Raw genomic sequence first — 288,358 nt, 5'->3', positions numbered from 1 at the left:
ACGGATTTATATCTGCGGATCGGCAGCAGATTCTCCTGCGGTGTACAGTACCATTATATTCTATGTAAAACAAAAAACTCTGCGGGTTCCTTTCCGCAGCATGTCAATTCTTTGTGCGGATTCCGCAGCGTTTTACACCTGCTCTATTATAGGAATCTGCAGGTGTAAAAACACAGGCGAAATCCACACAAAATCTGCAGGAAATCTGCACTAAATCCGCAGGTAAGATGCTGGTCATTTTACCTACGGATTTAGCATAATCCGCGCGGAAAAATCCGCAGCACAATCCTCAGCGTGTGCACACACCCTTATACTTATTTCCACATTCCCAATCATTACCTCTCTAAACTCCTTTTTAACTTTATTTGGGAAAAAAAGCGCCCCCGCATTAATGCCAACACACTTGCCCAGATCTAGAGGAGACGTGGGTGCCCCAGGTATTTTTAAATATTATAAAGTAGTTGATTGGATAAGAAAACCCCCAGAAAAACTATGGTTACCTATTGAGAAGCATTGAGCTCCTGCCCCCCTGAGATCGTTGGCTTTACTGTATGACTACATTAACCTGAATCAATTGGTCTCAAATGAGATTACATTAGCTATTCTTAAAATATGGAAGTCAGAATATCACAGAGCAACTTTTCCCTTATCACCAAGTTCAAGGCTGTGTGCACATGTTGCGATTTTTAATAGTTTTTGCCGCGATTTTCGCCTCAAAAAAGCGGCAAAAACACTCAAAAAACACATAGAGGATGCATTCCTATGGCATTCCGCACATGCTGTGCTAATGCTGCGATTTTTTCCGCGGCGGAATCGCATCGCGGAAAAAAAACGCAGCATGCTCATTCTTTTTGCAGAATTGCCGCAATGCCGCACACATAGGAATGCATGAGATCCGCTTACTTCCCTCATGTGGCTGTGCCCACCATGCACAAAGTGAGTGTCTCATGTGCGGTTGGTACCCACTGTGTGGAGGAGAAGAGACTCTCCTCCAGGCCCTGGATACCATACCCCTGTAAAAAAAAGAATAAAAAATAAAAAATGGTGTTATATTCGCCTTCCGGCGTCCCACGCAGTCTTCCCGGGCCTCAGCGATGCTCCCGTTCCCAGTAATGCTTTGCGAGACCTTTGATGATGTTGCGGTCTCACAATTACTGTAGCGGTCCCTATTCCTCGCGAGAACGTCATCACAGGTCTCGCAAAGCATTACTGGGAACGGGAGCATCGCTGAGGCCCGGGAAAGCTGGGCGGGACACCGGAAGGTGAATATAACCCGATTTTTTATTTTTTTTTATTATTTTTAACATTAGATCTTTTACTACTGATGCCGCATAGGCAGCCTCAATAGTAAAAAGTTGGTCACACTCGTCAAACACTGTTTGACGAGTGTGACCAACCTGTCAATCACATTCCAAGCGATGCTTCAAATCACTTGGAAAGTGCTTGAATTTCGCACACTAAAATCGCGGGAAAACGTGCAAAAATCGTGCAAAAACGCAGAAAAAGGCGCAAAAGAACCCGCACGTTTTTCCTGGGAAGAAGTGCGTTTTTTTCTGCATACGTGGCCACATAGCCTAACACTTCAAGACATCACTGGCCCCATCCCCGCTAAATTATATAAAGATCATGGTGGCGTTACTCGGCCATCAACCATTCTACCAATTCCGATGGACCAAGTGCTCGTGCATGGTTCCTTGCTGTCTTTTTTGGAACACCAGGCTCTCGAACCGCAGCTTAATTTCTCTTTTTTCCAATACAATAGTGTGATAGTGTGTAGGACTATTGTAATAAATATAAAGGACAAATACATTTGCTTCGTCAACTCACACAATTTGAACAACTCTGTGCTCAGCAGAACACACCAAAAAAAGTTTCATCTAAAATTTATAATTAATTGGTTTTGGAAAAAGCTTGCAGAAAAAGGGCATATATTGAGCTTTGGGAAAGGGATCTTAATGTTCACTTTACAGAGGATCAGATAGCTTCTATCTATAGTAGATCTCATGGACCATCCCAGTATGTAAAAGTACAGGAAAACTCTTACAAAGTGATTTCCCTCTGGTAGTGCACTCCATCTTGAGCAAATGGCACTCCTCCACGTCCGAGATGTGTTGGAGATGCAATGCCGTAGCAGGAACCTACTTGCACATTTGGTGGTCTTGTCCAAAAACTATGCCCTAATGGCAAATGGTGGCCAAGATAATCTCAGACTTGGTGGATCGGGCTCCAGCGCTGCAACCCCAACCTTCTCTTTTTACCCTACCCTTAAGGCCAAAGAACATTTTACCTTCAAAAATGGCTAGCAATATAATAGCAGCAGGTAAGCTCTTAATCCATACTTTATCGAAAACTCCCCAAGACCCCTCTAAGAAACAAGTCCTCAAGAAAATTGACCTTCTATATTCTACCACTGAACAAGTAGTGAATACACAAGAATCACTCAACTGCTTCCGGAATGTTTGGGAGCCATGGGCTCAATTCAGATCCAAACGCAAGTTTATTCTTGAGATTTCATATTCTAATGGAGACACGTAGTTATACTTTTTTCGCCAAATACTCTCTCCCTGACTATGGGTCGTCCTCCCAGGGCTGTGGAGTATTCGGTACCAGGCCGGTGTCAGCGGGATGTGTCACAGCAGCAGTGACCCGGTCCGTGGCCCTCGGCGCCCAAGTAATGGGGGAATTGAAATGGTGGAATGTAGTTGATTAAATGAATAGTTTGTGACGCCACCTGTGGTATTCGGCAAGTGAGATGTTAAGCCGACGCTGCATGCAGATCCTCTGGGACTGGTGGTGTGTTGCAGCCAAGATGGTGAAGCTCCCCACAGGTGGAGCTGTAGTCCCAGGGCAGTGTAGATGTAGGGGTAGAGGAGAGGCACAGGTGGTGTAGAAGCTGGTACCCAGATGTAGTGTACAGGGTGTGTTAGCGCAGGAATAATTGGGGGACACCAGAGCATGTAGTTCCAAAGCTTTACTCACAGTCTGTAGTACACACAGGTGCCTGCCTCCGTGCTGTGTCCTCTGGGTCAGGGACTCGGTCAACCTCCAGGTCAGATGGAATGCTCCCTTCCAACACTCCGCCAACATGTGCCTTTCTGAACGTCTCCTCTTATAGCGACTTTGGGGTGAAGTACTCCTAGTACTGAGTTACACTGGAGTTCCTCCTGACAGATGTTCACAAGAACAATACTTGTACGGCAGACAGCTTTAGCCTGCTTCGGGGACTCCTCACTCCTAAGTACCGTCTCACTATCCAAGTTGCTGTTGTGCCCTCAAGTCTTAGATGGGAGTAGTGCATTTACAGCTCACTACTCCACCGGTGTCTGCTGTAGGACCATTAGTATCCATACAACCTCGGGGACCGGGCCCCGGCCTTGCACTTAGAACTTCTAGGCAGGGTTCTCTCCTAACCCACGTCCTCTGTTCCCTTTTACTCCTACGTTCCATACTAGTCTCTCCTTCTTATGGAAGATCAGGTTTCTGTTCAATGTCTTTCTCCTTCTTTCCTTTCCTGTGCCAGCAGTCCCAGGTCACTGAGATCTGCTGCAGCACCTCCTTCCTCCATCCCTCTCCCAGGGATCTTCTCTCCTCCAACTCTGAACTGAACTCGAACTGAACTCATCTGCACTCTACTCCTAAACCTTCCCGTTCTTTTATGTATTCTAACTCCACCCGCCTCCAGCACGTTTCGTGTTCCAAGCAGAGAGCCACCAAAGGTGGTCTGCTACACTCCAAGCAGGGAGCCGCAATGGGGCTTTGCTGAACTACTGTGTTGTGTGGGATGCAAGTGTTGGAGCGTGGTCAGGAGCCTCCAACTTACCTGGATGATGGGGTACCACAGCTCAGGAGGAGGTGCAGTACCTCTTTGGCAACTGAATCCTCAGGGTCGCCACAACTACTCTTCATCGGACCGACTCTGTTCTATTCTCCTTTCCCCTGTTTCCTTACAATGTTTTTTCCAGTTCCTTCCCTTCTCCCTTTCTCTCCTTAATCTATTATACAATTGCTATCCTTTTTTTTGTGTTTATAATTGAGTCACCAAACTACTTCTCCTGTCCTGTCATGTTCGCCCTGTGAGGATATATGCCTGATGAAGAGTAATGTTTTTTCTGGTTATGTATTTAATGCTAATTTCTCATGACTCTTTATGACATGTTTTATTTCTGTTCACTTATTATACTTTAAATATAATAAAAAGAATGTTGAAGGAAAGATTGGTGGTGAGGTTGGGGAGGAGGTGGGATGGGAACGGGTCGAGTGCACAGGTGGTGAGATGTGATTTAGAGAGGAGACAATTAAGCTCCCCTTCAGTGATGTTGGAGAGTGAGGTTATGGGGTTTGGGCATTAGTTTAGTATACACAGGGGATGTGGTGGTTGAACAATTAAGACTTGCCTTGTTTGGGTGATCTTATTTTTGAAGTGTGTGTTAAAGTCCACAGCAGAGATGAGGGAGGTTGGAGGGGGCAGTGGTGGGCGGAGAAGGGAGTTGAAAGTTTTGAATAACTGGGGTTGTAGGATAGGGAAGATACGAGGGTTGTGAAGTAAGCCTGTTTAGCCACGAAACAGCGGAAAGGACCAAACTGTTGGCACTGAAAAATTTACAGTCTTATAAAAATATAATTATTAAAATGTCAGACAAAGGGGGTTCAGTTGTGGTTTTGGATGAACTAGATTATGTGATTTCTACCTTACCGAAAAGACACAAAAATATTCACCCTCCACCAATGTGTCCTATAGTGTCAGGCATTGGTTCGTTAAATGAACATCTTGGTGAATGGCTTGACACAGTGTTACAACCTTTGGTTCAGAGAGTACCGGGTTATTTGAAAGATTTGATAAACATTCTTTCCATGTTTGAAAATATCAAATGGAATCCCTGCTGGACGTGGCTTGCCTGTGACGTTATTTCATTATATACTTGTATTCCACATAAAATAGCCATCACAGCGATACAATTTCATCTTGACAATTTCAGCAGATATTCTGATCAGTTGAAAAATTACATTATCAATGTTCTGTCATTCTTGTTAACTCATAATTATTTTTTATTTGATAAAAAATTCTTTCTCCAGAACAACAGAGTTTCTATGGGGGCTAAATTTTCTCCTTCTGTGGCAAATCTGGTGATGGCTTGGTGGGAAAATATATATATTTTCAACACAGATAATCCATTTTTTACATTTATACAATGGTATTCTAAGTATAAGTATATAGATGACCTCTTGTCTGTAATAATGATTTCTCTATCTCTTCATTGGGGGACACAGGAACCATGGGTGTATGCTGCTGCCACTAGGAGGCTGACACTATGCAAATAAGAAAGTTAGCTCCTCCTCTGCAGTATACACCCCACCGACTGGCGCTCAATTACTCAGTTTAGCTTAGTGTCAGTAGGAGGTGGACACGGGTCTTTCATTAGACCCTTATCTACCTCAGTGTGCGTCGTTGTTTGCAGGTTCGGAGGGATACAGAGTGAATAGTCACATCTGTATTCCCACACAGAGACCATGAGCACGGCGTGTACTGCCACCCTGTATCCTCATATGTATACCGGCCAAGAACACGTATGCGTGTTCGCCTTCTGTCTATCACCCACTCGCCTACCAGAGCCTGTCGGTGGATGGAGACACGGTCTGCTACTGGATATGGGGTAAGTCAGGACTGCGGGAGGTAAGTATCAGCAGGCTGGGCCCCTCTCTCCTTCCCATGATAGTATTCCCCCTGGGCGGTGGGGAGCGGGCAAGCTTCCTTAGGCGGCATTACCTGTGCTTAGCGTTCTCAGCGCCAGCGCCGCGGAACTGCGGTTCTCTTTAGGCCTCCGCCCCGCGCTCTCTGGCGGCCGCCGTTTCTAATTTAGGCCCCGGCTTCAGTTCGGGCCTAGTTCTGAGGTGAGGCCATGCCCCCATTTTCAGGTGGGTTTTTTCTTCTGTGGAACAGTCCTGCCCACCTGGCGCCACCCACCGCTTCACTGAGGGCTGGAGGCATCGCGGGGGCCCGCCCACTCCTCCCAGTCGTCCTATAGGAGTGAATGGAGTTTTCTTATGCTCCTGACAGAGCGGCTAGCTCCGCCCCCTCTCTTGTGAGCTGATTCCCGCCTACAGCTTTCAGGAGCGCGTTTTTTACCTCACAGCTTTTACTCAGCCTGTCAGCTGCTCGTCTTCGCTTCAGCGTGCTGTGTACACAGGTTCCGTGAGTAGCTCTGCGCTGCAGACTGACACCCTCCTCAGCTCCCCGTCCCCTAACCGTCTGGCACTGTTAGTGGGATAGCCCATAATGTCGAATTTTAAACCAATTCGCTCTGCCTATTCCTCTGTGGTAGTCAGTCATTTTGCATGTTCTTCTTGCAAACGCAAGTTTCCATCAGGTCAGTCCTCTCCCCTCTGTCAGGACTGCAGCAAGCCCACTGAACCCACCGCCCAGGAGCCCCCGATTGTCCCGAGTGACGTTGAGGCCCCTTTCCCAGGGTGGGTTTCCTCTCTGTCTCAATCGGTGGCGGAGCTCACCAAGGTGTCCCAGACCTTGGTGTCCGTACTGGATAAGTTGCCACTACAGGCTTCTCCAGGACCCAGCAGGTCACAGGATGCTCCGGTCGAGCCTGTTAATATTAGCCGCAAAAGAGCCAGACGGGAGCACCAGTCCGGTTCCTCTTCCCGTTCCGCATCGCCCCATAGTCCGTCCAAGCAGCCTCCCTTATCAAGATTGTCCTCCCCTGAGCCAGGCGAGACTTTCTCGGATGGACCCTCCGAGGATCTTTTGGAGCTGAACTCGGACCAAATCGCTGATATGAGGGATAAGGTTCAGAACCTCATTGCAGTGATTAACCAGTCCTTCAATATCAAAGATTCTCCTGCGGAACCCGCGGACCAGGATGTTTCTTTCAGACGGTCGAAACCACCTTCCAAGGTCTTCGCTCATCATTCGGAGTTCCAGAAAATTCTTTCCAGAGAGAGAAAATCCAACCAGGCGTTTTCAAAGAGGAAAACGCCTTGGGGTGTTATATACTTTTTCGCCGGAACTCATTGCAGACTGGTCAGCTTCACCGGCCGTGGACCCTCTGGTTTCCAGACTATCTAACAGCACGGCCCTTCCGATTTCTGGGGGAGCATCTCTAGGAGACACTAATGACAGAGTCATAGAATCTTTTGCTAAGTCAGCCTTCGAAGTGGCGTCTTCTGTTCTAAGCTCGGCCTTCGCTTCTACTTGGGCTTCTAAGGCCATAGCAAAATGGGCTAAGGACCTCCGCCAAGGCATTTTGGCCGGAGACCAGCCAGAGCAGCTGGCAGATGTCGCCGACCAAATTTCGCATGCAGGCGAATATTTGGTCTCGGCCTCCCTGGATGCCGCGTCCTGCGCAGCTCAGGCATCAAGCAACTTGGTGGCTATTAGGCGCACAGTTTGGCTTAAGGCTTGGCAAGCGGACTTATCGTCAAAAAAGTCCCTCACCAGTTTACCGTTTCAGGGATCGCGTCTTTTCGGCGATAGGCTGGACCAGATCATTAAGGATGCCACTGGGGGCACAAGCTCCCTTCTTCCCCAGTCAAAATCTCGTCAGCCTCCTCCGAAACATCAGTATCGACCCTTTCTGCCTTTTTGTCGCTTCAACAGCAGATAAGTCTTCCCACCAGCAGAGGCCTCAACCGCGCCAAGATAGAAAAAGAGTCTCCTTTAGACCCACTCATTCCTGGCGATCTCATACTTCCCAGGGTAGCTCTACCAGAGCTAGACCTGGAAGATCTTCTTCCGCATGACTGGAATCAGAACACCGGAGCATACTCCCAGGTGGGCGGCTGTCTTCTTGCCTTCAGGGACGTCTGGCTTGCCTCGGTGGAAGACGCTTGGGTCAGGGAAGTTGTATCTTCAGGATACAAAATAGAATTTGTTTCTCATCCTCAGGATTGATTCTTTGAATCCCGACCCCCGAAAGACCTCGCCTTGGTGCCGGGTTTCTTTACAGCCATCGCCTCTCTTCTCAAGTCGGGAGTGATTGTTCCAGTTCCAGAAAAAGAGCAATTCACAGGTTTCTATTCAAACCTGTTTGTAGTGCCGAAAAAAGGAGGCACCGTTCGGCCCATTCTGGACTTAAAACTACTGAACAAAAGGGTCCGTCTGCGACATTTCAGGATGGAGTCCCTTCATTCAGTAATCGCTTCCATGGAGGCACAAGAATTCCTGTGCTCCATAGACATTCAAGACACCTATCTACATACATCAGGATCACTTTCAGTTTGTTGCCCTGCCGTTCGGGCTCGCCACCGCCCCCAGGGTTTTTACAAAGATCATGGCAGTGTTGATGGCCATTTTGAGGATCAGAGGTCTTGTGCTCTTCCCTTACCTCGACGACATCCTCATCAAAGCTCCATCCTTGCCCCAGGCTCTCAAAAGTCTGACCATTGTCTGCGACACTCTTACTCGATTCGGGTGGATCATCAACACAAAAAAGTCCTGCCTAGTTCCAACACAACGCCTTGTGTTTCTAGGCATACTTTTCGACACTCGTCAGGCAAAGGTTTTCCTTCCCGACGACAAGAGAGTAACTCTTCGGCGGGATGTTCATTTGCTTCAGGGCCCCTGAATCATTTCCCTCCGATCAGCCATGAGAGTTCTAGGGAGGATGGTTTCAATGTCGGAGGCGATTCCCTTCGCCCAATTCCAGTCAAGACCGCTTCAGCGGGCCATTCTGGCGCAGTGGAACAAGTCTGTCTCCTCACTGGTTCATCCAATCCGACTCTCATTTCGGGTCAAGCTGTCCCTCAATTGGTGGCTAACATCTCCTCTTATCGCCCAGGGCCGATCGTTCCTCATAGAATCATAGAATCGTAGAGTTGGAAGGGACCTCCTGGGCCATCTGGTCCAACCCCCTGCTCAAAGCAGGATTCGCTAAATCATCCCAGTCAGATGTCTGTCCAGCCTCTGTTTGAAGACTTCCATTGAAGGAGAAGTCACCACTTCTCGTGGCAGCCTGTTCCACTCATTGATCACTCTAACTGTCAAAAAGTTTTTTCTAATATCTAATCTGTGTCTCCTCCCATTCAGTTTCATCCCATTGCTTCTAGTCTTTCCTTCTGCAAATGAGAATAAAGTTGATCCTTCTACAATGTGACAGCCCTTTAGATATTTGTAGACAGCTATTAAGTCTCCTCTCAGTCTTCTCTTTTGCAAACTAAACATTCCCAAATCCTGCAACCTTTCCTCATAAGACAGGGTTTGCAGACCGGTCACCATTCTGGTCGCTCTTTTCTGAACTTGCTCCAGTTTGTTGATGTCTTTTTAAAATGTGGTGCCCAAAACTGGACACAATATTCCAGATGAGGTCTGACCAAAGAGGAGTAGAGGGAAATAATGACTTCACGTGATCTAGACTGTATGCTTCTGTTAATACATCCTAGAATTGCATTTGCCTTTTTTGCCGCTGCATCACACTGTTGACTCATATTCAGTCTGTGATCTATTAGTATACCCAAGTCTTTTTCACATGTGCTGTCACTTAGCCCTATTCCTCCCATTCTATATATGCTTTTTTCGTTTTTATTGCCCAGATGTAGTACTTTGCATTTCTCCCTGTTAAAAACCATTCTGTTAGTTGCTGCCCACTTCTCCAGTTTATTTAAATCTTTTTGAATCCTCTCTCTCTCTTCTCTAGTATTAGCTATCCCTCCTAGCTTTGTGTCATCAGCAAATTTAATCAGTTTACCCTCAATTCCTTCATCTAAATCGTTGATAAAGATGTTGAACAATACAGGGCCCAGGACAGAGCCCTGTGGTACCCCACTTGAGACATTCTTCCAACTGGATGTGCAGCCATTTACGACCACTCTTTGGGTCCGATCACTAAGCCAGTTATGAATCCACCTAACAGTTGCCTTGTCCATTCCATACTTAGTCATTTTTTCAATAAGGATTGTATGAGATACTTTGTCAAATGCTTTGCTGAAGTCAAGATATACTATATCTACAGCATTTCCTTGATCCACCCAATCAGTGATACCGTCATAGAAGGAAATTAAGTTAGTCTGACATGACTTATTAGTTACAAACCCATGCTGACTCTGTTTAATCACTTCATTCTTATCCAGGTATTGACATACATGTTGTTTAATAATTTGTTCAAAGATCTTTCCTGGTATAGAAGTCAGACTCACCGGCCTATAGTTGCCTGGGTCCACCTTCTTCCCCTTTTTGAAGATAGGAACAACATTTGCTCTTCTCCAGTCTTCTGGCACTTCTCCTGTTCTCCAAGAATTTTCAAAGATTATGGAGAGGGGTTCAAAAATTTCTTCTGCTATCTCCTTCAGTACTCTGGGGTGTAATTCATCTGGACCTGGAGACTTGAATTCATTTAGGTTAGCTAAGTGTTTCCTCACTATCTTTCTGTTTATAGATATCCTGGATTCTTCTATTCCCTTAATAGGACAGTGAATAACAGTTGGTGTTACATTTCCTTTCTGAGAGAAAACAGATGCAAAATAGGAATTTAAAAGTTCAGCCTTCTCAACATCCTGTCTTACCATTTCATCATTTTCATCCTGTAAAAATCCTATAGCATCTTTGACTTTTCTTTTACTTTTGACATATCCCCAAAATCCTTTATTATTGCTTTTGACATCTCTTGCAAGCCTCAATTCATTTTCAGCTTTAGCTAATCTGATTTGTGCCCTGCAGGTTCTGCAGACAGCATTATATTCTTCTTTAGATATGCCTCCCTCTTTCCATTTTATAAACATTTTTTCTTCCTTTTTAGCATGTGCTTAAGTTCTGTGTTCACCCATCCTGGTTTCCTTAAATGCTTCCTATTCTTCCCTCTTTTCGGAATTGTTAACAACTGTGCTTTGAGAATTTCATTTTTCAAGATTTCCCATCCTTCCTGGACATTTTTGTCTTTAAGGATATCCAGCCATTGGATCCCTCCAATTATCTTTCTGAATCCCTTAAAATCTGCCTTTCTGAAATCTAACCTTGACGTCTGAGTCTTCACAGGTCTTCCGCCTCTAGTTATCCAAAATTCTAAAATAGCATGATCGCTACCTCCTAGGGTTCCAGCCACTTTTACCTCCTCAACCATTTCCTCCCTGTTTATAAGGATTAGATCCAAGGTAGCAGTTCCCCTTGTTTTCTCCCCTACCTTTTGGAAGATAAAGTTGTCAGCAAGAGAGGATAAGAATTTCCTTGACCTGTTAGTTTTGCCTGAGAGAGATTCCCAACAAATGTCTGGATAGTTGAAATCTCCCATGACAACTATGTCATATTTTTTGGAGAACTTGGCCATTTGATGCATAAAGAGTTCATCCATATCTTCAGCTTGCACAGGCGGCCTGTAGTAAATGCCTACAATGGTGTCCTTTCCATTGTTCTGTCCTTGTATTCTTACCCAAACAGTTTCCACAGAACTCCCAGTCTCTGAAGCTTCAATCTCTGTGCAGATATACGCGTTTCTAACATACAATGCAACACCTCCTCCTCGTTTATCAAGTCTGTTTCTTGCAAATAATTTGTATCCTTCTAGTCTTGTATTCCAATCATGTGTATTGTCCCACCAAGTTTCAGTGATTCCAATGACATCATATTTCTTTTCCTGTGTTAGTAGTTCCAATTCTCCTTGTTTGTTGCCCATGCTTTGTGCATTAGTATAGAAACATTTTAGTTTGTGATTGGTTTCTCTTTCTCCAATATTTTTATTGATTAGATTCTTTTGTCTTTGTTCTTCCTTTCCACTTCTAATAGTAGAGTTCTCAATAGCATTTGTCAGGTGTATGGCTTTTTCTGGTCTTTTGCTTCCCTTCCCATGTTGTTCTAGTTTAAAGCTCTCCTTACAAGTGTAGCAACTAGCAAGGCGACTTCCAAATACATGCTTTCCAGTCTTCGTAAGGTGCACCCCATCTCTAGCAAGTAGTCCATCGTATAAGTAGTTCACTCCGTGATCCAGAAATCCAAATCGTTGCTGACGGCACCATCGACGTAGCCAGTTGTTCCTCCCGGTACATTGGCAAGTGGTGACGACAGACGCCAGACTTCTGGGCTGGGGCACAGTGTTTTGCCATCTCACAGTACAGGGCCGTTGGTCGAGGCAGGAAGCGTCTCTTCCGATCAACGTCCTAGAGATACGGGCTATTTTCCTGTCCCTGATTCATTGGGACAACCTGCTCAGAGGTATACCAATCTGGATTCAGACGGACAATGCCACAGCAGTGGCATATATCAACCACCAGTGAGGGACTCGGAGTTCCTCGGCACTGGCCGAGGTATCCAAGATACTTCATTGGGCAAAAATGTCAGTTCCAGCGATATCCGCCGTACACATTCTAGGTGTGGAAAACGAGGCCGCCGATTTTCTCAGCCGCAAAGGTCTCGCAGCAGGGGAAGGGTCCTTGCATCAGGAAGTCTTCCATCAGATTTGCCTTCGTTGGGGTACTCCGGACGTGGATCTGATGGTGTCCCGCCTGAACAAGAAAGTTCCACAGTTCATATCCAGGGCCCGCGATCCCCTCGCGGTTGGGCACCGATGCTCTGACCATTCCTTGGTCACAGTTCGCGCTCCCCTATCTGTTCCCTCCTCTCCCTCTTCTTCCCAAGCTGTTGAAGGAGATCAAGGCAGAAGGGGTACCAGTCATCCTCATCGCGCCGGATTGGCCCAGAAGGTCTTGGTTCGCGGACATCATCAACCTTCTTGCGGACGCTCCTTGGACACTTCCAGACAGACCAGATCTGCTGTCTCAGGGTCCGATTTACCACCCCAATTCTCGGTCACTCAATTTGACGGTGTGGCTATTGAGATCGCGGTACTGAAAAAGTCAGGGTTTTCAGATCGGGTAATTCACACAATGATCCGGGCTAGGAAGCCTTCGTCTTCCAAAATATACTATGGAACATGGAAGGCATATTTTCATTGGTGTGAGTCCAATCGCGTTTCGCCAATGTCTTTCTCACTTCCTTCTATTCTAGCATTCCTCCAGGTAGGCCTGGACGGGGGTCTGGCCCTTAGTTCTCTAAAGGGGCAAGTTTCGGCGCTTTCAATTCTTTTCCAGAAGACGCTATCCTCTCAGCCGCAGGTAAAAACCTTTTTACAAGGGGTGGCCCATGCAGTTCCTCCGTATCGGGCTCCAGTAGATCCCTGGGATCTCAATTTAGTCCTAGAGGCTCTACAAGGTTCCCCTTTTGAGCCTCTCAAGGAGGTTTCTCTATCTCTTCTCTCTTGGAAAGTGGCCTTTCTCGTGGCCATTTCTTCCATCTGACGTGTCTCGGAGTTGGCAGCTCTTTCTTGTCAACCTCCTTTTTTAGTGATTCATCAAGATAAAGTTGTTCTACGGCCTCCACCGTCCTTCCTTCCCAAGGTGGTATCTGCTTTCCACTTGAATGAAGACATCGTTCTACCTTCTTTCTGCCCGACTCCAGTTCATCCCCGGGAACGCTCCTTGAACAGACTAGACCTGGTCAGGGCGATGAAGGTCTACTTGACTAGAAGCGAGGCGTTCCGGAAGACAGACTCGCTTTTCGTCATCCCAGATGGGGCTCGAAAAGGCTTGTCGGCCTCCAAGGCGACTATTGCACGCTGGATCAGATCGGCTATCTTAGAGGCTTTCCAGATAAAGAACAGAGTGCCCCCTTCTGGGATTAAGGCTCACTCCACTCGGGCAGTTGGCACATCCTGGGCGCTGCACCACAGGGCTTCTGCGATGCAGCTCTGTAAAGCTGCAACCTGGTCCTCTGTTCACACTTTTGTAAAATTTTACAAGGTCCACACCTACGCTTCGGCGGATGTCAGCCTAGGAAGAAGGATCTTGCAGACGGCGGTGGTGAGTCTGCTGACCTGATGGAAGTTTTGTTTCCCACCCCAGGGACTGCTTTGGGACGTCCCATGGTTCCTGTGTCCCCCAATGAAGCGATAGAGAAAACAGGATTTTTGGTTGCTTACCGTAAAATCTGTTTCTCGGAGCCTTCATTGGGGGACACAGCACCCTCCCATGTTTTCAACTTCTGTACTTTGTTCTATGTAATATAGTTCTAGTTGAATTGTTGGTTTACTCTATATTCTATTTCTTCTCCTACTGTTTTCTCACTAACTGAGTAATTGAGCGCCAGTCGGTGGGGTGTATACTGCGGAGGAGGAGCTAACGTTCTTATTTGCATAGTGTCAGCCTCCTAGCGGCAGCAGCATACACCCATGGTTCCTGTGTCCCCCAATGAAGGCTCCGAGAAACAGATTTTACGGTAAACAACCAAAAATCCTGTTATTGCAAAAATTTCCATATTTTTTGATTATATCAGCAATAATCCTTTTAATTAAAAATTTACATATTTTTTGATACAAAATTAATTAATTTATGTTTATCAGGATTTCCACAACAAACCATCACCAACTGTACGTATCGCAAACCAACAGCTGGTAATGCTATTTTGCATGCCCAGAGTTTCCACCCTTTCCACACAATTAAGTCAATCCCATTAGGAGAAACATTGAGAGCAAAGCGAAACTGTAGTAGTATTTCTTCTTTCAATGCTGAAAAGAATAGCATAAAAAATCATCTTACAAATAGGAAATACCCCAGCTAGACCATTAATCGGGCTTTTCAAATTGCAGAAAAAAGAACCAGGGAGAGTCTTATCATTCCGATTTCCAACAAACTAGAAGAAAATGCTACCTTGAATAATGGAACTACAAAACAACCTGTTTTGGTTTTCACTTATAGCTCTCATTTCAAGGCTATTTCTGAAATTCTATACCGCAACCTAAATATTTTGAGAAATGATGAAACCATGGATGCTATTTTAAAAAAACTGTATAAAAATTGTGGCTAGGCGCGCACCCACTTTGGGGAATCGCCTATCTCCAAATTTTTATAATTCCAATAAAAATCCTATATCAGCTCATTGGTTATCCACCACAGGTTTTTATAGGTCCGGTTCTTTTCCTTGCAAAACCTGTGCACATTCTAAAAAGACCATGTTTTTTTTCAGATAGCAAAAATGAAAAAACTTACAAAATAAAAGATTTTTTGAATTGTAATTCTAACTATATAGCTTATGTAGTGAAATGTTCTGAATACAATTTATTATATGTGGGTTCCACTATTCGCAATCTGAAAAGTAGAATCAGAGAACACTTGTATGATATATCACATCTCTCTACTCAAAATATTTCTAGTCTGTCTAATCATTTTATCACTGTTCACAACATACTGACAACGTTTTTTTTTTTTTTTTCGTCTTTGCAACTGAACAGATCCATGTGGATCCAAGAGATGGCGACAGAGAGAGGAAACTTCGGGACAAAGAAGCCTTCTGGATTTACTGGTTTTATACAAGAGTTCCATTGGGTCTAAACTTGAAAAAAGAATTAATGTTACATTACTAATTTTTCTTTGCTCTCAAAATTGTGCGTGTTTTTGATATTTGTTTAATATAGGTCCATTTTTGTATATTTCTTGCATATATATTTTTTGCATTGTTTTTATATTTGTTATTATTCTTTGTTAACATCTCTTTGACACATCTGTTGAGCCTTTTATATAAATAGGTCTCATGCCTGTGTATAATTAACTGAGGCTAGTTTTACATTAGCGTTTACGGCCACAGCGTCGGGTTGCGCATGGCCGCCAATAAGCCCCGCGCCTCCGCCGGTAGCTCCGCCTACGGGCGCATGACACTGCATGTGTCCTGCATCCCCTATCTTTAGCACTGGGGACGCAGGCCGAGCGCAGGTATGCGTTTGGCGACGCATGAGTCCTTTTGACGGAGTGCCAACCGCACCAAATTGCTACAGGTTGTGTTTGGCGCTGGTCGGCACACCGTCAAAAGGACGCATGCACTGCCAAATGCATACCTGCGCTCGGCCTGCGTCCCCAGTGCTAAAGATAGGGGACGCAGGACACATGCAGCGTCATGCGCCCGTAGGCGGAGCTACCGGCGGAGGCGCGACAGGGCGGGGCTTAGCGGCAGCCATGCGCAGCCCGACGCGGCCATAAACGCTAATGTGAAACTAGCCTGAGTCTAAGAACACGTGTGTGTTCGAAACACGTTCAGTTTCAGCCAGGTACTTTATCTCACCGGTATACCCGCTATCTGCGTGATGTATGATTTTGTCATACTTTTATCTTTGGAATTAAATAAAAGAAATTGATTTTATTCCTTGGAGCTGGATTCCCTTTTTTTCCTCAAGGCCACGAAACAACTGCCCAGTGATGCTCAAAGAAAGATGCTTTCTCGGGACACGTTACTAATACTACGCCAGTGGGAGAAGCTAGTGATAAAAAACGGACTATTGTACCGAAAGACAGAACTACGTGCAGAACCAACGGCCGTATGGCAGGTGGTAGTGTCAGGGGCCTGACTAACTGAAATTTCCCAGGAAGCTCATGAAAAGGAGGCTCATTTCGGGGTGCAGCAATAGCCTACCATCCCCGGTTACAAACCGAAGTGGAAGAAGTTTGTCGGAAATGCCGCCAATGTGAACTGACCAAACCACCAAAGCAAAGAGCCCCATACAAACAATAATAACAACGGCACCTCTCGAGCTGTTAATGATAGACTACCTGACCATCGGTCCAGCCCACCAGGGGTACAAGCACTGCCTAGTTATGGTGGACCATTTTACCAAGTTCGCCGTTGTAACCCTCACCAGAGACCAAACGGCGGAATCCGCAGCCTACGCTATTTGTAAGGACTTTATTCAAGTGTATGGTTGCCCTCAAAATATCCACTCGGATCAGGGTGCCTGCTTCCTGGGAAAAGTAATGGAGGAACTACATCGTTTGTATGGCATTGAGAAATCTCGGACCACACCATACCATCCGCAGGGGAACTGGGCCTGCAAATGATTTAATTGGACCTTAATCCAAATGCTACGTACCCTGGAAGACGACCGAAAAACCCGTTGGCCTGAGTACATCCCCGAGTCTGGGTATATAACAACTGGGTACATTGAGTCACCGGTTACACTCCATACTCGCTACTCTTCAGCAAGAAGGCAAAGGGATCACTGAGGTAGAGTTGGACCCAGATGAGGAATGACCTTGGGCAGGGGTCCCCTCATGGGTCCGGGATCACTGGTACTGATACCATCTGCAAACCCTACACAGACTAGTACAAACAAAGCTCCCAGGAAGCTGGAACACCCAGGGAAAGTCCCATCACAACCCACAGAATTCCACGAAGGAGATTGCGTACTCGTACGAGACCGGCGCCCCCAAAACAAATTGGAGCACCGGTGGGAGGAAAATCCCTACCAAGTACTACGACGGGTAAGTTCAGATGGATCTGTATATGAGATACAGTCTGAAAAAGAAGGGGACCAAACAGTACATTGCAATATGTTGCGGCCCTGTATATCCACGGATCCCAAACAGCCCGAGACCCTTCCTCAGGCCCCAGATCCTACGCCAGCTGTTTGGGATGATGAAGACGAAGAGGACTACCAGGCAATAAGGGCTGACTCATCCAGGGCCCCAGCTATCCAACCACCTTCCACCACACCAGATGACTCCACCACGCCAACCGAACCGCGACGCTCCGAGCAGTCTACAGCAGGAAAAACCCCCGAACGATATAAACAAGATCAGTTCATATGGCAAAAACGACTTCAGCAACAAGACAAGAGCATGCACCCCCCCAAACCCTCGCCCGAGGACTGGCAAGCAGAAAGGATGGGGGAGTGTAGGAGAGAGAGCCCTGGAATAAGGGCCCGCTGTATAACCGGGCCAGAGCTAATGGGGCTGTCACCTAGGTTCCCAGAGGGTATGTTCCCGGGGGAAGAAATTACAGGCCGGGATGGTGACTCTTCTAGAAAGTGTGGGGGCGGGGCGACTATAAAAGGAGCACAGGAGACCAGTAGGGGGCACTCGACAAGGAGAGAAACGAGAGGCAGGAAGGAGAAGCCTAGGTGGTGCTGGAGAGCAGGAGGGAGCCAGCGTCTTCCAGAGAGAAAGGATGGGGGCTCACCTAATCCAGGGAAAGGGCGGTACCAAACAATGCGAGGAAGAGGTACACTGAGACCCGTGGCCGCCTCTTCCCAGCTCCATACTGCGGCTGCGGCCTGCCTGCTGAGACCCGCGGTCACCACTGCCCCGCTCCATACTGCGGCTGCGGCCTGTACACAGACCCGTGGCCGCCACTGCCCCGCTCCATTCCGCGGCTGTAGCCTGCCGGCTGAGACCCGTGGCCATCACCACCCCGCTCCATACCAAGGCTGCGGCCTGTACGCTGAGACCCGCGGCCGCTACCGCCCCACTCCATACCATGGCTGTGGCCTGTATGCCGAGCCCCTAGGCCACCACTGCCTCACTTTAGACCGTGGCTGCGGCCTGTACGTCTAGACCCATGGCTGCCCCTACCTCGCCTCCTACAGGGGCGGCCCCGATGGTGGTGAACCCTTCTGGCGCCTGCTGCGCACCTTCTGCACCTGAACATAGGAACGCCCAAAGCCTGCGACAACTCTCGGCTGGGCCCAGCGGCTGAGACGCCCAACAGACATCTCCCGGACAACAACTCTGCAGGACGTCAGAGATGAATAAGTGACACTTCGTTGATAATTCATTATAGTCTAAGGACCCGTAATTGGCCATATCGCGGCCACATCGTTGCCGGCACTTGCCGAGTTGTCTAATTTCGTGTTATTGGTGTAATAGTGTCTATCTTCCCTGCGTGGAAAACGATTGTCAGCTTTACCGGTTATCCATATAATCCATATATAAAGTTTGAGTTTGAGCTTGCTCCATCTCTGGCTCGTCACTGCATCCTGCATACCTGCAAGTATCACAGTAGGATCTGCTAGTAAGTCCTCCCCACATACTATACAGTGGTAGAATCTGCTAGTAGGTATTCACTGCACATTATACAGTGGTAGGATTTGCTAGTAGGTCTTCTCGCACACTGTACAGTGGTAGGATTTGCTAATAGGTCCTCCCTGCACACTATACAGTGGTAGAATCTGCTAGTAGATCCTCTCCGCACACTATACAGTGGTGGGATCTGCTAGTAGGTCCTCCCCACACATTATACAGTGGTAGGATCTGCTAGTAGGTCCTTCCCACACATTATACAGTGTTTGGATCTGCTAGTAAGTCCTCCCCACACACTATACAGTGGTAGGATCTGCTAGTAAGTACTCACTGCACAATATACAGTGGTAGGATTTGTTAGTAGGTCCTCCCACACACTATACAGTGATAGGATTTGCTTGTAGATCCTCCCCGCACATTATACAGTGATAGGATTAGCTAGTAGGTCTTCCTTGCACACTATACAGTAGTAGGATTTGGTATAGCTTAATTTCTGCTAGGTCATCCCTGAGATGTACTAAAAATAATGAAGAAAAAGAATTAAAATAGTGACTTATTGGTTCAAAAATATGGAGACTAGGGATGAGCGAAAGTGCTCAGTGATATTCAGTTATCACTCTGGTATCACAGTGCTTGGATGTGCTCGTTACTCGTCGAGTAATGGGTGGTGCTCGATGTAAAACTCGAATCCCCGCCCCACATCTTTGGCGCCTGTTACGTATCCAATAAGCATGCGGGAATTGCCTGCGTGTCACTGTAATGCCGCAGCCGGTCTGTGTGCAGCGTCTCCTTACCGGAAGTGACGTCCATGCCGGTAGTGACGCGAGCGTTGCTATGACAACCGTGACGCCACCCGGCTTCGGCGTCGTGCGGCAAATGATCTCACCGCATAATGATGCCAAGGGCCGGGAGGGGGCATGGAGGCAGAGCTGACACACACGTGCAGGCAGAGGGTGCACTAGTGGCACTGGTATGACAATGAATATGTAAATGAAACCCAAACGACTCACCCAATACTATGGATCTATTACAAAAATACAAGCAAAAGGCACACTGGCAGTACAGGTATGGCAATGAATATATAAATATATGAACAAAAACCAAGAAACTCCCCCAATAATAGTGGATCTATTGCAAAAATACAAAAGAGGTAAATAGTTAATGGTTTATACATAGAGTAACATTATCTTCATTAACAATATGGAATAATGATCAATCCATAACATATCCATATCCGGGTCCACTAGATCTTCATAGGGGGAGGGTATCAGATTCTAATCCTCTATGGAGAAATCTTAGATGAGAACCAATGTAGACATGATTGTTTGAACTACAAAAATTACAGCACAAAACAAGAGACAAACATAGTTAATAATCATATAAAAACTCATATAAAAAATGGCATATATACAAGTGAATATGTATACAGGTACTAATGAAAACTGAAAAGGGGCATAACTTATATTTTCAATGAGCCCAGATGGATGTAGCGTACCCAAGGTCCAAAATCCATCTGGACTCTAACTGGGCCAATTTCCTAGAGAAAACACCCCCCGAATATTCACATTAATCATATTGATCCCCCCCCTTACCTTAAGAAGGCTGACATCACACCCATGGTGAAGTTTGAAGTGGCATGGAATTGTTTTAAGTGTGGATGGGTCCACCTGGGCCGCTGCTGCAGCAATGCCGAGTATGTGTTCCCTTGTGCGCACCTTTAATTGGCGTGTTGTCAAACCCACATAAATCTTTGCACAGGGACACGTAGCCTAATATATAACATTAGTACTCGTGCATGTGATATGCTTTTTTATCTTATAGATACGTGATTGATCAGCATTTGAAAACGTATCACAGCGTTCAATATTCGGACATGCCACGCAGCGACCACAAGGGACACATCCACACCTTATAGTCATAGAAGGGCTAGTGTCTGCAGTGACATCCCATGGACATTTACAGTTCTTCTGCCTCTCTCCTTACTCCCTGCTTGCTATCTGCTGCCTGCCTTCTGTTTCTGATGGACAGGTTACTCATGTTTCAGAGATTTATCAGTCACTGGTTGAGTGATTTATCAGTCTCAGACAGTAGAGAGGTAGGAGAGCTGTACAGCACTCACCCACTGCTCTTACAACTCATTAGCATAAAATGTCAACAATGGATTTCTCTAAAACATGAAACAGATTTTTACAAGAAATCCATCTCAACTCAGTCTAGGGAGTCGGGACCAGTTTGATAAGTTGAAATGTTAATTAATTGGGATACAATATATTTAGGGTGGCAAAATGGTGATGTAGGGTTATTCTGCTCTTTTGGCATCTTATGGTGGATTTATGGCTGTCAATCTAATGTAGACAGAAGAAAAGGAGCATTTTAGAGCACACTAGAGATGTAGAAAACAATAGCATCAATACCCGCAATATATCCATGGTTTCTAAACAATTTTTAACGCAGCACAATGGCAATTTAGAGGCCATGTCAATTGTAAGAATTGAATGTGTTAAAAATTCAAAACATGGTGGGGATGGAAAAAGACGCCTTCTCACAAGGGAGGCTTTTTGGATTTTTTGTCTGGGGTCTAGATATCCAAACGGTTTAAACAAAAGAACGGAAATTATGAATCATTATTAATGGTTATTTCTATACTTTTTATTCATTTATATTTATGTTTGTTAATTTGCTTTAGTTTGTTAGTGTTATGCAAACCTAAATTATGTGGAGAATTGCATATAGGACCTTTCTATTAAAACATGTGATATAGGGCGATACCATTATTGGTCCCTATAGAGCACGAGTATTTAAACAATACGCACAGGACCTTTTGTTAGAGCATGTGATACTAGTTGCAGTTCCCATTCGTCAGCATTAAGTATAAGGTTTGTGTCATGTAATTACATTTCAGCTGTGATAAAGATCCATGTAGGATCGAAACGCGTAGCTGATGACTTAGTGCCTCACTGCACATCCATTTATTTATGAGGAGAAAGCCGATGTTATATATTTTAATTCTTCAATAAAGCAAGCAATTTTATTAGCTGGAATGCTCCTTTTTTTGTATCTACAATCAACTATCGTTGGGTCCAGACGAAGTTCCGTGCTCTGGCTGTGGTTGGTAAGCTGGCTAGGGCTTTTTTAGCCCATTTGTACTGTCAATCAAATCCCTAGTGTGCTGGATTGTTTCACCCACATAGAGAAGACCACATAGACACTTTTATCATGTACACAACAAAATGTATCCTTAATGGGTAGACTTTACCGGTATGAGGATGTGTGACATCACATTTGATGACATTAGAGCATGCTGCACAACCTAAGCTTGGAAATGTTCCCTTTCTGCTAGGGGCAAGGAATCTTTATATGAGTTGTTTAGAAAGACTACAATGTCCGCTTTAGTGAGATGGTCTCTAATATTGCAGCGCCTCTTTGTGCCTCTACATTGGGATAGACTTTTGTGAGTAAGGACCAGTGTTTCTTGATAGTATTGTAAATAATGGGCATCATGGGGTGATAAGTATGCAAAAAGGGAATGCATTATTTCTTAGTTGTATATGTTGTTGGTTGATTTCTGGTGAATATTCTAATTTTCCTTTTCCATGAAAGGTAATTTCTATATAAGAATCTTTGGGAAATGTAATAAAGTCTTGTAGGGGGAAGTGTTTTACTGGTTACTATTCTGGGAATGTGCTCATATTGAGAGCACACCAAGCTGTTGTTGGTTGACTTAGATTAATAACTAGTGTATTGCAGCAGGCTATTGCAATCCATGGGTTTGGGCAAAAGGTCGGTGGTAACAATATCTTGGCATCCTTGAAAATCAATGTGTCTAGGAATGGAATATTGGAAGAGTCGTAGTTAGTGTTGAGCATTCTGATACTGCAATTTCGGGTATTGGCCAATATTCGCGGGATCGGAATTCTGATACTGAGTTCAAATACTTTTAGTATATCGAAAACTGGAATCGGAAGTTCCCATAATGCAATGAGCCAGTTTAATTTTATTCAGCCAATGAGGATCCTAAGAAGTGTGGGCACATCCTGTTAGAGCATGTCAGGCATGTAACTACTGGCATGGTTGTGATTGGCTGCTGAAATGATGTCATGATGCACTATAAAAGCCGCCGCTGCTATTTTGGGTTCACTGCTGTGAATTCAGTTAGAAATAGGACGCTGCTGTTCTGAGGGACAGTGTGACCTAGCGATTTGCTATATAGTGCTTTACCCAGGCTACTTTATCAACCGCTGTAGCTTTCTTTTGCCTTGCAGCGCTGTTCACGGCTGTCTGCGAGGTCTCTGTGTGTGAGTGCAGCTCACGCTGTAGTGTGTTCTGCAGCCAGCCACCTCTGGTTGTAGTCCACTCAGCGTGCGTCACTGCCTCATACATTGTCCTTTTTTTGCATTAGTGCTGCTCATTTTTCCAGATTTCTCCTATTAGTGTGGTTCCATCCGTATCCAGCTAGAATATTTGCAAACACTATATAGGAGTAGATAGAGGAGCCTTTCTGCTGGCTTGTGCCCTGCAGCCCCAGCCAGATTAGTATTAGCCTATTTTTTGGAGCCTCATCTATTGCATTGTAGGTTACCTTCCTGCATTGTAATAGCTACAAAAAGTTTGTGATACTATATCGGTTTTACATCTTTGGGCACATCCAGTGTCTTTTTGTGAAAAAAAAAAGTTAATAAAGTTCACCAAACAATCCACTTTACAGTTATGTAGGCCACATTAGCTCATATTAAAGTCTAGTCCACACTTTAGAAAATTAGTGTTTCTTATACCTGTTAGCAGCTGTTCAGGAATAAGTACCCTAAGCCCTTAGTACTTTTCTGCCTATCTTTATCAGTCTACCAAGATGAAGAAGGCAGGGAGTAAGGCACATGGTCGTGGGCGTGGAGTTTCTGCAGGGAGAGGACGTGGAGATTCTGTGCCTGCTGAGGGCACCAGTGACTCAGCATCCCCCAGTTTTCCCAGGGAACAGTCCTTTATGCGCAGCTTTGTAGGATCTCACCGTACCCCGTCCTGTGTGACACGACCCGCAGGCCGGTAACTGAAACAACAAGACACGGCATGTGAAACTGTCCTGTGTGACACGACCCACAGGCCGGTAACTAAAACAACAAGACAAGGGGAAAGGGGAAACAGTTACAATGGTGGGCCCTAGGATAGGGAACGGGGATGTGGAGACCTCCTGCACTCCCCTGAGTCAGTGTCCCTAACACTCCTAATGTTCCCTATGTCGGTTCTGCACTGGGCGCCGATCAGGATACCTGTCACCCTAGCACACCCTACACCTATTCCTTGCTAGGGAGCTGGGTGGTGCAGACACTGGCCCCACCGCTGTACTAATACACACCAGGGAAAAATACAAGCAGGGAAACACCACTTAGCTTTGCTCTGTTGCTCTTGCTCCCAGCAACAGAGTCCACCACCAGAATGCAGCTTTCCTCCTGAATAACTGCCACCAAGCTCTGTCAGAGCTGCAAGGAAATCCCCTCTGACTCCTTCCACACCAGGACTCTGACTGAGCTGCAAGAAACTCTCTAGCTCCTTTCTCCACCAAGGATGGTTGGAAATGACCACTATCACCAACACTAATTGCAACACCTGACACTCTTTTATAGCAGAGCCAAAGCAATCACACCTGCTTTATAATCACATGCACTAAACTAAAGAAACCAGGGTGCAATGACCCTAACGGCCACCGGGGGCAAAACTAGAACTGAAACCACCACAGTGCAATGACCCTAATGGCCACCGGGGGCAAAAACTATCTTTAAGCACCACTGCTTAAGAAAAGAAAGGTTACTAGTGCATTTTATCTGTCATGATCCAGCATGGATCATGACAGTACCCTCCCCTTAATGAGGGGCCTCAGGACCCTCAAGACCGCTCCTCATCAGGGAACCACCTACAGCGGGGACGCCCAGGTCCAGAGTTCACCCCAGCAACTACCTGCACTTCAGGTTTATGACAAATGAGCACCGCTAGTATTGGCAATGTATGTTCTGGAGACACCACACATCTCAGAAGTGCTGACTTGGGGAACGAGTTGTGTATGTGTATGTTTGGGGGTAACGCGAGCTGGTAAGACTCCGCAACACACTTCCACTGGATGTTTTTGGTGGCCACCCATACATGCTCATTCACACACAGGTCCGGACCTGAGCATTTATTGCCACACATTCGTTTGTCACAATTCGGTGAACTATTTCTGGGATTGACAACAGAGGCGTCCCCCTGAGTCACCACACTCACACCCCCGCACTTCACCAAGGGGTACACCACCCTTCAAACCTTTCCACCACGAGGTCTGCGCCTCCAAAGGTTGGCTAATGGCGAGGGTTGAGACTTGCCCCTACTCTCCTGCAGCACATCTGCTGCTCTCACTGGAGAGGAAGGGGTCGGTTGAAGAAAGACGGCAGAGACAGTAGTCCCTAGGCAGCAGCCCTCACACGACTGCCTCCAGCTGACTACTTCCCTCGCCCGCCAATCAATTACCGGGTTGTGCTTTTTCAGCCAAGTGAGGCCTAAAACGGTAGTTACTGGCATTCCCTCCAAGACGTAGCATGACAAGGACTCCTCATGATGTCCTATACGTAGATGGATATTTTCTACGACTTGGGTCAAGCTCCCCTGACTCAGTGGAACAGAGTTTATTGCCTGGACGCTTATAGGTTGGGCTAGCGTCCTACACCTCAGGCCATGAGTCTGGACAAAGCGAGCATCCACCAGACTGACTCCTGCTCCGCTGTCCACAAGCACCGGTATCACCTCCGGTACCCCACCAGTCAACACCTCTGCTGACATAGTACCTTGGGAGGGCAAAATGTAGGAAATATACACTCCCTGGTCGTCTCCCTCCAAACGACCTGGGGAAGGCGGCTTCTGAGATGAGACGGATAATTTGGCGCGCATTGGGCAAGCCTTAAGGACATGACCAGTCTGCTCACAGTAAAAACATGCCAACACCACTCCCTGAACCATAGGCAGGCCTGAACACACACTAGCTCCTCCTACTTGCATAGGTTCGTCTGGAGACTGGGCATGAACTGGGCAGGCTCTCATAAAATGGCCCGGCTTCCCACAGGAAAAGCATACCCCACCACCACGACAAGCCACAGACACCCCCTTTTTTGTACCAACAACACCGGGATGTCTGGGTTCCTCCATCCGCACTGGTGGGTCCTCCTCCCTAGCGAGGACATCAGGGGGCACATTTTGTGTATGTCTCTCCCTAAGGCGTCTATCCACCCGGATGGCAAGGCACATGGCGGCCTCCAGCGACCTGGAGGCGGCGTACTGCACCAGAGTATCCTGCAACTTTGGAGTTAGTGGCCCACCTCCTAAACTCTGAGCAGTACTCCTCAGCAACCCGGGTTCCCTGTTTACACCTATGGAGTCGGGATTCCGCCAGGGCAACGCCATCAGGATCCCCATACACTAGCGCCAAAGCCGCAAAAAACTCGTCCACGGACTCTAATGATGGTGAATCGTGTGGCAGGGAGAAGGCCCTGTATTGGGGATCTCCCTTAAGAAGGGACATAATGATTCCCACCCGTTGCTCTTCACTCCCTGATGAACGAGGGCGCAGCCTGAAGTATAGTTTACAGGCTTGCTGAAATACCAAGAATTGATCTCTCCCTCCAGAAAACCTGTCAGGGAGGGATATCTTGGGTTCTGGCTGAGCCTGTGCCTGAACCAGACCCCCAAAGCCCACCAACAGCTGCAGTTGCTGCACCAACTCACTGCGCAACCCCCTAATCTCATCAGTAAGGATCTGCAGCATTTGGGAAAAGGGCTGCATTGGGTCCATGGCTCAGCAGAAAAAAAATGTTATGGTTGGTGATAATGTCACATGGACCCGTCCTGTGTGACACGACCCGCAGGCCGGTAACTGAAACAACAAGACACGGCACATGTGCAGAATGTGGCAGTTTTGAGAACAATGGTGTTAAGATTCATACACCATTTAATAATAATAATAATAATAATAATAATAATATTAATAATAATTGGCACTTAATCTCATATAGGTATTGGGAGTGGTCCATAATGACGATGGTGCCGCTTTTGTCACCTGGTTTAATGATAATATTTTTGGTATTCTTGATGGAGTCAATGGCTTGTTTTTCAATGGTAGATAAATTATGGTGTGTTGGAAAAGAGCCCCTATGGTTTCAAGTTAGGATATCCAGAATATCCCTGTTAATGAGCTTGATGTATGCTTCAGTAGCATAATATGTATGCAGGGGACTAAATTTGCTTGAATTCCGCAGACCTACTTGAAATATCGTGAGGTCTGGAATAGAGATGCCCTCAGTGAGAGTAGTTCTATTCAAAGAGGTCTCTCCCTGTATCCTAAAGTGGGTTTATGTCTGAGAAAACAATGAAGGCCCTGTTCCAACTGAGAGGTATTCAATTTGGAATATCGTGAGGTCTGGAATAGAGATGCCCTCAGTGAGAGTAGTTCTATTCAAAGAGGTCTCTCCCTGTATCCTAAAGTGGGTTTATGTCTGAGAAAACAATGAAGGCCCTGTTCCAACTGAGAGGTATTCAATTTGAGGGTTGGACAACAGGATAGACCTCTTGTTAGGGACGGTGGAATGCACTAAATAATAAATAATAGAAAGTGCGTTCGCCGCCCCGGGTCCACCATGCAGTGGTGTTACCCTGCTGCTATCTAATGGCAGACGCTCAATATGGCGGTATTGCGCACGCGGGTTGAACAACACCCGGTGTGCGCTGGGCGGACTATGTTAATTCACAGAGACGCTGATGGGTTAAATACAAATGCTGAGCCTGTTGAACTCACAGGTCTCAGCGTAATGCACGCACGGTATATGGTCACAGGACTCGGGCCCAAGACACAGGGTCAGCATCCTTCAAGACCTACCGTGCGTACGGCGTCACCTCCGTGAACGCCAATAAGTACTGCTGACTGCAGCACGACGACAGACACTGTCGCAAGACGACAATGCCCGGTAGTAGGCACACTGTCAGACGCTTGTACCGTGGATGATATGCACTGTGGCCTGTAGCTTGCCACTGACTGGCGCTGACTCTATTACTAGTTCCCTATCCACACACGTAATATCAGAGGGAGGGAAATCTTAATGAGTCATTTGCAAGTCCAAGCATCCGTCATCATTCTCACAGGTAGCAACCGTAGTCTATACTAGCGCATGGCTGGTCTGCCATGCGAACCTTTTATAGCCGGGACCTTCCGGAAGCTTCCAGATCCCTGAGATGGACCAATCAGATCTGGAGAAGGACCTGTGCATGTGACTCCCGATCTCCAATGGGAGATCGTCTCGTGAGCATGCTCAGTGGAGCGACGGAAGGATTTAGCCTCTGGAGTGGCTTGCTGCTGATCAGCCTGCGTTGCTATTGCTGGCCCAGAGGTGGAAGCAACAGCCAGACCCACAGAGCTGGTCTGAGCAGAGCGTCGGGAACGACGGGACTGCTGAGCAAGCTCCTCTGCGGTCGATGGAGATTGTGAGACCGCTGAATGTGAGGCTCTGGATTCCTGCTGTGCCGCTGCAGGAACCCGACGCCTAACACCTCTTTGGAGTACAAATCGAATCAACTAGTGTCCTGGTTGTATTATAGGGGGAACGTCATACAAATACAACAACAAATCCCATATAAAATTTGTACGGGACAAAGAAGAGATCCCACCAATTAGAATAAAAAGAAAATTTGGCATGATGGAACTCGAAAAGGGGGGGTATAATACGAAGAAATTACAAATGTCACAAGTTAAAACAATAATACATGATTAAATCAAACATGCAGCAAAAGTGTTCGAAAAAAGAGAAAAAATGCATATGAACGGGACCATCCCCATGTGCAAGCAGCATTTTCGAGTTCCATCATGCAGTAGTGTGTTTTCTAGTGTCCCCTAAACGGCATTTTGCTTTTTTCCTTGCTCTTTAATTAATAAAATTTTCTTTTTATTCTAATTGGTGGGATCTCTTTTTTGTCTCGTACAAATTTTATATGGGATTTGTTGTTGCACTTTGCAGTACAGTCAATTCTGCTGGGCAGAGGGTGTATGCTGAGATGTTGACCACCAGGTTTGAGGTCTGACATGGGATTGTGTCATCATGTGTTCTCCTGGAGCAGCCTGAGGACTTCCTTGTCGGTCTGCTCCTCATGGTTGTTTGCTCCTTCCTTCCTGTTGATATCCGAATAAAAAACTGTCACTCCCTGAGCTGAATAATCCTTGAAGTTTTGGTCCGTAATCGGTTTACCAGGTACCTGTGGTTGATGAGTTGTTGCTCTGTCAAAAGTGTAATGTTCAATGTCTCTCTGGAATGTTGCTCTTTTTCTCTCTTGGAGGACTTTGTGATGTTCTTGAATGATTTTTTTCAGTCACAGCAGTCATCTGGTCCCCAAAAAGGATATATCTTTAACTTGTTTTACACTTTTAAAAGCATGAAAAGTCTAGCATTGCAGTGTATTATTAAAAAGTATTGATTACCACTGGTTACCATCTGTTTACCCATAGCCATCTATGTTGAGGTCACTTGGACATTTCTAAGGCTGTGTTTGAATCAAAAAGCTTGAAAGTGGTTCTAAACAGACCTCAGAGTGTCACAAACATTTTTCCAGGCCATCTGAAGTTTTGTAGTATTGCATTTTGTGGAAAATCTAATGTTTTAAAAACATTTCTTGAAGTTGGTGAATTTGAATTTCAAAATATTTGCTCACCTGTACCCTTTAGCTTTCCTTGTCACTAAAGGTACTGTCACACTTAGCGATGTACCAGTGATCCCGACCAGCGATATGACGCGGTCAGGATCGCTGGTACATCGCTAAGTGGTCGCTAGTGAGCTGCCACACAGGCAGATCTCACCAGCGACATCGCAGGGGACGGGGGTCGCTACTTACCTGTCAAGGAAAAAACACTGTGTGCACAACTGTGGTGGTGCCGAGGTAGGTTCCCAAACCATATTTAGCATAATGAAAACCTGGCACTCAACTTAAATGGAACAGTTTATTTGTAGTACCAAACAAAACGTTTCGGTCAGTGCAGACCTTCATCAGTTGCGTGCTCAAAGATTGTCTGTACTTAGATTGGAGGGCGCTTTTTGTATGTTCCTGTAAAGCCAAATGTCAGTGTGCTGCTGGAGCGCAGTTAAGTCTTATCTGTCTGGCAGGGAAAGCGCAAGCGTCCTCCTGGACGCTGTGTTCCACAGACAATCTTTGAGAACGTAACTGATGAAGGTCTGCACTGACCGAAACGTTTTGTTTGGTACTACAAATAAACTGTTCCATTTAAGCATTTAAGTTAAGTGCCAGGTTTTCATTATATGCTACTTACGTGTCAGGCGAGGCGATGAAGACGTCCTCCCGCCCGCATCCAGGCGTCACTCATCGGCGCCACAGGAAGCCCAGCAGGAAGCTGACGACGAGAAACAGTCTAGGACGTTCTCGCGCGATCAGCGATAACCAGCGGGGAGCCGGTCGGAGGCAAGTATCAGACATAGCGATATCGCAAGCAATATCGCTATAACGTCACAAAAACCAGTGACGTTATAGCGATATTGCTAGCGTAATCGCTTAGTGTGACAGGCCCTTTAGACCGAGTTTTTGTAAATAAACAAGCGACTCCTAGTAAAATTGGTAGAAGACAACACTTCTGCCATTATGGGTTTAAAGAAAACTTTCGATTAGGAGTTTATCCCCCAAACTAATGGCATGTATACAAAACCGCTTTAATGCTGATTAAACCCATACTTTTCTTGTAGAAATATGTTTCCTGTTTTAGAGAAATCCATTTCTAAATTAATAAATCATCTGTGCTTGTCAATGACAAGTTGATTTTCTGTTCCTGTAGCAGAGTTAAATTAAATTAATGCGAACAATAGCAGTGTGCGGTGTGTTGGGGAGGAATTGGTCATGACAACTGGCACTATAGCATCAATATTAATGGAGGGTGTATCGCAGTGTGCGAGCCTGTGCGTTTTAGAATAATAGCGCCTTAGGCCTCTTTCACTGGTCACTGGAATAGTTTCAAGAGTTCATGTCCTTTGTATAATTATAAATGTCCTTGTACATAGCGAAATCAATGGCAACATTTTTAGGTGCTCCCGAGTACTGCTTGTCCTGTTATAGCTTCCATTACTCAACATAAGGAGAGTAAGTTGTGCCGTAGATTTTGGCCTTTTTTATAACAGAGGTGGACAATTTCAGATTAAACTAAGTGGTAACTGTGCAAGAAATACCTATAACCTTACACAGCCAAGCACAGATTTGAGGCATGCAGAGCTGGCTTGTGTTTTGTGGTGTCCTCATGCTATGGAGAGCCACCATCTGTTTTCAACTGCATGATGTTCTCAGGGAGCTGCAGACGGAGAACAAATACTTACACAACAAGGTGGAGAACATGACAGAGATGCTGATGGAACTGAAATTCTACAAACAGAACAGTTCAAAAGGTAAAATTATGGAATGAGTGCTTCATGCTTGTATGCAAAGAACAGAATTAAGAATAGCTCTGAAATTATACAAAGAGCCCTAAACTTTCCTGGCAGCAGCTCATGTTGTGAATCGTAATTTCAAATAGGATCAAAGTGTCGTAAGTAGAAAAACCATCTTGTTTTATTCCCTAGTCTTTTGTATTGGAATATGGTATATGTCACGTGGTAGAGGATCTCTAAATGACAACTATGCTATTGAGGTGTGTCATCTCAATGGTCTGTTGCTCTATGTTTCTTAGTCTGATTTACAATTTATTTATTTAAAGCAAGTTTTGATTTTTTTACATTAATATCTCTCTCGGCTCTTTCTTTAGATTTTTTTATTTCAAGAGCAAAAATGTTTTTTTCTATATTTCTATTGTTTAGCTGTATGAGGGCGTTTTTACAGAAATGTATTTTCCAATTGCACCATTTTGCAGTTAATAATCATTGAATAACTTTTGTTAAACTTTTGGGAAAGAATAAAAAAGTACTTTGCTTTGCTTATTCTTACCGAGTGGCAAAAATAAAACGTAAAAAATTTGAATTTACTGTACTTTTTGTACTTGTTGTACTTTTCCAATTTACAGCTATACCAAGCAAGTGTATTTTTATATTGTTGAAACCAGTGTTATAGAAAAAAATCATTTTTTGGAAAATTACCAAAGACCACATTTTATTTTTTTGAGTGAATGGGGAAAACAGACATGCATTATAAATCTGCTGCATATGCAATACAAATAAGTTAACTTTATTTTTTTAATGAACGTAGAGTTGAGATTATTCAATGTATAAATAGTGCTTTGGAAAATGTAGTATTCCAAAGCATTTTTGCATGTCTGTATTACACTGAAAAGAAAACTATTAGGACATGTCAAAGGCAGATCCAATGGCGGACCTGGGGGACCTTTATTAGGCTGCCATGGTAGATTGCCATAAAAAAATACAAAAGGACACCAAGCATTAATAATTTAGCTTTTTAATAGTTTGTATTCATTGTTTAAGTACATACATCACTATACTGCAAACATAGAACAATAATAACATGTTATATATACCTTGAGCGGCAATTACACTCTGCATACAATTATTAAACACGTGAATATATTGAAAACATCATCATTTTTATGAAAATGTTCCAACTCTAAGCTGTATAAACGTGAATGCTTATTGGATGAGGCAAATCAGGTGATGTGTATAAAGCAGGGTGTGACTAACACTAGTGATGAGCGAGCACTAAAATGCTTGGGTGCTCGTTGCTCGCGTTGAGCAAATTTGAATGCTCAGGTGCTGGACCCGAACAACGAGCCCAATGTACGGTAAGTTTATGGGAAAACCGTATATTTTTGCCGCAACCCCCCGTTTTAGGGTCTAAAAACGTCTGAATCGATGGGAACAGTGCTCAAATGACATAGGAGCATCATGGGGAAGACCCCTGGAAGCACTTCTGACTCCCAGGTCACTGCTGTGAACAATGTTGTCAGAGTGTTATGCCACTTTTACAGGCTCACGCTAAAACATACAAAAACAAAAACAAAATTGATTTTCCTGGGAAATTTGTTAAGGAACATGCTTTCCAGGGTAATAATTTGTATGTAAGGCAAAAGAAATAACCCCCCCAAAAAAATTTACCTCCACCACTTGGGCTATGTTCACACGTAGCGTTTTTGATGCATTTTTCAACTTTAGCATTGGTTTCACCCAATACAAATGCATTCACTGGGAAATGTCATTTTAACGTTTAACCCCTTCATGACCAATGATGCCACATAGGCGTCATGAAAACTGGTGCCAATCTGACCAGTGATGCCTATGTGGCATTATGACTTTAAAGCCCCCTGCAGGTCGGGTGACCTAGGTCACTGAAAGGTCACCCGACCCGCAGATACAGGGAGCTTTGTTCTTCACCATAGGGGGTGTGGCTTCGCCCCATGTGACTACGATCGCTCTGATTGGCTGTTTCACTTTTAACAGCCAATCAGAGCGATAGTAATATTTCATCAATGAAAATTGATGAAATATTACAATCCAGCCATGTCTGACGCTGCTGTAGCATCGGACATGGCTGGTGACAGCGATCCGACCCCCCCACCTGTTAACGGGGGAGATCTGCCCCTCGCCAGTGAATGACAGCGGCGATGTGCCGCCGCTCTCGTCATCTCCCGACCGCCTTCCCTCCGCTCCCCCGACTTCCGATCGCCCCTCCTCCCACCCCCCCGGTACTCACTGAGTGCCGTTATGGCTCCCGGTGTCCCGCGGTCCCGGACCATGGGTGCCGCCATATTGGAAAATGGCGGGCGCCTGTGCAGTGTGCCCGACTTCTGCAATTTCCATTCATTCATTTTGATCACTGTGATAAACTTAGGGTTGGAATTAGGGTAAGGGTTAGGGTTGGAAAGAGGGTTAGGGTTGGAAAGAGGGTTAGGGTTGGAAAGAGGGTTAGGGTTGGAATTACGATTAGGGTTGGAATTAGGGTTAGAAATAGGGTTAGGGTTGGAATTAGGGTTATGGTTGGAATTAGGGTTAGGCTTGTGGTTAGAGTTATGGTTAGGGTTGGGATTAGGGTTAGGGGTGTGTTGGGGTTAGGTTTGGGATTAGGGTTAGAGATGTGTTGGGGTTAGGGCTGTGGCTAGGGATGTGTTGGGGTTAGGGTTGAAGTTAGAATTGTGGGGTTTCCACTGTTTAGGCACATCAGGGGGTCTCCAAACGCGACATGGTGCAACCATTGATTCCAGCCAATTTTGCGTTCAAAAAGTTAAACGGTGCTCTCTCCCTTCCAAGCCCCGACGTGTGCCCAAACAGTGGTTTACCCCAACATATGGGGTATCAGCATACTCAGGAAAAATTGCACAACAACTTTGGGGGTCTAATTTCTCCTGCTACACTTGGGAAAATAAAAAATTGGGGGCTAAAAAAATATTTTTGTGGAAACATTTTTTTTTTATTTTCACGTCTCTGCGTTATAAACTTCTGTGAAGCACTTGGGGGTTGAAAGTGCTCACCAGGCATCTAGATAAGTTCCTTGGGAGGTCTAGTTTCCAAAATGGGGTCACTTGTGGGGTTTCTATTGTTTAGGCACATCAGGGGCTCTGCAAACGTAACGACGACCGCAATCAAAGTCTGCATATCAAAACGTCACTACTTCCCTTCCGAGCCCCGACGTGTGCCCAAACAATGGTTCCCCCCCATATATGGGGCACCAGCGTACTCAGGACAAACTGTACAACAACTTTTGGGGTCCAATTTATCCTGCTACCCTTGTGAAAATAAAAAATTGCTAGCTGAAAATCATTTTTTTGAGGAAAAAAAATTATTTTTTATTTTCACGGCTCTGCGTTATAAACTTTTGTGAAGCACTTGGGGGTTCAAAGTGCTCACTATGCATCTAGATGAGTTCCTTAGGGGGTCTAGTTTCCAAAATGGGGTCATTTGTGGGGGAGCTCCAATGTTTAGGCACACAGGGGCTCTCCAAACACGACATGGTGTCCGCTAACGATTAGAAGTAATTTGCATTTCAAAAAGTCAAATGGTGCTCCTTCCCTTCTGAGCCCTGCCGTGTGCCCAAACAGTGGTTTCCCCCCACATATGGGGTACCAGCGCACTCAGTACAAATTGGACAACAACTTTTGTGGTCCAATTTCTCTTGTTATCCTTGTGAAAATTAAAAATAGTGTGCTAAAAATCATTTTTGAGTAAAAAAAATTATTTTTTATTTTCACTGCTCTGTGTTATAAACTTTTGACCCACATATGGGCTATCAGCATACTCAGGACAAATTGTACAACAACTTTTGGGGTCCAATTTCTCCTGTTACCCTTGGGAAAATAAAAAAAGGGGACTAAAAGGTCATGTATGTGGAAAAAATATAATTTTTTTATTTTCACACACGAGCGTTATAAACTTCTATGAAGCATTTGGAGGTTCAAAGTGCTCACTATACATCTAGATAAGTTCCTTAGGGGGTCTAGTTTCCAAAATGGGGTCACTCGTGGGGGAGCTCCAATGTTTAGGCACACAGGGGCTCTCCAAACGCGACATGGTGTCCGATAACGATTGGAGCTAATTTTCCATTCAAAAGTCAAATGGTGCTCCTTCCCTTCCGGACCCTGCCGTGCGCTCAAACAGTGGTTTATGACCACATATGAGGTATCGGTGTACTCAGGAGAAATTGCTCAACAAATTTTAGGATCCATTTTATCCTGTTGCCCATGTGAAAATGAAAAAACTGAGGCTAAAAGAAAATTTTTGTGAAAAAAAGTACTTTTTTTTTTTTTACAGATCAATTTGTGAAGTACCTGGGGGTTCAAAGTGATCACTATGCATCTAGATAAGTTCCTAGGGGGGTCTAGTTTCCAAAATGGGGTCACTTGTGGAGAAGCTCCAATGTTTATGCACACAGGGGCTCTCCAAACGTGACATGGCAACCGCTAAATATTCCAGCATATTTTCCATTCAATAAGTCAAATGGTGCTCCTTCCCTTCTGAGCCCTGCCGTGCGCCCAAACAGTGGTTTATAACCACATATGAGGTATCAGTGTACTCAGGAGAAATTGCCCAACAAATTTTAGGATCCATTTTATCCTGTTGCCCATGTGAAAATGATAAAATTGATGCTAAAAGAACATTTTTGTTGGAAAAATTAAAATGTCCATTTTTTCTTTCCACGTTGCTTTAGTGCCTGTGAAACACCTGAAGGGTTAATAATCTTCTTGAATGTAGTTTTGAGTAGCTTGAGCGGTGCAGTTTTTAGAATGGTGTTTTCTGCCATATAGACCCCTCAAAGTGACTTCAAATGTGAGGTGGTCCCTAAAAAAAATGGTTTTGTAAATTTTATTGTAAAAATGAGAAATCGCTGGTCAACTTTTAACCCTTATAACTTCCTAACAAAAAAATATTTTGCTTCCAAAATTGTGCTGATGTAAAGTAGACATGTGGGAAATGTTATTTAGTAGCTATTTTGTGTCACATAACTCTCTGGTTTAACAGAATAAAAATTCAAAATTTGAAAATTGCTAAATTTTCTAAATTTTCGCCAAATTTCTGATTTTTTCACAAATAAATGCAAACATTATTGTCTTAAATTTACCACTAACATGAAGCCCAATATGTCACGAAAAAACAATCTCAGAATCGCTAGGATTCGTTCCTGAGTTATTACCTCATAAAGGGACACTGGTCAGAATTGCAAAAAATGGCCTGGTCATTAAGGTCAAAATAGGCTTGGTCATGAAGGGGTTAACATCCTTAGTTGGCCATGTGGTGTGTGACACATCATCAGACACATCTTGTTTCATTTATGAAGGAGGGACTCTGAAAGTCACAAAGCCAATTTTTATAGGACCATCAGGCGGCAATAATATTCTTAAAGGGCCATTATTAAACAGTGGGTCACCTATGCAATGAGTGGCTGGGCTGCCAAAAATTAGGACGCACCCCAATAATCCCTTTGATGAGACGTAGAGGAGGGCCTCCCGAAAAAATATTCCCATTATAAGAACGTGGGTCTGCCATACTGTTTGCTTATGCATTGAATGCAAGGCCTGCCCTGCCTCAAAGTTACACGCACCCCAATAACCCTTGGAACAGACTTTCTGGATGGCCACATGAAACAAAAGTTCCCATTTTTTTTATTTGGTACTGCCATACTGTTAGCCTATGCACTAAATGCAAGGCACGCCTTGCCACAAAGTTACATGCACCCCAATAAATAGTGTATAGAAGTAGGGTAAGACACAGCAGAGACAGTTGAATGGAGCCCTCAAATGCCACGATTTTTAGCCCACAGATAGAAGAGGCATCTGACGGAGATACCACACTGTTAAATATGTGGCCTGTATTTTTTTTGTTTTTAGCACAAAATAGTATATAGAACTAGGGTAAGACACAGCAAAAAAGGTGACTGTAGGCCTGATATGCCACAATTTGCAGCCCACAGATAGATAAGGCGTCTGACGCAGATACCACACTGTTAAATATGTGGCCTGTATTTTTGCTTTTTTCAAGTAAAATAGTGCATAAAATTATGGTAACACAGAAAAAAGGTGAATGTAGGCCTGAAATGTCCAAAATTATAGCCCACAGATAGATGAGGTGTCTGACAGAGATGCCACACTGTTAAATATGTGGCCTGTATTTTTGTTTTTTTACCGTAAAATATTGTAGGGATGTGTCACAGCAGCGGTGACCCGGTCCGTGGCCCTGGGGGCCCAAGTAATGGGGAAATGTAGTTAATGGAATAGTTTGTGACGCCACCTGTGGTGCTCGGCAAGGGAGATGTTAAGCCGACGCTGCAGAAAGATCTGCTGGGACTGATGGTATGGTGCAGCAAAGATGTAATGGCTCCCCACAGGTGAAGCTATAGTCCCAGGGCAGTGTAGATGTGGTTGGCACGGGGATGTAGCAGTGTTGGAAAGGTAGGAAGCAGACAAGACACAGCGGGGTGCAATTTCTGTACCTTTACTTGATAACTGCAGTCCAGGGTCCTGATTACAGATGGTAACGGAGCAGGCTAAAGGTCCTTTTACATTTAGCGATGCACCAGCGATCCGACCAGCGATACGAACCGGTCAGGATCGCTGGTGCATCGCTAAATGATCGCTAGTGAGCTTTCACACAGAAAGATCTCACAGCGATGCAGCAGTGACGCAGCGCACGATACTCACCTTTCACACACAGCGATCCTGACGTCCTCCCGCCCGCCTCCACGTGTCGCTCGTCGGCGCCAGCAGGATGCCCAGCAGGAAGCAGACGACGAGAAATGGAGCCGGACATTCTTGCGCAATCAGCGATAACCAGCGGGGGAGCGGTCGGAGGTAAGTATCACACATAGCGATGTCGCTAGCGATATCGCTATAACGTCACAAAATGGGTGACGTTATAGCGATATCGCTAGCGATATCGCTATGTGTAAAACCACCTTAACCTGGAAGCAACTCAGGGATTGTCTCTCAGCAGACGGACTGTGCAGTCTCCTTCCTAACGCTTGTTTGAATGAAGCACTCCAGTACTAAGTTACTCTGAAGTTCCTCCTGTCAGATGTTCCCAAGAACCTTACTTGCACGGCAGACAGCTGTAGCCTCTCTCGGAGACTCCTCGCTTGAATCCTGGCTCTCTATCCAAGCTGCTGTTGTGCCTCAAGTCTTAGATGGGAGTAGGGCATTTACAGCCTCCTACTCCTCTGGTATCTGCTGTAGGACCATTAGTATCCGTACAGCCGTGGAGACCAGGCTCCAGTTCGTGCACACTTAAGCAGAGGGAGCTCTCCTTCCTAGCTCAACCTCCAGCTTCTCTCTACACATCTGCACGCTTCACTCTCCGCAGACAAACTGACTTCCCCTTCCTCCTGGCCCTCAGAGGGCACTCCTCCCCTTAATCCTGGTTCAGAGTTCCCCCTGCTGGCCTGGAGTGGAACTGTGTTGCATGTATGGATTGACTTCGAGAGAGACCCCTCATTGCCTCCAAGCCTGGCATTATCCTCCCCTGGAGGAAGGCAAAGCCACTGTGGCAGCCATACTCCTGGGGGCGCCACAGTAAGACACAGCAAAAACAGTTGAATGGAGGCCTCAAATGCCACAATTTTTAGCCCACAGATAAAAGAGGTGTCTGATGGAGATACCACACTGTTAAATATGTGGCCTGTATTTTTATTTGCTTTTACTGCAAAATATTGTATAGAACTAGGGAAAGTCAGCAAAAAAAGGTGAATGTAGGCCTGAAATGCCACAATTTGTCTCCACAGATAGATGAGGCGTCTGATGGAGATACCACACTGTTCAATATGTGGCCTGTATTTTTTTTTAACAGCAGAATAGTATATATAAATAGGGTAAGACACAGCAAAAAAAACTTGAATGGAGCCCTCAAGTGTCACAATTTTTAGCCCACAGATAGATGAGGTGTTTGATGGAGATAGCCCACTTTCAAATATCTGCCCTGTATTTTGTTTTTTATGGCCAGCAAAATTGTGTCAATAAGTAGGCTATGCAATCAAACTAAAGGAACAAAAAGCGCAATAGGGTCTTATCAGGGTTATTGTTGGAAGAATAAATTAGAATCTACTCACCCTTTCCAGGAGAGGTTCAGGCATATAAGATCCGTAGTCAGCTTGCTGCACATCCAAAGGTCAACTCTGTGACCGTAAAACTTCAGATTCTTTGGAGTAAATTCATGGACTTCAGTGCCCTGATGAAGAAGTGGTATACACTTTGAAACGCGTTGGGAAATAAACGGTTAATCTTTCTCATAACCTGGATAAGTGAATTTGTCTAGCAGCGCACTGAAGTCCATGAATTTACTCCAAAGAATCAATAAGTAGGCTATGGCACAACAAAAAATCTTCTATGAAGGCCTGAAATGGCACAATTTTGAGCGCAATGATATGCGATCCATGTGGCAGACAAAACCCAGTGTAAAATATCTGGACTGTAGCTAAAAAAAATGTTGGCAGCTAAATATTTTTTGGTATAAAAATGATGTAAAAAATTGTATAAGACACTTCAAAAACATTCTACAGTACCACAAAAAATGGCAGAAAATTTTCTGCACACTCAGATGTGATGGCTGGGATGGGCAAACCCGTTTAAAATTGCTGGATTTTCACGCTGTACTATGAAAAGGATCTGGCTGTAGTCTGCAGTGTCAAAAAGCAAATGGAGAAAAAAAGGGGTCTCTGGATTGCTTTGGAATAAAATAATCAGGATTAAGATGCAAAAAAAAAATATTCCTAGCAACTGATACCTGGGGCTAGGTATCAATACAGTCAATATATGTAATAGGCAGCAGCAACAGACATTAATGGAATGGACCCTCTTGATGTATGCAATGATATCTGTAAACCCACATACAGTGCCTGCATGCCTTGCACTGATATGTATATAGCCACATACACTCCCTTGCCTACCTAGCACTGCAATCTATATACCCCGTAATTAGTCCTTAGAAGGACTGTTGGTTTAGCTGGATTTGTGGATTCTATAAGGCTGAGTTCACACGTACCGGAATTCTCGCGGAAATTACCGCGAGAATTCCATTCCGCGGGAAAATCGCATTTTAAATTCCCGCGGAAAAACTAGCATTTTTCAAGCGTATTTAGCTTGCAAAATGCTAGCGTTTTCCAAGCGATCTGATTGACAGGTTGGTCACACTCGTCAAACATAGTGTTTGACGAGTGTAACCAACTTTTTACTACTGAGGCCGCCTATGCAGCATCAGTAGTAAAAGATAAAATGTAAAAAAAAATAAAAAATGGTGTTATTCTTACCTTCCGACGTCCCGCGCATCCGTTCTTGCGGGATCGCGATGTCTCGAGGTAAATCGCGATGAATTTGCGCGAATGACCGCGAGACTTCGCGATCCCGCGAGAACGGACGCCATCGCGGACATTTTCGCAAAGGATTACTGGGAACGAGAGCGTGGAGAGAAGCGGGAAGGCAGCGCGGGACGCCGGAAGGTAAGAATAACAATATTTTTTATTTTAAATTCTATTTTTTACAGGGGTATGGTACCCAAAGCCCGGAGGACAGTCTCCTCTCCTCCGGACCGTGGGTACCATCCGCAATTGTTCTGCTTACTTTTCGCATGGTGTGCACAGCCACATGCGGGAAGTAAGCGGAACAATGCATTCCTATGGGTGCGGTATCGCCGCGGTTCCGCAAAATTAATGAGCATGCTGCGGTTTTTACCGCGAAGCGATTCCACCGCGGTAAAAACCGCAGCATTAGCACAGCATTGCGGAATCCCATAGGAATGCATGGGATGCTTATTTTTTGCGGCAAAATCGCACGGTTAAAACCGCCGCGGAAACGCGAAAAAAATGCAGTGTGTGAACTCAGCCTAATGGTATACCCACACTAACTTGTAAACCCTCAAATTTGACCCTATCTCGGCAGCAACTATCAATACACTGTCTTAATCCGGAGCTGAATGTGACGAGCATGGCGGCAGGTCTCTTATAGACCTGATGACGCTGCGCGGCCAGCCAGTCACTGTAATACCACAACCAAGATGGCTGCCGCATTACAGCGCATGGCAGACAATCCCTGCATGTTGATTGACTCTCTAAAGAGCGCCAAACATGCAGGGCGGGGACCCGAGCTCCCACCGAGCAAACCTGGAAATGCTCGGCGCTTGCTGAGTACGGCGAGTACAGCGATACTCGGGCGAGTAACAAGCATTGCTGAGCATACTCGCTCATCACTACTAATGATGTTTATGGACATATTCAGCTGAAACCAGAAATGTACATACATGATATAAAAAGACACATATGCATGTTTTCTCAATATGTGACATGAAATTAGAATAAACCTTTCCTGTTTTAGGTCAATCAGGATTACCATAATTATTAATAATTGCCAAATTCCAGAATAATGGGAGAGACTGAGAATATTTTAAGGCGTTTTTATTACTTATTGCAAAGTCAAAAGTTTACATACATGTCATTAGAATTTGGCACCATTGCCCTTAAACTGAATGATTTGGATCAAAAGTTTGGGATATCTTTCCACAAGCTTCCTACATTAGTTGGTGGGAATTTGGGCCCATTCCTCCTGACAAAACTGGTGTAGGGCACTTTGCTCGTGCCAGACTTTTCAGCTTTGCCCATAACTTTTCAATAGGGTTGAGATCAGGGTTTTGAGATGGCCACTCCAAAACATTTACTTTGTTATCCTTAAACCACTTTGTTACCATTTTGACAGTATGCTTCTGGTCATTGTCCATTTGGAAGACCCATTTCTGCCCAGGCTTTAGCTTCCTGGCTGATGTCTTGAGATGTTGCTTCAGTATTGCCACATAATCTTCTTTTCTCATGATGTCATCTATTTTGTGAAGTGCACCAGTCCTTCCTGCAGCAAAACAATCCTACAACATGATGCTGCTGGGTCGCCCCTCACACCCAGGGCAGCGGGGTACTCGGTACTGGGCCGATGTCAGGGGGAATGTGTCACAGCAGCGGTGACCCAGTCCGTGGCCCTGGGCGCCCAATATCAATGGCGGTGATGTCAATAGTGTTATAGCTTTGTTGAATAGTTTGTGACGCCACCCGTGGTGTTTGGCAAGTAAGATGTTGAGCCAACGCTGCATGCAGATCCACTGGGACTGATGGTGTGGTGCAGCAAAGATGGTGTAGCTCCCCACAGGTGGAGCTGTAGTCCCAGGGCAGTGTGGGTGTAACCAGCACGGGGATGTAGCAGTGCTGGAGGCGTAGGGAACAGACAAGACACAGCGGTTGCAGTTTCTGTACATTTATTTAGTATATGCAGTCCAGGGTCCTGATTACAGATGGTGTTGGAGCAGGTTAGCCTGGAAGCAGATCAGGATTCTCTCTCAACAGAAGGGCTGTGCAGTCTCCTTCCTAGCGCCTTGTGGTGTGAAGCACCCCAGTACAGTAGTTCTCTGGAATTCCTCCTGTCAGATGTTCCTAGAACCTTACTTGTATGACAGACAGCTGTAGCCTCTATCGGGGACTCCTCTCAGAGTCCTGGCTCGCAAATTGGTTGCTGTTGTGTCCCAAGTCTTGGATGGGAGTAGTGCATTTACAGCCAACTACTCCACCGGTGTCTGCTGCAGAACCATAAGTGTCCATACAACCTCGGGGACCGGGCTCCGGCCTTGCACTGAGAATCTATAGGCAGGGTTCCTCTTCCAACCCACCACTCCTCTCTGTTCTCCTACTCCTTTGTTCCGCGCTGTTCCTTCTCTCTCTTATGGCAGCTTAGGTTGCAGTTCTACATCTCTTTCCTTCTGTTCCTTTCCTAGGGAGCTCGTTCCGCTAAGACCAGTCCTCAGCCTCGCCTGCCTGACTGACTGCCTTCCTCCGCCTTGAGCTCCCCTCAGGCTGACCTCTTGTCAGCCTGCTCTCTGACTCAGACTCCCCGTCTGACTGACCTACTATCCTCAACTTTCCCTCTCTTTTATACTAACTCCACCCACCTCCCAGCACATCTCGTGTTACGAAGCAGGGTTCCACGAAGGGTGCTCTGCTACCCCCAGCCTGAAGCTGCTAGGCGGATCTACTGAACTATCCTGTGTGTGGGATGCAGGTGATGGAGTGTGGAAAGGAGTTCCCAACTTACCTAGTTGGTGGGGCACTACACCTTAGGAGAAGGTGCAGTACCTCTGTGGCGACTGAGCCTCAGGGGTGCCACATACCACCCGTTAAACACAGCACGTCCGTGGGCTGCAAGATAACAAAGTAGACAGCAAAGAAACATACAAAAATTTTGTAGTGCATAATAACTTTTCTTATACTAATCTTCCTAGTATAGGAGGTACTCATCTTGAACGTTACAAACAATTCTATCTTAAATCCTATCTAAAATTTTTAATTCTAAGTGCAATTCTCACTATTCTCTGTAACACATTTTCTCTCATTTTTCTCTCTAGTACACATTTATTTTTCTACTTTCACTGTCTCTTCTAGATGCAAGACGCTGACCACAAGTACCTGGTCCGTCACCTGTCTACTTTCAATTCTTTATTCATATCACTCATCTCTATATCAGACATTCCTAATTCTTCTATAAAAGCCATTTCTCAGTTACTAATACTCAATAAACACATTATCAAATACTTCACAGTAAAACATTCAACAGTTATTCTTGTAAGGTGCTGGACACCGCTCCCATCCGGGATCTCTTGCAGTGTCCTTTGAGGTAGACATCATCTTCGAGAAGAGTCCATGCAAAAACATTATCTTCGCAAAGAGTCTCTAAATGTAAAACCAAGAGAGGGCACCTAAAGAGGTGCAACTATTTACAAGTAAGAGTTTTTGGATCACTCCAAGTTCATGATCGCTAGTTCAAATTATGAAAACGCTGCCATTGCAAAAACTAGGCAACAAAAGTGCTACCAGAAAAGCAAAACATGATAGCAAAAACAACAAAGCACAACAGGTGCAAACAAACCCTCCTGGGTAACGAGATTTGAAAAGTGTAATTCATACTGCTGATCCCCTCCTGGGGTTCTGGAAGCTGAACTGGAACTGTCCTCAGAGGTGGTATCTTCATCCTGCTGACTACTGGCTAGCCGCATATACTCTGCCTCCCACAGGGTGAGACGGGGACTGGTTGGGGTAATCGAAAGGGCCATAGAAACGTCCACCACTATTCACCCGGCGCCGTCATTAAGTCTTCTGGGTCTGACTCCTCAGTGTCCATTGGGACTTCAGTCAACGGCACTGCAGTCGGGGACCATCGGCTGAGGTCAACTGGGCCATTCCTGTCCCTGGGTTCCGCTCCCAAAGCTAGGGTCAACCCTGGGGCCGCATTCATACCTGGCGTCTCTAGCCGCGGTCCCGATTCTGGTTCCTGGTGGTAGATGGCAGTAACCGCAACTCCCGGAGTGACTGGTGGAATAGGCCGCAGTTGGATCCGTACCGGGGCCAGGCCGGTTTCAGCTGGGGTTGTCGGCGGAGGCCGGAGCCACCGCGCCCGGTCCAGGCGGAGACGCGGTCCCGGTCCTCCATTCTGTTCCAGAGCCCTCATGTATCTCCTCCGGACGGGGCTCACCCAATGACAGTATCTGTTGTGAGGTGGTGGCGGACGCAGCGGAGGACGAATAAGCGGTCGCAGCCTCCGCGGGGGATGCCTAGAGGTGAGTGGCCTCTCCTCCCCCTGTTCTTCTGTTTTCTCTGCTCGTTTCATCATGGCGTTCTAGCGTTCTTCTTCCTGCCTTGGCCCCTTTCCCGCCACTGGCTTCTTCTACCCCTCCTTCCGGGGGCGGCGTCTTCTTCCAGCGTCTCCATGCCAAGCCAGGATGCGTACCCCTCGGGGGGTGGGCCATGTATCTGTCACATAGTAATTCAGGCAGGGAAGGCCCAATACTCTTCGCGGTCTTTTCTTAGGACCTCCCATCTCTTCACGCCCTTCTCCGCGCCAGCGGCCATTTCTAATGTCCATTTTACAGTCTATAAAATTTGGTCTTCTGCACATTTTCAAAAGCACAAAGTCTCACAAATGTCAGGCACACAGAACCCGATGGCATCGGGTCTCGTCATCCTGTTCGTGATGCCAAAATTGGGTCGCCCCTCACACCCAGGGCAGTGGGGTAAGCGGTACCGGGCCAGTGTCAGGGGGGAATGTGTCACAGCAGCGGTGACCCGGTCCGTGGCCCTGGGCGCCCAATATCAATGGCGGTGATGTCAATAGTGTTATAGCTTAGTTGAATAGTTCGTGACGCCACCCGTGTTGTTTGGCAAGTAAGATGTTGAGCCAACGCTGCATGCAGATCCTCTGGGACTGATGGTGTGGTGCAGCAAAGATGGTGCAGCTCCCCACAGGTGGAGCTGTAGTCCCAGGGCAGTGTGGATGTAACCAGCACGGGGATGTAGCAGTGCTGGAGGCGTAGGGAACAGACAAGACACAGCGGTTGCAGTTTCTGTACCTTTACTTAGTACAGTTGTGGCCAAAAGTATTGATACCTCTGCAATTTTGTCAGATAATGCTCAGTTTCTTCCTGAAAATTATTGCAAACACAAATTCTTTGTTATTATTATCTTCATTTAATTTGTCTTAAATGAAAAAACACAAAAAAGAATTGTCCTAAAGCCAAATTGGATATAATTCCACACCAAACATAAAAAAGAGGGTGGACAAAAGTATTTTTCACTGTTCGAAAAATCATGTGATGCTTCTCTAATTTGTGCAATTAACAGCACCTGTAACTTACCTGTGGCACCTAACAGGTGTTAGCAATAACTAAATCACACTTGCAGCCAGTTGACATGGATTAAAGTTGACACAACCTCTGTCCTGTGTCCTTGTGTGTACCACATTGAGCATGGAGAAAAGAAAGAAGACCAAAGAACTGTCTGAGGACTTGAGAAACCAAATTGTGAGGAAGCATGAGCAATCTCAAGGCTACAAGTCAATCTCCAAAGACCTGAATGTTCCTGTGTCTACCGTGCGCAGTGTCATCAAGAAGTTTAAAGCACATGGCACTGTGGCTAACCTCCCTAGATGTGGACGGAAAGAAAAATTGACAAGAGATTTCAACGCAAGATTGTGCGGATGTTGGATAAAGAAACTAACATCCAAACAAGTTCAAGCTGCCCTGCTGTCCGAGGGTACAACAGTGTCACCCCGTACTATCCGTCAGCGTCTGAATGAAAAGGGACTGTGTGGTAGGAGACCCAGGAAGACACCACTTCTTACCCCGAGACATAAAAAAGCCAGGCTGGAGTTTGCCAAAACTTACCTGAAAAAGCCTAAAACGTTTTGGAAGAATGTTCTCTGGTCAGATGAGAGAAAAGTAGAGCTTTTTGGGCAAAGGCATCAACATAGAGTTTACAGGAGAAAAAAAAAGAGACATTCAAAGAAAAAAACACGGTGCCTACAGTCAAACATTGCGGAGTTTTCCTGATGTTTTGGGGTTGCTTTGCTGCCTCTGGCACTGGACTGCTTGACCGTGTGCATGGCATTATGAAGTCTGAAGACTACCAACAAATTTTGCAGCATAATGTAGGGCCCAGTGTGAGAAAGCTGGGTCTCCCTCAGCGGTCATGGGTCTTCCAGCAGGACAATGACCCAAAACACACTTCAAAAAGCACTAGAAAATGGTTTGAGAGAAAGCACTGGAGACTTCTAAGGTGGCCAGCAATGAGTCCAGACCTGAATCCCATAGAACACCTGTGGAGAGATCTAAAAATGGCAGTTTGCAGAAGGCACCCTTCTAATATCAGGGACCTGGAGCAGTTTGCCAAAGAGGAATGGTCTAAAATTCCAGCAGAGCATTGTAAGAAACTCATTGATGGTTACCGGAAGTGGTTGGTCGCAGTTATTTTGGCTAAAGGTTGTGCAACCAAGTATTAGGCTGAGGGTGCCAATACTTTTGTCTTGCCCATTTTTGGAGTTTTGTGTGAAATGATCAATGTTTTACTTCATTCTCTTTTGTGTTTTTTCATTTAAGACAAATTAAATGAAGATAATAATACCAAAGAATTTGTGTTTGCAATCATTTTCAGGAAGAAACTGAGTGTTATCTGACAGAATTGCAGGGGTGTCAATACTTTTGGCCACAACTGTATATGCAGTCCAAGGTCCTGATGACAGATGGTGTTGGAGCAGGTTAGCCTGGAAGCAGATCAGGATTCTCTCTCAGCAGAAGGGCTATGCAGTCTCCTTCCTAGCGCATTGTGGTGTGAAGCACCCCAGTACCGTAGTTCTCTGGAATTCCTCCTGTCAGATGTTCCTAGAACCTTACTTGTATGACAGACAGCTATAGCCTCTATCGGGGACTCCTCTCAGAGTCCTGGCTCGCAAATCGGTTGCTGTTGTGTCCCAAGTCTTGGATGGGAGTAGTGCATTTACAGCCAACTACTCCACCGGTGTCTGCTGCAGAACCATAAGTGTCCATACAACCTCGGGGACTGGGCCCCGGCCTTGCGCTGAGAACCTATAGGCAGGGTTCCTCTTCCAACCCACCACTCCTCTCTGTTCTCCTACTCCTTTGTTCCGCGCTGTTCCTTCTCTCTCTTATGAAAGCTTAGGTTGCAGTTCTACGTCTCTTTCCTTCTGTTCCTTTCCTAGGGTGCTCATTCTACTAAGACCAGTCCTCAGCCTCGCCTGACTGACTGCCTTCCTCCGCCTTGAGCTCCCCTCAGGCTGACCTCTTGTCAGCCTGCTCTCTGACTCAGACTCCCCGTCTGACTGACCTACTATCCCCAACTTTCCCTCTCTTTTATACTAACTCCACCCACCTCCCAGCACATCTCGTGTTACGAAGCAGGGTTCCACAAAGGGTGCTCTGCTACCCCAGCCTGAAGCTGCTAGGCGGACATACCGAACTATCCTGTGTGTGGGATGCAGGTGTTGGAGTGTGGAAAGGAGTTCCAAACTTACCTAGTTGGTGGGGCACTACTCCTTAGGAGAAGGTGCAGTACCTCTGTGGCGACTGAGCCTCAGGGGCGCCACACTGCCACCCCCGTATTTCACAGATGGGATGGTGTTCTTAGGCTTCCAAGATTCTCCCTTTTTTCCTCCAAACATAACGATGGCAATTATGCCATCAATTTTAGATTCATCAGACCACAGGACATGTCTCCAGAAATTAAGGTCTTGTTCCCGTGTGCATTTGCCAACATTAATCTGCCTTTTTTATGTTTCTTTTAGAGTTATGGCTTCTTCCTGGCAGAGTGTCCTTTCAGCCCATGTTGATACAGTGCTTGTTTCACTGTGGATATTGACACAATCTTACCAGCTTCCACCATCATATTCACAAGGTCTTTTGCTTTTGTTCTTGGGTTGATATGCACATGTCGGACCAAAGCACGTTCATCTCTGGGACACAGAACCCGTCTCCTTCCTGAAGGGTATGATGGCTGGACATTCCCATCTTGTTTGCACTTGCGTATAATTGTTTGTACAGATGAACAAGGCACCTTCAGGTATCTTGAAATTGTACCTAAGGATGAGCCAGACTTGTGCAAGTTCACAATTCTCATCCTGATATCTTGGCGGATTTCTTGAGACTTTCCCATGATGCTACACAAAGAAGTAGTGCGTTTCATGTGTCCATTAAAATACATTCACAGGTGTGTCTCTAATTAACTTAGATGTTGGCAAAAAATTAGAAGTTTCCAAACCATGACATCATCATATGGGCAGCCCAGAATTGTTTAAAGGCATAGTAATAACAGTTTATGTAAACTTTTGACTTTTCAGTAAGTAATAAAAATGTCTTAAAACATTCTCTCTCTCATTATTCAGGGATTTGGCAAATAGTAATTATGGTAATCCTAATTTACCTAAACAGGAAAGGTTTATTCAGATAAATGATAGGCAAATAGTAAGACAACCTCTACAAAGGAGTGGTTCTGCAGGAGGTGGCTACAAACCATTTTGCTCTTCTCTTCCTTTTTGGCTATTGTTTTGGTCATTTTTGTACTTTGTCATTGCTTTCACCCCTAGAGGTATTGTACAGTAGCATGAGACGGTGTCTACAACCCACAGAAGTTGCTCAGGTAGTGCAGCTCATCCAGGATGACACATCAATGTGAGATGTGGCAAGAAGGGTAACTGTGTCTGTCAGCACAGGGTCCAGAGCATGGAGCAGATACCAGGAGACAGGCCAGTACATCAGGAGTTGAGTAGGGGCCATAGGAGGTCACTACCACTACTTCCTCCTTTGTGCAAGGAGGAACAGTAGAAACAGTGGCAGAACCCTGCAAAATGACCTCCAAAAAGCCACTAACATCCATGTATCTGCTCAAACTTTCAGAAACAGACTCAATGAGGATGGTATGAGGGCCTGACTTCCACAAGTGGGTGTTGGGCTTACAGCTCAACACCGTGCAGGGCGACTAGCATTTGCCAGAGAACACCAAGATTGGCAGATTTGACATTGGTGCCCAGTGCTTTTCACGGATGAGAGCAGGCTCACTCTAAGTACATGTGGTAGATGTGACAGAGTCTGGAGATGAAAACACCAAAATGCAGGCAGAGATGCTTACCTGCCAAGGCCACAGAACAAATGCACTAAACAAGGGGCAGCGGACTCATTGAGATGACACAGGTGCAAAAATACCTGATGAGGCAGCCATCAGGACATGGCCGCTTGGTATGATAATGCACAAAAAATATAATCAGTGTGTGGCAGTGTTCACACAGAAAATGCAAAGCGTCTGGCTGAACCTATTACTGATGGCCATACTATTAGATCAGGCGGGCCAGACAGTTCTAAAAGATGCATACCATGTGAACAGAGACCACAGTTTACAGAGCCATCTGGGCCCAGCGGCACCCTGAAAAAAAAAATATACAGTGCAACAAACACATAGCGATAAATGTGAGTATATTAAGCTCGCAACCTCTGTCAAAGGTCCCCACTTTTGCGAGTTCCTACTCTAACAAAAAACACCAAAAAAGACTAGGTTAGATAAAAACACCAAAATGCAGGCAGAGATGCTTACCTGCCAAGGCCACACAACAAATGCACTAAACAAGGTGCAGCGGACCCATTGAGATGTTCACATGGTATGCATCTTTTAGCACTGGCTGGCCCACCTGATCTAATTGTATGGGCGTCACTAATAGGTTCAGTCGGACGCTTTGCATTTTCTGTGTGAACACTGCCACATACAGATTCTATTTTTGGTGCATTATCATACCAAGCGGCCATGTCCTGATTGGAGGCTGGCTGCCTCATCAGGTATTTTTGCACCTGTGCCATCTCATTGGGTCTGCTGCACCTTGTTTAGTGCATTTGTTCTGTGGCCTTGGCAGGTAAGCATCTCTGCATTGCATTTTGGTGTTTTTATTTAACCTAGTCTTTTTTGGTGTTTTTTGTCAGAGTTTGGAGATGCCATGGAGAACGTTCTGCTGCCTGCAACATCTTCCAGCATGACCGGTTTGGCAGAGGATCTGTAATGGTGTGGGTAGGCATTTCTTTGGAGAGCCGCACAGCCCTCCATGTGCTAGATAGAGGTACTCTGTCTGCCATTAGGCATCCAAGGAAGAAACTGTAGGAGAGATCAGCGATGAATAAAAAATTAATTATGCTAACCTGATAGAGCTAAAAGTATGGCGTATAGATCTTATTGAAGATGCCAGCTGCAGCAGACCCACGGGTCAGCAAATGACCCTAACAGATGCAATAAAATAGGACATTTGTGGATGTAATCCGCACTGCCGAATAAAATGTGGTACCCGGAGTATCCAAAATGAAAGATAGTGGTTTTATTCAATGCGTTTTGAAGTTCAGATGACTTCTTCCTCAGGACATAATCACATGTATCATCTGAACTTCGAAACGCATTGAATAAAACCACTATCTTTAATTTTGGATACTCCTGGTTCCACATTTTATTCGGCAGCGCAGAGTACATCCACAAATCTCCTTTTTTTTGCCATTAGGTATCAGGATGAGATCCTCAGACCCATTGTGAGACCATATTCAGGTGCAGTGGGCTCTTGGTTCCTTCCTCCATGACAATGCTAGGCCTAATGAGGCTTAAGTGTGTCAGTAGTTCCTGCATGATGAATGCATTGTTGCTATGGACTGGTCTGCTCATTCCACAGACCTGAATCCAATCGAGCACATTTGGGACATTATGTCTCGTTCCAACCACCAACGCACCACATACTGTCCAGGATTTGACTGATGCTTTAATCCGAGTCTGAGAGGAGATCCCTTAGGAGAATATTCGCTGCCTCACCAGAAGCATGCCCAGGTGTTGTAGAGAGGTCATGCAGGTATGTGGAGGCCATACACACTACTGAGCAACAGTAGTTGGGCAATACGGAGGCTCAGTGGTTATGCACTGCAGCCTTGCAGCGCTGGAGTCCTGGGTTCGAATCCCAGCAAGGACAACATCTGCAAGGAGTTTGTATGTTCTCTCTGTGTTTACGTGGGTTTCCTCCGGGTACTCCAGTTTCCTCCCACATTCTAAAGACATACTGATAGGGAATTTAGATGGTGAGCCCCACTGGGGACAGTGATGATAATGTGTGTAAAGTGCTGTGAAATATGTTAGCTCTATAAAGATTATTATTATTAACAGTTCTTTTTCTTGAGTCATTTCCATTGAAGTTGGATCATCCTGTAATTTGATTTTCCACTTTGATTTTGAGTATCATTCCAAATCCAGACCTTATTGGGATATTAATTTTAATTTACAATGATCATTTTTATGTTTTATTGCATTCAACGCTTTCCACTATGTAGTGAATAAACATTTGCAACTGGAATATATAATTCTGTGATATCTAGGATGTGCTATTTTAGTGTACCCTTTATTTTTTGAGCTGTGTGTATATTTTAATGTACCCTATATACCTTGACAGTAGCATGTGTATGTATTTTGATGAAATAACTTATTCTGACATTTTATATTAGAATGATAAACTGTATGTAATGTGGTTGATGTGTATGGGATTTCTGTTTCTAGTCTCCCTCATTTTATTAGTCTTATATTTTATTATAATTTTGTTCATGTATTTTTGAATTCTACATGGGTGTTTGGCTTCCCATTTATGTGGGTTATTCTGTATAATTTTTGGAAGCACCATTTATTTAGTGGCTTTATATAGGTTTAAACATGGTGGAAGAGTACATGTCCACACCTCTCCATGTACTAACTGATTTTTCTACACCAGTTAACTTCTGAATCTCCAAATTAGTTACATGGCCTGAGCTTGCCATTTATGCCTTGGAGGTGCTGGCCTGCCCTGCTGCAAATGTATTGTGTTTAGCTCAACAAGGGGTGTGACTAAGAACAGGCATATCCGTTTGTCCACAGCCAACGTAGGGAAGCTAATATTCATTAAAATGAACCAGGTGTGGATCTTAGAGGACTTGTCTGTACTTTTGGCTGACTAGGCAACTACACCAGGTGGACACAGACATTGTTATACTCTGTTTTCCATTCGCTTAATTTTGTGTTCTCCTCAAATTATAAATAAAAAATAAAAAACTAAAAACAGTGTTGGCTACCTCCTCCTCTGCCTCTTCCACCTACACTGCCAGGTTCACCTCCACCTCCTACTCCACTTGGACCTCCGCCTCCTGGTTCAAGATTGTTAGTTTTTTGTTTTTTTTTCTATTCTGTCTTCTTTTAAGTCACTTCTCTAACCACCACCCTCCCACAAAAAGCACAAAAAACAGTATGATACCTCCTTACCTGCCTCTTCCACCTACATCTCCACTTCCATCTCCATCTGCACCTTCTCCTCCACTTTAAAAAAAATAATAATAATCTTGAATGAGGAGTTAAAGATTATTATTATTTTTTTTTAATTAATTTTCCTATCCACATTTGTGTGTATGGCAATTGTCCTGCTCTTACCACCACTTTGCTTCCTTTTGCAGCCAACTAGCCCTAACTATAACCATTTTACATCCGTTTTATAGCACCAAAGTTCGGGTCCCCATTGACTTCTATTGGGTTCGGGTCAAATGCGAATACCGAATTTTGAACTATAGTTTTGCCAAACCCGACGAACCCGAACATTTATGGATCCACTCCTCCCTACTTAAGACTGCTATCCAGCAACCAACTACTATACCAGCTCATACCTGCTTTTTCTGGTGCTCCCACACCCTCGGCTGAGTCAAGGTTCCTGATAATGAATTAATTTCTGCTATTCATAGAATCATAGAATCGTAGAGTTGGAAGGGACCTCCTGGGCCATCTGGTCCAACCCCCTGCTCAAAGCAGGATTCGCTAAATCATCCCAGTCAGATGTCTGTCCAGCCTCTGTTTGTGCTGTTGCTCCCTAACCTCGGCAGAATCAAGTTACCTGACAATGAATTTATCTATGCTATTTTTGCTGCTCTTGCAGCCTCAATTCTCCTGAATCAAGGTGCCTGTCACATTGGTGGGTGTGGACCCACGGACTGGACTTACCCTGGAGGGGCGTAACTAAGCAGCTGCCTGGTCTTCACTGGAGCCTCTAATGGTGCGGTAAGGCTTAAGCTGCAGGTAGCCACCAGGTACCACTCCAAAGCAGTCCTTGTTACTGCAGCAGCTGACTCCAAGGGCCAGGACTGTAGATACAGTCTCAGAGTAGAAAACAGGACAAGATAACAGTACAAACTCTGGTACAGGGTTGCAGGTCAAGTAAGGGAACACAGGACAGATACTGGTCCAGGGTCGCATAATGGGGACAGGAACACAAGACAGATTCTACTGCAGTTACGGAGAACGGGTACAGGAACATAGGGACCCAACAATGGACTAGTGGGATAAGACTCACTAGATACTTAAGTTGCTCAGACACCTCCCTACATGGGACAGTGCCTCAAATACCTAATGCCTCCCAGCTATAGGCTGGGGGCATTTCTGGAGTGAGCACTACCACTTTCAGAAGCACCTAGCTTGCTCCCTAAAAAACCTGGAAAAAAAGAGGGGAAAAAAATGATGATTGTTATATTGGGGCTCACTTTCTATTGCTCACCCCTTGCTGCAAAAAGTGTTGATTTTTTTTGTGTAAAAGTAGTGAGACATAAAAAAATATATATCATCCCGGGGAGTAAAGCTCACATTTCAGTTATTTGGAATAGTAAACACTGTTTAAAAAAATTAAGAATTTCTGTTTGATTTGTTGATTCCACCTCTAGAATGTGTACTTAATTGAATAAAAAAAGTCTTTTAAATCCCAATTAGTCCATCTTGTCTCAATCAGTGAATTTACTGTGTAAAACAAATAAAGCACAAGTAAAGCTACATAAATTTGGTATCGCCTTAAACATACTTAGCCATAGAATTAAAGTTAATTTTTTTGTGCAGCACAGGAAAAGCCTAAATTCTAAACTGTAAAAAAAAAACAATGGGGGAATTGCTGTTTTTTTCTAAGTCTCCTCATAGAGTGTTAATAAAAGTTTGGCATTACATGTACCCAAAAGTGGCGCCACTGATGAATTTGACTCATCCTGAAAAAAAACAAGCCCTCATTGAGCTACGTTGATGAAAAAGTTGATGATGAATAAATGAAAAAAAGATATATGGTCATTATGGACAAATTAGAGCTGGACTTAGTGTTGAATTACATTTTTTACAGTTAATAACCATTATAATTTATACTTAGTATATTTGATTAAATTGGTATCTCAGAAATGAAAACATACAAAGGCTATTTCTCTATATGACTGCTTTATACGGCTTCATTTTTGTCTTCTCTATAGGTCAAGTTCCAGCTCCAGAACACCTTCAAGAAAGCGCTGTCTGCAAGCAAGATAGTATATGGTCTGGATCTTCAAATATTAAATATCCTTTCCATTTCCTAATAATAGCTACACAGGCATTTCTTAGCTTACTGAGTTACTAAGCTTTTTCTTAAGATAAGCTGAGGTAAAAACATTGTCTAACCTGTGTACATGTATTCTCCATGTACTGTATATTTCATCTACAGTATGTTTTACATCTGTTCTAAGGTGTAGAAACCATTTCTAACTTAATTATAAATTCAAAACTAAAGAATAACTAGTCATATTTATTACACAAATGATTTGTTCTTCAAAGCCAAACACTCTATAGAATACAGTGATTTTGATTTTTAGGAGGAATTTATCTTTTTACTTACAGTAAGTTTAAAAGGTTATACAGCGCTGCCCAGCAGGAATCCAGAGCCACACATCCAGCAGTCTCCCATTCCTTTCCGACCGCTCAGGGACCTGCACAGCAATCTCGGTGTTCCAGGAACCCTACTCAGACCAGCTCTCTGGGTCTGGATGTTGCTGCCACCTCTGGACCAGCAATGGTAGCGCAGGAAACCACTCCAGAGGCTAAGTCGTCTCGCCGCGCTACTGGGCATGCCCACGAGACGATCTCCCAGTCCTTGTCCTGATCTGATTGGCCCATCTCAGAAGTGTGGAAGGTCCCGGAAGCTAATGGCTATAAAAGGCTTGCATGGCCGCTCGGCCATGCGCTAGTATAGGCTATACTTGCTATGTGTGAATGGTGACGGATGTATGATTCTGGTGACTGACTCATTATGAAATCCCTTCCCTCTGATATTACTCATGTGGATAGGGAATTAGAGTTATAGTCAGCGCCAGTCCGTGGCAAGCCATACGCCACAGTGCATACCGCACCGCTACACTAGCGTCCGATAGTGTGAAGCCTCACGGCACTGTTGTATAGCGGCAGTAGTTACTGCCGCGCTGCAGTTAGCAGCACTTATCGGCGTCCGCAGTAGCGACACCGCACGCGCGGTAGGTCAAGACGGACACTGACCTCTGTCTTAGGCCATGTCCTGTGACCATATACCATGTGTGCACGCCAGCTGAGACCTGCGAACGCACTTCCTATTATTTATATTTAGTGCGTTCTGCTGTCCCTAACACTTTTTGATCACTACAGCTTCTGTCTAGCAAGGTTTGTGTTTCAATAGCAATTTTGTGTTTCAAGCCCATTTTTTAGGTCCAGGGGTGTACATAGAAATCATGGGGCACTACAGCAGAACTAATTGAGCCCCCATACCCCAAAAATATATATATACACTATCGTTCAAAAGTTTGGGGTCACCCAGACAACTTTGCGTTTTCCATGAAAACTCATACTTTTATTTATTTTCAAAATATTTTTATTAGGCATTTTAACAGATTTTACAAAACATGCTCTTTGTGTAATAATTCGCATTGATAAGTAGGGGAAAAGGGGAAGGAAAGGGTTTGGGATAGGGAAGGGAGAGAAAGAATTTTTAATAGTAACAAAGACAGATCTGTAAAGACTTGAATATCTACTTCAATATTGAACTGTCTTGGTCTTTCATGAATTTCTATGTTCAAACTATGTACATTGAAAATAGCAAGAAAGCTACCTTTAACACAAAAAAAGAAAAAAGTCATCAACAAAGAAACCTTAACTAATCTAAGACTTAGTATTTAGTGTTCCATAAGCTCCATTTTTTGTCGTATTTATGCAAGCATCCATTTGCTATTGAGAATTTTAAGTCCAAGGTATTATGCGTCTTTAGTCTATCCACAATGTCAGAGAACCTTGGTATGTCAGTTCTCCTCCAGAAGGTGGCTATCATATTTTTAGTTATCAGTAAAAGATGTATTATGACTTTTTTAGCTGAGTGGTGTACATCCTCCATGTCTAAGAAAAAGAGAGCTGTTTGAGGGGAAAGAGTAAAGTTCTTATCAAGAAGTCCACCAATATATATGGAAATCTTATTCCATAGCTCTGTGAGAGCTGGGCATGTCCAGAATATGTGTTTCAAATCTCCCTTGAACCCACACCCTCTCCAACATAATGGGGATGAATCTGGTTTGAAATGTGCTATCCTAGAGGGAGTAAGGTACCATCTTGTTAATAATTTGCAAAATGATTCGTGAAGCGGTATTGATATATTTTAAGAATATGAATCTTTTATTGCCCTCTCACATTGATCTTTTGTTGCACAGAACTGGAGATCCTTCTCCCACTTGAACATAAATTTGTTTTTTGTGAAATCGCTATCCTTATTGAAAGAGCTGTAGAGGAATTTAGTGCTCCAGAAAATTTTATGGTTTGAATTGTTTAAAAGGAAGTGAATTACTTCTGTTTTCGTATGGACCATGCAAATAAATTTTTGTAGGTACTCCTTGATTATGCAATATTGCATAAAGCCTGAGGAGTGTAGATTGAATTTGTTTCTAATCTCGGAAAAACTGAGTAATTTAACTCATACTTTTATTAATGAAATGAGTTGCCAAATGAATTTAAAATCTAGTCCAGTCATTGACAAGGTTCGAAAAAAGATTTTTATTGGAAATAATAATTTTCTCCTTCAAACTTTGCTTTCGTCAAAGAATGCTCCATTTGTAGAAATTACAGCATTGCAGACCTTTGGCATTCTAGCAGATAATTTGCTGAGGTAATCTGGAGAAATTTCACCATATTCTTCCAGAAGCCCCTCCCACAAGTTGGTTTGCCTTGATGGCCACTTTTTGCGTACCATACGGACAAGCTGCTCCCACAACAGCTCAATGGGGTTGAGATCTGGTGACTGCGCTGGCCACTCCATTACAGATAGAATACCAGCTTCCTGCTTCTTCTAATAGTTCTTGCATAATTTGGAAGTGTGCTTTGAGTCATTCTCCTGTTGTAGGGTGAAATTGGCTCCAATCAAGTGCTGTCCACAGGGTATGGTATGGCATTGCAAAATGGAGTGATAGCCTTCCTTATTTAAAATCACTTTTGCCTTGTACAAATCTCCCACTTTACCAGCACCAAAGCAACCCCAGATCATCACATTACCTCCACCATGCTTGACAGATGGCGTCAGGCACTCTTCCAGCATCTTTTCAGTTGTTCTGCATCTCACAAATGTTCTTCTCTGTGATCCAAACACCTCAAACTTAGATTGATTCATCTGTCCATAACACTTTTTACCAATCTTCCTCTGTCCAATGTCTGTATTCTTTTACCCATATTAATCTTTTCCTTTTATTAGCCAGTCTCAGATATGGCTTTTTCTTTGCCCTGAAGGCCAGAATCCCGGAGTCGCCTCTTCACTGTACACATTGACACTGGAGTTTTGCGTGTACTATTTAAAGAAGCTGCCAGTTGAGGACCTGTGAGGCGTCGATTTCTCAAACTACAGACTTTAACGTACTTGTCTTGTTGCTCAGTTGTGCAGCAGGGACTACCACGTCTCTTTCTACTCTGGTTAGAGCCTGTTTGTGTTCTCCTCTGAAGGGAATAGTACACACCATTGTATTAAATCTTCAGTTTCTTGGCAATTTCTCACATGGAATAGCCTTCATTTCTAAGAACAAGAATAGACTGTCGAGTTTCAAATTAAAGTTCTTTTTTTTTTCTGGCCATTTTGAGAGTTTAATGGAACCAACAAATGTAATGCTCCAGATTCTCAACTAGCTCAAAGGAAGGTCAGGTTTATAGCTTCTCTAATCAGCCAAACTGTTTTCAGCTGTGCTAACATACTTGCACAAGGGTTTTCAAGGGTATTCTAACCATCCATTAGCCTTCTTACACAGTTACCATTAGAACACTGGAGTGATGGTTGTTGAAAATGGGGCTCTATACACCTATGAAGATATTGCAGTACAAACCAGACGTTTGAAGCTAGAATATTCATTCATCAGTCACGGGCGTAGCTGTGCCTGCAATGCAGACTGATAATAAAAGTGTTAGTCTTGGACACTAACATATCACATGTAAAATGACACTAATAGAGGTAGGGAAAACCTGTTCTGGATGTGGTGTTTGAAACAGATTGCAGTATGATAGTGTTGCAGTCTGTTCCATTCCGGATCCAGGTTTTCCATGTGGCTGAAAGCCACAGGTTTCTGTGATAAAAGCCCTGCAGGAAAGGGTTAGCGAGATCTGAGTGACTGCTTAGGGAGTCTCATGTGTGTCAGGGCCAGAGTGAGGCCTGGCAACCGCAGTGTTCACAGAGATGCAAGTCATCCACGGTGACTGGTCTCTGATGTGGACAGTCCTGTGCCCAGAGGTGAACTGGAGGTGGAAATCCTGCACCCGAAAGAAGACTGGCGTGTGTAACGAATGCAAAATAGGTGGATATGGTGCCCGGCTGCGATCCAGAGGATATCTTGGACTGTGTACGGCTGTGTGAGTAAAGAGACTGTGATACAGCGGTGCAAGACACCCACGGGAACTAGTCAGAGGAGGACTAGCGTGTGTAGTGCCTGCAACATGTAATGCTGTGTGAATAGAGTCCTGGATGCGGCGCATAGACACCCCCAGGAACTAGTCAGAGGAAGACTGGCGTGTTTAGTGTCTGTAAAATGAAGGATGCTGTATAATATATATTCTGCAAATGGTGAAATGGATACTAATTATTTGCACTGAAGTTATATGCACTTGTGTGGATTGGACTTTTATGTGTGAAGATAACACATTAAAGAGACTTTTGTGTTTGAATTTTGTGGGTCACTGCCTCTTCTCCTTCTGGATGAATCTCATATATGGATCCTTCTGTACCGACCTGATGATTCACTCTATAGGGCCTACTCTCCCACCGGTTCTCCAGCTTGTCCCGTGGACGTTTTTCCCACACCAACGCTCGATCACCAACCTGAAGATCTGTCCCTCGCGGAGGGAGCTTCTCAGGTGTTCCAACTCCTGGAACCAAGTCTGTACTAGACGATGTTGGGGCTGCAAATGGTGATGATGTTCTCGGACCCAGGTAGACACCCCCGTCCCTGGATAGTCGTCCCCCGGGTCCAGCTCTAGTTCTGTGACTTCCTTCCCCTTTCAGCCGAACAACAAGGAGTAAGGCGTGTAACCGGTGGTTTGATGGACTCGATTATTGTAGATCCACATGAGCTCAGACACATACTCGGGCCACCGAGCTTTCCTATTGTCTTCCAGGGTCCTTAATATTTGGATTAGAGTATGGTTAAACCATTAACAGACCCCGTTTCCCTGAGAGTGGTACGGTGTGGTATGAGACCTATCAAACTGATAGATATGCTGTAGCTCATCCATTACTCTTCCCAAGAAACAGGCTCATTTCTCATCGCTTCAACCCATTGGGGTTCAGCAACTATCTTCACTGCTGCTTCACCACTCTGGACCTTCCCTACCAGGACCGTCACCCCCTGCTCCTGTTTACGTAAGCGGGCCTCTTTTCCTATGTCAGCAAAAGTGATACGAGGGTCCGCCCACACCCGCTCTATCAAGGTCTGCTTGGTAAGGGCATCCCGCAGGCCAGTCACCAAGAAGTCACGCAACATGACATCTGCCGGCCCCATCACCACTCCGTCCTTTCTAGCAATGGTAGTGTGTAACTCTTGCAGTGCATTTATATACTGCGTAACCATCTTCCCCTCTCTTTGCATGCGGCTAAACAGGCAAGTCCTAAGTTCTTCTACGCCAGTGGGGTCCCCATGGGTCGCCTCTAAGATTTGGAGTACTTTGGTGAACATATCACGGTCTCGGGGGGTGCACAACATCACGGATTCTCTAGCATCTCCATCCAAAGCCATAATGGCCACCTCTGCCTCGTGCGCTGGGGTCATGCGCTCCATCTAACTCCACAACATAGTATTGGACCTCGTATAATTTGGCAAGTTACTCAGCATGGCCCCCAGGAAGATACTGGTTCTGGGTCCAGCTGCCTGTTCTGCCATCTCCGTGCTATTAGACTGAATCCTGCTGACTACGCCAAATGTAAGGGTGCTGGAAGTAAGGTTCGTTGGATGCAGTGAAGAGCCAGAGGCAGAGAACAGTTTAACAGGATTTACTAATACAGGTTATTGTGGGTCGCCCTCCCCAGGGCTGTGGGGTACTCGGTACCGGGCCGGTATCAGTGGGATGTGTCACAGCGGCGGTGACCCGGACCGTGCCCCTGGGCGCCCAAGTAATAGGAAGATGTGAATGGTGGAATGTAGTTAGATGAATAGTTCGTGACGCCACCTGTGGTGTTCGGCAAGGGAGGTGTTAAGCCAACGCTGCAGACAGATCCTCCGGGACAGGTGTTGTGGTGCAGCAATGATGTTATAGCCCTCCAGGGCTGTTGTCCCAGGGCAGTGTAGATGTGGAGACACTTAGATGGTGTAGTGTTTGGCGCAGGGGATGTAGCAGTGCCTGGCGGACAGATGCAGGAAGGAATGGAGGACACCAGGGCATGTAGTTCCAAAGCTTTACTTACAGTCTGTAGTGCCCACTTCTGTGCCGTGTCCTCCTGGTCAGGGACTCAGTCAACCTCCAGGAAAGATGGAATGCTCTCTTCCACACTCCGCCAACTTATGTGCCTTTTCTGAACGTCTCCTCTATAGCGCCTTTAAGTGTGAAGATCTCGTAGTACTGTGTTACACTGGAGTTCCTCCTGACAGATGTTCCCAAGAACTCTACTTGTACAGCAGACAGCTGTAGCCTGCTTCGGGGACTCTCTACTCCTGAGTCCCGGCTCTCCATCCGTGTTGCTGTTGTGCCCTCAAGTCTTAGATGGGAGTAGTGCATTTACAGCCCACTACTCCACCGGTGTCTGCTGCAGAACCATTAGTGTCCATACAACCTCGGGAACCGGGCCCCGGCCTTGCGCTTAGAACTTCTAGGCAGGGTTCTTCCTCTAACCCACGTCCTCTATGTTCCGTTTTACTCCTACGTTCCGTACTTGTCTTTTCCCTTCTATGGCAGCTCAGGCTTCAGTTCAGTGTCTTTTTCCTTTCCTTTCCCGTGCCAGCTGGCTCAGATCACTGAGGCAGCTGCAGCACTCCTTCCTCCATCCCTCTTCCAGGTATCTCCTTTCCTCACTCCTCTCTGAGTGACTTCCTCCCTCAGACTGCCCTGTAATCCTAAACCATCCCGCTCTTTTATGTATTCTAAACTCCACCCACCTCCCAGCACGTCTAGTGTTCCAAGCAGGGAACCACCAAAGGTGCTCTGCTTCTCTCTAAGCAAGGAACCGCAATGTGGTTTTGCTGAACTACTCTATTGTGTGGGGTGCGAGTGTTGGAGAAGGTGCAGTACCTGTGTGGCGACATCCGCGGGCTGCAAGGTAAACAAAGTTGACAATACAGGAACATACAAATTTTTGTAATGCTGAATAAACATTTCTTATGCTAAACTTCCCAATGTGAGAGGCACTCATTCTTGAATGTTGAAAACAATTCTTAATTAGCTATCTAAAACCCTAAGTCAAAAGTGCAATTTTCTGTACAATAATTAATTCAAAGTGCTATTGTCTGTTACTCACTATCACTTCAGTATTCTTCATCAAAACATTTCTTTTCTCCCTTTAGTGCACATTTTCTACTTTCTTTCAACTCTGAGTGACAACCGTGGTGCCTGGTTGATCATCTACATTTTCAATTCTTTATTTAAATCTCTCATCTCTGTATCAAAACATTCCTAATTCTATATAAAAGCCATTTCCTAGTTACCAATAATCTTATAAGACACATCATTATCAAATACTTCACATTAAAACTTTCAACGATTCTTGTAAGTGCTGGACACCGCTCCCAGCCGGGATCTCTTGCAGTGTCCTTTGATTGGAGTCATGCTCCAAATGAGGTAGATGTAATCTTCGCAAAGTGTCTATGTAAAACCAAGAGATGGCACCTAAAGAGGCGCAACTATTTACAAACAAAAGTTTTTGGATCACTCCAAGTTCATGATCACTCAGTTCAAATGTAAAGGCTGCCAACAAAACAGGGCAACTCTGGAAAAAGCAAAACTAAACCATGATGGTTAAAAATAGAACAAAAGGTACAACGGTGCAAATACCCTCCTGGGTAACGAGATTTATGTTGTAGGTTACTAGTGCTAGTCCCCTCCTGGGGTTCCGGAAGCTGCTGATTGGGAACTGCTACTAGATGTGATACTTTGGGTGTCTTCATCCTGTTGCTGGTAGTTTGCTAAGCGCATGTACTCTGCTTCACACAGGGAGAGATAGGGACTGGTCGGGGTAATTAAAAGGGCCATGGAAATGTCAACTGCCTGCGGGGACGGCATATCCGCTACCTCCGATGGCACTTCTGCTGCTGTTGGTGACTCAGCCGGCGCTGTCGCTGGTTCCTCGGAATCCGATTCTTCAGTGTCCATCCGGACCTCGGGTGGCAGCACCGCAGCCTGGGGCTGCCGGCGGAGGTCAATTGGGCCATTTCCATCTGTGGGTTCTGTTCCCAAGACTAGGGTCAGGTCGGGGGCATTGGTCGTACCTTGTGCCTCCAGGCGAGGTTCCAGTCCCGGCACCTGGTAGTGGACAGCGGCAGCCGCAACTCCCGGAGTTGTTGATGGGGTGGACCGCAGCTGGATTCGGGCAGGGGCAAGGCTGGCTTCAGCCGGGGTCGCCGGCAGAGGCCGGTGCAACCGCGCCCGTTCCAGACAGGGACGCGGTCCCGGCCCTCCGTTCTGCTCCAGAGCCCTCATATATCTCCTCCGGATGCGACTCATCCAATGGAAATATTGGTTGTAAGGTGGTGGCGGACGCTGCAGAGGATGAATCAGCGGTCGCAGCCTCCGTAGGGGCGGCCTGGGGGCGAGTGGCTTATCCTCCCACGTTCTTCTGTCTTCTTTTCTCTTTCAATCATGGCGTTCTGGCATTCTTCTCCCTCCTCTCTCGGCCCCTTTCCCACCACTGGCTTCTGCCCCTCCTTCTTGGGGTGGCGTCTTCTTCCAGCGCCTCCATACCAAGCCAGTATACGAACCCCTCGGGGGGTGGGCCATGTTGCTGTCACATAGTAATTCAGGCAGGGGAGGCCCAAGACTGTTCGCGGTCTTTTCCTAGGACCTCCCATCTCGTCACGCCCTTCTTCTCCACACCAACGGCCATTTTTAATGTTCATTTTGCAGTCTATTAAATTGGGTCTTCTGCACATTCTCAAAAGTTTTAAGTCCAACAAATCTTAGGCACACAGAACCCGATGGCATCGGGTCTCGTCATCCTGTTTGTGACGCCAAGTTGGGTCGCCCTCCCCGGGCTGTGGGATACTTGGTACCGGGCTGGTATCAGTGGGATGTGTCACAGCGGCGGTGACCCGGACCGTGGTCCTGGGCGCCCAAGTAATAGGAAGATGTGAATGGTGGAATGTAGTTAGATGAATAGTTCATGACGCCACGTGTTTGGCAAGGGAGGTGTTAAGCCAACGCTGCAGACAGATCCTCCGGGACAGATGGTGTGGTGCAGCAATAATGTTATAGCTCTGCACAGGCAGGGCTGTTGTCCCAGGGCAGTGTAGGTACCGTGCGCTATGCACTTTGATCTATGTTATTATTGTACGGGTACTATGCTGAATGATTGCACCTGGGCGATATAATTACTTTTTTCTATGATTGCTACTTGGGTGATATAAAGTAATCTTTCTTTATGATACTATATTGGAGGGAATATGCAATAAGAACTATATTAATCTAAATGGTTGATTGCCATCTCTTATATAGTAACAAGATTTTCTTATTTGCTATTTGTGGCAGCACACCTGTGTCCGTTTGTTTGCTAAACTGCACATAGCACTTTGGTGTATATCACCATGTATCTGTCTCCATATTTGTAATTTATTTAATAAAATATTTCTATGTTTGATTACTTTGGACTCGATGATCGTTTTTGGTGGTTGTGATTTGTTTGGGTGCATGGCAGAGCTCGGAAGGGAAGGAGTGAGGTTTGACTTTTTCAACGCAAAATTGTCTGGAAGTGAGATTGAGCGCCATGTTGCATTTAGAGAGCCCCTGATGTGCCTGAACAGTGGAAACCCCCCACAAGTGACCCCATTTTGGAAACTAGACCCCCCAAGGATCTTATATAGATGTATGGGGAGCACTTTGAACTCCCAAGTGCTTCACAGAAGTTTATAATGTAGAGCCATAAAAACAAAAAAAAAAAAAATCATATTTTTTACACAAAATTGATATTTTTGCCCTCAATTTTTTATTTTCCCAAGGGTAACAGGAAAAATTGGACCCCAAAAGTTGTTGTGTAATTTGTCCTGAGTAGGATGATACCCCTATATGTGGGGGTAAACCACTGTTTGGGCACATGGCAGAGCTTGGAAGGGAAGGAGCACCGTTTGACATTTTCAACGCAGAATTGGCTGGAATTGAGATCAGATGCCATGTCGCATTTGCAGAGCCCCTGATGTTGTGAATTCGCTTTCTGGCCTCCCTCTGGTTAATTCTGAAGGTAGTGGAGCTGGTCAGATTGACAGAGGGGTTGCGAGTTCTCTTTCTGGGCTCCCTCTGGTGGTTACTGGAGGTAATGGAGCTGATCTGATTAACAGAGGCTTGCCACCTGATAATGAGGACGACGATTGGAGATCTGGGGTTTCAGATTGGGATTTAAGACAGCCGACTCCCTCTATCCCTGCTGGTGATTTTCTTCTGCCTCCTGAGGTCTGATGTTTCCAGCTCAGTCCCTGCATGTTCAGCTAAGTGTTCATTTGCTATTCTGTTTGCATTTGATCTGGTTTTGTCTATCTCAGTTTTGTGTGGGTCAGCCAGCTCTGGCTGGGACTGTGCTGAATCACCGTCCATATGTTACTGCTTGTGCTAGTTTGTTTTTGTCCCTTATTAGATTGGCCTCTTTTTGCTCTGCTTTCAGAATATACCAGAGTGCTGATATAGTGGGCGAAGTCATGCGACTTCAGTGTTTTTTGCATCAGACGTGTTGGACTTTTTGCAGGGTTTTTTGCGTGATTGCAGTCAGCATCTTTCCATTTCTGTCCTGTCTAGTCAGTGTGGGCCTCATCATTTGCTCAGTCTATTTTCCTGCCTGCGTTTGTGTTTTCACCTTGTCTCACCGACAATATATGTTTGGGGGCTATCTATTCCTTTGGGGTCTGCTCTGGGTCAGCTTAGATTTCCCCTTTCTTGCTTTAGGCTTAGTTAGCTCTCTGGCTGTGCCGAGGCGTCTAGGATCATCGTAGGTACGCTCCACGGCTACTGTTAGTTGTGTGGATAGGATCAGGGGTCTGCAATCCGCTTAGTTACCAACCTTTCTGGTTTTCTGTGGCTTAGCCTGGGCCTGCTCTCCTCCTCAGTGACCCATTCATAACACCCTGATATGCCTAAACAGTGGAAACCCCTCAATTCTAACTTCAACCCTAACCCCAACACACCCCTAGCCCTAACCCTAACCCACTCCTAACCCTAATCCCAACCCTAACCCTAACACACCCCTAGCCCTAACCCTAGCCCCAACACACCCCTAACCCAAGCCCTAACGCTAGCCCTCACCCTAACATACTCCTAGCCTTAATCCCAACGCTAACCCTAGCCCTAACACACCCCTAACCCTAATGGGAAAATAGAAATAAATACATTTTTTTAATTTTATTATTCTTCCCTAAATAAGGGGGTGATAAAGGGGGGTTTGATTTACTATTTATAGCGGGTTTTTATGTTTGGCAGCTGTCACACGCTAAAAGATGTTTTTTATTGTAATAATAGTTTTTGCATCACCACATTTTGAGAGCTATAATTTTTCCATATTATGGCCCACAGGGTCATGTGTGGTCTTATTTTTTGTGGGACGAGTTGACTTTTTTATTGTTACCATTTTCGGGAATGTGACATTATTTGATCGCTTTTTATTCCGATTTTTGGGAGACAGAATGAACAAAAACCAGCATTTCATGAATTTCTTTTGGTGGGGCGCTTACACCGTTCCGCGTGTGGTAAAATTAATAAAGCGGTTTTATTCTTCGGGTCAGTACGATGACAGGGATACCTCATTTATATCTTTTTTTATGTTTTGGAGCTTTTATACAATAAAAACCATTTTATATTTTTGCATCGCTTTATTCTGCGAGCTATAACTTTTTGATTTTTTGATGATGATGCTGTATGGCGGCTCGTTTTTTGTGGGGCAAGATGACGTTTTCAGCGGTACCATGTTTATTTATATCCGTCTTTTTGATCGCATGTTATTGCACTTTTTGATCAGCGGTATGATGATAAAGCATTGTGTTTTGCCTTTTGCCTTTTTTTTTTTTGAAGGGTTCACTAAAGGGGTTAACTAGTGGGACAGTTTTAAAGGGCGGGTCGTTACAGACGCGGTGATACTAAATATGTGTATTTTTATTGTTTGTTTTTTTATTTACAAAAAAAAATTATTAGGGATTTTTTTTAAAAATTACACATGATTTTTTTTTCAACTTTATTATATTGTCCCAGTGTGGGACATTACTATAAAGTGTCAGATCAGGAGGAGGAGGCCCTCGGAGCAGCGCTGTTCTGAGGGTCTCAGGGAAGCACGCAGGGAGCCCCGTGACCGCTCCTGGCACATAGTGCTGAGTGTCAGCTGTGATAATCAGCTGACACCCGGCCGCAATCAGCGGCGCTCCCCCGTGAGCGCCGCTGATCGACTATGACGTACTATCCCGTCCATGGGAATTAAGTCCCAGGGCACATGGATGGGATAGTACGTCATATGGCAAAAAGGGGTTAAAGAAGTAAAAAATTGTAAAAAAAAAAAATCTAAAAATATTACACAAATAAATACACATTTTTACGTATAAAAAACCCCACATTATTTGGTATCACTGTGTCCGGAACAACCCCATCTATAAATGAGTCACACTAGTTAACCTCTTCAGTAAACACCAGAAATTTAAAAAAATAAAAGCAAAAAAGGGACAAACTATGCTTTTTCATCATACCGCTGGAAAAAAGTGGAATAAAGCACCATTCTGTCATTCTGCCTCCCAAAAATCAGAATAGAAAGTGATCAACAAAGATCATTTGCCCGAAAATAATACCAATAAAAACGTCAACTTGTCCTGCAAAAAAAACAAGCTAATGTGGCGCCCCTGAGGGTTCAGTCACCTCCTCCTGAGGTGTGGTACCCCACTATCCAGGTAAGGTGGAGACACCTGACCACACTCCAACACCTGCACCCCACACTACAAAGTAGTGTAGCAAAGCACCTTTGGCGGCTCCCTGCTTGGAGTGTAGCATAGCACCCCTTGGTGGCTCCCTGCTTGGAACACGAAACGTGCTGGGAGGTGGGTGGAGTTTAGTCGCACAAAAGAGCAGGAAGAGTTGAGTCAGTCAGTCTTTCACTCAGTCAATGAGTGAGGATGTAGAAGGACAGAGTGTGAGAAAGAAAAGATCCCCGGGAGAGGGATGGAAGAAGGAAGTGCTGCAGCAGGCCACAGTGATCTGGGTCTGCTGGCACAGGAAAGAGACAGAGAAAGGAAGCTTGATTCTCCACTGGAAAGAATGATTAGTGCGGAACGTAAGGAGAATAAGAGAACAAGGACCAGGGTTAGAGGAGAACCATTTTCAAGTTCTAAGCGCAAGGCCGGGGTCCGGTCCCCGAGGTTGTACGAATATTAATGGTCCTGCAGCAGACACCGGAGGAATAGAAGTAGTGACCACTTTATTCCCACACAAGACTTGGGGGCACAACAGCAACATATTAGTGAGCCGGGATTTAGAAGCAAGGAGTCCCTGAAGCAGGCTATAGCTGTCTGCCGTACAAGTAGAGTTCATAGGAACATCTGACAGGAGGAACTCCAGTGTAACCCAGTACTCGGAGTACTTAATTCAAAGGTGCTATAAGAGGAGACGTTCAGAAAGGGCACATATGTTGGTGGAGTGTTGGAAAGGAGTACTTCATCTTGACTGGAAGTTGGCTGTGCTCCTGACCCGGAGGACACGGCACGGAGGAGGGCAACTGTACCTGCAACAGACTGTGAGTAAAGCTTTGGAACTACATGCCCTGGTGTCCTCCAGTTATTCCTGCGCCAACCTGCCCAGCACGGCTACATCCATTGCACCTGACACTACACCATCTAAGTGTCACTTCACCTACACTGCCCTGGGATTACAGCCCTGCCTGTGGAGGGCTATAACATCACTGCTGCATCACACCATCTGTCCCAGAGGATCTATCTGCAGCATCGGCTTACATCTCTATTGCCGAACACCACAGGTGGCGTCACAAATCACTCATCTTAAGCACACTGAACATTTCCCTTTTACAATGGGCGCCCAGGGCCACGGGCCGGGTCCCAGCTGCTGTGACATCTCCCATTGAAGCTCATCAGGCCCGGTACCGAGTACCCCACAGCCCTGGGTGTGAGGGCGTCCTACTAACACATGACTTTTTCAGCAGAAATATGGAAAAATTATAGCTCTCACAATATGAGGTTGCAAAAACTAGTTTTTGTGAAAAAAAGCATCTTTCAGTGTGTGACAGCAGCCAAACAACTGATATAAATCTGGTATCGTTGTAATCGTACCGACCTGAAGAGTAAAATCGTCTACTCGGTTATACCACACGAAGAACGGCGTAAAAAGATAAATAAAAAAATAAATAAAACCAGTTCTTCACCTGCTGTTGATTTGTTCATTCTGTGGCGCCCCTGAGGGTTCAGTCGCCACAGAGGTACTGCACCTCCTCCTGAGGTGTGGTACCCCACTATCAAGGTAAGGTGGAGACACCTGACCACACTCCAACACTCGCATCCCACACGCACACCAGTAGTGTAGCAGAGCAACCTTGGTGGCTCCCTGCTTGGAACACGAAGAGTGCTGGGAGGTGGGTGGAGCTTAGACTGCACAAGAGAGCGGGAGAATATTAGGAAAAGGTCAGTCTGTGAGAGAAGATCCCCTGAGAGAGATGGAGTGAAGGAAGTGCTGCAGCAGACTCCTGTGACCTGGAGCCGCTGGCACAGTAAAGAGCCATAGAAAGCCTGATTCTTCAGAAGGAAGATAGTTTAGTACGGAACATAAGGAGAGGAAGAGAACTAAGGACTAGGGTCAGAGCAGAGCCCTTCCTCAAGTTTGAACCGCATGGCTGGGGTCTGGTCCCCGAGGTTGTATGGATACTGATGTTCCTACAGCAGAAACAGGAGGAATAGAAGTCGTCACCACTTTATTCCCATCTAAGACTTGGGGGCACAACAGCAACATGGGTGAGCTGGGACATGATAGCAAGAAGTCCCCGAAGCAGGCTATAGCTGTCTGCCGTACAAGTAGAGTTCTAAGTAACATCAAGAAGGAGGAACTTGAGTTTAATACGCAACTACAAGTACTTCAGATTAGGCGCTAGTGTGGAGACGTTCAGAGAAGGCACATGTTGGAGGAGTGCTGGAAAGGTGTACTTTACCTTTCCTGGGAGTTGGATGAGCCCCTGACCTGGAGGACACGGCACCAAAGCGGGCCTCTGTGTGCACCAGACTGTGAGTAAAGCCTTGGAACTACAGTACATGCCCTTGTGTCCTCCACTTATTTTTGCGCCTTACACCCGACTCTGCTACATCTACTTCTTTACACCATCTCCCCACTTGCCAACCTCATCTACTCTGCCCTGGGACTACAGCTCCACCTGTGGGGAGCTTCAACATCATTGCTGCACCACACCATCTGTCCCAGAGAAGAAACCCTGCAGCGCTGGTCAAACTGACCAGAAACCACAGGTGGCGTCACGAATCATCTCAACAACTTTATCCCCATCACTCTACCCCTTTTACATTGACCACCTGAGGCCACGGACCAGGTCACTGCCACTGTGACATCTCCCATTGTAATCAGCGGGCTCGGCACCGAGTACCCCACGGCCTCTGGGGGTGAGTCAATTTTGTCTCCCAAAGATCGCTTGGCTCATATTTATCCCGTGCTCTATGCTGAGCTCTTGCACCAGGGTTTCTGTGTAATTCTCTGAAATACGTGATTCAGATTGAACCCTGGCATAAAAGATTCCCTATTATAAGGCAGATGGGGACACTGTGGACATCGTCTGACCTGTGATTTGGCGCTGTCCATCTTTTTAGGTGTGCATAAAAGCACGATCCACCATGGTTTTGTGAACTTCTGAAAAGAAGGAAACTGCTGAACAGAGGCCGACGGAGTCCAGAGAAATTCTGCTGCCTCATTATAATGAATGGATACCTCGGGGATTTCATATCAATTACATCATTTGGAGATACTCTGATGTTAGTGCTCAATGTAGAGAGACGGATAAGGCTGGTTTCACATTCGCGCTTTTTAAGCGCACGCACGGCCGGGGGTAGCTCCGCCCCCGAGCTGGCTCTCTGCCCGGCGTGCCCGCCCCTTGCTTGTAGTGCCGCCTCCTAGCGGACAGCGGCGCCTGCGATCGGCGCACCCTATCTTTAGCATAGGGTGCGCAGATAGTGCGCAGGCCGTGCGCTAGTTGCGCTTTGACCTGCGCTGCGCACTTTTGACGGTGCGCCGTGCGTGCCAAAATCCAAAAAGTTCGATTTTGGCGCGCACGGCGCACCGTCAAAAGTGCGCAGCGCAGGTCAAAGCGCAACTAGCGCCCGGCCTGCGCACGATCTGCGCACCCTATGCTAAAGATAGGGTGCGCCGATCGCAGGCGCCGCTGTCCGCTAGGAGGCGGCGCTACAAGCAAGGGGCGGGCACGCCGGGCAGAGAGCCGGCTCGGGGGCGGAGCTACCCCCGGCCGTGCGTGCGCTTAAAAAGTGCGAATGTGAAACCAGCCTAAGTGCGAACCCAAACATTATGTAAAATGTTCCCAATAAAAGCTTCCACTTAATCTACAAAAAAGCAAGTTAAATTTAACTTCTACTCTAGAAGGGCCCCGATGTCAAATCTGGTCCTGGGCCCCCAACTGCATGTTGGTCAGAAGTATGGGCCCCTATTGCATTCTAGATCCTGTAAAGATGTACATTAGTGTAATGACAAAAAAAAAATTTTTATGAAACCATGTGCAATGGAGGAACTTTTATGGGTTATTTAAGAATAAGTATTTTTTTTTGCTTTTTAAAAAAGTTCCCCCTTTCATTCAAATGAAATAAGGCAAAAATTGTTTTTTCCCCCCAAAAAAAGACATGCAATTTTGCATTATTGAAACGATAATAGTAATAACTAAGCAACTTTTATTATTCGTTTTTTAACAAATACGGTATAAAACAGTTAATTATAAGTACAATATGTACAAAAATTATTTTTTTTTATGAATTTTAGATTAAAAAATTCAGCTTTTTTCGATTTCGCATGTAGTTCCTCCATCAGTTTTACAGCACGTTCAGCATTTTGGTTAGATCTGGGAATGTCAATTAATGACTCCTCGACCAACCAGTGCGCCTTCAAACACGTAATTGCCTTCTTGGACTTTGTCTTGGTGAGTGACGTTAACAGTTCATTGAAGGATGCTTCGTTGTAGTGTTGCGACTGGAACCAGGCATTTGCCCATTCATAGCAGATGAAGTCGCATGCTATACCGAGGACGCGGCGCCACTCTGGTATCAGAAAAAATGCTATAACAGCATATACGGCTCGCGAGTTCCATCTTGCCATGTGCAGGTTTGGGAGTTTCTTCCAACTGATTCGAGGCCAACGTGATGTTGTTTTGTAATGACGATATGCCTGACATAGTTCATATAAGAACTTGAAATCATCTCGCCATCCAGGATTCTCGCCTGTGTTGACATCATCTGTTGCAACTTGGTGGTAATCAATCTGAAGTGAGGCATAGTTTTCTGTTAATTTGTCAATGAAGAAATAATTGAGTTCTGGTTTCTTCGTTGACTCTGGAATAAGGAAATTCATGACGTGCTTCAGTAGGAGGTTGAGTACATGGTGTTGACAGCCAATGTATTGTGACTTCTGAAAGCCCTTTCTCAAGACATCATCCTGTATCAGAGTTACAATCCCATTCAAACGGCCAGTATTTACTGCTGCCGTGTCGCAGATTATCATGCGAATATTTTCCCAAGCGTCGTATTCATCAATTAGCTGATGTAGTTCCTTGTGAATAGCTGTGGCAGAACCATTCTCACATTTCAGAATACCGAGTTTGATTTCGTTTGTGGTATTTTTCAGCAGAACTACTTGATACTCTTCCCCTTGGATTCTTTTACCATCGAAGTGGAGACAATAGGGATCTTTGCTTTGAAGTTTTTCAAAAATTTTGGTTTTCATTTTCTGTCCTTCTGAGATTGTTCGTCTCCAGACACCCGACTGACTTGGAACCGGTACATCATGACCTTGTTCAGCAATGGTTGCAAGCACTTTATTTGCTTTATGTGTAGAAATGTTGTTTTTCAGTACCAGTAAACTCGCTGTTGTAGTGCTTGCTCTTTTGTATTTCGGTGTGCGTTCAGGAGAAGATGACGCGGAGAGGTTGGCTTTGGAGTCTCGGGTAAAGATTCAGAGACAGTATCATGTGTGGGTTGTGATTGCGAAGTGCTGGCTTGAGCTTGAAATATTGATAGTCGGATTCGTTTTCTTGGATGAATTGATTCCAAAGGAGCTATTTTGAGCGTCGAAAAACCAACCTTGCCTCCACTCTCAACTTGCCTCAGGTAGAGCTCTTTATCCTCCGAGTTTTTCCATTCTCCATTAACGTTGGTGACATCAAATAACTGAGAAAGTGTTGCAGTGAATTTATCAGAAGGTTTCTTTTTGTTTTTGTCATTTAGATCAATCAGACGATTGAGTTTCTTTCTGATGAGTGCACTGGATAAAAGTGGGAAGTCTAGAGTTTCCCTCCAGAGCAATTCTATATCCATTATCATATTTTTTATTCGATCCAGTCGCCGTTGCTCGCTGTTGAACAGAAAACTGAAGTTTCCAAGAATTTGGCAGTTCGTTGGCATCCGCGTGAGATTGGAGAGCTTTTCAACATATGGAATACTTGGATCCCTTTTATGTTGAGAATAGGAGGGCAGATTCCTCGTTCAGATAGACCTGTTTGCCTTTACACTGTTGCTGGAATTTCTAGAAGACATTTTCTGAATGACCTGTCCTGCACTTCTTGATCGTAAAACTTGAAGCTTTGCAGTGAAAATGGAAAGATAATACTAAATTACAAAATATTTTAAAATATTCCAGAATGTTCTAGATGTGAATAAAATACCACTCTTTGTTACAACTTAGAAAGATATTTTCTTTATAGATTAAAATTAAAACACGAAAAATCTTTTTTTTTGAAAATTTTGAAATGAAAAAGAGGGGGAACTTTTTTGAATATTTTACAAATTTGATGATACTAATGTCATTTGAATGCAATTGTTCCTCCAATGTAAGGAGTTTCATTTTCGTTTTGCAAAATTTTTAAAATAGTCATCAACCTAATGTACATGTTCACTCTCCATGTGTTAATGTAACATCCTGGCCCTTTATTTAATAATGTATTATATCCTGGCCCATTTCCTCTTGTAATATCCACCATCCAGGCACCTTTATTTAATTATGATCCCCACCCTGGCCTCTTACTGTATTAATGACCCCTATCCTAGACCTCTTCCAATAATAATGTCCCCCATACTAGACCTCTTCCTGGTATAATTCCCACACACTAAACCCCTTACTGGTATAATGTATCCCATTCCGGGCCCCTTACTGATGTAATGTCCCCCTTCCTGTAATAAAATCCCCTATGCCGGGCTCCTTCCATCCTAGACATCTTCCTGGTATAATGTCCCCCAACCTGAGCCCCTTCCAGAAATAATGTCCTTCATCCTGAGCCCTTTCCTGGTATTATGTTCCCCATCCTGGGCCTCTTCCACTAATAATGTCCTCCATCCTGGGCCCCTTCCTAGTGTAATGTTCCCCATGTTGAACCTCTTCCTGGTATAATGATCCCAATCCTGGTCCCCTTCTAATTGTATTTATCCTTATTCTGGGCTCCTTTCTGTAACAATTTACCTCAACCTGGGCCCCTTCCTGTAATTTCATCTGTTCTGCAGATTTTCTCCAACACATTTACAAAAAATAAAAAAGATTCTTATTACCTTTTCCAACTTACACTATGTGTGGCGTCCTCTTCTGTAGCCGGCTCAGAGGCCAACAACTGACAGCGTAAAGCTTTGTTGGTCTTCTTGCAGCTTTCACCTTTCTTTTGTAAAGAAATTGTTTTATTTTCCTCATGTCCTGTGACTTTTCACTTCAATATGGTGCTATTGCTAACAGCAAGAAATGGGAAAGGGTTTTCTTTGTTACGTAATGCTTTTTTATAGTCAACTGTCTGCTGGACATCTGTTTAATGAATAATTAGACTTACCTGTGGTTGAATTCTTATTAATTAGAATAATGTAGTCTAAACTTTAACTTTGCTACTGTCGCAACGGTGTCACATCCCCCTGGAAAACCTAGAGTTAGACGGTTACATCGCAGGCTTTCTTTAGAGAAAGTGTGATTTGTGTCCCATATTAAATGGATTTAGTTTCCCACTGGTACTGAAGAGGTTAACAACCCTTTCTATGCTGGTCAGAAACATGCAGCTTCACTTCACTGCCTCTGATCTTATCATCACCTCTTCCTATAAAAATTGGTCAGACCTTGTCCCTGCTGGTGAAAAATTTGTCTTCATGTGCTGTGCGCTAAAGCTAAGTGGTTGGAGTACAATTGTTGTAGTCAACTTTGTGTCTTTCTGTAATGTCTGTGCACGTTCTAAGACCCCACATACTCGTCCATCTGGGACTCTTCTACCTTTAACCATACCTGACCAGCCATGGACACACTTATCCATGGATTTTATTACAGATCTTCTTCCAGACCTTGGTGTGATTGATTTAGTATGGCCATGTCAGAGAAATATTAAAATGGAAAATTCCTTCCTGAAAATTAGGTCCTAGGTTAATTGGTTCTTACAAGGTGGACAACATAATTAACACTGCAACCTTTCATCTTGAGCTTCCTCTAACTCTTAAAATCCACAACATTTTTCACAGGTCATTGCTCAAAAAGTATGCAGCGCCTGTGGAGCCGTCACCCTTGCTACCGCCACCGATTGTTGTAGATGGTAATCTGGAGTTTCAGGTGTAAAGAATTATGGATTCTCGTATGGTTCACCGGTCTTTACAATATTTGGTGTACTGGAAGGGGTATGGTCCTGAGGATAGGATGTGGGTATCGGCATCTGATGTTATTGCCTGTAAACTAATTTGGTCCTTCCATGCGGCCTAGTGGTCCCTCGTAGAAGGGGGGGTACTTTTATGAGGATGTCACCTTACCCTAGAAGACCTGTTATACGGTCAAGTCGGGTGATGAATTGCAGGTCTTCTTTAGAGATGGTGTGATTTGGGTCCCATATTAACTGGATTTAGCTTCCTCTGGTGCTGAAGAGGTTAGCAACCCTTTCTATGCTGGTCAGAAACATGCAGCTTCATTTCAGCTGCTTCTGATCTGGTCACTACATCTTTCTGTAAAAACTGGTCAGACCTACTTGTCCCTGCCTGTGAAAGATTCATCTTCCTGTGCTGCATACTAAAGCTAAGTGGTAGTAGAGTTGTTGTAGTAGTGTTCTGTGGTTTGCTGTAGTACGTGTGTGTTTATCTCCTGTGTCCTGTTCCCATTTAGTTTATTCCTCCCTGTCCCTATCCTTTTCTCTATTGTTGACTAGTGCTTTTGTATGATAGAGATTTTCTGTTATCCCTGTTTTGTCTTTGTGTCTTGTTTACCTTATATTTCTGTCCCATTCCTCATGGGATCAGGGAGGAGACAGCTCGGGGTTTAACAAGAGCATAGTAAGGTCGGAGACTCGGGCCTCTCTACCTTCAAGAGTACTCCCAGGGCAGGGATAGTTAGGGTCCCTGTTCCAGGGACAGTTTGAGGCCTCCCTTGATTACCGTAGACCGTCACAGTGTGAGAAGCTCCTAGGACTTTCATTAGGGTGTACTTATTACTTATTTTTGCAAAATGATCTTGAATGAATTTGTTCATAAATTACTTTTTTGGGTGTGCAAAATAACAAATCTGGTTTGCAATCAATGGCCCACATTTATAAGAGTATTGTGAAGTATGTGTGAGGGGTTGACACATTCAGCTGCTATGCCAGGTAGACACGGGAAATGTTCTGGTAAAAGATCACCTGCTGGTTTATTGAGGATAGCATAAACTTCAGCAGGGTTCACCAAATTAAACAGCATTTCTGTCATAACGGTAAAAACAACACCTGCAGTTATCCCGCACAGTCCTTTAGCTCCTCCAGGAGCTATGTGGGAGTTCCTGCTCTCCCAAGACATGACACACAGTGACTCTCATAGCCAGGTATTTAACATCCCATGTGATGATCACATAACCTTAACATCACACAGGTCCTGTCAGGACTCTGCAGGTGGAGATACGGTGAACCCCCTCCCTCCCGCTCTATGGAGGTCCACTAAAACTAGCTCATAACATAACTTAACCCTCTCAACACATAGCGTGCTGGAGGAAAACTATTCTGGTTTTACTATTCTGGTTTTACATGCACAGTGACACATATCTACCTTCATACACTGTGCCAGTGACCCTGTCACATATGATACATTATAAAAAATGTTAATTCTGAAAGGAAACTAAAGGTTTTCTGAGAAATTTGCTGGGGTGTACTAATTTATGCTGAACATTGTCCTTTACTATGATAGTCTTTTAAGGGTCCGATGCCATCAGGGTCTTTTCTTGTTGGCATTAATATATTCATTAAAAAAAATTGGGATCAATTTTAATGTGATTTGAAATTAGCTTTTTCAATTTTCCTTTTTACATTTCTTATTGAGATCTTTATACTCCTGGAATGGTATTTCTTGTTTTTATCTTTTTATACTTTGTACTGCCCTTTTAAACCACAATGGTTTCTTTTGGTTCCTGGACTTTTTATTACCAGAGGGTATAAGCTTTCTACAAGATTCTAGTAATATGCTTTTAAATTCACCCCATTTATGTTCACTATTCCCAGTTACCGGGACACAATCCCAGTCTACAAGACAAAGCTCTTCCCTCGATTGAGTGAATTTTAGCTTTTCCGAAATTTCCAGGTCTTTGTGTGTGTAATTCTTTGTTGAATATTACACTGGAACGCACCATATTTTGGTTGCTTCTGCCCATGGGATTACGAACCTGTGGGTCTGATATTGGGTCTGGTCTTTTAGCTTGTCTTTTTACTTTTACTGTAAAAAGCATTGTTTATCCTAAAGTGGCCACATGGTGGTAGTCTTTCTCCATACAAGGACAATCACATCCTACATTGAGCCATGCATTCATCATAGTGTTCTGCAGTGCACCACCGGCTGGGTGGTAAGTGGATAAAAAATGGCCAGATCCTCTCCTATTTATATAGGGAGATCTTATAACCCCGACATGGCCATTGAAACAGGTACATGAATGTCATGGTGAATTCAGAGGTCCTAAGAGTGACTCGAGGTTACGTAATATGTAAGTATGCTTTTTTGCATAAGTGGAAAAGGCATGAATGTGAAGGCACGTGATATTTAGGGATGGTATATTGCACTTCGGCGTACATTGGTAATGTTATACTGCCCCTAGGTGGATAATAGGCGTATAGGCCTAGCGCTGTCAGCCAGCAAGGTTACCTGCGTAAAAGTGAGCTGCTGGTTGATATGGGAATGTGTTCACCGTGCCTGTTGCATTGCTAGATTATTTCCTTTAGTTCTGGTACAATATCTGTATTAGCTTTAATCCTCACATTTTCATACGGCTGCAATAATTTTTCTTTATAGTTCAGCAAATTAAAGAATAGAGAAATGTGTATAGAAGTAGACCTACTGATGTAATAAATAGCTTGCATGTCTGTTCTATTATGCTGCAAATCGGGGTTGGGTGATGAAGATGCTGATGGCTGGGTATCATGCTAAGTAATAGTATCGATAGGTATCTTTTAAGAGTTAAGTGTCCGTAGGGATATTGCAGAGGTTCCTCTAATTGGTCTACTATGTTAAATAGGTTGTGCCATTTATCACTGGTATATGATCTCTGGAGGTCTGACCACTAGGACCTCGGCAATTCTGAGAACAGGATGATAAATAATAACAATATTTTATTTCTATGGCGTCAACATATTCAGCAGCACTTTCCAATTAAGAGGAGACACGTACATACTATAAAAACATTACAAGGTAACACATAGTTCAACAGTTACAGGAGGAGTGAGGGTCCTGCTCACAAGCTACAATAGGTAGAATGTGCTTGTTATGTGGGGTTCAGCCATCATTATAATAAATAAAGGGTTTTCATCTAAAGCTGCATGATCCGGTCACCAGCCAGTGTCTAAGTGCAGATACCAAGTGCTCTCGGGGCATGGAGGATGTGGAGACAGAGGAATAGGAAGAAACAGATTATGATAAACATTTAAAAAGAGGGAACAGGGAAGAGTTAGGTTAGTGAATTGAGGTGATGGGCCTGCTAAAAGGGTTGTGTTTTTAAAGCACACTTAAAAACATGGAGGCTGGATATTATTCGGATCGCTTGGGGTAGTACATTCCAGAAAACTGACGTAGCTTGAGAGAAGTCTTGGAGACGGAGATGAAAGGTTTGGATTATGGAGGCTGTTCGTCTTAGATCAGTTGCAGAATAGAAAGCATGGATAGTGTGATAGAGGTGAGGGAGGAGAAGTAGGGTGGTGCAGAACTGTGGAAAGCTTTGTAGGTGATAGAGGTAAGTTTGTATTGTACTGTGAGCAAATGGGCAACCAGTGTAATGACTGGCAAAGGGTAGAGACATCGGTGTAGCGGCTGGACAGAAATACGACCCTGGCTACCGCATTCAGGACAGATTGGAGTAGAGAAAGTATGGTTAGAGGGAGACAGATTAGTAAAGATCACCCCCAAAGAGGAAGCCCACTCGAAACGTACATTGGGGTATTAGGACTCATGCCAAGACACACTAATTTAATGGATAATGAACATACTATTTACTATTCATGCATATGGCTGTTTATCTTTAACCCTGTCTGATCCTCACTCGGTGACCTCACACAGTGCAGCTCAGTCTGTGCTGTTATAGCTTGATTGACTGACATATTGTTATTATCAGGTTTGGTCACTCTCTATATGTAGGGGCCATCCCGTGAGTCTAAATATTTAACATACTACTTTTGACCATGGTTTTTATATTTTTGCCGCCCGGGCTGTTGTCTTATAATTATTTATACTTTGTAGTCCTTGATATGATCCTATATTTTGGTATCCTCCACATCTACCTGTCACTAACATATCTACTATTTTTTATTGACCATTTTGATTTTTGCTATGCATTAATAAACTCTGCAAAATATGGATGAGCACCGGGGATCTTCTGACACCCACTGCAACAAGCTGTAATTTAATAGGTGATTAGGGCTTTTGGAATGAGGATCATTTAATCCCCTTTAATCTTTCATGTGTTCATACTCTGAGATACCCTTTTCAATAGTGACCGCAGCACATAAATGATTTTACAGAGGGAGGTGGCTCCCATTCTAAGCCTATCCTTGAAATAAAGAAATCAAATGATTAGATGGTTACGTATTACAGTAGGATTATATGAACTAAACTAAATCTAAATTAAGTGTAAAGAAAAAAAAGAATCCAAATAATTGGCAGTCACTTCTATCCCTACCCCTACCACCATCCATATAAAATTAAATTATTTATTCTATTTTATAAATGCTTAAAGGGATTATCCACTAAACATTGCTCATGCAGCAATAATCTGGTCTGGAAGGTAACTTTATTTAATTTATTTTTTTATCTCTTTGGATCCATTAATGAACAATTTGTACAATAGTGGACAACCCTTAAAAATACAAGTAAAACAATGCCAAAATTACTTGTTCTGCTTCATCCAGCCTTACAATATAATAAAAAGTAGTCAAAAATATATTTGTACCTCATAGTTATGCCAATGAAAACTACACTTTTTCCCTCAAAAAACAATTCTCCATAAGCCCTGTTGAGTGTTGACCAAAAATACTGCAATAAAGCAAAGTAAATTTTAGCTAATTTAAAGCTTAGATTATATAAAATGAGTAAAACTACAGTCATATGTTAAAGTTTGGGCACTCCTATTAATATTAACCTTTTATCTTTATAACAATTTTGGTTTTTGCAACAGCTATTTCAGTTTCATATATCTAATAACTGATGGACTCAGTTATATTTCTGGATTCAAATGAGGTTTATTGTACTAACAGAAAATGTGCAATCTGCATTTAAACAAAATTTGACCGGTGCAAAAGTATGGGCACCCTTATCATTTTCTTGATTTGAACACTCCTAACTAGAGTTGAGCGACTTTTGGTTTTTTAGGGTCGCGTTTCGTTTCGTGAAACCCGACTTTTCCAAAAGTCGGGTCGAGCAAGATCGTCCGATTATAGGGAAAAGTCGGGGTCGTCCCGAAACACGAAACCCAATGTAAGTCAATGGGGAATAAAAGTCGGCAGTGAGAGGAGGACAGGAAACACACCTACAGTGCCCATTTGAATGCCAAAAGCATCAATTCTTCTTACTTAAGCTTGTCAACCTTAATTAACTTCATAATACAAGTTACGCACTGAAAAATGGGGGTTATTTGGCTAAAGTTGTGGGGGGGGGGAGGGCTGGCTGCAGGTTCTCATGTGCCCTGGGCGAAAGAGCGCCCCTTTAACACATACCACAACTCATCATGCTCCGATACGGCAGAGAAATAGCGGTATAGTACAATGAAAAATACCTCACTTTTTACATCTCATGACGAGGCCCATCTATTTCTCCATACAGAATCATTGGTCCCATATAATGTTTGAAACAGTATATGATGAGCTCCACATAATGCTACAGTATATGTTGGCCCCCATGGATGAAGCTCCACTGTCTTATGGGCCCAAATAATGCTCCAAACATAATGGGCCCCATTTCTAATGCTCTAGTGTATAATGGGCCCTGTAAATGCTGCTCCAGTGTCTGATGTCCACCTTTGGAATGTTCCAGTGTATGGTGGGCCCCATCTATCATTCTCCAGAGTATAGTGCTCCCCAAAAATTGCTGTCCCAACATTGAAAACAATCAAATAAGTCTCCTCGCTAGGGAATCCCTGTACTTGTCTGGACAGGTGATATAGCTTGCTTAACAGCTCGCCAGCCATTCTCACGCCCAGTATGGATTGCACGTGATTGCACAAAGGTTAGAAAGGGTACCGTATCCCTGGATAACATGTATGGATAGCGTACACATTCAAAATATATGTCTCAGGAGGCAGGCTCAGACGGTGTCAGGCACAGTATGGATTGCACGTGATTGCACAAAGGTTAGAAAGGGTACCGTATCCCTGGATAACATGTATGGATAGCGTACACATTCAAAATATATGTCTCAGGAGGCAGGCTCAGACGCTGTCAGGCCCAGTATGGATTGCACAAAGGTTAGAAAGGGTACCGTATCCCTGGATAACATGTATGGATAGCGTACACATTCAAAATATATGTCTCAGGAGGCAGGCTCAGACGGTGTCAGGCACAGTATGGATTGCACGTGATTGCACAAAGGTTAGAAAGGGTACCGTATCCCTGGATAACATGTATGGATAGCGTACACATTCAAAATATATGTCTCAGGAGGCAGGCTCAGACGCTGTCAGGCCCAGTATGGATTGCACAAAGGTTAGAAAGGGTACCGTATCCCTGGATAACATGTATGGATAGCGTACACATTCAAAATATATGTCTCAGGAGGCAGGCTCAGACGGTGTCAGGCCCAGTATGGATTGCACAAAGGTTAGAAAGGGTACCGTATCCCTGGATAACATGTATGGATAGCGTACACATTCAAAATATATGTCTCAGGAGGCAGGCTCAGACGGTGTTAGGCCCAGTATGGATTGCACGTGATTGCACAAAGGTTAGAAAGGGTACCGTATCCCTGGATAACATGTATGGATAGCGTACACATTCAAAATATATGTCTCAGGAGGCAGGCTCAGACGGTGTCAGGCACAGTATGGATTGCACAAAGGTTAGAAAGGGTACCGTATCCCTGGATAACATGTATGGATAGCGTACACATTCAAAATATATGTCTCAGGAGGCAGGCTCAGACGCTGTCAGGCCCAGTATGGATTGCAAAAAGGTTAGAAAGGGTACCGTATCCCTGGATAACATGTATGGATAGCGTACACATTCAAAATATATGTCTCAGGAGGCAGGCTCAGACGGTGTCAGGCACAGTATGGATTGCACATGATTGCACAAAGGTTAGAAAGGGTACCGTATCCCCGGATAACATGTATGGATAGCGTACACATTCAAAATATATGTCTCAGGAGGCAGGCTCAGACGGTGTTAGGCCCAGTATGGATTGCACAAAGGTTAGAAAGGGTACCGTATCCCTGGATAACATGTATGGATAGCGTACACATTCAAAATATATGTCTCAGGAGGCAGGCTCAGACGGTGTTAGGCCCAGTATGGATTGCACGTGATTGCACAAAGGTTAGAAAGGGTACTGTATCCCCGGATAACATGTATGGATAGCGTACACATTCAAAATATATGTCTCAGGAGGCAGGCTCAGACGGTGTCAGGCACAGTATGGATTTGACGGCCCAGATTACACAGCGGAGGAGCAGAGAGAGGTAAAGATTGCAAATGCTGGGGCCCTGCCCAAGCAAGGGGGGCCCACTCGTGGGCGTCGGTACTGGCACTGGGCCCCTCATAGTACAGCGGTGTGTCTGACGGCGGGTGTGCACCACCACCGTCAGAGACACTTGATTGCACTATGAGGGACCCTGTGCCAGTGCCAGCGCCCAAGAGTCGGCCTACCCACCTGTCCAGGGCAACGGCACTCGCACGGTGTCGTGCGGTAGGTGGTGACCCCGGCCATGGGGGGGGAGGCAGCACAGTTAGGGAGTTTTAGAAAGTGGCATATGTTGATGTTGGACATTCAGCTGATGCAAAAGGCGAAATAGGTGAAGTACCAGGAAGAGGTGGACCAAAGCAAGCCATTTTTCTGTCACCCTATGTGTCATCAGGGGAAGGTGGGACAAAATCCTTGGAAACCCATGCGTGGTTCATTTTAATGAAGGTTAGATCATCCACATTTTGGGTTGACAGACGGGTCCTTTTTTCTGTCAGGATTGATCCAGCTGCACTGAAGACTCTTTCCGATAGCACACTTGCAGCTAGGCAAGCGAGCTCCTGTAAGGCATATTGGGCCAATTCAGGCCAGGTGTCCAGTTTAGCGGCCCAATAGTCAAAGGGGAATGACCTGTGTGGGAGAACATCGAAATGGGAGGAAAAGTAGTTTGTAACCATAGTTGACAACTGCTGTCTCCTGTCACTTTCCATCGATGCAGTATTACCAGTTGTGTGAGCGGTATTTGAAAAATCAGTCCACAACATTGTCATGAAACCCCTGTCTCCAACGCCACTTCTGCTGTGTGCACCACGAACACCTCTGCCAAGCTGCCCCCGGCCCGTACGGCTCGTGTGAGAACCATCACCGCTGCTGTGTGCTGGGAATGCCTCAAGCAACCGATTTACCAGAGTTGCTTGTTTATTAGCCAATATTAGGTCAAGGTTCTCCTGTGGCATGATGTTTTGTAATTTGCCTTTATAGCGTGGATCCAGGATGCTGGCCAACCAGTAGTCGTCATTGTTCATCATTTTGGCAATGCGGGGGTCCCTTTTTAGGATCCGCAAGGCATAATCTGACATGTGGGCCAATGTTCCCGGTGTCAATGATGCACTGCGAGTGCTGGGTGGAGGAGCACTTTCTGGCAAATCCACATCCCTCCAGTCACGCACAAACCCTGTACCAGACCTTGCCACGCCAACATTTTCACTTGCCCCACGAGATGCATCCTCCTCCCCTAAGTAATCATCCCCATCATCCTCCTCCTCCTCCTCTTCTTCCTCCACCTCGTCCAGGAGAGGTCCCTGAGCAGACAATGGCTGAATGTCATCAAGGATTCCCTCCTCCTCTTCCTCCTCATCAACATTGGCTGCAGACGCCTGCTCCTTAAGGTGCGTCAAAGTTTGCATGAGCAGACGCATAAGTGGGATGCTCATGCTTAGGATGGCGTCGTCTGCGCTTACCAGCCGTGTGCATTCCTCAAAACACTGAAGGACTTTACAAAGGTCTTTCAGCTTCGACCACTGCACGCTTGTCAACTCCATGTCTGCTCTCAAAGTGCCTGGCCGTGTATCCTCCCACAAATGCATTATGGCCTGCCTCTGCTCGCACAGCCGCTCCACCATGTGCAGGGTGGAGTTCCACCTTGTTGCAATGTCGATAATGAGGCGGTGGTTGGGAAGGTGGAGCAATCGCTGCAGCTTCTGCATACGAACGGAGTGTACAGGCGACCGGCGGATGTGCGCGCACAGTCTTCGCACCTTCTGGAGCAGGGCTGTTAACTCCGGATAATTTTTGAGGAAGCACTGCACCACCAGGTTCAAGGTGTGAGCCAAGCAAGGTATGTGGCTGAGTAGTTTTGAAAGGGCTATGGCTGCCACAAAATTACGGCCGTTATCACTAACTACCTTGCCTGCCTCAAGATGTACACTGCCCAGCCATGACTCAGTTTGTCGCTTCAAGTACTCGGCCAGCACCTCGGCGGTGTGTCTGTCGCCCAAACACATCATCTGCAACACAGCCTGCTGACGCTTTCCACTAGCTGCTCGATAGGGGGACACATCGTGTGCAACAGTGGCAGCTGCAGATGGAGTGCTCGTACGACTGCGCTCTGTGGACGAGCTTTCGCTTCTGGAGGAGGAGGAGGGTCGAACGCCTACAGCCAACTGTTTCCTTTACCGTGGGCAAGGCAGCACTGTCCCACCACCGCTGTCCCCTGTGGACCCTGCATCCACCACATTAACCCAGTGCGCAGTGATGGACACGTAACGGCCCTGGCCATGCCGACTGGACCATGCATCAGTTGTGAGGTGCTCCTTTCCGCTCACTGACTGCTTGAGTGCATGGACAATGCGGTCTTTCACATGATGGTGGAGGGCTGGGATGGCTTTGCGAGAGAAGAAGTGGCGACTGGGTAGGTCATAGCGTGGTACTGCATAGGCCATGAGTTCGCGGAAAGCTGTGCTTTCCACCAACCGAAAGGGCATCATCTCAAACGAGATTAGTTTGGCAATGTGGGCGTTCAAACCCAGTGTACGCGGATGAGAGACTGAGTACTTTCTTGACCTACTCATAGTGTCTGGGAGGGTGAGCTGGACTTGAGAGCTGCATATGGTGGAAGTAGCGGTGGACAGGGCGGACTGAGAGAGGGTTGATGATGGTGATGGAGTTGGTGTTCTTTCTGATGGCCTAGAATCAGTCTTTCGTTGATATAACAGTGGGATTCCCTGACTGCTGTGGCCTTGCAACGACACCTCAACATTTGCTGCTGTGCTAACCGGTGGGCTTACAGTGGGGGAAACAGTGTAGCGTTGCTGACTACCTTCGTTGTGATCAGTTGCACATGTGGCACTTGAGGTTTGGTGTTGTGTCCACGCTTGCAAGTGCATGCTGGTTAAATGTCTAAGCATGCAACTGGTATTCAAATTTTTCAGATTTTTCCCTCGGCTAAAGGTCTTTGCGCACTTCTTACAGATAACCTTGGCCTGATCATGAGGATTTTGTTCAAAAAAGTGCCACACTGCACTCTTCCTACTTTGGCAGACATTTTGCGGCCTAGCACGCTGTGATCTTTTGACCCTCTGGACAAGCTGTCCAGCAACTCTTTTGATGTTTGGAACCTGTCTTTGGAGTGCTCCGGGCCTGCCAGATAACAGCTGTTGCGATGTCGATGTCTGCTGTGGATGCTCCTCATCTGAGCTATTGGAAGCAGCACCCTCTTCCCCCATTGGATGCCAATCTGGGTCAACAACTGGGTCATCCATCACCTCCTCTTCTATGTCATGTGCACCTTTCTCTGTGTCACCGTGTATGGTGGTATAGTGTGCGGGAAGGGGCACCTGAGTCTCATCAGGGTCAAAATCTGGCTCTGTACACTGCGAGGACAATGTAGTGCTCTGAGTGAATGTACCAGCAGAATCATCCATCAGCGGCTGTGCATCAGTGCACTCCATGTCAGATTCATCTTGGCCTGGGTAATTCACCATTTCACTTGATAATCCAGGCATGGTATGTGAAAACAGCTCCATGGAGTAATCAGTAGTATGGCCTGCGTCATCCTTCAATCTTGGTTGGGGTGAAGGACACAAGGAAAGGTGTGGTTCCTGAACATGAGCCTCCAATGACGACTCAGTGCTTTTACTTTTTACAACTGAAGAAGAGGAGGCGATAGAGCTGGAGGCTGAGTCAGCAATGTAAGACAAAACTTTTTCCTGATGCTCTGCCTTTAAAAGCGGTTTGCCAACTCCTAGAAAACTAAGCGTTCGAGGCCTTATGTAGCCAGACGATGACGCAGGGTCAGCACCTCCTGCATTCGGTCCTATTTTGCTCTTGCCACTACCATCAGATCCACCACCAACACCATCATTACCAGCTGCCAACCCCCGCCCAATTCCACGGCCTCTTCCACCAGCCTTCCTCATTTTTGGTAGAAATGTAGACAAAATCCAACAAACTATATAGTAATGTAAAACAAGGTACAAGGTGTCTATAGGACAGGGGAGATTTAGAATTTCTGCACACACTTGTGGACACTGGACACTTGGATTGTGTGAGGCCCACTGATATCTGAGTGCTATGTGACACGCTCGATGGCACAGCTGCCTGTGACCAAAGTGACGAGAGGATAATGGAGATTTTGAATCTCTGCGCACACTTTTGGACACTGGACACTTGTGGATTGTGTGAGGCCCACTGATATCTGAGCGCTATGTGACACGCTCGATGGCACAGCTGCCTGTGACCAAAGTGACGAGAGGATAATGGAGATTTTGAATCTCTGCGCACACTTTTGGACACTGGACACTTGTGGATTGTGTGAGGCCCACTGATATCTGAGCGCTATGTGACAGGCTCGATGGCACAGCTGCCTGTGACCAAAGTGACGAGAGGATAATGGAGATTTTAAATCTCTGCGCACACTTTTGGACACTGGACACTTGTGGATTGTGTGAGGCCCACTGATATCTGAGCGCTATGTGACAGGCTCGATGGCACAGCTGTGACCAAAGTGACGAGAGGATAATGGAGATTTTGAATCTCTGCGCACACTTTTGGACACTGGACACTTGTGGATTGTGTGAGGCCCACTGATATCTGAGCGCTATGTGACAGGCTCGATGGCACAGCTGTGACAAAAGTGACTAGAGGATAAGGGAGATTGGATTGCTTTTAAAAAAGCAGTTTGCGGAGCAGTGGGTAAACAGCAATGCCAGCGTGTCAGGAAGCCTTAAAAGGCAGCCCAACAACCAACACCACTGATACACCACAATATAGCCTCCCCTTGCACTGCACACACAGTGACTTGTGTGTTGTGCAGGCCAAATCGCTAGCAGCAGAAGCAGTTTTTTTGTCTTCTTCCCTGCCTAACGCTCTCCCTACAGAATCAGCAGCAACCTCTCCCTATACTAAGATCGGCAGAAGTAAGATGGCGGTCGGCGTGCATGCCCTTTTATACCCCCTGTGATGCCCACCAAAGCAAGCCAATCACTTGCATGCCCTTCTGAAAGATGGTGGTGACCCGTGCCTAGGTCATCACGTTGCCCACAGTGTCCGTGGATCCTGATTGGCTGAAATAGAGCGCAAAACAAACTTTTGAAACGCGACTTTGGCGCGTAAGTCGCCGACCTCGTGGCCGACCTCATCCTAGGGTCGGGTTTCGTTTCATGAAACCCGACTTTGCCAAAAGTCGGCGACTTTTGAATTTTTTCGACCCGTTTCGCTCAACTCTACTCCTAACTACTTTTTACTGACTTCCTGAAGCACTAAATTGGTTTTGTAACCTCATTGAGCTTTGAACTTCATAGCCAGGTGTATCAAATCATGAGAAAATGTATTTAAGGTGGCCACTTGCAAGTAGTTCTCCTATTTGATTCTCCTATGAAGAGTGGCATCATGGGCTCCTCAAAACAACTCTCAAATGATCTGAAAACAAAGATTATTCAACATAGCTTTTCAGGGGAAGGATACAAAAAGTTGTCTCAGAGATTTAACCTGTCAGTTTCCACTGTGAGGAACATAGTAAGGAAATGGAAGAACACAGGTACAGTTCTTGTTAAGCCCAGAAGTGGCAGGCCAAGAAAAATATCAGAAAGGCAGAGAAGAAGAATGGTGAGTGCAGTCAAGGACAATCCACAGACCACCTCCAAAGACCGGCAGCATCATCTTGCTGCAGATGGTGTCACTGTGCATCGGTCAACAATACAGCGCACTTTGCACAAGGAGAAGCTGTATGGGAGAGTGATGTGAAAGAAGCCGTTTCTGCAAGCACGCCACAAACAGAGTCGCCTGAGGTATGCAAAAGCACATTTGGACAAGCCATTTACGTATTGGAACAAGGTCCTGTGGACTGATTAAACAAAGATTGAGTTGTTTGGTCATACAAAAAGGCGTTATGTGTTATGAATGAGTCACCGAAGGAGGAAAAAACAAAAATACAAGCTAAGTCCAGAAAACCGGAGAGGTTGGTAGCTATCGGATTGCAGACCCCTGATCCTATCCACAACAACTAACAGTAGCCATGGGGGGGTTCCTACGATGCCCTAGACCCCTCGATCACAGCCGGAGAACTAAATAGGCCTAAAGAAAGAAAGGGGAAATCTAAACTGCCCCAGAGCAGACCCCAAAGCAATAGGCAGCTCCCAACATATAATGACGAAGAAGCAAGATGAAAACACTAACACAGATAGAAAGATAGGTTGAGCAAACGATGGGGCCCAAGCTAACTAAAAAGGACAGGATAGAAAAGCTGCTGTCTGCAATCCATAAAAAACCCTACCAAAAAATGTCCCAACCGTCTGATAGGAAAAACAGGCCCTGAAGTCGCTAGGACTGCAAAATTACTATATCAGCACTCAGGTAAATTCTGAAGACAGAGTAAAGAGACAAACTGATCAGAGACAAAAATGGAACTCAGCACACCCCCGACCGGGGATGGCTGAACTCCAAAAAACAAGGTAAACAAAACAAAACTAATAAGTTTTTCCTCTGCTATTGAACTTATCTTTGGGAAGCAGGAATCAGACTGGTCTCCAAAAATCCAGCAGAGAAATCACCAGCGACTCAGAAGGGCGTCGGCTGCCTTATATCCAGTCAGAATTTCCTGTTACCCAGTCATCATCTACCAGATCAGGTGTTTGGTAATCAGCCTCACTACCTTCCTTCACCAGAAGAGGGAGTTCATCAGACATCGACGGTGAAGGGGAAAATGAACTCACAACAGTTATGCATGGAGGCTAAAAACACAGCATTCCAAGAAAAACACTTGCTACCCACAGTAAAATTTGGTGGAGGTTCCATCATGCTTTGGGGCTGTGTGGCCAATGCCGGCTCCGGGAATCTTGTTAAAGTTGAGGGTCGCATGGATTCAACTCAGTATCAGCAGATTCTTGACGATAATGGGCAAGAATCAGTGATGAAGTTGAAGTTACGCAGGGGATGGATATTTCAGCAAGACAATGATCCAAAACACCGCTCCAAATCTACTCAGGCATTCATGCAGAGGAACAATTACAATGTTCTGGAATGGCCATCCCAGTCCCCAGACCTGAATATCACTGAACATCTGTGGGATGATTTGAAGCGGGCTGTCCATGCTCGGCGACCATCAAACTTAACTGAACTGGAATTGTTTTGTAAACAGGAATGGTCACAAATACCTTCATCCAGGAACTCATTAATAGCTACAGGAAGCGACTAGAGGCTGTTATTTTTGCAAAAGGAGGATCTACTAAATATTAATGTCACTTTTATGTTGAGGTGCCCATACTTTTGCACCTGCCAAATTTTGTTTAAATGCAGATTGCACATTTTCTGTTAGTACAATAAACCTCATTTGAATCCAGAAATATAACTGAGTCCATCAGTTATTAGATATATGAACCTGAAATAGCTGTTGCAAAAACCAAAATTGTTATAAAGAAAAAAGGTTAACATTAATAGGGGTGCCCAAACTTTAACATATGACTGTATATGAACATCATAACAAATAAAGTTAGTGTCATTTATGCAATGGTGTGAATTTGCAAAAAAAAAAATCATTTTTTTTCCTTCTCTCTCCCCTTCGAAAGAGATAAAAGATATTCAACGTCAATGTACTAAAAGCACTGTTTGGTTTAGTCAATAATAGGGAAAAATACCAGGATAAAGAAGCAGTTAAATGACTTCTAGAAATTGTAAACTGGCAAGTATTTTTCCATATTAACACCTTGGTAAGATGGAAATTTCTTTTAAAGTATACAAAAAAAACTTTAAAAATGACATTTTGCAATTATTTCATTTTTGACTCCTACTTGTATTATGCCGCAGTGTGTCACGCTCAATCTTGAACATTCTCTCTGTTTGGAAACAAACAGCATGTGTGAGTGGTGAGATGTAACCTGATGAGTCACTGCCATGAGATAACTGACTCTGACTGCTGTCTCTGAATGTAGAAAATCTAATTTTTTTTGCAGAGAAACATCATTTTTGCCAATGTTAATTAAAGAAGAGACCCAGAAGGTTTATTTATTGCCCACATTTAAGTGACTACAAAGAAAAGTTAGGCTAAGTGCATAAGGCATCTGTGCGCTCAGCAGGAAGTATACACCATATTGTTCGGACTATAAGACGCACCTTTTTTCTTCAAAATTGGGGAAGAAAGCGGAGGGTGCGTCTTACAGTCCAGATGTACCTGTTAGATAAAGTGGTGATCAAAAGTCTTACACTTTTTTAAAAGTGTGATTACTTCTGTCTGGTTTTTTGTGATGCCATTTTCATGGTGATTTTAGTAAGCCGGAAGCAAATGGTCTTCGGCTGTAAGCATGTAAATTGTGTTTGACATTGTTTTATGCTTTTATGTGTTCGTTTTCAACATTTGCTGACTGCCAACGTCATGACAGACAGGGGCCTTGTCCCTGCAGAAGCTGCTAAATTGCCGTCAGGGGAGGTCTGTGACCGCTGTCTGCCACCAGAGATCAGCGCTGGGAAGGACAGGAAGGTAGTTAGCAATTACCTGCCTGTTTGTTCTTAGGCCCACAGTAAAAAAAATAATTACAGTTCTTTAAATTGTACCTGTCATTGTATTTCGTATTATAACAATTATAATAATTTTTTGTTAAATATACAATAGGCACAGCAAACTGCTTGTGATCAGTGGGGGTCTGAGACCTCCACCAATTGTTCAAAACACCGCTCTGAAGTGCGCTTCTCTTGTAAGCAGCAAACGCATAGAACAGTGTAGGGGTGAGTAATAATTCTATGGGTCCACACGCTCTGTGGATGTGCCGCAGAACTATGCTTTAAGCCAGGGTTCCCCAACTCCAGTCCTCAAGGCCCACCAACAGATCATGTTTTCAGGATTTCCCTTGTATTGTACAGGTGATGCAATTATCACCTGAGTAATACTAAGGAAATCCTGAAAACATGACCTGTTGGTGGGCCTTGAGGACTGGAGTTGGGGAACCCTGCTTTAACCGATTGGTAGGAGCTCAAGACCTAGACCCTCACTGATCACAAGCTATTTGCAATGCACTTTAAGTGGTGAAAAAATATGTATGGTCAGGCCTGGATGAAATGATTGGCTTAATGTGCTGACTGTTGAGCACGGACATCTGTAGACTGCTAAATTGTGACAATGTGCAATGCACATGCTGTCACAATTCTCATTCTTGTGCGCATGTATGTAATTTGCATAATTGTGGTCACATGCTGAGTAGAGTTGAGCGATTTTGGTCGGATCGGGTTTCATGAAACAAAATTTGAGTCAGATGAAACTGGTCCGACTAGGGCAAAAAAAAAGTCGGAGTTTCGTCTGAAACCCGACCCCAATGCAAGTCAATGGGGAATAAAAGTCGGCATTGAGTGGATGAATGTCATCCACTCAATGCCGTGTGTTGATTGACAGCTCGACTATCCAATCTGGGACTGGGAGGCGTCAGCTGTCTCCAAGTGTTCACTATCCTGGGTGATTGCCATGCTACATAACTGAACTGTGTCTCCTAGAACTCTGCTAGACGTATATTCAGCTTGTGAGGATTGTGCTGTGCTTCCCTGTGCCTTGAGTTCTGTATGCTTGATCTGTTGCATGACCTTGGATTTCGTTCTGATCATCTGCCTGTTTAACCCCTTCAGCTCTGATCCATTATCCTCCTGGTACTCTGACCTCGGAACGTCACCTGACTACTCTTTTGTTTCTTCCATTTATGATGTACCCGCCTGGTTTCTGACCTTGGACTCCTTGACCACTCAGACTCACGGTTTGACCATGAGAAGTGACTAGCCTCACAGCAATAAAGATGAATTGTTTGCAGATTTGCAAATGAAATGGTTTGATAAAATGGTGGTGCTTGCTATAATCCATGCATCTTATTGCTTACCGGGGGTGGTGGCTGCGGTGAAGTGGGGTCCCAGGGTAGCTTCTGTAGGAGACAGGAGTGGGGTGATGCTGCAGGTCGCAGGGATGGATGAGAGGGGTCCGATGTGCAGTGCGCCGCTGCGGGTGTGCGTACTGTGAGTGTCCAATTCTCTGCTACGGGTGTCCCTGGCGGTGCTGCCCGGCGCTGCCTGGAGTGTCCGAAGCTGCTACCACTACCCGGTGTGTCCGCCGTTGCAGGGGGGCTCTGCCAACATTTTGTGAAAGGCCAGAGCCCCCCGCAATTCCATGGTTTCCTCCTGTGCGGTGCTCTCCGGGAAAATGGCCACCGGGGGGCAGCGCATGCGCAGATGGAGATCTCGGCATCAAGATATCGGCAGATAAGATTTCAGTGCTGAGATCTCATCTCCTGAGATATTGGTGCTGAGATCTCCATGTGCATGCGCCGCCCCCAACGGCCATTTTCCCCAGAGTCCACCATACAGGAGGAAACCACAGATCTGCCGGGGGCTCTGGCCTTTCAAGAAATGTCGGCCGAGCACCCCCGCAGCGGCGGACACCCAGGGCAGAAGCAATGGACACCCCGGGCAGCAGCGGTGGCGGGCACCCCCTTATCCCAGCCTGCAGCAATAGTACCGGTAAGGTATATACGCATTATAAGACTCACCCCCATTCCCCCCCAAATTTATGGGAAAAAAGTGCATCTTATAATGCATAAAATATGGTATAGCACAAGGCTATGCTACAAAATACTAAGCTATGGCATTGTAATCAATTAATTACTCTCTATGTTGTGATCAATAAATAGTATATGCAAAACTTCTGGCATTCAGTAATCTTTAATTAAATGACCATACCTATATTCTAAAGCATTTTAGTTAAAATTAAAGTCTTGTATGATGACAACTTCATGCACTTTCAATTCATCACCAGGAAAGTGGCATCACAACAACCAGTCAGAAGTATTTAAAAAAAAATGCAAAACTTTTGGTCGCCATTGTATGTCCCCTGTGGCTAGGCTATCCAATACAATTTAGGTATATTTTTTAATTTATTTTTCAATTTTTAAAATGACCAATATTATCACATCCAAAAGGGACAAATACCAGCGCACCATGACCAGGCACCATGACCAGACACCATATTACCACCACATGGTGACCAATAATACCACATACAATGAACAAATGCAGCTACACCATGACCAGACCACATATTACCACCACAGTGTCAGTGCACTGACGAGGGGCAGTACCCGAAACAGTGTCTGCAAATTGAGATTCTGGCTTGACTATTATCCTAAGTCATGTAACAAGGCTCGTTAAAGGGTCGACATTGACTTCTAGGATTACTACTTCCAATAGGTGGCACTTGAGTTCTAGTCCTCTTACTCTCTGAAGAGACAATTTGCATAGTGACAGAATAATAGCACATACAAGGGTTAAATACCACCACCCAGACCACATATTACCACCACATGGTGACTGAATACTACAATACTGATCATTATTAAAAAAAAACATAATAAAACATAATACTATCACCATAAGTGCCATTATACACAGGAGATCTGTACTTACTATGCAGTGTCTGTGTACAGGTAATACAGTGATATATACCAGCATGGGTATATACCATATATAACAAGATGGGGGATATTACCCCTATTAACAGTGTCAGCAGCAGACTCCCCCCCCCCCCATAACAGTGTGCATCATGATGACATTTTTTGCTGCAATTTTTTTTCTGTATTCTTCCTCTAAAACGTAGGTGTGTCTTATAGTCCGGTATATCTTATAGTCCAAAAATACGGTATACACTGGAGAAGCTCTTGGCACATACTTTAAAGGACATCTGTCAACCTTCGTAAGCTGTCTAAATGGCGCGTAGATCACGGGGAGCTGAATAAAATAAAAAGTGTCCGGCTCATAGTCCTGAATAGATAATTTACATATAAGAAAAATGTGGATTTCTCTGGAATAAAAACATCGGATCACAGATATCAAGGTATCATTTTATTCAAAGTCTTATGATCTACATGCCCATATAGATGGCTTAGGAGGGTTGATCGCATAGACAGATTCACTTTAATATTCCATAGGTCCCAATTCACCAGATGGACTCCCATTCAAACGTCAGTTTTTCATGTACATGTTTGCTTAAATGTAATAGTAAAATAGGACCAATCTCTAAACCACCCTCATATTGCAAGCATGGCTTCATCATAAGTTGTAAATTAAACAAAATAAGCTAACACTCTAAAGGCCCCGAGATCGCTGTGTGTGACGGGGATCAGCGACCGCCCCCCCTGCTGGGTATCGCTGATCGTGCTCGATCGGTCAGGGCCATTTTTTGATTGCTGGTCTCCCGCTGGCCAGCACGCATCGTGCGTGTGTCAGCAAGAGACCAGCGATCAGCGACGCTGGTTTCTAGTGTAAACATCGGGTATCCAGGAGCCGCGCAGCTCTTAGATACCCGATGTTTACCTTGGAAACCAGCATGTATGCCGGTTTCCAAGGTAAACAGCGGGTATCCAAGAGCCGCGCGGCTCCTGGATACCCAATGTTTACACTAGAAACCAGCTTGCTCGCTGGTCCTGATCGCTGGAGGGGCTGTCTATGTGACAGCTCACCAGTAGAGTTGAGAGACTTTTGTTTTTTTATGGTCGAGTTTCGTTTCGTGAAACCCGACTTTTCCAAAAGTCGGGTCGAGCAAGATCGGCTGATTATAGGGAAAAGTCGGGGTCGTCCCGAAACACGAAACCCAATGTAAGTCAATGGTGAATAAAAGTCGGCAGTGAGAGGAGGACAGGAAACACACCTACAGTGCTCATTTGAATGCCAAAAGCATCAATTCTTCTTACTTAAGCTGGTCAACCTTAATTAACTTCATAATACAAGTTACGCACTGAAAAATGGGGGTTATTTGGCTAAAGTTGTGGGGGGGTAGGGCTGGCTCCAGGTTTTCATGTGCCCTGGGCGAAAGAGCGCCCCTTTAACACATACCACAACTCATCATGCTCCGATACGGCAGAGAAATAGCGGTATAGTACAATGACAAATACCTCACTTTTTACATCTCATGACGAGGCCCATCTATTTCTCCATACAGAATCATTGGTCCCATATAATGTTTGAAACAGTATATGATGCGCTCCACATAATGCTACAGTATGTTGGTCCCCATGGATGAAGCTCCACTGTCTTATGGGCCCAAATAATGCTCCAAACATAGTGGGCCCCATTTCTAATGCTCTAGTGTATAATGGGCCCTGTAAATGCTGCTCCAGTGTCTGATGTCCACCTTTGGAATGTTCCAGTGTATGGTGGGCCCCATCTATCATTCTCCAGAGTATAGTGCTCCCCAAAAATTGCTGTCCCAACATTGAAAACAATCAAATAAGTCTCCTCGCTAGGGAATCCCTGTACTAGTCTGGACTCCTCGTCGTCCCCATCTTCCATCTCACTGCACAGTATTTCAACCTTGCAAGTGCTGTGATCCTGAGCAAGCAGGGGGGGGCCCCACTCGTTGGCGACGGCACTGGCACAGGGCCCGTGATAGTACGGTGGTGTGTCTGATGGCGGGTGGGCCGAACCTGCACTTTCATCTGCAGCTTCCTCTTTGTCACCGTGTAAGATGGAACTGTATATGGGAAGGGTAACCTGAGTTTCATCAGGGTCAGATTCAGGCCGTGTAGCGTGCGAGGGGAATGTAGTGGTCTGGGTCAATGTACCAGCAGATTCATCGAGCAGTGGCTGGGCATCAGTGCACTTGTGTCGCCCCCAGGAGTACGGTCGCCACAGTGGCATTACCTTCCTCCTAGGGAGTGTGATGTCATGCTTGGGAGCAACGAAGGATCTCTCTAGCAGGTTAACTGATTGGGCGGCGTTATTCCCACGAGTCATGACCCTCCAAACAGCGTTCATGAAGGCAAAGTGTTTGTTTTACGTGGGCAGTATGGTTGCAAAGCTGAACCTTAAAGGAATGTCCAGAAGGGCACCACCAGGAGTGGAGCCTACGGCGTAATTTGACTCTACACGGGCAACCTCAACAATGCCAGCTACAGAACAGATGCACACATTGCAAGCTTAATTCTGTTAACGAACGAGACTCCATCATGCCCCGCGGTCCGAGTCCGGCTTACTAGAGGGACACGTGAGGCTCTGGCACATGAGATTGGCCAATAACTGGTGTGTCATGCCCTTACATGTCCGTGGCTGCATGTGCGCTACACTGAAAAGGCCAGCGTTTGTCGCTTACAGGTGCAGAAAACCCGCTGAACAACGTTAGTGATGGGGATCACTGATTACAATTATTACTCGCAAACGATGATTTCCCAGTAAGTGCAGGTCAACCGCAGTTCCGGAATTAGGCCTAACCGACATTCCTGAAAAAATGAAAAACTTACGTGTGCAAACCACAGGTGCTGTAGCTTGCTTAACAGCTCGCCAGCCGTTCTCACGCCCAGTATGGATTACACGTGATTGCACAAAGGTGAGAAAGGGTACCGTATCCCCGGATAACATGTATGGATAGCGTACACATTCAAAAGATATGTCTATACATCAGGAGGCAGGCTCAGACGGTGTTAGGCCCAGTATGGCTTGCACAAAGGTGAGAAAGGGTACCGTATCCGCGGATAACATGTATGGATAGCGTACACATTCAAAAGATATGTCTATACATCAGGAGGCAGGCTCAGACGGTGTTAGGCCCAGTATGGCTTGCACGTGATTGCACAAAGGTGAGAAAGGGTACCGTATCCCCGGATAACATGTATGGATAGCGTACACATTCAAAAGATATGTCTATACATCAGGAGGCAGGCTCAGACGGTGTCAGGCACAGTATGGATTTGACGGCCCAGACTACACAGCGGAGGAGCAGGGAGAGGTAAAGATTGCAAATGCTGGGGCCCTGCCCAAGCAAGGGGGGCCCACTCATGGGCGTCGGTACTGGCACTGGGCCCCTCACAGTACGGCGGTGTGTCTGACGGCGGGTGTGCACCACCACCGTCAGAGACACTTGATTGCACTATGAGGGACCCTGTGCCAGTGCCCGTGCCCAAGAGTCGGCCTACCCACCTGTCCAGGGCAACGGCACTCGCACGGTGTCGTGCGCTAGGTGGTGACCCCGGCCATGGGGGGGGGGGGGGGAGGCTGCACAGTTAGGGAGTTTTAGAAAGTGGCATATGTTGATGTTGGACATTCAGCTGATGCAAAAGGTGAAATAGGTCAAGTCCCAGGAAGAGGTGGACCAAAGCAAGCCATTTTTCTGTCACCCTATGTGTCATCAGGGGAAGGTGGGACAAAATCCTTGGAAACCCATGCATGGTTCATTTTAATGAAGGTTAGATCATCCACATTTTGGGTTCACAGACGGGTCCTTTTTTCTGTCAGGATTGATCCAGCTGCACTGAAGACTCTGTCCAATAGCACACTTGCAGCTGGGCAAGCGAGCTCCTGTAAGGCATATTGGGCCAATTCTGACTAGGTGTCCAGTTTAGCGGCCCAATAGTCAAAGGGGAATGACCTGTGTGGGAGAACATTGATATGGGAGGAAAAGTAGTTTGTAACCATAGTTGACAACTGCTGTCTCCTGTCACTTTCCATCGATGCTGTATTACCAGTTGTGTGAGCGGTACTTGAAAAATCAGTCCACAACATTGTCATGAAACCCCTGTCTCCAACGCCACTTCTGCTGTGTGCACCATGAACACCTCTGCCAAGCTGCCCCCGGCCCGTACGGCTCGTGTGAGAACCATCACCGCTGCTGTGTGCTGGGAATGCCTCAAGCAACCGATTTACCAGAGTTGCTTGTTTATTAGCCAACATTAGGTCAAGGTTCTCCTGTGGCATGATGTTTTGTAATTTGCCTTTATAGCGTGGATCCAGGATGCTGGCCAACCAGTAGTCGTCATCGTTCATCATTTTGGCAATGCAGGGGTCCCTTTTTAGGATCCGCAAGGCATAATCTGACATGTGGGCCAATGTTCCCGGTGTCAATGATGCACTGCGAGTGCTGGTTGGAGGAGCACTTTCTGGCAAATCCACATCCCTCCAGTCACGCACAAACCCTGCACCAGACCTTGCCACGCCAACATTTTCACTTGCCCCATGAGATGCATCCTCCTCCCCTAAGTAATCATCCCCATCATCATCCTCCTCCTCCTCTTCTTCCTCCAACTCGTCCAGGAGAGGTCCCTGAGCAGACAATGGCTGAATGTCATCAAGGATTCCCTCCACCTCTTCCTCCTCGTCAACATTGGCTGCAGATGCCTGCTCCTTAAGGTGCGTCAAAGTTTGCATGAGCAGACGCATAAGTGGGATGCTCATGCATAGGATGGCGTCGTCTGCGCTTACCAGCCGTGTGCATTCCTCAAAACACTGAAGGACTTTACAGAGGTCTTTCAGCTTCGACCACTGCACACCTGTCAACTCCATGTCTGCTGTCTGCTCTCAAAGTGCCTGGCCGTGTATACTCCCACAAATGCATCATGGCCTGCCTCTGCTCGCACAGCCGCTCCACCATGTGCAAGGTGGAGTTCCACCTTGTTGCAATGTCGATAATGAGGCGGTGGTTGGGAAGGTGGAGCAATCGCTGCAGCTTCTGCATACGAACGGAGTGTACAGGCGACCGGCGGATGTGCGCGCACAGTCTTCGCACCTTATGGAGCAGGGCTGTTAACTCCGGATAATTTTTGAGGAAGCACTGCACCACCAGGTTCAAGGTGTGAGCCAAGCAAGGTATGTGGCAGAGTTTTGAAAGGGCTATGGCTGCCACAAAATTACGGCCATTATCACTAACTACCTTGCCTGCCTCAAGATGTACACTGCCCAGCCATGACTCAGTTTGTCGCTTAAAGTACTCGGCCAGCACCTCGGCGGTGTGTCTGTCGCCCAAACACATCATCTGCAACACAGCCTGCTGACGCTTTCCACTAGCTGCTCGATAGGGGGACACATCGTGTGCAACAGTGGCAGCTGCAGATGGAGTGCTCGTACGACTGCGCTCTGTGGAGGAGCTTTCGCTTCTGGAGGAGGAGGGTCGAACGCCTACAGCCAACTGTTTCCTATACCGTGGGCAAGGCAGCACTGTCCCACCACTGCTGTCCCCTGTGGACCCTGCATCCACCACATTAACCCAATGCTCAGTGATGGACATGTAACGGCCCTGGCCATGCCGACTGGACCATGCATCAGTTGTGAGGTGCACCTTTCCACTCACTGACTGCTTGAGTGCATGGACAATGCGGTCTTTCACATGATGGTGGAGGGCTGGGATGGCTTTGCGAGAGAAGAAGTGGCGACTGGGTAGGTCATAGCGTGGTACTGCATAGGCCATGAGTTTGCGGAAAGCTGCGCTTTCCACCAACCGATAGGGCATCATCTCAAACGAGATTAGTTTGGCAATGTGGGCGTTCAAACCCAGTGTACGCGGATGAGAGACTGAGTACTTTCTTGACCTACTCATAGTGTCTGGGAGGGTGAGCTGGACTTGAGAGCTGCATATGGTGGAAGTAGCGGTGGACAGGGCGGACAGAGAGGGTTGATGATGGTGATGGAGTTGGTGTTCTTTCTGATGGCCTAGATTCAGTATTTAGTTGATATAACAGTGGGATTCCCTGACTGCTGTGGCCTTGCAACGACACCTCAACATTTGCTGCTGTGCTAACCGGTGGGCTTACAGTGGGGGAAACAATGTAGCATTGCTGACTACCTTCTTTGTGATCAGTTGCACATGTGGCACTTGAGGTTTGGTGTTGTGTCCACGCTTGCAAGTGCATGCTGGTTAAATGTCTAAGCATGCAACTGGTATTCAAATTTCTCAGATTTTTCCCTCGGCTAAAGGTCTTTGCGCACTTCTTACAGATAACCTTGGCCTGATCATGAGGATTTTGTTCAAAAAAGTGCCACACTGCACTCTTCCTACTTTGGCAGACATTTTGCGGCCTAGCACGCTGTGATGTTTTGACCCTCTGGACAAGCTGTCCAGCAACTCTTGATTTTTGGAACCTGTCTTTGGAGTGCTCCGGGCCTGCCAGATAACAGCTGTTGCGATGTCGATGTCTGCTGTGGATGCTCCTCATCTGAGCTATTGGAAGCAGCACCCTCTTCCCCCAATGGATGCCAATCTGGGTCAACAACTGGGTCATCCATCACCTCCTCTTCAATGTCATGTGCACCTTCCTCTGTGTCACCGTGTATGGTGGTATAGTGCGCGGGAAGGGGCACCTGAGTCTCATCAGGGTCAGAATCTGGCTCTGTACACTGCGAGGACAATGTAGTGCTCTGAGTGAATGTACCAGCAGAATCATCTATCAGCGGCTGTGCATCAGTGCACTCCATGTCAGATTCATCTTGGCCTGGGTAATTCACCATTTCACTTGATAATCCAGGCATGGTATGTGAAAACAGCTCCATGGAGTAATCAGTAGTATGGCCTGCGTCATCCTTCAATCTTGGTTGGGGTGAAGGACACAAGGAAAGATGTGGTTCATGAACATGAGCCTCCAATGACGACTCAGTGCTTTTACTTTTTACAACTGAAGAAGAGGAAGTGATAGAGCTGTAGGCTGAGTCAGCAATGTAAGACAAAACTTTTTCCTGATGCTCTGGCGTTAAAAGCGGTTTGCCAACTCCTAGAAAACTAAGCCTTCGAAGCCTTATGGAGCCAGACGATGACGCAGGCTCAACACCTCCTGCATTCGGTCCTATTTTGCTTTTGCCACTACCATCAGATCCACCACCAACACCATCATTACCAGCTGCCAACCCCCGCCCAATTCCACGGCCTCTTCCACCAGCCTTCCTCATTTTTGGTAGAAATGTAGACAAAATCCAACAAACTATATAGTAATGTAAAACAAGGTACAAGGTGTCTATAGGACAGGGGAGATTTAGATTTTCTGCAGACACTTGTGGACACTGGACACTTTGATTGTGTGAGGCCCACTGAATATCAGAGCGCTATGTCACAGGCTCGATGCAGCAGGTGTGAAAAAAGTGACTACAGGATAAGGGAGATTTTGAATTTCTGCAGACACTGGACACTTGGATTGTGTGAGGCCCACTGAATATCAGAGCACTATGTCACAGGCTCGATGGCACAGGTGTGAAAAAAGTGAATTGTAGAATTGGGCAGAATAGGAATCTCCCTAGAGTGTAGATCTGTAAGAACGGAACAAGTCCTCCACTTATCCTTCCACAGTGACACACAGATAGCTTCACTGTGGCTGTGATAACAGCCGTTACATGGTACTGTGTGAGGAGCGTACACCGCTGTATGGTGTGAATAAATGCACGCTCAGTACCTCAGCAGGACAAAAAAAAAAAAAAAAAAAATTGGGATTGATTTTAAAAAAGCAGTTTGCAGAGCAGTGGGGAAACAGCAATGCAGCTGTCAGGAAGCCTTAGAAGGCAGCCTAACAACCAACACCGCTGATCCACCACAATATAGCCTCCCCTTGCACTGCACACACAGTGAGTGGTGTGTTGCACAGGCAAAATCGCTAGCAGCAGAAGCAGTTTTTTTTTCTTCTTCCCTGCCTAACGCTCTCCCTACAGAATCAGCAACCTCTCCCTATGCTAAGATCGGCAGAAGTAAGATGGCGGTCGGCGTGCACGCCCTTTTATAACCCCTGTGACGCCCACCAAAGCAAGCCAATCACTTGCATGCCCTTCTGAAAGATGGTGGTGACCCCTGCCTATGTCATCACGTTGCCCACAGTGTCCGTGGATCCTGATTGGCTGAAAAAGAGCGCTAAACAAACTTTTGAAACGCGACTTTGGCGCGTAAGTCGCCGACCTCGTGGCCGACCAAATCCTAGGGTCGGGTTTCGTTTCATGAAACCCGACTTTGCCAAAAGTCGATGACTTTTGAAATTGTTCGACCCGTTTCGCTCAACTCTACTCACCAGCGATCAGCCCAACGATGTCTCAGCGATCCCATCCATGTCGGATCGTTGGTGGGATCGCTGGCACATCGTTATGTGTAATGGGGCCTTAACTTTCCATCTAAGCAAAAAAGGAAGCACACTGTAGCGCCAAACCATGCAAACATGAAAAATGAATAATGAATTGCATTACTGCATTAGAAGTATGAAAAATTGAGAAAGTTTAGCTCATAAAATGGCCAAGTTATGTGTTCCTGGAAGCCACGTTAAGGCATTTCTCGTTTCCCAGGTCCCTATTCTATGCCAATCCTCACTAAGGCTGTAGTCTCCATCTGAATGAGAGCCTATGAAAAATCCTCTGTTAGGACTGAAGTCTATATCTCTGTGGAGGGGAAAATGGCCCTGGATTGATTAAAAACGCCTGCAGCTAACAGGTGGAGTGCTCAGTCAGAAGGTAAATGAATACAAATTTCAAAAACTGACCGTCACACTGTCCTTTTTTGCTTGAATGTATATAATTTGGTGACTCTAGGTTAAACACCTGTTCACACTATGCTTATGCTTGGATGTGACGGTCAGTTTTTCAAATTTGTATTCATTTACCTTCTGAGTACTCCACCTGTTAGCTGCAGGCGCTTTAAATCAAACCAGGGCTATTTCCCCTCCACAGAGATATAGACTTCAGTCCTAACAGAGGATTTTTCATAGGCTCCCATTCAGATGGAGACTACAGTCTTAGTGAGGACTGGCATAGAATAGGGACCTGGAAAATGAGAAATGCCTTAGAGTGTGTAGTGAAACCTCCACCAGGGGGAGCTGGTGAGGGAAGAGAGGTTACACACTAAGAGCAGCAACCCTGAGCAACAGCACAGGTGCCACAGGTAACAAGAGAGAATAGTCAGACGAACCGAGTCAGAAACTAACAGGAGCAGAATGTCACGGGGGGCTTAGTTCAACTAAGGCTGTAACTCCTGGGGCCCCTTTATGTCCCTATAACTAGGGGAAACCCTGTCTGACCCTCAACCCAGGGTTTTTGCTGATGGTGCAAATACCTGAGCCTCCACCCTTTCCTTATCTCCTGCTCAGCCCTGCACTTAACCCTCCACCCTCCACCCAGTGAGGAGTCACAACACCAAAGCCCCCACACAAATATGACAGACAGGGAGACCTTAAACTGCACTGCGCAGCACACACACACAGGAATATACAGTAATGTGAACAGGGCACAACTAAACACAAATATGGGAAGGAGAAAGGAAAACAACGGATCATACGCCACCAGACACGAATCTCTCTCTCTGCAACACCTCCACTCCAGACCGGAACCACTTGGTATGAAACACAAGCTATAATCGGCGACGCCCATAGGCCAGCATGACTATTTAAAGACCGTGGGCGTGACTAACCATCCAACCTGGTCTCCAGCAGGATTAACCCCCGAGAGCCTGAAGATCAGGCCGGCGCCACTGAGGCTATAGTGGCTGGAGGTGGAACTACCTCTGCCTGCCGGACGCAGTGGTGTGAATAGCGTCCGACATGACATTACCCCGTCTTCTACGAGGGACCCCCGGACCCTCAAGACTCATAGGACCCGGCTTGTCCGGATGACGACGGTGAAAAGAACTGACCAGCCGATCCGCATGTATGTCTGAGGCTGGAACCCAAGACCTCTCCTCCGGACCATACCCCCGCCAGTGCACCAAATACTGAAGAGTACGGCGTACTACTCGAGAGTCCACTACCTTGGCGACCTCAAACTCTAAATCGCCATCCACCATGACTGGAGGTGGCAACGGCGTCATGTCCACCAAGCCTACCACCTTTTTCAATAAAGCCCTGTGAAACACGTTGTGTATCTTGTACACCGCGGGAAGTTCCAACCGATAAGCCACTGGGTTAATAATAGCAGAAATCCTAAAAGGCCCAATAAACCTTGGACCCAGTTTTAAAGATGGAATTTTGAGTTTTATGTTCTTCGTAGCTAACCACACCCATTCACCCACACACAGGTCCGGACCTGGCACGCGTCTACTGTCAGCCACCCGTTTGTACCTGGCACTCATGCTCAACAAACGCTGTTTCACCCGCCTCCAGACTGATGACAATTGGGCTCCTAGCTGATCCTCCTCCGGGACACCCCCCGAGTCACCCTGACGTAAGGTACAAAACTGAGGATGTTGACCGTACACACAAAAGAATGGAGACTCTCCCGATGACTCTTGGCGGTGATCATTTAACGCAAATTCGGCCAGAGGAAGGAAAGTAGACCACTCCTCCTGGTTGTCGGACACAAAGCATCGTAAATACTGTTCTAGATTTTGGTTCATGCGCTCAGTTTGTCCATTAGACTGTGGATGAATCGCCGATGAATGTGACAACTTGATCCCCAAACGTGAGCAAAAAGCTTTCCAAAACCTCGCCACAAATTGCGTACCCCTATCAGATACTATGTCTGACGGTACTCCGTGGAGTCTGACCACCTCCTTCACAAATACCTGAGCCAATGTCTTAGCATTGGGCAATGAAGACAACGCCACAAAATGCGCCATCTTTGAAAAACGGTCAACCACCACCAGGATGACCGTGTTCCCCGCCGAGGCTGGCAAGTCAGTGATGAAATCCATGGAGATTTCTGTCCATGGCCTATTGGGTACCCCCAGAGGCTGTAGCGTGCCAGCAGGACGGGTACGGGGTGACTTAGCCCTAGCGCACGTGATGCAAGCTGCCACGTATGAGACCACGTCCTGCCGGATTTTGGGCCACCAGAAACGATGCGATACCAGCTCTAAGGTGCCCCTCACCCCTGGATGACCAGCCAGTACAGAGTCGTGGTGTTCCTTCAACAGCTTAAGCCGAGGATGCAGGGGTACAAGTGATTTGTTGGCGGGAAGTCCTGGTGGTACCTCCTCTTGGGCCTCGGCAATCTCCGCCTCTACCTCCGTCGTGAGAGCAGAGACCACTACCCCTTTCTGGAGGATGGGTACCGGCTCTTCCCGAGGTTCTCCCCCCGGAAAACACCTAGACAAAGCATCCGCCTTGGTGTTTTTAGCCCCGGGACGGTAAGTCACAAGAAAATTGAAACGAGTAAAAAACAATGCCCAGCGGGCCTGCCTAGGAGACAGACGCTTGGCCGACTCCAGATAGAGCAGATTCTTATGGTCGGTGATGACTGTGACCTGGTGAGCCGCCCCCTCCAAGAAGTGTCGCCATTCCTCAAAAGCCAATTTGATGGCCAACAACTCCCTGTTGCCGATATCATAATTCCGTTCGGCCGGCGACAGCTTCTTGGAGAAGTAGGCGCATGGATGCATCTCGCTCAAGGATGAGCCTTGAGACAGTTCTGCCCCCACTCCCACCTCCGACGCATCAACCTCCACCACAAAAGGTTTAGACACGTCTGGTTGCACCAGAATGGGGGCTGAAGCAAAACTATTCTTCAGACGCTCAAATGCACGTATAGCCACCTCAGGCCAGTTCGCTAGATAGGCACCCTTTTTTGTCATGTCCGTGAGCGGTTTGGCGATAGTCGAAAAGTGTTTTATAAATTTCCTATAATAATTGGCAAACCCAAGGAACCGCTGGAGTGCTTTCAGACTCTCCGGCCTCTCCCATTGCAGCACCGCTTGCACCTTAGCGGTGGTGTCCATTTTAAACCCGGCTGCGGACACAATATATCCTAAAAAGGGCAACTCCTGGACAAAAAAAACATTTTTCCAGCTTAGCATAGAGCTGGTTCTCCCGGAGCAACTGTAACATCTGCCTGACATGCTCCAAGTGAGTGTCCCGATCGCTAGAATAAATGAGGATATCATCCAGGTATACAATCACAAATCTCCCCAGGATATGAGCAAATACATCATTAATAAAATGTTGGAAAACGGCAGGCGCGGTGGTCAACCCAAACGGCATAACCAGACTCTCAAAATGACCCTCAGGAGTGTTAAACGCCGTCTTCCACTCATCCCCCTAACGGACCTGTGATGTTGTCACATCTCCTGTTGTTTGTGGGCTGTTGCCCTTGTTTGCATTCTCTGCCTAGTAACAGTGATGTAGGGGAGAGGAGGAGTCGGGGGGCAGGGACGTGGAGAGGAAGGAGGAAGTAAGGAATAAAAAAAGCACCGCCTGGCAGCCAAGCACCAGCACATCAGTGTACGTCTCTGAATTCTTTATCGCCGACATCACGACACTACAACTGGCGACGAGGAAGCGTTCATTCATCAGCCACAGGTATTTCAGTCCCACGAACAGTCTACAAGGCTATCAGCACTCACTATGGCTTGTCTACCCGCATTTCCTGCTTTTGATGTGCATCAGTCCCAAGCAAACCTGGCAGTATCTTGGGATAAATGGCTAAAACGATTCGAGATATTTCTGCAAGCCATGAATGTCTCTGATGATACCCGGAAAAAAGCCATGCTGTTACACTACACAGGGGAGCAGGTTTACGATATATTCACTACTCTGCCGAATACAGGGGAGGACAAGGATTATGAGCTCAGCAAAGCTGCGTTAAGCAAGCACTTCTCCCCTCACAGAAATCCGGCATTTGAAATTTTTAAGTTCAGGCAGTCAAAGCAGTCGCCAACAGAAAGCATGGCTGAGTATCATGTCCGGCTACGACACCTTGCAGCGCACTGTGAATTTGCGGAGGTAGACAAAGAAATCCAAATGCAGATCGTACAAGGATGTATTTCCTCCAAGTTAAGGAGACAAGCACTCAGAGACCCCACCATGACGTTAGCGAAGTTGCTAGATACAGCGCGTATAAATGATGCTGCAGACAAACAAACTAAACTGATAGAGAACATCGAGCATGAGCCAGACGCGACATCTTCTATAGCAAAGCTTACACAGAAACCAAATGTGCCTCGCACGCAGGCAGCCACATGTTACAACTGCGGTGGATCGTATCCTCACCAGAATGTCTGCCCAGCAAAGGGAGGAACTTGTCATAATTGCGGAAAGCAAAATCATTTTGCAAAGGTGTGTAGATCCAAGCCACAATCTCCTCATACCACAGCACAACCTAGGTCACCGAAGATCCAAACACTGCAGATTAATGACGAGTCCCACAGCACCTATTTATTCTCCGTGATGGAAGAGGGATCTAATACTGTGCACGCAGTTTCTAATCCAAAACGAGTAATCCTAGTGAATGGCAATCCAATAGAAGCCCTGGTGGACACGGGGGCATCAGTCAACGTCATCAGTCATACAGTCTACAACCAGCTCCTAAACAAACCTACTTTACAAAGAACTAATATAAAGATTTTTCCTTATGGCTCAGCAGCTGCACTGCCCCTGTGCGGAAAATTTCAGTCAGAAGTAGCAGCTGAAGGAAAGTCCATCACTGACACCTTTTATGTGGTAGAATGCTCTGCGGACACACTTCTCAGCTGTACCAGTGCAATATCTCTGGGCCTTGTGAACCTTGTCAACAGCATTACAGGTCCTTCGGCCCACCACATTATGCAGAAGTACCCAAATCTCTTTAAAGGCCTAGGTAAGCTAAAGGGTGTTCAAATAAAATTGCATATAGATCCGTCAGTACAGCCCTCTATTCAGCCCCACAGGCGCATTCCATTCCATGTCCGCAAGCTTGTGGAGCAAGAACTGCAAGACCTGGAGGCGTCCGATGTCGTCGAACGCGTTGAAGGCCCGACCCCCTGGGTTTCACCAATCGTTGTTGCACCTAAACCGAAGCAGCCAGGTAAAATCCGACTATGTGTGGATATGCGCCACGCCAATCGGGCGATCCAAAGAGAAAGGCACATCACGCCCACTATTGATGACATTCTCGCAGACCTGAATGGTGCGAAGGTATTTTCAAAAATTGACCTAAACTCAGGCTATCATCAACTTGAATTGCATCCAGACTCCAGGTACATTACAACTTTTAGCACGCATGTGGGCCAGCGCAGATTTAAGAGATTGAACTTTGGCATCTCATCGGCCGCAGAAATTTTTCAGAATATCGTCAGCCAGGTTCTGTCTGGCATTGCAGGAGTTCTCAACGTCAGTGATGACATTCTCATTTATGGCACAACCCAAGAGGAACATGACAATCGCCTAGAACAAGTGTTTCAAAGACTCCAAGCCTGCAATCTCACTGTCAATCCGTCAAAATGTGAATTTAACCAAAAATCATTAACTTTTTTTGGATACATCTTTTCTGAACAAGGAGTTTCAGCTGACCCACAGAAAGTGGCTGCCATAAAATCGGCTAGTCCACCGCAAAATGTGTCAGATGTTCGCAGCTTCCTAGGACTGTCACATACTGTGGGCGATTTATACCTGACCTAGCCACTGTTTCTGAACCTCTGCGAAAGCTCACAAAGAAAGACTCTCCGTGGACATGGGGCACTGAGCAGCAAGCAGCTTTTGACGCATTGAAAACCAACCTAACCAGCGACACTGTCATGGCCTATTTTGACCCGTCAAAACCCACACAGCTACTGGTGGATGCTAGTCCAGTAGGCCTAGGGGCAATTCTCACACAAGTGTCTAGCGCAGGCGACATATCCACAATCTCATATGCCAGCAAGACACTAACGGATACAGAGCAGCGATATTCACAAACTGAGAGAGAAGCCCTGGCAGTTGTGTGGGGGTGCCTTCATTTCCATTTATACCTTTTTGGACATCAATTCACAGTGATAACTGACCACAAGCCACTCGTTCCAATTTTCAATAAGCCCTCTTCAAAGCCTCCCCCGCGTCTTGAACGCTGGTTGCTCCGCTTACAGAACTATCATCTCCAGTTGAGATACGAGGCGGGAGCTGGAAATCCCGCAGACTATTTCTCGAGACACCCAGCACCACAGCCCACCATAGACAACATCCCCGTGACGATTCTGCGGAGGAGCATGTCAACTTTGTCGTCGCCCATTCGGTACCGAAAGCTATGACCATACAAGAAATTAAGCAAGCGCTGGATGCCGATCACCAACTTCAATTTGTGATAGAGACGGTTCGGTCTAAGAACTGGAGCAGTTTTCTCGCTGAGGCCCGCCTTCACCCTCCTGATCAGGCTGGGTACCTGGAGGTTTTCTTTAACGCGAGACATTCACTATCAGTATCAGACTCAAATATGCTCTTAAGAGATAATCGCCTGGTGATACCTCAGAAACTTCAGAGCAGGGTACTGGATCTGGCGCATGAAGCTCATCAAGGGGTCGTGAAAATGAAGCAGCTACTTCGGGAGAAAGTGTGGTTTCCCGGACTTGACAAAAAGGTAGAGGCACTCGTTGAAACATGCATACCGTGCCAAGCCACTACAGTTGCCCATAGACGTGCACCATTACTAATGACACCCCTGCCAGCCGGCCCATGGATAGCTGTTAGCATCGATTTCTGCAGTCTACCGGATAGCTCCTATCTGCTGGTGATCATGGATGACTTTTCAAGGTTTCCAGTCATCGAACATGTTTCTACAACCTCGGCCAAGGCTGTTTTACCAAAATTAGACAAGATCTTCTCGGCATATGGCATACCTGAGATTGTGAAGTCTGACAATGGACCGCCTTTTAATAGCACAAACTTTCAGTCCTTCGCAACCTACCTGGGTTTCACACACCGGAAAATAACTCCTTGCTGGCCTCAGGCCAACGGTGAAGTCGAACGATTCATGCAATCGCTCAACAAGACCCTAAGGATTGCTACCATGGAGCACAAGGACTTACAGCAAGAGTTGAACGCATTCCTCAGACAGTACAGGGCTACACCCCACTCTACAACGGGAATACCACCTGCAACGGCACTGTTCAACAGGCCCTTACGGGTCAAACTTCCAAGCATTCCAGCAATCTCCGTCCAGACCCCGATTTCTATTAATGACTCCATATCAAAGGAAAAGATGAAACGGTATGCAGATAAGAGCAATCATCGAGGCAGACAGCCGGCAATACAGGTGGGCGATTGGGTCCTGGCACAAAGGTTAAAAGCGACTAGCAAGTTTGCGTCACCGTACTATCCGGAACCCTTTCAAGTTATAGACGTTAAGGGCACCATGGTTACTGCCCGGAATCAAAGTCGTCAGGTCACACGAAATGTGTCCCACTTTAAAAAACTCCGGGGCCACGTCCCAAAAACCACGCCTATTGAGGAAGCGGAGAGCGACGACTTCAAGCCAGAGACTGGAGATGCCGTAAGCCTAACAGGGGATGTCTCCGGGGATACTCAGGGCTTATCTGGTGATGGGCTGTCTCACCGCTATCCGACTAGGACCTATCGAAGACCACCTGCCCACCTTACAGACTATGTTCTGCAGTGAGACTTAAGGTTTGAACGACAATATTCTTCAAATGTTTCAGTTTTTTTTTGTTGTGAGAAAAGAAGAGGTGTGATGTTGTCACATCTCCTGTTGTTTGTGGGCTGTTGCCCTTGTTTGCATTCTCTGCCTAGTAACAGTGATGTAGGGGAGAGGAGGAGTCGGGGGGCAGGGACGTGGAGAGGAAGGAGGAAGTAAGGAATAAAAAAGCACGGCCTGGCAGCCAAGCACCAGCACATCAGTGTACGTCTCTGAATTCTTTATCGCCGACATCACGACACTACAGGACCCTTATGAGGTTATACGCCCCCCTGAGGTCCAGCTTGGAAAACCATTTCGCCCCCGCTACCTGGTTGAACAAATCTGGGATTAACGGCATTGGGTAGGGATCACGGATAGTAATCTGGTTTAACTCTCGGAAATCCAGACACGGGCGTAACCCCCCATCTTTCTTCTTAATGAAGAAAAACCCCGCGGCTACAGGCGAGGACGAAGGCCGGATGTGTCCTTTGCTCAGACTCTCCGCGATGTAGTCTTTCAGAGCTTGTCTCTCAGGACCAGAAATATTAAACATCCTGGCCTTAGGTAATTTGGCCCTGGGTTTTAACCTAATCGCACAGTCATAGGCTCTATGTGGAGGCAGTTCTGAGCAACCCTTCTCAGAGAAAACATCCGCGAAATCCTGCAAAGCCTCCGGCAGGCTGGGCGTCACGGCGGACACACATGTGGCCAAGCAATTGTCTTGGCAGAAACCACTCCATTGTACTATGTCCTGAGTTGTCCAATCAATTACCGGGTTGTGCCTGGACAACCATGGAAAACCCAGGACCATTTGTGCTGGGAGATTACGGAGGACCCTACATGTAACCGACTCAGAATGTAGGACCCCAATGTGGAGTTTCACCTCTGCCACAAACTCCGTAATCTCCCCTTGAGGGAGGGGAACAGCATTAATGGTCACCACCTGTATGGGGTGAGGAAGTTTTTCGATCTTAAACCCGGCGGTGTGTGCAAACTTCTCATCTATGAGATTGGTGGCGGAACCGCTATCCACAAATACTGATATTGGTAGCTTTCTGCCCGCGATAATAACCTTGGCAGGGAGCATACATTGAGATATCATCATGGAGGATATGCATACGCTCAGTTGGGTCTCCTCCATACCCACAGAGCTTAACAGTTTTCTGCCGATGTGACCCTCTTAGGTAGTACCGGGCAAACGTTAACATAATGACCACTTTTACCACAGTAGAAACATGCTCCGGGCTTCCGAAATCCCGGAGCGCGACGCTTAACCTGTGCCACACCAGCAATCTGCATAGGTTCAGGGAACTCATCAACTTCAACCACACTTGCACCTCTGCTTTCCCCCAGAGGTAGCATCTCCTGTGCCCCCTGACGAAAACGGCGATCAATACGTATCACCAAACTCATGGCAGACTCCAACGATGCCGGAGTCTCATACATCAGGAGGGCTTGTTTAACCCTCCCTGATACCCCATGAATAAACTGGCTCCGCAGGGCTGGGTCATTCCACTGTGGGTCTACGGCCCAGCGGCGAAATTCCGAACAATAGTCCTCTGCCAAGCGCTCCCCCTGGCGGAGGGCGCGGATTTTAGATTCCGCTAGAGCCAGTCGGTCAGGATCATTGTAAATGAGCCCGAGGGCAGAAAAAAAACATCATCAACAGAATGAAATGTAGCAGAGTCAGCTGGTAAAGAAAATGCCCATGCTTGGGGGTCACCACTCAGTAATGACAACACTAGCCCTACCCGCTGGGCCTCGTTACCTGAGGAGATTGGCCGCATGCAGAAGTATAACTTGCAGGCCTCCCGAAATACGACAAATTTGCTGCGATCCCCTGAAAATCGTTCTGGCAGCGGAAACTTCGGCTCTGCACCGATACCTGCAGATGCCGTTTGCACCTTCGCTACTACCAGGGCCTGCTGCTGAACTGCCCCTTTCAACTCGGAGACCTGTATGGACAGCGCCGCCAACTGGCGGGTTATGGACTCTAATGGATCCATGGACTCCTGAAAAAATGAAGGCTGATTATAATGTCACGGGGGGCTTAGTTCAACTAAGGCTGTAACTCCCGGGGCCCCTGTGATGTCCCTATAACTAGGGGAAATCCTGTCTGACCCTCAACCCAGGGTTTTTGCTGATGGTGCAAATGCCTGAGCCTCCACCCTTTCCTTATCTCCTGCTCAGCCCTGCACTTAACCCTCCACCCTCCACCCAGTGAGGAGTCACAACACCAAAGCCCCACACAAATATGACAGACAGGGAGACCTTAAACTGCACTGCGCCGCACACACACACAGGAATATACAGTAATGTGAACAGGGCACAACTAAACACAAATATGGGAAGGAGAAAGGAAAACAACGGATCATACGCCACCAGACACGAATCTCTCTCTCTCTCTGCAACACCTCCACTCCAGACCGGAACCACTTGGTATGAAACACAAGCTATAATCGGCGACGCCCATAGGCCAGCATGACTATTTAAAGACCGTGGGCGTGACTAACCATCCAACCTGGTCTCCAGCAGGATTAACCCCCGAGAGCCTGAAGATCAAGCCGGCGCCACTGAGGCTATAGTGGCTGGAGGTGGAACTACCTCTGCCTGCCGGACGCAGTGGTGTGAACAGCGTCTGACATGACACAGACGTACCAGAAGGAGCAGCAATACACGTAGTCAAAATACCAAAGCCGAGAGTCAGAAAGCCAGAACATGAGCACGGGGTCCAAAACGCGAGAAGAAATACGTGGTCGGGGTACAAGCCAGGGAGTCAGATGCCAGAGAGGGAACGTAACAGCAGAGACGAATACCAAGAGACGGGGTCAGAAATCAGTCCGGGTCATACACGTGAATATCAGTCAAAGGCAGGAGGATCACCAGGGTACAAGGGTCAGCGGCTCTAAACTGCAAGCTTGAGCTATCACTAACACTGGTCAGCAGGCTGTTAGGGATTTAAATAGCCCAGCTAGCTCCAGAACGAGGCTGAGGAGATTAACCCCCGCATGACCAGTCCGGAGTGAAGACAGCAGAAGATAAACGCCGGACTGGACCATGACAGTACCCCCCTCTCAATGGGGGGCCACTGGACCCCCAGGCTTCCCTGGATGATGAGTGTGAAAGGCCCGGACCAACCGATCCGCATGGACCGAACGCGCCGGCACCCATGACCTATCCTCAGGACCGTATCCTTTCCAATGGACCAAGTACTGAAGTGAACGACGGAGCATACGAGAATCCACCACCTGTTCCACCTCGTACTCGGTCTGCCCATCTACCATAACAGGCGGCGGGTGCGAGGGAGACTCGTCAGAGGAAGGCACCGAGGGCTTCAGAAGCACTTTGTGGAACACATTAGGAATCCGTAATGACGGAGGCAACCGCAGGCGAAAGACCACAGGATTAATCACCTCTAAAATCTCATACGGACCAATAAACTTGGGACCCAACTTAGCAGAGGGAATTCTCAGCCTTATGTTTTTGGTGGATAACCATACCTTATCCCCCACCTGATAAGCCGGCCCCACCGAGCGTCGTTTATCTGCAAAAAACTTATATTTGCCCTGAGCCTCCCCAATGTTTCTCTGAACTTCCCTCCAAACCTCCTCCAACCGCAAAAAAGGCTGAATCAGCCCCTGGACACTCCGAATCTAGTCTAGAGAATTCACCAAAATGAGGGTGAAACCCGTAGTTGCAGAAGAAAGGAGAAGTACCAGTAGACTGATTGACACAATTATTGAAGGCAAATTCCGCCATAGGTATCATAGAGCACCAATCATCCTGTCTGGATGTGACAAGACACCGCAGGATCTGCTCTAAAGACTGATTGGTCCTTTCAGTCTGACCATTGGTCTCGGGATGGTAGGCCGATGAAAAGGTCAGACTGATGCCCAGCCTTTTACAAAAAGCTCTCCAGAATTTTGACACGAATTGCACCCCTCTATTAGACACCACACTGACAGGCACACCGTGCAACCGAATCACATGCTCAATGAACAGCCAAGATAGAGTCTCAGCATTAGGAAGGCCCGTTAAGGGTACAAAATGTGCTTGTTTGCTGAACCTATCCACAACTACCCAGATCACGGTTTTGCCATTAGAGGGAGGGAGATCGGTGATAAAATCCATGGACAGGTGAGTCCACGGTCTATCCGGAATTGGCAGTGGCACCAAATCCCCGGCCAGCCGGTTGTGGGAGGCTTTAGCGCGGGCACAAGTTTCACAGGAGGACACAAAACCAGTGACGTCAGAAGTCAACGAGGGCCACCAGAACAGCCTAGTGATGGCTTTACGAGTGGCCGAGATTCCTGGATGCCCACTCAGAGCTGAGTCGTGGAACTCCCGAAGCACTCTTAACCGATACTGGACAGGCAAAAAGCTTATTTTCAGGTATGGACGGGGGAGCAAGAGATTGGGCCTCACGAATCTCCTGCTCCAATCTCTGGGACACCAAAGCCACCACCACCCCGCGCTGAAGAATGGAGGAAGGAGGCTCCGGAGGCGATACCGGATCTAGGCTGCGAGACAAGGCATCCGCCTTCACATTCTTGGAACCTGGTCTGAAAGTGATGGAAAACTGAAATCGGGAAAAAAAAAGTGACCACCTTGCCTGTCTCGGAGTCAGACGTTTGGCGGATTCGATGTAAGACAGATTGTTGTGATCTGTAATGACAGTGATACGATGGACAGCCCCCTCCAAAAAATGCCTCCATTCTTCAAAAGCCAATTTAATGGCCAACAACTCTCGGTTACCCACATCATAATTCCTTTCAGCAGAGGAAAAATTTTTAGAAAAGAAGGCACAGGGTCTTAAGTTAGTTAATGTGGTGGGCCCCTGGGACAACACAGCCCCCACTCCCACCTCAGAGGCATCCACTTCTACGATGAATGGTTTAGACAAGTCAGGTTGCACCAGTATCGGAGCAGTCATGAAACGTTCTTTTAACAAAGAAAACGCCGCCACAGCTGGAGCTGACCAGTTTTTAAGATCCGCTCCCTTTTGGGTGAGATCAGTGAGGGGTTTGACCACTTGAAAGAACCCCTTGATGAATTTTCTATAATAATTGGCGAAACCCAGAAATCGCTGAAGACCCTTGAGATCTCTGGGTTGCACCCAATCCACAATGGCCTGTACCTTCCTAGGGTCCATACGAAAACCCCTCAGCGGACAGGATGACCCCTAGAAAGGACACTTCTTGAGTAAAAAATGAACACTTCTCCAATTTGGCAAAGAGTGAGTTCTCCCTGAGCCTCTGGAGAACCGCATGAAGATGACCCATATGACTTTGTCTATCAGAAGAATATATAAGTATATCGTCAAGATAAACAACTACAAAACGTCCAATAAAATCAGAAAAAACATGGTTAATGAAATTCTGGAATACCGCTGGTGCGGTAGTCAAACCGAAGGGCATAACCAAATTTTCAAACAGACCCTCAGAGGTGAGAAACGCAGTTTTCCATTCATCCCCCTCCCGCATACGGATGAGATTGTATGCTCCCCTGAGGTCCAACTTAGAGAACCACCTGGCCCCCGACAATTGATTGTACAAATCAGGTATCAGTGGGAGAGGGTAGGCGTTTCTTATGGTTATTTTATTCAGTTCTCGAAAATCGAGGCATGGGCGTAAACCACCATCCTTTTTTTTACAAAAAAGAACCCCGCTGTCACGGGAGAGACAGATGGCCGTATATGCCCTTTACGGAGGCTTTCAGAGATATACTCCTTCATAGCAGCCCGCTCAGGGCCGGAGAGATTGTACAGCCGGGCTTTGGGCAATTTGGCACCGGGAACAAGATCCACGGCACAATCGAATGGGCGGTGTGGTGGTAGAACCTCAGCCTCCTTTTCGGAGAACACATCCTTAAAACCCTTTAGGTACTCCGGAATACCCTCCATGTTGACGGATGACAGACACAGTAGCAAGACAATTTTCAGAACACCCAGGTCCCCATTTAACAATATCCCGGGACCCCCAGTCAATAACTGGGTTATGCCGTTGCAACCAGGGATACCCCAACACCAGGCCAGCAGGGAGGTTATCCAAAACAAAGCATGACATGCGCTCCTGGTGTAGGGCCCCCACCCTGAGGGTAAATTCTTTAGAACTGAAATGGAGACCATCCTTAGTGAGTAGTGTAGAATCAATAGCCACAATTTTTAAGGGAGTCCCCAACCTAACTGTCCCTAATCTACAGCGAGCCACCAGCTTAGAGTCAATCAGGTTCAGGGATGACCCACAGTCTACAAAAGCCGAAGTATGGAAAAAGCCGTTCTCAACACCAAGTTCCACCTTTAGCAGTACTCTTGAAAAGGAAGAAAAAGGTACCTGAGAGTCTGGGTGACCTCCACGATTATCACCCAGACTCAGCCGCTTGTTAGTCGGAGGACAGGAGGGGCAGTCTTTTTTCCAATGTCCGGGATCTCCGCAGTAAAAACACAATTTTCCATCACGTCGCCGTCTCCTCTCTTTCTCCTGGGGGTTAGTGGCTCCCACCTCCATAGGTTCAGATGGAAGCAAAACATCAGGGTTAGCAGGGAAAAACGGAACCCCTCGCTGAGTAACACCTCTCTCCCGCAGTCTCCGATCCATACGGATAGCCTGACTCATAGCCTCCTCCAATGAACTGGGAGGTGGATGGAGAGCCAGAGCGTCCTTCAAGCAATCCGACAGTCCCTTCCTGAACAGACATCTCAGTGCAGAGTCGTCCCAGGACACCTCAGTGGACCATCGACGGAATTTGGAGCTGTACCATTCGGCTGAGTGCTTCCCTTGCCCCAGACCCAAAATAGTGTCCTCTGCCACCCTAACACGGTCCGGTTCGTCATAGATAAGTCCTAGGGCCTCAAAGAACCTATCTACCGACATCCGTTCAGGGGCAGTAGGGGGCAACGAAAAAGCCCAGGATTGGGGACCCTCCTTAAGTAAGGAGATAACAATCCCCACCCGCTGAGTCTCATCCCCAGACGATCGGGGTCTAAGAGAAAACCATAATTTCCAACTCTCCTTGAATATATGAAATTTATCTTTTTCGCCAGAAAATGTGTCAGGAAGTTTAACTGAGGGTTCAGGAGAGTGCAAAATAACATCTACCGAGTCACCTGGTGGACAAACAAAATGAGAGGTGTTTCCCTGCATGGTCTTAATAGCCTCAGTCAGTTCTTTCTGTAAGTGGGTCTGAGACATGACAAGGGACTGATGATTCACAGAAAAGTCCTGCGCCATCTGCGTCAAACTGGACACTTGATCTGCCAAGTTATGCAGCAGATCCATGGCCAAAGAAAAAAAAATGCAAAATCCCGTTTAAATGTGAGGTTAGTGATAATGTAGTGAAACCTCCACCAGGGGGAGCTGGTGAGGGAAGATAGGTTACACACTAAGAGCAGCAACCCTGAGCAACAGCACAGGTGCCACAGGTAACAAGAGAGAATAGTCAGACGAACCGAGTCAGAAACTAACAGGAGCAGACGTACCAGAAGGAGCAGCAATACACGTAGTCAAAATACCAAAGCCGAGAATCAGAAAGCCAGAACATGAGCACGGGGTCCAAAACGTGAGACGAAATACGTGGTCGGGGTACAAGCCAGGGAGTCAGATGCCAGAGAGGGAACGTAACAGCAGAGACGAATACCAAGAGACGGGGTCAGAAATCAGTCCGGGTCATACACGTGAATATCAGTCAAAGGCAGGAGGATCACCAGGGTACAAGGGTCAGCGGCTCTAAACTGCAAGCTTGAGCCATCACTAACACTGGTCAGCAGGCTGTGAGGGATTTAAATAGCCCAGCTAGCTCCAGAACGAGGCTGAGGAGATTAACCCCCGCATGACCAGTCCGGAGTGAAGACAGCAGAAGATAAACTCCGGACTGAACCATGACAGCGTGGCTTCAAGGTACACATAACTTGGCCATTTTATGCGCTAAACTTTCTCAGTTTTTCATACTTCTAATGCAGTAATGCAATTCATTATTCATTTTTCATGTTTGCATGGTTTGGCGCTACAGTGTGCTTCCTTTTTTACTTGTATGTATACGAGTTGGTGACTCTGGGTTAAGCACATGTTCACACTATGCTTATGCTTGGATGTGACGGTCAGTTTTTGAAATTTGTATTCATTTACCTTCTGACTGAGCACTCCACCTGTTAGCTGCAGGCATTTTTAATCAAACCAGTGCCATTTCCCCTCCACAGAGATATAGACTTCAGTCATAACAGAGGATTTTTCATAGGCTCCCATTCAGATGGAGACTACAGTCTTAGTGAAGATTGGCATAGAATAGGGACCTGGAAAACGAGAAATGCCTTAACGTGGCTTCCAGGTACACATAACTTGGCCATTTTATGCGCTAAACTTTCTCAATTTTTCATACTTCTAATGCAGTAATGCAATTCATTATTCATTTTTCATGTTTGCATGGTTTGGCACTACAGTGTGCTTCCTTTTTTGTTTGAATGTATATGAGTTGGTGACTCTAGGTTAAGCACCTGTTCACACTATGCTTATGCTTGGATGTGACGGTCAGTTTTTGAAATTTGTTAACATTCCATCTGACCCCTGTTGCTCTATGACCCCCCACTGTGAGCAGGTAAGTGAAGTAGGTTATCTGATGAAGAGCAGACATGAAGTCTGTACAACAGGCTGTGAAGCAACACTTTTCTCTCCTGTGTGGATAAGTCTTCCAGTGTTTGAAAAAATTACAGGCACTGGATACCAGTTATATTTATTTTTTTTGTGATGGGTCTAGATCTTAGTCATGGAATACATATTATCAGTGGTGTGACAAAGTGGTGAACAGAATGCATATACTTGCATCGCTGTGTGGTCTGCACATCAGCCTCAAATTAAAATCAGCCAGATGTATAATGTTGGATATGACATGTATGGTATCTATAGAAAGCTACAATCATGATAGGAAATATGACATTAATATCTCGTGCCTGGGACCTCCAGTGGGGCAGATATCCTTACGGTCAGGGATCTCATAATTTTTGATACTTAAGCCGCATCCCATTTACCAGTCCCCATCTGTGGTCATCAAGGGACGTGACTTACAGTGTATACCTGGAAAAAAAAACAAATTTTGATAAAGAGCCATTGTTCAGTGCTGGGAGATACAGCTCGCTGTGGGACTGCATCATTTTCCAATTGGAGCACTCCCTCCACAAAGATCTGTGTTACTCCTGTGGCATAAAGTCTAGTCAATTTCTTTTGTTTATCCCTTTTATTTTTATATGATTGTATATACTGTATTGTCTTTTCCCCTTTGTAATATCTTTTGTGTATTGCTATAAATACTGCCTATTTTTTTTCTTAATTAAATATATACAATTTAACAGCTATTTCCCTCTTGCTCTATAAACTGCATCCCTGGAGCCTTGTGAGGCCCCAGTTTACCAGAAACAAAAACAAGAGAAAAACATTTTACCAGAAACAGGTGTCCAATTGACCTGTATAAACAATTGGTGGTGGCAGCTAATTTTTTCTGTGGTTATTGCGGAGCTTGGCGGTGAAATATTTATATATCCGGTTGTTGGGACTAGAGTTGAGCGACTTTGGTCAGATTGGGTTTCATGAAACAAAATTTGAGTCAGATGAAACTGGTCCGACTAGGGCAAAAAAAGTCGGGAGTTTCGTCCGAAACCCGACCCCAATGCAAGTCAATGGGGAATAAAAGTCGGCATTGAGTGGATGCATGTCATCTGCTCAATGCCGACTTTTATTTCCCATTGACTTGCACTGGGGGTCGGGTTTCGGATGAAACCCCGACTTTTTTTTGCCCTAGTCTTACCAGTTTCATCCGACTCAAATTTTGTTTCATGAAACCCGATCCGACAAAAGTCGCTCAACTCTAGTTGGGACTGAATGTGTATATACTATACGTTCACTGGGAAGCGCACAATAACCGGCCTAGTGGCAAAAGCAGCTGTTGCCTCGTCCATCAATAGTCAATTGTGTGATTGTTTTGATGATTGTTGGCTGTTGGTGACAATGTTTGATCCATGCTTTTCACAGATAGTATTTATACCTATTAGACAAAGTTCAGATGTCCATGAAACAAGGTCCATGTACGTACAGCGATGCACAGACTGGCCAGGGGTCTCCTGACCTCAACTTGACAGATTCATATATGCTTATTAGACTGTAAAGTTTAGGTCTGGGGTCCCTTGGGCAGTCTGTGCATCATGGTCCATACACGGACATCTGAATTCGTTCTTATAGTATATGAGACTGTTCACATGTCCGTGTATTTTTTTGGAAGAGAAAAAACTAGGAGTCAAAACAGGACAATGGGGTGTTATCCGATGATAATAGACGGGTAGGAAATGTGGGAACACTCACCTGGTGTGGTTGCAAACAAACAACATGAGGTGGACTCGTATTACTGCTGCTGCAGGACACCGGTAACGTATGGACCCAGGGAAAATGAAGAATAGGAAAGAGGTGTCATTCAATGTGCTGCTGAACGAAGCTCGATGGCAAGGTGAAATCTGTAGTATTTTATTGTAAAGGTTCATAGGTTAACTCGTTTTAAGGACTCACACGACCTCTTCATCAGGACAAAAACTTGTTTGATTTCACCTTGCCATCAAGCTTCCTTCAGCAGTGCATTGACTGACACCTCTTTCCTATTCATCATTTTCTGTGTATTTTTTTCACAGAGTTTTGTCCAATTTTCATCTGAGTGATTCCTCAAACTTGCCAATGAAATTCTATTGGTCCGTTCAAAATTGGACAGCACTTGGATGCCATGCGTTTGCTGTTCGTTCTTCAGAGATTGATAGAAGAAGCTTGAGAAGCCATCATTTTTTTTCATACGAGAAAAACTGATAAATTCTGAGGGTAAAAAATGATACACAGTGATCAGACACTGGTTAAAATCTGATAAACAAGACTGATAAAACTTGAACTTATTTTTTCCGGATAATAAAAATCATTGACGTCTGAATGAGCCCATAAACCATTTCCGGCCTTGCTCAATACATTTGTGTTGAGCAAAGCTGCGCCCATTTAGTCAGAATGTGGCAGGGTGTATGCACATGACCGCCAGTACCGGACAGAGCACCCTGTAACGAATGGAAGCAGAGGCACAGGTGATGAAGTTCACATTCGTTTTTTATTTTTTGAGTGGAACCTTGAGACCATGGTCCGGGGGGCTCCAAAGGGGGCATAACTAGTGAGCCCCAGGTATCCATAGTAAGATCCCTCGAACAGGACCAGAGTGGAATACCTGGGGGACACAGGTACTACCTCCAGTTAGACCCCGGACACGTGGCAGCTGACCCAGCTGGACAAACGGGTAAACAGATAATACAGATATGGTGAAGCTGACTGGCGAACACTGGGTATATGGGATGAAGCTGGCTCTGGCGAGGATAGTCAGGTTCTCGGTAGACGGAAGGAAGCTGGCTCCGGCAACTTTAGCATAGTCCACGGGTTCGGATGGCGAGTGAAGGAACGGGATGGCACTTGAGTGAATTGGTACAGATGTCGTCTAGGATAACCGAACAACAGGTCCTGATATTCTGTGGAAACAATCAGTATAAGCAGAGTGCCACACGGAATGCTATAACATCACAGACAGAGCAAGAGACAGAACCGGATTTAGCAAGAGTGGATACACGTTGCTCCGGCACTCCCCCTATGGCGGAGTGGCCAGAAAGAGTAATCAGTGCACTGCCATTGGTTAATTGATATTTTCCAAAACTGCGCGCTGTCCCTTTAAAAGACCAGAGGGAAGCGCGCGCATGCTAAGCATTCTCGCTGGAGGCCTGCTGGCAGTGTGCCAGGAAGTGGGGGAGAGAGAAGCAGCAGCAGGACGCCAAGGGACAGACAGAGCGGGGATCCTGACAGGGACCTCGCAGAGGTACAGGGGCAGCGTCGGAAGCAGGAGCAGGTGAGAGACCAGAACTGGGGGCAGTGCCAGAACCAGGTGCAGGGCCAGAACCGGGACCGGGTGTAACAGTATCCCCCTCGTTACGCCCCCTCTTTTTCAAGCCCAGGTGAAATTTTTTAAGAAAGAGAGGGGCCTGGAAATTCTCTTTAGGCTCCCAAGACTTCTCCTCAGGACGAAAGCCCTTCCAGTCCACCAGATAATAGGTCTTACCCCTTACTTTCTTAGTGGCCAACATATGCTTTACCTCAAAAACATCATCCTCAGAGACAGGATCTGGAGTGATACCCGGGTTCTTAAAGAAGGAGCTCAAAAGTACTGGTTTGAGGAGGGAAACATGAAAGGAGTCAGGCACACGTAAGGAAGTAGGCAATTTCGGTTTGTAAGAGACCAGGTTTATTTGTCTCATGACTTCAAGGGGCCCAATGAAATGGGGACCCAATTTGTAGGAAGGCAACTTCAGACGGATGTACTTGGAGGAGAGCCATACCTTGTCTCCGGGAGCATCTAGGTGTCTTTTGTCCGCATGCCTTTTCATACATTGAGAGGCTCTCTCCAAAACAGTCTTTGTATCTCTCCAAACTTTCGAGAAATCTTCGATAAAGGTATCAGCTGCTGGAACGCCAGACGGTCCAGAGATAGGAAGAGGAATTCCGGGTTGGAGTCCAAACACAATCTGAAAGGGAGATTTTCCAGAAGATTCACTTACTGTACTTGGTTGTTGTAGGAGAATTCCGCCCAGGGCAGTAACTCTACCCAGTCATCGTGGTGTGCGTTGACAAAATGGTGCAGGAATCCGGCCAGGATTTGATTGGTCCTCTCCACTTTCCCATTGGATTGGGGATGGTGTGCCGAAAAAAAATTCAGTTCTATTTTTACCAGTTTACAGACTGCTCTCCAGAACTTTGAGGTGAACTGGGTGCCCCTGTCAGACACGATGTGGAGAAGAAATCCATGGAGACTGAAGATGAGCTGAATGAAGTGATCCGCAAGTTCTGGAGCAGACGGGAGACCGGGTAGCGGAACGAAGTGAGCCACCTTAGAGAAGCGGTCCACCACAACCCATACCATTAAACAGCCGGAAGAGATGGGAAGACCCGTGATGAAATCCATCACGATGTGCTGCCAGGGAGCGGACAGAATCGGAAGAGGCTGACGCCTACCGGCTTTTAGACGTTTTTCAGTCTTGTTACGGGCACATGAAGGACAGGCTGCGACATACTCCTGGATATCCTTACCCATGGCAGGCCACCAGTAGTAACGGGTGATGAGTAGTGTTGAGCGATACCATCCGATATCATGAAATATCGGATCGGATTCGATCGGACCTATAACCAAAAAGTATCGGGTATCGCCGATTCCGATACCGGAAACCCATGCAAGTCAATGGGGAACAAATATCGGAATGAAAATAAACCCTTTCTTTCCTTGCACATCCAGTTCGGGAGGGGGGAAGAGTGGGCAGTGCGTGGGCGGACACTGTGTGTGTCTGTGTGTGCGAGCGGGGTCTGTGCGGGCCTGCCGGAGGTTGTGTATTGTATGTCTATATGTATTGTATGAATGTATGAATGTATTGTATGTAGTATGCATGTAGTATGTATGTAGCATGTTTTATGTTTGTTGTATGAATGTACTATATATGTAGTATGTATGTATGTTGTATGAATGTAGTATATATAAGGTATGTATGTAGTATGTATGTATGTTGTATGAATGTAGTATATATGTAGCATGCATGTATGTATGTATGTATGTTGTATGAATGTTGTATATATGAAGTATGTATGCAGTATGTAGTATGTATGCTGTATGAATATTGTATATATGTAGTATGTATGTAGTATGTACTACTGTCCCATCATTGGCTAATGTGTCAATCACTGTCATTGTAGCAGGCATAGCCCGATGGGACATGTAGTCCCATCGGACGATGCCTGCACACACACAACCCCCGGCAGGCCCGCACAGACCCCCGGCAGGCCCGCACAGACCCCCGGCAGGCCCGCACAGATCGCACATCATGATGACATCATTTCAGCAGCCAATCACAGCCATGCCATTAGTTAAGATGGCTAACACAACTGGCTCATTGCATTATGGGAACTTCCGATTCCGGTATTCGATATTGAAAAAATATCGGTACTCGGTATCGGAATTCCGATACAGCGAATATCGGCCGATACCCGATATTTGCAGTATCGGAATGCTCAACACTAGTGATGAGTTGCAGAGTCTTTTTCTGACCGGCATGGCCAGCCAACTTGGCAGAATGACCCCACCGCAGGATACAATTATGTTCCAAGGCAGTCAAGAGAGTTTTCCCTGGGGGAAGTCGGGCAAGATCAATAGAGGCAACTGAGACTAACCTTGAAGGTTCAATAATGTGCTGAGGTTCTTCTTCCAGTTCAGGAGGCAAAAAGGCTCTGGAGAGTGCGTCTGCCTTGGCGTTTTTGTCAGCTGGATGGAAATGAAGGACAAATTTAAAACCAGCAAAAAACAAGACGGGGATTCAGCCTCTGTGCGGATTCGAGGTAGGCAAGGTTTTTATGATCAGTGAATATGAGTACCTGATGAAGAGCTCCCTCCAGAAGATTTCTCCATTCTTGCAGAGCTAATTTGATAGCCAACAATTCCCGATCTCCAATGGAATAGCTCCTTTCTGCAGGGGAAAAAAACCTTAGCAAAAAACCACAGGAGATCATCCGACCGGTAGACGATTTCTGGGTGAGAACTGCTCCAGCACCTATGGAAGAAGCGCCTACCTCCAGAAAAAATTGCTCATTAGAATTCGGACGATCGAGAACGGTTGCGGAAGTGAAGGCTTTTTTGAGAGAAACAAAGGCCTTCTCTGCCTGGGGGGACCATTCCTTGGAGTTTACACCTTTCCGGATTAAAGCTGTGATGGGCGCCACTCAGGTGGAAAAGTGTGGGATGAATTGCCGGTAGTAGTTGGCGAACCCCAGGAATCATTGTATGGCTTTTAGCCCCGACGGACGGGGCCTTTTGAGGATGGCAGTAAACTTCTCTGCGTCCATCTTTTATCCTGTGGAGGATACAATGTAACCGAGGAAAGGTAAAGAAGATTGTTCAAAGAGGAATTTCTCAAATTTGGCATAAAGCCTGTACTCTGAGTCTTTGTAGGACCAGACGCACTTGCCTCCAGTGCGAGGCCAAGTCTGCAGAGAAGATCAGAATGTCGTCCAGGTAGACAACGACACAAGTATAGAGCAGATCCCTGAAAATGTAATTAACAAATTCCTGAAAGACCGCGGGTGCATTGCTTAGGCCAAACGGCATTACCAGGTATTCGTAGTAGCCATCACAGGTGTTGAAGGCTGTTTTCCATTCGTGCCCTTCTTGGATTCGGATCAGGTTGTAGGTCCCTCTGATTCAATTTGGTGAAGATCTTGGACCCTCAGAGACGATCAAACAGCTCTGAAATAAGAGGTAATGAATACCTTTTTTTTTACCGTGATCTGGTTTAGGCCCCAGTAGTCAATACAGGGCTGCAGGGATCCGTCCTTTTTCTTCACAAAGAAGAACCTGATCCTGCCGGCAAAGATGACTTTCGGTTAAATCCTCTTGTCAGGTTCTCTTGGATGTAGTCTGACATGGCCTGAGTCTCTGCTTGAGAAAGAGGATAAACTCTCCCGCGAGGGGATGTTCGGGGGAGAAGATCAATTGGACAGTCATACGACCTGTGTGGAGGTAGTCTTTCAGCCTCTTTTTTCCCAAAGACATCAGAGAAGGACCAGTAAGAGGAAGGTAACCCTGGCAGGGAAACCGGCTGGACAGGAAGCGAAACGGGTTTAATCTGGGTTAGGCATCGATCCATGTAGCAATCTCCTCAACGCAGAACCTCTCCTGTTCTCCAATTTAGGACTGGTTCATGCATCTGAAGCCATGGTAGACCTAAAAGCAAGGGATGAGACAAACCGTGTACAAACCGTACACATAAAAACAGATTCTTTCAGAATGCGTTAGACCTACCCGGAGTTCCACAGGCTCGGTCTGAAGCTGGATGGGCTTCGTCAGTGGTTTGCCATCTATGGTGGTCACCCGCAAAGGATCAGGAAGACACTGGACTGGTAAGCGGTAATGATCCACAACCGCCTGCTGGATGAAGTTCTCTGCGGCTCCAGAATCCAGCAAACAGAGTTCAGAGAATTTTATTGCTTAGAAGGACACAGACCGAGATTTACAATGATGGAGAGGAATGTTCTCTACCTAGAGTGGACTCTCCAACCGAACCTAGGCACTGGAGTTTTCTGGCCTCTTTGAACAGGTACGAATCAGGTGCGCAAGACTACCGCAGTAGAGACAACTTCCCTCTTTGCGACGCGCCTCCTGGCGGTGGCTCTCCAAACTTACACGTTCAATCTCCATGGCCTCAAGGGAGGAAGATGAGGTAGCCGACTTGGGTGAAGTAGAACCCAGGTGGTAGAGCCTTTTGTCTCATTTGATCTCCTTGGAACATTCATGAAAATCTATTCGGGTTGCAAGGGACATCAGATCATCCAAGGTAGTAGGCCTGTCCTGTCCCGCCAGCTCATCCTTGATTCTTCCCGACAAATCCTCCCAGAAGGTAGCCAGCAAGGACTCGTTCCAGGATAATTTGGATGAGAGTGCGGAACCGAACAGCATACTGAGCAAAAAAAAAAAAAAAAAAAAATACTGAGCAAGGCTGAAGCTGTCGACGTGACATGACCAGGATCATCATAGATCCTGCGAAACGCTTCTAGGAAAGACTGGAGATCATTTACCAGAGGGTCCCCTCTCTCCCATAGAGGCCTCTCCAGCAAGGTGTGACATTATGAAGCCCACCTTGGCTCGGTTGGAAGCAAACATATACCCCAAGATTTCGAAGTGCAGCATGCACTAATTGATGAAACCCCGACACTGAGTGGGATCACCATGGAAGCGGGTGGGGGCTGCCAGGTGAGGACTTTTACTTGCCGTGCAGGCGGGTACCTGGGTGCCGGAAGACGAGTCAGTTGCAGTCGGGGACACCAGGGAATCCATGCGGGTAGACAAGCTGCAAAGATAAGTCGTGATCTTACCCTATTGATTCCTTAGACGGGTCACCCCTTGGCAAAGCTCCACCGTCGGAGGTCTCTGGGATCCCGCGGGTTCCATGGCCGGATCAATCTGTAACGAATGGAAGCAAAGGCACAGGTGATGAAGTTAACATTTGTTTTTTATTTTTTGAGTGTAACCTCGAGACCATGGTCCGGTGGGCTCCGAAGGCGGCGTAACTAGTAAGCCCCAGGTACCCGTAGTAAGATCCCTCGAACAGGACCAGAGTGGAATACCTGGGGGACACAGGTGCTACCTCTAGTTAGACCCCGGACACGTGGTAGCTGTCCCAGCGGGACAAACGGGTAAACAGATATTACAGATATGGTGGAGCTGACCGGCGGACACCGGGTATATGGGATGATGCTGGCTCTGGTGAGGACAGTCAGGTTCCAGGTAGACGGAGGGTAGACGGAAGGAAGCTGGCTCCAGCAACTTTAGCGTTGTCCTCGGGTTCGGATGGCAAGTGGCAGAACGGGATGGCACTTGAGTGAATTGAGTGGTAAAGATGTCGTCTAGGATAGCCGAACAACAGGTCACTGATATTCAGGTTCTGGGTAGACGGAAGGAAGCTGGCTCCGGCAACTTTAGCGTTGTCCACGGGTTCGGATGGCGAGTGAAGGAACGGGATGGCACTGGAGTGAATTGGTACAGATGTCGTCTAGGATAACCGAACAGGTCACTGATATTCTGTGGAAACAATCAGTATAAGCAGAGTGCCACACGGAATGCTATAACAGCACAGACAGAGCAAGAGACAGAACCGGATTTAGCAAGAGTGAATACACATTGCTCCGGCACTCCACCTATGGCGGAGTGACCAGAAATAGTAATCAGTGCACTGCCATTGGTTAATTGATATTTTCCAAAAATACGTGCTGTCCATTTAAGAGACCAGAGGGAAGCGTGCGCATCCTAAGCATTCTCCCTGGAGGAGGGACAGACAGAGAGCGAGGATCCTGACACGGACCTCGCAGAGGTACAAGGGCAGCATTGATAGCAGGAGTAGGTGAGACCGGGACCAGAACTGGGGGCAGCGCCAGAACCGGGTGCAGGGCCAGAACCGGGACCGGGTATTACACACCCTCACAGAGCACAGTGCTTGTGATGTGAGGATTCACAAGTCTACAGTCAAATAGAGTGACTGCAGCCTTGTAGCTTTACACTAGACAAACCCTTTAATGAGTGGGGCCATCACATCTGGCATATTTTTACCTTTTGGTGTATTTTACCTGGCAAAGAGGACTATCCATCCTGAAAAGTGTTAGACACTACCATAAATATCTAAATACATCTAAATACGATGAAACTATGAACTGTGGGTTATATTGTTACACCAGGTCATGATTTGTCACATTTCCTGATCTGCTCCCTCTTAGCATTGGTAACGTAAAAATGTATTCCATCCCACCAATAAATCAAATAAGATTGATAGTAACATCGATAAATAGCTAGACATTGTGCCTTTTATGTAATGCTGTCTTTTCTTATCTTACGTCTTCTTCATACTTACTGTAGGCACATTTCTAATGAAGTCAGCTGTTTGTGGGATAAGGCCAAACCCAAAGATCTGCTAATGTTTTTAAAATCCTGTTAATCTTCCTTAAAACTGATGTTATGTTATCCAAGCAGATAATCAAGGCATTTTAATCAGCTCTACTCATTCTCACATCATAATAAAAAGCCTGGCTGGCGTTGTGGAGCAGACCTCATCCTAACAGCTCATCTTTAGTCATATCATGTTAACTCTCACATCTTCATGTCATATCATCTGTTGCATTCATCAGAGCAGTAGGTTATGATAACGCTTATTGAGTTATTCTATATGGATTTTACTTTCTTGAATTCTGCATGTACCGTAAGTATTTGTTCAACAAGCTTAACCTGTTTAATATCAATTATGTTGTATCCACAGTGTGATCTGTTTGACTTAACATGTGTATCAGCAGTTCTGCTGTGTCCACTATTAGCCGGAATATGGAGCTCCTTTATAATGTTACTTGCTTTCTCTTCTAACAGTACAAGATTTAATAATGAGTGACTCTTGGAAATGGTTCGTTTTTTATTACTTGATTTACGGTTTTAGAATTACAGCAGGTAGATCTACTATGGCATGGTTGCCACTGTATATTAAAGGAAACCCAGACACATAAATATTCAGTAATTATTCATATAAACTGATACACTTATACCCATTGCCTTATTTAAACAGAAAGAATCAGTTAATGAAAAGTCAACATTTAAACATATATTTTAGTTTATTGTATGTGATGAAATAATCTAAATGTTGGATGTTCGATTTTAAATTGTATTGTTGTCCCTTTACTCATATTTCCTAAAATTCCACTACTGCAACTTTATGACGCTCATCCCTATATCTGAGTTGTTTCTTCTTTGGGGTGATATTATGGGGTGTCATTTTCATTACTGCCAGTTTTTAGTTTCTATATAGTTGTGATAAGATTTTCCAAAAAGAGTAGAATAAGTTGACTTTCTTTTAACGCGATCACAAGATTCCCGACCCACCTGGTGGGGTGGTCCAGATGTGTGTGCTGCATCTACAAGATATTTATGGCGCGAACATGCTATAAGTGCCTTGGTTGTCAAAAGGCGGCCAAATACAGTTGTGGCCAAAAGTATTGACACCCCTGCAATTTTGTCATATAATACTCAGTTTCTTCCTGAAAATGATTGCAATCACAAATTCTTTGGTATTATTATCTTCATTTAATTTGTCTTAAATGAAAAAACACAAAAGAGAATGAAGCAAAAAGAAAAACATTGATCATTTCACACAAAACTCCAAAAATGGGCCAGACAAAAGTATTGGCACCCTCAGCCTAATACTTGGTTGCACAACCTTTAGCCAAAATAACTGCGACCAACCGCTTCCGGTAACCATCAATGAGTTTCTTACAATGCTCCGCTGGAATTTTAGACCATTCTTCTTTGGCAAACTGCTCCAGGTCCCTGACATTAGAAGGGTGCCTTTTCCAAACTGCCATTTTTAGATCTCTCCACAGGTGTTCTATGGGATTCAGGTCTGGACTCATCGCTGGCCACCTTAGAAGTCTCCAGTGCTTTCTCTCAAACCATTTTCTAGTGCTTTTTGAAGTGAGTTTTGGGTCATTGTCCTGCTGGAAGACCCATGACCTCTGAGGGAGACCCAGCTTTCTCACACTGGGCCCTACATTATGCTGCAAAATTTGTTGGTAGTCTTCAGACTTCATAATGCCATGTACACGGTCAAGCTGTCCAGTGCCAGAGGCAGCAAAGCAACCCCAAAACATCAGGGAACCTCCGCCATGTTTGACTGTAGGGACCGTGTTTTTTTCTTTGAATGCCTCTTTTTTTCTCCTGTAAACTCTATGTTGATGCCTTTGCCCAAAAAGCTCTACTTTTGTCTCATCTGACCAGAGATCATTCTTCCAAAACATTTAAGGCTTTTTCAGGTAAGTTTTGGCAAACTCCAGCCTGGCTTTTTTATGTCTCGGGGTAGGAAGTGGGGTCTTCCTGGGTCTCCTACCATACAGTCCCTTTTCATTCAGACGCCGTCGGATAGTACGGGTTGACACTGTTGTACCCTCGGACTGCAGGGCAGCTTGAACTAGTTTGGATGTTTGTTGAGGTTCTTTATCCAACATCCGCACAATCTTCCGTTGAAATCTCTTGTTAATTTTTCTTTTCCGTCCACATCTAGGGAGGTTAGCCACAGTGCCATGGGCTTTAAACTTCTTGATGACACTGCGCACGGTAGACACAGGAACATTCAGGTCTTTGGAGATGGACTTGTAGCCTTGAGATTGCTCATGCTTCCTCACAATTTGGTTTCTCAAGTCCTCAGACAGTTCTTTGGTCGTCTTTATTTTCTCCATGCTCAATGTGGTACACACAAGGACACAGGACAGAGGTTGAGTCAACTTTAATCCATGTCAACTGGCTGCACGTGTGATTTAGTTATTGCCAACACCTGTTAGGTGCCACAGGTAAGTTATAGGTGCTGTTAATTACACAAATTAGAGAAGCATCACATGATTTTTCGAACAGTGCCAATACTTTTGTGCACCCTCTTTTTTATGTTTGGTGTGGAATTATATCCAATTTGGCTTTAGGACAATTCTTTTTGTGTTTTTTCATTTAAGACAAATTAAATGAACATAATAACAAAGAATTTGTGTTTGCAATAATTTTCAGGAAGAAACTGAGTATTATCTGACAGAATTGCAGGGGTGTCAATACTTTTGGCCACAACTGTAATTGCATTGTGTATGGAAAATGCCACCGACTTAAAGGGAGTCTGTCACCCCTTTAATGAGATATTATATAATGATATCATTCAACTGTGTGTCACATAAGGATTCTCTTAGTACTTTTGCTTCCCCCTGACCCCGCACCTTTCATGCATAAATACCTCTTTTATATCGGTTCAGATGTATGTAAAATGCCACGGTCCGGTCCGATGGGCAGGGCTTATTCAACTGCTCCTCCCCTCCCTGTCTTACTCTCCACAAGAAGAAATGCGTAGAGCAAGACAGGAAGGAGGGGGAGCAGGTGAATAAGCCCCGCCCAGTGGACCGGACAACCGATCTAAACATGGTATTTATGCATGAAAGGTGCGTTGTCAGGGGGAAGCAAAAGTACTAAGAGAATCGTTATGTGACACACAATTGAATGATATCATTATATGATCTCAAAAAAGGGGTGACAGATTCCCTTTAATGATCAGAGCCACAGATGTAGCCAAGTTTAACTTGAAAAATAATATCCCATCTTGATAACTTGTCACTTAAGGTTATCTCCCTTAACATGATTAAGATAATGTAGCATTGCACAACCTATTGACCGATATCAGGTTACGTATCAGATTACTTTTTTCACCGTGGTTTCTCAATACTGTGTTATCGGTAGTAAGATAACCTTGGCTACATCACATTTAGTTTGACTTATTTTTGGTAATTTTCTTGGTCGGTAAATGGAAGCCAAGTTATGGAAATGCACTGGCATACATAAAGTATACACTCTCATAGATAGATGAAAATGTATTGATTAAAAAACGTCTGCAATTTAAAGTGCAACTAAATGCAATTTTCCTCTGATTTGTCCATTACAGTGAAATTGTTAGTGAACCATTGAGAAATACATCTGGATACAGCTACCTCAGTAAACATTTTTGACAAGACAACACAGATATCGGGGCTCACATCATTTTCAAAAAATGCAAGTCACTAACCCACAGAGAGAAGATTGATAGATAATTGCTGTTGACTGCAAATTTATCTTCCCACTGCCCACAGATGCACTTTCCAAGAAACGTGAGGTAGACTGCTGTTGACTACACTCACCTTAGAAGGGAGAACAGTTTACCTCACAACCCCAGGACAACCCCAGGGCAGTGCACCTATGGACACCAAGAAGATAACCTTGAGACCACCAGCAATTACATTTTGAGCTTCTTCTCTGTAAAACGGATGGTCAGCAACTTGCGTTTTTTTTTTTTAAGTGATGAGAACTGTGGCTTAACATACTGTTAAATAGTCTAATGTGGTAGCTATATAAGTTGACAATTATTGGAACAACTAGACTAAGGCCCGATGCTATCGCATCGGGAGGATAGTGATGTAGCGTTGACCATGTGTTGTGCGGCAATTAGCCCTGTAATTAGACACCGGCAGTGAACAGGCAGAGGAGCAAGGCAACACGTCCACACAGCAAGTCGGCGTGAGGTAAATGACGAAATTCCGCGGGATCCAAGATGGCGTCGGCGAAATCTCGCGAGATTTCGCCAACGCCATCTTGGATCCTGACGTCGTCCACATGTTCTTGCGGCGACGCCATCTTGGATCGGCGAAATCCCGCGATCCTCAAGATGGCGTAGGCGAAATCTCGCGAGATTTCGCCAATGCCATCTTGAGTATCGCGGGATTTTACCAATCCAAGATGGCGTCGCCGCAAGAACATGTCGCCGGCGTGGACAACGTCTGGCTCCAGGATGGCGCCGGCGGAAGAAGATGTCGGGGATCGTGCCGATGCCGACGGTGATCGTGGAGCAGCGGCGATGACGGCGTGAGTATGAGAGACAGAGTGAGAGAAAGGGTCGTATGTGGAGTGAAAGAGGGGGGACGTGAGTGGAGATGGTGAAAGGTGAGAGGAGTGTATGTTGAGGATGTGTGTGTGTTGAGGGTTAACATGGCAAGAGGTGTGTGGTGACGGCTGGCATGGTGAGGAAGGTATATGGTGTCGGGGAGTGTGCGGGGGGCAGAAGAGGCACAGTGCTACCGCCAAAGGCAGCTTCTGTCTGGATGTGACGTCATCAAGTTACAACCGGACAGAAGCTGCTTAGCGCATTTATTATTATAGACTAGATGAAGGCCCGATGCTATCGCATCAGGAGGGCGGTAATGTCACGATGGGGGCAGGCTTTGCAGCATTGAGAATCTCTCCCCCCATGTGCTCGCCCACCTTTCCACTCTCACTTTCCCCATGTGTTGACTTCTCCCATCTGGGCTCTCTTCTTTGACCTGTCTACCCCATGTGTTATCCCCCTTGTCTGCTGTCTCTCTCCCTCCTGTGCTGTGTTCTCCCCTCATGTGCTGTCCCATTTGAGCTGTCTCCCCCTGTGCTTTGTCTCTCTCACCCTTTGTGTCTGACCATGTACAGAACATACCACAGCTCCTGGGCAGGGGAGGAAGCAAAAGACAATACTGACATTACAGCAGGAGATCACAGAGGATACATTTTGTGAGGTAAAATATTGTTTAAAAACAGTCAGTGAAATATTTTACCTCACAAAATTAATCCTCTGTGATCGCCTGCTGTAATGCCAGTATTGTCTTTTGCTTCCTCCCCTGTCCAGGAGATGTGGTATGCTCCGTACATGGTCAGACAGATAATTTTTAAAATGAACTTTCATTCGTGGGAAAATCCCTTTAATGTGACCGGCTTATAAGGCAATTATATAAATAGATTTGCAGGTATAAAGGTATTGATGACCTGTCCTATTGACTCATCCTAGGCTCCATTGGACTACAGGATTGGAGCCATGCTGGAGATACTTTGTTTTTCTTTCAATAAACCCTTGGACAATCTTATGGCTTTCATCTATAAACAAGCATCAAGCCATGGCCCATTGCCTAGGCAGGAAATGCGATTAAGGTTATAATCATGCCTATGGATAAGTCTCAATTATCCTGTGTGTGCAGGGGTTAGGAAGATACATGCTTCAGTATGGAGAGCCGACAATGAGATATCAAGAGGGAAGTCTGTTGTGGCTGTGAGCGGAGTAGTAGACTTCTCACTTATCAAATGTGAGATTAATAGGTTGAATGACTCTGATTAGTGTGCATACAACTCTGTACATTCCCATATCCTGTATGTAATGAATATTTATATGCAGGAAAAAAAAGAGGAGATCTGAACCTGTATTTACCCAGTTGTAATAATGTGGGATGTCTTTAGGAGAAGGTATTCTTCTTGGGTAAAAGCTATCTCATTGGATAAGTAATGTCTGAAAGAAAGTGTGTCATTTCTGTTTTACTATATCAAATTTGACTACCCTAAAACTGTGAATTACCTTCTGATCAAACTGCAAATTGACCATAAATCTCACTGATAAACAGTTTGCACTTCCTAAATGCACAACAGTACACATCATATTTATGTGCCAAATAAGTACAGCAACATATTCACACTATTCTCTGGCAGGTAAAGGGGTTAAAGGGATTATCCAGTTTTAAACTTCATTTGTTTAAATTCATGATTTGTATGAAAGTAACAGAATCATCATTACTCCCAGAAAGAAACTCTTGGGCGCTACTTCTTCACAAGCCTTAATTTATCTTCACAAGTCTTAAGTTATCATGGAGGAGTGGCACTCCCGTCACACCAAGGTTGCTTCACATGTACACACACTTACCCAAAACCTCATGGGCTTTCATCCATCCCATGCATTAAATGCACACATCATCACTCAGATATTAGCATTGTCTTTTGCATTTTACCTTACGTGGCACCAGAATAAAAACATATCTCTTAGCAGTGTTAGCTGTCATGACAATTGTCCACCAGTATCATTGATTCTGTGATCTTACTGTTCATCTAAATGCAAATATTACATGACACTCATTTACAATTTTATCTCTGCGTCTACATAATAAATTGGGGAATTTTTATAAATGATTGAGAAGATGTTGTCTTTGTTTGTACAATCAAGTGAATCAACTACTGCTCATGTACCAGAGCGGAGGGCCTACCAGGGGATTCACCTGTTCTGTGGGCCAGTCCGAGTCTGACAATTAGCACCATATTAATGTAATTTACAAAACAAAAAGCTAAAATAGTAACAATTATGCTTTTCTATTATTACCAAACACAAGGCATCTTATATAAATGATACATAATTAAAGTACACCCAAAACCTGTAACAACTCTAAAATGTATATATCGAGGTCTAAGTTTCCCTACATAGTTTCCTGATTCTTCAGTTTTCCCAACATCGATGTGGCCACAAGAACAAACACATTACACACACAGTGAATGTAAGTGGAATTACAAGTAATAAACTCTTACCAGGTAAGGGACCCCTCTGATATTGAAGATTAGTGATAGTATTCTTTTGAGAACAAATGTCCACACTATGGTCTCCCTTTTGATTAGTACTATCATCCTTTCCTCCCCAAAAAAAAGTCCAGTCATGATGTAATCCTGTATGGTCTTACATCTCTGGAAAATAAATAAGAGGGTACATGGGAATGATCTTTTAAAATTAGATCCTCTAAAATTGGATTTAGTATAGAGTTTTTTCCCTTGCATTGAGTGATTACGTTTAAAAATTAATAGTGATTTTGTTCCCCTTTTTTTAAGTTGAGTTACCAGGGTCCACATAGCTGGACTCTTCTTCTCTATTATGACACAGGACATATCTGTAATGTGAAGCTTTACAGAGTAGTAAACACATACCTGATCCCATGATCCATATCCGTCTCTTCAAGACATGTTCTCACTGCTGCCATCCCATCATTGTGGTGTATACGTGAATAGAGATTCACCATATCAGTGGATGCTAGTGAATACCCATCCCACACATCACATTTTCTAAATACTGAAAAAGCAATTTTGAATCTCTCAAAAAATGTGAGGTCTTAAATAGAAGCCCCAAAACTGAGGCATTCAATGACTGATCTACTCTTAGCTACTATAGGGCAACCGGGGGATCAATCCTAGATTTGTCATTTTGGTATGAAATACCAGCTTGATTTTTGGTCACTCAATTATAAACCTTTTGGCCATCTGATGAGATATCACTCTGCTTTCATAGTAACGATATCAATGGATCCTTACGCATGTTTATGGGATCACTCTTGAGGACCGCTTGTGTCCACCCACCAAGTGACGCATGGCTTCCGTCTTATAGTATTCCCTCACCATAATCACTTTGTCAATGGGCTTAATTATTAAATATCTGTTATGTTTCAACTAATGTACTGTCCCTTTTTCTGCTAGGCTAAACTCCTAATTAGGATATTGCCTGGTGCACTTGGTGAAAAAGAAGTTAGATTTTTTGTACCCAGTATTTTTTATTGCAGTTTTAATGTTTTACAAAGACAAACATTCCATACCCAAACTCACACTGGTACCCCTCTCCACACCAAAAATATAACTAGCAATAAGTACTTGCTGCCACAATATTACATGTCACGGAATTGCAGCTCTTTGTGAGAAATCCTTATTCTGTTTAGAGTCCATATTTTGGTTAACCTGCAAAGGAAGATATGTTATGGCACTCAGAAAGTGCATTCATTCACCATGAACTTATACTTCGTCCCTCATAAATCTTCCATATATTTAAGACAACACTCCATTGTTTTAGTTCAAACTCTCTAATGCCCCCAAATGTTCTACACTATCTTGTGCAAGTTGGCTCAGAACCAAAACAGATGGATTCAATCACATTCTCCATATCTTCTCATATTTGCATATGGCACCTTGTTTTATGTATACATGGTTTTCCCATGGATAAAAAAAATTAAAAAAAATATTTTAGCTTTTAACTATGACATTAAGAGGCAGTTCAGACAATTGTTGGCCTATACTTCATAAATTATATGCATTTTCCTGTGCCATTATCTTTCAAGCCAAGGGCATTCCTCATCATAAGTATCAATGTACTCTATTGATGTGACACCTCGGGCAAAGCTACAAGTCTGTCATTCCAATGTCATGTGGGAAGGCTGGTGTTCTGTAGAATCAATGACCCAAATTTCCATTTAGGAACAAACCTGATGATTAGTGTGGACTAAACTAGGTATCGTAATAGAGGTGAGTGCCAAATAGCAACAAATATCAGTGGGTAACCCAACCCTATAAGTAATATAAAGCGTGCAAAAAAACTGGACAGACTACCAAATTAGGAAAATTGTAATATTATTATACATTTTTATAGCGCCATTTATTCCATGGTGCTTTACATGTGAAAGGGGAAAATATAGACAAGTACAATAAACATGAGCAAAACAAGGCACACACAAGTACAGGAGAGAGGACCCTGCCCACGAGGGCCCACAGTCTACATAATATAAATCTTTATTAGTAATATGTTATAAAACAATTAATACTGAGATACACAGGACAAAGGGCAGCACATGCCGCAGGAGAAGACAATGCTAGTAATCTTGTAATACATGACATACAGAGGTACAGGTTGCGTAACCAAGAGAGCAAGACCAAAACAACAGACATTAGCATGAATGCTTGTATAGATAAGTATAAACCCTATAGTGCAATGAAAAACAAAGGACAAGCAGCTAGACTGAGCACAACCCAATAACTGACGTGATTCTCCCACCCAGATATGCATTTCTGCACTAGCCTTCGTCTGTGGGTGGGCATCATCCTAGCCAGCGATATTAACTAACATTTCTCTAAGGCCTCTTTCACACTTCAGTTTTTTACAATCAGTCACAATCCGCCAGGTTTTGAAAAAAACGGATCCGCAATTTTCTTTTGAGGATCCGTTTTTTTCCCCATTGACTTCCATTATTGGCGGATTGCCGTCCGTTGCATCCGTTTTTTTTGCGGATCCGCCAAAAGTTCTTGTCCGTCACCATCCTCAAAGATTTCAAAACGGAGCTTGCAACGTTTTTTTCTGTGGCGGATCCTCCAGACACTCATTTAACCCGAAATTCTTTCTGGGTGCCGGACAAAAAAAAAAAAAATTCTCTCTCTCTCTCTCTCTCTCTCTCTCTCTCATCGGATCCGTCAAAAAAACGGACGGGTGCCATCTGTTGTCTTCAGTACTAAAACGGATCCGCCATCCGTCCTTTTGGCAGATTTTGACTGATGCAAAAAACTGAAGTGTGAAAGAGGCCTAAACAGCATATTTCCTACTTCTGTTAATCTACCATTACCATATTACAATTACTGACCGGTTCTATTCCCCTCCCTGACCATGGAGCTGTTTCTGTGTGCCGTATGTCATGGTCACGTGTGTTTGGACGCAGATGATACCGCAAGGCGGACCCATAACACACGTGACCCTGGATACAGCGCCTCCAGTGGCGAATTTAAATAATAATACGTGCAGATGGATACACCGCCTCCACCCGGCGAATTTAGGTATTACACGTTAATATAAATTCTGGAAACCCCGCCTCCAGTACGGCGAATTTAAATAAGGGGGAACCTGGATAACATTAACAATGGTGGGCCCTGCGATAGGGAATGGGGACGTGGAGACCACCTAAGCTCCCCTGAGCCAGTGTCCCTGCACTCCTATTGTTCCCTATACAGGCTCCGCACCTGTCGCCGCACGCGAACCTTAAACCCTTGCTCGCCCTGACCCTAAACCCTCACTAGGGAATTGGTCGGTGCGGAGACTAATCCCACCACTGCACTAACAACACACATGAGGAAAGAAGACAATACAGGGGAACACCACTTAGCTTTAGGCTCTGTGCTTATGCTCCTGCAACAGAGCCCCACCACCTGCGTGCGTCTTCTCCTCCACCCGGATCCGTCACCATCCTGGATGCCACACCATAGTGCAGCCTTGGAGCAGAGTCCATCTCCAGTTGTAGCAGTCCAATAACAGAGTCCCAAGGATGAGTCAGCCTCTGCCAAAGTTCTAAGCATGCTTGAGTCCAGCTCTCGGCCACCAAGTCGAGCATGCCGAGTGCAACTCTCTCCATAGTCGCCACTCCACAAAGCCATGCACGCACTTCCCGCCGACACCATAAACTGCGACTCCTGCACGCCATGCCAGCAATTCCTGCAGACACCATTAGCTGCCACTCGTCTCCTCTGGCTGACTGCGCAGGACTCCTCTTAAGCTCCATGTTCACCCAGGCTTCACAAACTCAGAATGAATCAATCAATATCACCAGCCGTGATTGCACACCCTGAGACTCACTTATAGAGCCCCACACCTGATTCATAATTACGTGTACATTAAACCTAAAGTGTGATACCACTAACCACCACCGGGGACAGTCAAGTCACTTGGCACTTGCCAAAGTAAAAAAAAGTTCACCCTGTGCAATTTAAAACTGTCAGATCAAATTCAGATCATGACACCGTATTTTAGGTTATGCTCAGTTTAGCTGCTCGGCCATTTGTTCTTCACTGCACTATAGCATTTATACAAGTATTCATTCTTTATTATAATCACGGTCCCCCCATTATTTTGATCTTGTTGTCTCGGCTGCACATCCCCTTACTAGATATTGTGGCCTTGTTTGGTGCAGCCCTTTGTCTCGTGTAACTCATTTTTAATTGTGTTATGCAAATTGTATCTTCAGAGAGGAAGAGGACTAGAACTCTAGCGCCACCTATAGGAAGTAGCAATCCAAGAAGTCAATGTCGACGCTTTATAGAGCCTTGTTACATGACTTAGAATAAAAGCCAAGCCTGAATTTCAATTTGCAGACACTGTGTTTCAGGGTGATGCCCCTCATCACTGCAAAGTGTGAGATCTGGTTTGGCTGGGGGGAGAGGTGTCTGACTGGGATCCAAGGGGTAAGGTTTCTCCTTACAGAGAGTGACATGTCAAGCATGCCGAGATGAGCAGAATTAAAGCCACAATGCTCCTTTGGGAAATGTGCAAATTGTCTCTTCAGGGAGAAAGAGGACTAGAACTCTATTGCCACCTATTGGAAGTAGCAATCCTAAAAGTCAATGTCGACCCTTTAACGAGCTTTGTCACAAGACTCAGAATACCGTATATGCTCGAATATAAGCCGAGATTTTCAGCCCCAAAAATTGGTCTGAAAGTCCCCCTCTCGTCTTATATTCGAGTCATATACAAAGGGGGTCGGAGGGGGAGGGGGGGCAGGGGTGTCAGGTCATACTTACCTGTCCTGACGCTGTGTCTTGAGACCCCAGCTTCTCCCCGTGCTCTCTCTTCCTGCCTTCAGCGGTCACGTGGTGCCGCTCATTAAAACTCATGAATATGCGCATATTCATGAGTTTTAATGAGCGGTACCACATGACCGCTGAAGGCAGGAAGAGAGAGCGCGGAGAAGCTGGGGGCTCAAGAGACAGCGTCAGGACGGGTAAGTATAGCGATACTCACCTGTCCTGCGTCCATGGGTGCTTGCTACTGTCTGTCATCGGTCAGTGACTTCAGACAGCAGAGGGTGTGGTGACGTGGTTAGTGCGCGCCGTGCCCCCTGCAGTCTGAACGTCACTGACTGATGACGTGGCAGATAGCAGTGAGCAGCCATGGACGCAGGACACGTGAGTATCTCAGGTGCCAGCAGTGACACCGGCACCTGACACCCAGCGATGGAGAGGTGAGTATATCATTTTTTTATTTTTACATGCAGCAGCAGCATGGGGGCAGCATATGGGGGAATAATCTATGGAGCTTCTTCTGGGGTCAGCATATGGGGGAACAATTTATGGAGCTTCTTCTGGGGTCAGCATATGGGGGAACAATCTATGGAGCTTCTTATGGGGCAGCATATGGGGGAATAATCTAAGGAGCTTCTTATGGGGGCAGCATATGGGGGAACAATCTAAGGAGCTTCTTATGGGGCAGCATATGGGGGAACAATCTTTGGAGCTTCTTATGGGGTCAGCATATGGGGGAACAATCTATGGAGCTTCTTATGGGGTCAGTATATGGGGGAACAATCTATGGAGCTTCTTATGGGGGCAGCATATGGGAGAATAATCTATGGAGCTTCTTCTGGGGACACCATATGGGGGAATAATCTATGGAGCATTTCCCACCCTAGGCTTATATGAGTCAATAAGTTCTCCCAGTTTTTTGTGGCAAAATTAGGGGGGGTCGGCTTATACTCGGGTCGGCTTATACTCAAGTATATATGGTAAAAGTCAAACCAGAATCTCAATTTGCAGACACAATTAATTGGTTTATGTAATATTACTGATATATTGATATTTATTGTTTTTTTTCTCTCTGGTAGTCTCCCAAATTTGTAGTAGGATTTATATTTTTTGTTAAATCTGTATAATAAATGAAGATGTGACAAATATGCTAATCTTTGTATTCTCAAAGAGATGGAGGAAACCTGTTCAGGAAACTAATAAAAAGACCTTGATACATACGGGAAGTTGTTCCTGGAGTAGAGTCCACTTGTCTAATCACCTCTAGATTTTCCAGTATTATATGAACCTAATAGAAGAGATCTGATCATAGTATCGATCTTATGAAAAAAATCTCTGTGAAACCAAACTGGGGAATCACAAGAGATTTTCTTAAACCATGCTGTGTACTGTTCTTCAGATTGACCCAAATTGCACATAGTCAATGAAACCACTGAGAAAATTTGTACATCTGCAAGTAGTTTATATGTTCTCCCCGTGTTTGCGTGGGTTTCCTCCCACATGCCAAAGACATACTGATAGGGAATTTAGATTGTGAGCCCCCAAAGGGGACAGCGATGATAATGTCTGTAAAGTGCTGTTACAGGAAAGATGTATATCTTTGTACCGTGTTAGCCAGTGGATAGAAAAATATTCAGGATTGAGAGTCCTCAGTAGTTGATACCTTTTAATGGCTAACTGAAAAGATGGTAATACATTGCAAGCTTTCGAGACTACTCAGGTCTCTTCATCAGGCTAGACTAATACAAAATCTGAAGTCACATATTTATCTTATCTATTGCATTTTTTCTAGGCTGTATTGTGCATAAATATGTGACTTCAGATTTTGTATTAGTCTAGCCTGATGAAGAGACCTGAGTAGTCTCGAAAGTTTGCAATGTGTTACCATCTTTTCAGTTAGCCATTAAAAGGTATCAACTACTGAGGACTCTCAATCCTGAATATTTTTGTAAAGTGCTGTGGAATTAATGGCGCTATTTAAATGAGTAAAATAATAATTTCGCTCGTCATATTTTTCTTTCCGTTTCAGAAAGCGCTTAGAACAATCAATCTCATACACTCCTCAAAAATACTTCAGGAAACACGAGTTTCATCTTCTATACCTATGCAAGTAACTTCAATATTGAATACAAAGTAAAACGCTTTTCCATTTTTAGTACTGTATCAAAGAGAAGTTTATAGATGACGACAAAATAACTTAACGAAATTCATAAAAACATGTACACAGCTTACTGATGGGTCATGACTTGCAAGAAAAATACATCCCCTGCAATTAAAACGACCTATGAGATGGCTTCCAACAAGGTATGAAGAAATGGAAGTGAAATCAATGGAAAATTGAATGCAAACACTCATGGATATATAGCTTCATCTTCGGTATGGAATTAAGCAGGAAGAACAGGTCACTCCTCTCGGTGGTGCTCAACCTCCTGGCTTTGAGCTTCTCAGTGGCAGCTTTCTTTACAAGTTACTGGTGTGAAGGAACCCACAAAGTGGTGAAACCCCCCTGCTTGTCAGCAGTGAAAAGTAAAAACTGCCAAGTGCTCAGTCTAAACAGCACCGCCCCTAACAGCGACGCAACTGACATCAATGGGACATTAGACCAGAACGTCGTTCACTACAACTGGGAGACGGGGGACGATAAGTATGCCTTCAAATACTTCCACACTGGCTTTTGGTTCTCCTGTGAAAAGCACCAAGGGGGTAAGTAAATTAAAAGCAGTGACCAGAATGATATTTGGTAATACAAGCTATAAAGCCTACAACACTGTATCCAAGAGGCAGGCAGTGATATGATACAAATCACTTTATGCTTTTTGCTTATATTATTCTCATCAAAATGAATTAATAAGGCACAAAGGACATGAATAAAATGAATGATAAAGAGTGGAGGGATGTGCCATGATTGAAAAATACAGTACTGGATCATAAATATTCATTTAACAGGCAGCCCGTTGGCTCAGTGGTTAAGCACTGCAGCCTTGCAGCACTGGGGTCCTGGGTTCAAATCCCACCAAAGACAACATCTGCAAGGAGTTTGTATATTTTCCCCGTGTTTGCGTGAGCTTCCTCCGAGTTCTCCGGTTTCCTACCACACTCCAAAGACATACGGATAGGGAATGTAGATTGCGAGCCCCATCAGGGACAGCGATGATATTGTCTGTAAAGCCCTGCGGAATATGTTAGCGCTATATAAAAATGAAGATTATTATTATAGTGAAGTGTACTGTACATACAGATATAAATTGATAAATGATCTAAATGAATAAAGTATAACTCTCCAGTGAGAAAATAATGATGAACAGAATATAAATTTCTAGTGGCAAAAAATATAAATTCATTAGATCTAGTATAAAGATCAATAGCTATTGCACAGTGCCAAAAGTAAAGATTGTGTAAGGGATCAAAGAGGTATTTGATTAAAGTTTAAACATGATACTGACCAGAGATAGCACACCACAACACCCCAACGCATGTTTCGCTATCGCTTTGTCAGTTAGTCAGATACCAGCTATAGTTTAAAGAAGCAGTCCTCCTACTCCCATCAAAGTTTTTATCTTAATATATTGCAATCATCATTTTATATAGCACTGTGTACTTAAAATTGCTCATTTTTATTTTCTACCGAGTTATTTCTTCTATTTTCCATTAGGTCTATGACATCAAGTGATTATTAACATACTAGCTGAATTCTTCTAAGCTCTTTGAAGAAACAGGAGGTCAATTTTCCCTGTATGGCCGGAGTCACACTAGCGATTAAATCGGACGAATGAAAAAAAAAAAAAAAAAAAAAAAAAAAAAATCGCATTGCAGTATTCCCTATGTTATTCTATGGTGCTGCACCCATCATCCGTTTTTTTATCAGATCCGTTTCTCGGACCGAGACAATCGCAGCATGCTGTGATTGTCACCGATTTTCAGATCGGATTCGCCAATGCAAGTCTTTGGATGCGATTAAAAATCGCATTGAAAACGCACCACACGTGTGACTTGCGATTAAATCGCAAGACTTCTCCTGGTCAACAGGAAATAGCAGGAGGCATGGGCAGGAAGCTTTGGGATGCAAATTTCTCTTGCAGCATAAAAAAACCCAGGAAGAACGCCTCCACCGAGTCCTCCATCATGTCCACGCCAGTCAATGTGGAAATGCTGATAGTTCTGGCCCAGGAGAGGCCAGAACTATGGGACCAGAGAGATCCCCACTATGCTGACCGCACACGCAGGGAGGCAGCGTGGAGAAGAATCTGTGCCCATATGGTCACTGGATATGCGGCAAGACCTCGGGAGGAGCAGGAGCAAATTAGTAAGTTAAATAATGTGTCCACATAATCAAATACCCAAATGTATTCTGCTCAATGTAAGTTCCAATATGTGTCGTCATCGCTCACATATCTACCAAATTACTATGCCATTTTTATTGTGTGCATATTTTCAACATCTAAATGACACCTCCCTGACTGGTGGCACCATGACGAATTTGGCTTACAGAAATGGAAATAGTTAGCTAATTGTTCTGCCACCAAATGCAGTGCTCTCCTTGTTTTTTTGCCCGTATCTTAGCCACTATATAACTTTTGTTTTTTGACTCAAAACATCATAGATGTTCGCATTATTACCACAGGTTTTTCAACATTTTGTTAGCAATTCTGTTGGTTAGAAGGTCCTTTGTAGTAGGCCTCAACCTTTTCCTTTTTTTGGTGTGGAGCCATCAGGAATATAATTCATATCATTAGCAAAATGTGTAAACCCTTGATACCATAGCCATATGTGTGGTGTAACAAAATCCTGTGTTTTTGTTCACATTGTAGTGACTGATGTAACAAGGAGTTGGCGCAGCTGCAGGGACACATATAGGAGGGAGAGACAGCTGAGGTCCCGTAGTGGCGTGGCCGGAACTCCTTGCTCCTGTGAGGGATCTGAGACCGTAAGTGTATGTTTTAATGTAGTACTTTGTATATTCTCTATGCAAAATGTAACATGTTATTTTTTCCATTGTAGCACCGAGTCAAACCTCACAGAGAGGGAGATGGGTTCCGACTCTGAGGTGGTGATTGATCCTGAGTCGGATGTTGCTGCAAGGTCCGGCCCATCTGCAGGACTTCCCAGAGCCACACCACCACCACCACCAAGCTCACCACCACCAGAATCTGGTAGCCAGGCAGCACAGCATGATGACCAGGGCAACAGTAGCAGCCCCACCATGCCACTGGATCCCTCTCCACAGCCTTCGGCCCTACCAGGACGAGGCAGGCGCAGGAGAGAAGGAGCACCTTTGGGAACAAGAATGCAGGTGGACCGAGGTGTATTGGACTACTTGTCCACAGCTGCTCATGATGATGGGGAGGAGGCTTATGGGCGCAGTCTGGCACAGTATTTGAGGGCAATTCCCCGTGGGTACAGGCTGCGTACGAGAGGGGCTCTCCAAATCGTTTTGGATGCCAGCACACCACCCAATAATCCTCGCACTGTGTTTCAGTTTCTGGAAAGGTGGTAGCTGTCAGATGAGAATCAAATTGATAGGCTGGTTGGACTTGATGTGACAAGTCAACCATCCTTGGAACCTATTCCTCCTCCTCCTCCTCCTCCTCCTCCACCACGGGTGCCAACACCTCCGTCTCAGCCTGCACACATCCCCAATGTGGCTCCACAGGTCCAATATATGGGCCAGGGCGCACATGCCCAATATGGCCACTTTAACGTACCCAATGTTGGTGGGTGGCCACAACATGGGTATGTTAGACATGGACATATTGGGGGATATGGGCAATTAGGGCAGCCCTACCAGGACTACCCACACCAATTTCAAAATTACCCCTGCCCAAACCCACAAATTGATCCTGGCAGGATGCAACAGATGGCACAGCCAGCTGCCAGTGCACAGGGGGACAGAGATGTGGCCCAGCAACCAAGGCCAAATGTCCTAACAGGCCCCCCACCTTCACCACCCCCAACCTACCATGACTTGTAGGTTTTCCTTTTTCCCTTTATTTTATGTTTTGTGTTTTATACATGTTGTTTAATTTTTGGTTTGGAATGTTAAATACTAATGTGCTGATAACATTAGGCCATATGGCATTACTATGGTTATTTGGTTTCGGCAATACCAAAAAAAAAAAAACAAGTAATAAACTTGTTAACATTCACAATGTGTGTCTGTTCATGTTCGTACATGTTCTGTAAAGTGTTAGATAGATATAGTAAAAAGTACTTTTTAAAAAAACAAAAAAAAAGGCCAAGCAAGCAATCTTTATGAGAACACAACACAACCAAAGCAGTACATAGATAAGGCATCATCTTGCCAGGGAGTAGCACCCTGAGGTGTTAGAAAATAAGTTGTAAACACATCACGTACTTTGAGTCTGGAAATTGGACGACGGGGTGGGATTACATGTGTCCTAGGCCTAGACACATTTGCAGACTCCACTTCAGCATCATCATGTGAGGGGCAGTCATGAATTCTTGTGAAGTTATGTAGGACCACACAGGCTTTAATAACTTCATTGACATTAGCTTCACTCAGCTGAATTGCGGACTGTAGGACCCTCCATTTGGCCGTAAGAATACCAAAGGCACACTCCACCAGTCGGCGAGCACGTGATAAGCGAAAGTTAAATATTCTATGCCGGTGGTCAAGGGTTCGTCGTGGATATGGCCTCATGACATGTCTGGTCAATTGAAACGCCTCATCTGCTACAAGAACATAAGGCACCGGTTCCAGATTTGAGTTGGGAAGCTGACGTGGTGGTGGTAGGTCAAGCTCATTATTACGCAGCCGCCGACCCATAATGGAAGAATTGAAGACTCTGGAGTCTCCAGTTCTTCCATAGGCCCCAATATCTACAATTATAAACCTGTAGTGAGTGTCGACAAAAGCCAACAATACTAATGAAAAATATTGTTTATAATTATAGAATTGGGACCCTGAGTTCGGCGGCTTACGCACACGGATGTGCTTCCCATCTAGGGCTCCAATACATTGTGGAAACTGGCACGTGTCCTCAAATGCACGGGAGATACGCAACCAGTCTGCCATTTTGGCCTCCGGCATTACCACATGATGGAGTCTGGTCCAGATTTCGTAGCATGTAGACCGTACAATGCCAGAGATTGTAGATTTCCCAATTAAAAATTCTAAATGCAGACCAGCATATGAAAGGCCAGTTTAAAGGAAGCTAAAAAAAAAAAAAAAAAAAAAGAACAAACATGAGTACACAGCCCAACAAACAACAGATAAAGCTTCAAACACATTTAAAGTCGAGGAATTCTAAAGTAGGCATGATCAACATTAAATTACATGCCATGGCTTGGTTCAGTAAGCCACAAGCATATAAATGTTTTGGGGAAATGTGGTAGAAAAAATTTAATAAAAAAGGGCAACAAAAAATAAGGTTCAACGTCTGTTAATGAAATATGCTGCTTCACACATCATCAACATATTGGTTTGAGACATACCGTAAGGTGAGGAGTAGACGCTCCTCTGCAGAAATAGCTTTGAGCATCCTCGTGTCCTGAAACGTGATCCCAGGGCGCACAATCTCGAGCAAAATATCAAATGTAGCAAGGCTCATCCGACAATATTGAAAGAACTTCTCCGGATGGCTATGCAGAGATGTATAGAGACGGTGGAAATGGCCTTTAGATATCCTTCGGAGCAAAAGTGGATGGACCCACATTCGTCTACGCCTCCTCGGATCCACAATCACAGGGTATTGCTCCCCAAAATGTCGGGATATAACCCAATAGAAAAGAACACGCTCAGTGGTGTTAAAAGTGAGCCTGTCATGTTTAGCACAAAGCAGAGATAAGAAAATCCAAGCACTGACTGTATGGCAAAGGTAGCAGGCTCACACCTGTTGTTGAGCCCATTAATATAGGGCGGGATGATTTTTTAAATGAGTTTCAGGCCTAAAAACCGTTATTTGTCAATTTTGGAATGAAAAAAAAAAAAAAAAAAAAAAAAAAAAAAAAAAAAAAATCGCCAGACGGATATCAAAAGGATGCTTACATGTGATTAAAATCGGATCAATGAAGAAAAATCGCATCACAGACGGATCACTGGTCAAGAAACCTTTGTGCGATTTCGGACCGTTAAAATCGGACCGATTTTTTTAATCGTTTGGTGTGACTCCAGCCTATGAGTCATTATTCACTGCAAAAGTCCCTGGCAGACAAAAAAGGGAGCAGCTGGATCAGGAGGTGAAGAGGGGGATGATAAATGCAGGGACAAGAGACTTCCTGTTTCTACATGGAGCAGAAATAACAGAATTAGCTGGGTACAAAGGCAAAATGAGCAATTGTACGTACACAGTGCTATGTAATATGATGATTGGAATATAGTAAGAGGATAAAAACTTTGATGTGAGGATGAGTGATTCTTTAAGATCAGGTTAAGACACTCATTCCGGGATCACACATGCGAGAAAAACGGCTGAGTCTCACATGTTAATACCTGGCACTGCCGCAGGCACTCGGGAGTGGAGCGTGCGGCTCCATGTATTGCTATGCAGCCGCACGCTCCGATCCAAGTGCCGGGTATTGAGAAGTGAGACTCATGTGAGTTTCTCGCTAGTGTGACCACGGCCTCATGCAAATACCCTGGCGAGTCGTTTTCACAAATTGTGTATGTGACTGGCTCTGTGTGCTTATCCACGTATCGGACAAGTGCAAGAGCTGCCTGCCATTTGTATGGTCTAGTCTGGTCTGTAAATCAGACCAAAGTAATGCATACTACAAATTTTTACATGCAGATAATTGGTCCATGTGGTAAATCAGCCGTCTGCACTGGCACCTTGTCTGTAATGGATGTGTGTGCTCTCTGAGTACTGTCCATGGCGCACACGGACAGCACATGTACGTATATTATGCTTGTTATCTGAACGCTAACAAAAGGGATTTTCTGTTGCCAGAAAAGTGCAAAACAAGCTGTAGTTCAACAGCATTAATACAAACCCCTCTAAGGCTGCGCAGATTTGCATGAGTGGAGATGACGCCACTCGTGCAAACTACAGCTCTGGCAAAAATTAAGAGACCTCTGCAAAATTTTCAGCTTGTCCGATTTTTCTCATTATAGGTATATTTTTGAGTAAAATGTAAATTGCTCTTTTATTCTATAAACTACTGACATCATGTCTCCGAATTTCCAAGCACTAAATTTTGTATTTATTTTCAAAAAATGAGAAATGGTCAAAATAACAAAAAAATGCAGTGCTTGCAGACCTCAAATAATGCTAAGAAAACAAGTTCATAATCATTTAGAAACAACAATACTAATGTTTTAACTCAGGAAGAGTTCAGGAATCAGTATTTTGTGGAATAACCATGATTGTTAATCACAACTTTCATGCGTCTTGGCATGCTTTCCACCAGTCTTTCACACTGCTTTTGGGTGATCTTATGCCACTCCTGGTACAAAAATGTAAGCAGTTCTTCTTTGTTTGATGGCTTGTGACTATCCATCTTCCTCTTGATTACATTCCAGAGGTTTTCAATGGGGTTTAGGTATGAGATTGGGCTGGCCATGACAGGGATTTGATGTTGTGGTCCTTCATCCACACATTGATTGACCTAGCTGTGTGGCATGGCGCATTGTCCTGCTGGAAAACCAGTCCTCAGAGTTGGGGAACATTGCCTGAGCAGAAGGAATCAACTGTTTTTCCAGGATAACCAGCTTGATTCATATGTCCTTCGTAATCCAAAGATTAACCTGCCCAATTCCAGCCTTGCTGAAGCTTCCTGTCAGAGACACCGCACTGAACTTGCTCACTGAGCCAATGCGCGTGCCCTGAGTAAAGCGAAAGCGTGCTCAAAGATACCTGTGGAGCGGGCAGCAACCGAATAGATGCGTACTTCAGAGCTGCAGGGCCTGAAGCACGTGACTGCTAGAGGAGTGGCCTAAACTCCACAGAGCTCGGAGCTGCAAGACAATTCCTAGCAGAGTAACTGCGAGACAAAGTTACCAAGGGGCATAGACAGGGAGAATAGTCAGGACGTAGCCAATGAGTCATACACAGAGATAGCTGCAGGGTACAAGAGGGGCGAGCAGAGAGGAGTCAGGTCACAGGCAATGAGTCATACACAGATAGTAACGCAGTACAAAATCAACAGGCAAACTCACAACGGGAAACAGAATCGGGTCAGAACCATATAAACAAGCTATAACAATATACAGGCACACGGGGGTCAGCACACTAGGCCAAAGGCAAAAGTGTAACTGGCAGGGATTGAAGCTACCCAGAGGTTTATGAAGCTCTCCCAGAACCAGAAAGAGGCCACAATCATTAACCCCAAGTGTGCAGGTCAAAACCTGCACAGAGCTCCAGACATTAACCCCCGGTGTGCAGCTCAAAAACCTGCACTGGGATCATGACAGTACCCCCCTCTCAACGGGGGGCCTCTGGACCCCCAGGCTTCCCCGGGTACTTGGCATGGAAAGCCCGAACCAGGTGATCTGCATGTACCGAACGAGCAGGGACCCACGAGCGCTCTTCTGGTCCATATCCCTTCCAGTGGACCAGGTACTGCAAAGAGCGGCGCACCCGCCGAGAGTCCACAATATGTCCGACCTCATACTCCAATTGACCCTCCACCAGCACTGGAGGAACAACAGTCTCAGAGTTCTCTTTGACAGATCCTGCTGGTTTCAACAGAGACTTATGGAACACATTAGATATTTTTAAGGAGGCGGGGAGACGCAACCTATATGCCACAGGGTTGACTATCTCCATAATCTCGTACGGACCAATGAACTTTGGTCCCAACTTAACTGATGGTACCTTTAAGCTGATGTTACGCGTGGAGAGCCAAACCTTCTCTCCCACCTGAAACATGTCTCCCGAGGCTCTCTTTTTGCCCGCAAAATATTTGTATCTCCCCTGGGCCCGAGAGATATTACGCCGGACTTCAGCCCAGAGGTTTTTTAACCGCTGAACGGACCCCTCTGCTCCTGGACAACCGGAATCCACCCGAGAAAACTCCCCAAAATGCGGATTAAAGCCGTAGTTAATCAGGAATGGGGACATGTTGGTGGACTGACTCACCCGGTTGTGAAAAGCGAATTCAGCCAACGGTAATGCATCACACCAATCCTCCTGTCTGGCGGAGGTCAGACACCTGAGAATTTGTTCCAGGGATTGATTGGTGCGTTCCGTCTGACCATTGCTCTCTGGGTGATATGCTGACGAGAAGGAGAGTGAGATGCTCAATTTCATACAGAACGCCCTCCAAAATTTGGCCACAAACTGCACACCTCTGTCAGACACAACATTCAGGGGTACCCCATGCAATCGGACTACATGCTGCACAAACAACCTTGACAATGTTTCTGCTGAAGGTAATGCTGCCAAGGGAATGAAATGGGCCTGTTTAGAAAACCTGTCCACCACCACCCAGATCACGGTATTGCCCCTGGAAGGTGGAAGACCGGTAATAAAATCCATGGAAAGATGAGTCCATGGCCTATCAGGAACCGGTAAAGGTATGAGTTCCAGAGCCGGTCGGTTATGCGAGCTTTTGGAACGGGCACACATGCCACAAGCAGAAACAAATTCCTTGACATCGGACCTTAATTAAGGCCACCAAAAACCCCTGGTTACTGCCTCTCTAGTGGCCGTGATACCTGGATAAGCACTCAGCCTAGAATCATGAAACTCCTACAGAAGTCTAGGCCGCAATGAATCAGGAACAAACAGTTTATCGCTTGGCCTGGTTGCCGGAGCTAGGGCCTGAGCCCTTAGGATTTCTTGTTCCAACTCAGTTGAGACCCCCGCCACTACCACCCCTGGGGGAAGAATGGAGGACGGCGGCTCAGGGGGAGACACTGGATCAAAACTTCTGGACAGGGCATCCGCTTTAACATTTTTGGATCCTGGTCGAAAAGTAATTGAGAACTGAAATCGTGAAAAAAAAAAAAAGTGACCAACGGGCCTGTCTAGGAGTAAGCCTCTTAGCAGATTCAAGGTATGCCAAATTTTTGTGATCCGTGACAACCGTGATAGGGTGAGCCGCCCCTTCCAAAAAGTGCCTCCATTCCTCAAATGCCAGCTTGACCGCAAGATGTTCCCTATTGCCTACATCATAGTTTTTCTCAGCTGAAGAGAACTTCATGGAGAAGAAGGCACAGGGTTTGAGATTGGTAAGGGTGGCCGGACCCTGGGACAGCACAGCCCCCACCCCCACTTCAGAAGCATCCACCTCCACAATGAATGGTTTGGACGGGTCAGGTTGCACCAACACCGGGGCAGACATAAAACATTTCTTAATAGCTGAGAAGGATTCCTTAGCGAGTACAGACCAATTTTTTTACATCAGCTCCCTTCTGGGTAAGATCCGTGAGTGGTTTAACCACTTGTGAGAAACCTTTAATGAATCTCCGGTAATAGTTCGCAAATCCTAAGAAGCGCTGGAGCCCCTTGAGATCTCGAGGCTGAACCCAGTCAGCGATCACCAGCACCTTCTTAGGATCCATACGAAACCCCTCACAGGACACAATCAACCCCAAAAAAGATAGCTCCTGTACAAAAAACGAACATTTTTCCAATTTGGCGAACAATTGGTTCTCCCTGAGTCTCTGGAGAACTGTCTTTAGATGTTGCAAGTGAGATTGACTGTCCGGGGAATACACAAAAATATCATCCAAATAAATAATAACAAAACGGCCTATCAGATCAGAAAACACAACATTGATGAAGTTTTGGAAAATAGTGGGTGCATTAGTTAACCCAAATGGCATTACCAGGTTCTCGAAGAGTCCTTCTGATGTGAGGAATGCCGTTTTCCACTCGTCCCCTTCCTGAACCCTTATCAGATTGTAGGCCCCCCGCAGATCCAACTTGGAGAACCATTGGGCCCCAGCTAACTGGTTACATAAGTCTGGGATGAGGGGAAGCGGGTAAGAGTTCCTAACCGTTATCTTGTTCAGCTCCCGAAAGTCGAGGCACGGCCGCAAACCACCATCTTTTTTCTTCACAAAGAAGAACCCTGCTGCCACAGGTGACACAGAAGGCCTGATATGCCCTTTGAGGAGACTCTCAGCTATGTACTCCTTCATGGCTTGGCGCTCAGGCCCAGACAAATTGAACAATCGAGCCTTAGGTAACTTGGCTCCGGGTACTAAATCAATGGCACAATCATAGGGTCTATGTGGTGGCAGCGCCTCAGCCTCACTTTCGGAAAAAACGTCTTCGAAATCTTTCAGGTACTCCGGAATACCTTCCAGATCGACAGACGACACAGACACTGATTTAACAGAGTTAACAAGATGTCCCCGGTTACCACATTTACTATTGCATCCCCATTGAGTGATTTCCCCTGTAACCCAATCAATGGTAGGATTATGGCGTTGAAGCCAAGGCATCCCCAGTACCAGTCCTGCAGGCAAGTTATCTACCACCAGACAACTTAGTTTCTCCACATGGGTGGAACCCACTTTTAGAGAAAAAAGTTCAGACCTGCAACAGATACCGTTTTGGGTAAGAGGAGATGAGTCAATTGCCACAAGTTTAACAGGATCGTGAAGCCTGACTGTCCCTATCTTATAAAGAGTCATAACCTTGGTATCAATCAGGTTCACAGCCGAACCGCAGTCAATAAAAGCAGTAGTCTGAACAGGACCATAACCAAGTTCCAGTTCCACCTGCAGCACCATTTTTGCACATGAGGAAAATTGTACCTGAAGGTCTGGGTAGCCTCCTCAATTACTACCCAGACCTAGTCGTTTCCCGCCATCTTGGAGGATGACGGACAGGAGGGGCAGTCCTTCTTCCAATGTCCAGATTTCCCACAATAGAAGCACAACTGCTTTTCCCGGCGGCGTCTTCTTTCCTTTCCCTCACAGGTGACAGCGTTCACCTCCATAGCCATAGGAAGAGTCTGGGTCTCATCTCCACTGAAGAATAAGGGCGTTTCCCGTTGCATAATGCCTCTAGCCCGCAGCCTGCGATCCATGCGAACCGCTTGGACCATGGCATCCTCCAGGGAGTCAGGCGGAGGATGGAGTGCAAAAGCATCCTTCAGACATTCACACAGGCCTCTGTGGAACAGCCCCCGAAGGGCGGCATCACTCCAGGAAATCTCCGCTGCCCAACGTCTGAATTCAGTACAGAACCATTCGGCCGAGTGCTCCCCCTGACAGACACTCATCACTTTGTCCTCAGCCAACCGCACTCTATCAGGCTCATCATAAATAAGCCCTAAGGCTTCAAAAAATGCATCCACAGGCATTCTCTCAGGGGCAGAAGAGGAAAGCGAGAATGCCCAGGCTTGTGGGGACCCCCTAAGCAGGGACATCACCACCCCCACCCTCTGTTTCTCATCCCCAGAGGAGCGGGGTCTCAAAGAAAAAAAAAAAAGCTTACAGCCCTCCTTAAATGCCCTGAAGTCATCCTTGTTACCAGAAAACATATCTGGTAATTTAACCGGGGATTCAGGTGGGACTAAAATGACATCTCTATTCCCCACCTGCTGGAACCAGCGGAAAGTACCCCCTGAACTGAGTCCTCAACCCGCCGTTGGGACTGGGCCAGAGCTTGGTGTTCCAAACTAAGCTTCTGCAGTGACTGAGTCAAGCTTTTCACCTGCTCAGATAAAGCACACATTGGGTCCATGCTGCAGAAGTGAGGAGAGAAAAAAAAAAATTGTAGGCCAGTTATATTGTCAGAGACACCGCACTGAACTTGCTCACTGAGCCAGTGCGCGTGCCCTGAGTAAAGCGAACAGTGCTCAAAGATACCTGTGGAGCGGGCAGCAGCCGAGTAGACGTGTACTTCAGAGCTGCAGGACCTGAAGCACGTGACTGCTGGAGGCGTGGCCTAAACTCCACAGAGTTAGGAGCTGCAAGACAATTCCTAGCAGAGTAACTGCGAGACAAAGTTACCAAGGGGCATAAAAAGCATTTATTTAACTGAATGACATTATACAGGACTTGTTAGGGAGGAGATTAATCACACATGGCTTAATACTGCTGGAGTGGAAGCCACCGGGGACCTGAAAGGTTCCCTTTAACTTTGTTCTAATCGATTAACTTATAATCATATTCTATATATTAAACAGTATGTAACATAATGTAAAACAAACATTAAAAGGTACATAAAATATAAGAAACAAGAACAAGAAATGAGTGACAGACTGTTATTCTACATCGTGTTCAAAGCACATATCTATCTTAAAGGGAATCATTCACCATGTTTTCGCTAAGTAATCTAAGAGCAGTGTGATGTAGGGGCAGAGATCTGGTTCCAGCTATGTACCACTTACTGAGCTACTTGCTGCAGTTTTGATAAAATAAATAAACTGATTTCTCTGCTGCAGATCTAGCAGTGCTCTGAATGCTGAGCTCTATATAACCCTGCCCACACACTGAGTGACAGATTTCTGTGTACACTGTGCATAGGCAGAAAGCAGCCAATCAGTGGTGGGGCGGGGTTATATTGACCTCATGAATATGGAGGACTACGTGGCATCAGGCAACTAGTCCTTTAGAGACAGTCTCATGCTGAAAAAACTATGATTTTATCAAAACTGCAGCATGAAGTCCAGTAAGTGACACATCACTGGAATCAGCAACACTGTCTCTAAATCATGCTGCTCTCGATTACATATAAAAAAACCTGCTGATAGATTCACTTTAAGACTGCTCACTGGACTAAATTTCTAGGTGTATAGTAACATGTACTTCGTAGCAAGTGTGTAACTTACTGTATATGGTAGCTTACATTCAGAACGTTATCATAAATTTATATTTTGTTTTGTTACAGAAGAGGCATGCCGTAGCTTTATCGAACTATCTCCAGATTCCGAAAAAGGTATATACGATCTGTACTTTTATAATAACATTACATAAAATAATGTATGCTAGTCTGGTTATACACTATTGTGCAAAAGTCAGAGATGATACTATTTATATACAGTACTTATACAATTGGAAAAGATTTATCCTAGATCATAAAAACTTTGCCAAAAGAAGGCAATCAGATACAGTAACAAAAAACCCATTATACCCATCCATTATATACTCGATATTGCTCGATAGTGATGATGATGTGCTGTGTACACACATGGCAACTGCAGCCAAACTCTGGCCTCAGGGGCTGAGCGCAGATTATGTTGGGGGGACTTTAAAAATACTTTGATGAAGCTACTTCGAAAACTTACGCTACGTGATGAGTACAGTATTTGGTGTAGTGTTTTTCATGCCATGCATTTTCACAGTGCAAAAGTGAGCGTCTTACAGCTCCAGCAAAGGATAGGATTTATAAGAATCTCATGCCCACTGTGCTTTCTTTTTTAGATTGCAGAAACTGACCTGTGGTCCGTGTTTGAAATCCGTAACATGTCAGTTTCTCTTGTAATAAATATGTGTGTTACTTTTGGATTTTCGCCGTAAATTTAGATGAGATGAGGAAAATACACAAATAAAAAACATATACAGTACGTTGCGAAAGTATTTGACTCCTTGAAACTTTTCAACTTTTTCCCACATATCATGCTTCAAACATAAACATACCAAATGTAAATTTTTGGTGAAGAATCAACAAGTGGAACACAATTGTGCAGTTGAACGAAATTTATTGGTTATTTAAAATTTTTGTGGAAATTCAAAAACTGAAAAGTGGGGCGTGCAATATTATTCGGTCCCTTTACTTTCAGTGCAGCAAACTCACTCCAGAAGTTCATTGTGGATCTCTGAATGCTCCAACTGTCACGCTCGCGCCTTGGCTGAATAGCGCGAGCCAGAGGGTTGTGGCCCCACTGTGCCACAAACCAGACCACCCTGGAAGGGGCGTGACTACGACAGCTACCTCGGTCTTCGCTGGAGCCTCTGATGGTGAGGTCAGGCTTGTGCGACAGATAGCTGTCGGGTGCCACTCCAGGGGGGTGTCTGTCTGTGGCAGCTGATCACACTCGGGGACAAGTCACTTGGACAGGTGTGACTAACAGGCAGGCTGAGACACAGGGCAAGCAGGCACGGCTGAGACACAGGGCAAGCAGGCACGGCTTGGAGACACAGGGCAAGCAGGCACGGCCTGGAGACACAGGGCAAGCAGGCACGGCCTGGAGACACAGGGCAAGCAGGCACGGCCTGGAGACACAGGGCAAGCAGGCACGGCCTGGAGACACAGGGCAAGCAGGCACGGCCTGGAGACACAGGGCAAGCAGGCACGGCCTGGAGACACAGGGCAAGCAGGCACGGCCTGGAGACACAGGGCAAGCAGGCACGGCCTGGAGACACAGGGCAAGCAGGCACGGCTTGGAGACACAGGGCAAGCAGGCACGGCTTGGAGACACAGGGCAAGCAGGCACGGCTTGGAGACACAGGGCAAGCAGGCACGGCTTGGAGACACAGGGCAAGCAGGCACGGCTTGGAGACACAGGGCAAGCAGGCACGGCTTGGAGACACAGGGCAAGCAGGCACGGCTTGGAGACACAGGGCAAGCAGGCACGGCTTGGAGACACAGGGCAAGCAGGCACGGCTTGGAGACACAGGGCAAGCAGGCACGGCTTGGAGACACAGGGCAAGCAGGCACGGCTTGGAGACACAGGGCAAGCAGGCACGGCTTGGAGACACAGGGCAAGCAGGCACGGCTTGGAGACACAGGGCAAGCAGGCACGGCTTGGAGACACAGGGCAAGCAGGTATGGCTTGGAGACACAGGGCAAGCAGGCACGGTATATGAGGGAACAGGTAGAGACCTGTTCACACAGCGGGTAACAGTACTTATACAGGCAGGAAGGAGTGGAATATGAAGGAACAGGTTTGGACCTGTTCACACAGGAGGTGCAGGTATGGATACAGGCAGGAAGGAGTGGAATATGAAGGAACAAGTTTGGACCTGTTCACACAGGAGGTGCAGGTATGGATACAGGCAGGAAGGAGTGGAATAGGTGGAGCTGCAGGAGTGCGGAGTAAGCTGAACCACAAGGTCTGTGGAGAGAAGCTGCAGCAAGAGGTTCTGCAGCTGCAGCAGGAGTGGAGCAAGGCTGAACCACAAGGTCTGTGGAGAGAAGCTGCAGCAAGAGGTTCTGCAGCTGCAGCAGGAGTGGAGCAAAGCTGAACCACAAGGTCTGTGGAGAGAAGCTGCAGCAAGAGGTTCTGCTGCGGCAGCAGGCGTGGAGCAAAGCTGAACCACAAGGTCTGTGGAGAGGAGCAGGCAGTGCTGCAAGGGTGCAGAGGCTTAGACAGGGAGGACACAATGAAAGACACAGCAGGGAAGGAAGCCAAAGACGAGGAGGCAGGGGTAGGACAGAGTTCAGACAAGGTACAGGGACAAAGACTCAAGGACCAGGATATTCTGCCTCCTGGCAGGTGGAAGGACAAGTAAACACAAAGCTAGGACCAAGGCACAGAGATGAGGATATGCAGCCTCCTGGAGAGCAGTCAAAGAACCCAAAGCATGGCTAAGAGTATTCCTACAGAGAAGGAGATACACAGAACAGGGCCTGGCTTCCTCAGCAGCAAGATACTAACTGAGTACAGACATTGCACACGCAATGTTCAGTGTGTGTGGCGGATCTAAATAGTCGAGGGCTCTAGGTAATTTGTCAGGGACAGATTGAACAGGTGCACCCTGACTGCATAAGAACCAGAGAGTTCTGGCGCTGCACCCTATACACACATAGCCAGAAAGCATACAGGAAAACAGAGACACAGAGCACAGAGCACAGGACTGGCAGCAAACAGAATTCACAGCATGACCCAGAGCAGTGAGTAAGTTGGTGTGCAGGGGAAGGAAGGCCATGCAGTGATGCCAGCAGGGTTGTTACACCAATGTTGTCCTAAATGACTAATGATGATAAATACAATCTACCTGTGTGTAATCAAGTCTCCGTATAAATGCACCTGCTCTGTGATAGCCTCAGGGTTCTGATTGAAGCACAGAGAGCATCATGAAGACCAAGGAACACAACAGGCAGGTCCGTGATACTGTTGTGGAGTAGTTTAAAGCCGGATTTGGATACAAAATGATTTCCAAAACATTAAACATCCCAAGGAGCACTGTGCAAGCGATCATATTGAAATGGAAGGAGTATCATACCACTTCAAATCTACCAAGACCCAGCTGTCCCTCTAAACTTTCATCTCAAGCAAAGAGAAGACTGATCAGAGATGCAGCCAAGAGGCCCATGATCACTCTGGATGAACTGCAGAGATCTACAGCTGAGGTGGAACCGTCTGTCCATAGGACAACAATCAGTCGTTCACTGCACAAATCTGGCCTTTTTGGAAGCGTGGCAAGAAGAAAGCTATTTCTCAAAGATATCCATAAAAAGTGTCATTTAAAGTTTGCAACAAGCCACCTGGGAGACACACCAAACATGTGAAAGAAGGTGCTCTGGTCAGATGAAACCAAAATCGAACTTTTTGGCAACAATGCCAAACGATATGTTTGGCGTAAAGGCAACACAGCTCATCACCCTGAACACACCATCCCCATTGTCAAACATGGTAGTGGCAGCATGATGGTTTGGGCCTGCTTTTCTTCAGCAGGAACAGGGAAGATGGTTAAAATTGATGGGAAGATGGACAGAGCCAAATACCGGTAGAAAACCTGTTGGAGTCTGCAAAAGACCTTAGACTGGGACAGAGATTTGTCTTCCAACAAGACAATGATCCCAAACATAAAGCAAAATCTACAATGGAATGGTTCACAAATAAACGTATCCAGGTGTTAGAATGGCCAAGTCAAAGTCCAGACCTGAATCCAATCAAGAATCTGTGGAATGAGCTGAAAACTGCTGTTCACAAACGATCTCCATCAAACCTCACTGAGCTCAAGCTGTTTGCCAAGGAAGAATGGGCAAGAATTTCAGTCTCTCAATGCAGAAAACTGATAGAGACATACCCCAAGCGACTTGCAACTGTAATCGCAGCAAAAGGTGGCACAACAAAGTATTAAGTTAAAGGGGCCGAATAATATTGCACGCCCCACTTTTCAGTTTTTGAATTTCCCCCAAAATTTAAAATAACCAATAAATTTCGTTCAACTTCACAATTGTGGTCCACTTGTTGTTGATTCTTCACCAAAAATTTGCATTTGGTATCTTTATGTTTGAAGCATGATATGTGGGAAAAGGTTGAAAAGTTCCAGGGAGCCAAATACTTTCGCAGGGCACTGTATATACGTTGTTAGTGCTTTTCTGCAGCAGAAATGCAATAAAAACGTGTATATTCCCACATTGCTGTATCAATAAAGTAACGGAAACCTACATAACAGAAAGTTTCCATAACAAAGCAGTTTTATCTAAAACATGATTTACCAAAGAGACAAAAAACGCAGCTGAAAAAAAATGCAATGAAGAAGTGCAAGCCACATACCGAAGCTCATTACTGGTGAAATGCTGTAAAAAACCTGGAACACCAAATACTCATTGTGCAAAGTTAGCCTTAGAATACCTGCCTCTTTTATTGCTTTTTTTTATTATTTTTTTTATTCACTTTTTTCCTCTGTGGTGTGAATCTCTTTTTCATATGTCATGTTTTAAAAAAACAGCTTTGCTTTGGATACTTCCTGTCAATAAGCTTTACTAGAACTTTATTGATACAGTCATGTGCACATTACATGTGCTTTAATGCATTTGCACTCCCAAATCAAGATAAAATACATACAGGTGCTTCGCTGAAGTTTATAACATTGAGCCGTGATAATAAAAAAAAAAAAAAAAAATAAAATAAATCACATTTTCCCCACAAAAATGACTTTTAGCCCCAAATTTTGCATTTTCACAAGGGTACCAGGAGAAATTGTACCATGCAATTTGTTGTGCAATTTTTCCTGAGTACATCAATACCCCATATGTGGGGGAAAACTACTGTTTAGGCGCACAGCAGGGCTTGCAAGGCAAGGAGCGCCATTTGACTTTTTGAATGCAAAATTTGCTGGATAATTAGCTGACGCCATGTCACGTTTGGAGAGCCCCTGATGTGCCTAAACAGTGGAAACCCCCAACAAATGTCACCATTTTGGAAACTAGACCCCTCAGGGAACTTATCTAGATGTGTGGTGAGCACCTTTAACTCCCAGATGCTTCCCAGAAGTTGATAACATTGCGCTGTGAAAATAAAAAATACACATTTTCCTCACAGAAATTATTTTTAGCCCCAAATGTTGCATTTTTACAAGGAGTAACATGAGAAATTGCACAATACAGTTTGTTGTGCAATTTCCCCTGAGTACACATATACCCCATATGTGGGAGTAAAATACTGTTTAGGCTCACGGCCAGACAGAAAAGAAGGAGTGACGTTTTGGAATGCAGACTTTGATGGAATGGTCTACCGGTGTCTTGTCTCCTTTCGGGAGCCCCTGATGCACCTAAACAGTGGAAACCCCCCACAAATGACATCTTTTTGGAAGCTAGACCCCTCAGGGAATGTATCTAGATGTGTGGTGAGCAACCTTAACCCCTAGCTGCTTCACAGAAGCTTATAAAGTAGAGAAGTGAAAATTTAAAAAAAAAATTCAACAGAAATGTAATTTTAGCTCTAATATTTTTCTTTTCACAAAGACAGCAGGAGAAAATGGACCCCAAAATTTGTTGTGCAATTTCTCCTGGGTATGCAGATACCCCTTATGTGGTTGAAAACTACTTTTGAGGCACAGTGCAAAGCTCAGAAGGGAAGAAGAGCCATACTGGAGTTCACATTTTGCTGGACTGGTTTGAGGGTGCCATGTCACATTGTTAGAGCACCTGAGGTGCCAGAATAGCAGTACCTCCATAACAGAACCAATTTTACAAACTACACCTCTCAATGATTTCATCTAGGGATGCAGTGATCATATTGACACAACTGGGGGGGGGGTCACAGAATTTTATACCAAATAATAAAAAAAAAAAAATTATACTTTTACCCCCAAAATTTTGTCTTAGCCTCAGATTTAACATTTGCATTTGGGGAAATGGCTAAAAATAGCACCAAAGTTTTTCCCATTTTTTGCTGAATGTAGAAATACCCTAATATGTGGCTGTACTGTACTGCTTAGCCATGCGGCGAGACTCGTGATGGACATAGTGCTATTGGCAAATAGCGCTCTATCCCTCCTAAGTCTCGCCATATGGCTAAGCAGTACTGTCATACAGGAGGCATCCTGGAGCGCAATATTTCCTAGAATTGTTAGCTGACTGCATATACAGAGCACCTATGTGCTAGAAGAGCAGAATCCAGTTTGGAAATTATACCCCTTTGGCTCATACTCACTTGCGAGAGACTCGCACGATTCTCGAGCGAGTCTCTCACATGAAAACCTGGCACTGCCGCCGGCACTCGGACCGGAGCGTGCGGCTACATGCATTTCTATGCAGCTGCACGCTCCGGTTCGAGTGCCGGCGGCAGTGCCAGGTTTTCATGCAAGAGACTCGCACGAGAATCGTGCGAGTCTCTAGCAAGTGAGTATGAGCCCTTTGGGAATTTATCTACAGGTGTCATGATGATTTTGAGCCCTTGGGAGTTTTCTAGAAACAAGCAGCAGTGATTGTTGCTGATTGAAAATTGCATGCCCAGTACGTTGTAGTGCCGGTATGTTGTCATACCTATACATGGTGCTCAGCTCATTCACCTGTAAATTAAACGGGCTGTCAAAGCTACAGAAATGCCAAACACGTAGACGATAAATGCGGATATATCACACTGGGGCTCAGAAGGGAGGGGGAGCATTTGGATTTGGGAGCACAGAATTTGCTGAATTTCTATTGGGGATTAGGGCCATTTTTTCTTTTCCAGCACTTTGTGCTACCAGTAACATGGAAAACCCCTATATTTCCGTTTATAGATGATGGACCTGAGTGGGGGCTTTTTTTGTGGATTGAGTTGAAGCTTTGTTGGGAACATTTTACATAACAATTTGGATCACATTTATCCAGCGCACTATGCTGAGCACTGACATCGGGGTTGCCATCTAAATCTCTGTGTGATGTAATTCATATGAAACCCCCGAGGGAGGCACTCACTATAATGTGGGAGCAGAGTTACTCTTGGACTCCGTCTGGCCTCTGTTCAGCAGTGTCTTTTTTTCAGTGTTGCAGAGAACTGTGGCAGACCGCGCTTTTAAGCACTCCTAATAAAAAGACGGACACCACCGGATCATACGGCGTCCACAGTGCCTCCATCTGCCTTATTATAGGGATACTTTCGCCGGGTGTTCCATCTGAATCACGTATTTCAGAGATTTAGACAGAAGCCCCAGTGTAAGCACACAGCGCAGAGCACAGGATAAATGTGAGCCGAGCCTTACCGCAATCTTTGGGAGGCAGAATGAAAAAAAATCAACAGCAGGTGAAGAATTGGTTTTATTTAGTTTTTACGCCATTCGTCATGCGGTATAAGTGATTAGGCGACTTTTTTCTTGGGGTCGGGTTCCCTGAACCCCAATCTGCATACTGTACACCGCACTTTATTTATAGAGGTCATATGGCTGCCTAACATTGCCTGAGCACACATCAGCTGGAACCATATTGGGTAATGGCTGTATTATTTAAATAGAGCGTCATTTCTAGCATTTTCCCATGTTTATTTACATGGTGCCTCAAATTATCTTTTTTCATCTTAGATTGATTGAGATTTGCTAATGAGGCTTGGTTGGCAGCACACCATCAATTGATTAGTTTTTTCTTAGATGATTGATTTTAAGTCTGTATTTGGATTTTTCTAACAATCTGATATTTTTGTACTCATATTGTCAAAATCTTGATAACTGTTACTGAGTCTGATGGTGTACCTCTATTTATGCTACTGGGGAGGACCTTAATGGGTCAGGTTCCTTTAGCCATTTTGGCTTTTTAAATGTTTTTATAATTTTTGGTCATACATTTTTGTCTTTGTGTCTGTACTCAATAAAATTCTTTTGTTAACGTGATCCCTATCTGTATGCATACCTCTTTTTCTCTTGTTTTTTGTTTCATTTTAGTATGATTATTAAAAAACAGCACAATGGGCATAAGATTTCTGTAGTATGGATCCCCTCTACTTTGCTAGAACAGTAATACACAGTGTTTTGCAAACAAAAATATGCAGCATAAAAAACGCACAAATACTCTTCATGAAATTTAGTGTTAGGCCTCAGTCAGATGTCCGTTTTTTGTGTACAATTGCTATTCATAGTTTTTACAGATAGCACTTGTACCTGTCATAGCCTATGTGGCTGTGCAAATGTCCTAATTTTTTGTGGGCCGAATGGCCCATAGAAAATCATGGAGATATGTCTAATTTTGATCCAAGAGTCGATCAAAAAGGGGCAATGCAAGTGAACAGATCCTTGAAAAATTCATACCATGCTCGTATGCCATCTGAGTGTGATCCAGTTTTCACATACTGTCAGAAAGGAGAAGGTGGAGAAACTTTTTTTTCTCCATGTACAAGAAAACTGATGATATTCGGACCAAACTCTGATTAAACTCTGACTTAAATAATCGGCTTGTTTTTCTTGACCGTGAGAAAACCAGATGTGTCAATGAGCCCTTAGAGTCTTTCAGAGGCAGACACATACAAATAAAACATGTTGCAGGTGCAACATTTTTACAAAAGCATTGCAACCTGTCCTGGATTGTAGATACTTCACACTAGATCTTGAAAATCAAGATCCCAGAGTCTGGAGGAAGAGTGGAGAGGCCACAATCTAAGCTGCTTGAGGCCTAGTGTGAAGTTTCCACAATCAGTGATGGTTTGGGGAGCCATGTCATCTGCTGGTGTAGGTCCACTGAGCTTTATCTAGACCAAAGTCAGCGCAGCCATCTACCAGGAAATTTTAGTGCACTTCATGCTTCCCTCTGCTGACAAGCTTTTTGGAGATGGAAATTTCATTCTCCAGCAGGATTTGGCACCTGTCCACACTGACAAAAGTACAATATCTGGTTTACAAACAACAGTATCACTGTGCTTGATTGGCCAGCAAACTCGTCTGACCTTAACCCTATAGAGAATCTATGGGGTATTGTCAAGAGGAAGATGCGAGACACCAGACCCAACAATGCAGATGAGCTGAAGGCTGCTATCAAAGCATCCTGGGCTTCCATAACACCTCAGCAGTGCCACAGGCTGATTGCCTCCATGCCACGCTGCATTGATGGCATTGATACAGTAATTGGTGCAAAAGGAGCCCCCAAGTATTGAATCCATTTACTGAACATACATTTCAGTAGGCCAACATTTCGGATTTTAAAATCATTTTTTCAAGATGGTGTTATAAAGTATTCTAATATACTGAGATAATGACTTTTAGGTTTTCATTGGCAGTAAGCCATAATCATCAACATAAACAGAAATAAACACTTGAAATAGATCACTCTGCTTGGAGTTTTCCTTCAGCTCCTAGATCTCCAGAGCTTAGGCCATGCCCCCAGCAGTCACGTGCTTCAGGTCCTGTTGGTCTGAAGCATGCATCTTCACCGCTGCTGCCCCGCTCCCAGGTATCTTTGGGCACAGTTTGTTTTACTCAGAACACGCGCACTGGCTCAGTGAGCAAGTGCAGTGCGGTGTTCCTGACAGTAGGATGCAGAATTGTTTTAAGGAGACTTCTGGATGTTGAAATATTTTCTTCTGTGGCGCTGATGACTGCACAACTAAACTGCAAACATTTCAGACATGGCTTGTACAGGTGAACCTCATTGAAATTCATAGTAAAACCATGTGGATGGTACTACTATACATTACTCTGCGCAGGGAGAGACTCAGGGGCGGACATATCATTGGTGCAACTTGTGCAGCTACACAGGGGTCCATGAGGTAAGGGGGCCACTACCACCTCCAAATCAGGTGGAATTATGACTTATGATGCGCTATGGGACTGCAAAGCCCTTTGTTTTGGCATTTTACCATTGTTATTTTGCCAACATTTGATGATATTTCGTATTCTGTATATTTCAGGTGTCCTCTGGTTGTCGGTTATCTCTGAGTTTTTATACATTATATTGCTCAGTCTTGGTTTTCTGCTTATGTGCTTGGAATTGTTCACATCCAGTAACTTTATAGATGGTTTGAAAATCAATGCCTTTGCTGCCATCATTACTGTGTTGTCAGGTAGGTGACATATAGTTCTTTGTTTACAGCAAAAATGTTAAATAAAATTGTAATTATTCTCATAGCAGTTTACGGGCATTATAGTAATAATGCACAAAGTTACATGCCAGATGAAAAGCCACATAATGCCAAAAACCCGGCCCCCCATATAAATGCAATCTACCTGGAGATATAGTGATGACCTGCTGGTATAAAACATTTAAAGAGGTCCTTTCACTGGGTCAAAAGTATCCAGTTTTGCCCTTATTTTACTCCTTTGTGCAGAATTATTAGGCAGTGAGTATTTTGACCATATCATCATTTTATGCAGATTTTCCAACTCCAAGCTGTATAGACGTCAATGCTTATTGGATGAAGCAGATCAGGTATATCTAATGATATCTAATGAGGCCTAAGGATATATTAACCTTTATCAAGGTGTGCAGAGTTATTGGCCAGCTTGTCTTCCTTGGGCAAAATAGGCCAAAAAAGTTTTAACTGACTCTGAAAAGTCAAAAATTGTTTCACGTCTTACAGGGGGATGCAGATTTCTAGAAATTGCTAAGATATTGAGGTGTGATCACAAAACCATCAAAAGTTTTGTTGGAAATAGTCCACAGGGACACCAAAAACATGTTTAGAAAAAAAAGACTCACATGAACTGCTAAATATTGGAGAAGAATCAAGCGTGAAGCCACCAGGAAGCCATTATCTTAACAGCAACACTTGATTCAGCTTCCCCCCTCACGCAGAGCAAAACTCGAACAATCAACAGGCAGCCCTGGCTGACCAGCCTGACCAAAGAACTGAGACGGGTTTCCAGAGCTGCTGAGCGGAGACAGAAGAGAACCCATTCTATTGAGCAGAACCCATTCTACTGAGCATCTGCGCATACAAGCAGACCCTTGCCAGCTTTAAGTCCACACTCTCTGCTGCAAAACAAACTTACTTCGCATCTCTCATATCCTCCCTGTCTCACAACCCTAAACAGCTCTTCAACACTTTCAATTCTCTATATATATCCAAGAAGAAAAGAAGATCGCACTCCTGGAGCTGGTGGAAATAGTGTTAGATTTATTGGCACATGCGTTACATGTCGGCCAGGGGAGTGATAACAGGAAAGGGAAAACAGCTGACAACGGCCGTTTCACGCTACCACAGCGCTTCAACAGGTCATTTTGTGGAAGGAAGTGACGGATTAATGAAGAGATCGCATCGTTAGGAACGATGGCACATGCGGTACATGTCCCCCGGCCGACATGTACTGCATGTGCCAATAAATCTAACACTATTTCCACCAGCTCCAGGAGTGCGGTCTTCTTTTCTTCTTGGATATAATCAGCATTGTGGATTCCCAGACCAGCACCCGCAGCTGCCAGCACTGAGAGCTCTGGATACCGCACACCACGAGAAGCTTAATGGTAACAGCGGTGCCGTCCGCGTTTCTCTTTTTTCACTTTCAATTCTCTACTCCGCCCCACAGCACCTCCTCCCTCTCCTCTCATTTCTGCTGAAGACTTTGCCTCCTTCTTTAAGCAGAAGTTCGACACGATCAGACAAAACTTTGGCCCGCAGCCCCCAATGCCCCTCTTAGCCGCTCAGCCCTGTTCTACAAAAGCCAGCTTCTCCACCATGACAGAAGATCAGCTCTCCACCCTTCTGCAAAGATCACACTTCACCACTTGTGCCCTCGACCCACTCCCGTCCCACCTCATCCCTAATTTGGCCACAGTCTTCATCCCATCTCTTACACACCTCTTCAACCTTTCACTTACAAATGGTGTCTTTCCCTCATCCTTCAAACATGCCTCAATCACACCCATCCTCAAAAAGCCCTCCCTTGACCCATCCTCTGTGTCTAACTATTGCCCGATATCTCTTCTCCCTTACGCCTCAAAACTACTGGAACAGCATGTATATCTTGAACTGTCCTCCCACCTCTCCTCCTGTTCCCTCTTTGACCGGTTACAATCTGGCTTCCGACCACATCACTCAACTGAAATTGCCCTAACTAAAGTCACTAACGACTTACTAACCACCAAGAGCAAGCGACACTACTCTGTCCTGCTTCTCCTGGACCTGTCCTCTGCCATCGACACCGTAGATCATTCCCTCCTGCTACAGACTCTCATCTCTGGGCATCACAGACTTGGCCCTATCCTGTATCTCATCATACCTAGCAGACCGAACATTTAGTGTCTCCCTCTCACACACCACCTCCTCACCTCGCCCCCTGTCTGTTGGTCTTCCTCAAGGCTCTGTCCTAGGACCCCTACTATTCTCTATCTACACCTTCGGCTTGGGACAGCTTATAGAATCCCACGGTTTGCAGTATCACCTCTACGCCGATGACACGCAGATCTACCTATCTGGACCCGACCTCGCCTCCTTACTGACTGAAATTCCACAATGTCTGTCTGCTATCTCAGCCTTCTTTTCTTCTCGCTTTCTCAAAGTGAACATGGACAAAACAGAATTCATCATCTTTCCCCCATCTCACTCTACCCCTCCACCAGACCTTTCCATCAATGTCAATGGCTGCTCTCTTTCCCCAGTCCCGCACGCTCGGTGCCTTGGGGTGATCCTCAACTCTGCGCTCTCTTTCAAACCACATATCCAAGCCCTCGCCTCCTCCTGCCGCCTCAAACTCAAAAATATTTTCCGGATCCGCTCATTCCTCAACCACAAAACCACTAGTGCATGCTTTTATCATCTCCCGTCTCGACTACTGCAACGTCCTACTCTCTGGCCTCCCTCTAGCACTCTGGCACCACTCCAGTCCATCCTACACTCTGCTGCCCGACTAATACACCTGTCTCCCCGCTATTCCCCATCCTCCCCTCTATGCCAGGCCCTTCACTGGCTTCCTATTGCCCAGAGGCTCCAATTCAAAACACTAACCATGACCTACAAAGCCATCCACAACCTGTCTCCTCCATACATCTGTGACATGGTCTCCAGGTACCTACCCGCATGCAACCATCGATCATCTCAAGATCTTCTCTACTTTCCCCTTATCTCTTCTTCGCACAACCGCATACAAGACTTCTCCCGTGCTTCCCCCATACTCTGGAACTCTCTGCCGCAACACATCAGACTCTCACCATCAACGGAAACCTTGAAGAAGAACCTGAAGACCCACCTGTTCCGACAAGCCTACAGCCTGCAATGATCCTCGGTCTACTGAACCACTACACGACCTGCTCTACCATCTCCTACTGTATCCTAACCCAGCCCTGTAGACTGTGAGCCCTCGCGGGCAGGGTCCCTTCTCCTTATGTACTTGTGTGTCCATTGTCTTACACATGTTTATTATACTTGTCTATATTTCCCCTTTTCACATGTAAAGCGCCATGGAATAAATGGTGCTATATAAATGCATAATAATAATTATCTTCCAGTGCTGTCATATTCCAACTGCATCCTCGCTGGAGATCCCAGAAGTACAAGGTGTTCACTGCTCAGAAACATGGCCAAGGTAAAGAAAGCTGGAACCTGAGCATCACTGAACAAGACACAGAAGTGGAAACATTAAAACTGGGCCAAGGAATATCCGAAGACAGATTTTTCAAAGACTGATGAGATGACAGAGACTTTTAATGGATCAGATGGAATGACCTTTGACTGGATCAGTAATGGGCACAGACCTCCATTTTGACTGATATACCAGCAAGGTGGAGGTGGGGTACTGTTATGGGCTGGCAATATTAAATATAAGCTAGTTGGGCCTTTTTGGGTTGAAAATGGACTCAAAATCAACTCTAAAACCAAGAAAAAGTCGGCATCTTTCAAGAAAACTGTTATTTTTGTTCAGGACAATCCGCCATTGCAGCATCAAAGTTTCCACTGCTCACCTACCAGCAAAGGCCTTAAAAGGGAATCTGTTAGCAGGTTTTTATCTGTAATATTAGAACAGCATGAGGTAGGGGCGGAGACACAGATTTCAGAAATGTGTAATTTGTCTGTGTGCTATTGTTTCCATACAGTGTTTTATCACTGGCTGGACTGATGCTCGCTTGAACCCAGGTCCAACCAGGCCCCCAGCACTGATTTTCAGCTTAATTCCAAAAAGCAATGTAGACAGAAAGATATGGGGTTGGCGTGGAAAGCTTTCTGAGCTCTGCTACATCTAAAAACTCTTCTTGTGTCACAACTGTTTCACCCAGTAAACCAAGTGATACATACAATCACTGAATGTTAGATTTGGAAGGGCCCTCAAGGGTCATTGTGTCCAACACCCCGCTCAATACAGGATTCACTAAACCATCTCAGACAGATGTCTGTCCAGCCTCTGTTTGAAGACCTCTATTGAAGAAGAACTCACCACCTCTCGTGGCAGCCTGTTCCACTCATTGATCACCCTCACTGTCAAAAAGTTTTTTCTAATATCTAATCTGCATCTTCTCCCTTTCAGTTTCATCCCATTGCTTCTAGTGTTTCCATGTGCAAATGAGAATAAGAATAATTTCTCTATACTGACATCCCTTCAGATATTTATAGACAGCTGTTAAGTCTCCTCTTAGCCTTCTTTTCGCAAGCTAAACATTCTCAGATCCTTTAACCGTTCCTCATAGGTCATAGTTTGCAGTCTAATGTAGTTTCCAAGAGAAAAAGGTCGCACTCTGCGGGATAATGATGAATGTTTATTGACACTGAACTACATGTCACGTCGGAGATGTGAAGGAGAGTGTGTCAAATGGCTGACTACGGCCGTTTCACGCTACTCGAGCGCTTCCACGGGTCAAAGTGCAGGAGGAAATGACGGATACTTATGCATACCAATCACTCCTCCTGCCAGCCACTAAAAAAATAACAAGTGAAACAGACAAGTGTTACGTGCAGACATATAAAAACATACAATTTACCGCCTCAGCGGGAACAATACCTTTACATATAAAATTACAAAGATTACAAGGAACAATAAATCATTATCAGTGTTACCAGTGGCGGATTAAGTGGACTATGGGCCCGGGGCTGTTCATAAAACCTGGGCCCCTGTACCCCCCTTCCCACCTGAGCGCTGCGGTCCCCGTGCGGGAATTGACAGCCGTACGGACCGCAGCACTTGGTTTGCTGCGGGTCCATACGGAAAACCCGCCACCATTCCACCACGTGTGGACATGGCCTAAAAAGACGTTGCACATAAGCTGTAGGCCTACGGCCAATACGCACAAAATCGCCCAACGTGATCCTGGCCATAGGGGATCCACTTTAATGTCCCCACTTTAATTTGAAGTCCCCTTACTTCATCCATTGCAGTCCCCTATCACCCACTCACTTCATCTGCAGTGCCGCTTCATCATTTGCAGCCCCTTATCCCCCCTTCCATTTCATCATGTGCAGTCCCCTTCCCCCCCAACTTCATGTGCAGCCCCACTCCCCCATCATCATGTGCAGTTAATTTACCCCCACATCATGTGCAGTCCCCCTTACCCCCAATTCATCATGTTCAGTCCTACTTACCCCTTAATTCATAATGTGCAGTTCCCCTTACCCCCAATTCATCATGTGCAGTCCCACTTACCCCTTAATTCATCATGTGCAGTCCCACTTACCCCTTAATTCATCATGTGCAGCCCCACTTACCCCTTAATTCATCATGTTCAGCCCCACTCACCCCCGCTTCATCATATGCAGCCCCACTCACCCCCCCTTCATCATGTGCAGCCCCACTCACCCCCCTTCATCATGTGAAGCCCCCACTCATCCCCCCTTCATCCTGTGAAGCCCCCACTCACCCCCTTCATCCTGTACAACCCCAGTCACCCCCCTTCATCCTGTACAGCCCCACTCACCCCCTTCATCATGTGAAGCCCCCACTCACCCCCTGCATCCTGTACTACCCCACTCACCCCCTTCATCATGTCTAGCCCCACTCAACTCCCTTCATCATGTGTAGCCCCGACTCACCCCCTTCATCCTGTGTAGCCCCACTCACCCCCCTTCATCATGTGAAGACCCCACTCACCCCCTTCATCATATACAGCCCCCAGTCACCCCCCTTCATCATATACAGCCCCCAGTCACCCCCCTGTCATCATATACAGGCCCCAGTCACCCCCCCTTCATCATATACAGGCCCCAGTCACCCCCCTTCATCATATACAGGCCCCAGTCACCCCCCTTCATCATATACAACCCCCAGTCACCCCCCCTTCATCATATACAGGCCCCAGTCACCCCCCCCTTCATCATATACAGCCCCAGTCACCCCCCCTTCATTGTGTACAGCCCCCACTCACCCCCTCCCCCATTTAATTCATTTTATAAATAAAAAAAAAATAAAAACAGTTCCCCATACTTACCTCACAGCCAGCTCGCTCCCCAGCAGCGCCTCTGCTTTCAGCATCCTCCGGGACATGTCGGCGCGTGCACGATGACGTCATCGCGCACGCCCGACATCTGACCCGGAAGTACAGCCGGAGGGAGCCGGAGCTGAGCAGCCATCAAGATGACGGCCGTGCACAGCTCCCGGCCCCTCATAGAATGTGACGCGGGCGGCTGTCTGCTGCCGGCGGCGTCACAGCACAGGGCACGGCCGGCCCTGTACAGGTGCTGGGGGAGCGGTCCGGGGGGCATTTGCCTCTCTGCCACCCGGCCCAGCCCGCCCCTGGGCCCCCAAAAAACCTTGGGCCCGGGGCGACCGCCCCATCCGCCCCTATTAAGATCCGCCATTGAGTGTTACTGGTTAACCCCTATAATTAAAGTTAACTCTTCTGGATAATCTAAAAGTTTGCAGTCTGCTCACCATCTTGGTAGCTCTTCTCTAAACTTGCTCCAGTACTTCAATGTCTTTTTTAAGATGTGGTGCCCAGAACTGGACACAGTATTCCAGAACATCGCTGGAATCAGGGCATCTTTTAATACATTATGCTGCTCTCACATGAGGTAGCAAAAAGTTGGTGACAGATTCCTTTTAAAGATGAAAGAATAATGACCCCGACCCTTCCTAACTCGATGGGATGCCCGATACTTTTTTCTTATCGGGCTGATACCATCTGATCCGATATTTTAGGGTATCGGATGGTATCGCTCAACACTAGTCATGACAACCTCCGAGTCATTTAACTACAGAGAGCTGGTGAGAACATGCTCACAGCAAGGTGTCAGCAGCGCTCAGCATTGGTATAATGCATTACAATGCTGGAGCATTGTAATGTATTATACCTAAAGTCAAAGCGAAAGTGAAAGTCCCATAAAGGGACAAGGTAAAAAAAAAACATTTTTTAAAAAAAAATAAAAAAATAGCAATTCAAGTCTATGGGACTTCCGGTATCGGAATAAGAAAAACCCTTTTCTGTCCTTGTACAGCCTCTCGGGGGGGGGTGTACGGACCTTCCGGGGGTCTGTGCGGACTGCCGGGGGGGCTGTGCCGGCCTGCCGGTGGTCTGTACCGACTGTCCGGGGGTCCGTGCAGGCTGCGGGGGTCCGTGCAGGATCATCCGATGGGACTACAAGTCCCATCTGGCGATGCCTGCTACCATGACGGTGATTGACACATTAGCCAACGATGGGACAGTAGTAGTCTCATCATCCGGCTAATGTGTTGAATGTACAAAAAATAAAAAAATACATACTACATGCTACATACATGCAACAAACATACTACATATATATACACAACATACATGCTACATACATACTACATGCTACATACATGCAACAAACATACTACATACATACTACATACATACTACATACATATTACATACATGCAACAAACATACTACATACATACTACATTCATACTACATTCATACAACATACATACAACATGCATACTACATGTATACTACATGCATGCAACATACATACATACTACATATATACTACATGCATGCTACATATATACTACATGCAACATGCATACTACATATTACTACATGCATGCAACATACATACATAATACATATATACCACATGCATGCAACATGCATACTACATATATACCACATGCATGCAACATACATATATACTACATGCAACATACATATATACTACATGCAACATACATACTACATATATACTACATGCATGCAACATACATACTACATATATACCACATGCATGCAACATGCATACTACATATATACTACATGCAACATGCATACTACATGCATTCAACATACATATATACTACATATATACTGCATGCAACATACATACTATATACATACGACATATATACTACATATATACCACATGCATGCAACATGCATACCACATATATACTACATGCATGCAACATACATATATACTACATATATACTACATGCAACATGCATATTACATATATACTACATGCATGCAACATACATACTACATATATACCACATGCATGCAACATGCATACTACATATACCACATATATACTACATGCATGCAATATACATATATACTACATATAAACTACATGCAACATGCATACTACATATATACCACATATATACTACATGCATGCAACATACATATACAAAATATATACTACATGCATGCATACTACATATATACCACATGCATACTACATATATACTACATGCAACATACATATATACTACATATACAGTGGGGAAAAAAAGTATTTAGTCAGTCAGCAATAGTGCAAGTTCCACCACTTAAAAAGATGAGAGGTGTCTGTAATTTACATCATAGGTAGACCTCAACTATGGGAGACAAACTGAGAAAAAAAAAATCCAGAAAATCACATTGTCTGGTTTTTTTTTTCATTGTATTTGCATATTATGGTGGAAAATAAGTATTTGGTCAGAAACAAGCAATCAAGATTTCTGGCTCTCACAGACCTGTAACTTCTTCTTTAAGAGTCTCCTCTTTCCTCCACTCATTACCTGTAGTAATGGCACCTGTTTAAACTTGTTATCAGTATAAAAAGACACCTGTGCACACCCTCAAACAGTCTGACTCCAAACTCCACTATGGTGAAGACCAAAGAGCTGTCAAAGGACACCCGAAACAAAATTGTAGCCCTGCACCAGGCTGGGAAGACTGAATCTGCAATAGCCAACCAGCTTGGAGTGAAGAAATCAACTATGGGAGCAATAATTAGAAAATGGAAGACATACAAGACCACTGATAATCTCCCTCGATCTGGTGCTCCACGCAAAATCCCACCCCGTGGGGTCAGAATGATCACAAGAACGGTGAGCAAAAATCCCAGAACCACGCGGGGGGACCTAGTGAATGAACTGCAGAGAGCTGGGACCAATGTAACAAGGCCTACCATAAGTAACACACTACGCCACCATGGACTCAGATCCTGCAGTGCCAGACGTGTCCCACTGCTTAAGCCTGTACATGTCCGGGCCCGTCTGAAGTTTGCTAGAGAGCATTTGGATGATCCAGAGGAGTTTTGGGAGAATGTCCTATGGTCTGATGAAACCAAACTGGAACTGTTTGGTAGAAACACAACTTGTCGTGTTTGGAGGAAAAAGAATACTGAGTTGCATCCATCAAACACCATACCTACTGTAAAGCATGGTGGTGGAAACATCATGCTTTGGGGCTGTTTCTCTGCAAAGGGGCCAGGATGACTGATCCGGGTACATGAAAGAATGAATGGGGCCATGTATCGTGAGATTTTGAGTGCAAACCTCCTTCCATCAGCAAGGGCATTGAAGATGAAACGTGGCTGGGTCTTTCAACATGACAATGATCCAAAGCACACCGCCAGGGCAACGAAGGAGTGGCTTCGTAAGAAGCATTTCAAGGTCCTGGAGTGGCCTAGCCAGTCTCCAGATCTCAACCCTATAGAAAACCTTTGGAGGGAGTTGAAAGTCCGTGTTGCCAAGCGAAAAGCCAAAAACATCACTGCTCTAGAGGAGATCTGCATGGAGGAATGGGCCAACATACCACCAACAGTGTGTGGCAACCTTGTGAAGACTTACAGAAAACGTTTGACCTCTGTCATTGCCAACAAAGGATATATCACAAAGTATTTGTTTCTGACCAAATACTTATTTTCCACCATAATATGCAAATAAAATGAAAAAAAAAAAAACAGACAATGTGATTTTCTGGATTTTTTTTTCCTCAGTTTGTCTCCCATAGTTGAGGTCTACCTATGATGTAAATTATAGACGCCTCTCATCTTTTTAAGTGGTGGAACTTGCACTATTGCTGATGGACTAAATACTTTTTTTCCCCACTGTATACTACATGCAACATGCATACAACATATATACTACATGCATGCAACATACATATATACTACATATATACTACATGCAACATGCATACTACATATATACCACATGCATGCAACATACATATATATACTACATGCATGCAACATGCATACTACATATATACCACATGCATGCAACATGCATACTACATATATACCACATATATACTACATGCATGCAACATACATACTATATATATACTACATGCAACATGCATACAACATATATACTACATGCATGCAACATGCATACTACATATATACCACATGCATGCAACATACATATATACTACATGCATGCAACATACATACTACATATATACCACATATATGCTACATGCATGCAACATACATATACTACATGCAACATGCATACTACATGCATGCAACATACATACTACATATATACCACATGCATGCAACATGCAAACTACATATATACCACATATATACTACATGCATGCAACATACATATATGCTACATGCAACATGCATACTACATATATACCACATGCATGCAACATACATATATACTACATGCATGCAACATGCATACTACATATATACCACATATATGCTACATGCATGCAACATACATATACTACATGCAACATGCATACTACATATATACCACATGCATGCAACATGCATACTACATATATACCACATATATACTACATGCATGCAACATACATATATGCTACATGCAACATGCATACTACATATATACCACATGCATGCAACATACATATATACTACATGCATGCAACATGCATACTACATATATACCACATATATGCTACATGCATGCAACATACATATACTACATGCAACATACATACTACATATATACCACATGCATGCAACATGCATACTACATATATACCACATATATACTACATGCATGCAACATACATACTACATATATACAACTTATACTACATGCAACATACATATATACAACATATATACTACATGCAACATACATACTACATGCAACATACATATATACACTACATGCATGCAACATACATACATACTACATACATACTACATATTGTAGGGATGGGACTCACTAAGGTGCAGCGGGAGACAATCAGGAGACAGGTTCTTCAACAGAGCATGCGGTTTATTTCTGTCATAAACCATCAAACAGCGTGTCACCAAGAATAGCCTCTAGCTTATGCAAACAAAAACATAAACGTCCGTGGTTGCAGACTCAGACCGCGAGTCTCAGCACATGCTGGGAGGTGTAGTCCTCCCCACATACAGCTACCTGGTTCAGGAGCAGGCCACATTATAAGGCTGTAGCCACACCCACGAATCCAGCAGCTGACTGGTCACCTGACTGTGACCTCACCACAGGTCCTTCAAACAACAATAATAATAATATCTGGTACGCTTTACTTATGCCTTACATTATAGAGACAAGCCATTTATGAGGCACATATCTCCCATCAATTACACGACCCTTAGCCCTGCCACATACCTCCCCCCTCTGCCTAAAGCCGTGGGGCTTGGCACTTTCACCTACCAGGCAAGGGATTCTGGAGAGGGCATCAGCATTCCCATGTAGCTTCCCGGCCCTATGCTCTACATGGAAGCTGAAGTCTTGTAGGGCTAAGAACCAGCGGGTGACCCTAGCATTCTTGCCCTTTGTTTCCCTCATCCACCTGAGTGGGGCATTGTGACGTCCGCCTGCGGGTCTGGGCTGCAGCCAGGCAACACCCCGAGAAACACTGATACCCTTTACCCCTATACAGGGATCTGGATTTATAGCAGAGCCCAGGAGGCGCTGTCTGAATAGGAGCAGTGACCAGAGCAGGACGGTCGCCAGAAAGGTGTTCCAATACAGGACACAAACGTGGAGATATGCGAGTCTAAACCAGTCGGGCAGCAATGGTACAAAAACGGTAGACAGAAGCAGAGTCAGATTCAGGCCGAGAGTCATAAACCAGGAGAGTAGCAGAGGTACAGAATCGTTAGGCAGAAGCAGAGTCAGATTCAGGCCGAAAGTCATTAACCAGGAGAGTCGCAGAGGTACAGAATCGTTAGGCAGAAGGAGAGTCAGAAGTCCAGGCCAAAGTCAGTCAGTCAGAAAGCAATTCACACAGTAACACACAGGGGAACCAAGAATATATCCGGCGGCTTGCAAGACCAGTCCCAAGGTATTTCAGGGATCAGGTCACCCCTCATAGGTTCCTGGACTGATGATGTCATCAGTACCGCCCCCAGGACCAGGCCAGATGGAGATGCAGTAACCTCTTGATGACTGACAGAGGGGTGGAGCCTGCGTCCACCAGATGCCTGCGCAGGTGCCCTTACTCTGTCAGCACCATAACTCCCGGGCGAGCCATGGCGCCTCCTAGTGACCGCGACAGGAGCAGCAGACCCAGAATTTAACGGCGACGTGACAGACCGGCGCCTCCTAGAGGCTAAAGCCGGGACAGTAGGCTCTGAGCCTGACGTGACAGAACCACGGCCCTGTCCAGTGGCCGAGGCAGGAACAGCCATCCCTGAGTCTGACGATAAAGTGGCGGTCCGGCACCTCCTAGAGGCCGCGACCGGAACAGCAGGCCCTAAGTCTGGCGGAAACGTGACAGTACCCCCCCCTCCAAGAGGGGCCTCCGGACCCTCAAAACCCGGTTTATCAGGGTGAAGGAGGTGAAACCTTCTAATCAACCCCTTGGCATGAATGTCACTAGCGGGGACCCAGGACCTCTCCTCTGGGCCATAGCCTTTCCAATGAACTAAATATTGCACAGACTTTCTCACTAAACGGGAATCAAGGATGCCCTGGACTTCGTACTCCAAGGCACCCTTGACCAAAACTGGAGGAGGAGGGGACTGGACGGGATGAATTGGGGAGCGGTACACCTTGAGAAGGGATTTGTGGAAAACATTAGGAATTTTAAAAGACTGAGGGAGCCTTAAACGAAAGGCTACCGGGTTAATTACTTCTAATATCTCGTAGGGACCAATAAACCTGGGCCCCAGTTTGGCAGATGGCACCTTAAGCTTAATGTTTCTGGTAGACAGCCAAACTTTGTCCCCAACTCCTAGGTGCGGCCCCGTGGACCTCCGTTTATTTGCGGCCGAAGCCTGCCTGACCTGGGACCCTTTCAAGTTTGTGTTCACCTCCGACCAGATTGTCCTTAAGTGACGTATGGAATTTTCTACTCCCGGAAGCTCCGACATCTTGGCCGAAAATGAACCAAAACGTGGGTGCAAACCATGATTGCAGAAGAACGGGGTGGTTTTGATAGATTCCTGGTACTGGTTATTTAGAGCGAACTCAGCTAATGGGAGATGTTCCGCCCAATCAGACTGATGTTCCGAGACATAGCAGCGAAGATATTGCTCTAGAGCCTGGTTGGTACGCTCCGTTTGACCATTGGTCTCAGGGTGGTAAGCGGAGGAGAAGGATAATTCAATACCAATACGTTTGCAGAATGCTCTCCAGAATTTGGAAACAAACTGGGTACCTCGGTCGGACACGATATTCTCTGGAGCGCCATGCAGCCTTATTACATGAACAATAAACAACTTACTCAGAGTTTCTGAATTAGGTAATCCAGAGAGGGGAACAAAATGACATTGCTTACTGAACCTGTCCACCACCACCCAGATACATGTCTTCCCCTCTGAGGGTGGTAGGTCAGTAATGAAGTCCATGGAGATGTGGGTCCATGGACTCTCTGGAGCGGGCAAGGACTGGAGCCAGCCGGCAGGCCGATTGTGAGGGGACTTGGCGAGAGCACAGATTTCACAAGCCAGTACATAATCCTTGCAGTCCTTAACTACCGTTGGCCACCAAAAACTCCTAGTCACAAGTCTGGCGGTATTATTGACCCCAGGATGGCCTGCCAGGACGGAGTCGTGCGACTCCTTCAGAACTTGTAGGCGAAACGGCGCTGGAACAAACAATTTCTGGGGGGGCGTCGAGTCAGGGGCTGGTTCTGGGGACCTACGGATCTCCTCCAGAAGGTCCAGAGACACAGCCGACACAACAATACCATTGGCCAGTATTGGAACTGGCTCCGAGTCCTCAGCCTGTGAGGGGCAGAAACTTCGAGAGGGAGCATCAGCCCTCACATTTTTGGTACCAGGACGAAAGGTTATTAAGAAATCAAACCTAGAGAAGAACAAGGCCCACCTCCCTTGTCTAGGATTTAATCTTTTTGCTGACTCCAGGTAAGTCAGATTCTTGTGATCTGTAATCACAGTGATCTTATGTTTGGCGTCTTCGAGGAAGTGGCGCCATTCCTCGAAGGCCCATTTGATCGCCAATAACTCCCGATTACCTATATCGTAATTCTTCTCAGTGGCAGAGAATTTGCGGGAGAAAAAGGCACATGGGCGAAGCTGAGTGAGTGATGCAGTGCCTTGCGACAGCACTGCTCCCACTCCGACCTCAGAGGCGTCCACCTCTACAATAAACGGGCGGTCCAGATCAGGCTGAACCAAAACTGGGTTGGCTACAAAGCACTCTTTTAACGTAGCAAAAGCCTGAATTGCCTCAGGGTTCCAATTGGTCACGTCTGCCCCTTTTCGGGTCAAATCCGTGAGTGGTTTAGCAATTTCGGAGAAACCCCTGGTGAATTTTCGGTAATAATTTGCAAACCCTAAAAATCGCTGCAGCGCTTTTAGCGACTTGGGTTGCACCCAAGTTTTAATAGGTTGGATCTTGGCAGGATCCATACGGAAGCCTGTGCTTGAAATCACATATCCTAAAAATTGTACCTCATCCGCAAAAAAAACACATTTCTCCAGTTTAGCAAACAGGGAGTGTTCTCGCAGTCTCTGCAGTACAGAGCGAACGTGCTGAGCATGTGTCACAGGGTCAGCAGAATAAATCAAAATGTCATCTAAATACACAACGACATACACCCCACAAATGTCCCTGAAAATGTCATTTACAAAGTGCTGGAACACGGCAGGTGCGTTACTGAGTCCAAACGGCATTACAAGGTACTCAAAGTGGCCAAGTGGGGTATTAAAGGCGGTTTTCCACTCATCCCCGTCTCTTATGCGGACTAGATTGTATGCCCCCCGGAGGTCCAGTTTAGTAAACCAACGGGCTCCCATTAGCTGATTAAAAAGATCAGGGAGGAGTGGAAGCGGGTACTGGTTCTTTATAGTGATTGCATTCAGTTCCCGGTAGTCAATGCAGGATCTGAGACCACCATCTTTCTTTTCTACAAAGAAGAAGCCAGCTCCAACTGGTGAAATGGACGGTCTAATAAACCCCTTTTTTAAGCTATCAGCTATGTACTCGTTCATAGCCTGACGCTCTGGACCTGAGAGATTAAATATTCTCCCTTTTGGGAGACGGGCATCTGGAATCAGATCTATAGGGCAATCATACTTTCTGTGAGGGGGTAGCTTTTCAGATTTTGCAATAGAAAAGACATCCTCAAAATCTCTGAAGGCAAACGGTATGTGGAGGGGTTTAACTTTAACTTGGTTTACTGTTAGCGACATGCAGTTTTCCTGACAGTGTGAACTCCAGCGTATAACATCGCCTAGGTGCCAGTCGATGACTGGATTATGCTGGCGTAGCCATGGCATCCCCAAAATGACTGCAGCAGACAAATTATCCATCACAAAAAATGACATAACCTCGGTATGCAATGCTCCCACAGACATAGTGATTTTGTCAGTAACAAATTTAACCCCCTCCTGGACAATAGATGTGCCATTAATAGCCGTAGTTTTTATAGGGGCATTAAGTCTTAATAGGGGTACACCGAGACTTTTAGCAACCAAAGAATCCATAAAATTCCCTTCAGATCCACAATCCACATATGCGTTCACACACTGAGATTTCTGACCAAAAGAAAGGGCAATAGGCAATAAAACTTTAGCCGCATCTGCGGGCAATACCTGTGCCCCTGGGCAACCATAGCCAGAGTTGCCCAGAGGCCGATGTCTCAGTAGTATGGATCTCTGACGCTCAGCTCTCTCTCTGAAGGCTCCAGACTGCAGCATACTGGTGCAGGAAGATGAAAGTGCTCCTTCAGGCTGTGCACTGAACCAGGTGTTTAGGCCAGAAATCAGCTCAGTCAGAAGAAGGGAGAGAAAAAAAAAGTTCAGGGAGACTGCTTTTGTATATGCTGGATATATACACAAGAAGCAGTTTTTTTTTATATGGCCGGATATAATGTGACGTCCGCCTGCGGGTCTGGGCTGCAGCCAGGCAACACCCCGAGAAACACTGATACCCTTTACCCCTATACAGGGATCTGGATTTATAGCAGAGCCCAGGAGGCGCTGTCTGAATAGGAGCAGTGACCAGAGCAGGACGGTCGCCAGAAAGGTGTTCCAATATAGGACACAAACGTGGAGATATGCAAGTCTAAACCAGTCGGGCAGCAATGGTACAAAAACGGTAGACAGAAGCAGAGTCAGATTCAGGCCGAGAGTCATAAACCAGGAGAGTAGCAGAGGTACAGAATCGTTAGGCAGAAGCAGAGTCAGATTCAGGCCGAAAGTCATAAACCAGGAGAGTCGCAGAGGTACAGAATCGTTAGGCAGAAGGAGAGTCAGATTCAGGCCGAAAGTCATAAACCAGGAGAGTCGCAGAGGTACAGAATCGTTAGGCAGAAGGAGAGTCAGATTCAGGCCGAAAGTCATTAACCAGGAGAGTCGCAGAGGTACAGAATCGTTAGGCAGAAGGAGAGTCAGAAGTCCAGGCCAAAGTCAGTCAGTCAGAAAGCAATTCACACAGTAACACACAGGGGAACCAAGAATATATCCGGTGGCTTGCAAGACCAGTCCCAAGGTATTTCAGGGATCAGGTCACCCCTCATAGGTTCCTGGACTGATGATGTCATCAGTACCGCCCCCAGGACCAGGCCAGATGGAGATGCAGTAACCTCTTGATGACTGACAGAGGGGTGGAGCCTGCGTCCACCAGATGCCTGCGCAGGTGCCCTTACTCTGTCAGCACCATAACTCCCGGGCAAGCCATGGCGCCTCCTAGTGACCGCGACAGGAGCAGCAGACCCAGAATTTAACGGCGACGTGACAGACCGGCGCCTCCTAGAGGCTAAAGCCGGGACAGTAGGCTCTGAGCCTGACGTGACAGAACCACGGCCCTGTCCAGTGGCCGAGGCAGGAACAGCCGTCCCTGAGTCTGACGATAAAGTGGCGGTCCGGCGCCTCCTAGAGGCCGCGACCGGAACAGCAGGCCCTAAGTCTGGCGGAAACGTGACAGGCATGGTCAGATATTAACCTAAACTTCCGTCCCACCAGGTAGTACCGTAATGTGTCCACTGCCCATTTTATGGCCAAACACTCCTTCTCTACAACTGAGTAATTTCTCTCACAAGAAGTCAACTTCCTACTCAAGTAGAGAACAGGATGCTCCTCCCCACGTATCTCTTGGGAAAGGACAGCTCCTACCCCGACATCTGAGGCATCTGTCTGGAGGACAAATTCACGTTTAAAGTCTGGGGCCACCAAAACGGGTTGCTTACAAAGAGCTCCCTTCATTTCTTGGAAGGCGGACTCTGCTTCTTCGGACCAGCTGACCATCACTGACTTTGTCCCTTTAAGCAGATCAGTTAGAGGTGCAGCCATTGTGGCGAAGTTTGGGATGAACCTCCTGTAATATCCCACAATCCCCAGGAAGGCTTTAACTTGCTTCTTTGACAGCGGTCTCGGCCATGTCTGAATTGCCTCCACTTTATTGATTTGGGGTTTGATCTCGCCACGCCCCACTACATATCCGAGGTACTTGGCTTCTTCTCTCCCCAAGGCACACTTCTTCGGGTTTATTGTAAACCCCGCCTCTCTTAGAGCGACAAAGACTGCTTGGACCTTTTCCAGGTGAGTCTCCCAGTCCGGGGTAAAGATGACGATATCATCCAGGTATGCGGCAGCGTATAGCTTATGAGGTGCAAGGATTCTATCCATCGCCCTCTGGAAGGTTGCTGGAGCTCTCTGTAGGCCAAACGGCATCCGGACATACTGGAAGCACCCATCTGGTGTGGAGAATGCCGTCTTCTCCTTGGCTTCCTGTGCCATGGGGATCTGCCAATATCCCTTGGTCAGATCCAAAGTGGTTATGTACCTGGCAGGTCCAAGTCTCTCGATGAGCTCATCAACGCGTGGCATGGGATAAGTGTCGAACTTGGAGACCTCATTCAGCTTCCGGTAATCGTTGCAGAACCTCCATTCACCATCAGGTTTTGGGACCAGGACAATCGGGCTCGACCAGCCGCTCTTGGATTCCTCAATGACCCCGAGCGTCAACATACGCTGCACCTCCTTGGAGATTACCTCTCGCCGGGCCTCAGGAATACGATATGGTTTCACGTTCACCCGCACATGTGGCTCGGTCAGAATTTCGTGCTCCACCACTTTCGTGCACCCCGGCAACTCTGAGAACAGGTCGCGGTTTTTCTGGAGTAACTCCCGGCACTGCTGCTTCTGGGCCTTCGATAGAGTCTCCGCTATGGTAACGGCTCCAACCTCCCCTTCTAGGTTGCCCAGCAAGCACGGAGTTACCGCTGGCTCTCTATCTTGCCACGGCTTGATAAGGTTAACATGGTAAACCTGGTATGGCTTCCGTCTTCCGGGTTGGTGGATCTTGTAGTTTACGTCTCCCAGCTTCTCCACCACCTCATATGTCCCTTGCCACTTGGCCAAGAACTTACTTTCCACCGTCGGGATTAGCACGAGAACTCGGTCTCCCGGATTGAACTGCCTCACTCTTGCTGACCGGTTGTAGACCCTGGCCTGAGCCTCTTGTGCCTGGCGGAGATGTTCTTTAACAATGGGCATCACCTTCGCAACCCTCTGCTGCATCAGTGCCACATGCTCAATGACGCTTCTGTGGGGCGTGACTTCGGCTTCCCAGGTTTCCTTGGCTATATCTAGGAGACCTCGCGGATGCCGGCCGTACAGAAGCTCGAAGGGGGAGAACCCCGTGGAGGCCTGGGGAACTTCACGGATAGAAAACAGTAAATACGGTAAGAGACAATCCCAGTCTCTACCATCTTCCTCTATGACTTTTCTCAGCATGCTCTTCAGGGTCTTGTTAAACCTCTCAACAAGGCCATCTGACTGCGGATGATACACTGAAGTCCTCAACTGGGAAATTTGCAAGACTCTGCACAATTCTCTCATCACTTTGCTCATAAAAGGTGTCCCCTGGTCGGTCAGGATCTCCTTCGGCAAACCCGTCCGGGAAAACACATGGACCAGCTCACGGGCTATACTCTTCGCGGAGGAGTTTCTCAGGGGAATGGCCTCAGGATAGCGTGTGGCATAGTCCAGGATGACTAATATATACTGATGCCCCCGAGCTGATTTAACTAAGGGACCGACCAAGTCCATGGCAATTCTCTCAAATGGCACCTCAATAATGGGCAGTGGCACAAGAGGGTTCCGAAAATGAGATGTGGGGGCAGTTAACTGACATGTCGGGCAGGACCTGCAATAGTTTACAATTTCCCGGTGACACCCAGGCCAATAGAACCTCTGTACAACCCGTTCCTGGGTTTTTTCCACCCCCAGGTGTCCCCCCAAGATGTGTGAATGGGCCATGTCCAACACTTTTCGTCTATAGGGGCCTGGTACTATTAACTGCTCTGCCACCTCCTCCCTTATTTTCGTGACCCGGTACAACAATTCCCCACTCAACATAAAATGGGGAAACCTTGTGTCTGCTCCTGGCTCTTGTGCAATCCCATTAATGACGGTGACATTGTTAAAGGCTTCCCTTAGTGTGGGGTCCCTATGTTGGGCAGTCCCAAAATTCTCCCCGGCCACCTCTAACTCCGGGATGTCAGGTACAGGGGACCCTTCCTCTTCATCCCCAACAAGGACACATAAAGGAAAGTCGTCTGCCTCTGGTGGTGGCGATACCTCAGTGGGTTGGATTGGTTCCCTGCTCTTGCACACTCAGAACCCCTCCCCCACAGATCCCAAAACAGACAGAAATCCCGGCCAATAATTATGGGATGCAACAAGTCTCGAACAACACCAACTTCATGTGACTCGGTGCCATGCGCCATTTCAATCTTCACCCTAGCCATAGGGTAGTCCTTTGCATCGCCATGTATGCACCGAACACCAATCTTTTTACCCGGGAGTATGTTTAGAGGAAAACTGGCCCTCACAAGGGTCACCAAGCTCCCGGAGTCCAGAAGCGCCATTACTGCTCGACCGTTCACCTTCACGGGACACGCTTGTGGCCCCTTGTTAGGTAGCGAGTTCACACTGCAAGCTGGATATGCGTAGTATGAACTACGGCGTCCCATCTGCTCGGTGGTCTGGGGACAATGGGCTGCTATATGTCCTGGCCCATGACACTTCCAGCAAATAACACACGAGGGGACCTTGGGCACTGCCTCCCCCGCCCCTTTTGACCTTGGACGCACCACCCCTTTTTGTGACTCCGCCCCCTGCTGGGACCCCCAATACGGAATGGGCTGCTTCCCCAAGGAACCTTCCATCCCCTGGTATCTCTCAACCAGCCCAACCAGTTCATCAGCATTTTGGGGATCACCCTGGGCAACCCAAGTCTGTAGAGGTCTCGGCAGAGAATGCACAAACCGATCCATCACAACTCGCTCTACCATCTGTGCAGGGGAAGCCGACTCTGGCTGCAGCCATTTCTGGACCAGGTGCAACAGGTCAAACATTTGGGAGCGCGGGGGTTTGTCCCGGTGATAGGCCCAACGATGAACTCTCTGTGCCCTGGTAGTCATTGTTACCCCCAAGCGGGCGAGAATTTCCGCTTTTAATTTGGGATATTCTCTGGCATCTTGTACCGTCAGGTCAAAGTACGCCTTCTGGGGCTCCCCCGTTAGGTATGGGGCCAGTACCTCCGCTCACCGCTCTGGCTGAAGTTTTTCCCTCTCAGCCACCCTTTCAAACACCGTCAGGAAGGCCTCAACATCATCCTCAGGGGTCATTTTTTGTAATGCGCGTCTTACCGCCTTCTCGACGTCGGTGGCATCAGCCCGACCTGGGGTTGGGGCGCTCGTCCTGCCCTCCTGGATGGCGGTTGCCAGAAGCTGCATCTGCTGCCGTTGTTCCTGCTGGCTCTGCTGGAACTGCTGCCGCTGCTCCTGCTGGCTTTGCTGGATCTGCTGTAACAACAGCTTGTTGGTTTCCTGCTGCAGTGCCTGGGACTGGACCAGGTGTTTCATGAGGTCCTCCATGATTCTCGGCAATGCTTGTTGCCCCGCTGCAAACTTCACCCAGGACATGCAGCAACTGTCTCAAGTCTCTGCTGGGACCGCTGCCCGCACGTGTACCACCAATTGTAGAGATGGGACTCACTAAGGTGCAGCGGGAGACAATCAGGAGACAGGTTCTTCAACAGAGCATGCGGTTTATTTCTGTCATAAACCATCAAACAGCGTGTCACCAAGAATAGCCTCTAGCTTATGCAAACAAAAACATAAACGTCCGTGGTTGCAGACTCAGACCGCGAGTCTCAGCACATGCTGGGAGGTGTAGTCCTCCCCACATACAGCTACCTGGTTCAGGAGCAGGCCACATTATAAGGCTGTAGCCACACCCACAAACTCAGCAGCTGACTGGTCACCTGACTGTGACCTCACCACAGGTCCTTCAAACAACAATAATAATAATATCTGGTACGCTTTACTTATGCCTTACATTATAGAGACAAGCCATTTATGAGACACATATCTCCCATCAATTACACGACCCTTAGCCCTGCCACAATATATACTACATATATACCACATGCATGCAACATACATATATACAACATATATACTACATGCATGCAACATGTATACTACATATATACCACATATATACTACATGCATGCAACATACATATATACTACATATATACCACATGCAACATATATACTACATATATACTACATGCATGCAACATACATACTACATATATACCACATATATACTACATGCATATATACAACATATATACTACATGCATGCAACATACATACATACTACATATATACCACATATATACTACATGCATATATACAACATATATACTACATGCATGCAACATACATATATACAACATATATACTACATGCATGCAACATGCATACTACATATATACCACATATATACTACATGCATGCAACATACATATATAATACATATATACTACATGCAACATACATACCACATATATACCACATGCATGCAACATGCATACTACATATATGCTACATGCATGCAACATACATACATACTAGATATATACCACATGCATGTAACATGCATACTAATATATACTATATATATACTACATGCATGCAATATACTATATATATATACTACATGCATGCAACATACATATATACTACATGCATGCAACATACATACATACTACATATATACCACATGCATGCAACATGCATACTACATATATACTACATGCATGCAACATAAATATATACTACATATAATACATTCATACAATACATACATATAGACATACAGTACATATAACATAGAGTACATACTCACCATCACTTGTCACTTTGATCCCCGAAGCCATTGTCATCTTTGGAATAATTATTAAAATAACAAACCACCAATATACTTACCCCTGATCTGCAGAAGTCCACGAGTGTCCCACGACGATCTTGCGTGGAGAACAGCAGCATCAGCTGATGCTACCGTTCTCTATGGGCTCCAGGAATCCAATGACAGGAGGTAGGTATCCTTCCGCACTGTATTCCTCCACCACTGTAAAAAAAAAGAAGTCCCTAGTCCCATTTTATGGCATTGCTGTGTGAGAAATTTCCCACGCAGCTTTTGCCATGAAGTGAGACTAGGGACTTTTTTTTTACAGTGGCGGAGGAATACAGTGCGGAAGGATACCTACCTCCCGACACTGGATTTCTGGAGCCCGTAGAGAACGGTAGCATCAGTTGATGCTGCTGTTCTCCACGCAAGATCGTCGTGGGACACTTGTGGACTTCTGCGGATCAGGGGTAAGTATATTGGTGGTTTGTTATTTTAATATTTATTCCACAGATGACAATGGCTTCGGGGATCAAAGTGACAAGTGATGGTGAGTATGTACTCTATGTTATATGTACTGTATGTCTATATGTATGTATTTTATGAATGTATTGTATGTAGTATGTATGTATGTTGCATGCATGTAGTATATATGTATGTTGCATGCATGTGGTATATGTAGTATGTATGTAGTATGTATGTTGCATGTAGTATATATGTAGTATATATGTATGTTGCATGCATGTAGTATATATGTAGTATGCATGTTGCATGCATGTAGTATATATGTTGTATATATGTATGTTGCATGCATGTAGTAAATATGTTGTATATATGTATGTTGCATGCATGTGGTATATATGTAGTATGCATGTAGTATATATGTAGTATGTATGCATATTGCATGCATGTAGTATATATGTAGTATGTATGTTGCATGTAGTATATATGTTGTATATATGTATGTTGCATGCATGTAGTATATATGTTGTATATATGTAGTATGCATGTTGCATGCATGTAGTATATATGTTTCATGTATGTATGTTGCATGCATGTAGTATATATGTGGTATATATGTAGTATGCATGTTGCATGCCTGTGGTATATATGTAGTATGTATGGTGCATGCATGCAGTAAGTATGCAGTATGCATGTTGCATGTAGTATATATGTTGCATGCATGTAGTATATATGTGGTATATATGTAGTATGCATGTTGCATACATGTAGTATATATGTTGTATGTATGTATGTTGCATGCATGTAGTATATATGTAGTATGTATGTTGCATGTAGTATATATGTATGTTGCATGCATGCAGCATATATGTGGTATATATGTAGTATGCATGTTGCATGCATGTGGTATATATGTAATATGTATGTTGCATGCATGTAGTATATATGTAGTATGCATGTTGCATGTAGTAAATATATACAGTATATATGTTGCATGCATGTAGTATATATGTAGTATACATGTTGCATGCATGTAGTATATATGTTGTATGTTGCATGCAGGTAGTATATATGTAGTATGTATGTTGCATGTAGTATATATGTTGTATATATGTATGTTGCATGCGGTATATATGTATGTAGTATATATGTGGTATATATGTAGTTTGCATGTTGCATGCATGTGGTATATATGTAGTATGTATGTTGTATATATGTGGTATGCATGTTGCATGTAGTATATATGTATGTTGCATGCATGTAGTATATATGTAGTATGCATGTTGCATGCATGTAGTATATATGTTGTATGTATGTTGCATGCATGTAGTATATATGTGGTATATACAGTATGTAGTATGCATGTTGCATGCATGTGGTATATATGTAGTATGTATGTATGTTGCATGCATGTAGTATATATGTAGTATGCATGTTGCATGCATGTAGTATATATGTTGTATGTATGTATGTATGTTGCATGCATGTAGTATATATGTAGTATGTATGTTGCATGTAGTATATATGTTGTATATATGTATGTTGCATGCATGTGGTATATATGTAGTTTGCATGTTGCATGCATGTGGTATATATGTAGTATATATGTATGTTGCATGCATGTAGTATATATGTAGTATGCATGTTGCATGCATGTAGTATATATGTTGTATGTATGTTGCATGCATGTAGTATATATGTAGTATATATGTAGTATGCATGTTGCATGCATGTGGTATATATATATAGTATGTATGTATGTTGCATGCATGTAGTATGTATGTAGCATGTATGTAGTATGCATGTAGCATGTAGTATGTATTTTTTTTTGTACATTCAACACATAGGCCGGATGATGGGACTACTACTGTCCCATCATTGGCTAATGTGTCAATCACCGTCATGGTAGCAGGCATCGCCCGATGGGATGGCACAGACCCCCGGGCAGTCGGCACAGACCCCCGGCAAGCCGGTACAGACCCCCGGGCAGGCTGGTACAGACCCCTGGCAGGCCGGTACAGACCCCCCGGGCAGGCAGGCACAGACACCCGGGCAGGCCGGCACAGACACCCGGGCAGGCCCGAACTGACGGCGCATCATGATGCGCACAGACCACGCATCATGATGACCTAATTTCGGCAGCAAATCAGAGATACAGCAGTGGCTCTTTGCATTATGGGAACTTCCGATTCCGATATCCGATATTGAAAAAATATCGGTACTCGATATCGGAATTCCGATACAGCGAATATCGGCCGATACCCAATATTTGCAGTATCGGAATGCTCAACACTAGTCATGACACCTCCGGGTCATCGTGGCACAGGTCAGGCCCCGCGATTACATCGCGGGGACGCCGACCTGAGGCAGAGGCAGCCCCCTACCCTCTGCCTCCCCCTCTGAACGCTGTGATCACGCTCAATCGCAGCAGTGAGGGGGTTAACAGCCAGGGGCAGTGGGGGCTCCGCTCCTAGCTGTCAGTGCAGGACACTCAGCTACTGCAGCGCTGAGCTCCTACACTGATCGGGCAAAGAGAAGCTCAAATTTCAGCTTCTCTTGCTCATCTCTGCTGTGTTTGGTCTGTCAGATTGACCGACCAATCACAGCGCTTGGGATGCAGGGACCGAGTGCAAGGGTCCCTGCCCCCCTTCCTGTGCCTCTCAGCTGTCATAGACAGCTGTCGGCACTGAACTGAAACTGCGTGTTCACACGCAGTGACAGTTCAAAGGCAGGACGTGCAGAGTCCGTCATGGTGCTGAAAGATACCTCCTGCCATGATGGACTGTGCACGTCCATAGACATCAACTTGTGCGAATCAAAAAGATTTTCCCAGCTCTGATCCGGTGTCTAATCATGATGTCATGTGGCCTAATAAGCGTAAAGCGCTCTAAGGATGCCAGACTGAGGATGTCAGGCATAGAAATGAAGACAGCTCTCGTCAGCTGCCACAAAGGACCAAAGTGGACTCTGGACCAGAGCAAATTGTTTGTTTGCTCACCTCTATATTTAACTCTTGTTGTCGGTGTCAGTGAGGACCATTACATCTCGCACCTTGAGCACATGGTCATCCAGCCAGTATAACCAAACTACTGTATGTCCTTGGCCTTAGCTAATTAATCTTGGATGAATAATCTACATAATAATTGCCAGTGGCCGCTGTCCCTGAATCCCATAAGGCACCACGGCAGCGCTCGCTCCGTAGTAGCTGGGAGTGACGTCAGGCTGCTCAGTGTCCCACGTAACTGGGCCGCTCCCCCATCCGACGCGTCAGGATTGGAGGCGGAGTCAGCGATGCTACAGGCGCGTTGCCACGAAGACTCACAGCCCGGCTTCATAGGAGAGCGCACAGCGCAGTTTGAGTGGAATGGGGGAGGGGCTGCATTCTCTACCAGTTAGATGTACACAGGGCAAAGTGCGGCCCGCGGCCTATGGACCGAGACAGCCGTGGAGCTGGAAACCTGAGGGCCGTGGGCCGCACCATGCCCTCCCGCCCGCTGTTTCCCACAGCCACCCGCTGCCGCCCACAGTCTCCCGCCCGCTGTCAGCATTGGTGGAGGAGAGGCCTCCGGCCACTTCCTCCACCAATCAGCATGTGAAACAGCTGACGCAATGACGTCATAAGTCAGCGCTCCGGAGACAGCAGCAGAAGCAGGGCGCCTGGGAACGGGACCGAGGTAAGTATGTGGTCTTTTTTTTCATGTGTATGAATATGTGGGTGAAAATGGGGATTCTATGGGGGTGACAAAGCATGTAAGGATTCTATGGGGGTGACAGCACATGGGGATTCTATGAGAGTGACAGCACATGGGGATTCTATGGGGGTGACAGCACATGGGGATTCTGTGGGGGTGCTGCCCTCAACAGAGCAGAGCAGTGCGTCTGCGCAGGAGCTACGACAGGAAGGGAAAAAGAGGACAGCATCATATGAAGATGGGAGGCGTCGGACAGGACCGCAGCACCTATCGGACCAGACCGCCCCTCCAGTGAGTATAATCTAACGTGTTTTTCTTATCTTTCAGGTTACATCGGGGGCTTATCTACAGCATTACAGACTGCTGTGTATAAGCCCCTGATATCAATGCCGGCAGCTGATAGTCCAAAAAAAGGGTGACAGATTCCCTTTAAGTGACACAATTAATATTAATAATTTAATATTGAGTAGAATTAATTTCAAGCTATTGGTTCGGCCCTCCACAACAGTCATGGTCTCTCATGTGGTCCCTCGGGAAAATTAACTGCCCACCCCTGCTCTAACTAAAAGTAGTTCCCAATGGAAGTAGCAGCGAATATTGGACCAAACCTCAATGTTGGTAAGAGGACTGCAGGGTAAATCTAAAATCCTCAGTGAATGGCTAAGGGAGCGCTATCCTATAATACAGTTGGTACCAAATACATATTACAAACAATTTACATATATCATCGCCAGTGGCTGCTGTCCCCGACTCCCATTAGGCACCGCGGCAGTGTCACTTGCGCAGGCACAGTTTGCGGCCTTGCGGCCACGAACTGCGCCTGCGCAAGTGAGATACACATCTCCGCTATTCCCATGCAGGCACAGTAACAGCCGCATCGTTACTACGCATGCATGGGAATAGCGGTGACATGTATGTCACTTGCGCGGGCGCAGTTCAGGTCACCGCTATTCCTGCGCATGCGCAGGAACAGCCACAACTACGCACTCTACCCGCGCATGCGCTGTAATAACGCGGCTGTTACTGCGCCTGCATGGGAAATAGCGGGGACGTCTATTCCCAGTAATCTCACCGCACTACCGATGCGATAGCATCGGACCTATTTCTAGTATAGCATAATTTGGTGTTTTCACTCTAAAATTCATTTTTTATTGTTGGTGCTCTGGAAGTATTTATAGTTCTTATTTTATTGAAACTGATGAAAAAGTAGGACATTCTTCTCTTGGCACTGGGGATATACATGTGGTTATCCCTAAAAGTGCTTGTTGATAGTTGGGTTCTAATCAGAGGGCTCTAAGATGCTGTGTTAGAATGGAGCAGTGATCATCCATGGTCACCGCTGATCGATGCCAATTGGTCACTTCACAACCTCAGTCTCAAGTTGGAACAACCCTTTAATAGCAGAACTGTCAGCCACATAAAATATTTCATTGGGCAGACAAACAATTAAAAATGTTATAGCTGTTAACTCTGTACCTGGTCATTTAGGGATAAAATACTCTGATCCTTGAGGAATTATGATGCTTATTTTCTTTTTACCAGGACTTCTTGGTATGGTGGCCCATATGATGTACATGACCGTTTTTCAGGTGACTGTAAACCTTGGGCCAAAGGACTGGAGACCACAGACTTGGTATTATGGTTGGTCTTTTGGGTGAGTTAATAATATGGATATTAATGTGTCAGATAACTGCACATTTTAACCTCTTGGCAATATCCACCATGCGTGTACAGCGGCTGTGCATACTAAGGGAAACCCCGCTCCGCCCAAAGCGCCGCCCCCTTCTGTACGCGCAGTGAATCCGGATGTGCTCATTGAACACATCCGGAAACGCAGCAACATATCCATAGAGTAGGCTATTTATCTTGCGGAGACTGAGTGTCTCCGCAAGATAAACAGACATTCTGTGGTCTAAAAAGACACGCCACATGTCCGGTTTCGTGGGTGTGTCACCCCCATATTAGGATGTATAGTGGAGACGGAATTTCTTAAAATCCCCTCCACTATGCTGTAACATCCGAACGCTGAGGATTAAACGTTGCGGCTGTACGCAGTGTTCAATTCACAGCAAATCCTGATGCAATCCGCCACGTGGAAACTCACCCAAAGTGTAATGAGCAGGCTCATGAGCTGAATCCACTTCATAGCAGACTGATAACTATACAATAAACTGCAATACTACAGTGTTGCGGTGTCTTGTATAGGCAATCACATTAGTCCCTAAGGGGACCAATGAAAATGTAAGAAATATTTCAAATTAAAGTTATGTATGAAATTTGAAATCTATATTTTAGATATAGACTCTAAAAGATAAAAAGAATTAACATAATTGATATCACCTAATGCATAACTGTCCAAACTAATGAATATAAAAATATTTATCCTATACAGTGAACAGCAAAACAGTATGTGGCAACTAAACCAATTGTTTTTTTTTAATTTTTATTTTAGCAAGTATAATAAAACTAAAAACATTTTACATTTGGTGTAACCATAGCAATATTGACTCACAGAAAAAAGTTACAAGGTAATTTTTACCAAAAAGAGAACGTTGTATAAAAAGAAAAAATAATAATATTGACAGAATTGCTGTATTTTTTTCAATCACACCCCACTCAGAACTTGTTTTCTGTAATTTACATAGAAAAACAATTGGTGTCATTCTAAACTAAAACTTCTTACAAAAAGAAAGTCCTCACAAAGCCGAGTCAACAGAAAATTAAAGAAAAAGTTATGGCTCTTGGAGGAAGGCTACAAAAAAAAATAAAATAAAAACAAAAATTGCTCATTGAGGGTTTATACAATACCAAATTAAAAGAAAATTAAGGTACTGTAACTTGTCCACACGCTGCATAGATAAAGTCATGCCAGACACTATGCCTGGGAACCTGGAAGCTCAGGAAATTTGTGAAACTCCTCGACACAGACAGAGATCACTGACCTGGACCGTGAACCGGGGTTGCATGAAGCAATTCACTCATCTCTAATCAGTGTGTGTTGCATGTGTCTGACATGTGAGCAGTGTGTGTGTTGTATGTATCCAAAGTGTGAGCAGTGTTTGTACTGCAAGTGTCTGATATATGAGCTGTGTGTGCTGAAAGTATTCGATATGTGAGTAGTGTGTGTACTACAAGTGTCTGATATGTGAGCAGTGTGTGTACTGCATGTGTCTGATACTGTATGTGAGTGGAGTGTGTGTGCTGCATGTGTCTGATATGTGAGCAGTGTGTGCACTGTAAGTGTTTGATATGTGAGTAGTGTGTGTGCTGCAAGTGTCTGATATGCGAGCAGTGTGTGTACTACAAGTGTCTGATATGTGAGCAGTGTGTGTACTGCATGTGTCTGATACTGTATGTGAGTGGAGTGTGTGTGCTGCATGTGTCTGATATGTGAGCAGTGTGTGCACTGTAAGTGTTTGATATGTGAGCAGTGTGTGTGTTGTATGTATCCAAAGCGTGAGCAGTGTTTGTACTGCAAGTGTCTGATGTATGAGCTGTGTGTGCTGAAAGTATTTGATATGTGAGTAGTGTGTGTACTACTAGTGTCTGATATGCGAGCAGTGTGTATATTGGAAATGTCTGATATGTGAGCAGTGTGTGTATTGCATGTGTCTGATACTGTATGTGAGTGGAGTGTGTGTTCTGCATGTGTCTGATATGTGAGCAGTGTGTGCACTGTAAGTGTTTGATATGTGAGCAGTGTGTGTACTGCAAATGTCTGGTATGTGAGTAGTGTTTGTACTGCAAGTGTCTGATAAATGAGCTGTGTGTTGTATCTATCCAAAATGTGAGCAGTGTGTGTGCTGCATGTGTCTGATATTTGAGCAGTGTGTGCACTGTAAGTGTTTGATATGTGAGAGGTGTGTGTACTGCAAATATCTGGTATGTGAGTAGTGTGTGTACTGCAAGTGTCTGATAAATGAGCTGTGTGTTGTATCTATCCAAAATGTGAGCAGTGTGTGTACTACAAGTGTCTGATATTTGAGCAGTGTGTGCACTGTAAGTGTTTGATATGTGAGCACTGTGTGTACTGCAAATGTCTGGTATGTGAGTAATGTGTGTACTGCAAGTGTCTGATAAATGAGCTGTGTGTTGTATCTATCCAAAATGTGAGCAGTGTGTGTACTACAAGTGTCTGATATTTGAGCAGTGTGTGCACTGTAAGTGTTTGATATGTGAGCAGTGTGTGTACTGCAAATGTCTGGTATGTGAGTAGTGTGTGTACTGCAAGTGTCTGATAAATGAGCTGTGTGTTGTATCTATCCAAAATGTGAGCAGTGTGTGTACTACAAGTGTCTGATATGCGATCAGTGTGTGTATTGGAAATGTCTGATATGTGAGCAGTGTGTGTATTGCATGTGTCTGATACTGTATGTGAGTGGAGTGTGTGTGCTGCATGTGTCTGATATGTGAGCAGTGTGTGCACTGTAAGTGTTTGATATGTGAGCAGTGTGTGTACTGCAAATATCTGGTATGTGAGTAGTGTGTGTACTGCAAGTGTCTGATAAATGAGCTGTGTGTTGTATCTATCCAAAATGTGAGCAGTGTGTGTACTACAAGTGTCTGATATGCGATCAGTGTGTGTACTGGAAATGTCTGATATGTGAGCAGTGTGTGTATTGCATGTGTCTGATATGTGATCTGTGTGTGTACTGCAAGTGTCTGATATGTGAGTGGAGTGTGTGTGCTGTATGTGTCTGATATGTGAGCAGTGTGTACTACATGTGTCTCATGTGAGCAGTGTGTGCACTGCAATTATTTGATATGTGAGCAGTGTGTGTGCTACAAGTTTCTCATGTGAGCAGTGTGTGTGCTGCAAGTATTTGATATGTGAGCAGTGTGTGTGCTGCAAGTGTCTGATATGTGAGCAGTGTGTGTGCTACAAGTTTCTGATGTGAGCAGTGTGTGTGCTGCAAGTGTTTGATATGTGAGCAGTGTATGTACTACTACTGTAAGAGGAGGGCAGGACGGTAGTCGTAGCCGGAGACACCGGGGCTCTGGTGTCCTGACCTCCTCCCACAGGAAAACTTTCACCTTCTACCGGCGTACCTGTTTGGGGTGCTGGTCCACGGACAGGGATTCCACTGCGGTGCGACCCAGCTCCTGCACACTTGGTTCCAGTGGTCAAGGTTGAAATAACGGACACAGATATCAGTTCTGATGCCAAATCAACAATTTTACTTTCCTCTTCAACGGTCCTGGACACATCAGTTACATCACAGTCCACACAGCATTCCTCCTGCACTTTCCCTTTCTTACTTTCTTCGCCCTCACGCACATTATGGGGTAGTAGCGCCTTTGGCGGTACCGCAGCATCACTCCTGTAGGACCTCACGACATAGGGGATCCTGTTCATCCACTTCGCCTCAGACTTGCAGGCTTCAGCCCTATTAAAGATCTGCCACATGGTGAATACTCTGTGCCCTGCACGACTTTTGGATCACGTTTTCCCTTATGTTCCTGCTGCTGTCATAAACTGCAATTACCCCGGGTGCTCCGGGCTTATCCAGCACCCGCCTGACTGTACCCGTGCTCTTCTTCTTTCCTACAACATTGCGCAGCTGCTATGGCGTCCTGGGCTTAGAGCCCTTGAGGACACTTCGGGTGTGCTCACCCTTCTGACTTATTTCTATGACCTACACTTACTTAACCCATAGCAGCTCCTCCAGTTAACCATTTGTGAAACTACCTATCAACTATACCTAAAAAGGCCAACTAGTATACCCCCATCTAGTGGCCCACAACAGAACTACGCTTACCCACTAACAGTGCCCTCCACTATGGAACCCAAAGGATGCACTGACTTACCCTAATCTAAGCATACAATACAATATAATACACTATCTTACATCATGGTAACACATAATGTGGCAGTACCAATGAACAGGAGGTAATACACCGTAGTGTACCAGTACCGAAGTATAATCATACCTATACAAAATTTACAATATATATATTAATATTAGAACTCCTTAAAGGGGAGGTGGCATTAAAGGGATATTCTGCTCAATCCCCTACACTACAAGTGTCTGATACTGTATGTAAGCAGTGTGTGTACTAAAAGTGTCTGATATGTGAGCAGTGTGTGCTGCTGCACGTGTCTGACATGTGAGCAGTGTGTGTACTACAAGTGTTTGATATGAGAGCAGTGTGTGTACTGCATGTGTCTGATGTGTGAGCAGTGTGTGTGCTGCATTTGTTTGATATGTGAGCAGTGTGTGTGTGTCATGGGAAGCCTAGGTAACTTTAGGCTGAAACCCCGGGGCCCCTGCGGTGTCCCTCAGACTAGGGGAAACCCTGTCTGTCCCTCAACCCAGGGTTTACACTGAAGGTGTGCCTGCCTGGGCCTCCACCCTGTCCTTGTCTCCTGTCCAGCCCTAAGCTGAACCCACCACCCTCCACCCAGTGAGGAGACCAAGCACCAGACCCCACAAATAAGTATGGACAGGGATAACGGAAATGCACCACACGCGTACACACAGGGGAATACAGTAATGTGCAAGGGCAACCAAATTATACAGCACAGGGAGGCAAAATGGCAACAATGGAATATACTACACCAGCAACCGTTTGCTCCTTAGACCACCACTCCAGACCGGTATCGCTTAGCACAAGGCAAGAGCTATAGTCAGCGACGCCCATAGTCACACAGGGCAATTTAAAGACAGAGGGCGTGGCTAAGCCCTCAGCCAGAATGACAGCCTGGTACGAACCCAATCCAAGCTGGATCAGAAGACCAACCAGCGCTGCTGAGAACCATGTGGTAGGATGGGGTATTACCGCTGTCTGCCGGACACCCTGGTGCGAACAGTGTCCGACATGACAGTACCCCGCCTTCTACGAGGGACCCCAGGAACCTCACAATGTCGAGGACCCGGCTTGTCCGGATGGCGGCGATGAAACCCTGTAATCAGTCGGTCCGCATGTATGTCCGAGGCCGGCACCCAAGTCCTCTCCTCAGGACCATAGCCACGCAAGTGGACCAGGTACTGTAGAGTGTGACGCACTACCCGAGAGTCAACCACCTTAGACACCTCAAACTCCAACGTGCCATCCACCAAGACAGGAGGTGGTGGCACGGCAGAAACATCAACAGCACCCACGACTTTCTTAAGTAACGACTTGTGAAACACATTATGTATCTTGTATACGGCAGGTAACTCTAAACGAAATGCCACAGGGTTGATAATTGCGGAGATCCTAAATGGACCAATGAACCTGGGCCCCAACTTAAGCGATGGTATTTTGAGTTTGATGTTCCTTGTAGACAACCACACCCAATCACCCACACACAGGTCCGGACCAGGCACACGTCTACCGTCAGCCACACGTTTATACCTAGAACCTACATTCAGCAAGCGCTGCTTTACTCTCCTCCAAACGGATGACAATTGTGCTCCCAACTGGTCCTCCTCAGGGACGCCCGCAGAGCTCCCTTGGCGCAAGGTACAGAATTGGGGATGTTGACCATAAACACAAAAGAAAGGAGATTCCCCAGACGATTCCTGATAATGATTGTTTATCGCGAATTCAGCCAGAGGAAGAAACGCCGACCACTCTTCCTGATTGTTAGGCACAAAACAGCGTAAGTATTGTTCCAGGTTTTGGTTCATACGCTCAGTCTGCCCATTCGACTGAGGATGGAAAGCCAATGAATGAGACAATTTAATCCCTAGGCGTGAACAAAAAGCTTTCCAAAATTTTGCCACAAATTGTGTACCTCTATCAGAAACAATGTCAGACGGGACACCATGAAGTCTGACCACTGCGCGAATAAATACCTGAGCAAGGGTCTTCACATTGGGCAAAGATGGCAAAGCAACGAAATGCGACATTTTAGAGAACCGATCAACTATTACCAGAATGACCGTGTTCCCAGCCGAGGAGGGCAAATCCGTAATGAAATCCATGGAAATCTCAGTCCATGGCTTACTGGGCACACAGAGAGGATGCAATGTGCCAGCAGGACGGGAGCGTGGTGTCTTGACCCGTGCGCACGTGGTACAGGCTGACACATATGAGTCCACGTCCTACCGGATTTTGGGCCACCAAAAACGTCGTGATACAAGTTCCAGAGTGCCCTTAACTCCTGGGTGACCCGCCAGGACAGTATCGTGATGTTCCCCTAACACGTTTAAGCATAGGTGTAGTGGCACAAACGATTTATTAGGAGGCAGATCCGGCGGTACCTCCTCCTGAGCATCAGCAATCTCTGCCTCAACCTCTGTCGTGAGAGCCGAGACCACAACTCCCTTTTGGAGGATAGGCACCGGATCCTCACGTGGCTCTCCACCCGGAAAACATCTGGACAAGGCGTCCGCCTTAGTATTCTTAGAACCTGGTCGGTATGTCACAAAAAAATTGAACCGGGTGAAGAATAACATCCAGCGAGCCTGTCTGGGGGACAGGCGTTTAGCAGACTCTAAATAAAGCAGATTCTTATGGTCTGTTATAACAGTAATCTGATGGACAGCCCCCTCCAAGAAGTGTCGCCATTCCTCAAATGCCAACAATTCCCTGTTACCAATATCATAAATACGCTCGGCCGGCGACAGTTTCTTGGACAAGTAGGCACACGGATGCAATTCGCCCAAGGATGGACCCTGAGACAGTACCGCCCCCACTCCAACCTCAGATGCATCCACCTCCACGGTAAATGGTAGGGAGACATCAGGCTGAACCAGGATGGGAGCTGAAGAAAAACTGTTTTTGAGGAATTCAAACGCGCGCACAGCAGCCTCAGACCAGTCAGAAAAATTGGTACCTTTTTTAGTCATGTCGGTGAGCGGCTTAGCAATCATAGAAAAATTCTTAATAAATTTCCTATAATAGTTAGAAAAGCCCAGGAATCGCTGAAGCGCCTTGAGATTATCAGGCCGATCCCACTGCAGCACCGCTTGCACCTTAGCGGTGTCCATTTTAAACCCTGAGGCGGAAATTACATAACCCAAGAAAGGTAATTCTTGGACAACAAATACACATTTCTCAAGCTTGGCATAGAGCTTGTTTTCCCTGAGCAACTGCAACACCTGCCTAACATGCTCTATGTGTGCATCACGGTCGCGTGAGTAAATAAGAATGTCATCAAGGTATATAATAACAAATTTCCCTAAGAGATGAGAAAAGACATCATTTATGAAATGTTGAAATACTGCTGGCGCGCTCGTCAACCCAAAAGGCATCACCAAATTCTCAAAATGACCCTCAGGGGTATTAAATGCCGTCTTCCATTCATCCCCTTGACGGACTCTTATGAGACTGTACGCCCCCCTGAGGTGAAGCTTGGAAAACCATTTGGCACCAGACACCTGGTTGAACAAATCGGGTATCAGTGGCATCGGGTAGGGGTCACGAACCGTAATCTGATTGAGTTCCCTGAAATTCAGACACGGGCATAATCTGCCATCTTTCTTCTTGACAAAGAAGAACCCCGCCGCCAATGGAGATGATGAAGGCCTGATGTGCCCTTTGCTTAGACTTTCTGCAATGTATCCTTTGAGAGCTTGCCTCTCCGGACCTGAGATATTAAACATCCTGGCTTTTGGTAACTTGGCCCCCGGTTTTAACCTAATAGCACAGTCATAGGGTCGGTGCGGTGGCAGCTCTAAACAACCTCTTTCAGAAAATACATCAGCAAAGTCCAGCAGTGGCTCCGGGATGCTGGGAGTCACAGCGGAGATACACGTGGCCAGACAACTCTCCTGGCAGTATTTGCTCCACTGGATTATGTCCTGGGTTTTCCAATCAATCACCGGATTGTGCATAGACAACCATGGAAACCCCAGAACTACCTGAGCAGGTAAATTACTGAGCACCTTACATGTTACCCGCTCAGAGTGTAGGACCCCAATGTGGAGTTTTACATCAGCCACAAACTCTTTAATCTCCCCTTGTGAGAGAGGAGGCATTGATGGTAACCACCCGGATAGGATTAGGCAGCGTCTCCACCTTAAATCCCGCAGTACGCGCAAACTTTTCATCAATGAGATTAGCGGCTGAACCACTATCTACAAATACAGTAATTGACAGCTCTTGGCCCCCGAAAACTACCTTGGCAGGGAGCATACACTGGGAGACCACCACGGAGGATATGCAAAGGCTCAGACTAGACTCCAAATCCTCTGAGCCTAGCAGTTTTCCGCCGGCATGTCTTTCTTAGGTACCAGGGGGCAAGCATTAATAAAATGTCCTTTTTTGCCACAAAAAAAACAGACCCCTTGCTTTCTGGGCAAGGGACATTTATGCTTGTTATTATGTGTATGTGATATACCAGCGATCTGCATAGGTTCCACGGATTCACCTGAGGCAACCTCACTAGAGACTGCCCCTCCCCCCACAGGCAATGTCTCCTGCGACCTCTGACGAAAGCGGCGATCAATGCGTACTACAAGCACCATAGCAGCCTCCAGAGAAGAGGGAGTCTCATACATTAGCAGAGCTTGTTTAACCCTTTCAGAAACCCCATGCAAAAATTGACTCCTTAGTGTAGGGTCATTCCATTGCGTGTCCACAGCCCAGCGACGAAATTCAGTACAGTAATCCTCCGGCAGTCGCTCACCCTGGAGTAGAGAGCGTATTTTAGATTCTGCTAACGCCAATCTGTCAGGATCGTCATAGATTAAACCCAGAGCAGAAAAAAAAAGGTCTACGGACTCAAATGCTGGTGAATCAGAAGGTAGTGAAAACGCCCATGCTTGTGGGTCACCACCCAGCAAGGAAACTACCAAGCCCACACGCTGAGCCTCATCTCCTGAGGAGAGAGGACACATGCGAAAATACAATTTGCAGGATTCACGAAATACAACGAACTTACAGCGATCACCAGAAAATCGTTCAGGAAGAGGTAACTTGGGTTCAGCTGCCCTGACTGCTGCCTCAGTTTGCACAGCAGGAACTGACAGACCTTGTTGCTGGACCGCCCCCCTCAGTTCAGTGACCTGTATGGACAGAGCCTCCAGCTGCTTGGTTATGGAGACTATAGGATCCATGGTAAATAATTCCTCTTTTTTTTTTTTTTTCTCTTTTTGGGCCGACTATAATGTCATGGGAAGCCTAGGTAACTTTAGGCTGAAACCCCGGGGCCCCTGCGGTGTCCCTCAGACTAGGGGAAACCCTGTCTGTCCCTCAACCCAGGGTTTACACTGAAGGTGTGCCTGCCTGGGCCTCCACCCTGTCCTTGTCTCCTGTCCAGCCCTAAGCTGAACCCACCACCCTCCACCCAGTGAGGGGACCAGACACTAAACCCCACAAATACGTATGAACAGGGATAACAGAAATGCACCACACCGCGTACACACAGGGGAATACAGTAATGTGCAAGGGCAATCAAATTATACAACACAGGGAGGCAAAATGGCAACAATGGAATATACTACACCAGCAACCGTATGCTCCTTAGACCACCACTCCAGACCGGTATCGCTTAGCATAAGGCAAGAGCTATAGTCGGCGACGCCCATAGTCACACAGGGCAATTTAAAGACAGAGGGCGTGGCTAAGCCCTCAGCCAGAATGACAACCTGGTACGAACCCAATCCAAGCCGGATCAGAAGACCAACCAGCGCCGCTGAGAACCATGTGGTAGGATGGGGTATTACCGCTGTCTGCTGGACACCCTGGTGCGAACAGTGTCCGACATGACAGTGTGCTGCATTTGTTTGATATGTGAGCAGTGTGTGTGCTGCATGTGTCTCATGTGTGAGCGGTGTGCGTGCTGCATGTGTCTACTATGTTAGCAGTGTGTGTGCTGTGTGTGTCTGATATGTGAATGATAACTGTACCACTAAATATAGGACCAGAAAGTAGCATAGAGGGAATAATGAGCAATTCTAAATGTGAGAATAAATGATAATTTTATTACAATTTAGCCTCTACCTGGATACCATTGCCATGGTAGTATGTCACAAAACCAGAAAGTACAAGAACAAAGGCAGAATTGTGACTCAAGAGGGAAGTAAAAGATCAGTCTGTGGGTCAATAAAAGGAGATTGACTTAGAATACTGCAGATACAGCAAAACCAGAAGCAATGCTAGCGCTGACAGTCATGGACTGAATGCTGAGGGTTGAAATACAGGAAAGATATATATCTTTGTACCGTGTTAGCCAGTAGATAGAAAAATATTCAGAATTGAGAGTCCTCAGTGGTTGATACCTTTTAATGGCTAACTGGAAAGATGGTAACACATTGCAAGCTTTCGAGACTACTCAGGTCTCTTCATCAGGCGGGTTGAAATAGGAAGGAACTCTGTGCCTGGAAGTTTACCACCTAAGTGCCGAAACAAAACAGAGGGTGACAAACACAAATCTCAGCAGTTTTAGCTAAGCAACGCTTAAGCTACCCAGCGGCAACCACGGCCTTAATGGTGACGCGCCTAGTACACGTGGACGGAGCGGGATTATACATGCATGTTACAAGCAGTTTAAACTAGAAAAAAAGATGACAGTGCGGCCTTCAGACTTTGAAAGGTTGTTGTGCCTTAGAGTGTCCATCTGCAAAAAATAGTCACATTTAACCAGGCTGATCGCACTTCTACACACTTATAACAATCAATAATAATAGTTAATATAATCGCTCTATCTGAATAGAACATTGTGTTATTGACAGCACACCATCTGATTACACAGGATGATGTGCTGTCAAGAATGATTATTTTTAAGTTTGCTAATTTATTGGGTGATTGCTGGCTTATTAAGACAGGCCGATGATGGAGAAATGAGTATTTCTAGGACTGTTTGTTTCCCGATTATTTGCTGGTCTAAATGCCCACATAATCTGACTACAGGACATAATTATAACTGTTGGCTTGGGTACGAGGGTCACATTAAATTACATTGTATTACCTTTAAGAGTATTTTCATTGCTTGCATGTGTCATTTCTTTATCACTCACACCTGTAAAAGTTTTTAATGATGATTTTCTTGTTTTTCTTTCCAGCCTGGCCTGGCTATCCTTTACACTATGCATGTCAGCCTCTGTTCTTACACTCAATACTTATACTAAAACAATTCTGGAATTTAAGTACAGAAGAAGGATATTTGAGAAGAATGTACGAGAATGCAACCCTTTCCTGGACTCTGAAATGGTGCGTTTTCTCTGGGAGAAGTACATTTTCTCTGTTAGTGGCTCCCTGGAAGACCCATTAAATTGGCACAAGGGAATTGGCAGCCCAGTCTTTGTGGATATTGGCAGCATCACTGATCTACCAGGTGGAGCCAAAGAAGTGGAAAGAAGCATTGAAGTAGAGGATGATGGAGAACAATGTTGACCGAAACGCTAAATGGGATTGCACATGACATACAAGCATAGCCTAATGTAACTTACAATGCTTATCTGCCTCTGTGAATTACATAGTTGTATTGTGAAAAATAGAAATTATTTCATTTAATACAGAAATATATTGAGAGGCATGTACTAGTAATGTCTCCATCCCAGAATTTTTTCCAGATGGATATACTGTATATTCTTGCAATTTGATAGAATAACATCATCAATGACAGATATAGCATAGGAGAAGTAATGTTGTAAAATACAATTAAAATTTTTCCTTTGCATTTTAACATGGTGTTTTGTGACTTTATGTACTTTAGATCTCATTTTCCCACCAGTAACTTTCATTTGTCTCTCTTTTGCTCCACAGTCCTACTTGTCTAGCTCATGAGGAAACTGGTACAATTGTATAGTCAAAGTGATATACATTCATTTGTACCATCAACAAAGCAATATACTGTCAGTGCCAGGGTGTGATATTGTATCTGCATCCTTACAGGACTGTGCCAGAAGATAGAGCTCAAAAACATTAATACATTCAAAACTAGATAGTATTATCTAAAAAGACTTGGAAGTCATTTTGTCTGGTTGGGACATATCTGGCCCCTGTGATTCTGAAATTTAACCCAGTTTCCACAGAAAAGTAATTGCATACACATTCACTCTTTTTTCACACAATCAGACCAAGTTCACATGTGAGCAGACAGAAGGCAGACATGTCCCTCATCCGCTCTGTCCAGTCCCATAGCAAAGTGTTGCTCCCTGTAAACTTCGGGAGGTTGCTCAACATTGCCCCCAGTAGTATACTAGCCCTTTGGGCACCCATGACTGCTTGGTTTGTCCCCTCTGTGCCTGTAGACTGCATCCTGCTGACTACGCCAAGTGTGAGCAGGTTGCGGGATGCAGTAACGGACATGAGGCAGAGCAAGGGTTAATAACTTTACTTTAACAGGGGAATACTCCACGCAGGGAGGTAAAGTGTTAACAGGGGACATAAGCAGTGCAAAGTGTAAATAGTATGCAGAGTTAAAGAATAGCAGGAAAGGGTATCAGCAGTTCTTGTGGGGTCACTTATCCTGTCAGACGTTTCCCAGGATGGCAAGAACCACGGAGCAGGTGATGATGCCAGCAACGACTGGTGTGGCACTTGTCCGGTAGGGGTCCTGAAGATAACGTGGATCTGTCTTCTGGCAGCAGCGGTCGGTCTCCGGTACCTTCCACTGCTCCTAGTCCATATACTGATGTAGCCGGGAGATAGCGGGCATCCGCACTGTCTGCGTCTACCGTGGTCCAACGAATATACACTGGGAAATCTGGGCGGGAATGATGGTCCCGCACCCGGGCTCTCTTAGGTGGCACGCACATGGTACTCACAGGCCAAGATCATTTGGCAAATCGCTTCGTGGTGACCAACGGGCACACTACACATCTCTCCTCACAGTCTCTGCCAGCGGCAGCAGCGGTGCTTGGGCACTGGCCTGCGCTGTACGGATGCTCCAGGGCCGGAGCGCTCGCTGGTCCCTGCTGCGTGCTCTCTGTTCCCGCCAACTCTGCCTGTTTTTGCGCTGTACCCCCTTAACCACGCCCCTGCTTTCGCATGAAAGGATCGGTCTGGTCTCATAAGCTTTACCCCGGACAACAGAGGAGACAGCCCCAACAGTTCCGGAACCAGCACAGAACAGGTACCCACTATACAGTCCTTCTTCTTACACTCCCCTTCTCCTTTATCTCTCCATTCCATGGGCGATAGTTCATGCAGTAAACATTGACATTTCTCCATCTCCTGAATGATCCGCTTCCAAATAAATTGGTCTTGTTCATATTGGTTGGGTGGTATTCCTGCTGCTGTCCATTCTGTACGACGTAAATCAGGTTGAGTAGTGGAGACAGGCAGAGTAGTGGAGTCAGGTTGAGTAGTGGAGTAAGGTTGAGCAGGCAGGGATGGGGACGCGCCCAGATTTAATGGAGCAGCCAGTTCGGGAGCTTCAAGTTTCTGTTCCTCTTCCGGGTCATTGAGTGGTAGGTCGAAGAATTCTCCTTCATCATAGTCGACAGCTGTGGAGGGGAGTGTTTCAGGAACAACTGGTGTTCTCTCTGTTTGATTGGGATCCCGTGACAAGCAATGACGCAACATGTTCCGATGAACTACTTGAGTGGGAGCGTCTTCTTCCCCTTCAGGCGGAACCTCATAGATGGAACCTTCAGATCTGATTTGGCATTTCACCCGATACAGGGTCTTTTCCCACTCCCACCCACACTCCAGCTTGCTACCAGGATGTTTGTCTTGGACCAACATGTGGTCCCCGGTCTTAAGAGCTGTTCCTCACAGGGGAGTCACTTCATGATGTTCATATTCACGGAACTTGGTCAGCCAAAGCCGATGTAGAGTCTGCAGACAGTGACAATGTTCACGGACCCAATGGACATCCCCCCGTCTGTTGGTAGTCCTCCTCTGGATCTAATTCCAGCTTTGTGATTTTTCTCCACATCCGAGTGAACAGTAGGGTGTATGGCGTATATTCAGTCATACTGTGCACCCAATTGTTGCACACCCAGAATAATTCAGCCACAAACTCAGGCCAGTGAACTGTCCAGTTTTCCTCTAGGGTTCTCAGCATTTGAATCAGAGTCCGATTAAAACACTCGCAGGCTCCATTCCCCTGGGGGTGGTAGGGCGTCATCCTGAATTTCTCAATCTGATACAGGCGATGCAGCTCTTCCATAACCCGTCCTTGAAAGTAGGCGCCTTGGTCAACCGTACATTCAAATGAAGTCCCAGCAAATGGCCTGTGTCGCCGACTCAGCAATCTGATCCCTGGTTGGAGTTACCACCGCAAATTTGGTGAAGTGATCAGTCATTATCAGATAGTGTTCATATCCAAGGTGGGCTGGGTCCACAGTTAGGTAGCCAATCAAACCCTCTAGGAGAGCCAAAGTTACGATGGTTTATATAGGGGCTCAATGTTCTGGGGGCTTCGCCAACTCACAGTTCCTGCATTGCTGAAAAGCTTCATCGACTGCGGCTTTCAGTCGAGGATGGTAGACCAACTTCTGCAGCCACTGGAACATCTTTTCTAGGCCAAAGTGGGCTCCACTCTCATGAGCTTCTGTGGCCACCTCCCAAAGAAACTTTTCCAAGAGCACCACTTGCCAGGTGATCCCCAACTCTCTTGCCAACTGCACTTTCCCATACAGCAGGCCATCTTCCAACTGGAGCCTCTCCCACTGTCGAAGGATCTTTAGGGCTCCTGGGAACAGTGCGTCTTTCTCTTTAGCTGGGAAGTTGCATCAAGGCCATCCATTGCCTCATCTGAGTGAGTACCTATCTTCCTGTTGAAGTCGTACCCAGTCATCACGGGGTCGCCCCAGCGTGTGTCCTCTGGACATATCCCCGATCTGTCCATGCATTGCTGTCATCGTCCTGGTGGAGTTAAAAAACTCATGGATTATTTCAGCCTCCAACTTTTCATCCCGGTTAGGTCCAGGTCGTTCGTGAGTCAGTCTGGATAAAGCATCAGCATGTGTGTTTTTTGCTCCTCTCCGATAGGCAATCTTGTATCGGTACTTGGCCATGCTCTGCTCCAGGGCCCCCAATTTCACATTTTTCTGATGAGCAGGAGGATTGTTATCGGTGCGCACTAAGACTTCGGACCCTGACAGGTACTCGGCGAACTTCTCGGTCATTGCACACAACAATGCCAGTAGTTCCAATTTAAAAGAACTGTATTTGTCTGGGTTCCGTTCGGAGTCGTGGAGGGACCAACTTGCATAAGCAATCACTCGCTCTCTTCCGCCCTGCATTTGCAACAATACCGCTCCTAGTCCATGTAGCCTCCCATCAGTATGAATTATGAAGAGTTGAGAGAAGTCTGCATATACCAGTACAGGTTCCTCAGTCAGGGCCAACTTCAGGGCTCGGAAAGCTTCTTCTTGTCTGTCTCCCCACTGAATGGTCCGATTCTTTGCACCAGACGGCACTCCTTTCAGCAACTCAAGCAGTGAGTTAACAATGTGGGTGAAGTTTTTCACGAAATGTCGATAATACCCGGTGAGTCCCAGAAAGGCCTGGACATCTTTCACAGTCTTCGGGGAATGCCAGTCCTGCACCACCGCTATCTTCTCACACAATGGTCACACTCCTTCAACTGAGACGACATGTCCCAAGTATTCAATCTGCTTGCGGAAAAGGTGACATTTCCAAGGTTTCACTTTAAGGCCATGCCTCTGTAATCGGCTCAATACTTGCTCCAGCCGTTGTAAGTGCTCCTCAAAGGTGGCCGCATAGACGATGATGTTATCCAAATAAATGAGGGTAGCCTCGAAGTTCAAGTCTCCCAAACATCTCTCCATCAATAGTTGGAAGGTCCCAGGTGCATTGGTAAAGCTAAAGGGCATCCGGTTCAACTCGAACAACCCCATAGGCAGTATGAATGTTGTCTTTGTCCGGTCATGCTCGGACATAGGCACTTGCCAATACCCACTGGCTAGATCCAATGACGAGAAGTACTTCGCTTTCCCCAAGGCAGACAGGTATTCTTCGATTTTCGGTACGAGTCTCGCACAGTGCAGGCGTTCAGTTTCCGATAGTCAACACAGAAGTACAGGGTCCCGTCCTTTTTCCTTACCAGAACAATGGTCGCATCCCACAGATTTTGGCTCTCTCTGATGACTCCGATCTTCAGCATTTGTGCCAACATCTCCTTCACCTCCTGGTACATTTGTGGTGGGATTTGTCGGCAGGGCCGGCGTCAGCACCCGGCGTACACGGGCAAGTGCCGGGGCCCTGGCGAGATGGGGGGGCCCACTCGGCACCTGAAAAAGTTTTTTTTTATTTATAAGTCCAGGGTCGGTCCCCCGCTGTTATGAGTGGGTCACCGAGGAGGAACAACAAAAAGCTAAGTCCCAGAAAACCAGAGAGGTTGGAAACTATGCAGATTGCAGATCCTTGATCTTAACCACACAACTAACAGTAGCAGTGGAGCGTTCCTACGATGTTCCTAGATGCCTCGTCACCGCCGGGTAAAACTAACTGCCCCAGAGCAGACCCCAAAGGAATAGACAGCCCCCTCACATGTATTGACGGTGAAATAAGATGAAAACACAAACACAGGCAGGAAAATAGGCTGAGCAAACGATGGGGCCCGACTAACTAGAAAGGACAGGAAAGGAAAGCCACTGTCTGCAATCTGCCAAAAACCCTACAAAAATAATGTCCAACACGTCTGAGAACTAGACTTCTCCCACTATATCAGCACTTTGAAATATTCTGAAACAGAGCAAAAAGAGGCCAATCTAATAATGGATAAAAAGGCAAATTGGCAAATACAGATAAATAGGAGTAGAAGTTCAGCATAGCCCCGGCAGGGGCAAGCTGACCACAAAAGAAACTGAATTGACCAACAAGCGCAAGTGTGAACATTAGCAAAAAACAAACTTAACTTGAGAAGACTGGAAGAGAGCTGAAGTCCAAGACCTGAGAAGCAGACTGAATCACCAGCACAGGATAGGGCGTCGGCTGTCTTATATCCAGTCTGATACTCCAGAGATCCAATCGTTATCCTTCTCATCAGGTGGCAGATCACTACCACTTAAACCAACCTCACTACCTCCTGTCACCACCAGAGGGAGAACGGAAGGAGAACTCTCAACTGGTGGAGCAGAAAATGAGCTCATAACACCCCGCCCTCCGCAAAACATAATACTCACCACTATCTTTTTTCCTGTGAGAGCGCGCGGTCCACATGTTACTGTGCATTAAGGTCATGAATATGGACGCCACTCCTCTCCCATAGGCGTGGAGCCCATATTCATGACCTTAATGAGCGGTACCACGTGACCGTGCGCTCTCACAGGAAAAAGTTACCGGCGCCTGAACTCAGGTGAGCGGCGTTGAGAATGAGCAGTGGCGGGGCCGGGGGGAGAATGAGCCCAGCCCCCGGGGGAGATGAGAGTGAGCCGGGGGGAAATGAGCCCAGCGGGGAGATGAGAGTGAGGGGGGGAAATGAGCCCAGTGGGGATGAGAATGAGCCCAGTGGGGGAGATGAGCCCATTATTCTCTATGGGGCATTATATGGGGCCCATTCTATATGTATGGAGCATTATATGGAGCGCATTATCCTGTATGGAGCATTATATGGGGCCCATTATCCAGTATGGAGCATTATATGGGGCCCATTATCCAGTATGGAGCAATATATGGGGCCCATTATCCTGTTTGGAGCATTATATAGAGTCCAATATTCTGTATGGAGCATTATATGGGGCCCATTATCCAGTATGGATCATTATATTGGGCCCATTATTCTGTATGGATCATTATATTGTGCCCGTTATTCTGTATGGAGCATTATATTGGGCCCGTTATTCTGTATGGAGCATTATATTCGGCTCGTTATTCTGTATGGAGCATTATATTGGGCCCATTATTCTGTATGGAGCATTATATGGTTTCCATTATTATGTATGGAGCATTATATGAGGCCCATTTTCTGTATGGTGTTCTGAATGGAGCATTGTATGGGGCCCATTTTTCTGTATAGTACATTATATGATGCCCATTATTATGTAAGGAGCATTATATGAGGATGCTTTTTCTGTATGAAGCAATATATGGGGCCCATTATTCTGTATGAAGCAATATATGGGGCTCATAATGCTGTATGAAGCAATATATGGGGCTCATTATATTGTATGGAGCAATATATGGGGCTCATTATTCTGTATGAAGCAATATTTGGGGCTCATTATTCTGTATGGAGCATTATATGAGGCTCATTATTCTGTATGGAGCAATATATGGGGCTCATTATACTGTATGAAGCAATATATGGGGCTCATTATACTGTATGGAGCAATATATGGGGCTCATTATATTGTATGGAGCAATATATGGGGCTCATTATTCTGTAAGAAGCAATATATGGGGCTCATTATACTATATGAAGCAATATTTGGGGCTCATTATTCTCTATGGAGCAATATATGGGGCTCATTATACTGTATGGAGCAATATTTGGGGCTTATTATTCTGTATGAAGCATTATATGAGGCTCATTATTCTGTATGGATCATTATATTGGGCCCATTATTCTGCATGGATCATTATATTGTGCCCGTTATTCTGTATGGAGCATTATATTGGGCCCGTTATTCTGTATGGAGCATTATATTGGGCCCGTTATTCTGTATGGTGCATTATATTCGGCTCGTTATTCTGTATGGAGCATTATATTGGGCCCATTATTCTGTATGGAGCATTATATGGTTTCCATTATTATGTATGGAGCATTATATGAGGCCCATTTTCTGTATGAAGTTCTGAATGGAGCATTGTATGGGGCCCATTTTTCTGTATAGCACATTATATGATGCCCATTATTATGTAAGGAGCATTATATGAGGATGCTTTTTCTGTATGAAGCAATATATGGGGCCCATTATTCTGTATGAAGCAATATATGGGGCTCATAATGCTGTATGAAGCAATATATGGGGCTCATTATATTGTATGGAGCAATATATGGGGCTCATTATTCTGTATGAAGCAATATTTTGGGCTCATTATTCTGTATGGAGCATTATATGAGGCTCAGTATTCTGTATGGAGCAAAATATGGGGCTCATTATACTGTATGAAGCAATATATGAGGATCATTATACTGTATGAAGCAATATATGGGGCTCATTATATTGTATGGAGCAATATATGGGGCTCATTATTCTGTAAGAAGCAATATATGGGGCTCATTATACTATATGAAGCAATATTTGGGGCTCATTATTCTCTATGGAGCAATATATGGGGCTCATTATACTGTATGGAGCAATATTTGGGGCTTATTATTCTGTATGGAGCATTATATGAGGCTCATTATTCTGTATGTAGCAATATTTGGGGCTCATTATTCTGTATGGAGCATTATATGAGGCTCATTATTCTGTATGTAGCAATATTTGGGGCTCATTATTCTGTATGGAGCATTATATGAGGCTCATTATTCTGTATGAAGCAATATGTGATGCCCAATAAACTGTATTGAAGACTATGTGATGCCCAGAATACTGTATGGAGTTCTATACTGTCCGGTCTTAAATGAAAACTTTTGAATCCCCACTAGGGCACGCACTTTGCTCTGCGAGGATTTGCTGGTTTCTGAGCTATTGTAGAATTTACAATAGCTATCACTCATGTAATGTAAGTAGTAAGTGATATCTTTGGCATTGAACTATATCTATATTTCTTTGCCATATCTGTGCATCATGAATTGTGGTACGTGTTAAAGGGGCCCACTGAGACACTTTTGCCCGGGGCCCACAAAAACCAGGAGCCAGCCCTGTTTGTCGGTATCGTTCCCTAATAGGAGCGGTGCTCCCTGTTGGAGTCTCATAGGTGATGGCTGTGGTACATCTAAAATCATCATCATGACGAGCAAAAACATCCTGATATCGCTCTAGCACTGCTTCCACTTGTTGTACCTGTTGTGGGGAGAGTTCCATTAGCTTGGCCCGCATCTGCTCCAGGATTCGGCATCCTTCTTTTAGGTGATTAGATTCTGGTTCAGAGGACACCTATACGGCCACTGTCCAGGGATCCCTCGCTTCACTGCCAGCTGAACAGCCTCCGGTGGTATCAACTCTTCTGGCATTCCCATGATATGTGCTACTTCACTCTTGGGTGGAAACATGAGATCGCTCTCCCCAAGGTTGACACATCGCACTGGCATATTTCCATCGTGAACAATGGCTAACGTCCATGCAACGATGAGCCCTGGAGGTAATTGCTCTATGACAGCTGGTTCTATCTGGACTTCGACTCCTTCAAGAGGAGTACAGGCTCAGATAGGCAAAGAGAGCACAGTCTTGTCTGATGGTAAGATGAGTTTGGTGGAAGCCGGAATGATCACCTTGCCTGATGCTTTCCCTCCACTTGACGTCTTTTGAGCTTGAGCCACTCATATCAACTGTTGGAACATTTTTCTCTGGGGGGGTGCGAGGGCACCATCGATTCAGAAACACTTCAGCTGACTCCTTGACCAGGAGGTTCCCTGGTTCCCTCAGTACGTTCATTCCTAAAGTCACAGTGGGGCCAGTACCAGGGTCCCCAGGGGTCAACATGACTGCTTTTCGGCCCACATACTTGCCATACTCAGTGATTTGCATCCAGACCATCCCTGCAACTGGGATGGGCAACTGATTGGCTGCTGTAAATCTGATCACGGGTCCCCATTCAGGCCGCATTGTCTCCTGTAAATCTGATCACGGGTCCCCGTTCAGGCCGCATTGTCTCAGGGAAATGACCTCAGAAGTAAGAATCAGGCATAGTAGTTACTAGAGAGGCTGTATCAACTAAGCAGCGGACGGCCCTGCCATTCATTTCGGCCCAAACAAGAGGACATCACGTAACTAAACTTGAGGGACTTCTCCCTCTCCTTCTTGGCTGCTCAGGCTCTGGGCGGCGTCCCCCAGCCACAGAGCCCACTAGCTTAACGGACGGCGGTGGAGGGGCCTTCCCTGGCGCGCACATCCTCGAGCGAAATGTCCAGCGTCTCCACAGTTAAAACAGGTCAGCGGCGATGCGGTCTCAGTCCCCGGCGAGGCGAGGGAACAGTTCTGCCTCCAGACAGATCTAGGGGTGCTGGAGGTTTCTGCTTCAGGTTGAACCATTCCTCTCGCATGTCATGGATTTCCTTTCAAAATTCTCTCACCCAACCTGGTTCAATTGCCAACGGGATGGACACCTCTCCACTCCGAACGTTCCCTGCTGGGACTGTCACCCTCTGCTGTTGCTAATGCATCAGTTCCTATTTCCAGAAATGACATGAGCAGATTAACCCGCAAGCGCTCCCGTAAGGCTTGTTTAAGCAGCGCGTCTCTAAAGCCTGCTACTAGCTGATCTCTCAGAACTTTGTCAGGAGGGCCTACAGCTACACTATCTTGCTTAGCAATCGCGGTGTGAATCTCCTGCAGTGCGTTCATGTACTGGGTCACAGATTCTCCCACCCTTTGGACCCGGCTAAACAAGCGCATGTGCAAATCTCCAACATCCATGGGGTCTCCATGCATTTTTTCTAGGATTTGTAGTACTTTGGCAAAGGTATGTTGTTAGTGGAGGGTCCGAAACATGACGTAGCTTCTTGCTTCTCCATCCAGAGCCATCATAGCAATCTCGGCCTTCATGGCGGGGGTCATGGGTGCATCCTCAACATGCCCCTGACCAGCTCAGTCCAGTCCCATAGCAAAGTGTTGCTCCCTGTAAACTTCGGAAGGTTGCTCAACATTTCCCCCAGCAGTATATTAGCCATAGGGGCACCCAGGACTGCTTGGTCTGCCCCCTCTGTGCCTGTAGACTGCATCCTGCCGACTACGCCAAGTGTGAGCAGGTTACGGGATGCAGTGACAGACAGAAGGCAGAGCAAGGGTTAATAACTTTACTTTAACAGGGGAATACTCCACGTAAGGAGGTAAAGGGTCAACAGGGGACGTAAGCAGTTCAAAGTGTAAATAGTATGCAGAGTTAAAGAACAGCAGGAAAGGGTATCACCAGTTCTTGTGTGGCCACTTATCCTGTCAAGATGTTTCCCAGGATGGGATGAATCACGGAGCAGGTGATGATGGCAGCAACAACTGGCGTGGCACTTGTCCGGTGGGGGTCCTGAAGATAACGCAGATCTGTCTTCTGGCAACAGCGGTCGGCCTCCGGTACCTTCCACTGCCCCTAGTCCATATACTGATGTAGCCGAGAGAGAGCGGGCATCCGTACTGTCTGCGCCCACCATGGTTCAACTAATATACACTGGGGAATCTGGGCAGGAATGATGGTCCCGCACCCGGCCTTTCTTAGGTGGTAGGCGCACGGTACTCACAGGTCAGGATCGTTTGGCAACTCGCTTCATGGCGACCAATGGGCACACTGCACGTCTCTCCTCCCACTCATTCGCTGGTCCCTGCTGCGCGCTGTCTGTTCCCGCCAACTCTGTCTGTTTCCTTGCTTGCTGAAGCTGTACCCCCTTAACCAGGCTCCCTGCTTCCACATGCAAGGATTGGTCCGGTCCCTTAAGCTTTCCTCCAGACAGAGGAGACAGCCCCGACAGTTCCGGAACCGGCACAGAACAGTTACCCGCGGCACGGTCCTTCTTCTTACACACAAATTCAGTATTTGGTCAGTATTTTATTAAGTATATGTAAACCAAAACCAGGAGTGGGTGATAAATACAGAACTGGTGACGTGTTTCTATTATACTTTTCCTCTGATTGTCCCACTCCTGTTTTAGGCTTACAAATACTGAGGTAAAAAAAACTGACCAAATTTTGAATGTAGCCTTAGGGTACAAGCACATATGCGAGAAAAAAAATGGTCCGATTTCCAGGCCGAAAAAATGGACGAGTGCCATGGGAGTGTCATATGATTTCTGTGCGATTTTTAAACGGAACATCTGTATGACATGCGTATGCAATCAGTATGCAATGCGATTTTAACATGAGCATTTACATACAGCAGTTCTCTGTCCTTTACAGATCATTTTAAAGCTAAATATTCTTCAAAACACACACACACTGTGATAAAACACTACGGGATCGCCTTTGCTGGGGTCAAAGGTCACGTGCGCTCAGCATGAAACTCAGGCGCAGAGCTGGGATTCGGGTATAACTGACACTGGGTCAGGTTTATTAAAGGTGAAAGCAATGCATAAAGGAAATAAAACATAAAATAAATCCTTGCCTGTCCGGCACTAACTAAACAAGGTACAACTTAACTACCAACTGGCGGGCTTCTCCCATCCAGCCAAACCACAGTTGCAGTGGGCACTGCTTTCACTCACGTGTGTCTCTCACACAGACAGGCTCTCTGTGTTCCCAGGCTGAGACACTCACACAACCACCTGGCATCCTTTTATATCCGCCTCCCATAATTCATTAGTAACCAGGTGAGATACTGACCAGACTAGGCCACATAGGAAAGGTATCTGGGCGAGATATACCTGCCCTCATCCACTATTCCCATATGATTCTCACAATACACATGGTCAAAATTGTTGGTACCCCCCATTAAATGACAGAAAAACCCACAATGGTGACAGAAATAACTTGAATCTGACAAAAGTGATAATAAATAAAAAAATTCTATGAAAATGAACAAATGAAAGGCAGACATTGCTTTTCAACCATGAATCCAAAGAATTTAAAAAAAAATAAAATTCATGAAATAGGCCTGGACAGAAATGATGGTACCCTTAACTTAATATTTTGTTGCACAACCTTTTGAGGCAATCACTGCAATCAAATGATTCCTGTAACTGTCAATGAGACTTCTGCACCTCTCAACAGGTATGTTGGCTCACTCCTCAAGAGCAAACTGCTCCAGTTGTCTCGTGTTTGAAGGTTGCCTTTTCCAGACGGCATGTTACAGCTCTTTCCAAAGTTGCTCATAGGCTTTAGGTCAGGGCTCATAGAAGGCCACTTGAGAATAGTCCAATATTTTCCTCTTGGCCATTATTGGGTCTTTCTAGGTGTGTGTTTTAGGTCATTATCCTGTTGCAAGACCCATGACTTGCAACTGAGACCAAGCTTTCTGACACTGGGCAGCACATTTCTCTCTAGAAACCCTTGATAGTCTTGAGATTTCATTGTGCCCTGCACAGATTCTAGACACCTGCCCCAGAACATAAAAAAGCCTCCTCTTTGTTTCACAGTAGAGACAGTGTTCTTTTCTTGATATGCTTCATTTTCCCATCTATGAACATAGAGCTGATGTGTCTTGCCAAAAAGTTCCATTTTTGTCTTATCGGTCCACAGGACATTCTCCGTGAAGCTTTGTGTCTTGTCAACAAGTAGTTTAGCAAATTACAGTCTTTTTTTTTTATGATTTTTTTTCAACAATGGTGTCCTTTTTGGCCGTCTCCCATGAAGTCCACAACGGACGGAGCGATCTGACACTGATGTTCCTTGAGCTTGAAGTTCACATTTAATCTGTTTAGAAATTTTTCTGCACAAGCAAAATACTGCAGGAGAGAAGAGCGCAAATAGGGTCTTATCTGAGGTTAAAATATTCCTTTGATCAGTTTGCACTCACCTGATTTTTATGATACTAAGGCATATAGACACATCGGATTCACAAGCTGCAGCGGATCCACAGATTAAACCGATGACCGAATCGTAGTATAATAGGGAAAAATTGTGGTTATCATCCGCGCTGCTATCCAAATAATGGTCCAGTCATGTAGATAGTGAAGAAATGGTGTTTTATTGTTTCAATGCATTTTGAAGTCTACAGGACTTCTTTCTCAGGAGATGCTGCAACATAGCAGATGATAACCACAGTTTTTCCTATTATACTAGACGTTTTTTCTGGGCTCTTTTGTTACCATTCATATTATCCATCTCTTTGATTTGTCATCAATTTTCCTCCTGCGGCCACATCCAGGGAGGTTGGTTACAGTCCTATGGATCTTAAATTTCTGAATAATGTGTGCAACTGTAGTCACAGGAACATCAAGCTGCTTGGAGATGGTCTTATAACTTTTACCTTTAACATGTCTCTCTATAATTTTCTAATCTCCTGAAACAACTCTTTCCTTCGCTTCCTCTGGTCCATGTTGAGTGTGATACACACCATGTCACCAAACAGCACAGTGAGTATCTGTAGCCCTCTATACAGGCCCACTCACTGATTCCAAGACTGCAGACACCTGTGATGCTAATTAGTGGACAACCCTTGATTTAACATGTCCCTTTTGTCACTTTATGTTAGCACCACGCTGGAGTCCTGCTCTGACAGGCAGGGTCTCAGGCGTGTCTCTTCATGCACCCATGCTGCAGACAGTTCTTCCCTTCCCCATGCTCTGCATGCTTCCAGCCGGTACCCTAGCCATTATACAAAATAGACGTGTGCACAACTATGTGGTGGTGCCGAGGTAGGTTCCTAAACTGTGGCAATGTATGAAAAAAAAGAACCTGGCACTCAACTTGATGTGATAATATGAAACAGATGGTTTATTCAATCCCAGACAGTGGTCAGTCAAACGTTTCGGTCAAATACATAGACCTTCATCAGTTGCTGTGAGATATATAACAATAATATAAACAAGCAATGCAAACCGTGGATGTGGGAGAAAAGAAAAAAAGGGGAAATGAAGGGAAAATAAAGTATATACAACATTTACATGGCATATTGGTTAACCATAAAGATGCTTGTGTTTGGAAGAGGTGAGTCGAGGCACAATCTAAACGTGATAGAAAGCACTAGGAGGAATGACATACCGTACTCAAAAATGGTGGGACGAAGAATAGTCAGTTTTAACCATAAAGGTTAACTTGTTGTGTTGGGGTTAATACCTATGGTATTGTAGAAATAGCTGCACAAGATGAGAATTAACCATTGTACAGGCTGGGGACGCAATAATAGGTTAAACATACCCATAGGCAAATATACTGAAGCTTTTTCAGTCTGGGGAAAGACATAAATAGATGCAGCCTAAAACAGAAAAAACTGGCCTTATTATATGGGCTGGAAAAAACGGCAGCGGTAGGTAAAACAGAAGTATATTACCTGGTGAGCAGTGGTGCAGATGCGGTGCCCATCGCTGGTCTAAGGGGTATCACGAAAGGGCCCGGGTATAAAGGGGAAAGGGGCAGGTAATCCAATTACTGCGCTGGACAGTGGTGGTGCCGGTGAATGGAAGCCAGAGGTGACGTGGGCGGAAGTCGTCCTGCGTTCCAGGAAGCAAGCTTGCGTTCCACCCCTATGTTCAAAGACCAGAAATTATGTCAGAAACATGGCTGTGCGTTCCACCAATGCATGTTTGCATTCCACCTGCGTTTCTAGGGTGGAACACAGTAATGACACCTCTTAAAGGTCCAGTGCGTGCATTTGCTATTTCCTCCCCAGCCAATGACTGTGGGACATTATGTATATATTGCTTCCTCCCCACTGGGGAGGTGGCTGAGCAACCTTACTGTTTACAGTGCAGTGCAAGTCCTGTTTGCTGCTTTCAAGTTCAAATCCTGCTTGCACTCAGAAGCAAATTCTGCCTGCTGCACTCAGGTGCAAATCCTGTCTGCTGCACTCTGACACAAACTCTGTCTGCTGCACTCAGATACGAACTTGGTCAGTTGAACTCTGATACAAGCTCTGTCTGCTGCTCCATCCAGTCTGTCCTTCTGGGTCCAGCTGCTGCGCAACCGTTGGTCTCTCCTGGAGTGTCACCTGGCGTGCATCGGGAGCCCAGTCTAACCTCACCATCAGAGGCTCTAATAAACAGTCTGGTGTTCGCTTAGTTATGCACCCCCAGCCTCTCCACGGTCCGTGGCACAGTGGTTCCACAAACCCCATCCTTGACACATTATTTTCAGGGGTACCATCATTTCTGTCCAGACCTATTTCATGAGTTTTATTTTTTTTAAATTCTGTGGAAGCATGGTTGAAAAGCAATGTCAGACTTTCATTTGTTTATTTTCATAGATTTTTTATTTATTATTACTTTTGTCAGATTCAAGTTGTTTCTGTGACCATTGTGGGTTTTTCTGTCATTAAATGAGGGGTACCAACAATTTTGACCACGTGTGTATAAGCGCATTGCAATTAACCCTAGGATTGATCATTCTTACAATTCGACCACACTTAGCAAGTGATTCATTTGAAGCTCAGTGAAATCCTTGCCTATCCTCTCCAGTAAAATACTTCACAAGAGGATTTCTTTTCACATCTTCTAATACTTCATCACATTTTTATCCCCATCTAGTTTTAATTACTTATCTGAAGAAGATTACTGCTAAAGGATTACTTTCATAAATTAATCAACCTAAAACCTCAAACTATAGATAAGATGTCCTCGTATCTAGTGTTAGGCATTTAAATAAGCTTTTTGTCAAGACGTTCAAAATAATGTAGTTTTGAGAATGTGTATCAGTGTATCATTAAGCAGAACACGTGTCTATATCGAGTTTTTCTATATTGGGATAGCGTTTATAATGTCTCATTACCAGCAATTTCTTTGGTAGTTTTGAAGAGGTGCATAAGAATAGGCAGCTAAGATAACGCATAGTCATCTGGAGCAATATTAATGAGTGAAATGCTATTTAGAAGAGAAAATATATGAGGAAAACTATAAATGCTAAATAAAAGAAACTAAATTTGGCTACTATATAAAATAACACTCAAGTGAGACCTGTGGGTGGTCAACTCATAGGCAATTCAAGGGGAAATGTTAAAAAAAAAACAAAAAAAAAAACAATTCATGGGTATCAATAAAGATGTTCATCAGTCATTTTTTTATTAAAAATTTGTCTTGTCTGGATTTTAAATCCCTAAAAACATCAGGTGGGGAATAGAGAGGGACAGCTAGAAGGGGTCTGGAAGAATGAGACAGACTTGCAAAAAACTCTCAATAGATAATATCCAATACCAGCAGGGAGAGGAAATCATATACTAACATAAAATATAACTTTTAATGGTACAATTAAAAGAACCTAGAATAAAATCAACACTAAACAACTACCAAAAGATTATTTAACAATATAAAGTGCAAGTGCTCAATAAACCAGTGCTCATATAAAAAGATTTGCTCTCGCCACTGTGTCATGATGAAGCACTATCCTCCAGGCAGGATTGAAAAAGCAAAATGTAGTGGGGATCATTTCTATTATACCATCGTGCCCCACATGTTGCTCCTGCCCTTACAAGGGCAGAACCCAAGTGTAGGATTCATCAGGAGAGTGTATGAACTGTAGAAAATATAGGGGTAAAGGGAGCATAAATAGAGTTCCTGCAGTGGCAAGATACTCAATATTGGGTCTGACAGGTAGTGCCCAGGTCCATAGTAGCAATGGGGTCAAATACTACCCCGCAATCAGTGCTTACCTTAGGTAGCATTGCACCCAAGCAATTACTTACCTGGGGTATGACGCGATTTCTGGTCGTTGGACCACACAAGTGACGTAGCTTAATGTGCAAACGGGACCTGTAATGCGTCACGTCAACGTTGTGGAACATAAATGCTCCGGATACTACACATAACAGATGTTGCTTGTAGGGGAACAACTTATACACAAGCCCACTCAATGTGGTAAAGAGTGTGCTTTGACTGTAGCCTTCATAAACAAGGATTACTGAAGGAGAGCTAAATAGCTACTGTATATTTTCTCTCAGGAAGCATTGCTTGAATTTATATGTCAGCCGGAGGTCTTTGCGAGGGGATAAAGTATCCTCCACATGCTATCTTAGAGGTTTTTCATCCAGCCAACCAGTACCCTGCACTGATGAGTGGCAACAACCATAAAACTTCTGTCTGAAGATTGGTGTCTTCCTTTTGAAGATGAGGTTTGACTAATATCTATAGTTACTGTATTTTTCGCATTATAAGACGCACCTGATTATAAGACGCTCCTAGATTTTAGAGGAGGAATATAAGAAAAAGAATATTTTGAGACAAATAGTGTGCACTGTTATGGGGGATCTGTGGTGACGCAGTGTTATGAGGATCTGTGGATGACGCACTGTTATGAGGACCTGTGGTGACGCACTGTTATGGGGAATGTGGTGATGCACTGTTATGGGGATCTTTGGTGACGCACTAATATGGGGAATGTGGTGACGCACTGTTATGAGGATCTGTGGATGACGCACTGTTATGGGGATCTGTGGTGACGCACTGTTATGGGGAATGTGGTGACGCACTGTTATGGGGATCTTTGGTGACGCACTGTTATGGGGATCTTTGGTGAAGCACTGTTATGAGGATTTGTGGTGACGCACTGTTATGGGGATTTGTGGTGACGCACTGTTATGGGGATTTGTGATGACGCACTGTTATGGGGATTTGTGGTGACGCACTGTTATGGGGATTTGTGGTGACGCACTGTTATGGGGATTTGTGGTGATGCACTGTTATGGGGATTTGTGATGACGCACTGTTATGGAGATTTGTGGTGACGCACTGTTATGGGGATTTGTGGTGACGCACTGTTATGGGGATTTGTGATGACGCACTGTTATGGGGATTTGTGGTGGCGCACTGTTATGGGGATTTGTGGTGACGCACTGTTATTGGGATTTGTGATGATGCATAGTTATGGGGATCTGTGGTGACGAACTACAACCCCCATCATCCGTCAGAATGCACCCATTGGTACAGTATATTCTGAAGGATGATGGGGGTTGTGCTTCCCTTCAATGTGTGCTCACCTCTCCCAAGGAACTGGTGCTTGTGGAAATACTGTGAGTGGAACATTATTTTGTGCAGGGACAGATAACTGATTGGTGGAGGCAGCTCAGCAACAGTTCTCTCCACCAATCACTATCCATCCCTGCAGAGGAGGAGGAGAAACATGCTTCTCTCCCTCCTCTGCTTTAGGGCTCCGTGTGCAGCGGAGCCCAGAATCCTGCCTGCTGCCAGCTCATTGAGGTAGTCAGCGCATGCGCAGATCCGAGCGCTGTGACCGAGAGCTCTGACCGAGCTCCATCTGTGCATGCGCTGGCTTGGCGGCCATTTTCTTGAAGTCCTGGTACAGCACAGGCACTGGCGCTTATTCCGGAAACCGGAAACTCCGGATACCGGAAGTGCAATGGCGCCGGCCTGCACTGTACCGCCCGAACACTGGAGAAGCCGCGCTGCCTCCTCCAGCTCCTGCACTGCCCCACCGATGGCCCTGCTTTTGTCCAGCGATCCAGCCCAGGCCGCCCGCCCGCTCCACAGCTGCCAGCCCGCTCTGCAGCCGCTGCCGTAAAAGTAAGAAAAATCTCTTTTTTTTTCAATATTCCGGTTGTAAGACGCACCCCCATTTTCCCCCCAATTTGGGGGAAATAAAAGTGCGTCTTACAAAGCGGAAAATACGGTATGTTGCAAAATCTAAAAAAGACTGACTTATAGGCTATCTGCCCCCAATAGGTGGGATTAAAGATTCAATTTCCTGCTTCTATAAGAGAGCATTAGCTGGCCTCCAAAACTTAATATGCAATGGCAGCCCCCCAAAAAAGAAAGTATACCCCTTGAAAGGTAAAATGGATGACGCATAGTTGGACTTGAACTTGTGCAGCATGACGGCCTGCTGTTTGTGTGTGCTTGATAACCCACAGAAGTGTGAGACCAGCGCTGATGCAGAGCCATATGTAGAGGATATAGACCTTACTTTTGGTGAGTCTGTGGTATATAATGGCCCAGCCATCATTAACTACTTGACGTTACCTATTATGGGACTCCAAAATGGATGAGGTCCCTAGGTTCTGGGCTTTGATTACTGAATTCCAGAACATTCCAAGTCAAAATAACAAGTTGGGATGAAAAGTTATGTGAGCTAATAAAGACTCAATAATCAATAAAAGGCTCATCTTTTTTCTCACCATAAATAATTTACATTTTTGTGTGCTGTCAATTTAATCAATCTTTACACTGTAGATAAAATGGATATAATCATACTCCAGTGTAAAATTAGGATTGGATCAAGATGGATGTACAAAATACTAACAAAACAATAACAATAAAATGTAGATTTTTAGGCGCAAAAGAGTAACAATGCAGTGATATGACAAGAATCTTCATAACTAATGATTTTATAGACAATCATCTTGGCTATCTCATACCTAAATTTTACATGCAACAATTTAGCATATGAATAGCCTGATAAATTAATTACCTTTATATTTTGCGTTGTCTCTTTTGGTGACGTTTCAGGTGCATATGGGAGTCAATAGTGTTTGCTGATTTGTGGAATTGATGTTTTACATTGTTTCCCTCTCCCAACCCATTCTGCTTTTCTAAAATAATGCTCTCCACGATTCTTCAGAATACATAGATGTCGATGATGAGCCTGATATGAACATTGAGTTGATTTTCTTATATTACCACCTACAGACTTTTTTGTTGAGATAGAAAAAAATTGTTTTTAAAGACTGATTTTTCTTACTGCTCCGGGAATCATGCACCCTCGTATGCCAATTTATTCCTGTAGCTGTGGTGAAGAGAAGTGGTTTTGAATATGGAGGACGTTGGTGATGTGATCTCAAGGTCTAGATTTATAGATGATATTTTCTTTATATGGCTTTGCTCTGAAACCTCTTTGAATTCTTTTTTAAATACATTGAATGACAATTATAATATCAAACTTACCAGAAAATACAGCAGAGGGTTTAAATTCTTGATGTCCTTATAGAGAAAGATTGTGAGATTTATTACAATTAAAGTTAACCGTGACTAATACACTTTTACATGCAACCTTGTCATATCAGCCCCATATTAAAAAGGCAATACCCGTAGGCCAATTCTCACATATGAAGAGCATCTGCTTAGATAGCTTGAAATGTGAACAGCAAGCTAATATCCTCATTCCAAATCTCCAGCAGCGAGGATATAATCATAAACTGATCAGCAGGGTACAGGAGAGTGATGCAATCCCCCAGAAACCAATTACTCACATAAGCAAAAAAAAAATCCCTACCAGTAATGACTAACCAGTTAGATTTATCATCTCCTTTAATTCCAGATGGGCAGATGTCTTATAATTTCTTAAAAAACACTGGTCAGTACTGTTGACATATGATACTTTACCATGGGGTGACCTAGCCCCCCCCCCGCCAGCGCTGCGTACATGCCTGACTATGTACACACAGGGACTTTCTCCCTTTGTCCCAAGACCTTGATCTCTCTCCCCCCTCCAAAAAGGAGAATATTGCTACTTATCGTGGCTGCCTTCCATGGACTTTCCATGCTCACATATATCTTCATACCTCTAGTCTGATGAAGGTCTGAGTTGTAGACCGAAGCATCATATAATTTTGGGAGAATCTGTTGTACAAATAAATTTCTTCTGCATATACTTCTTTTGAGTGCCGGAATTTCTTATACTATATGCTCTCCTCCTCCTTCCCCCAGCAGAGATGCCGAGTTACTCACCTCCACGATCCCGCGCCCTGTCCCCGTCCTCCTGCAGCTGCCTGGGGTCTGTGCAGTGCCTGCAGATTCCTGACACGGTGCTTAGGGCGCATGCACAGTCCCGGTCTCTTACAGGGACAGAGCACTGTCCTAAAGTGTTCCCAGCCAATGGCTGAGGAGCACTCATTATTTATGGTACCTCCATCAGGTGGGAGGTGCAATGTTGTGTGTTCTTAAACATCCTTGTCAGTTCTCAGCAGTCAAACAGCTGAGCCCGCCTGCCTATCAGCCGTGCCTGCCAGCCTACCAGAAGTGTCCACCTGCCTATTAGCCATGCCAGCCTGCCTATCAGCAGTGCCCACCTGCCTATCAGCTGTGCCCGCCAGCCTCTCTATCAGCTGTGCCTGCCAGACTGTCTGTCATCCGATCCAGCCTGAACATACCGGTGCCCATCTTCTCATCAACTGGTCTCGTCTGCCTCCGTGGTACGTGTTCTTACTCTGCCTGCCAGCATCTATTGGACATTCCTTCAGTCAGCCTCAGCTACCCGTTCCTAGGGGGTCAGCTGCCATCTACCCAAGGTCAGTCCTGGAGTAGCATGTGGACCACCTCCCTTGTCTCTCCTTGGATCTCTCTATCGCATGCTGCTGTGTATCTAAGGTCAGATTGCGTGAGGCTCCTAGTCATGCCACTCCAGGCCTTCCTTGGGCTCCAGTACCTTGGTTCCACTACCCAGTCTGTTACAATGATCTAGCCAAGCATATCCCAGTGCATCCATCAATAACTAAGAGATCAAAAAATCTTAAGGAACTAATAACCAGAAGCCATTATGCTGCCCCTCAAAAATCTCATTTTACACACATGGTAGGTTCAAGGTGGGGATCTTTTCAATGTGGGGATTGCTTAGCTTGACAGATCCTTTAGATTCATTAGTAGTGATGGTAGAAAGACATTTCTGATCACACCACATGCAAATCTTAAATGATTGTATACTACTCTTACTGACCATGCAATCTTATCTACATTGGTATTGACAACTTGCCAATTAAAAGTGAGAATTTTGGAACATGCATGAGATATTAATAACGTAGTATCTGTTCAAAATACAGAGGTCTTAAAAACTATCCCTAAACACTTTAAAACCCGGTACAACAGCAATCCAAAAAATTCCTCAAAGTCAGAGGGATTGATAAAGTCCAGTTAGGTATAACAGAAGGGAACTATAAGCAAGAACTTCTTAAAAAAGAATCCATATTGATTAATACTTTAATCTTTCTGTTTGTTTTCTTTTGGGTGTTTTTCTTTTTTTTTTTAATGTCTAGCATTTATTATTTTGTCTACACCTTTATACATACTTGTGCATCTTTCAGTATTTGTAGCTCGGCAATTGAAATGTGGAGTGTCTGGACACACATTTATGACATCTAGTATGTGGATAATCTGTTAGACATATTTACTTGTGTTACATCTCTGTTGTACATTTCTAGCTGATACGAGTGGAGGCTGTAAGCGATATTATACGTGCCACTTACGGTACTTTGTGATGTTTTATGTTTCTTTGCAACATATCACTTTAAAGATTACTTGTTACCATTTACATCTTCAATAAGTATCACACACATTTGATGATTACTTAGGCCTGTTTCACACCTCCGTTTTTTTACACCAATTTTCGAAAAAAAACGGATTTGCCAAAAAAGGGGCGCATCCGTTTTTTCCCCCATAGACTTACATTAGCGGCGGATCTTGACTGACGGTTGTCCGTCCCACCCGTTTTTTGGCAGATCCGTCAAAATTTTAGCGGATGGGACGGATTCTGCAACGTTTTTTCCGAGCGAAGGTCCGCTAATTTCTATTGCGCATGCCCAGCAGATTCGCTGTAGCAGGGCTTTTAACTCCTGAATGGAGTTCCGGAACAACCGTGCAAAGAAAAAAACATTTCCTCTCTCCTTTCCAGGCCGCTGTTCCTTTAAATTTCCCCTCCAGCGGATCCGTACACAACACGGATCCTGTAGCATCCGTTTAGCCCATGACGGAGGCAGATCCGTTTTTAACCGCTCTGGCAGATTTGCCTCCCTCTATCTTAAGGTCAAACCAAGCTCAATTTTTGTGTGTTTTTCTTTGAATTTTTGCATTCTGTGCAAGCTGGGGTGTGGCCTCCCTCTCCTGAGCTGGAAATTGTATATAAGGCTTCCCCAGACTGGTTTCTACTGTTTGGGACCCAGTCCTTTTGTCTGCCCTTGTTCACACGTTGAGGTCAAGTTTGACACAAGGCAAGGTTTTTAATATTAGACAGTGTAGGACTATCCCGAACAGAGTTAGGGTGTGTGCACACGCTGCGGATCCGCAGCGGTTTTGGCCCTGCAGATCTGCAGCAGTTTTTGCTGCGGTGTACAGTACCTTTATATTCTATGGAAAACAAAAACCGCAGTGCACATGCTGCGGATTTTTCTGCGCGGATTTGCTGCGGTTTTAAAACCGCAGCATGTCACTTCTTTGTGTGGAATCCGCAGCGGTTTCACACCTGCTCCATTGTAGAGGTGTGAAACCGCAGGGAAAAAACGCAGGATAATCCGCAGATAAACCGCAGGTCTTTTGAACTGCGGATTTACCTGCAGATTTTGCAAAATCCGCATCAGAATCCGCAGTGTGTGCACACACCCTTACCGTGTCGTGGTGGGATGGTTTTCATGCTACTTTTGATCAAAAACAGTATTACTAAAATCTCTGTATTATTTAGATGCACTTTTGCTTTTACTTATTTAGTTACAGCAGGGTTTTTGCTAATTTTGTCTTTTGCAGGTTTTATGTTTTATGGCCAATGTCAACATGCATTTATATGCTGCATGTGTATCAACTCAAACCAAGCTCAATTTTTGTGTTTTTTTTCTTTATATTCATATCCTGTATATATACAATAAACGTGTAAAGAAAAAGCAAGTCGGCACTGCCAATGCTACTGCCGATGTGAGACTGTCATGTCCATACTGCTCGTGGAGGCTGAACCCCGAGATCTTGGGTGCTAGTGCAGAAAACACAATGTATGAATCCAATGAGAGGAAAGAATAGCATAGCACTCACCGATCCAGGTGAATAAGTCCACTTTACTTAGCAATCCACATTAAAACTTCATGGCCGGGGGGCTGGAGGGGGGCTGGAGGGAGGCGTGAGCAATGTCTGACGACGGCCGTTTCGTGCTTATTAGCACTTCGACGAAGTGCTAAACAAAGCGGACTTTTTCACCTGGATCGGTGAGTGCTGTGCTATTCTTTCCTCTCATTGGATCCTGTATATATACACTAACACAATTCATCTATATAATTAATACACATTTATATTTACCCTCTACACAAAATCAATCACTATATCGGCTAGTTAATTCTCACCAGTTGAATGGTTAATGTGTATATTTGCTTTATTATATTACATGGTGTCTTTTTTTAAGAATACGAGTGCCTGTAATGTAAAGACTGATTGTTATAAAGGGGTAGCTGTAAGCAATGACTGATGTTGTGTCCACTTTCATGCAAATACTACCATTTTTAAATATATGTTTATATAAAGAAACCACTGGAGCCATAGGTGGAGGAGGACATGACTTGGGGATGGGTGGACCTTTAGGGTATGTGCACACGCTGCAGATTCCGCTGCGTTTCTGCAGCGGTTTTGGCCGCTCCGGACCCGCAGCAGTTTTAGCTGCGGTGTACAGTACCATTCAAATGAATGGTAAAAAAAAAAACGCTGTGTAGACGTTGCGGAAAAATCCGCGTGGATTTGCTGCGGTTTTGAAACCGCAGAAAGAAGTGACATGTCAATTCTTTCTGCGGAATCCGCAGCGGGTTCCTATCTCCACCATTGTGGAGATGGGGAATCCGCAGGACCAAACCGCAGATAATCCGCAGGTCTTTTGACCTGCGGTTTATCTGCAGTTTTTTCAAAATCCGTGCGGATTAATCCGCAGCGGATTCCGCAGCGTCTGCACACACCCTTACTCCTGCAGCTTTTTTGGTATAGTGTAGATTTTAAGCATGAGGGATGTTGCTTTCAGAGTAAGAAGCCCAGTATGTCTGTGCCTGGGGGTTACTGTGAGGAGGGTGGGGCTTATATAGAACAGGAAATCTGTGTCTCTCCCTCTTTCTTACACAGGATGAACAGGAGGAAGCATTTCCCGCCCACCCGCCCTGTTTATAATCATTGTCCTAAAACGTTTTAATTATTGCTTGTATGATGAATGCTTTATTGTATTTTTGAAATTACCATTGTATATTTTGTTTCAGCAAGAAAAGGAAGAACGGTCCAGCTCCAGAAATTTAAAATCCAGGATTTTTATTGTATCATGTTTAAAATACATTCATGGCTGCTTGTGATCAAGTAATGGCAACAAAGTTCACTCACAAGAGGTGAGCTGAAATTTATCTTTTTCAATATTTTGTTTCAGGTTCAATTTTATCATGGCTATAAATAGTTAACAGCATTAACCGTCTAAGCCCAAGGGAAGGGCCATCCTTCAGCCATGGTTCCCTAGAGGTTTCCTCCACAGGGGGTTTTTCCTCTCCTGAGCGCTGTAGGATGATTCTTTGTGAGTCGGAGGTTTGCCAAGTTAGTCCCCTTAAGGCTGAGTGCAGACGGACTTTTTTGCCCCGCCGATTTTTCCTCGCAGAATTGAAGAAATCCGCAGGTCAAATGACCTGCATTTTTCCTGCAGATTTCTTCCATATTTCCTGCGGTTTTTGTGCGGTTTTCCACTGCGGTTTCCCCCCCTGCGGATTTGGAGACAGGGGAGGTGGAAAACCGCACAAAAGAAGTAACATGCTGCGGATTTTATACCGCAGGGAAACCGCGTGGAAAAATCTGCAGCGTCTGCACAGCGGTTTTTTTTTTCATAGATTTAAATGGTACTGTACATCATAATGCGGATATGCAGCGTTTCTGAGCGGAAAAATCCGTTGCGGATCCGCTGGATATCCGCATTGTGTGCACACAGCCTTATGCTTTTGCAGGGACTTCTAGTTTATAAGTTTACTAAAGTGATTTATTAAAAAAAAAAAAAAAAAAGGTGTCAAGTGTGAATTTATGAAAAGGAGGATGAATGAACTCATGGAGATCAACATCCGACACTGCGGAGACACCATCACGTGTTTCTCAAGAGAAACACGTGATGGTGTCTCCGCAGTGTCGGATGTTGATCTCCATGAGTTCATTCATCCTCCTTTTCATAGTCTTTTTACTAGGCATTGCTCCTACCAGCCAGTTTCCTACTCCACACTGATGAGGGGCAATACCCCGAAACAGCTGTCTGTGGATGGATACCATGTTTTGGCATAGGTGGTTTCCTTCATTGGAGACTGCCCTTCCCGTGGTTGTTCCTTCCCGGGCAAAGACCTGGCTGGTCATTGCTTGCGTTGAGAAACACGTGATGGTGTCTCCGCGGCTTCTGTTTTGCAAGTGTGAATTTATAACCCGTCACAGCTTTGCGGCTTAGGAGTCAGGTGGAAGTTGCAGACAAGTTAAGGTGGACTCATTTTAACTAATAGAGGATGTAAAACCTCATGGTGGTGAACAGGCTCGGCTTTGGTGGCCAGCCTCAAGGACGTTGTAATGGTAATGTCAATCAGGGGCGGGCACAGTGGTTAAGCACAGGAGTGAGGATAATAGGGTCATTGGTGCCCTGAAAGTTTACTGGCTCTGCTTGAATGGCAAGCCAGTGCGTGCCACCCCTTTATGGCTGTCTGTCCTGGTTCTGTATGTCAGACAGCTGGGATATCACAGTACTTGTGAATCCCAATGTACTAGCACTTCACCTGACTCCTACTGTGATTGTTTAATCCTGTGATTTAAATAAAGCTGTGGCCATTTTGACAACCAAAATAATGTGTTGTGTATTTATTCTAGTGCCTAGGTTTACTGTAGTTATGGTGGTTTTAAGATGGAGTGGGGGTCCGTCCCATATCCATAAGTCATGTCTTTTATGTTTATTACCATAATGACATACCTATTCATGTTATGTTACTATTTATTACATCCCCTTGAGAAATCGGCGCTCAGTACCCGCGAAACGCGTGTCGGGGCTCTGTCATCTGGTTCACGTCACCCTTCAACACCATTGGTAAGCTCTGCCTCCTGGTATTATTACTTGTTCGGTCACTGGCTGTTGTATGCCTTTTTGGGAGGTCTGTGTCTGAACTTACCAGGTGGTTGATGGTTCTCCTATATTGATCACTTGATACAGTATATCTGGGAACATCTGACTTTTTACCTTTGTTAGGTGACCTTGATTTTACTTGTATTGTCTTGGTGTTTTGTTATAATTTCATTTGTGTATTTTTTACTTTTATATGATACTTTTTTAAAATGTATACCTATTTTACCATATTTCACCTGCTACTCCTATTCCTCCTTTTGTTCCCTCCTCTTATTATAGACTGCGTCACATGGCCGCTTATTTCCTGTTGTAACGCGGGGACGCACACTGCATTGGTGTGAGGCGGTGCTCAGAACAGTGTTGCATGTGGTTTGGGCATCTGACTGGGTCATTTGCCCCTGTGACGTTCGCAATGAGCCTGTCCCCTTGGTGATGCGGCAACATGACAGGGACGCGTCGGGACACATGCATGACATCTAATGTAATTAGTTGTACTATATAACACCCACAGTAATTCACTCCTCTCCCTCCTGACAAATCCGCAGGTGGCGGTGAAACGCGCATCGAAGTGCACAGCAGCCCATTTACTGTCGCCACCATGGCCACAGGTAATCTGTATCAATAGTAATTGGAGTGTATCACATCTACTGTCTATTTGACTGGCCTTAGGGTGGCGTCATACCCATTTCAATATTCTATCAGAGTATCTAGCCGTGTATTTTAGGTATACACTTAGTTCACATAGCAATATACGGCTGGATATTGTAAGCAATATAGATATGGTTGGTCATACAATTATTATTTTATAACTATCAATTTTGTGGAATATTTATTTTTTTGGCCTCCATTATACTGTATTTTGCATGTTACTTATATTTATTCTTTGAATATATGATTGTTATAAGGCATATAGCTTTCTTGCTTTCTGTATCTATGTCCCCTATCATGTAGTGATTTCACTGCATCAATAGGTTTCCTATTGTGTTCTATTATGTATCTTTATATTTATCAATAACATTTGTTATATTTTTACACTTTGGATCGCATTGTCCCTTCTTGGTCACAGTAGATTGAGTTACTGGTTGGAGAAGTCTGGCCAGAAGTGGTCTTAATGAAAGAATTGCAGCCAAAAAGCCATAACTTAGACATGGAAACACAGGTGACTCAACTATGCTTGAAAACATAGGAACCAAGCTGCAGAAAAATGACAGCAGATGCTCTGGACTGATGACCAAAGAGCTTGTCAGTGGTACAATAATGAGTATCCATAGATAACAGTGCAGTGTGGTGGATGTTCCCTGCACGTTTGGGGCTGCAGTGCAGCAAATGGAGTTTGTGATTTGGTTAGAATTAATGGTGTCCTCAATTATGAGAAATACAGATACTTATCCATCATACAATAGACATGGAGGCCTACCGACTTGTTCACTGTGTGTGTATGGCCCTGTGCGTTTGTATTCAATAGACAGGGAGGCGTCTGATTGAATCCAAATTTACAGAACAATGCCATATACACTCACTGGCCACTTTATTAGGTACACCTGTCCAACTGTGTGTTAAGACTTAATTTCTAATCAGCCAATCACATGGCGGCAACTCAGTGCATTTAGGCATGTAGACATGGTCAAGACAATCTCCTGCAGTTCAAACCGAGCATCAGTATGGGGAAGAAAGGTGATTTGAGTGCCTTTGAACGTGGCATGATTGTTGGTGCCAGAAGGGCTGGTCTGAGTATTTCAGAAACTGCTGATCTACTGGGATTTTCACGCACAACCATCTCTAGGGTTTACAGAGAATGGTCCGAAAAAGAAAAAAAAACCAGTGAGCGGCAGTTCTGTGGCCGGAAATGCCTTGTTGATGCCAGAGGTCAGAGGAGAATGGGCATACTGGTTCGAGCTGATAGAAAGGCAACAGTGACTCAAATTGCCACCCGTTACAACCAAGGTAGGCAGAAGAGCATCTCTGAACGCACAGTGCGTCGAACTTTGAGGCAGATGGGCTACAGCAGCAGAAGACCACACTGGGTACCACTCCTCTCAGCTAAGAACAGGAAACTGAGGCTAAAATTTGCACAAGCTCATCGAAATTGGACAGTAGAAGATTGGAAAAACGTTGCCTGGTCTGATGAGTCTCGATTTCTGCTGCGACATTCGGATGGTAGGGTCAGAATTTGGCGTAAACAACATGAAAGCATGGATCCATCCTGCCTTGTATCAACGGTTCAGGCTGGTGGTGGTGGTGTCATGGTGTGGGGAATTTTTTCTTGGCACTCTTTGGGCCCCTTGGTACCAATTGAGCATCGTTGCAACGCCACAGCCTACCTGAGTATTGTTGCTGACCATGTCCATCCCTTTATGACCACAATGTACCCAACATCTGATGGCTACTTTCAGCAGGATAATGCGCCATGTCATAAAGCTCGAATCATCTCAGATTGGTTTCTTGAACATGACAATGAGTTCACTGTACTCAAATGGCCTCCTCAGTCACCAGATCTCAATCCAATAGAGCATCTTTGGGATGTGGTGGAACGGGAGATTCGCATCAGGGATGTGCAGCCGACAAATCTGCGCCAACTGTGTGATGCCATCATGTCAATATGGTCCAAAATCTCTGAGGAATGCTTCCAGCACCTTGTTGAATCTCTGCCATGAAGAATTGAGGCAGTTCTGAAGGCAAAAGGGGGTCCAACCCCTTACTAGCATGGTGTACCTAATAAAGTGGCCAGTGAGTGTATACAGCCAATGTCATACACTGGTTACCCATCAACTCCAGAATCCAGTACAAACTTATTACCCTCACCCACAAAGCTCTCCATGGCTCAGCACTAGAGTTGAGCGAAACGGGTCGAAAAATTTCAAAAGTCGCCGACTTTTGGCAAAGTCGGGTTTCATGAAACGAAACCCGACCCTAGGATGAGGTCGGCGACTTACGCGCCAAAGTCGTGTTTCAAAAGTTTGTTTAGCGCTCTTTTTCAGCCAATCAGGATCCACGGACACTGTGGGCAACGTGATGACATAGGCAGGGGTCACCACCATCTTTCAGAAGGGCATGCAAGTGATCGGCTTGCTTTGGTGGGCGTCACAGGGGTTATAAAAGGGCGTGCACGCCGACCGCCATCTTACTTCTGCCGATCTTAGCATAGGGAGAGGTTGCTGATTCTGTAGGGAGAGCGTTAGGCAGGGAAGAAAAAAAAAAAACTGCTTCTGCTGCTAGCGATTTTTGCCTGTGCAACACACCAGTCACTGTGTGTGCAGTGCAAGGGGAGGCTATATTGTGGTGGATCAGCGGTGTTGGTTGTTAGGCTGCCTTCTAAGGCTTCCTGACAGCTGCATTGCTGTTTCCCCACTGCTCTGCAAACTGCTTTTTTAAAAGCAATCCCAATTTTTTTTTTTGTCCTGCTGAGGTACTGAGCGTGCATTTATTCACACCATACAGCGGTGTACGCTCCTCACACAGTACCGTGTAACGGCTGTTATCACAGCCACAGTGAAGCTATCTGTGTGTCACTGTGGAAGGATAAGTGGAGGACTTGTTCCGTTCTTACAGACCTACACTCTAGGGAGATTCCTATTCTGCCCAATTCTACAATTCACTTTTTTCACACCTGTGCCATCGAGCCTGTGACATAGCGCTCTGATATTCAGTGGGCCTCACACAATCCAAAAGTGTCCAGTGTCCACAAGTGTCTGCAGAAATTCAAAATCTCCCTTATCCTGTAGTCACTTTTTTCACACCTGCTGCATCGAGCCTGTGACATAGCGCTCTGATATTCAGTGGGCCTCACACAATCCAAGTGTCCAGTGTCCACAAGTGTCTGCAGAAATTCAAAATCTCCCTTATCCTGTAGTCACTTTTTTCACACCTGTGCCATCGAGCCTGTGACATAGCGCTCTGATATTCAGTGGGCCTCACACAATCCAAAAGTGTCCAGTGTCCACAAGTGTCTGCAGAAATTCAAAATCTCCCTTATCCTGTAGTCACTTTTTTCACACCTGCTGCATCGAGCCTGTGACATAGCGCTCTGATATTCAGTGGGCCTCACACAATCCAAGTGTCCAGTGTCCACAAGTGTCTGCAGAAAATCTAAATCTCCCCTGTCCTATAGACACCTTGTACCTTGTTTTACATTACTATATAGTTTGTTGGATTTTGTCTACATTTCTATCAAAAATGAGGAAGGCTGGTGGAAGAGGCCGTGGAATTGGGCGGGGGTTGGCAGCTGGTAATGATGGTGTTGGTGGTGGATCTGATGGTAGTGGCAAAAGCAAAATAGGACCGAATGCAGGAGGTGTTGAGCCTGCGTCATCGTCTGGCTCCATAAGGCTTCGAAGGCTTAGTTTTCTAGGAGTTGGCAAACCGCTTTTAATGCCAGAGCATCAGGAAAAAGTTTTGTCTTACATTGCTGACTCAGCCTCCAGCTCTATCGCCTCCTCTTCTGAAGTTGTAAAAAGTAAAAGCACTGAGTCGTCATTGGAGGCTCATGTTCATGAACCACACCTTTCCTTGTGTCCTTCACCCCAACCAAGATTGAAGGATGACGCAGGCCATACTACTGATTACTCCATGGAGCTATTTTCACATACCATGCCTGGATTATCAAGTGAAATGGTGAATTACCCAGGCCAAGATGAATCTGACATGGAGTGCACTGATGCACAGCCGCTGATAGATGATTCTGCTGGTACATTCACTCAGAGCACTACATTGTCCTCGCAGTGTACAGAGCCAGATTCTGACCCTGATGAGACTCAGGTGCCCCTTCCCGCACACTATACCACCATACACGGTGACACAGAGGAAGGTGCACATGACATTGAAGAGGAGGTGATGGATGACCCAGTTGTTGACCCAGATTGGCATCCATTGGGGGAAGAGGGTGCTGCTTCCAATAGCTCAGATGAGGAGCATCCACAGCAGACATCGACATCGCAACAGCTGTTATCTGGCAGGCCCGGAGCACTCCAAAGACAGGTTCCAAAAATCAAAAGAGTTGCTGGACTGCTTGTCCAGAGGGTCAAAACATCACAGCGTGCTAGGCCGCAAAATGTCTGCCAAAGTAGGAAGAGTGCAGTGTGGCACTTTTTTGAACAAAATCCTCATGATCAGGCCAAGGTTATCTGTAAGAAGTGCGCAAAGACCTTTAGCCGAGGGAAAAATCTGAAAAATTTGAATACCAGTTGCATGCTTAGACATTTAACCAGCATGCACTTGCAAGCGTGGACACAACACCAAACCTCAAGTGCCACATGTGCAACTGATCACAAAGAAGGTAGTCAGCAACGCTACATTGTTTCCCCCACTGTAAGCCCACCGGTTAGCACAGCAGCAAATGTTGAGGTGTCGTTGCAAGGCCACAGCAGTCAGGGAATCCCACTGTTATATCAACGAAAGACTGAATCTAGGCCATCAGAAAGAACACCAACTCCATCACCATCATCAACCCTCTCTGTCCGCCCTGTCCACCGCTACTTCCACCATATGCAGCTCTCAAGTCCAGCTCACCCTCCCAGACACTATGAGTAGGTCAAGAAAGTACTCAGTCTCTCATCCGCCTACACTGGGTTTGAACGCCCACATTGCCAAACTAATCTCGTTTGAGATGATGCCCTATCGGTTGGTGGAAAGCACAGCTTTCCGCGAACTCATGGCCTATGCAGTACCACGCTATGACCTACCCAGTTGCCACTTCTTCTCTCGCAAAGCCATCCCAGCCCTCCACCATCATGTGAAAGACCGCATTGTCCATGCACTCAAGCAGTCAGTGAGCGGAAAGGTGCACCTCACAACTGATGCATGGTCCAGTCGGCATGGCCAGGGCCGTTACGTGTCCATCACTGCGCACTGGGTTAATGTGGTGGATGCAGGGTCCACAGGGGACAGCGGTGGTGGGACAATGCTGCCTAGCCCACGGTATAGGAAACAGTTGGCTGTAGGCATTCCACCCTCCTCCTCCTCCTCCTCCTCCAGAAGCGAAAGCTCGTCCACAGAGCGCAGTCGTACGAGCACTCCATCTGCAGCTGCCACTGTTGCACACGAGGTGTCCCCCTATCGAGCAGCTAGTGGAAAGCGTCAGCAGGCTGTGTTGCAGATGATGTGTTTGGGCGACAGACACACCGCCGAGGTGCTGGCCGAGTACTTGAAGCGACAAACTGAGTCATGGCTGGGCAGTGTACATCTTGAGGCAGGCAAGGTAGTTAGTGATAACGGCCGTAATTTTGTGGCAGCCATAGCCCTTTCAAAACTCAGCCACATACCTTGCTTGGCTCACACCTTGAACCTGGTGGTGCAGTGCTTCCTCAAAAATTATCCGGAATTAACAGCCCTGCTCCATAAGGTGCGAAGACTGTGCGCGCACATCCGCCGGTCGCCTGTACACTCCGTTCGTATGCAGAAGCTGCAGCGATTGCTCCACCTTCCCAACCACCGCCTCATTATCGACATTGCAACAAGGTGGAACTCCACCCTGCACATGGTGGAGCGGCTGTGCGAGCAGAGGCAGGCCATAATGCATTTGTGGGAGGATACACGGCCAGGCACTTTGAGAGCAGACATGGAGTTGACAGGTGTGCAGTGGTCGAAGCTGAAAGACCTCTGTAAAGTCCTTCAGTGTTTTGAGGAATGCACACGGCTGGTAAGCGCAGACGACGCCATCCTAAGCATGAGCATCCCACTTATGCGTCTGCTCATGCAAACTTTGACGCACCTTAAGGAGCAGGCGTCTGCAGCCAATGTTGACGAGGAGGAAGAGGGAATCCTTGATGACATTCAGCCATTGTCTGCTCAGGGACTTCTCCTGGACGAGTTGGAGGAAGAAGAGGAGGAGGAGGATGATGATGGGGATGATTACTTAGGGGAGGAGGATGCATCTCGTGGGGCAAGTGAAAATGTTGGTGTGGCAAGGTCTGGTACAGGGTTTGTGCGTGACTGGAGGGATGTGGATTTGCCAGAAAGTGCTCCTCCAACCAGCACTCGCAGTGCATCATTGACACCGGGAACATTGGCCCACATGTCAGATTATGCCTTGCGGATCCTAAAAAGGGACCCCCGCATTGCCGAAATGATGAACGATGATGACTACTGGTTGGCCAGCATCCTGGATCCATGCTATAAAGGCAAATTACAAAACATCATGCCACAGGAGAACCTTGACCTAATATTGGCTAATAAACAAGCAACTCTGGTAAATCGGTTGCTTGAGGCATTCCCAGCACACAGCAGCGGTGATGGTTCTCACACGAGCCGTACGGGCCGGGGGCAGCTTGGCAGAGGTGTTCATGGTGCACACAGCAGAAGTGGCGTTGGAGACAGGGGTTTCATGACAATGTTGTGGACTGATTTTTCAAGTACCGCTCACACAACTGGTAATACAGCATCGATGGAAAGTGACAGGAGACAGCAGTTGTCAACTATGGTTACAAACTACTTTTCCTCCCATATCGATGTTCTCCCACACAGGTCATTCCCCTTTGACTATTGGGCCGCTAAACTGGACACCTGGCCTGAATTGGCACAATATGCCTTACAGGAGCTCGCTTGCCCAGCTGCAAGTGTGCTATCGGAAAGAGTCTTCAGTGCAGCTGGATCAATCCTGACAGAAAAAAGGACCCGTCTGTCAACCCAAAATGTGGATGATCTAACCTTCATTAAAATGAACCATGCATGGGTTTCCAAGGATTTTGTCCCACCTTCCCCTGATGACACATAGGGTGACAGAAAAATGGCTTGCTTTGGTCCACCTCTTCCTGGGACTTGACCTATTTCGCCTTTTGCATCAGCTGAATGTCCAACATCAACATATGCCACTTTCTAAAACTCCCTAACTGTGCTGCCTCCCCCCCCATGGCCGGGGTCACCACCTAGCGCACGACACCGTGCGAGTGCCGTTGCCCTGGACAGGTGGGTAGGCCGACTCTTGGGCGCGGGCACTGGCACAGGGTCCCTCATAGTGCAATCAAGTGTCTCTGACGGTGGTGGTGCACACCCGCCGTCAGACACACCGCCGTACTATGAGGGGCCCAGTGCCAGTACCGACGCCCACGAGTGGGCCACCCTTGCTTGGGCAGGGCCCCAGCATTTGCAATCTTTACCTCTCCCTGCTCCTCCGCTGTGTAGTCTGGGCCGTCAAATCCATACTGTGCCTGACACCGTCTGAGCCTGCCTCCTGATGTATAGACATATCTTTTGAATGTGTACGCTATCCATACATGTTATCCGGGGATACGGTACCCTTTCTCACCTTTGTGCAATCACGTGTAATCCATACTGGGCGTGAGAACGGCTGGCGAGCTGTTAAGCAAGCTACAGCACCTGTGGTTTGCACACGTAAGTTTTTCATTTTTTCAGGAATGACGGTTAGGCCTAATTCCGGAACTGCGGTTGACCTGCACTTACTGGGAAATCATCGTTCGCGAGTAATAATTGTAATCAGTGATCCCCATCACTAACGTTGTTCAGCGGGTTATCTGCACCTGTAAGCGACAAACGCTGGCCTTTTCAGTGTAGCGCACATGCAGCCACGGACATGTAAGGGCATGACACACCAGTTATTGGCCAATCTCATGTGCCAGAGCCTCACGTGTCCCTCTAGTAAGCCGGACTCGGACCGCGGGGCATGACGGAGTCTCGTTCGTTAACAGAATTAAGCTTGCAATGTGTGCATCTGTTCTGTAGCTGGCATGGTTGAGGTTGCCCGTGTTGAGTCAAATTACACCGTAGGCTCCACTCCTGGTGGTGCCCTTCTGGACATTCCTTTAAGGTTCAGCTTTGCAGCCATACTGCCCACGTAAAACAAACACTTTGCCTTCATGAACGCTGTTTGGAGGGTCATGACTCGTGGGAATAACGCCGCCCAATCAGTTAACCTGCTAGAGAGATCCTTCGTTGCTCCCAAGCATGACATCACACTCCCTAGGAGGAAGGTAATGCCACTGTGGCGACCGTACTCCTGGGGGCAACACAAGTGCACTGATGCCCAGCCACTGCTCGATGAATCTGCTGGTACATTGACCCAGACCACTACATTCCCCTCGCACACTACACGGCCTGAATCTGACCCTGATGAAACTCAGATTACCCTTCCCATATACAGTTCCATCTTACATGGTGACAAAGAGGAAGCTGCAGATGAAAGTGCAGGTTCGGCCCACCCGCCATCAGACACACCACCGTACTATCAGGGGCCCTGTGCCAGTGCCGTCGCCAACGAGTGGGCCCCCCTGCTTGCTCAGGATCACATCACTTGCAAGGTTGAAATACTGTGCAGTGAGATGGAAGATGGGGACGACGAGGAGTCCAGACTAGTACAGGGATTCCCTAGCGAGGAGACTTATTTGATTGTTTTCAATGTTGGGACAGCAATTTTTGGGGAGCACTATACTCTGGAGAATGATAGATGGGGCCCACCATACACTGGAACATTCCAAAGGTGGACATCAGACACTGGAGCAGCATTTACAGGGCCCATTATACACTAGAGCATTAGAAATGGGGCCCATTATGTTTGGAGCATTATTTGGGCCCATAAGACAGTGGAGCTTCATCCATGGGGACCAACATATACTGTAGCATTATGTGGAGCTCATCATATACTGTTTCAAACATTATATGGGACCAATGATTCTGTATGGAGAAATAGATGGGCCTCGTCATGAGATGTAAAAAGTGAGGTATTTTTCATTGTACTATACCGCTATTTCTCTGCCGTATCGGAGCATGATGAGTTGTGGTATGTGTTAAAGGGGCGCTCTTTCGCCCAGGGCACATGAAAACCTGGAGCCAGCCCTACCCCCCCACAACTTTAGCCAAATAACACCCATTTTTCAGTGCGTAACTTGTATTATGAAGTTAATTAAGGTTGACAAGCTTAAGTAAGAAGAATTGATGCTTTTGCCATTCAAATGGGCACTGTAGGTGTGTTTCCTGTCCTCCTCTCACTGCCGACTTTTATTCCCCATTGACTTACATTGGGTTTCGTGTTTCGGGACGACCCCGACTTTTCCCTATAATCGGCCGATCTTGCTCGACCCGACTTTTGGAAAAGTCGGGTTTCACGAAACGAAACTCGACCCTAAAAAACCAAAAGTCGCTCAACTCTACTCAGCACTACATCTCCTCCCTCGTCTCAGTCTGCCACCCTACCCGTGCCCTCCGTTCCACCAATGACCTAAGGTTAACATCCTCAATAATCAGAACCTCCCACTCCCATCTCAAGACTATACACGTGCTGCGCCAATTCTTTGGAATGCACTACTCACGTTAAAACGATTAATCCCCAATCCCACAGTTTTAAGAATGCCCTAAAAACGCATTTGTTTAGACTGGCCTACCGCCTCAACTCATTAACCTAACTATCCCTGTGTGGCTCATTCAAAATCTTTTACCATAACCAGGTTCCCCACATCATATTATCACACACTTTATACATTTAATAGCCCTCTATGTCTGTACTGTTACATACTTAGGCTGATAACCGGTTCATGCAGCAACAGGAACACCCAATTCTTACACTATGGCTGGTCCGAACAATAAAAGCAATTGTTACCACCCACCTTTCGTATCTCCCCTTTTTCCTCATAGGTTGTAAGCTTGCGAGCGGGGCCCCTGCTTCTCTTGGTATCTGTTATGATCTATATGTTTATTGTTATGCTGTAATGTCTATTGTCTGTACAAGTCCTCTCTAAAATGTAAAGCGCTGCGGAATATGTCGGTGCTATAGAAATAAAATTGTTATTATTATTATGAAATATGTTCGGCATAAAGAAGAACATGGAGACCTACTGTAGAAGCGTTGATACAGCCCCACAGGGCCCTAATCTCATCATCACCCAGTCTGGCAGGGATTACATGGAGAGAATGAAGGATTTGCACAAGTGACATCCACAGATCTGTGGTTAGTTCTCCAAGATGTTTAGAACAATTTTCCAGCTCCTTCACAAACTGTGTGCAAGTGTAGCTAGAAGAACTGATGCTCTTTGAATGCAAAGGAAGGACACACCAAATATTGATTTGATTATTTGATTTATATTTCCCTTTTGTTCATTTACTTTGCATTTTGATAATTGACTTAAATACACTATTATCACTAATATGGTTTAAAGCATTCTTACTTTACTTCAGTTTTTGATAATAGAGAAAGAAGTTTGCCAGCATCCATGCAAAAAGAATCAAGTCTTTTATTTGGGTGCCATAACAGAAAATACTCATATATCGGCCTGCACAGAGGTATTAGAGAAAGTCATTAATGCCAGCCGATATGTGGGGTGCTTTCTGTCATGCAGCCCAAATACAAGTGCTTCTCACAAAATTAAAATATCATCAAACATTTAATTTATTTCAGTTCTTCAATACAAAACGTGAAACTCATATTATATAGATTCATTACAGAGTGATCTATTTCACGTGTTTATTTCCGTTAATGCTGATGATTATGGCTTACAGCCAAAGAAAACCCAAAAGTCATTATCTCAGTAAATTAGAATAATTAACAAAAAACACCTGCAAAGGCTATCTAAGCGTTTAAAAAATTCCCTGATGAAGTGAAATAAATGAACTTTTTGATGATATTATAATTTTGTGAGAAGCACCTGTAAGTGACTCATGAAAATTCTGAGCGTGGGGCCCCTTACACCAGTAAGGCTAGTAATGCCCTGATGACAGCCCTGGCTGCATTCATCTACTGATGGTGGTTCTGTCCCTGCATTCATCTACTGATGGTGGTTCTGTTGCTGCATTCATCTACTGATGTTGGTTCTGTTGCTGCATTCATCTACTGATGGTGGTTCTGTTGCTGCATTCATCTACTGATGGTGGTTCTGTTGCTGCATTCATCTACTGATGGTGGTTCTGTTGCTGCATTCATCCACTGATGGGGGTTCTCTCCCTGCATTCATCTAGTGATGGTGGCTGTGTCCCTGCATTCATCTGCTGATGGTGGTTCTGTTGCTGCATTTATCCACTGATGGGGGTTCTCTCCCTGCATTCATCTAGTGATGGTGGCTGTGTCCCTGCATTCATCTACTGATGGTGGATCTGTTGCTGCATTCATCTACTGATGGTAGTTCTGTTGCTGCATTCATCCACTGATGGGGGTTCTCTCCCTGCATTCATCTAGTGATGGTGGCTGTGTCCCTGCATTCATCTACTGATGGTGGTTCTGTTGCTGCATTTATCTACTTGTCGGTGGTTCTGGTGCTGCATGTATGTACTAACAGTTCTGTCACTTCATTCTACTACTGGTTCTGATCATGTACACATGTAGCAAACCATAATGTGCTTCATGGCTATGTTAAAACTGAAAATTATATGGTTCCATATGTGATATTTGAGGTTCTGTAGGCAGGTCCAGGTGTGACTAGTATAGAGCATTGTAAAAAAAAATCCTAGGTAATGATGAGAAGCATTGCATACTTTGCATTACTACATATCTCAAAATGTATATCCAGTTTAAAATTAATAATACATGAGCATAATATGTGATTTGTCTGATCAATAGAAACGCTCATCTGAGCTGATCCAAGTACCATCAGGTTTTTCATTGAGCAGCTCTCAGACAGGCAATACAGTAGTAGGCATATAGCCTATGAAGCAGCCGGAGGTAAACATGTTAAAGGGGTTGTCCAGATTTAAGTTACAAGTCACTCTGTGACTGCAGACTCGTGAATCCTCACATTGCTCGCAGTGCTGTCGTGATTCGGCGGGCGCGTGACTGCAGGTATGTGATTTGCATACATGACAACTAGCCTTGCTCAGCCCCACTTATTACACCTGTGGCGCCCCCCCAGGAGTATGGTCGCCACAGTGGCTTTGCCTTCCTCCAGGGGAGGGTAATACCAGGCTTGGAGGCAATGATGGGTCTCTCTCGCAGTGAATCCATACATGCAACACAGTTCCACTCCAGGCCAGCATGGGGAACTCTGAGCCAGGATTAAGGGGAGGGGTGCCCTCTGAGGGCCAAGAGGAAGGAGTGGTCAGTTAGTCTGCGGAGGGTGAAGTGTGCAGACATGTAGAGAGAAGCTGGAGGTTGAGCTAAGAAGGAGAGCTCCCTCAGCTTGAGAGCGCACGAACTGGAGCCTGGTCTCCATGGCTGTACGGATACTAACGGTCCTGCAACAGACACCAGAGGAGTAGGAGGCTGTGGATGCCCTGCTCCCGTCTAAGACTTGAGGCACAACAGCAGTTTGGATAGAGAGCCAGGACTCAGAGAAGGGAGTCCCGGAGCGAGGCTACAGCTGTCTGCCGTGCAAGTAAGGTTCTTGGAAACATCTGACAGGAGGAACTTCAGAGTAACTTAGTACTGGAGTACTTCATTCAAACAAGCGCTAGGAAGGAGACTGCACAGTTGTCTGCTGAGAGAGAATCCCTGAGTTGCTTCCAGGCTAGCCTGCTCCAATACCATCTGTAATCAGTACCCTGGACTGCTGTTATCAAGTAAAGGTACAGAAATTGCACCCCGCTGTGTCTTGTCTGCTTCCTACCTTTCCGGCACTGCTACATCCCCGTGCCAACCACATCTACACTGCCCTGGGACTATAGCTTCACCTGTGGGGAGCTACTACATCTTTGCTGCACCATACCATCAGTCCCAGCGGATCTGTCTGCAGCGTCGGCTTAACATCTCCCTTGCCGAGCACCACAGGTGGCGTCACGAACTATTCCATTCCACTTAACTACATTCCAAACTCCCCCATTACTTGGGCGCCCAGGGCCACGGTCCGGGTCACCGCTGCTGTGACACATCCCCCTGACACCGGCCCGGTACCGAGTACCCCACAGACCTGGGAGGGCGACCCACACCTGTAATGAGAAAGGCCAGAAACAGTCTAGTTGTAATATCATGGCCGGGAATATACACATCACATACTTGATCACATAAGTGCCAGCTCCCACCGCCAGCACCAGAGAATCCTCACAGCAAACATGATGTGAGGATTCACATATAGTGACTTTAGACTTGTAGCTTAAGATCGGACAACCTTTTTAACGATGGGCCGCTACTCATGGTCCACTGCTGTGTGCTTGCCCCCCAGGCTAAAATGTGCCAGCCAGCTGTCATGATCCAGTGTGGATCTGACAGTTTAAATGGATAAGTGAACTTTTTTTCCTTTGGCTAGGTACCAAAGTGATGTGATTGCCCCCGGTGGCCATTAGAATCATTACACGTGGTGTCATTCATTCTAAGTTGCCCCGGTGGTGGTGAGTGGTAGTGCACTTTAGTTTCTTTGCTTTAGTGCACGTAATTATAAATCAGGTGTTAGGCTCTATAAAAGAGAGTCAGGTGTGTTTGATCACGGTTGGTGATATTGTGTGTTAGTCATTCACAAGGAAGCCTGGGTGAAAGAAGGAGCTGAACATGAGTCCTGCGCAGCCCAGCCAGAGGGGACGAGTGGCAGCTATGTGGTCTGCAAGAAGGGCTGGCATGGCATGGTGGAGTCACAGTTTATGGTGTCGGCAGGAAATGCTTGCATGGCTTGGTGGAGTGACGACTATGGAGAGAGTTGCACTCAGCATGCGGGACTTGGTTGCTGAGAGCTGGACTCAAGCATGCTTGACTTTTTGGGCAGGAGCTGAACTCATCTTTGGGACTCTGTTACTGGACTGTTGCAATTGGTGGTGGACTCTGCTCCAAGGCTGCACTATGGTGAAGGATCCAGTTATGGTGATGGATCCGGGTGGAGGAGAAGATACAGGTGGTGGGCTCTGTTGCTAGGAGCGTACGCAACAGAGCAAAGCTAAGTGGTGTTTCCCCTGTATTGTCATTTTCCCTCATGTGTGTTTAGTGCAGTGGTGGGATTAGTTTCCGCACCGACCAATTCCCTAGTGAGGGTTTAGGTCAGGGCGAGCTAGGGTTTTTAGGTTCCTGTTGCGTGCCCGGTGCGGAACCGGCCTAGGGAACGTTAGGAGGGCAGGGACACTGGCTCAGGGGAGTTCAGGAGGCCTTCACTTCCCTATTCCCTATCGCAGGGCCCACCATTGTTAATGTTACCCAGGTTCCCCCTTTATTATTTAAATTCGCCTTACTGGAGGCGGAGTTTCCAGATTTATGTGTAATACCTAAATTCGCCTGTTGGAAGCGGCGTATCCAGCCGCACGTCTTATTATTTAAATTTGCCCCACTAGAGGCGGTGTATCCAGGGTCACGCGTGTCATGGGTTCGCCTTGCGGTACTTGCTGCGTCCAGACACACGTGACCGTGACACCAGCCCCTGAAAGAGCTGCTTACATTTTTGTACCAGGAGTGGCATAAGGTCACCCAAAAGCAGTGTGAAAGACTGGTGGAAAGCATGCAAAGACACATGAAAGCTGTGATTAAAAATCATGGATATTCCACAAAATATTGATTTCTGAACTCTTCCTGAGTTAAGACATTAGTATTGCTGTTTCTAAATGATTATGAACTTGTTTTCTTAGCATTATTATTAGGTCTGCAAGCTCTGCAATTTTTTTGTTATTTTGACCATTTCTCATTTTCTGAAAATAAATACAAAACTTAGTGCTTGGAAATTCGAAGGCATGTTGTCAGAAGTTCATAGAATAAAAGAGCAATTTACATTTTACTCAAAAATAAAGATAAAAATCAGACAAGCTGAACATTGTGCAGTGGTCTCTTTTTGCCAGAGCTGTATATAAGGCAAATGTGGAGGTGTTAGAGCAAGAAGTCTGTGTCCCCACAAGCATGGCTATTAGGATTAGAACAATAGTGATGGAGGGCTAGAGTAAACATTACCGACCACCGTGTGAAAGGAAACTAAAATTCTTCCGTTTTTTTTTTAAATGGACAACTCCTTTAATATGTTAATGCTGGAGAAAAAGGCTGTGGAACACAACATCAGTGACAATAAAGAGGCCCAGGAATGCCGGCAACAATGGAGGGGGATGCATGCCATTTCCATTAAAGGAAGTGTACTAAGAGCCCCTGCCCCGTGTGCCAGCAGCCACAATGCGGACTGACGACGGAGAATACGCGACTGCTCCAAGGCGGGCGCAGCTAATACGTCAGAGGCTGATGACGCACTTCCGCTAAGCTTCCGGGTTCTCAGCGATGAGCAGCTTGCCAGAAACAAAGATGGAGGAAATCAGTGAGAATCACGGTGAAGTAGCGGTAGAGAGTGTGCCCGCGCCTGCAGCCTCACCGGCCACCGAGGAGCCTCTGTGCGAAACCAAACGGAAAAGTAAGTGCTTATCCATGGAGAGGAATGCCAGCCTGCAGGGGGCGCTCTGTAAATGAGCAGTGTGACAGTATAGCGAGGCGGTGACCGTAATGTACCCGGCATGTGACTTCTATGGGTGCCATAGTGCAGCAGGGCGGCTGCTCAGCCCGCGAATACTTCCATCTGCTATGGGGTAGACACACCTGTGGGCGCCATCGCTGCTAATCCGCTACTTCATCAGCCTTTACCAAACCCCCCACCGATCCCAAACCTCAGCGCCGTGGGGGCCGGCACATGATGCCATGGCTTCAGATACAGCCCTCGTCATTCTCCAGTCATGAGCATGGTCCGTACTGCACGTTCTGATAGGGCTTCTCAGATAAGTTCCATTCTTCCCCTTACCAGCAAATCAGAACCATATAATTTACTGCTTTTATATAAATCATACCGTTCCTGTTATTCAGCTGCTGTTCCATGATCAATGTCCGAACACGCAGCAGGATGGCCCCACGTGCAGGCCCCCTCGGATCCACCTTTTCCACTGGACGATTAATATAAAATAGATCTGCTCCGGGCTGCGCTGTGCGCGTGTTCACAGCCGACGCAGTGAGTTGTTGTCATTGTGTCGGCTGAATAGAAGTAGAAAATCTGGAGAGAAAAAAAACCCCACCGGCTGACTTCCATCTATTTCCATCCTACTCTATGAAGCCAGAGCTGTCAATCAAAGCAGAGTGGGTGAAGATAGGTGGGAAGATGTACATAAAGGATTGGCCCAGCCATGTAGCACCGAGTGGTAGGACTTAGTTTGACCAGTCATTCTGTGCTGACAGTAACTTTAATCACCCCCGGTGCAGTATAGAATATACTGTATACTCTCCTCCTGGACCCTCACCATTGCGCCAATTTCAGCCTTATGTTCTCTGATGTCCTGCCGTAAGCAATGTAAATAATCACCATTCTGATGGAAGCATGTTGGCTGTAGCACACCATCAGTCCAGGAGATAAGTATAGTTTCTTTTATTATGCAACCTAGGACTACTAAAAAGAGGTCATTGGCGGTGACTAGAGTTGAGCAACTTTTGGTTTTTTAGGGTCGCTTTTCGTTTCGTGAAACCCGACTTTTCCAAAAGTCGGGTCGAGCAAGATCGTCCGATTATAGGGAAAAGTCGGGGTCGTCCCGAAACACGAAACCCAATGTAAGTCAATGGGGAATAAAAGTCGGCAGTGAGAGGAGGACAGGAAACACACCTACAGTGCCCATTTGAATGCCAAAAGCATCAATTCTTCTTACTTAAGCTTGTCAACCTTAATTAACTTCATAATACAAGTTACGCACTGAAAAATGGGGGTTATTTGGCTAAAGTTGTGGGGGGGTAGGGCTGGATCCAGGTTTTCATGTGCCCTGGGCGAAAAAGCGCCCCTTTAACACATACCACAACTCATCATGCTCCGATACGGCAGAGAAATAGCGGTATAGTACAATGAAAAATACTTCACTTTTTACATCTCATGACGAGGCCCATCTATTTCTCCATACAGAATCATTGGTCCCATATAATGTTTGAAACAGTATATGATGAGCTCCACATAATGCTACAGTATATGTTGGTCCCCATGGATGAAGCTCCACTGTCTTATGGGCCCAAATAATGCTCCAAACATAATGGGCCCCATTTCTAATGCTCTAGTGTATAATGGGCCCTGTAAATGCTGCTCCAGTGTCTGATGTCCACCTTTGGAATGTTCCAGTGTACGGTGGGCCCCATCTATCATTCTCCAGAGTATAGTGCTCCCCAAAAATTGCTGTCCCAACATTGAAAACAATCAAATAAGTCTCCTCGCTAGGGAATCCCTGTACTTGTCTGGACTCCTCGTCGTCCCCATCTTCCATCTCACTGCACAGTATTTCAACTTTGCAAGTGCTGTGATCCTGAGCAAGCAGGGGGGGGCCCACTCGTTGGCGACGGCACTGGCACAGGGCCTCTGATAGTACGGTGGTGTGTCTGATGGCGGGTGGGCCGAACCTGCACTTTCATCTGCAGCTTCCTCTTTGTCACCGTGTAAGATGGAACTGTATATGGGAAGGGTAACCTGAGTTTCATCAGGGTCAGATTCAGGCCGTGTAGCGTGCGAGGGGAATATAGTGGTCTGGGTCAATGTACCAGCAGATTCATCGAGCAGTGGCTGGGCATCAGTGCACTTGTGTTGCCCCCAGGAGTACGGTCGCCACAGTGGCATTACCTTCTTCCTAGGGAGTGTGATGTTATGCTTGGGAGCAACGAACGATCTCTCTAGCAGGTTAACTGATTGGGCGGCGTTATTCCCACGAGTCATGACCCTCCAAACAGCGTTCATTGAAGGCAAAGTGTTTGTTTTACGTGGGCAGTATGGTTGCAAAGCTGAACCTTAAAGGAATGTCCAGAAGGGCACCACCAGGAGTGGAGCCTACGGTTAAATTCGACTCCACCTGGGAAACCTCAACCATGCCAGCTACAGAACAGATGCACACATTGCAAGCTTAATTCCGTTAACGAACGAGACTCCGTCATGCCCCGCGGTCCGAGTCCGGCTTACTAGAGGGACACGTGAGGCTCTGGCACATGAGATTGGCCAATAACTGGTGTGTCATGCCCTTACATGTCCGTGGCTGCATGTGCGCTACACTGAAAAGGCCAGCGTTTGTCGCTTACAGGTACAGATAACCCGCTGAACAACGTTAGTGATGGGGATCACTGATGACAATTATTACCCGCGAACAATGATTTCCCAGTAAGTGCAGGTCAACCGCAGTTCCGGAATTAGGCCTAACCGTCATTCCTGAAAAACTTGGGCCTGTTTCACACTTGCTTTTTTTTGCAGCGCGTTTTTCCCGCAAAAAAACGCATTGAAAAACGCATACAAAAGCATACAACTGCTGCGTTTTTTTCAAGCATTTTTATGAGCATGCATGAAAAAAAAGCAGCGTTTTTAAGCGTTTGTATGCGTTTTTAGTGCGTTTTTACCGCGTGTGCGTTTTTTTCCAACATTAGGTGGCCACTCACACTAACCCAAACCATGACTTTACTAACCCTAACCCTTAACCAAACCATACGTAACCCTAACCCTGACCCTAACCCTAACCCTTAACCAAACCATACTTAACCTTAACCCTAACCCTAACCCTTAACCAAACCATACTTAACCCTAACCCTAACACTGACCCTAACCCTTAACCATACCATACTTAACCCTAACCCTGACCCTAACCCTTAACCAAACCATACTTAACCCTAACCCTGACCCTAACCCTTAACCAAACCATACTTAACCCTGACCCTAACCCTGACCCTAACCCTGACCCTAAACCTTAACCCTGACCCTAACCCTTAACCAAACCATACTTGACCCTAACCCTGACCCTAACCCTAAACCCCCTTAACTAACCCTAACTTTACCCAAACCCCTAAATTCCATTGTCTAAACTAATGGTAAAAAAAAAAACGCATGTGCAAAAAAACGCATACATAAGCATGCCAATGCGCACATATGCTCACCATAGACTTATAATGGGTGTCTTGCTGTAAAAAAACGCATTGCGCGCGCATGCGTTTTTTTGAGGCAAATCGGACGCACAAAAAATGCAACAAGTTGCATTTTGTGCGCCCGAGCGCATACCGCAAAAAAACGCATGCGTGGTAAAACGCGTACAAACGCATGTGTATGCGCACATAAGCGCATCCCATGCGAAGTATAGGAAAAAAAAACGCATGCGCTATTTAGCGCTAAATTACCGCGAAAAAAAACGCAAATGTGAAACCAGCCTTGCGTGTGCAAACCACAGGTGCTGTAGCTTGCTTAACAGCTCGCCAGCCGTTCTCACGCCCAGTATGGATTGCACGTGATTGCACAAAGGTTAGAAAGGGTACCGTATCCCCGGATAACATGTATGGATAGCGTACACATTCAAAATATGTCTATACATCAGGAGGCAGGCTCAGACGGTGTTAGGCCCAGTATGGATTGCACGTGATTGCACAAAGGTTAGAAAGGGTACCGTATCCCCGGATAACATGTATGGATAGCGTACACATTCAAAATATATGTCTATACATCAGGAGGCAGGCTCAGACGGTGTTAGGCCCAGTATGGATTGCACGTGATTGCACAAAGGTTAGAAAGGGTACCGTATCCCCGGATAACATGTATGGATAGCGTACACATTCAAAATATATGTCTGTACATCAGGAGGCAGGCTCAGACGGTGTCAGGCACAGTATAAATTTGACGGCCCAGATTACACAGCGGAGGAGCAGGGAGAGGTAAAGATTGCAAATGCTGGGGCCCTGCCCAAGCAAGGGGGGCCCACTCGTGGGCGTCGGTACTGGCACTGGGCCCCTCATAGTACGGCGGTGTGTCTGACGGCGGGTGTGCACCACCACCGTCAGAGACACTTGATTGCACTATGAGGGACCCTGTGCCAGTGCCCGCACCCAAGAGTCGGCCTACCCACCTGTCCAGGGCAACGGCCCTCGCACGGTGTCGTGCGCTAGGTGGTGACCCCGGCCATGAGGGGGGGGGGCAGCACAGTTAGGGAGTTTTAGAAAGTGGCATATGTTGATGTTGGACATTCAGCTGATGCAAAAGGCGAAATAGGTGAAATCCCAGGAAAAGGTGGACCAAAGCAAGCCATTTTTCTGTCACCCTATGTGTCATCAGGGGATGGTGGGACAAAATCCTTGGAAACCCATGCATGGTTCATTTTAATGAAGGTTAGATCATCCACATTTTGGGTTGACAGACGGGTCCTTTTTTCTGTCAGGATTGATCCAGCTGCACTGAAGACTCTTTCCGATAGCACACTTGCAGCTGGGCAAGCGAGCTCCTGTAAGGCATATTGGGCCAATTCAGGCCAGGTGTCCAGTTTAGCGGCCCAATAGTCAAAGGGGAATGACCTGTGTGGGAGAACATCGATATGGGAGGAAAAGTAGTTTGTAACCATAGTTGACAACTGCTGTCTCCTGTCACTTTCCATCGATGCAGTATTACCAGTTGTGTGAGCGGTATTTGAAAAATCAGTCCACAACATTGTCATGAAACCCCTGTCTCCAACGCCACTTCTGTGTGCACCACGAACACCGCTGCCCCCTGCCCGTACGGCTCGTGTGAGAACCATCACCGCTGCTGTGTGCTGGGAATGCCTCAAGCAACCGATTTACCAGAGTTGCTTGTTTATTAGCCAACATTAGGTCAAGGTTCTCCTGTGGCATGATGTTTTGTAATTTGCCTTTATAGCGTGGATCCAGGATGCTGGCCAACCAGTAGTCGTCATCGTTCATCATTTTGGCAATGCGTGGGTCCCTTTTTAGGATCTGCAAGGCATAATCTGACATGTGGGCCAATGTTCCCGGTGTCAATGATGCACTGCGAGTGCTGGTTGGAGGAGCACTTTCTGGCAAGTCCACATCCCTCCAGTCACGCACAAACCCTGTACCAGACCTTGCCACGCCAACATTTTCACTTGCCCCACGAGATGCATCCTCCTCCCCTAAGTAATCATCCCCATCATCCTCCTCCTCTTCTTCCTCCACCTCGTCCAGGAGAGGTCCCTGAGCAGACAATGGCTGAATGTCATCAAGGATTCCCTCCTCCTCTTCCTCCTCATCAACATTGGCTGCAGACGCCTGCTCCTTAAGGTGCGTCAAAGTTTGCATGAGCAGACGCATAAGTGGGATGCTCATGCTTAGGATGGCGTCGTCTGCGCTTACCAGCCGTGTGCATTCCTCAAAACACTGAAGGACTTTACAGAGGTCTTTCAGCTTCGACCACTGCACACCTGTCAACTCCATGTCTGCTCTCAAAGTGCCTGGCCGTGTATCCTCCCACAAATGCATTATGGCCTGCCTCTGCTCGCACAGCCGCTCCACCATGTGCAGGGTGGAGTTCCACCTTGTTGCAATGTCGATAATGAGGCGGTGGTTGGGAAGGTGGAGCAATCGCTGCAGCTTCTGCATACGAACGGAGTGTACAGGCGACCGGCGGATGTGCGCACACAGTCTTCGCACCTTCTGGAGCAGGGCTGTTAACTCCGGATAATTTTTGAGGAAGCACTGCACCACCAGGTTCAAGGTGTGAGCCAAGCAAGGTATGTGGCTGAGTTTTGAAAGGGCTATGGCTGCCACAAAATTACGGCCGTTATCACTAACTACCTTGCCTGCCTCAAGATGTACACTGCCCAGCCATGACTCAGTTTGTCGCTTCAAGAACTCGGCCAGCACCTCGGCGGTGTGTCTGTTGCCCAAACACATCATCTGCAACACAGCCTGCTGACGCTTTCCACTAGCTGCTCGATAGGGGGACACATCGTGTGCAACAGTGGCAGCTGCAGATGGAGTGCTCGTACGACTGCGCTCTGTGGACGAGCTTTCGCTTCTGGAGGAGGAGGAGGGTCGAACGCCTACAGCCAACTGTTTCCTATACCGTGGGCTAGGCAGCACTGTCCCACCACCGCTGTCCCCTGTGGACCCTGCATCCACCACATTAACCCAGTGCGCAGTGATGGACACGTAACGGCCCTGGCCATGCCGACTGGACCATGCATCAGTTGTGAGGTGCACCTTTCCGCTCACTGACTACTTGAGTGCATGGACAATGCGGTCTTTCACATGATGGTGGAGGGCTGGGATGGCTTTGCGAGAGAAGAAGTGGCGACTGGGTAGGTCATAGCGTGGTACTGCATAGGCCATGAGTTCGCGGAAAGCTGTGCTTTCCACCAACCGAAAGGGCATCATCTCAAACGAGATTAGTTTGGCAATGTGGGCGTTCAAACCCAGTGTACGCGGATGAGAGACTGAGTACTTTCTTGACCTACTCATAGTGTCTGGGAGGGTGAGCTGGACTTGAGAGCTGCATATGGTGGAAGTAGCGGTGGACAGGGCGGACTGAGAGAGGGTTGATGATGGTGATGGAGTTGGTGTTCTTTCTGATGGCCTAGAATCAGTCTTTCGTTGATATAACAGTGGGATTCCCTGACTGCTGTGGCCTTGCAACGACACCTCAACATTTGCTGCTGTGCTAACCGGTGGGCTTACTGTGGGGGAAACAATGTAGCGTTGCTGACTACCTTCGTTGTGATCAGTTGCACATGTGGCACTTGAGGTTTGGTGTTGTGTCCACGCTTGCAAGTGCATGCTGGTTAAATGTCCAAGCATGCAACTGGTATTCAAATTTTTCAGATTTTTCCCTCGGCTAAAGGTCTTTGCGCACTTCTTACAGATAACCTTGGCCTGATCATGAGGATTTTGTTCAAAAAAGTGCCACACTGCACTCTTCCTACTTTGGCAGACATTTTGCGGCCTAGCACGCTGTGATCTTTTGACCCTCTGGACAAGCTGTCCAGCAACTCTTTTGATGTTTGGAACCTGTCTTTGGAGTGCTCCGGGCCTGCCAGATAACAGCTGTTGCGATGTCGATGTCTGCTGTGGATGCTCCTCATCTGAGCTATTGGAAGCAGCACCCTCTTCCCCCAATGGATGCCAATCTGGGTCATCCATCACCTCCTCTTCTGTGTCATGTGCACCTTCCTCTGTGTCACCGTGTATGGTGGTATAGTGTGCGGGAAGGGGCACCCGAGTCTCATCAGGGTCAGAATCTGGCTCTGTACACTGCGAGGACAATGTAGTGCTCTGAGTGAATGTATCAGCAGAATCATCTATCAGTGGCTGTGCATCAGTGCACTCCATTTCAGATTCATCTTGGCCTGGGTAATTCACCATTTCACTTGATAATCCAGGCATGGTATGTGAAAACAGCTCCATGGAGTAATCAGTAGTATGGCCTGCGTCATCCTTCAATCTTGGTTGGGGTGAAGGACACAAGGAAAGGTGTGGTTCATGAACATGAGCCTCCAATGACGACTCAGTGCTTTTACTTTTTACAACTGAAGAAGAGGAGGCGATAGAGCTGGAGGCTGAGTCAGCAATGTAAGACAAAACTTTTTCCTGATGCTCTGGCTTTAAAAGCGGTTTGCCAACTCCTAGAAAACTAAGCGTTCGAGGCCTTATGTAACCAGACGATGACGCAGGCTCAACACCTCCTGCATTCGGTCCTATTTTGCTCTTGCCACTACCATCAGATCCACCACCAACACCATCATTACCAGCTGCCAACTCCCACCCAATTCCACGGCCTCTTCCACCAGCCTTCCTCATTTTTGGTAGAAATGTAGACAAAATCCAACAAACTATATAGTAATGTAAAACAAGGTACAAGGTGTCTATAGGACAGGGGAGATTTTGAATTTCTGCAGACACTTGTGGACACTTTTGGATTGTGTGAGGCCCACTGATATCTGAGCGCTATGTGACAGGCTCGATGGCACAGCTGTGACCAAAGTGACTAGAGGATAAAGGAGATTTTGAATTTCTGCACACACTTGTGGACACTGGACACTTTTGGATTGTGTGAGGCCCACTGATATCTGAGCGCTATGTGACAGGCTCGATGGCACAGCTGTGACCAAAGTGACTAGAGGATAAGGGAGATTGGATTGCTTTTAAAAAAGCAGTTTGCAGAGCAGTGGGTAAACAGCAATGCCAGCCTGTCAGGAAGCCTTAAAAGGCAGCCCAACAACCAACACCACTGATACACCACTATATAGCCTCCCCTTGCACTGCACACACAGTGACTGGTGTGTTGTGCAGGCCAAATCGCTAGCAGCAGAAGCAGTTTTTTTGTCTTCTTCCCTGCCTAACGCTCTCCCTACAGAATCAGCAGCAACCTCTCCCTATACTGAGATCGGCAGAAGTAAGATGGCGGTCGGCGTGCACGCCCTTTTATACCCCCTGTGACGCCCACCAAAGCAAGCCAATCACTTGCATGCCCTTCTGAAAGATGGTGGTGACCCCTGCCTATGTCATCACGTTGCCCACAGTGTCCGTGGATCCTGATTGGCTGAAAAAGAGCGCAAAACAAACTTTTGAAACGCGACTTTGGCGCGTAAGTGGCCGACCTCCTCCTAGGGTCGGGTTTCGTTTCATGAAACCCGACTTTGCCAAAAGTCGGCAACTTTGCCAAAAGTCGGCGACTTTTGAAATTTTTCGACCCATTTCGCTCAACTCTAGTGGTGACCATTACATTTGGGCTAAAAAAAAAAACAAAACTACTCTTTGTTACTGCAGTACAGCCTATTCCAGAAGTTACAGTCACAGTGATACTATATTTTCTGTATCTTTTTTTATTTTATTTTTTAAAGTTCGCATGCAGTACAATTGATTTGCTGACGAGTGCCGTGGAGTCAGTAATCCAAACCTCCGACTGCTCAATTTCCCCGACTCCACAGCCCTGCCTTGCTATTGAGCCTGTACATAAAGTGCAGCCCAGATTCATCTCCACTAAAAGCCAAGAACCTTAGATCAGGAACAGAACAGACATTTATAGGACATTTCATAACTCCGACCCCACAGCACTGGTCACTACTGAGCCTGTACATAAAGTGCAGCACAGATTCATCTCCACTAAAAGCCCAGATCCTTAGATCAGGAACAGAACAGACATTTATAGGACATTTCATAACTCCACAGCACTGGTCACTACTGAGCCTGTACATAAAGTGCAGCACAGATTCATCTCCACTAAAAGCCCAGATCCTTAGATCAGGAACAGAACAGACATTTATAGGATATTTCATAACTCCACAGCACTGGTCACTACTGAGCCTGTACATAAAGTGCAGTACAGATTCATCTCAACTAAAAGCCCAGATCCTTAGATCAGGACTAGAACCAATATTTATAGGACATTTCATAACGCCGACCCTACAGCACTGGTCACTACTGAGCCTGTACATAAAGTGCAGCACAGATTCATCTCCACTAAAAGCCCAGATCCTTAGATCAGGAACAGAACAGACATTTATAGGACATTTCATAACTCCACAGCACTGGTCACTACTGAGCCTGTACATAAAGTGCAGTACAGATTCATCTCAACTAAAAGCCCAGATCCTTAGATCAGGACTAGAACCAATATTTATAGGACATTTCATAACGCCGACCCTACAGCACTGGTCACTACTGAGCCTGTACATAAAGTGCAGCACAGATTCATCTCCACTAAAAGCCCAGATCCTTAGATCAGGAACAGACATGTTAGGCTGCATGCCAACGATCAGGAATAGCTGTGTTTTGGACACGGCGTATTTTCGCTGCGTCTAAAACTCTGCTTTCTGATTGCCGCACTTGATTGTCAGTACATGTGGATTTACTGCATGTAAATATATTAAATTGGTCAAAATCTGCAGTGGAGATGTTGACATGCTGCGGCTTGTAAATCTGCACCGCAGATCAATTAACGTAGTGCTAAATAGAAGCACAGTGGGCATGGGATTTCTATATATCCCATCCATTGTGCTTCTATTTAACGCAGCGTTTTAGACGCAGAACATTTACGCCACACTTAAAACTATGCTATGCCTGATTGTGGGCATACAGCCTTATAGGACATTTTTGATATTTTTTTTTCTCATGAAAACATTTTCAGTACATACTACACTGAACTACTGTACCAATTTATTACATATTTTAGGAGTTGGTCCATTTTATACCGTCTCTAACTCAGACCACCAAAATGGACACAGACTCCACAGCCCTGATGCTAACTATTCTGCAGGTATATAAGATTGCAGTGATACCTAATCTGTACCTTTTTTTTTTTTTTTGCTATTTTTATTCCAAGAGCCTTAACCTTTTAGTTTTTATGTTTTACATAGGTGTATTACAGCCATTTTATAGCTTCCCTTTTGGGTTATATACATCTTTTTTGATCACTTTTTTATTTCATTTTTTTTTTTTTGTGAGGCCAGGTGTACAGACAATAATAGAAATTGAGCAATTGGAAGGCCTCTGGTTGCACCCCTCGATTGCACTGTGGGAGTGTCTGTGGACTGGCAGAGGGAGTGAGTGCCCTTTGTCAAACACCCCACATGCCAGTGTCACTAGTACACACAGCAGGAAATTAGCTGTGTATTATGTCCGGCTCCGGGGACATAACTGTAACTACAGGTACTTGCAGGGAATAAGTCCATTTGTGGGAAAGTATTTCAGGTGCTTTGGGGCAGAGTGACTGCAGATTGACAGCGTTCAATGTGCACAGTGTTGGACTCCCCTCTACTGCCACTGAGTGGATTGTCACGTAATCACAAGTATGTGATTTGCTTACTCTTGGTCACGTGCCGACTTGATTCTCATCTGCTTTTCTCCATAGAACCTTTGCATACTGCAATTACGTGCTAATTAGTTTCTCATCAACATCTATGGAGAACATTGAGAGAAGCGGGTGAGCATCTAGTCGATGTGTGATTGGAAGTATGCAAATGGCATACTTATGGAAGCGTGACGGCCTCTTACTGGAAATGGATAGTGACTGCAGAAATTTATCTTGAGCCCTTGAAAACCCTTTAAAGCCCCAACACGGAAATATTTTATGAAAGTAGACATTGTCTAAATGCCACTCAGCGTTTTATACACCCAGGCACCTTTATGCGAGTTTGCCACAAATTGATTTACAAAAAAATTTTAATAAATTTGATATTCACTAAAATTGTGACTGAAACAGAAAATTAAATACACCACATATTCTTAAATCAAAAAGTTTACCTTCATTCCACAGTTACCACCTAATCTTATGTCTACATTTTACATATCTTTATAAAATAATCAGAACTGGAAAAATCGGAAATGTACAAAAAAAATTGAACCAAACGCCACTTTTCAAGCTTTTTTGTGTCTGTCCTTTAAAACAGACAGTCATAGCACAGAAAATGGTTAATAATTGCCATTTCCCATATGTTTACTTTGCCATGGCATAATTTTTTATGCCTCCATTTATCTTTTGGGGGCAGTAAAAGTTATAAGTTTAGCAGTAGATTTTCAAGGTACTTCTGGAAACCTATTTTTAGGGCTTAATTCAATGGTCCAGTGCCTTTTGAGAGGCCTGTGTATTAGAAACCCCCCCACAAACTTCACCATTTGAAAAAGTGTACCCCTCATAGTACTCAAAATTTACCGTTGTTTAGTACTCTTCAGGTGCTTCACATGATCACGTAAAGTGGAACGAACAAATTTTAAATATTCCTTTTTTTCCATTAAAACGTCGTTTAACCCCAACTCTTTTTTGGGGGGAAGGGGAGAGGAGGGACAACAATTTCCAAGTAGTGAAATACCCTATAAATGGTTTTATACCACTGTTTGGGTGCATAGCACAGCTCAGAAGGGAAGGAGCGCCATTCGGAGAAGAAATTTTGCTAGAAATGTTTCCTGTTTGTTAAAGAGATGATTACTAGCTCACCTGTATGACAGCAATTGCAGGGTTCTCTGCATGGAGAAAGCCATTTCTGCCTGGTGTGATATAGTGAAAATTCAAGGAAGAAACAGTGTGGCACACAGTGCAAAGATTGAGTCAACTTCTATTTTTACCTGGTTTCAGATGTGATTTTCATATTGCCAAAGGTGAATTTCAACAAGCATCATATGCTTCAAAGTTGTTTAACCAAAATTTTGGAAAGGTGCCAACAACTTTGTCCATTTTTGGGGTTTTGTTTGAAATTATGCGCAACTTGCCTTTTTTTTCTGTTTTTTTTTTTTTTGTGTTGCTCCGATACTCACAAAGGAAATGAACATGTGTATAACAAATCGTGTAACTGCAATAATTTTCTGTGAGAAATACTTCATTTTCTGGAATAATTTCAAGGGTGCCAACCCTTTCGGCCATGCCTGTATGTGACGCTTAACATTTTGGGTTTATTCCATGCCTGATGAAGAGATCAGAATAGTGTTGAAAGCTTGTTATTTTTACCATCTTTTTAGTTAGCCATTAAAGGGAATTTGTCACCTCATTTTTGGCCTATGAGATGCGGCCACCGCCATCAGGGGCTTATCTACAGCATTTTGTAATGCTGTAAATAAGCCCCCGATGTAACCAGAAAGAGAAGAAAAATGAGAATGGGTGCCACGGTCCGGTCCAGCACCTCCCATCTTCTAGCGATGACATCCTCCTTCGTACTTCTCACACGGCTTCTGCGCAGGCATACTTTATCTGCCCTATTGAGGGCAGAGTAAAGTTCTGCGGTGCGCAGGCGCCGGGAAAGGTCAGAGAGGTCCAGCGCCTGCGCACTGCAGTACTTTACTCTGCCCTCAACAGAGCAGATATATAGTACGCCTGCGCAGGTGCCTCGGCAGAAGTAAGAAGGACGTCATCGCTAGAAGATGGGAGGGACCGGACCGCGACACCCACCGCACTGGGCCGCGCCCCTCTGTGAGTATAATCTAACTCGGTTTTTCTTATCTTTCAGGTTACATCGGGGGCTTCTCTACAGCATTACAGAATGTTGTAGATAAGCCCCTGATGGCAGTGGCCGCATCTTATAGGCCAAAAATGAGGTGACAAGATTCCCTTTAAAGTGCCCCTGTCAGCAGGATTGTGCTCAATAACCTACAGACCGTGTCGGGTTGGTGTCGTTATACTGATTAATGACACCTGGGGATGAAATCCGTCTTGTGGTTGTTGTGTAATCTTTATTTTCCGTTAATGAGATACTCGTGCTATGGGGTGGGGGCTGTGGATGGGTCTTCATGTAGTGCTCTGCTTACATATGCTTCTGTATGACAGGTCACTGATCCCTCACTGACCTGCCCCCTATTTTACGTACTGAATATAATAATGTTTGAAAAAAAAAAATTCACAGTTGGCATTATTTTATTTAGTGATATCAATTTATTCAGAAAGAAAAATCTCTCAAAATGGCGCCGTCCGCATGTGCGGTAGCATCTATCGGCGATCAGCCAATGTCGGTGACATGCGGTACGCTTTTTACCGCAGGTCACAGTCACATCTGCAGGGTCATGCTGACATCTGACAACGTGACCCCGCAGATCTCTGACCGACGGTAGCAATCTTACCAGCAGTAACGTTACCGCCAATCAGAACAGCCGCACACAGTGTCATGCGTGGGAAACAGGGCTGTGGAGTCGGAGTCGGAGTTAGTTTTGGTTGGAGTCGGTAGAAATGTACCGACTCCGACTCCAGCTTTAAAAAAATATGTATTAATATTTCATAATTGAACTTTCATATGAATTTTATAAATGTTACTCAAATATATATGTTCTATCAAACTATGAACAACAGTGATAAGCAGTTCTGCTGGAGATAGAGACATTTCTTACTTCTTGTGTGTCACTGTTCTCCACTGCCCTTATCTAATCTTATACTTGGTTAACCTCATGCTGCCCCAACCCCCTACTTACAATGTATGAAACTTAAAGTGAAAATGTGTTGCAAATTCTTAGTAGTAAAGCTCCTCCTCTAGACTAGATCATACTAGGTGTGCGTCTTCCAAGCATCTCACAGCTGCCTGCTACTCAGAAGAGGAAGACTGTAAGAAGTATTATCCTTTCAACAAACTTTGCATCAGTTAGGCTACTTTCACACATCAGGTTTTCGGCGTCAGGCGCGATCCGGCGTCGTGCCGGAATGCCGGATCCTGCAAATGTTTTGTAAAACCTGATGTGCCGGATCCGGTTTTCTGCCGGATCCGTCTTGTTCTTGACAGACAAAACCGGATTCGTCTCATCCGGTTCATCCGTTTTTCTATCCGTTTTTCGACGGATTACGCCGGATCCGGTTTTTAAAATTGACCCTTGTGGCCTTCCGAACGGGATTGGCTACTGGAAAACTATATATAGCATGTTCCTACAGCCCTTCTTTGACAGGTTGTAGAGAAGAAAGTGCAGGTTGGAGAGAAGAGCAAGTTACTGGCGAAGATGGATGTTGTCATTGGAAATATTACCACTAGAAGTTCTGTGACGGTTTCATGGACAATTTTCCACTATACTTTATGTCACCTCAAGGCAGAGTACACTGGGATGACAGAGTGTGAAAGATTTGTGCCCTAACCAAACTTGTGTACCTTCTGGACCAACAGTATATACCTTTGCCAACCAAAGTTGGCTATCTTGTCATGGTCTACTATTTTTAGCTTTAGGCCACAGGTGTGTACCTGGTTGTGTTTTATGCAAAGTATTTCACCTTTTAACAAAAGTTGTGTACATTGTTAGGAAATCACCAACAATAAACACAACTTTTTAGGTGAAATACTTTGCTTCAAACACAACCAGGAACACAACTGTGGCAAAAAGCTAAAATTTACCCACAGTTATATACCTGGTTTTGAATACCTTTTTACCTTTGAAATACCCTGTATTTAACCTTTTTTTTTAAACATAGTTCGCCGCAGAAAGAAAAGACAGACAACCATTGTGAAACGATAATTTAACTTTTATTTAAAATTTTTTTTTTTTTTGTAAAATGTTTTTAAAGTGCAAAAAACTTTTTTAATAAAGGTTTTAAACCCAATGGGCATTTTTATTAAAAAACACACATTACAAATCTGTGTAATGTGGGGTGGAAATACTGCTGGAGGGGCTGCGGGACACTTCGACACTGGGTGTGTGGAGAGAGGACTGGGATCGTGGTGGTGAAGGTGTGGAAAAAGCTACAGAATGGGTGGACATGTGGGAGGCAGAAGAGGTGGTGGGCGGTGGAGTGGAGGGTTGGGCAGGGACTGTAGGAGCAGATGATGTTGATGGAAAGTTGTATGGGGAAGGAGTTTGGTACGGGGAAGGAGTTTGGTACGGGGCAGGTTGCTGGAAGTGGGGAGATGTCTGGTACTGGGGAGGTTGCTGGTACTGGTGAGGTTGCTGGTATGTAATAGGAGGGGGAGGATGGAAAGTGGCTGGAGGGGGTGCAGATGTAATAGGAGGGGGAGGATGGAAAGTGGCTGGAGGGGGTGCAAATGTAATAGGAGGGGGAGGTTGGAAAGTGGCTGGAGGGGGTGCAGGTGGAGGAACTACAGTGGTGGGAGGTGGAGGTTGGGAGGTAACCTGCTGTAGAGCACCGTGGCACGAATGCATTACATGCATCTGCTGGGTAGGAGATAGTGTTGCCATGCGCTCCACAACAGACCTGAAAAAGGTGTGGTTTGGCGAAGATCTTGCTTCTGAATGCATGGTTTGCAGAAGTGTCTTCACCTCCAGAATGCTGGAGTTGATCTGCTGAAAGCCTGCGGAGATTTGCTCTGACAAGACTTTTAGACAGTTTTGGAAAGATGCATTCAGATGCAAGAACTCTTGCGCATAACTCTTTTCCTGACCCCTCTGCCGCTGCCGCCCAGTACCCGCAGGTGTACTAGAGGTGGCAGGGGCAGAAGGGTGGGGTAAAGGGAAAGCGATCTCCTCACCAGCAGCTTCATGTAATGTAGGTGGCCACGATGCTCCTGTGCTGGTGGATGGGACAGATGGGTCGAATGTGTGGGAAGGTGCAGATGTACCGGGGCGGTCGAAGTGTCCCTCGGTGCCGGTCTCCTCAGGGATCGCCTCAGAAGGGTCCAATCGTGCAGGCTCCCGAGTGCTGCTCACCGTGCTGTGGAATAAAGAGAAAAAAAACAATTAAAATACTGACATGGTATGGCCCTGGCTGAAAAAAAAAAGTTACATCTAACATTTTTTTCACATGTGGTGTGTAATATTTACCTTCTGGTGAGCATTGTTTCCCGGAGGAACGACAGGGCTTGTGCGTACTTGTACTTTCTCCTGCGTCCTCCAGATCCACTCGGGGCCCGCATCTCTTTATTGAACTCCTTCTTGAAACGATCCCTCACAGACCGCCACCGATTCACAATTCTGTTCCCTGAAACGAGAAAGGAGTGGTTAGTATACAACATCAGTGTTTCACAAACTCCAGTCCTCATGGTCCCCAGGGGTCATGTTTTCAGGATTTCCATAGTAAATAGAAATCCTGAACACATGATCCGTGGGGACCACGAGGACTGGAGTTCGGGAAACACTGGTTTACATCAAGCAACCGGTACTGTATATACTTACGCTCTTTAATCTGGGCCCGAACATCGAGGTCCTCCCAGCGGCCCACAAGGAGCGAACAGATTTCCTCCCAGAGTCGTCGGGTAACGATCAGGTCAGCGTGGCGGCAGTCAGCCATATTCCAGAGCGGCTCCCTTTCTCTGACGAGATCGTTGAGGCGGTCCACATCAATCCCTCCATCCTCACCGTCAGAGTCGGGAGCACACTGTGAAGGCTGTTAAAGAAAAAGACAAAAATAACATAATTAGCCTCCACAAAAGAAATGAAATAAAAAGTGCAAAAAAACAAAGCAAAAATATTTATACTTACACGCTGGTGACCGCCGCGTTGCTGTCGCCGACGACCCTGGGAGGCACTGCGAGGACCTCTTGGCCGAGCACCAGATTGGGAAGACTAGAGAAGAAAACAAAAAATGTTATGTCTTTGGATGTAGGCATTTGTTTGCTGTGTGTGGTCTGCAGAACATTGTTTTCTATGTGTTGTGTGTAGTGTGATGTTGTGTTTCTGCGTTTGATGCAAAAAACTTACCAATTGTGAGCCCACTCCAGGTGTCTGTCCACCCCTTCCTTCTTCTTCTGGGAGCTCCTCTTCATCTTGTGATTCCTGTTTTGAAATAAAAGGCAATGAATAGACATATATTACAGAGATGATGGATTTTGGAAATAAAAACTTAGCGTCAAACGCTGACGATGCGAGGGAGGGCTCCCAGAAGAAGATGTGCTGTCCTGTTGATGGCCAGACTCCATGGCTGTGGGTATTGCTGCTGCTGTTGCTGCTGCCAGTGATGCCATTTCTGCTGCTGCTGCATCTCTTTGGCGGCTGTTGAATAAAGAGAAACAAAGGGCCAATGAATATCTTGATATTCCATGGCCCTAGTTTGGAGGAATGGGGGATTTGATAATTACCGTCTCTCATCTGCTGCTGGACTCCCCTCCTCAGCATGTTCCATTTGCTGCTCCATTTGGGGTGGTGCTGATGGTGCTGCTGCTGCAGATGTCTGCTGCCTTCTCCTGCTCCTGGTTCTTGGCTTGGGTGGCATGTTGGGTGTGGCTGAGGGTCCCATTGTCTTGCTTTTATATATCTCCTGTGGGCAGAGCTACTGAGCATGCTCCGGATCCGGCGCATTGCGGCGCTCATAGGCTTTCATTGTGTGAAAAAGCCGGACGCGCCGGATCCGGCGTGTCCGGCTTTTTCGCCGGAGACAAAAAACGTTACAGTAGCCGTTTTTTCCAGACGCCGGATCGCGACACATTGCCGGATCCGGCGAAAACCGGATGAAACGCATGGCCATCCGGCGCGATCCGGCGCAAATGCAAGTCAATGGGGGGGAAACCGGATCCGGCATTGCATTTCGCCGGATCCGGTTTCTGTCAAAAGCGCCGGATCGCGCCTGACGGCGAAAACCTGATGTGTGAAAGAGGCCTTAACTGTGAGTACATGAGGAATAATAACAGTATTACTGACCACTATATCAGTTGTACGACCTGGCAATAATTTTGTACAATTGTTTTTAGGAAAAACAATTGTCATTTGGATTGTGAATGCAGAATTAAAAACCTGAGAATGTCAAAGAAGCATCACATTAAATCAGCTGTATTTGAACATTTCACCATCACTCAAGATAGAAAACATTATGTCTGTCAGTGTATGACAAATGATCCAGACGAAAACAAATGCTGTGAAGCCAAGATGAGTGCATATTCAGGCAAAGATAAAAATGCTCCTACCAGAGCTTCTAATCTAAAGAGACATTTACAGCGCTTTCATCCAGAAGTACTAAAAGCAGTGGATGAGAAAGACTGCATCCAAACCAATGAACCAGTGCCCAGCTCTTCCAGACAAACAAAGGAGCAGAGAACTTTGCAGCCATCAGTTGCAAGATATTTTGTCAGTGACAAAGTTACTGTGACAATGACAGTAGATACATTTAAAAAACAGATCATAGAGCTTGTTGTAAAGGATAGTGTGCCTATTTCATTATTTTCACGACCAGCTTTTATGTGTCTGAATGGGGAAATGGCCCGCAAGCTTGGTGTTTCTCTGGAGAGAGAGAGTATTAGAAAATTAGTAATCGAAGAAGCTTTTAAACAAAAGGAAGAACTTAAAAAAACTCTCAAGGGACACTTTCTGTTTCTTAAAATGGATGCCTGCACACGTCACAGAGTGAACTATTTTGCCATCAATGTCCGATTTGTTTGTGACAAAAATGAAATAGTTACCAAGACATTGGCAGTAAAAGACACCAAAGCTCATCACACCAGTGAGTTTCTCCAGGTCTTGGTGGAAAAGGTTCTGCAAGACTATGAACTTAAAAAAGAGCAAGTTCTTTCTGTCGTAACTGACAATGCTTCAAATATGGTAAGTACTATTAAGCTAATGAATGAGAGTAATGATGGTGACCAGCAGCTAGAAGAACATTCTGGGTCCACAGACACAGAAATGTTTGAAATAGAGGAACACAGTATTGTAACTGAGGAGCAAACTGAAGTTGCTTCAGATGAACAGCAACATCATAGTTTAGATGATCTTGTTGAAACTGTGTCAATATGTTCTTTCATTCATCACATGCGCTGTGTTGTGCATACGCTACAGCTGGCTATAAGAGACAGTCTGCAAGAAGGACATGCTGCTGCACTGATTGGCAAGGTGAGAAAATTGGCTACTGATGCCAGAACCCCTAAAGTTGACTCAATTTTGAAGAGACGTGCTGGAAAAGGGGCAATTATTGATCAAGCCACACGATGGGGCAGTACTTAATGATTCAGCGCTTGGTTGAACTGAAAACCTTTCTTGTAGACATGGCTAACCCTCAACTGACGCTAAATGAAAGTCAGTGGAATCAGGTGACTGAGCTGGAAAAATTGCTAGAGCACCCATTTACAGTGACTAAAAAATTACAAGCAGAGGACTTAACTCCAGGTATTTTCTTAAAGGAGTGGAAGAACCTGATGTTTCGCCTGTCCCAAAGAGGAGGGTTAATTGCAAGTGGCATTGCTACATCAATGAAACGGAGAGAGGAGCTACTATTACAAAATAACATTCTTTTGGCAGCTGTTTATGTAGACCCAATGCATCGGATTCTTCTAGATGATCAACAGCTAAGTAAAGGAAAAGAAGCTCTTTGAAATAGCAGTAAGGATGAAAGGGTTGCAGAACAGTCAGGAGGAACAAGAAGAATTTGGTCGTCCTGCCACATCTTCACCCTCATCAACTGATGAAGAATTTAATTTCGAAAAATATTTGGATCACAAGGACCGTGCAAAGCGTTCCCGCATAGAAGAGTCATCCCCATCAAGGAACACAGCCAGTACATTTCAGCAGAATTTTTCATGTGCACTAAAAGAAATTGAGAAATTTGACCGTTCATCAAAAATAACAGTGCAACAAGCGATTCCTCTGTATCCTGACATTGTCAGAGATGTTGCCCGAGTGGTTACTGCTTTGCCACCAACACAAGTTAGTGTAGAGACTCTGCTCTCAAAATAATTAGATCAGATTTGAGGGCATCCATGAAGGAGGATCTGACAGAGGCAATACTTTTTCTGAGGACAAATTTATCGATTTCTTCTTATTAACTGCATAAAAGTGTTTATTGCATATTTACTTACAGTTTAGAAAAGTTTATAAAAGTTATTTGCTATATTCTAATTGTATTCTAATAAATGTAGTTTTTGCTCTAAGTTGTCTGATTACTTATATGATGGTGAGAAACTGAATAAGCACGATGTTTAATATTTTACAACAGTAAATTTGTTGTTATGAATTGGCCATTTATGAAGGAGCCGGAGTCGGAGCCGGATAAAATCCAGGAGTCGGAGTCGCAACTGTGGCTTACCGACTCCACAGCCCTGGTGGGAAACACCCGATATGAAGTCTGTAAAAATGCAATCAAAAACTCAGCAAACACTTTTAGACCTGTGTTTTAGCTGCGGATTTGACTGACTCAGTTGAAGTCAATGGGTGAAAAACACGGCAAAAACGCACAAAGAATTGACATGCTGTGGATTTAAAAGCAGCACAAATCCAGAAAGGAAAATTACTGATCATGTGCACAGCACTTCAGGATTCTCATTGACTTTGCTAGCATAAGGATTCCCTTGAGTTTTGGGGCTAATTGCATGTGGAAAAAACACCACAAAAACGCACAGTGTGCACGCAGCCTAAGCGCCCAATTCAACAAGGTTTTATTCCTGAATGTTTTTGTAAAAGGCTTTGAAAAGTATTTAAAATTTTGGCACAACTCAGCTGTGCTACAATGTGGTGACTTTCACGCCATTTTTTTTTTCCCCCAGCTCCAACAAAGTCATTAGAGCTGGGACAGGGGCACGGTGACTGCTGCTCATGAAATTCATGACGAGCGGCAACATTTGTAACTCTACAGTCATGGCCAAAAGTTTAGAGAATGACACAAATATTATATTTTCACATGATCTGCTGCCCTCTGGTTTTTATGTGTTTGTCAGATTTTTTTTATCACATACAGAAATATAATTGCAATCATATTATGAGTAACAAAAGGTTATATTGACAGAATGAGTTAATGCAGCAAGTCAATATTTGCAGTGTTGACCCTTCTTCTTCAGGACCTCAGCAATTCTCCCTGGCATGCTCTCAATCAACTTCTGGATCAAATCCTGACTGATAGCAGTCCATTCTTGCAAAATCAATGCTTTTATTTTGTCTGAATTTGAAGGTTTTTGTTTGTCCACCCGTCCTCTTGATTGACCACAAGTTCTCAATGGGATTAAGATCTGGGGAGTTTCCAGGCCATGGTCCCAAAATCTCTGTTTTGTTCCCTGAGCCATTTAGTTATCACCTTTGCTTTATGGCAAGGTGCTCCATCATGTTGAAAAAGTCATTGTTGATCGCCAAACTGCTCTTGGACGGTTGGGAGAAGTTGCTCTTGGAGGACATTCTGGTACCATTCTTTATTCATGGCTGTGTTTTTAGGTAAGACAGAGAGAGCCCATTCCCTTGGCTGAGAAGCCACCCCACACATGAATGGTTTCAGGATGCTTGACAGTTGGCATGAGACAAGACTGGTGGTAGCGCTCACCTGGTCTTCTCCGAATAAGCCGTTTTCCAGATGTCCCAAACAATCGAAAAGGGGATTCATCAGAGAAAATGACTTTACCCCAGTCCTCAGCAGTCCACTCCCTGTACCTCTTGCAGAATATCAGTCTGTCCATGATGTTTTTTCTGGAGAGAAGTGGCTTCTTTGCTGCCCTCCTTGAGACCAGGCCTTGCTCCAAGAGTCTCCGCCTCACAGTGCGTGCAAATGCACTCACACCTGCCTGCTGCCATTCCTGAGCAAGCTCTGCACTGCTGGTAGCCCGATCCCGCAGCTGAAACACTTTTAAGAGACGGTCCTGGCGCTTGCTGGTCTTTCTTGGGTGCCCTGGAGCCTTTTTGGCAACAAGGGAACCTCTCCTTGAAGTTCTTGATGATGCGATAGATTGTTGATTGAGGTGCAATCTTTCTAGCTGCAATACTCTTCCCTGTTAGGCCATTTTTGTGCAGTGCAATGATGACTGCACGTGTTTCTTTAGAGATAACCATGGTTAACAGAAGAGAAACGATGCCAAGCACCAGCCTCCTTTTAAAGTGTCCAGTGGTGTCATTCTTACTTAATCATAACAGATTGATCTCCAGCCCTGTCCTCATCAACACCCACACCTGTGTTAATGGAGCAATCACTAAAATGATGTTAGCTGGTCCTTTTAAGGCAGGGCTGCAATGATGTTGAAATGTGTTTTGGGGGATAAAGTTCATTTTCTAGGCAAATATTGACTTTGCAAGTAATTGCTGTTAAGCTGATCACTCTTTATAACATTCTGGAGTATATGCAAATTGCCATTAGAAAAAATGAAGCTGTAGACTTTGTAAAAATTAATATTTATGTCAGGGACATTCCATATCAAGTGAACCAAAAATGAATTTTTTTTTATATGATGTCTTTAGATTTTTTTTATTTTTTTGTTTTTATGAAGTACAACTTTAGTTAATTACAAATTAAAAGTTTTGAATTTTTTTCTTCATCAGTTAATTTTTTACAGACTTCTAAAGTTGTGAAAGAGCGAATTTTGGCCTGGTATGGCTTTACATTTTTTATCATATCTTGGGCTAGAATTAAGATACACAGGTGGGAGAGACATCATTTTTCTCAGAACGGTAAAGGCTTTCATTTGATATGTCACAAGACTGTTTCTTTATATTTTGTTTTTGAGAAATCAAATTCATAATTTTGATGCGCAATTGTGAAAAAAAGTATGTTTTAAAATGGTGAAAAAATGCATGTGCGTTACTTGTGTTCTTGTTTATATTTGTACAGGGATTCAACTTGGGACCTATCAAATTTGTATTTTTTTTTTCTTAAGCCTTGAATCATCTGATTTTATGTTTGTGAGTTTATTCCTTTTTTCTTTTCACATTACAACGTATTGAACTCAACATTTATATGTAACAATAAAGAAACACAAAAAACAAATCCCGAAGTGCCAGAATAAATCCATCTTAATCATCATAACACAACTTGCTCAGCATTTTCAACCTGAATACACTGAACAAACCAAAAGAAAAAAGGTGATCATATCCTCAAGTGTGATTTTCTAAGTGGTCTCATCCTAATTATATGTTAAAAACAAGATTAAAAGAACCAATATTTTTACCACCTTTTATACATGTAACAATTCATCACTAAACATGTCATTTATGAAGTGTTTAAGAAGAATAGTACAGTAGTTAAATCCTCGTTCTATAAAATATGAACTAATCAAACAATTAATAGTACATTTTTAAACTGGCCTTTTATCATCAATTTGACCCTTCTAGTGGGTGAAACGTAATCTGGTCCATAAGCGCTTACTAGCAATGGCCATTTCCTTTTGTGTCAGAGTATGTGCGGCCGGTCATGGTGTTGGGCTCCACCTCAGTTAATATCTGATTTTTGTTAACTTTTTAAATGTCTGGTTTTCTTGGGTACACAAAGGATGGTGCTGGGCCAGAAGGATGCAAAAAAGTCACTTCTACTTCTTCATTTTCACAATTTTTGGAGAGTACAGTAGCCAGCCACCAGTGCCAATCATATTCACAGGTCACATAACCAGTTATGTCATCCATTGCCAATCTTGTGCCGCCTTCTACCACTTCATGCACTTCACTGTCTTTGCTGAATGAAAAAATCTTTGTTTTTATTTCTGTTTCACTACATGGAATGACAGTGTGGTATTGCTGAGTCCCTTTGATGCGTTCTGCTTCCTGTAACCGATGCTTTAACAAACTCTCCTCCTCTTTGTAGTCCTTGTTTGTACAGTGCATGAACTGGATGTTAAGAATATTTTTCTCACTCCATTTGAAAAGTTGCATGGGTGTTAAGATTTGGTCTGAATATGGCCTTTGAAGGCTAGCCCGGTGTCAGGAACACCGCACTGCACTTGCTCACTGAGCCAGGGCGCATGTCCTGAGTACAAAGACTGTGCACAAAGATACCTGCGGAGCGAGCAGGAGTGGTGACAATGCATGCTCCAGGACCTGAATCACGTGACTGCTGGGGGCGTGGCCTAAGCTCCACAGAGCTAGGAGCTGCAGGGAAACTCCTAGAAGGGTAACTACAGGACAATGTTACCAAGGAGCATAGACAGAGACAGACACCAGATCAAGCCGGGTCAAAGCACAAGATAGCAGGACAGTACCAAAGGGCTTAGACAGAAAGAATAGTCAGGACGTAGCAATAGATCAGAAAACCAGAACAGGTATTAGACGGTACAATAGGGGTAAACTGTAACGGAGTAACGATAGCCAAGCCAGGAGGTCAGAACCAGAAAAGACCATGGTACCAAAAACGAGAGACGGAGTACAGAGTGAAGGAACAAGCCGGGTCATACACGGGAAGCAAACAAACAATGCAGAGTACACGCACACCAGGGGTCAGACACACCAGAATAGCAGTATAAATGACAGAGAATGCCAGTATGGAGTGAGCATAAATACCCCTCCCAGATCCAAAGAGAGGCCGGCACTGTTAACCCTGTCAGAACAGGACATTAACCATGTCCTAACCATGACAGTACCCCCCTCTTAATGGGGGGCCACCGGACCCACAGGTTTCTCAGGGTACCTGGCATGAAAAGCCCGCACCAGTCGATCAGCGTGCACCGAACTGGCCGGAACCCACGATCGATCCTCAACGGAATATCCCTTCCAATGGATAAGGTACTGAAGTCTCCGGCGCACCCACCGCGAATCAATGATGCGCCCTACCTCGTACTCCAGTTGACCCTCTACCAACACTGGTGGAGCCACGGATGAGGGATCTTCTCTAACTGTCCCCACAGGTTTTAATAGGGACCTGTGGAAGACGTTAGAGATTTTGAATGAGGTGGGCAACTGTAATCTGTGTGCCACTGGGTTGATCACCTCTACAATCGTGTATGGGCCAATAACTTTGGGGCCCAACCAGACTTTTTCCCCCACTGTCAATGCAGGAACCACCCCCCTCCTCCTGTCTGCAAAATGTTTGAACTTCTTCTGGGCTTTGGAGATGTTCCCCTGTACCTCCTTCCAGAGGGTTTTTAATTGTTGTACCATCCCCTCGGCACCAGGGCAATCCGAATCCATACGGGAAAATTCCCCAAACTGCGGAACAAACCCATAATTGACCAGAAAGGGAGGCTTTCCGGTAGACTGATTAACCCGACAGTTGAATGCAAATTCTGCCATGGGCAATACCTCACACCAGTCTTCTTGTCTGGAGGAGGCCAGGCATCTCAGAATCTGCTCCAATGACTGGTTGGTGCGTTCCGTTTGTCCGTTAGATTCCGGGTGATAGGCAGAGGAGAATGACAACGTGACCCCCAACTTCATACAAAACGCTCTCCAAAACCTGGCCACAAATTGCACACCCCTGTCCGACACCACGTTCACAGGCACTCCATGCAGTCGAACAATGTGCTGTATAAACAAACGAGCCAAGGTTTCAGCAGATGGTAACTCAGGTAATGGCACAAAGTGGGATTGCTTTGAAAATCTATCAACCACTACCCATACCACTGAGTTGCCCTTGGAAGGTGGAAGGTTAGTGATAAAGTCCATGGACAGGTGTGTCCATGGTTGATCCGGAATTGGCAAAGGCACCAATTCCCCTGCCGGCCGGACCTGAGAGCTTTTAGAGCGCGCGCACACCCCACAAGTATTCACAAACCTTTTTATATCAGTACCCATAGAGGGCCACCAAAAACCCCTAGCTACTGCCCCCCGGGTAGCTGCAATACCAGAGTGTGCACTTAACATAGTCATGAAATTCTTGAAGGAGTGTGGGACGGAATTGTTCGGGTACAAACAATTTACCTGGGGGTTTATTCCTGGGAGCTTGTGCTTGTGCTTCCAGAATCTCCCTCTGTAACTCAGAGGAGATTTCGGCTACAACCACTCCCGGTTGAAGAATGGAGGAAGGAGGTTCTGGAGGGGACACAGAATCAAAACTTCGGGATAAGGCATCTGCCTTTACATTTTTAGACCCTGGTCGGAACGTGATGGTAAATTGAAATCGAGAAAAAAAAAAAAGTGCCCACCGAGCCTGTCTGGGGGTCAATCTCTTAGCAGACTCGATATAGGCCAGGTTTTTATGATCAGTGACGACCGTAATGGGATGAGCGGCTCCCTCCAAAAAATGCCTCCATTCTTCAAAGGCCAATTTAACTGCTAACAGTTCCCTGTTACCGACATCATAGTTTCTCTCGGCCGACGAGAACTTCTTAGAGAAAAAGGCACAGGGTTTGAGGTTAGTCAGGGTAGAGGGGCCCTGTGACAATACTGCCCCCACCCCCACCTCCGAAGCGTCGACCTCGACGATAAAAGGTCTTGACGAATCGGGTTGTACCAACACAGGGGCTGTAGTAAAACACTTCTTTAATGCCAGGAAGGAATTTTTTGCGGCCACAGACCAAATTTTTACATCTGCCCCTTTAAGAGTGAGGTTCGTCAAGGGTTTTACCACCTGCGAGAACCCTTTAATGAACTTCCTATAATAATTAGCGAAGCCAAGAAATCGCTGCAACCCCTTCAGGTCATGAGGCTGCACCCAATCTGTAATGGCCTGAACCTTCCCTGGATCCATGCAAAATCCCTCCCCGGATACAATTACACCCAGAAAAGACAGTTCTTGCATAAAAAATGAGCACTTCTCCAGCTTAGCATACAAATGGTTCTCCCGGAGTCTCATAAGCACCGTACGCAGATGATGCAAGTGTGACTGACTGTCCTCAGAGTAAATCAAGATGTCATCCAGGTAAATGACTACATAACGTCCAATCAAGTCAGAAAAAACAACATTAATAAAGTTCTGAAAAACCGCAGGAGCATTAGTGAGGCCGAAGGGCATAACCAGGTTTTCAAACAGCCCCTCAGTTGTCAGGAACGCTGTTTTCCATTCGTCCCCCTCCCGGATCCTTATAAGGTTATAAGCCCCTCGTAGATCGAGCTTAGAAAACCATTTGGCCCCCGTGAGTTGATTGCATAGATCAGGAATCAATGGGAGAGGGTACATGTTCTTAACAGTAATTTTGTTCAGTTCTCGAAAGTCGAGGCACGGTCGCAACCCACCATCTTTTTTCTTTACAAAGAAAAACCCCGCTGCCACGGGTGAGACCGAGGGCCGAATATGCCCCTTGCGAAGGCTTTCTTTAATGTACTCTTTCATGGCTTGGCGCTCAGGCCCGGACAAATTAAACACACGAGCCTTGGGTAATTTGGCTCCAGGTACTAAATCGATAGCACAATCATATGGTCTATGTGGTGGGAGCGCCTCGGCCTCGCTTTCGGAAAACACATCTTTAAGGTCTCTCAGGTACTCCGGAATACCCTCCAGACCGACAGATGACACAGATACAGATTTTATCGGATTGACAAAAGGAACCGGGTTACAACACAGACAATTATCATTACATCCCCAACGGGTGATCTCCCCCTTCACCCAATCAATAAGAGGATTGTGGCGTTGCAACCAGGGCATTCCCAATACCAGTCCTGCAGGCAGATTATTCATAACGAAACAACTTAAATTTTCCACATGAGTGGAACCCGCTTTCATAGAAAAAACTTCAGACATAAAACAAATTCCATCCCGGGTAAGAGGGGATGAATCCACAGCCACAATTTTAACAGGGTCTTTTAACCTGACTGTCCCTATCTTATTAAGAGTCACAACTTGGGCATCAATCAGATTAATGGAGGAACCACAGTCAACAAAGGCGGTGGTCATAACAGGACCGCCAGCAATTTCCAATTCAACCTGGAGGACCATTTTTATACGTGAGAAAAAATGTACCTGGGAGTCTGGACAACCTCCTCGATTGTTGCCCAGACTCAGTCATTTCTCTGAAGGTTTCTCTGAAGAAGGGCAGGAGGGACAATTCCTTTTCCAATGTCCAGAGGCTCCACAGTAAAAACATAGTAGGTTGTCTCTGTGGTGCCTTCTCTCTTTCTCCTTAACCGAGACTGACCCAACGTTCATGGGCTCAGATATGTGTGAAGTGTCACACAATTTGGGGTACAAGGGAGACTCTTGTTGCATCATTCCTCTAGCACGGAGTCTCCGGTCCATACGACCGCCTGCATCATGGCGTCCTCCAGGGTATCAGGAGGCGGATGTAATGCCAGAGCGTCCTGCAGATGGTCAGAAAGGCCCCTGCGAAACAACCCCCTCAGGGCGGCGTCATTCCAGGATACTTCGGCGGTCCAACGTCTAAACTCTGAGCAGAACCATTCAGCAGAGTGCCTCCCCTGTGTCACACTCATCACCATATCCTCTGCCAGATGCACTCTATCAGGCTCGTCATAAATGTGCCCCAGAGCCTCAAAGAACAAGTTCACTGACATACGTTCAGGAGCAGAGGAAGACAGAGAGAAAGCCCATGCTTGCGGAGCCCCCCGAAGTAGGGAAATAATGACCCCCACCCTCTGGAACTCATCCCCGGAGGAGCGGGACCTTAGAGAAAAAAAAAGCTTGCATCCTTCTCTGAAAGACCTGAACTCCTTTTTATCCCCTGAGAAGGGATCGGGCAATTTGACTGGAGATTCGGGGGACGCTAATGACACATCCCTCCCCCCAGAACTAGAAGCCCCTGCATCGACAGCCCCCTGCACAGTAACCACCAACTGTTGCTGGGTATGGGCCATCGTGCGCTGTTCCACATTAAGTTTATGGAACATTTGGGTCAGGTGCTTGACCTGATCAGCCAAGGCTTGTATGGGATCCATGAGGATAACACACACACACCTTTTTTTTTTTTTTTTCCTTCAGAGGAAAAAAAAAAACTGAAACGGTCAGTTATAATGTCAGGAACACCACACTGCACTTGCTCACTGAGCCAGGACGCGTGTCCTGAGTACAAAGACTGCACAAAGATACCTGCGGAGCGAGCAGCAGTGGTGACAATGCATGCTCCAGGACCTGAATCACGTGACTGCTGGGGGCGTGGCCTAAGCTCCACAGAGCTAGGAGCTGCAGGGAAACTCCTAGAAGGGTAACTACAGGACAATGTTACCAAGGAGCAGAGACAGACACCAGATCAAGCCGGGTCAAAGCACGAGATAGCAGGACAGTACCAAAGGGCTTAGACAGAAAGAATAGTCAGGACGTAGCAGTAGATCAGAAAACCAGAACAGGTATTAGACGGTACAATAGGGGTAAACTGTAGCGGAGTAACGATAGCCAAGCCAGGAGGTCAGAACCAGAAAAGACAATGGTACCAAAAACGAGAGACGGAGTACAGAGTGAAGGAACAAGCCGGGTCATACACGGGAAGCAAACAAACAATGCAGAGTACACGCACACCAGGGGTCAGACACACCAGAATAGCAGTATAACTGACAGAGAATGCCAGTATGGAGTGAGCATAAATACCCCTCCCAGATCCAAAGAGAGGCCGGCAATGTTAACCCTGTCAGAACAGGACATTAACCATGTCCTAACCATGACACCCGGGCTGCAAGGCGTTTCACGGTGCCTCCTAAACCATCACATACACCTTTGCCATGAGCAGTGGCAAAAAAGTGCCATTCAGCTTCCACTCCAAAGTCTTTCTTGTGATGGCATACATTTATAAAGTTTTTCCTGTTTTTATACTGTGCAGAAGAGCCATCCGAGAAGTAGTAGACCTTGCTCAAACTTGGTAGTATGTCTGTTTTTATCACTGAAATCAATTTTTTTTGGAATAAATGAACAGCTATGGAATCGTGAAGTAAGCACTCAGATATCATAACTACACTTTTGTACTTTATTTCTCTGTTCTCATTGTAATAGATCGCAAAAGGGTGCACAGTTGTTTGTTCATTGTTCCAGTGAAATGACTGTGCTTCATCCTAAACAACAAAGGAATAGTTCTCTGAAAAGTCTAAGCTTATTACTGCCTCATTCTGTTTGATGCTTTCTTTGAGGTGATTGTAGTAGTCAGACTGTTGGCGAGCTATAAATGAGTGTTTCTTAAGGACTATCAGCTGGTCACAAAAACATTCTACAAAAAGTTCTGCACTTTTAAAAACCGTGTCTAAAGTACATCTGTCAACAGATATCCACTGTTTATAAGTTATATTATCTACCATAGCCTCTTCAAAATAACTTAATATTTTTTCTTTGAGAGCCAATACTGAAGGACATTTTTTGCAAATATTGAGATAACTCCAACTCTTTTCTGGACACCAATATTTGAGACAGACATACTTTGTAATCGCCAAGGTTGGACTCGCCAATCTGAATATCTTTCAGCTTACCCCCTTCAATCATGAGCTTAGTGTTCTGGTGTGTTGTACATACGCATACTGAGTGTGTACCACTACCACCAGCCAGGACAGAATTCTTCGGTCGCAGGTCAGCAAATTTTGAAAATCCTATTTTGGCCGAAGTGGAATTTTTTTCTTTAAAAAGTTCATAGGTTTCTTTCAAATTGGTAAGAACCAGCCTCTTCTGGACAGGAGTTTTCTTACCGTTCACTTTTATAGACACAATCTTTCTTGCCAGGCATAATTCGGCTCTCTTCATCACTATTGTAAAAATCTTTCACTTTACCCACCATAGCTTCATCTAATGTTTGGCCTGGTTTAGGATCAGGACAAGACATGAAACCTTTTTGTTCAACTAGAGATTTGGCTTTTCTAGCCATTCTATTGCGAACGTTAAATTCATTTTCTATTCTTTTGCATGTCCAACTCTTCGGTAGTGTAGTCAGTATCATGAATGAACTGTTCACTTCTGCTGTGGGTGGATTTAAATTTATCTTTAAGCTGCAGAATGATCTCTGAATCAGTGTCATTTTTTCCTTCACCTTCTACTGTTTCACCTGCCAGCTCAAGGGTCAATTTTTTTGTAACTTTTTCTAATTTTTTTTGGCAATAACCTGGATAATGGATTCTTTTTTTTGCAATGGGTGATTTTTCAATGTTAGAAAGTGATTGATTTATTCAAATACTCTATTGTTAAATCAGGATTGATAAAATCCTCTGTGTTGGAAGTTACAGGTTCTTCGAAATTTCCTGCCTGCTGAGCATTTTTCTCTTTTGCAAGTTGCTTTCTACAACTGTCACAAATTTTCATGCCTGCATTGATTGATGGATTTATATGAAACATCCAATCTTGTACCGGCCTAAGATTTTTTCTTGTTGTCTGTCCAGTTTTTTCAAAAGGATTGCAACAGCATATATTATAAAATGCTGTTCTTTGAGAAGTAGCAGCCATTGCTGTGTGAGAAAAATACAGTTAATATTATGTAAGGAAGATGGGTAATAAAAATAAAGATTTACAGTACACTTGAGATATAACTGTTACTATAAAGTGAGTATTAGGGCTAATGCACACACAGCTTTTTCTGTCTGCGGATAAACGCTGCGGTTTTGGCACATTTTTCTACCTTGTTTTCACTATATCTGCATTAGTCTTTTTAATTGCTAGTGAAAACAATGGCAGCTTTTTATATAAATAGTGATAAATGCATTTATTGCAGATCAAAAAATAGTGCAAGCAGTGATTTACTCACTCTGTGTTTCAAAAAACACTGCATGTGTTAACCCCATTGAAATCAATGAGGGGCATTTTTCTGAACGATGATCACTCAGAATAGCGCTGTGTGTGTATTGGCCCTTAATAAGAAAAGCATTAAACTATTAATATAAGTTTACTCAAACTTTAAACACACTCACCAATATTTTAGCACAAAGACTCCCTTGATGCCGTAGAGACTATTGTTTGTTCAAGAGTGAACATGTCAGGACATGAAAGCTCTGTCTTACTTCCTGACTCTGCAGTGGGCAGATACTCAACATGACTGACAGAGCTGCTGGCCTGTCATTTGCTCTGCATTCACTGTCTACCCCTGTTCATTCTCAGGTTGAGCCCTATCAAAGCTTTCTCTGTCCTCTCCTGCTTCTAAGCTGTAACATAATAAAAAATACAGTAATATCTAAAAATCATGGATTATTTGGTAAATATAGACCCCACACTTCTAGACCACAGGCTGAACAGATCTGAATTCCAGATTTTGGAATTGACACTGTATATAGTTTAATTTTTTAACATATGATCCCATCATGATCCCAACTTGAATTTTGGTACAGATGTGGCTAGGAGCATAGCAGGTACATGTGCAGTTTTTGATATTTCTAAATTAAACATTTTTTTCAGAAATGTGTTTTAAACTTTTGCGTTTGCATTCGCATGGTTAAAATATTAGCAAAGATACTCTTGTGACATATCTGGTCAAAGCCTGTACAGTTCTGGGTAGACTGGCGTTTATTTTGTTTGTCTATCTTTTTTCTAGCCTGAGTTATGAGGAGAAATGTTAAGGCAGGCAACACCAAAATTCGCACTTTTTCTGAACTTTGAATCAATAAAAAATTTTAAAAAATCTAGAATTTTTTTTTTTCCCTTCACATTTTGCATTCTCTGACACACTATTACCAAATAACAAAATCTCAAAAGAATTAAAAATATAGAGGTAAAAATCATTGGTTCACTTGACATGGAATGACCCGTCATTCTCTAAACTTTTGGCCATGACTGTAGTAGGGACTGGAGTACAAATTGTGGCGAGGCACACAGGTGCACACCTTTCCTTGCCAGATTCATTAAGAGGCATAATAATCTTTATTTTTATATAGCGCCAACATATTCCATAGCGCTTTACAGACATTATCATCGCTGTCCCCCCCGATGGGGCTCACAATCGTAATTTCCTATCAGTATTTCTTTGGAATGTAGGAGGAAACCCACGCAAACACGGGGAGAACATACAAACTCCTATCAGATGTCCTTTGTGGGATTTGAACCCAGGACTCCAGTGCTGCATGGCTGCAATGCTAACCACTGAGCCATTGTGCTGGCATGTGCCTCACACTACACCCCCCACCCTCTTATCAAGACTGGCTGAACATCTCCTGCCTTGATGGAGTGGGTTACAATCTTAACTTTTAAATAAGAGATTTTGTGCAGGAAAACCTCTCTAAATAAATTAACCCTATTTTTAAAATTTCCAGTTGATGTCTTACTGAAGGCTGTTGGGGATACACCAATAATGAAAAATAAGAAGTGGACTATAGAGAGAACTCGAACAGTACAAGGACTTATGGACTTCATCAAAAAGTACCTGAAGCTGGAAGCATCAGAACAGATGGTACTTTTTTTTTTTTTCTCTAGAATATTAGTTTTTTCCTTCAACATTTTGCTTATTCCTGTGAAGGGTTAATAAGCTTCTTGAATGTGGTTTTGAGGAGTGAAGTTTTTAGAATGGTGTCACTTTTGGGTATTTTCTATCATATAAGCCCCTCAAAGTCACTTCCAATGTGATGTGGTCCCTTAAAAAAAAAAAAAAGGAAAATTGAGAAATTGCTGATCTACTTTTAACTTCCTAACAAAAACCTGATTCTGATTATTTTTTCCATTCTGTGATGCATTGCTCCATTGCAGAAATTTTCACATTTGTTTCTTTGCATCGGGAGCACAATGTGTGAAATCTCTGCTTGTAGTATAGCTCGGCATTTCTTCAGAGTCCTCTGAGTGGCAATATCTGAGACTGACTGCTGGATCAGCTGCTGAGAGGGAGGCTTGAAATGAAACGCCAATGAGAGAGGATTCTGGAGAAACACCCAGTGGGACTGCAAGTAGAGATTTCACATAGTGCGCCGAAAAAGATTAAAATGTCAACATCTCCGCAATAATGAGTGATAAATCACAAAATAAAGAATTAAAATCTGAGGAGCCCTTGGGTCCTGGATCACTTTGGTAAATTCGATTATCCCTTATGAACGTACGCTGTATCACAACAGAGGATGCCCGGGTAAATTCAAAAAGATTTGGGAGAGGTGGAATTCCTCTCACCTTACTTTGCAGAGCGGAGGTGTCGCACAGTAAACAGCTCATTATATAGAAGTAGGCTGCGGTATAGTTTGTTTTTGTAGGCGTAGGCATGGTTTACAAGCTAGGCAGGCTTCATCATTGGAATAATAACACGAAGCTATTGTGATTTAATTGGTATTATGTTTTGCTTTATTTATATACAACTGATGCACACATTATGCTTTACATTTCAGGTTATCTGAACATATGTATGTTTTGCATCAAGCTTAACATCATATACTAAAACGTGTGTATTGTATAACTGCTTATGGTTTAATAAACGAATGTAAAAAAAAAAAATGAGGAGCCCAAGGACTTTTTACAAGGTATTTAAAGGTCTTTGCCAGTAGGATGAACCCTTCTATACTGTCTGCATGAGACTATCAAGCGAGTTAGTATACAAATTCGGCGCTGCCAGCAGAAGAGACGTATAGATCAGTCAATAAGGCGGGGTGTGCGAGGTAGAACTTGATGTGATGTCAGCTGTGGCTGCAACCGGAGTCACGTTATGCCAAGTAAGCAGTCAGCGATAGCGCCGCTGACAGGCACAGGTGGCAACGAGAGGCATTTACAAAATACTTTACATTGTTTAAATCAGTGGGGGCATTATGCAGTGTAGCGGACAACCTATTTAACACTGATCGTGTTGGAATTCTTTTGTTAGTTGGCTGTATGTTTACTGGATACCAAATTTTTTATATACTTGTCTTTTATGTATCCTTACAGTTTATCTATGTCAATCAATCATTTTCTCCATCACCTGACCAAGAAGTGGGCATATTATATGAGGTAAAAGAGCTGTATGATAGTCTGTCATCCATTTTTAAGTGTGCCTTTCTTGGCTTTGAGTTGAAAAAAATTCACCTAATTGCTAATGGTGTTCCTGTTTATTTCCATTCTCTAACTGCTTTTGCTCTTAACTTTTTTTCTTACTTTGCAAATCTTCATTTTGTTACGTCAATAGTAATTTTTCATTCAAAGCTACTTTCTCATTTGGTATAACCATTTGTTAAACACTTTTTTTTTTTTTTTTTCCCCTTAGTGTTTTGGCAGCGATGGAAAGCTTGTTTTACACTACTGTAAATCTCAAGCTTGGGGGTGAAGACTTTTCCTTTTTTATATTGGTTTCTCATTCTTGAAGATATTGATGAATATCTTGCCTTATTGTAGTCATGTGGGGCATAAACTACACTGAAAATTCATTTAATTTTTCATTCCATCCAAAGAAGTTCTTGGAGATTATGCCTGGAGTATGAACGAGAACGACAAGATGGATTAAGACATTTATCAGGCAATCTTTGACCAATTATTATTGTAAATAAATTATTTTTATTTTTGGTGAAGACAAATTTTTTTTTTTTTTTGCTTTTCTTACATCACTCTGCTGAAGTGATATTAAGAGTGAGGTTTTGTCATCTTTCAATTTATATTTTATCATTAAACTTGCATGTACAATAACACTTTTTTGTAAATGTTATAATGCTTTAGGAATCCGGCATCCCTAGCACTTCTCTGATGCTGAGGAACCCTAGAAAAGATGTCCCTTCTATTCCACCATCATGAACAGATTTTCTAGGTCAGTTCGATGTCCACCAAATATGTTTCACTTGTAGGACACTTTTGTTACAAGAAATAAACATGGAATACAACTAGAATCGTTGTCTGCATCTTTGTTTTTTTTTTTTTGTTGTTGCAGTGAATGTCTTGTATTACCGTATTTTTCGGACCATAAGACGCACTTTTTTCCCCCAAAATTTTGGGGCAAAGTGGGGGGTGCGTCTTATGGTCCGGTGCAGGCGTAGAGGCTCTCTGTGCTCCGGTGCAGGGGCAGCGGCTCCGCCGACATTTCCTCCAAGCCCGGAGGCCCCCCGCACATCCCTTGTTGGCCACCGCCATGTTGCGGTGGCCTTCGGGAACATGGACGCCGGGAAGATGGCCCGGGGACGGCGCATGCGCAGGTTCAGATCTCGTCCCGAGATCTCGGGGGACGACATCTCGTTGCCGAGATTTGAATCTCGTCCCCCGAGATCTCGGGACGAGATCTGAACCTGCACATGCGCCGTCCCCGGACCTTCGGCCATCTTCCCGGCGTCCATGTTCCCGGAGGCCACCGCAACATGGCGGTGGCCAGCAAGGGATGTGCGGGGGGCCTCCGGGATTGGAGGAAATGCCGGTGGAGCCGCCGCCCCTGCACCGGAGCACAGAGAGCCGCCACCCTCACCCCACAGAGCCCTGCTGCCCCAGCACAGCTACAGCTGGCCCAGCTGCCCCAGCACAGCCCTCCTGCCCCAGCACAGCCCAGCCCAGCTGCCCCAGTACAGCCCAGTTGCTCCAGCACAACCAACCTGCCCCAGCACAGAGCCGCCACCGCACGAGCCTGGACCATTGAATGACCCCTGTAACCACTCCTCCACCTGTGCCGGATCCCTTCCCAGGTAAGCTGAATTTGGACTGTAAGACGGACCCCCATTTGACACATTATTTTTTTCCCTATTTTCCTTCTGAAAATTGGGGTGCGTCTTATAGTCCGAAAAATACGGTACATTTTCTTTCTTTGAGCAGGAGGATGGTTTGTACAACCCCTGGCAAAAATTATGGAATCACCGGCCTTGGAGGATGTTCATTCAGTTGTTTAATTTTGTAGAAAAAAAGCAGATCACAGACATAGCACAAAACTCAAGTCATTTCAAATGGTCCATGACAAGGCTCCAACCCTCAAAGTTGATCTGGCAACCGCAATCAGAGAAAGTTGGAGCCAGATTGATGAAGAGTACTGACACTCATTAAGTCCATGCCTCAGAGACTGCAAGCTGTTATAAAAGCCAGAGGTGGTGCAACAAAATACTAGTGATGTGTTGGAGTGTTTTTTTTGTTTGTTTGTTTGTTTTTCATGATTCCTTAATTTTTTTCCCTCAGAATTGAGTGATTCCATAGTTTTTCCTCTATGCTTGGTTTAAAAAAGTAACCATTACTGACTACCACATTTTTTGTTCTTGATTTCTTTTAGGCTTTGTGCCCACGTAAGCATTTTGTAAGCATTTTTGAAGCGTTTTTCGGGGTCAAACCGCTTCAGAAACGCTAAAACAAGCATCCCATT

At 45.4% G+C, this 288,358-nt stretch overlaps 2 protein-coding genes and 2 long non-coding RNA genes across 5 annotated transcripts; 3 read left to right on the top strand and 1 right to left on the bottom strand.

Moving 5' to 3' along the window:
* Window positions 1-78,029: 78,029 nt before the first annotated feature.
* LOC141082570 (germ cell-specific gene 1-like protein) lies at window positions 78,030-208,113 on the top strand. Of its 2 annotated transcripts, none has more exons than XM_073566541.1 (6): window positions 78,030-78,204; window positions 143,749-144,422; window positions 157,469-157,516; window positions 167,568-167,720; window positions 196,098-196,209; window positions 207,491-208,113. In XM_073566541.1, exons 2-6 carry the CDS (start codon window positions 144,098-144,100, stop codon window positions 207,819-207,821), a joined length of 969 nt encoding a protein of 322 aa, XP_073422642.1. In that variant the 5' UTR covers window positions 78,030-78,204; window positions 143,749-144,097; the 3' UTR covers window positions 207,822-208,113. The 2 variants fall into 2 exon arrangements, with proteins under 2 accessions (XP_073422642.1, XP_073422644.1); XM_073566543.1 differs by lacking the exon at window positions 78,030-78,204 and adding an exon at window positions 130,076-130,233.
* On the bottom strand, window positions 125,660-127,942 carry LOC141082517 (uncharacterized). Its single transcript, XR_012230525.1, has 3 exons — window positions 126,062-127,942; window positions 125,867-125,958; window positions 125,660-125,756 (listed from the first exon to the last, which is right to left on the bottom strand). It is a non-coding gene; the product is annotated as an uncharacterized lncRNA (long non-coding RNA).
* Window positions 208,114-231,819: 23,706 nt separating the features above from the next.
* Window positions 231,820-235,439, top strand: LOC141082569 (uncharacterized). Its single transcript, XR_012230537.1, has 3 exons — window positions 231,820-231,935; window positions 232,962-233,084; window positions 235,372-235,439. It is a non-coding gene; the product is annotated as an uncharacterized lncRNA (long non-coding RNA).
* Window positions 235,440-250,773: 15,334 nt separating this feature from the next.
* On the top strand, window positions 250,774-286,916 carry ATG12 (autophagy related 12). Its single transcript, XM_073566540.1, has 4 exons — window positions 250,774-250,995; window positions 284,403-284,539; window positions 285,988-286,050; window positions 286,304-286,916. Exons 1-4 carry the CDS (start codon window positions 250,866-250,868, stop codon window positions 286,361-286,363), a joined length of 390 nt encoding a protein of 129 aa, XP_073422641.1. The 5' UTR covers window positions 250,774-250,865; the 3' UTR covers window positions 286,364-286,916.
* The last annotated feature ends 1,442 nt before the right edge of the window (window positions 286,917-288,358 follow it).

This window comes from Dendrobates tinctorius, unplaced genomic scaffold (assembly GCF_039654945.1).
Source record: "Dendrobates tinctorius isolate UK_male_01 unplaced genomic scaffold, ASM3965494v1 ptg000018l, whole genome shotgun sequence".
Taxonomy (NCBI): Eukaryota; Metazoa; Chordata; class Amphibia; order Anura; family Dendrobatidae; genus Dendrobates; species Dendrobates tinctorius.
Note: the sequence above shows the minus strand (reverse complement) of the source record. Positions and strands in the feature narration are given on the sequence as shown.

Bases quoted from the DNA above. Each gene is read 5' to 3' on its own strand.
- LOC141082570 (XM_073566541.1), top strand. From the start codon at position 144,098: ATGGAATTAAGCAGGAAGAACAGGTCACTCCTCTCGGTGGTGCTCAAC. The intron at 144,423-157,468 runs GTAAGTAAATTA...GTTTTGTTACAG, and splicing joins CTGTGAAAAGCACCAAGGGG to AAGAGGCATGCCGTAGCTTT. The intron at 157,517-167,567 runs GTATATACGATC...TGTATATTTCAG, and splicing joins ATCTCCAGATTCCGAAAAAG to GTGTCCTCTGGTTGTCGGTT.
- ATG12 (XM_073566540.1), top strand. From the start codon at position 250,866: ATGAGCAGCTTGCCAGAAACAAAGATGGAGGAAATCAGTGAGAATCAC. The intron at 250,996-284,402 runs GTAAGTGCTTAT...TAAAATTTCCAG, and splicing joins GTGCGAAACCAAACGGAAAA to TTGATGTCTTACTGAAGGCT. The intron at 286,051-286,303 runs GTAAAAGAGCTG...TTTTCCCCTTAG, and splicing joins AAGTGGGCATATTATATGAG to TGTTTTGGCAGCGATGGAAA.